The sequence below is a fragment of the Mesoplodon bidens genome, assembly GCF_964165515.1.
Source record: "Mesoplodon bidens genome assembly, chromosome: 12".
NCBI lineage: Eukaryota > Metazoa > Chordata > Mammalia > Artiodactyla > Ziphiidae > Mesoplodon > Mesoplodon bidens.
In genome coordinates, this window is record NC_138168.1 from 10,624,743 (window position 1) to 10,913,100 (window position 288,358).

A 288,358-nucleotide genomic window follows, 5' to 3' on the forward strand; every position below is an offset into this window, starting at 1 on the left:
TTTCTCCATATCTTCCCCAACATCCTCTTGTCTTTTTGATAATAGCTATTCTAACATGGGTGAGGTGATATCTCCCTGTGGTCTTGATTTGCTTTTCCATGATGATTAGTGATGTTGAGCACCTTTTCATGTACCTGCCAGTCATTTGTATGTCTTCTTTAGAAAAATGTCTATTCAGGTTCTCTGCCCATTTTTTAATCAGATGATTTGTTTTTGTTTATTTTATTTTATTTTTTTGTTATTGAGTTGTAAGAGTACCTCATGTATTTTGGATATTAACCCACTACATTATGTATAGTTTCCAAATATTTTCTTTTGTTCTGTAGGCTGGCCCTTCATTTTATTGATTGGTTCCTTTCCTGGGCAGAAGCTTTTTAGTTTGATGTAGCCCCACTTATTTATTTTTGCTTTTCTCCCTTTGTGCTTTTGATCTCACATCCAAAAAAATCATTACTAAGACCCTTGTCAAGAGTATTTTTCCTTGGGTTTTCTTCTAGGAGTTTTATGGTTTCAAGACTTTCATTTAAGTCTTTAATCTATTTCAAGTTAATTTTTGAAGTTAATAAGATAGGAGTCCAATTTCATTCTTTTGCTTGTGAATATACAGTTTTCCCAAAACTGTTTATTGAAAAGACTATTTTTCCTCACTTACCATTCTTGGATCAAAGGGCACGTTTTTAAAAGGACACAGAAGCAAGCCTAAATTTCACGGAAGCCATTGACTAAACTGGAGATAATTTGAGCATGAAAATAAACATTTAGAGTAATAGATTATAACTCATTGAGCAAAATAGGAACTAGGAATTCAACTAATATGATTAAATAAATTGAAAGTTTTCTAAAGAACAGGATAATTACATAGATACATGCTACCTTCTTACAAAATATTTATTTATAGAAAGAGAAAAGGAGTCATATTACAGTGGAGCAGCCTAACAGATACCACATCATTCCAGTGATAAAAGTAAATATTATCAGTAATAGGAAAAATTTTAAAAATGTGTACCGGGCTTCCCTGGTGGCGCAGTGGTTGAGAGTCCACCTGCCGATTCAGGGGACACGGGTTCGTGCCCCGGTCTGGGAAGATCCCACATGCCGCGGAGCGGCTGGGCCCGTGAACCATGGCCACTGAGCCTGCGCGTCCGGAGCTTGTGCTCTGCAATGGGAGAGGCCACAACAGTGAGAGGCCCTCATACCGCAAAAAACAAAACAAACAAACAAACAAAAATGTGTACCACCTTATAAGAGGCAGTTAAAAGAACACAGCATAACTTCTGTCATATTCCTGCCAAATGCACAGAAGCTGAATCTAATCAGAAAGAAACATTAGCTAAATTCAAGTTGAGGGACATTCTACAAAGTAACAACAAAATTCAAACATAACAAAGTCATAAGAGACAAAGAACACCTAGGAAATTCTTTCAAATTGAAAGATAATATGAGACACAACTAAATATACAATGTATTGGTAAACTGTCTTTTTTCTATAAAGAACATTGGGATAATTGGGAAACTTGAGTGAAGTCTAAGGATTAGATGGTAATAAGCTATCAAAGTTAATGTCCAGACTTAGATGACTGCATTGTGGTTGTGTTGGAGAATATCCCTACTTGTATGAAATATACACTAAAACAGGGGTCCCCAACCCCCAGTCCATGGACCAGTACCAGTCCACGGCCTGTTAGGAACCAGGCCACAGAGCAGGAGGTGAGCGGCAGGCGAGCGAGTGAAGCTTCACCTGCCGCTCCCCATCACTCCCCGTCGCTCTCATTACCTCTTGAACCATGCTCCCTATCGCTCGTGTTACCACCTGGACCTTGCCCCACACCCGCCCCATCCATGGAAAAATTGTCTTCCATGAAACTGGTCCCTGGTGCCAAAAAGTTTGGGGATGGCTGCACTAAAGCATTTGGGGTGTGACATAATATCATATCAGCAACCAATTCTCAAATGATTCAGGACAAAAAAATGTTTTGTATTATACTTACAAATTTCTGTATGTTTGAGATTGTTTCAAATTTCTTTAAAAATCATTGAAAATTCTCTAAATTTTCTGTCTTTGGCTAATTTAAATGATTTTACTTGTCAACTAAAAGATTAGCAAATATAACAACTAAAATGTAAAAGGTGAAATACATTTTAATCATTTAGAATTAAAGACCCTGGATAAGCGTACTCCATTTTGATTATTCTTAATATTGTTATAATGTTACCAGTAAAGTAAATAAAAGTAAAATTAAAAGATCAAATGCATCTATGTCACTCACTTATGTTAGAAATTTCCTCTCTAAGAAATTGAACATTATGCTAGACAAACTATGGATTAGACTAGTGTGGCATTCCTATATTATTTTGCCTGGGATAGCATAGTGTGTTTAGATTATTACCTATTTTTTTCTTTATTTTACCAATTGAAGAAAAAATTAGGTCTTTCTTTCCCACAAGCAACATTAAATATACACAGTGTAAAATGTACTCAGGAGAAAATGAGAAAACTTATTTCCTAATCATGGAATCAAGAGAGTTCATCTTCTGGAATGAAGAATGGGCTGCATGTAAACATTAGGAAAATACAAAGATGAACACATTACAACAGTCTATGTTTTTAGGAAGGACAATCAATATCTTTTGTAGAGACAAGAAGTGAATTATTTGATAACACTTCTATTGTTTTAAGAATTCTTGACCTAAAGCTAATATAAAGTCTGATAATTGAACCCTTCAGCTGGCTAAATATTGTTTAAGCAAGGAACTCAGAAATGTAAGAGTTCTCCAATGACTAGGTTGTCTGGAAATGTAAAAGTTAAGCAAATGAACGCAAGAATATGAATTTCTTAAAGGCAAATGACACAAGGCAACATGAGGTGAGGGGGACTCCCGCATAACACTGAAGATATCACTATCTTTAGTAGGACAGTGAACAGCTGAAGTAAACAGTCACCTAGAGAACATTAGAAAGATAGCTTACTCACTTGTATTGGAGTTGTAATTTCTGGGCTTTCTTTTTAAAACACACATCATTTGGAGGTTTTTCTCATAAGTTTTGGCCTCCAAGTCCTGCCTGTAAAGAAAACAGGATTAAATACAGACAACTTCCCTAGAATCCTTAGAGCTCAGGCACATTGGTGCTTTGTTAGAAGAGTTAGGAAGGATGGTTGGGAAAATGGCACCCCTACTTTTGTTTTACCTGGGATGAGCTGAGTGAACTCTACATGTGGGACAGTTCATTTTACTCAGCTCCAAGGCAAAACCAGAACCCTGATGTTGACCTGGTGTCCAACGAGTACAGGATGGTGTCCACAAGAGATTGAGCCAAAGAGTGTGGATGGATCAATGTAAATCCATCACCACTACTGGAAAAACAACTCCAAGAACATGCTCTGGCGCCTGGGGATAAATAGTGTCAAATATGGGAAAGGAAACTAGGAGGAAAACAGAAAAATCTACTCCACAGTTTTTTGTTTTTTGGGGTTTTTTTGTTTGTTTGTTTTGCTCAGGGTCGGTTCTAAATAAGCAAAGGAAAAACTGAAAAGTAGAAACTGAAAATCTGAGGTGTGTTTTTAGAATTATTATTTCCTTTAGGGAATAGTCAAAATACATGATTAAGAAACTACATGAAGAAAGAAAAATTTTTCAATATTTTACATTTTTCATTGAAATATATTATAGTTCAAGTTATATATATTGTCTATTATCTCAACAGTAACTCAACAATACTATAATACTATATTAGCAAAGAAAATGGAATAAATAATGTACTTACATTAGATAATTTATTGCTGAGGTAGTCTTTTAGTCAAAATATCTAGATAAAAAAGAGAAGACCTTGGTATTAAATTAGTTTTTTTTTTTAATGTCCATGTAATTGCCTCATCTTATAGACTCACTTTTACTGGTCTATAACTACACATTATAGAAATGCATATGTTATATTACTCCTAACTCCATCCATTCTTTGATGTTTTCAGACTATGAAAAATTACCTCTATTTCTGAATGAGACAATACCAGACATTTTTTAGTGTTCTATTGCCAGCCATGTGTTTTCACTATTCTTGAAATGATAATATGCAGTTTTGTTATGAAGGATGTCTTTCAACTTTATGTACTTCAGGACAACTGTTTTTTCATAAATTTAGGTTATAAATAGTACTGGAAATGTATTTGTTTCTTATATGTCAGGCAAATTAACAAAATGAAATACCATATTATATTTATACTGTCAAAAAGTGAAAATAGCAACTACAATAATAAATCATGTAGCAGACATTGTACTTTATAAGTCTCATAATTTTAAAAATATCGTTATGATGTTGCTTATTACAATTTCCACTCATTAGGTGAGAAATTTGGAGATCAAAGAGATTAAACAACATATCAAAGAGCTAGTAGATGGCAGGGCTCAATTTCCTATATTTTGTTAATTCTGGGTAAACACATTTTTCAATTAAAATAAATTCCCCCTAAAACTATGAGATACCATGAGCAACAATCTTCTATCTTATACAATTGTATGTTATTAAGACACCTGAGACCCATAAGCAATAATTTGAACAGCATAGAATATTCCAGTGAAAATAAATTTAAAGATACAGAGGTCTTAACTTGAAATAATTATCATATAATTTTAAAAACTTTCAAGAAATTTTCTATGTTTTCTGATTTAAGTTTATTAGAAAAATGAATTATGTGAAATTTATTTAATCTTTCTGTGATTAAAACAGAGCATTAGAGGATTTCTTACCATGATCTTAAGATGACCAGCTCAGTATACATACTAAAGTGTTGCTGGGGAAAAGGTTTGAGTAGCTTGATATATTTTTATTAAAATGTGAATATTTAATTAAAATTTTTTCTCACTGTTGGAATGCAGTATATAATTTTTCAGGTCATGGTATCCAATCTCACTGGAGACTCTAATTTGTTTTGCTATAATATACAAATTGAAGTATTATTTTATTCTTGAATTTTTTTTTATTGTTCTAACTTTAGATATTTAAACACTTTCAACTAGCTTCCTGGAGAAGGTAAGAATATTGGTCATAGTCCTAATAAGTAAGTACCTATGGTTGTAAAGGAAACACGCTAGAGAGAAGGGGTCTAAATTTACTTGTGTTTTCCTTAGATGTCTATTTTCTTAAATCTGTTAACACAAAGCAAGTTCTATAGGACAAATAAAATGCAGCAGGTAAAAGCATCCCCTTGGAACACCTGTTAGACGTGGTGACTGTATGTGTCGCTGGTAACTTGCTCTAAAGATATAAATGCCTTGATGATGCATATAGTATTTCTCTTCTTCCACTGAACTCTGCCATGCTATTTTGATCTTGTTGAAAGCTGAACATTAAATTTTAAAATTAACATTGCAACAACAATGTTATTAGTTAAGTAAAACAACTGTTTGAAAATAACAGATGAAGGAAATGAATGATTAGGTCTTTTGCAACTGGTTTCTATAGGCAAGGACTTTCTCCTCAACAGTACTTTAGTTTTTGTACTGACCTGTTCATCTCTAAGAACATGGTAAAAACTCCCTCAATGTTCCGTTTTCCATCACAAACCTCCAGAAATCTTCACCAGAAGAATCACACATTGTGGTCATAAATATCCACCAGGCAAGTGGAGGGGTGATTGAAGCATTCCGGCAGGGGGTGAGAGAGTCCCACATACGTTAATAAAAACTTGACATTTCATTTTGCTACCAGAGCAAAACCACAGGTGATGCTTGTTGTTCCCCCAAAAGGCTGTAATAATATAAACTATTTATTTTCACTCTCTCTTTTTTCTCAATTGAAGTATAATTGATTTACAATACTATATTAGTTTCAGGTGTATAACACAGTGATTCAATATTTTTATAGATTATATTCCATATAAAGTTATTATAAAATATTGGTAATATTCCCTGTGCTGTACATTATATCCTTGTGTCTTATTTCTTTTATACCTAGCAGTCTGTATCTCTTAATCCCCTTCCCTAATCCTGCCCCTTCCCCCACCCCTCTCCCCACTGGTAACCACTAGCTTGTTCTCTGTATCTCTGAGTGTGCTTCAGTTTGCTATATTCACTGGTCTGTTTTATTACGCTTAGTGAAATAAGGGAAAGAAAAATACTGTATTTTTCCGTTATATTTTCACTCTCTTAAAAGACCAGTTGTGTTTCAGCAAAGGTATAGGAAATTAGGTCTATGTTTTTATGCTTAACAATAATTGTTTCCAATTTTCTTGATGCTTTTTGGGGGGAAGGTAGGTGTATTATGGGGTCCCCAAATGTTCTTTTTTAACTTTGAATGTGAATCTGTGGAAGAGTCATTTAATCTTAGATTTATTTTTTCTTCTTCCTTTTGTTTTCATAAGAGAGCATGAGAATGAAGGAGAGTTGAAAATTGGATAGCACTTTGGTGAAAGCCTTCCATGAAGGCAGCCAAAATTTATGAGGGGGAATTTGTACACGAATAATTAACTTCCTAAATTCCCAACTGTTGTAGAGTCTGCACATCTGATACTAGTAACAGAAATATTTTGTAACTGAAAAAATCTTTCAAGGGACTAATATTTGTAGAGTTCAAAGTGTAAATATTTTTTAATCTTTGAATGTTATTTACTCTAGAGGTGAAATATTTTTGAATAGCAGAATTTTTTACATATAAAATTCAAATAAAAAATAATGAAACTTACATATAAATTTGAATACGTCTCAAATTTTTCTTAGTGGTAGTTATCAACTCAGATGAACTCTTCTCTCCTTGCTTCTTCATTACCTATTTTTGAACACAAACCTGAGCAATGGTGTGAACTAAATATGTTTAAATACTTCTGAGTGGAAGTGGACAATGGATTGTTTTGAATCTGACTTCTTAAAGAGGGAATAGCAGATATTTTAACATATGATATAGCTTATTCTTTCATGAAATATGCAATAAAGGGAAAAGGAAGCTTTCAGATTGTCTGGACACAAAGATTTTAATCTGGATATGACTCAAGCTGTTTCCTCACTTCTAGTCACTTAGCTAGCCTCCGGAAAGGAATGTTTTTTTTGTTTGTTTGTTTTGGGTTTTTTTTTTTTTTTTTGTATTTTAACAGTAACTAACTTCATGCTGTTAGCCCGGTGTTGCAAGCACTTTATTCTAAGTCTAATCATTTCCCAAAATCACGCGCTTGTCTGCATTGTCATTCATGTTTCTTTGTGCAATTCTACAAAATATAAATTATAACTTTCACCAACTAGTAAATGTTCTGTTCATGTCATGTTTTAACATATTTTTGGTCCTCTTAGAAAACAGGAAATTTGATCATAAAACTATAGAATTAAAGTAATTCATAAGCTTGTTACTGATATTTATTGTTTCTTTCTGCTTATCATGTATTTGGAGTGTTTTCATAGCTATAACAGCACCCCTCTTTGCTAGGAATTCTGTAACATGAAAATTAATATCCTGGTCTACATTTGAACTTAAGGTCAACTGATTGCTACATCATTTCAGTATCACAGAAGACTCTTTTAAAGACAAATTTTATGTTTAAAAAATATATTCAGTGTTAATGAAATATCAAATATTATCTAACAAAATAAAAATAACTCAGCAATGAAATATCAAAATTTTGAAAAAAAGAAAAACTAAATATTTAAGCAGAATGCTTCCATTTCTTTTTCTCAGTAACAAATCAAAATGTCTTCATCTTTTAAAATCATTTATACTCAGTCTCTTACCCAGGGTTTCAAATTTTACCATTTTGAAACACTTAATATTTTAACCATTCAACTATGTGTTCCACTATTTTTTTTATTAGCCTTTCAGACATGTTTTTCCTTTTTCGTGCAAGCACGTAGAGGAACTAGAGGAAATTAGTAATGTCCATTGTATAAAAACTAGGTTCAAATGTCTATGTGGAGGCTGACAGGAAATGCCAAAGAAAGATCTTGATCAACGTCATGTTGTTAGTGTTTTGTCTTCTCATCCAAGGTCTGAAATTATTGAATCTCCCTTTCAAGAGTTGAGGTGAAATATTATAATTCATTTTTTTTATTTCTTACAAACTGAAAATTAGAAACATCGAGAGGGGTAAAAACGTAAGCTAAATTCTTTTTCCCCAAGCGTGCCTACATTTACCAGTTGAAAAGTAAGTGAAAATGTGGCCAATTGAGTGTTTTACAAGCAGAAAGAGGTGTCTTTTCAAAACATAAATCAACTTTGAAACTTTCAGTAGCTTCTAATTACTCTTGAGATAAAGACCAAAATCCTAACTAAATGACCAAAAGCCAACAAGGCTCCTCTCCTTTAACCTCAAGCTCCCTCAGCCCAAGAGCTTTTCCTGGGCAAGTTGATGCATCTGCCTGGACCAGACTTCACTGGCCTCTGCACTCACTGTCATAGTGAACTCAGCCACCACTTCCTCACAACAGCTTTCCTATCCCCCACTGATGAAATCAAACCCCCCATTATAAGCTCTTGCAGCATCCTTTAACTTTCCTTTGGAGAACTTATTACCATAGCAATGTACATAGTTTGTGTCATCCTTTGATTAAGGCTAATCTCCCCAACCAGACTGTAAATTCCTTGGGGGCAGGGACAATGCCTGGCTTTGTTCACTCTTGGGTCTGTAACATCTAACACAGTTTCTGGCACATAGTAAATAAATACTTTTGGATGAATTAATCAGTGATATAGACCTGGATTTGAATCTTAACTCTACCATATTTTAGATGCATGATCTTAATCAAGTTTCTAAAGAAATTTCTAAGCCACATGGTCCCCTTTTATAAAAGTGAGACAATAAAACACAATTTATTCCTTGTTGAGAACCTGAAAGATATATATGTAATGGCATAGTTTGTGTTGGCTTCAACAGCATGTATTTCCATAACTTCTACTTCTCCTTCTCTTAGGAGAGAATAATGAGGAAAAGTTAATCTCTTGGAAAAGTTGTTTATTAAATAAAAGACCAACACTTGGTGATAGCATATGCAAGTATATGCACAGTTTTGCCTTTCAGATCCCAACTATTTAAAAACCTAATCACATACTCAGTGGAAGTTGTTTTATTCTTCAAATCTTTTGACAACTTCATTTCACTAATTTTTGCTTTGGATTGCAATGGTCAAACTATCCTCAAAATTCAGAACAAAGCTATCTAAAAACAGGTATATACTTCTTTCTCTCCATTACCCCAAAGTGCCCAGCTCCTCCAGAACCCGTCTCCACAGTCTTCTGCTCCAGGTCAATAGTGGGAATCCAGGGAAGGCTCATGCTAAGGCTATGCTTCTCATCTCTGTGCAAACCCATATATTTGGGGGATTCTTGGGCTGGTATATTTTGTGTTTAATTTACAAGTATATGATGTCAAATCACTATCTTTTACTATAATGTTTGTTTGTCTTTATTAGAACCAACTGTCTTAGTAGTTTTAAAAAATGTGTGGAACTTATTTAACATCCTTTTTGAAAAAAAGTAAGTCAGAAAACAAACTTTCAAAGGCCACTGGAGAATATACTGGATTAGTTAAATGTACCAGCCAGCCAGTGTGGCAAAAATGTAGGAATTAAGTGAAATTAGAGTATATATATATTATATATATATATATATATAATATATATATATATTATATATATATATATCAGATAATAATCGATAATAGGGTCAAACTAACCTGGTATGGTAAGCTTTATGTTTTAGTTCTCTTTCCAAGTCCACCTGGATCTGAGAGAATGTGAACACTTTCTTTTCTAATCATTGAGTATATTTGCAGCTATCATTATATGTGGGTCAGCATCTCTATGTCTTTCAATAGCTATTCCTCTTCTAGGACTTCATGAAAAGATCAAGCCATTACTATTGTGCTACTCACTCACTTTCTTTTTTTTAATTTTATTGAAATATAGTTGATTTACAATGTTGTGTTAGTTTCAGATGTACAGCAAAGTGATTCAATTTATATATATATGTGTACATTTTTAGATTTTTTTGCCATTATAGGTTGTTACAAGATATTGAATATCTGTGTTATACAGTAAGTCTTTAGTGGTTATCTTTTTTACATATAGTACTGTGAATATTTAATATCAAACTCCTAATTTATTCCTCCACCTCCTCTCCCCTTTGGGAACCATAAGATTGTTCTCTATGTCTGTGAGTCTATTTCTGTTTTGTAAATAAGTTCACTTGTATCATTTTCTTAGATTCCACATATAAGCAACATCATATATTTGTCTTTCTCTGTCTGGCTTACTTAACTTAGTATGTTGAGTTCTAGGTTCATCCATGTTGCTGCAAATGGTATTGTTTTATTCTTTTTCATGACTGAGTAATATTCCACTGTGTATATATACCACATATTCTTTAGCCATTCATCTATCAGTGGACACTTAGATTGCTTCCATGTCTTGGCTATTGTAAATAATGTTGCTATGAATATTGGGGTGCATCTATCTTTTCAAATTAGGATTTTCTTTAGATATATGCCCAGCAGTGTGATCAGTGGATCATATGGTAACTCTGTTTGTAGTTTTTTTCAGGAACCTCCATACTGTTCTCTATAGTGGCTGTACCAATTTACATTCCTCCCAACAGTAAAGGAAGATTCCATTTTCTCCATACCCCCTTCTGCATTTATTATTTGTAGACTCTTTGATGATGACCATTCTGACCAGTGAGTTTTTGTTTACATTTCTCTAATAGTTAGTGATGTTGAGCATTTTTTCATGTGTCTATTGGCCATCTGTATGTCTTCTTTGGGGGAATGTTTATTTAGATCACCTGCTCATTTTTTGATTTTGTTGTTTGTTTGTTTGTTTGGGGGTTTTTTTGATATTGAGCTGTTAAGCTGTTTGTATATTTTTGAAATTAATCCCTTGTCAATTATATGGTTTCATCATATTTTGTGGTAAAAAGCTGAAAGCATTTCTTGTAAGCTCAGGAATAATACAAGGATGTCCACTCTAGCCACTTTTATTCAACATAGTTTTGGTAGTCCTAGCCACAGCAATCAGAGAAGAAAAAGAAATAAAAGGAATCCAAATTGGAAAAGAAGAAGTTAAATTGTCACTGTTTGCAGATGACATGATACTATACATAGAAAATCCTAAAGATGCTAAGAGAAAACTACTAGACCTCATCAATGAATTTGGTGTACAAAATTAATACAGAGAAATCTCTTACATTCTTATAAACTAACAAAAGGCCAGAAAGAGAAATTAAGGTAACAATCTCATTTACCTTTGCATCAAAAATAATAAAAAAAATACCAAGGAATAAACCTACCTAAAGAGGCAAATGACTGTACTCTGAAAACTATTAGACACTGATGAAAGAAATCAAAGTTGACACAAATAAATGGAAAGATATATCATGTCTTTGGATTGGAAGAATCAATATTGTTAAAATGACTGTACTACCCAAGGCCATCTATATATTCAATGCAATCCCTATCAACTTACCTATGTCATTTTTCACAGAACTAGAACAAAAAAATCTTAAAATTTGTATGGAGACAAAAAAGACCCTGAATAGCCAAAGCAATCTTGAGGGGAAAAAAAAAAAGGAGCTGGAAGACTCAGGCTCCCTGAGTTCAGACTATAATTCAAAGCTCTAGTCATTGAAACAGTATGGTACTGGCACAAAAAAATAAATATAGATCAAAGGAACTGAACAGAAAGCACAGAAATAAACCCATGCACTTATGGTCAATTAATCTACAACAAAAAAGGCAAGAATATACAATGGAGACAAGACAGTCTCTTCAACAAGTGGACCTGGAAAACTGGACTGCTGCATGTAAAAGACTGAAATTAGAGCATTCTCTAATACCATATACAAAAATAAACTCAAAATGGATTAAAGACCTAAATGTAAGACTGGACACTATAAAACTTCTAGAGGAAAACATGGGCAGAACACTCTGACATAAATTGCAAGAAGTTTTTTTTTATGTGCCTCCTAGAGTAATGGAAATAAAAACAAAAATAAACTAATGGAATCTAATTAAACTTAAAAGTTTGCACAGCAAAGGAAACCATAGACAAAATGAAAAGACAACCCACAGAATGGGAGACAATATTTGCAAAGGATGCTCATTCACTTTAACCTGTCAGCTTTTTTAATATTGACTCACTTCTGCATTTGCCTGTGGTAAGACAAAGTCCTGCTATTTCTCTAATTCTAAACACTCTTTCAGTGGCTTTGTGTGCTCAGTCCTTTAAAGTGCTCCACTTACTTCTCTCTGAAATATGTTGAGTGTTGGCAGCCCAAGATCATCTCCTTAAAATGTGGAGCTCTCCGCCATCTTATATTGCTCACTCTCCCTTGCAGTCAGACTAGGTTACTTAACTCTAATTCCAAGAAAAGTATCTTTGTTCACTCTGGCCCACTATATCAGTTAGACTTATACTGATTATAAATAATAGAACCAAAAATAGAACATGCAAAAGTTAAAGTAAATAAATAAATAAATAAATATATATATATATATATATATATATATATAGAGAGAGAGAGAGAGAGAGAGAGAGAGAGAGAGAGAGAGAGAGAGAGAGGGAGGGAGAGAGGGAGAGAGAGAGGGTTTCTCATAGAATCCAAGGGCAGAAATGTGAATGGGCCGCAAGAACAATTTGGAACCAGTGATAGATCATTTGTTCTCACTTTTTCTTTCTCTTCTTTACTTCTTTCTAGTCCCTAGTCCACATGGTCAAAAATAAAGGAGCTTTTTATCTCCTTTCCAAAGAGACAGGTCTAGACTGATACTAGGATCTTATACTCTCAATTCAGGATTCCCAGAGAAAGGCCTCTGATTGGACCAGCTGATGTTAAGTGCCTACACCTGAGCCAAGTAGCAGCGAGAAAGTGTTTAGGGTGAAACTGCCAGTGGTTGTCAGAGAAACTCATTGTGGCTGAGGGTATGCAATTAAATGGGGACCTTTATGAGTTAGGCAATTCTTGCCACTTACCATCAAGCTAAATCCTACAAACTGCCCAAGCTCCACCTCCTTTTAAACAACATTCATCAATTTGGTTCACATTGTCAGGCTCCCAAGACTGTTTTTAGGGGAACACAGATGCAAGGACATTCCTGGAGGCTGTGGAGTGCTGACAAATCCATAGAGTGGGCTCTCTTTCCCCAGTATCAACACCTCCCACTCCAAATACTAGGGTGAAATAAATACCAGGAGCAAGTTCAAAAGGAGAAGACAAGTTTAAAAGAGCAACCAAAATTCCTAAAATGATTATGTGACCAAAAAAATTTTCAAAATGGTCAGCATAATTAATTAAATAAATATATATAAAAGATTTTCATATAATTTTTATCTATCAAACTTTAAAAAATATTACACAACTGTGTAATTCCACTGTTCCTGTGGGTGCAGGAATGGGCCAGTTTATTCTTTGCTCACATATTACTTTTTGAGTGACATTTTAACAATATCAATGCCTAGTCTATGAACCAGCGAATCCCAGTTTGTGGTTACTGAGGGCTACCTGGAGATTACTGCCTTTTCTGAACTCCTACAGAAGTTATTGCCAGTGTTCTTTATGAAAACATCACATACCCCCTTATGATCTATCTTTTACTAATGTTTTGCTGGATTACTTAACTTGTAATTCATACTTTTTCTTTCTTGTTCCTGAATATTTACCCCCACACCCCTCAATTTTTAGTGCCCACCATTTAAATATTATTTTATAATTCCCATTTTTATTCCTCTTTGATCCATGATTTCATTAGAAATTTCTAGTGCTTGATGAATACAGAATGTGTGATATCAATTTACTGGAACATGATTCTGTATATGACAAATTTTTGTAAGTGTTCTGTGAGGTTCTAATTTGATGGAAAGTCCAATTAAGAAGATTCACAAAGTAATAAGTTTTTTTCTCTCTTGCAATATGGGACTTATTGGACTTTGCCTGGTCATGCAATCTGTTCCTTTGAGAGGCATAAATATTTGTAAACATTGTCTGTCAAATCAGAAAAGGCCATTGTCACTTTCTTCCTCTCTCATACACTTGCAAGACTAATAAAAGCCTATTACTCAGCCATATTCAAATAAATAATTTGAATCTTCTCTCATTTACATTAATTCTATAACTATATTCTCCTCAAAAGTAAGACTGAACCTGAGTACATTTTTCCTTTGCATTTCACCACAATGTTGATATCCCCAGAAATTTAATAATAAATGAATATTAAAGGATTGTGAATTGTGTTGATTTAGACATTCAATGCTCTGTGTGCTTAATAACTTTTATCAGTTCGATTACTCACCATAGCTTCTTGCATCTCATTCCTTTCTTGTAGATGAAATTTTCTTTTTGTAGGTGTTCCTACTAAAGAGAAAATTTGTAGAGAATTAACTTCCCAAGTTTTTCTATATATAAAAAGTCCCTTGTTTTATCCTCACCTCTGAATGCTGGCTTGGTTGGGTATAGAATTATAGTTTAAATTCCTTTTCTTTTATTTTTTTTTTGAAAGTTAGAATCCATTGTCTTCTGTAGCTGTTGAGAAAACTGATTTTAACCTGTATCTTGTACTTTTTGAGTAATTTATCTTTCTCAGTCCCTCTCTCTATCATAGGTTCTAGTATTTTCTCTATCTTTGATGTCATATTCCACTCAGTGTTTTTTCATTGTTGTTTCTGTTCATTATCTTTCCTTATTTTTCAAACTATGCTATTGGCAGGATATTTGCCTTACTTCATTTCTGGGAAATTTTAGGCTTTATATCTTCAACTGGGAAGTTCCAGCTGTCCTTTCTATTCTCTCCTGCTGGAACAAAAATTGGCAATTTCAGATTTGAATTTCTGTATCACTTGATATATCTTTTATCCTTTCAAAACTTTATTTCTCTGTTCTACTTTTGAAGAATTCCTTGCCTCTATTTTCTAGCTCATTAATTCAATCTTCAGGTGTATTCATTCAGCTTTTCAGACCATCTTTAGTTTTTATGTCAATAATGGTATTTTTATTTCCTAAATCTATGATTAATTTATTTCTGTAACTTCTTTTCCTGTTTAATAAATGCTATATTTTGCCTTTTGTATCTGAGAATATTAAACACATTTTTTTTAGTGTTCTGGTTTCTCTTTTAACTCTTCCCTGAGGTGTATGTAAGTTTCTGTGTGTATAAGTTCTTTGCTGACTTTTTTCTCTCTTTCATGTGGGTTAGGCTTTTAAAAGATTGGCGATATTATTGATCCTAGTCAAAACTGTTTAACTTGAATCTAGTCAAGACTTTAGATCTAATTTCTACTTTACAGAAAATATAGGGGATAGAAGAACAAGCTAAGGCTTTAGATCTAATTTCTACTTTACAGAAAATATAGGGGTTAGAAGAACAAGCTAAATACTATCTCCAAGGAAGCAATCAGCCACCTCCAGGAGGTAGAAATTCTATAGCAGGCAGAATACCTCTCTATCTAGTCTTCTGAGTTTGGCAGATCCTAGTTCCCTTGGGCATCACTAGCAACACTGGATACTACTCTCTACCTTCCTCAAACACTGCTTCTGCCTGAAGATAGACAGCTCCATCGCTGATGCCTTGTTCTTGGGGTATTGGAAAGGAATCCACAGGAGTCAGAACACTGTGGTTCCTACTTAATTCCTCTGATGCTTTCTTCTGGGATACCCCCTGTTTTCTACTACCTCTAACTCTGTACTTGGAGCGCCACAATATCACCCCCTTTTTATCCCAATATTATCCTGCAAGAATTCCTGCATAGGTTCTTGACTTCCATTTTTTAATTGGATCCTGTCTGCTTTTAGTTTCTCAGGGATTACTTACAAACTCTTACTTATCAATAATTTCTATTTGAGCTTTCAAATGTAGCCATGTATGTACTTTTTTGTTTTTTAGATAAAAATGGTTGCAATAGAAGTTTTTCAGAATCCATAGCCCTTTAACACTCACAATTTCTTATACATGTCAATGGTGTCTTACTGCAAGAACCTGGATTCTCTCTACTTGAGATCTATCTCTGGCTGCTGAAGCCTGTTTGACCCATCAGCATGAGGAGCAGATCATAAATATTGGGAAATTAATGCCCCCAGGAGTAACCCATAACAAAAGATAGATGGGAGTTGGTGACTAATGCACCAGCTTTCTTGCCCCTTGGGTAGGACAATTCTGAGGCATGCTTTACACCCACCCCTAGGGATCCCCAGTATGACTGAGCCACAATAGCCAACCACAGTAACATGCTAATTAAACTTACCCTGTATTAGTTTCCTTCCCTTACATGTTACTTACTGATTCCCTTACCAGTGTTTTCTGGAATTATCCTCCAAATAAACTACTTACACTAAATCCTAGTTTCAGAGTGTGCTTCTGGGGGAACACAACCAAAGACAATGGTGAGAGAAAAGGAAATGTGCATCAATTCAGTCTCTCTATCACACAGACTGCTAAGTACTTTTCAGCCAAATTCTGACTTCATTTGTTGAAACAATGCCTGATTTTTAAAGTTTTGTGGTTATCACTCCAAGATTTTATCAGAAAAATATAAAACCTATAGGTATCAAGTAGGAAGGGGGTTATAAGACTACAGGAAGGACTGGAGGAACAAAATTCAAGGAAACTGCTGGTAGAGTGCATGAAATTAAGACATGTAAAATAATGAAATTAGAACACTCCTTAACACCATACACAAAAGTAAACTCAAAATGGATTAAAGATCTGAATGTAAGGCCAGACACTATAAAACTCTTAGAGGAAAACATAGGCAGAAGACTCTTTGACATAAATCGCAGCAAGAAATTTTTTGACCCACCTCCTAGAGTAATGAAAATAAAAACAGAAATAAACAAGTGGGACCTAGTAAAACTTAAAAGCTTTTGCACAACAAAGGAAACCCTAAACAAGACGAAAAGACAACCCTCAGAATGGGAGAAAATATTGGCAAATGAAGCAACTGACAAAGGATTAATCTCCAAAATATAAAAACAGCTCATGGAGCTCAATATCAAAAAAAAAAATAACTCAATCACAGAAACAAATATCAGAAAATGGGCAGAAGATCTAAATAGACATTTCTCCAAAGAAGGCATACAGATGGCCATAAAACACATGAAAAGTTGCTCAAGATCACTAATTTTTAGAGAAATGCAAATCAAAACTATTGATACAATAAGCTATCACCTCACACTGGTCAGAATGGCCATGATCAAAAAATCTACAAACAATAAATGGTGGAGAGCGTGTGGAGAAAATGGAACCCTCCTACATTGTTGGTGGGAATGTGAATTGGTAGAGCCACCATGAAGAACAGTATGAAGGTTCCTTAAAAAACTCAAAATAGAACTACCATATGACCCAGCAATTCTACTCCTGGGCATGTACCCAGAGAAAACCATGGTTAGAAAGACACATACACCCCAATGTTCATTGCAGCCCTATTTATAATAGCCAGGACATGGAATCAACCTAAATGTCCATCAACAGAGGAATGTATAAAGAGGATATGGTACATATATACAATGGAATATTATTCAGGCATAGAAAGGAATGAAATTGGATCATTTGTAGAGACATGGGTGGACATAGAGACTACCATACAGAGATAAGTATGTCAGAAAGAGAAAAACAAATATTGTATATTAATGCATATAAGTGGAATCTGAAAAACTTGGTGTAGATGATCTTATTTACAAAGCAGAAATAGAGACACAGATGTAGAGAATAAATATATAGATACCAAGGGGGAAATGGGGTGGGATGAATTGGGAGATTGGGATTGCATATATACACTATTGGTACTATGTATAAAATAGGTAACAAATGAGAACCTACTGTATAGTACAGGGAACTCTACTCAATCCTCTGTGGTGACCTAAATGAGAAGGAAATCTTAAAAAAGGGATATACATATAGCTGATTCACTTTGCTGTGCAGTATAAATTAACACAATATTATAAAGCAACTACAATCCAATGTAAAAGAAATATTGAAGAAAAATTTCTTTAATCAAAAATAAAAATCATATGATCATCACAACAGACACAGAAGAAGTTTTTGACAAAATTTAACATCGATTTATGATAAAATCTTTCCACAAAGTGAGTATAGAGAGAACATGCCTCAACATAAATAAAGGACATATATGACAAACACACAGCTAACATCATACTCAAAATGGTGAAAACCTAAAAGCATTTTCTCTATAATCAGGAAAAAGACAAAGATGTCCACTCTTGCCAATTTTATTCAACATAGTATTGGGAGTCTTAGCCACAGAAATAAGATAAGAAAAATAAATAAAAGAAGTCCAAACTGGAAAGGAAAAAGTAAAACTGACACTGTTTGCAGATGTCATGATACTATATATAGAAAATATTAAGGACACCACAAAAAATTATAGAACCAGTAAATGAACTCAGTAAAGTTGCAGGATACAAAAGTAATATACAGAAATCTGTTGCATTTCTATACACTAACAATGAACTATCAGAAAGAGAAATTTTTTTTTAATTTTCATTTAAAATTACATTGAAAAGAATAAAATACCTAGGAATAAATCTAACTAAGGAAGTAAAAGATCTGTACTCAGAAAACTATAAGACGTTGAAGATGATACAAACAAATGGAAATATATACCATGTTCATTGACTGGAAGAATTAATATTATTTAAATTATGATATTACCCAAGGCAATCTACAGATTCAAAGCAAACCCTTTCAAAATACTAGTGACATTTTTCTACAAAGCAAATAACCCTAAAATTTATATGGAAACACAAGATACTCTGAATAGTCAAAGCAATCTTGAGAAAGAAGAACAGGCTGGGATTATCACACTCTGTGTTTTCAAACTCTGTTATATAGCTACAGTAATCAAAACAGTATGGTGCTTGTCAAAAACACATAGATCAATGGAACAGAATAGAGAGTCCAGAAATAAATCCACACTTATATAAGCAATTAATCTATGACAAAGGAGGCAAGAATATTCAATGGAGGAAAGAAAGCCTCTTCAATAAATAGTGTTGAGAAAACTGGGCAATTGCATATGAAAGAATAAAACTGAATTAGTTTCTCACACCATAGACAAGAATAAACTGAAAATGAACTAATAATTTAAATATAAGCCCAGAAGCCATAAAACTAGAGGGACATAGACAGTACTCTTTTTTACATTAGTCTTAGCAATATTTTTTTGATATGTGTCCTCAGGCAAGGGAAACAAAAACAAATATAAACAAGTGAGACTACATCAAACTAAAAAGCTTTGCACACAAAGAAAACTGTCAACAAAACAAAAAGACTGCCTCCTGAATGGGAGAAAATATTTGCAAATGATACATCTGCTAAGGGGTTAATATCTAAAATATACAAAGAACTCATACAACTCAATATCAAGAAAACAAACAACCCAATTAAAAAATGGGCAGAGGTCCTGAATAGACATTTTTCCAAAGAAGACAGGCACATGAAAAAGATGCTCAATATTATTAATCATCAAGGAAATTCAAATCAAAACCACAATGAAATTATCACCTCACTCCTGTCAGAATGGCTATTATCAAAAAGGCAACAAATAACAAGTGTTGGTGACGATGTGGAGAAAGGGGAATCCTTGTGCACTGTTGGTAGGAATGCAAATTGGTGCAGTCAGTATAGGAAATAGCATGATGATTCCTCAAAAAATTAAAAATCTCACTGCCATATGATCCAGCAATTCCACTTCTGGGTATTTATCCAAAGAAGTGAAAACACTAATTCAAAAGATATGTGCATCTCTATATTCCTGAACCATTATTTACAATATCCAAGATATGAAAGTAATCTAGGTGCCCATCAATAGATGAATGGATAAAGAAGTGGTATATATATAATGGAATAGTCCTTAGCCATAATAAAGAATGAAATCTTGCCACTGAGATGACCTGGATGGTCATAAAGGGTATTACACAGATGATATGTGAAACAGACAAAGACAGATACTGTTTAACTTCACTTATATGTGGAATCTAAAAACAAAACAAATGAACAAACACAACAAAACAGATACAGACTCAAAGAAACAGAGAACAAACTGGTGGCTGCCCGAGTGGTGGAGGGCAAAGCGTTGGGTAAAATAAGTGAACGGGATAAAGAAGTATGAACTTCCTTTTATAAAAGAAATAAGTCACAGGGATGTAATACAGAAGGGACATAGTCTATAATATTGTAATAACTTTTTATGCTGACAGTTTACTAGACTTATCATAGTGATAATTTTGTAATTATTTAAATATCAAATCATTATGTTGTACACCTGAAACTAATAGAATATTGTACATCAACTGCACTTAATAAAGGAAAATGAAAAAAAAACTCTTGCTTCTTTTTTTTAAAGAAATGAAATTAGTTGTGATTTTAAATATTATATCAGTAAAAGAAAACTATTGTGCTTGAAAAAAATTGGGGGGGACTATATAACCTCTTGACCTTAAACATTTTATTATTCATGTAACTAAAATAATTTTATTTGACAATGAAATCAGGAGAATTTAGGTGTTAGTTACAGCAGGTCCACTAAATGTCTGTATGATCTTGTAAAACTCACAATCCCTCTGGACAACATATTCTAAACTTTTCTTTTTTTGTATTTATTTATTCATTTCACTTATACTTTCTGATATTTGATAGTGCAAGAAACAATGCTGAAAACAGTCAAGGCAGAATCACTGCACTCACCCCATGCATGAAACCAGGCTGTGCACCCGACACAGAAGGGTTCAAGAGCAAATGCAGAGGCTAATCATTTGCTTTATTCACCTCTAAATCCACAGGTTCACTTTCAAACTCATTCTAATTTGTATATCTTGTGAATAGAATGTCATTCCATTTTAGAATGTTGAATTAATTTTAGGTGCATTCATACACACATATTTCAACTTTATTGAGGAGAGTTTTTACTTGACACAGAACAGATCTCATTTTCATTATTAGCAATTTCCCCTAAGTTCTTTTCATTTTATTGGGGAATAATTAAGTGCATAATATATTGTACTGTTGTGGATTAGGACAGTATTTGGCATTCTTCAGCTCCTTTCAACATTTGTTTCAAAGTCCCTTATTTTCCCATGTGTGTCGTGCATGTGTACATGTATAAGTTCTTTCTCTTTTCTAAAATTAGTTAAAGGCATAAAAAGTACAAGATAAAGATCATGATATAGACATATAAATCTGTGTTATGGAATATTTATTGTTTAAGCTGAAATTTTAAAAAAGAGAATTTTTATATTTTTTATGTGTTTAGAATATCATTGGGAGTGTGAATTAGCATTTCAAAAGCATTTTAATAAAATTTAATGGAAACTAGGTATGAAAATGTACTATACTTTGACTTTTAGAAACACAATTGTAGGTATATGCTGCTCCCAAATCCTAATGAATACAAATTGTTAGGAAAAAAATCATAAAAGTAAAAATTGTAGCACATTAAAGGCACTTTCTATTTGCTTTATACCTATTCACTTATTCTAAAAATATGTGTTAAGAACATATTGCCCTAAGATAGTGTAGGTAATACAAAGATTACACACAAGGCGTCTATTCCCCAAAAGTTTACAATATAGTTGGGGAGATATAGCATTTGAATATAGAAATTTGCACATACCAGTGAGGAAATCCTAATTGAAAATGGTATCTAGGACCTCTTTCCAACTTTAAGATATAAAATAGCAAGAGTTCACTCATTAATCTATATAAATAAATGTATATGGAAATATTCATTGAGTATAGTAGATGACTATGCAACCAAAACTGTTTATAGCCATAAACAGAGCAGACAAAATTTTTATTGTCAAGGCACTTACACTCAAAGGGAATACTCAGGCAATAAATAATAAAAATGAATATATAGTCAGTTGGTGTTTAGTGTTATAAGGAGGAAAACAAAGATAGAAGATAAGAAGTGATTGTGCTGGTCTCGGGCACAGATGGGGGCAAATTTCAATTTTAAGCAGAGTGGTCATGGAAAGGCCTCATTGAGAAGGTGACATCTGGGCACATACTTGAGAGATAAAAGAATGAGCCCTGCAGATAGCTGGTACCAGTCTGCGGCCACGGGGGTTGGGGACCTCTGGTCTAAAGGATACCCAGATAGCTAGTAAAACATTATATCTGGGTGTGTCTTTAAGGTGCCTCTGGAAGAGATTAGAATTTGAATCAGTAGACAGAGTAAAGAAGATTGCCCTCACCAATGGGTGTGGGCGTGAGTCAACCTGTTTAGGGCCTGAATAGAACAAAATGGTGGAGGAAGGGCAAATTCACTCTCTCTGCTTGAGCTGAGATAGCCATCTTCTCCTGCATTGGTGTTCCCTGTCCTTGGGCTTTTAGATTCATATCAGGACTTATACCAATCAGTCTGATTCTCAGACCTTCCACCAAGTCTGATTCTTAGACCTTCCAAATTGAACTGAATTACACCACTAGCCTTCCTTGCAGACAACAGATCTTGGGAATTCTTGGTCTCTGTAACCATGTAAGCCAATTCCTACAATAAATCTCCTCTTATCTAAATCTCTATATATTTTATTAGTTATGTTTCTCTGGAGAACTCTGACTAATACACTAATCTATGGTGATAGAAAAGAGACAGAGTTTCTCTTTGGGAGGTGAGAGGCAAGGAGTTCAATCAATGTGGGCATGGGGAAGATTTCTTGGTGATAGGAATGTTCTACATCTTGTATTAGGTGATAGTTACATGGGGTACTCAATTTTCAGAACTCATCAAATTGAACACTTAAGGTCTATATATTTTATCTTCAGTAAATTATATCTTAATATAAAACATTAAAAACATTGACATTCTTTCCACTGAAGGAACGCAAGGCAAATAGGTGGAGTTATAAGGAAAGCAACTTTAGGGCAATATAAGGAAACTCTTTCTAAACTTCAGGGTTTTCAATCATGTAATAATCTATTTTATCAAAAAGTAAATTAATTGTACTTGGAAACATTCATACAAAGGCAGAATGTCCTACTGTTATAAGTTGTCTAGCACAAACACCCAATATAAATGTTCTCTCTAAAGAATTTTAATCCTTTTCATCAATCAGTGGCTATGATAACCTAAGTTAACAGGTTTTATTGAATTTAGTCCATTTTTCATTTTTCATTTCTATCTTCTACTTCTAACAGTGTTTGAGGATGTTGAAGTAGCAGGAATAGCAAACAGATTAAAGTTTATGATCCAGTTCTGTAAGATTAATAGTGCTTAGACTACTGTGTTGAGATGGACTCTGAAGCCAAATCCACAGCTTAGTAGGAGGGAGTATTGTCATTGTTTAATGATATCTGACATGGGTATAAGAGGGGAGGGAGTGACATAAGTACCAGGCATTTGCCATCACAGAGTTATAAGAAATGTGTGGATTTGTAAATTAGATAAAAATGATGACTGAGGGCTTCCCTGGTGGCGCAGTGGTGGAGAGTCCACCTGCCGATGCAGGGGACACGGGTTTGTGCCCCGGTCCAGGAAGATCCCACATGCTGCGGAGCAGCTGGGCCCGTGAGCCATGGCTGCTGAGCCTGTGCATCCAGAGCCTGTGCTCCGCAACGGGAGAAGCCACAACAGTGAGAGACCCGTGTACTGCAAAAAAAAAAAAAAAATGATAACTGAGAGATTCACAGATATAAATTAGTAGAGAAACAGCAAGGAAGAGAAAAAAAAAGTATGAGAGAAAGATTAGTATCTTAACACACAAACTTTTCTTTTTGGCTAATGTTTTATTTTCATAGTTGCCATATTTGAACAATCTAGGATCTTTAAACACTATAATTAAATTGATTTTGGTGTGATAGCTAAACATAACCAGATTTAAATGGCCTGGATTTTCAATTAATAAACATTAAAATATTGTAGTGGTACTCGTCTACAGTCAGATGTACAAAGATGTCAGATAAAGATTTACATAAGAGTAAATCTAGTAGCAACCAAGTTGGACTTACAGGATTGGAGATATACTTAGGAGCCTTGTAAGGCATAACTTGTCCCACCCCTGCCTTATACAGATCTGAAATGACCACACACTTTAAATACGTAATGTGTAACTTCCAGCTGAAAAAAATCTTAGCCCTGCTCCTCCCGGCTCAGTCAGAAGGTCAGTTCTTTGAAAGAAGCTGTCCCCAAATGTGAATGAAGCTCCAACTGGAGCTTCAAACCTGGTAATACACAAGATGTTCTCAGAACAAGGCAATCACCAAATGGGGAGCTTGACTAAATTGGTTGAGGATGTTTTCTGCTCTGATCATGGTTTGGCAGATAGAACAAAGAGAGACCAAGAAAGAATCCCAAAGCCTAGAACACAAGAGGATGAGTGTGGAGTTCTGGGATCTGCCTTCCATTTGTGTAGGTCCCTGGACAATTCCTTTAATCTCATCGTATTTGAATTTACCATAAGTATAGCTAAGATTCTTCATACCTTCTAAGATGTTTGCCAGAAAATATTACAGGCAAAATTATAAAGGTTAAACAGAGAGAAAAAAAGCCCCTATATTGGGACATTCTCTTCTGTAACAACTTAGATTTATTCCTTCCTGTTTTCCCTTCAGTCAGCATGCAGAGTCACACAGAGGCAATTTCATATGGATGAAAGTTTTCATGCAGTAAAGAAGGATGGACAGTCAAAGCTCAGGGGCCAAGACACTGTCATGACAAAGGCCAGGCTAAGGTCAAATCCATCTACTCAATGTTTTATTTCTTACCATTGACTCCTAAGTTGGGGGTTTAGTGAACACCCCAAAGCAGAGAAGAAGCCATGTCAGGAACCAGCCTTAGTTTAAATGAGTGAGTGTTGGAATATTTAGGAATAACCAACATTAAACCTGGACAGAAAAAAAAAAAGTTTCACACATTTAGACCATTTAGAATTAGAGCATAAGGGATTAATACTATAATTAATGAAGGCCTGCCTTTTCTACTAGTCTGAGGGTCCCTTGAGGCTGGATGCCACATCAATCTTGTTCCTCTGGGTTTCCTCTGTTCTAGCACAGTGTGATAAGATACAGCTCCAGCTGGGAGAAACTTCAGGAGGGCAGAATTCAAGAGGCTCAATTTGGGCCAGAGACAAACCAAGGTCATATGAGAGAATCATCACAAAAGAGATATGACCCAGAAACTAGGAAGTGCCAGCAGACACAGGGGTAGCAGAAGGTATCTTTCTGTGCACAGAATGAGCAGCAGATGTATCAGAGAAGATGCTAAGACTGGAGACAGAGGCAAATGCAGATCAGAGCACCTCAGCCCAGAAATCTAAGGGAAAGTGCTTTGATCAGGGTCTTAGAGAGGAGCTGTTTTGCAGCACTAGCCTAGATTCCCAGTCCAAGTCTTCCTGCTTCTAAAGGGGTTTGGCTTATGCTTTCTAGAGGGTAATTTAAACAATTTCAGTTAAACCAAAAGAAGAGGAAGAAGAAGAAGTAGGAGAGGGAGGAGGGGAAGGGGAAGGAGGAGAAGAAGCAGCAGCAGCTAAATGATCTATCACAGCTGGACATGTTGTGGTCAGCCAGGACAAAGCAAAACTAAGCAGTAATCCAATGAGGCGTACCAACACAAAAAGAATCCTTGATCAAAGTACAGCTTGGAGGCTCCAGGCTGTTGGAAGATCCTGACACCACTAATCTTGAATGCAATGTCCTCTCGTGAACTTTTCATTGTTTTGCCTAACAGTTGCAATTCACAGTTTTAGAAGTAGCAATAATGTGTCAAAGTTATGAGCTATTGTTGTTATGTAATGGAAAAATCATTTTTTTTAAACTTGGAAAAAATAGTGTTTTGATTTTTTAAAATGTTTGCTTTAAACATATATATTATATTAATTTTAATATGAAATTAAACATTTTTAATATAAAGTTAAACTATCACTCCCTAAATTTATGAAAACCAACTAATTTCTTTTGGTGGTTCTTGTAGTCCAAAAAGTAAATCTACACATCCTGTACTATATTGAATAAGTAGGGAATGTGTTTGCTGGGTTCCAGTCTAAATCTCTTGACTTTTTCTCCTCTAAATAAATAGCTACTATTAATAATTCAGTCCCCCAAATCAGAGAAAAACATAAAATTAAGCCCCTCTTCAATTACTTTAAATGATGTAACCAGGCCATGACTTGGCTATGACTCATTCCATGACTAAAATCACTTGAGAACTGCTTGTATCTCATCACCATTTGGCCTTATGAGGGATCGTGGGTGTCTTCTACAGGAGACAGTAGATCAATGGCCAAAAGCCAATGGAGACAAAGAGATGTTGTGGTTACCAAGTTGGAGAAGGAATACATGAATTTTACTCCAAAGCCTCTTATCCGAAGTGCTATAAAGAGAAAATTCATGCCTGATCCTCTACCTTCCGCTTGATGGAAAATATTCAGATGCGTTTGTCTGAACTCATCATACAACCTTAGCAAGTTGGTCTTTCCAATAAATATAGGCCAAAAAGAGCATAAATATAAGCCCCTTATGTACAGTAATCCCCACCAACTTCAATATGCACATTCTTAGAAATGTGTGTGAAAAATTGAAGCAAATCCTACATGTAAACAAATATTTACCTTCCACTAAAATATGGGAGTGTTAACAAGGAGGAATAAGTATGTACTTTGCTGAGCAAGCTCATCTCAGGTAATGTCAGATATGTGCTCTTCTCTGAAACCTAAAAGATCAAGGGACAAATATTGTTGTTTCATTACAAGAGAAATGAAAGGGGATGAATTGAGTGTGTTTCTATACAAATTTCTAAACCAAAAATCTCCTTATAAATAGAAAATGAAAGGACTTTATTTTAAATACTATGGAACTAGAACCTGTCCACTCATCATGGACCTTGAAGATGTCAGAGCTCCTGACCACTTCCCAGAATGCAAATTTCCTGATATAAATAGTCCTGCAGATTGCAAAGTTGTAGTCACTGGTGTATATATAGATGTGTGGTAGGCAAAATTCTAAGTTAACTCCTCTTTGATTGTGAGCAGAACCTGTGAAAGGGATGAGGTATCACTCCTGTGATCATATTAACATGATACTGTCAAAGGAGATTATCCAGGTGAGCATGACCTAAAAAGTCTCCTTTTAAAAGCAGAGTTCTCTCTGACTTGTGGCAGAGGGGAAAGTCAGAGATTTGAAGCACCATTGTTGACTTGAAGATAGAGGATGCCACATAGCATGGCCTCAGAGTAGCCTCTAGAAGCTGATAGTCATCCCCCACTGACAGCTAGCAGACAACGGAGCTCAGTCCTACACCCACAGGAAATGAATTCTGCCTGCAACCAATGAACTTGGTAGAGATCCCAAACCTCAAACAAGAGCAGCCCTGAACAACACTTTGATTTCAGCCCAGTGAGACCCTGAGAGATACTAGTTGCACTGTGACCAGACTTCTGACCTACACAACTGTGAGACAATAAACGGGTGTTGTTTTAAGCCACTAAATTTGTCATACCCTGTTCTACAGAAATAGAAGATTCTTACAAAGTGATAGCTGTGCTTGATGGACCAGTTATGACTAATCTGAGAAAAAGTCTTCTTACACAGTGGATGCAAATTATCTAAGAGTCTTCCAACTCTGAGATTCTGTTTTTTAATAACAACCTTCTCTGATAATGTATCATGTTAGCCTCTTGTTTAAAAATAACCCCTTGAATTGAACAGATGTCATACTTCTTTTGTATCTGTGAAATGTTTCTCCATAGAAACGGTTTAAAATAAAATCCAGAAAAGATATTTCAGATTTTTTTTTAGTAAACAGAGTTTCTTTGTATTATTACACCATAGGGGGTTTGTATTAAATTTTAGCAAATTTACAGCATTTTATGGGAAATATTTTTACTTTGGTAATCCAAACCTGTGTGAAAATTGTAAGTAGTTCAAATCACACATTCATTTAATGTCACCTTGAAGTGTTTTACAACATGAGAATTTGATCCAATGTTCATAATTTTAAAGGATATAAATCTGGTAACCATAAAATGGTAAGCCAACAGGGCCAAGTACAGAAGCCACAGGCAGTGAAGCAGGTATGTTTCCATTTGGTCTCTGTATTCTTTATTCTGGAGAAACTCTATTCCTTCCCCAAATGAACCTTGTTTTACTTACATCTGTTCCTTTTTTTTTTTAACTTTCATCTGTTTTAAATAGCTAGTATGTACAGTAAACTACAACATATGGTAACAAAAACCCTGTCATTTAAGAGCACATTTAATACTGATATTACAATATGTTTAATTGAAACAAATGAGTCACAAATGACAAATTAAGCAACACATCTTCTGGGTGAAGAGTCTCTCTCAAATATTTAAAAGAAGCTCTTCATGCAAAACTGTACTAAGCAGGGGAAAAGAATATTCTATCTTTCCCTATGGAATGAGCCTATATGGTACTTTAGAAAAAAAAAACTTGAACAGTAACAGCTTTTAGTCATAGTTTGCCTTGCGGTTTGCATCACAATAAGTTCAGCATTTATTATTATTATTATTATGATTATCATCATCATCATCATTTTTAACTGTACTTTCCTTTTGGACATCACTTGACTTTGGACATCATTTGACCTTTGTTATCTACCACGGTGGTTCCAGGTGCACTTTCAAATACTAGTTTATGGTAATAGAATTGAAGGGATTAAAAGATTCTAAGTAATTCCAAGACAAATCAGAAATAACCACAGTGCAATTACTAGTCCTTATGATGTCTAGAAAAGTATTCAAGGTGTTGTCTATTTACTTGTCACCATTTATTGCCATATTTGCTCAGATCTGTTCACTTCTGACTGGTGAGGCAACACTTAGTACACTCCAGTGTGTGTGCAACCTCTCATTGGCAGTTAATCAATGTTATGCTAGTCCTCTTCCCTCTTGCTCATAGCCAACTTGCCCCTCAGTATCACTTTGCATGAGCCTCTTAATTTACCATTTCATCCCACAGACTTCACAGGATGATTACTCAGTGGGAATAGAGATACATTGTTCCCATTTATCATCATTTGGTGAACACCTGGGAAGGCATCCAGCATGCCACAAGACATTGATTTTAAAATATTGTGCTCAACAGGCTCTTGTGCAACCAATTTATTGAATGGACTGAACACTATAAGTAGGAAACATTTATATTTTTTCACATAGCTGTCTTCAAACCTATTCTGTCATATTTTCCTTCCCTACCCTGTCGTCATATCTCAGGCAGATTCCACAGCTTTCTGATTACTTTCAGACATTAGAACAGTCTCCTTTTCCATCTCCTTATCTCCTTTCCAGTTTAATATAAGTCAACACATCCATTTTCACCCAGTTTTTAAACTTCTCCTCTCCTCCTTCACTGAAACCTGATTTGTGATTTCATGGCAGCTGGAAGCAAGGGCATGGCTTGATCTTTCATTATGTCCCCACATTGCTGTTCCATCATCATCCCTGATGCACTATGCTGCTTCTGGCTTGGCCAAACTGGAGATGGGAAGGGGGGTGAACATTAAAAGGGAAGAATCTATTTTAAATTAGTAGGTGCCCTGTGTTATTGGTTATGTGTTATCGGTTATTAGAAACCCTCTATCGTGGAAGATGCCCAAATGTTGGCTTCCTCACACAAGGGATGTTTTTTGGGGTCTCCCCTTAGAAACCTTCAACATTACACTGTTTGAAAATGTGGGCAATATTCTTTCTGGATAACTTCACATTCCTGATGGCACCCCCTACACCCTCCACTGTGGTTTACTTTCCCCCCCTGCTAGACATTGTCTCTACAGGGCTCTGTGTTTGTTTCCTTCCACAGTGCCCTCTCTGCCTTGAGAAAACACACTCTTGCCCTCCCACTGGTGGAGTTAGTTGCTCTGACTATAGTTTTCTCCTCACTGGATTTTCAGCAGCAAGCCCATTTTCTAGATGAATATCAGACACATGCCTGCTGCTTACTAAAACCAGGGTAAATGGATGAACACCACCAAAGACCTTGCTAATCCACTCCATTCTCATGGCTGGCTCTTTTCTGAAGGTCAGACAGCAACCAGCCAGGGGAAAGGGGTCAGTTTCCCCTCAACCCAAGTTTCCCTTCAGCCTCAAAGAAGGCACCCACCCCAGTTAGCTTGAGTCAGAGAAAAACATCTCCCTCCTGGCTAGAACAACCATCATTTTCAAAGCATCTTCCTCCTTCATCAGATCCATCTGCTCTACTTTTATCATCTCATGTAACATGGGCTAAGGGTCATAAGATCATTTTTAATTTTCCTTTTAGCAAGTCCTATAGAAATGTCAGTACTTGTCTTCAGAACAAGAGACCACTTAAAATCCATTGTTGCCAGCTTTGAAGCCTCTGCTGTAACTGTGCCAACAGGAAGGTCGTTGGACTAGACATCAAACATCCCATATGAGGCTCTAGAATGAAAGAAGAATAACCATATAATTTCTGTGGGTTCACTTCACCTAAAAATTAGTTTAGACTTTATTAAGAATAGACCTATCACAATCAGATACAGAGCAGTCACTCCAGAAGTCAAGAGAAGGCATTTCCCAGGTAACAGGAGAAATAAAGAAACTTCTCAAAATAAAGTTGGATCTTTAGTGGCTCTGTTATATTGGATGATTTCTTCAACACCCTCTTCCTGTCTTTTCCATTTGTGTGGTGGTTTTAAAATATGTCCACAAATTCCTTTATACTCCTCTCTTCAAGAGCTGGAGCTTAATTCACCTCTCTCAACATATAGGCTAAATTTAGTGATTAATGTCTAAAGAAATAGAATATGGCAGAACTGATGCACTACAACTAGGTCGTAAAAGTCAATGGGGGTCCTCCTTGTTCTTCATCTTAGACCAGTCGCTCTGAGGGAAGCCAGCTATCATGTTTTAAGGACACTCAAGGATCCCACGTGGCAAGGAACTAAGGCCTCCTACAAAAAGCCACGTGAGTGAGACATGTTAGAAGTGGATCCTCCAGCAACAGTCAAACCTTCAGATGCTGCAGCCCCAGCTGACAGCTGGGCTTCAGACTCATGACAAATGCTGCACCTCAGCTAAGCTGCTCTCAAATCCCTGACTCACAGAAACTGATTTAATAAGTGTTTGTTGTTTTAAGTCACTAAATTTCAGGGTAATTTGTTATGTAGGAATTGATAACTAATACAATATGGTATTTTAAAACATTCAAGTAAATTTAAAAAAACATATATTCTTTCCTGAGATATACATACCATGTATGCCCAAAAGATACTAATAATCAAAAGCATACCTTAATCATTTCACAATATATGTGTATCAAATTATCACATTTTCACCTTAAGCTTACACAATGTTATATATCAATTATATCTCAATAAAGCTGGAAAAAATAATCCTTGACCCCAAGTCAGATGCTGTGATAAGTTCTTCTGATATTAATCTACTTAGTCACCTGAGTATGATTACTAATACACAGATGGATCAGCTGACAAGTGCCCCTACTCTTAGTAAACTGAATTGTTTTAACAGGAGTTACTTAAAAGGATATACACAAATTAACATAATGTGAACCTTTTTATTAGAAAATCATATCAATGTCAATAGCCACATGAGCCACTTGTAAGTATTATTACTTATAATAGAGAAGACTTATTATTACTTATAAAAGAGAAGACTCCTCTGTTATTGATAAAATTATTCCTCTGTTATTGATATTTGAAATTTAAATATTAAAACTTATTCCTCTTTGTTTGAAATTAGCTCACTGTTAAAATTCAATTCACTTCAGTAGGGATAGTCCTTTATCTTGTTTGAGGAACACTATTCTTTTTACTAGGGATGAAAGGTGTGAGATTAGGGTATGGGCCACCAAAGAGGAAAAAGAAGGAAATGATTCAAAAGCTGAGAGTGCTAAGGAAAATTTCACTGTCTTTCCAGACATTCTGAGGGTGGTCCTATACCCTTTCAAGCTCTGTGAATTAGATGACATTAGTTCCCAGAATGCAGAGACCAAATTGTCTGTCTGTTATGAATACCACAATAATATCCAATCAGTGGAAAACTAAATCACAGCAAAATATCAGGCACCAAATTAAGTCAGACATCTATCCTAATAAGCAGCTGTTAGATTTGGAACTGTCAACAATATCATGCAAAACTTCCTGGACACTTTCATTAGGGTCATCTAGAAACCACATCAACAACAAATAACAAGAAAATACATTTATGCAAGGAATGAAACCAGACTCGTGGAGTGTTGCTGGTGCTGAAATAAAGCTTGCAGTCACTCAGCTGAACTGTGTTGTATGTGATCAAGAGATGATAGCTGAACGCCACAGCTATTTGGGATGGTCAACCAAAGTTAACCATGAACAAGACAACCAGAAGAAACAGGACCACAGTGAAGAGCTGAATCAAAAGGCATCCATTTTCAGAGGACCTTCAAGATGGCGGAGGAGTAAGACAAGGAGATCACCTTCCTCCCCACAAATACATCAAAAATACATCTACATGTGGAACAGCTCCTATAAAACACCTACTGAATGCCGGCAGGAGACCTCAGACTTCCCAAAAGGCAAGAAACTTCCCACGTACCTGGATAGGGCAAAAGAAAAAAGAAAAACAGAGACAAAAGAATAGGGACGGGACCTGCACCTCTGGGAGGGAGCTGTGAAGGAGTAAGTTTCCACACACTAGGGAGCCCCTTTACTGGTAGAGATGGGGAGTGGGTGAGGGGAATCTTTGGAACCATGGAGGAGAGCACAGCAACAGGGATGCAGAGGGCAAAGCAGAGAGATTCCCACACAGAGGATCAGTGCCAACCAGCATTCACAAGCCTTAGAGGTTGTCTGCTCACCTGCCAGGGTGGGTGGGAGATGGGAGCTGAGGCTCAGGCTTCAGAGGTCAGATCCCAAGGAAAGGACTGGGGTTGGCTGAGTGAGCACAGCCTGAAGGGGGCTAGTGCACCACAGCTAAATGGGAGGGAGTCTGGGAGAAAATCTGGAACTGCCTAAGAGGCAAGGAAACATTGTTTCACGGTGCATGAGGAGAGGGGATTCCTTCCCTGTGTGGCCACAGAAGGCAGAGCACTGCCTAAGTGAGCTCCAGAGATGGACGCAAGCCATGGCTATCAGTGTAGACACCAGAGATGAGCGTGAAACTCTAAGGCTGCTGCTGCAGCCACCAAGAAGCCTGTGTCACTATCCACACTTCCTCTTCCAGGAACCTGTGTAGCCCACCACTACCAGGGTTCCATGATCCAGGAAAAACTTCCCCGGAAGAACACACGGCATGCCCCAGGCTGTTGCAATGTCATGCTAGCCTCTGCTGCCACAGGCTTGCCCTGCATTCCATACCGCTCCCTCCCCACAGCCTGAGTAAGCCAGATCCCCTTAATAAACCACACCTTTAACCCCATCATGTCTGGGGGGAAGAACAGAAGCCCTCAGGCAACCTACATGGAGAGGCAGGGCCAAATCCAAAGCTGAACCCCAGGAGTTGTGCAAACAAAGAAGAGAAAGGGAAATTTCTCCATGCAGCCTCAGAAGCAGAGGATTAGATCTCCACAATCAACTTGATGTACCTGCATCTCTGGAATACCTGAATAGATAACAAATCATCCCAAAATTGAGGTGGTAGACTTTGGGAGCAACTGTAGAATTGTGGTTTGCTTTCTGCATCTAATTTGTTTCTGGTTTTATGTTTATCTTAGTTTAGTATTCAGAGCTTATTATCATTGATAGATTTGTTTACTGATTTTGTTGCTCTCTTTTGTTTTATATATATATTTTTTTCCTTTTTCTCTTTTTGTGAGTGTGTACGTATATACTTCTTTGTGTGATTTTGTCTGCATAGGTTTACTTTTACCATTTGTCCTATGGTTCAGTCTGTCTCCTTTTTTTTTACTATAGTTTTTAAAGCTTGTTATCATTGGTGGATTTGTTTATTGGTTTGGTTGCTCTCTTCTTTTTAAATCATTTTTATATTTTTATTTTAATAATTAAAAAAATTTTATTTTAATAACTTTATTTTAGTTTATTATTTTTTTCTTTCCTTCTTTCTTTTCTCCCTTTTCTCCTGAGCTGTGTGGCTGACAGGGTCTTGGTGCTCCAGCAGGGAGACAGGCCTGATATTCAGAGTTGGGAGAGCCAAGTTCAGGACATTGGTTCACCAGAGACATCCTGGCCCCATGTAATATCAATCAGTGAGAGCTCTCACAGAGATCTCTGTCTCCATGCTAAGACCCAGCTCCACTCAATGACCAGCAACCTCCAGTGCTGTACACCCCAAGCCAAACAACTAGCAAGACAAGAATACAATGGCAACCATTAGCAAAGAGGTGCCTAAAATCATATTAAGTTCACAGACACCCCAAAACACACCACCAGAAGCAGTCCTGCCCACCAGAAAGACAAGATCAAGCCTCACCCACCAGAAAACAGGCACCAGTCTCCTCCACCAGGAAGCCATCACAACTCACTGAACCCACCTTACCGACTGGGGGCAGACACCAAAAACAACAGGAGCCTGAAAAAAGGAGACCCCAAACACAGTAAGTTAAGCAAAATGAGAAGACAGAGAAATACGGAGCAGAAGAACTAGCAAGGTAAAACCCCACCAGACCAACAAATGAAGAGAAAATAGGCAGTCTACCTGAAAAAGAATTCAGAGTAATGATAGTAAAGATGATCCAAAATCTTGGAAATAGAATGGAAAAAATACAAGAAACATTTAACAAGGACTTAGAAGAACTAAAAAGCAAAGAAACAATGATGAACAACACAATAAATGAAATTAATAATTGTCTAGAAAGAATCAATAGCAGAATAACTGAGGCAGAAAATGGATAAGTAACATGGAAGGCAAAAGAGTGGAAATAACTATTGCAGAGCAGAATAAAGAAAAAAGAATGAAAAGAATTGAGGACAGTTTCACAGATTTCTGGGATAATATTAAATGCACCAGCATTCGAAATATAGTGGTCCCAGAAAAAGAGACATAAAGAAAGGGACTGAGAAAATATTTGAAGAGATTATAGTTGAAAACTTCCGTAATATGGGAAAAGAAATAGTCAGTCAAGTTCAGGAAGTGAAGAGAGTTCCATACAGGATAAATCCAAGGAGAAACACACCAAGATACATATTAATCAAACCATCAAAATTTAAATACAAAGAAAAATATTAAAAGCAGCAAGGGAAAAGCAATCATTAACATACAAGGGAATTCCCATAAGGTTAACAACTGATCTTTCAGAAGAAACTCTGCAAGCCAGAAGGGTGTGGCAGGACATATTTAAAGTGATGAAAGGGAAAACCCTACACAAAAAATTAATCTACCCAGCAAGGATCTCATTCAGATTCTATGGAGAAATTAAAAACTTTACAGACAAGCAAAAGATGAGAGAGTTCAGCACCACCAAACCGGCTTTACAACAAATCTAAAGGAACTTCTCTACACAGGAAACACAAGACAAGGAAAAGACCTACAAAGCAAAACCCACAAAATTAAGAAAATGGTACAGGAAAATACATATTGATAATTACCTTGAATGTAAATGGATTAAATGCTCCAACCAAAAGCCATAGACTGGCTGAATGGATATAAAAACAAGACCCATATATATGCTGTCTAAAAGAGAACCACTTCAGACCTATGGAAACATACAGATTGAAAGTGAAGGGATGGAAAAAGATACTACATGCAAATGAAAATCAAAAGAAAGCTGGATTAGCAATCCTCATATCACATAAAATAGAATTTAAAATAAACACTATTACAAGAGAAAAAGAAGGACACTAATTAATGATCATGGGATCAATTCAAGAAGAAGATATAACAATTATAAATATTTATGCACCCAACATAGGAGCAACTCAGTACATAAGGCAAATGCTAACAGCCATAAAAGGGGAAATCAACAGTAACACAATCATAGTAGGGGTCTTTAATACCCCACTTTCACCAATGGACAGATCATCCAAAATGAAAATAAATAAGGAAACACAAGCTTTAAATGACACGTTAAACAATATGGACTTAACTGATATTTATAGGACATTCCATCCAAAAACAAGAGAATACACTTTCTTCTCAAGTGCTCATGGAACATTCACCAGGATAGATCATATCTTGGGTCACAAATCAAGCACTGGTGTATTTAAGAAAATTGAAATTATATCAAGTATCTTTTCCAACCACAAAGCTATGAGACTAGATATCACTTACAGGAAAAAAATTGTAAAAAATACAAACACATGGAGGTTAAACAACACACTACTAAATAAACAAGAGATCACCAAAGAAATCAAAGAGGAAAACAAAAAATACCTAGAAAAAAATGACAATGAAAACACAACAACCCAAAGCCTATGGGAAGCAGCAAAAGCAGTTCTAAGAGGGAAGTGTATAGCAATAAAATCCTACCTCAAGAAACAAGAAACATCTCAAATAAAAAACCTAACCTTACAACAAGAACAATTAGAGAAAGAAGAACAAAAAAACCCCAAAGTTCGCCGAAGGAAAGAAATCATAAAGGTCACATCAGACATAAATGAAAAATAAATGAAGGAAACAATAGCAAAGATCAATAAAACTAAAAGCTGGTTCTTTGAAAGTAAACAAACTGATAAACCATTATCCAGACTCATCAATTAAAAAAAGGGAGAAGACTCATATCAACAGAATTATAAATGAAAAAGGAGAAGTAACAACTGACACTACAGAAATACAAAAGATCATGAGAGATTGCTACAAGCAGTTATCTGCCAATAAAATAGACAACCTGGAAGAAATGGACCAATTCTTAGAAAAGCACAACATTATGAAATTGAACCCGGATGAAATAGAAAATATAAATAGACCAATCACAAGCACTGAAATTGAAACTGTGATTAAAAATCTTCCAACAAACAAAAGCCCAAAGCCAAATGGCTTCACAGGTCACTTCTATCAAACATTTAGAGAAGAGTTAACACCTATCCTTCTCAAACTCTTCTAAAATATAGCAGAGAGAGGAACACTCCCAAACTCATTCTATGAGGCCACCATCACCCTGATACCAAAACCAGACAAGATGTCACAAACAAAGAAAACTACAGGCCAATAACACTGATGAACATAGATGAAAAAATCGTCAACAAAATACTAGCAAACAGAATCCAGAAGCACATTATAAGGATCATTCACCATGATCAAGTGGGATTTATCCCAGGAATGCAAGGATTCTTCAATATACACAAATCAATCAATGTGTTAAACCATATTAACAAACTGAAGGAGAAAAAACTTATGATCATCTCAATAGATGCAGAAAAAGTTTTCAACAAAATTCAACACCCATTTATGATAAAAACCTTCCAGAAATAGGTATAGAGGGAACTTACCTCAACATAATAAAGGCCATATATGACAAACCCACAGTCAGCATCATTCTCAATGGTGAAAAACTGGAACCATTTCTACTAAGATCAGGAGCAAGACAAGGTTGCCCACTCTCACCAGTATTATTCAACATAGTTCTGGAAGTTTTAGCCACAGAAATCAGAGAAGAAAAAGAAATAAAAGGAATCCAAACCAGAACAGAAGAAGTAAAACTGTCACTGTTTGCAGATGACATGATTCTATACACAGAGAATCGTAAGATGCTACCAGAAAACTACTAGAGCTAATCAACAAATTTGGTAAAGTATTTAGATACAAAATTAATGCACAGAAATCTCTTGCATTCCTATACACTAACAATGAAAAATCTGAAAGAGAAATTAAGGAAACACTCCCATTTACCATTGCAACAAAAAATTAAATACCTAGGAATAAACCTACCTAAGGAGAAAAAAGACCTGTTTGTAGAAAACTATAAGACACTGATGAAAGAAATTAAAGATGCTAAAAAAGAGATGGAGAGATATACCATTTTTTTGGATTAGAAGAATCAACATTGTGAAAATGACTATACTACCCAAAGCAAACTACAGATTCAATGCACTTCCTATCAAACTAACAATGGCATTTTTCACAGAACTAGAACAATAATTTTCACAATTTGTATGGAAACACAAAAGACTCTGAAGAGCCAAAGCAGTCTTGAGAAAGAAAAACGGAGCTGGAGGAATCAGGCTCCCTGACTTCAGACTATACTACAGTGATACAGTAATCGAGATGGTATGGTACTGACACAAAAACAGAAATACAGATCAATGGAATAGGATAGAAAGCCCAGAGATAAACCCATGCACATATGGTCACCTTATCTTTGATAAAGGAGGCAAGAATATACAATGGAGAAAAGACAGCCTCTTTAATAAGTGGTGCTGGAAAAACTGGACAGCCACATGTCAAAGAATGAAATTAGAACACTCCTAACACCATACACAAAAATAAACTCAAAATGGATTAGAGACCTAAATGTAAGACCAGGCACTATAAAACTCTTAGAGGAAAACATAGACAGAACACTCCATGGCAAAAATCACAGCAATATCCTTTTTGACCCACCTCCTAGAGTAATGGAAATAAAAACAAAAATAAACAAATGGGACCTAATGAAACTTAAAAGCTTTTGCACAGCAAAGGAAACCATAAACAAGATGAAAAGACAACCCTCAGAATGGGAGAGAATATTTCCAAATAAAGCAACTGACAAAGGATTAAGCTCCAAATTATATAAATATCTCATGCAGTTCAATATTTAAAAAAACAAACAACCCAATCAAAAAATGGGCAGAAGACCTAAATAGACATTTCTCCAAAGAAGATATAAAGATTGCCAACAAATACATGAAAGGATGCTCAACATCACTAATCTTAGAGAAATGCAAATCAAAACTACCCTGAGGTACCACCTCTCACCGGTCAGGATGACCATCATTAAAAGTCTACAAACAATAAACACTGTAGAGGGTGTGGAGAAAAGGGAAGCCTCTTGCACTGTTTGTGGGAATGTAAATTGATACAGCCACTATGGAGAACAGCATGGAGGTTCCTTAAAAAACTAACAATAGAACTACCATACGACCCAGCAATCCCACTACTGGGCATATACCCTGATAAAACTATAATTCAAAAAGAGTCATGTACCAAAATGTTCATTGCAGCTTTATTCACAATAGCCTGGAGATGGAAACAGCCTAAGTGTCCATCATTGGATAAATGGATAAAGAAGATGTGGCACATATATACAATGGAATATTACTCAGTCATAAAAAGAAACGAAACTGAGCTATTTGTAATGAGGTGGATAGACCTAGAGTCTGTCATACAGAGTGAAGTAAGTCAGAAAGAGAAAGACAAATACCGTATGCTAACACATATATATGGAATTTAAGAAAAAAAATGTCATGAAGAACCCAGGGGTAAACCAGGAATAAAGACACAGACCTACTTGAGAATGGACTTGGGGATATGGGGAGGTGGAAGGGTAAGCTGTGACAAAGCGAGAGAGAGGCATGGACATATATACAGTACCAAACGTAAGGTAGATAGATAGTGGAAAGCAGCCGCATAGCACAGGGAGATCAGCTCCGTGCTTTGTGACTGCCTGGAGGAGTGGGATAGGGAGTGTGGGAGGGAGGGAGATGCAAGAGGGAAGGGTTGTGGGAACAGATGTATATTTATGACTGATTCACTTTGTTAGAAAGCAGAAACTAAAAAAAAAAAAAAAAAAAAAAAAACAATAGCCAAGACACGGAAGCAACCTAAGTGTCCATCCAGAGATGAATGGATAAAGAAGATGCGGCCCATATATACAATGGAATATTACTCAGCCATTAACAGAAACAAAATTCAATTATTTGTAGTGAGGTGGATGGACCTAGAGTCTGTCATACAGATTGAAGTATGTCAGAAAGAGAAAAACAAATACCGTATGCTAACACCTATATATGGAATCTAAAAAAAAAAAAAAGTTTCTGAAGAACCTAGAGGCAGGACAGGAATAAAGACGCAGTGTAGAGAATGGACTTGAGGACATGGGGAGGGGGAAGTGTAAGCTGGGACAAAGTGAGAGAGTGGCATGGACTTATATACACCACCAAATGTAAAATAGATAGCTAATGGGAAGCAGCCGCATAGCACAGGGAGATCAGCTCAGTCCTTTGTGACCACCTAGAGGGGTGGTATAGGGAGGGTGGGAGGGAGACGCAAGAGGGAGGGGATATGGGGATATATGTATACATATAGCTTGTTCACTTTGTTATACAGCAGAAATTAACACACCATTATAAAGGAATTATACTCAAATAAAGATGTTAAAAAAAATAAATTGAAAGCACAAAAAACCGCATCCATTTTCCATTGCAATCAATAGCAAAAGTAAAGAACAGGGTATGCTAGGGATCAGAAATCACAGATGTCTCAGAGTACAGCTATGGCAGTAAGCAGTAAAGAGACTGGATGCAATCTCCCTCAATTATAGAGAGGTCTACCAAAAACTATAGTAAGCATCTTGTTATATACATACACACACATACATAGGGTTGTGCCTACTCCTATCAATAACCTGCCCAGAATATACACATGGAAGCTACACTCTGGCCTTTGTAACTTATTAATTCCTTTTCTGAATTACATGAATTCCTTTGCACAATACCTCTAATGCCCAAAGTAAGCCACCCAATATACTCTTTAGCCACATCCATATGTCCATCACCCTCAGTCTACCTCCATGTAGCATCAGTATAAATATATGATCAGAATAAGCATAGATATTTAAATTCTTCTTGGACCCCAGGGAAATCAGAATCAGAAAACAGAAAGTCATGGTGAATGACTTATGGCCCAATATGAAAATGCTCAGTAAGATTTGAGTAAATGAGACAAGTCCAAATGTGATGAGCCACTGGGAGGCCTTCAAATCTCTGGGTTTATCTACAATTGTTAGAATATAATGTATTTTTTCCAAGAGGAATCTTATCCTTCTGTCTTTCAAAATCGTCACAGCCAAATTAAAAAGGCTGAATATCTCACAACAACCAAGAAATTGATTTGTTGGACTTCTTCAAGATTGTATATTTCAAACCGTATCTTTATAGATGAGGAAGCTCAGACTCAAATATTTGCCCAAGTAAACACCTGTTAGAAGTGTAGCTGAGACTGGCACCTGGGTTCCTAAGGCTTTTTACCAGTACTCTTTCTTTTTTTAAAAAAATCACATTTTTATTATTAAATATTCCATTCATAAACATATATGTATAACATATAATATTAGAAAAAAATAAGCACCCATGCACCTCCACCACCATGCTTGAAATAGAATATCACCTGTATAGATTGAAGTCTCCTATTCCTGATATGATGGGATCCCTCTCTCTCCATCATTGGTAAACTACTATCCCCAACTTTTTTTTTTTTTTTTTTTTTTTGGCTGTGTTGGGTCTTCGTTTCTGTGCGAGGTCTTTCTCTAGTTGTGGCAAGCGGGGGCCACTCTTCATCACAGTGCGCAGGCCTCTCACTATTGCGGCCTCTCTCGTTGCGGAGCACAGGCTCCAGACGCGCAGGCTCAGTAACTGTCGCTCACAGGCCTAGTTGCTCCGCGGCATGTGGGATCTTCCCAAACCAGGGCTTGAACCCATGTCCCCTGCATTGGCAGGCAGATTCTCAACCACTGCGCCACAAGGGAAACCCTACTATCCCCAATTTTTATCTTTCCTTTGCTTTTAAAAAAATTTACCAAACATAGACACAGACATACCTATGTGGGCTATTGTTTAGTTTTACCCATTTTGTCATGTATGTAAATGGAGTCATTTCATATGCATTCATCAGTCACATTTTTTGCTTAGCATTGCATGATTTTGAGAATCAGACATGTTGATGTGTGTAGTTACAGTTAGTTCATTTTCACTGTTGCAAACCATTCTGTTGTATGTATACACAACAATTTGTTTTTCACCTGTTCAAATGATGGACATTATATTGTGCCTGGTTTTCACTCTTAGGAGCAATGCTAACCTGAAAGGTCTCATATATGACCTCTGGCAGAAACATACAATAGCATCTCCAGGGAACATACTCCAGGAAAGGAATTTCTGGTCCATAGCGTATGTACATTTTCAACTTTATAAGGTATTGCCACACCGGTTTCCAAAGGAGCTATACCAATTTGTCTAACTATCCTTCATTCTTGATAACATTACCAGCTATCCAGGGTGCCCAATGTATTTACAAGGGTCCTTATTAGAGAAAAGAGGGAGGTAGGAGGAGAGTCAGAGTCAAAGAAGATGTGATGATGCATCTCCTTGGCCACAAGCCAAGGAATTATACAGCTGTTAGAAGCTGGAAAAGGCAAGGGAACAATTCTCCCCTAGAGCCTCCAAAAGGAACAGAGCCATGCTGCCCCATTTCAGACTTCTAACCTCCAGAACTATATGATAATAAATTTGTGTTGTTTTAATCCACTAAGTGTGGATTAAATGAATGCAAATGGGTAGAGGTTGTGGGGAATGAGAAGTTGTTCTTTTCACTTCCTAAAAATATCCCAGGGCAACCACCAAAAATGTCTTGTTACAAAGACAGAAAACTCATGGTGTTTGGGGGAAAACACAGGAAGTTTAATATCCATGCTGAGTACTAGGTGAAAAAAAGAAAAACAAAAAAGAGACTGAAAGACACAGTTATAGAGGCTCCTGCATGCTAAATGAGTAGCTTTATTTTATCTTGTAGGTTATGAAAAGCTTTTGATTGATTTCAAGTAACGCATTGACAGGATCTGATTTGCATTTTGTGTAGATGCTCTGATGTCCTAGTGGAGATGTACCTAAGAGAGCATGAGCAGAGCAGGGAGACAGACTGTAGATGGAGGCTGTAAGTATCAGAGCAGAGGTGAGGCAGTGGCAAAGAGAGACGAGGAGGAGGCAGATTTGAGAAATGACTAGTGATAGATCAGCAGGATTTGGAAAGGAACTGCATTTGATGGCTGAGAAAGAGTAAGGGTCTAGGATTATCCTTACCTCCCTGGCTTGGACATTTGGATATTCGGTTGGGTCATAACTGAGATAGGTAATACAGAAGGGAGAGAGTTTCAGTTTCTGAGGAGGGGAATAAATGAGTTCCCTGTGGGACACACTAAGCACCAGGGAGAATGTCAGTTCAGTCTGTTAAAAGACAGAAAGAAAAAAACAGGTTAAGAAGAGGTTTTGAACAGCTTACCTGCATGATTCTCTATATCCTGAAGTTGAGCATCCAGTGACAAATCAGCAACAAGGAAACCTGAGTATTGAAGAGCTATCAAGAAACTATATGTACATAGTTTATAAATAAATGAGTGTTAGGTAAATTTTGGAGTGGATCAGCTATAAATCTTGCTCTCAGTGCAGAAATTTGTTCCAGAAGTTCGAGCTTCTAGTTGGTGGTGCTTGTGGTTTCTGGCTAAATATAATGTTATTGTCAAATTGCTTGTTTGAATTCTTTTTGTTTATTAGAGCCCAAGTGTGGTAAAGAATTGACCGTGTAGCAACAAATATTTGAAGAGATAAAGCTCAATATGAACACAGTCCAAACCAAAAATATATGGCTGGGTGAGAATGCAGAAGCAAAAATGTGCTTTAATCTCAGGGACACAAAGCTGTTATATCCAGCATACACTGATAATTGAGAAATTCATCAGAAAGCAAACTAAAAGCAGTACAAATAAAATTCAAACTTTTATAAATTTTAGAAAATCTAAAATTAGCATTCTAAATAAATCTTTCAAAATACTGGGAAGCCATAATATAGAGCTCTATTTCATATGTAGGAGATTAAACCACGACGTGCAAGCTTATAACTTCCTTTTCATGAGCATTAATCAAAACTGATCTTTAGCCATTATGTCTTTAATGTATAACATTCTCTTCATAAGTAATTGATAAATTGAGGACTTTCCAAAGCCATAAAAATAAAGCAATACAAGACCTCAAAACTGTTCCAATCTATATGTTTATTCTCTAAATAAAACTAGGCTAGATAAACCTGCAGTTACTTTCAAATAATTTTGAAACCTTGCTTCCATCAGTAGTCATTCCAGTATTTCATCACAGGAACATCTCCTTGGGTCTTCTCCAAAATATCTTTTTTCTAAATTATTTAAATTCCACTGTTTCAAATCAGTAGGAGATGACCATCCTGAGATAATTTTTATAATTTAATAGTTAGTAAGCAGATGCTATTCCAAAGAGGGTGATATATCTAAACATCCCCTTGAAAGAGCTAGTTGGATCCTTAAATAAAGGATTCTTATGTTATATAGAGTGTAGCATTATTAGAAAGACCTTAATTTATTTTATTATTATTATTTTTTTTGCTATACGCGGGCCTCTCACTGTTGTGGCCTCTCCCGTTGCGGAGCACAGGCTCCGGATGCACAGGCTCAGCAGCCATGGCTCACGGGCCCAGCCACTCTGCAGCATGTGGGATCCTCCCAGACCGGGGCACGAACCCGTGTCCCCTGCATTGGCAGGCGGACTCTCAACCACTGCACCACCAGGGAGGCCCCTAATTTATTTTTAATGTTTTTACCCTTAAATGTCTTTCAGAAACAGAATGGATTTCTATGGTTATGTAAAAAAAATTACCCCTCCACAAATTAAAAACATAAACTAACCTAGGGCCTCAGCAAGAGGATTTAAAAGGCTGGGCTCTGAAATGACATAAAGATTCATTTACTTATGTGTCTGACAGTGGATGTTGGCGTCAGCTAGGAATTGCGCTGCAGCTGCAGCTGCAGCCTGGAACAGCTGCATGTGGCCTCTGTATGTTGCTGCCTCACAACATGGTAGTGAGGTCCCAAAGGAAACATCCTGAGAAAGAGAAAGCAAGGAAGAAGCCATAGCACATCTTATGCTCTAGTCTCAGAAGTCACACGGCATCATTTCTGCCACCTTCTATTGGTCCAGGCATTTTAAAAATCAACCCATATTCAAAGAAAGGGTGCATCGTCCCAAATTTAGGCTAGAGAGGGACATATCTCATTGTAAGAAGATCACAGAAAGGGCTATCTATCTACATTGGTGTGGCACTTTTTAGAAAGTACAATCTGCCATAGTCTGGATTCCAGTAAGAATGTGTCACACATCAAAGCACATCATTGTTAGGAAAGAACACTAACATCAGTAGACTTAGAGTAAATAATGTGGCAAACATATAAAGAAGACAAACGTCTTTCTTCTTATTTTAAATATTATTTATACAGTATCCACAGCAAAAAAAAAATACACAGTTCTGCAGAATTTTACATAGATAGTGAATGTAAATTTTGAAACACAAATAATTCCAATTTCAGGAGAACGTCCCAATATTCTACTATATACACAAGCAATTAAACAGCTGCTGCTGTACAGCCTTAACAGTAAACAGTGAAGTCACTAAAGGGATGTGGAAAGATAGAAGCTTCTGTTACCAGTTACAAAAGTGAGGGATGCATCTTCAAATGCCAGTGAGGTTTATTACAGTTCCTATGGGAAGGCAGTGTAGAATTTGTTAACATAAAAATTGAACTGCTATATTCAGAAGAACCACCTGGGTTGAAAAGATTCCAGTATTTTCTGTTTTCTGAAATTACCAAAATGTATCATGTCATGGAAAGCTGATATCTCCTATTTTGCTCAAGCTTATTAAGCCTGGGTACAAAAAATAAGCCACAAAAATTAAAAATAAAAAAGGATGAGTAACTGCTCTTACCCCAACTGCATAAAATACATAGCTCCTAGTGGGCAATTAGGTATACAATACAGTTTGCTCCTGTTACCAGGGCAGACTGTAACAGAGGGCTATTGACTTATGTTCTCAGAATACCCCACTGCCAATGCCTCTGAGAGCTCCCCAAGCACTCTCTCCATCTATATGGTTTTTCTGGGAAAAAAAATTTCAAAATTGATTGATATAGAAATGGAATCTGACCTAAGCCAAGACAAGGGAACCATTCTTCAGGATTTGTGGACCTGGTGGCCAGAGCTGTAAGATTAAAGCTGGGAGCTAGGAGTTCATGTTTTCACCACAAAATCTTCTCTCCTGCAAGTAAAGAAAGAAGCCAGAGTAGAAAGAAAAATGGAAATGGAGAGTCCTGGCTTCGTGTTCTGATTGTTCTTGAGAACTGATTACATTACTGCCCTTGCTTCTCTGAGACATCCCATGTATTAGCCAGAAATCACCCACTCAGCTACAAGGAATAGAAAACTCAATCAGTAGTGATTTCAATTTTTTTTTCAGACTGCAGGAAGTCCAGAGCTGACGTAGGGATGACATCAAGTATCCACGTTCTCTGCAGTGTCCCAGCTCCACCGCTCTTGGAGCATTTATCACAATGGTACAAGAAGCTGTGGCACCTCTTAGGTTTGATGAGACTCTGCAAGGTGATGTATCTGAATTTCAGGCAAGATGAAGAGCAGGCACAAGATTTTATTTGAGAAAGAGCTCTCCCAGGGACTCCCACCAGCACACAGGGTTACTCCTAGCTATAAAGGAGATGGAGATTTCTAATTTCCTTGAGAAGTCAAGAGTCATAAATTATCAACATACAAGGAAAATGCTCAAAAATTTTGGTTGGCCACAAATGAAAATTATCTGCTAAACCCTAGTATACTTTGACCCACTTACTTGTCCTTAAACCACTTGAGTTTCTGAAACCTAGAAGCAAATGTACCAATGAAGTTGATCTCTTTCATTTATTTCTATAATACCAACTACACTATATTTTGTTCCTCTCAATTATCTTGATACTTCAATTATCACACACGCAAAAAGTAATGGCTCAAATGAATATCTTAAACACAAGAGCAAGTAATATCTTGAAGTAAATATCTGCTGAATCAATGGGGTTTAAATACAGAACCAAAATAGCACAAGATTTCTTGTAAGTCTAGCTTTCAAGGTCTTTCTTCTCTATGAGATAGTAGCTTTCCCTATAAGAAGCCATGTATCATCTGATGTCTTTCCTACCACAAGTAAATAAATGCATGTAAGATGCTAAGCACAGCGTGTGGCACAAGGTGAGTCCAACGCCCACTTCTCTTCCTTCCAAGCTCCAGGTGCATCCTGCATCACGCTCCCTGAGCCCTGCGGTCCCGCCAACTACAAGGTGCTCATTGTCTCTCCACCAAAGATCGCTTTCCTTATCCATTTCTGTGTGAAACCACAATAAACACAGCCACCTAGGCTTGAAATCTGCTCTTCTCAGTCACTTTTCTCTTCCTCACACCATCTCGGTCAGCCATTTTAAGCCTCCGAAATCAAATGTCTCTTCGTCCTCAGCACGCACCACCTCCTCAGAGGTTCTGCTTCACAGTAACTCTTTGTGTCTGAGGGAAAAAAAAAAAAAGAAAAGAAAGAAAGAAAGAAAGAGAGAAAGAGAGAGAGAGAGAGAAAGAAAGAAAGAAGAAAGAAACAAAGAAACAAAGAAAGAAAGGAAGGAAGGAAGAAGGAAAGAAAGAAAAAGAAAGAAAGAAAGAAAGAAAGAAAAGAAAGAAAGAAAGAAAGAAAGAAAGAAAGAAAGAAAGAAAGAAAGAAAGAAAGAAGGAAAGAAGGAAAGAAAGAAAAGGAAAAAATAAGAAAAGAAAAGCTGCTGGCTTATTAAATAAGACAAAATATTCTCAAACCCTCCCAAGTTATCTGTGGAAGGAGGCTCTTGAGTGGAGAGGGTGCTGGACTTTGTAGCGCAGACGCCCTAGCAGTTCCCTGGAGACCTCTGTCTAATTCCCATCCAGAGAACTCTGCTCGCTTTTAGATGAACCAGCTCGAGGGGACCTACGACCCTTCCTTTAACACTCTATACATTATAGCCTTGGATAGAATGTTCTAAATAACGTTTTGTTAAAGGTTTAGATAACAAGGAAAAATACACAGAAATAAAAGCATATTTTCAGTGACTTAGGCCTAATTTAAAAGCTACAGCTTACTCTTCAGCTGGAAGGCCCTCGTTTGATGGACACTATTTGGGATTGTCCCCAAACAAAGCTATATTCCTTCATATTAGAGAGGGGGGTGGGGGAGAAAGAGAAGGAAGGGAGGGAGAAGAGAAGAGTAGAAGGAGGGAGGGAGGGAAGAAGAGAAGAAAGGAGAAAAAAAGGCCTATAATAGTCATGTATCTATCACCTGTGAAATCCTTAAGAAACACACATCATACTAACTCAGTTTCCAGGAATGGAGATTTTTCAGAACTCCCCAGTGATGCTCAAGCTCCCGCCTCCTGCCACGAGCCTGGCCAGTCAGTCCTGAACATGTCCCTGGTGAGCTGGAGGCAGTGGGGCAATCCGGTGGCTGAGAGCAGAAGTGTCTTTGAAAGTTTCAGCGTTTACCTTAAACATCCGTGTGAATGTTTCTTCCAACTTCATAATTCAGTAGTATTTGTCTTAATGTAAAAATTTCCCTACATCTACACATACAATCAATGCTTCAGGAATGTGCGTACACTTTCCTGTGGCTTTGAGAACCAGAAGAACCTTTACTCCCTTTGAGAAGCACAGGATTGGAAAGAGAAGTGGCTCCGCCACACCCTGCAGGAGGCCCGTTCTAGATCCTGCCTTGGATCAGCCTCTCTCACCACGACTAAGCTGGAAACTTTCTTCCTGCCTTCCGGGCGCCCCTACCCTAAGGAGTCAACATCACTGGGGCCTCTCAAGTCTACTCCTTTTCTTCTTTGTCCACAGATCACCTGTCCTGTTGCTGGATCACAAGCTCCCCATTCTTCTCTGTCCTGATTTCTAGGATCTGTGCCTTCTTTCTTTCTGCCCACCTTTGCCACTTTCTTCACCATTGTTTCATGCACACCTTGTCCTATTACATGACTCTGGCTTTCAACACTAAGCACAGTGGTTCCAAACAGACCACCTGCCCCTAGTAACCCCCTGAGCCCAACCTAACTCTTCCTGCATTGCCTGTGCTGTAGGATTCCCAATGTATGACCCTGTGGGTTTTTACACTCTGGTCACCAGTCACGTCCCTTTTTCCTTCCTCGTGCCTCTGTGCATGACCCCTTCATTAATTTCCATTTGTTGAGCAGCAGAATCAGCTACTTAATCTGTGGGACTCAGTGTAAAATGAAAATGTGAAGCCTCTTGATCAAAAATTATGAATTTCAAGGCATCCATAGCAGAGCATTACATCAAGCATGAGGCCCCTCTAGACTGGGACCCTGTGTGGGACTCCACAGGGCCCAGGTCTGGGAAGTTGGCTCTGGTTGCCACCCTATTCAAAGACTTTTTACTACATATTTTCTCTTACTGAAAGTAATTTCTAGCCAGCTTTTCTGACACCAGCTGTCTAGTTTTCCTATAAGCTGCTTCCATTTTAGTAATCCTATCATGCCATACCCTTGCTCATTCAACAATGATAAACATACTGTAAAACCACTGTGCTCTCCTGCTTTCTTATATGGCACCATTTTCATGCATTTATCCTGTTCTCTTGACACAAATGGCTATGTTTTGCCTCTACCTCTACGTTCAGGCTATTCCCTCAAACTGGAAGGCCTTTAACCCATTCTACCAATACATTCATTCCATAATCGCAGGCCTAGGTAAAAATTGCCCCAACTATTGGTCACTCCTCTTTGCCCCCAGATGAAATGACTTATCCTTCCTCTGAAGGCCCAGAACTTTTATTGTCTGTGTCAGGCAGATGGCAATTATTACTGTATTGCATGTAATTTTTTTTTCTGTACATAGTGATTTGCATCCCCTATCTTAAAATCAACCTCTGTCTTTATCTCCTGAATACCCTGGGCATGTAGTGTGCTCAGTACATACACTATTTGTCTAAGGGTTTTTGAGTCTATTTTGAACATACCATGCAAAGAAGTCCTTTAACCCCAGACATTTAAATGCCTCTCTTCTTCAGTAAAATTCTGAAAGGGCACGTCTGCTCATTCTTTTCTTCAGAATGAGACCAGGATGTTTATCTATAGGATGGAGAAAGGGATGGAGGGAGAGAAAAATAAAAGAGGGAATTGGCGATATTCCCAGTTCCTCCTAAACTGAGAGACGTCCAGACCTCTTGATTTATTGGTAGTGTCTCTCCCAGACTTTAGACATATGAATCTGCCTGTAAACACAGAATGCATTCCAAAGTCAAATGGGTTGGGGATTTGATTGCATATTAATGAATTTATGGCTTATGTTCTCCTCATTAGAGAAGATGACTAAAAGTAAACTGTGTAAAGTGAACATGGGAGTAAGGAAATTAAGGAACTAATAAAAGTCCTTTTTTTTTGTTTGTTTCTTCTTAGAGAATTGGGTGACTTCTGAAATGTACCCTCAGCAACATTGGGAATTTGATTAGCTTATTGAACTAACTATGTATTACTTACTAGTGTGCACTGAGGAGTTAAAGACTAATTAAATATGGTCTATGATTCTGAGTAGTAGCAGAAATGCCTTCTAGAAAAGGCGGGTTCTTGTCTCTGAAATGGGAGCTGGGGCAGGAGTGGCAGCAATGGAAAGAAGTAGATTATATGATGATCAAGTAGAAAATAACAAGAGCCAAGGTCATTCAGAGACCCTCCCAGGTGTTGGGATCTGGCCTTCCCCTGCCCCAGGAGAAACTCGTGATGAGAAATAAGTGACCAACAGCCAAAAGCTGCTAGGTGGGAGTCCGAGCGCGGAGCCAGAACATCTGTTTGGGAGTGTCATCTGTTTGGGAGCAGACACTGAAAGCTAGGAACAAGGACAGGCTGGCCAGAAGGATGCTAAATTTACCGCAACTGGGGAATCCAGGTATTAGTACACAGAACGGCCCCGGGAGTGTTCTCAAATTAGTATAATACTCTCTCAAGACCTTCATTCATTTATTTTCTTTTAGAATGAAAAGCCATGTCATGGCCCTGGAAATTGTTATAAAACTAACTGATCCTCAAAAAGATCTCATGATCATACCAAAGAGTAAAAGGTATAAAATGGCTTCCGTAGCAGAGCAGCCTTAATAGGAGAGTACTGGGCTCTAAAATGTCATTATGCCATCTCTTTTTCATTCTGCCTCTCTTCTTTCCTGAAGAAAAAAGATAGTGGACTGCAGGGAAAACGGGAATCATCTCTGCATTTAGAAAGCAAAGGCAATGCATTGCATGTCCCAAAAAGGTCACTGGCAAAAGTGTCACATTCCCCCAAATTCGGTGAATGTCATCAGCCCCATTAGAATATTATCATGAATCATAAAATATTAGTTGTTTCGCACTTTAGAAAGTGTGGATGGAGAGGAAGAATTAGAGAGGATGATGAAATTCCCAGGAAAAATCAAAGACAACGAGATATCAACCTGGCACCCTGATAAAGCCTTGGTAGGCTAGGATGCACTGTACCAAGATGTGGGAAGCACCCCTGGGAGATACTTGAGAGAAGAGGGTGTCTTGCATACGGCAGTAGAAATGAAGCAGGCACCCTGAAACCAACATTGCATTCCCACTCCTTGAAGAAGAGATCATGAAATCATGCGCACATAACAACCTTCTGATGCTGAGCCCAGACTCCCCAGTGGACTTCTGCTTGGAGGGAGGGACATGAGGGGCTCAGGCTTATAGGAAGGTTTCAGGAGTATATTTTAACATGGCTTTCAGAATTGTTTGTGGTAGGGCAGGCGGTTTGTTTATTTTTTAAATTTTGTTTGATTTTGCTTTTTGAGAACCACATAGTTTCAGCATCATATCTTAGTCTTTGACTCCGAATGGCTGTTGCAGCGTCTGCGTTAAAGTAGAACGGTCCTTAAAAAGAGTGGGAGGTGTTGAATGACATTTATTGGGGTTTAAAAGGCTGGAGGGCACCTCTGCAGTACTCAGCAGGCAGCTGACCACAACTTTGCTACAACTATTGTAGAGATGACAACAGGAAAGTATCTATTCTAAAACAAGGTCAATAATCAATTTAGGGAGTTTCTAACAGGGGAGCCTAGCTGATCAAATTTCCTGAATAGCAGAGTTATACCACTGTCTGTCCTGACTCTGGAAGACAGAGTTCAGGAGAGGAGAGGAAGGGAAATGGCACAGATGATCTGATTAGTGCAGTTGCCCCATTCCACACCTGGTGTGGTCTCAGACCTCACAGCAGACCACCCTCATTTCCAGCAAGTAAGTGGCAAAGCCACAGCTAGAAATAAAATCTGATTCTAGAGCACACTGCTCTTGTACTGCATCATCATAACTGGTTTTGGTCTTGCTAAAATAGAAAACATTTCTAAAAGAATGAATCAGCCTAAGAAAAGAGAAAAATAGATCAAATTCAGGTCACTACAACTGGAATTATTATCATTAATTCTGTCTAGTGAAATCCCAGCCACCATATCCTCAACCTCCAGCACCTGCTGGACAACTGTAATCCTTAAGATTAAAATATATATAAAATTTAGCACTACTTGTGCAACTTCCATTTGCCAAGCAAAAGTGTTACTTGCTTTCTGTATTTGATCGTCACAGTCAGGCCGGTTATAATCCCAGTTTTATAGCTAAGGACACTAAAGTTATATGACTCCCATAACACCGAGTCTGGCTGTTTGAATGTAACACACAATACATCCTCACTGCTTTGTCTGCTCTCACTCTCGGTAAGGCATTTCTGTCCTGAGTGTATGCATTGGTTATACCTCAGGACAAGCATAGGTCACAGGACAAGCAATATGAAAGGTAGGAAACATTTAACACAATATTTGGTTAAAACACATCTATTGTGCCCTAATCAATGTAACCATATACATGTAATACAACCTAGACATATCCAACGATCCATTCTTTTGCATGTCAAACCACCCAGTTGTCAAACTGGTACAATTTGCCCAGGATTAACATTATACAATGACTTTAATGTTTAACCATTACATATCCCAATGTAAAAAAATGAGCTAAATAAATCACATGGATTTAGAAATTCAAACATTTCTGACAGCGTTAATGGATATATAGTATAAACTTCCAAGGTTATCATCCCTGCCATTGCTGGTTTTAACTTCCTATAAGTTTTCCCAAATAAATGTTAATTTCCCTAAACTACAAAATGATTAGCTGACAAATGTTTAAAAGAAATATATTTGGGCACAAGGGAAAAAAAACAGTCTAGTAATTTTCCATCAGATAATTTTTTCCAAAACTTTATTTGCTCTTAGATAATATAGTATGTTTTGGATTTTAAATCTCAGACTTGGAATGCTTGTATCTCAATGAGAAACACATTCTTCTGCAGAAAAAAAAAAAAAGCTTTGTTAGCAGAGTGAACAAAAATTATAACTTTAATGAAAGATTATGCTCTACTTCAGATAGAATCTGTGCCATGTTTAGCCCTACGCATGATGTAGTTTGATGCATACCTCCCCCACCCAAAAAAAACTTACAAATTACAGCAAAAAGCTCTTTGTCACTTTCTTGCCTCAGTGCCAAAATTGTCACTGTTTGTTACTGCTCTAGACTGGATAAAAGGCAGTTGTCAAACCATATGTTGCCTTTGAGGAAAACTGTAGCTGTCAATACTAATACCTTAGAGATGGCTACGCTATCATGTTATCTCAGGCAGAAGTGAGACATAAAACATATGAATATTGATGGAAGTTTGGAAGCATAGAGAATCAATAAACAGAGTGAGTGAGGGCTATGAGGGATCTGGAGAAGCATTAAAGAAAGCTCCACCAATTAACTGCTAATTTTATTTTTGGTTGCATTTGTTCTTTTTTTAAATTTTTTATTAGTTTCTGCTTTATAACAAAGTGAATCAGTCATACATATGCATTTGTTCTTTTATATCTTGTCCTTAATACAACCTACTTTCAGTTATTAACATTTAATTAGATGCTAGAAAAAACCCACTCCTTGGAATAAGAGAAAGTAACAGCTAGTAATAAAGAGAAAGAAAAAACTGGTTTCAATATTAAACTTCAGAAAGGTTTAAAATGCTAAAATATTAAAACAAAATGTAAGATGGTTGGAGATTGGAAAGTTTCAGCAGATACCTTTCAGAAGATACCTTTCACCAGCTGTTGATAAAACTCTGTAGGAGAAATACTGTAGCAGAAATGTTTGGCCTTTTTTGTTCTTGATAAAATTGTATGAAAGAAATTTAAGACTGTTAGAGAAATTTTTAAAAAGAACTCAAATAGATACCTCTCTCAAATTTTTAGTCAGGTTAATAAAATGTGTATTTGAGGACAAACTTTAAAATTGAAAAATGTAAGAAGTAGATAAATGTTGTTCCTGAATTTCACTTCCCACTATTGAAAATGAATGGGTGAAGTTATCCACAGGTGAGTAATTCCAGGCACCAGAACCTATAGCACTCCCCAAAGTCATAAAACACTTTTTCTCATTTTCCTGTAAGTTATATAGAGAATAGTTCTCTTCTGCAGCAAGTTATAAAGAATGCAGATACTCTGCCAAACATGTCACAAAGACGATGAAAAACCAAACTACCGGTTATCGGTATAGGCTCTTTTAGTTCAGCTGACATCATGATGACTTTTGTAATGGTCACTTGGAAGTACTTATCCATCAAAGCACGTGAGCTCTATACCAGTGAAAGAACGCTGAGTGGTGCACCGATTCAAGCTGTACCAGATACTGCTACTTCATCACTGGCTTATTAGATTCTGAAAGCTTTTAGACAAATAAACTATTTGGGGGGTTGCTTTGTTTTGTTTTGTTTTCACTAAAACTAGGAAACCAGGAGTCCTGAACTTGCATTCTTAATACAGCCTAATATCTGTAATGTAAATAGTATAAACACATAATATAAACAGCACAAGTTAAAATACGTTATTGCCTATAATGTCCTCATTTATTAATGAGCTCATTAGGAAAATAAATACTTCACTAGTTTGAGTGTTCACAGCAACTAATCTGTATAACATACCAATGACCTATGTACTATTTTCTGTGATGACATATATTTCCACCCACAGCTTTACAAAAGAAGAATGAGAAAAATTGCATTTTGGAGACTATCAAACTTCTCAAGAACTTTAAAATCATCTAATCCAGTTTTTCACAGTCTAAGACCTAGACACTGGTGGTACACTTAGAGAGCTTTAAATAACTTTGAATAACCGTCTAAGGAAATGACTCCCTTTTCAGTTTTTTCCCTTCCAATTAAGTCAAGGAAAAGAATCTCAATTATTCATCTTTTTTAACAAAGAGAGAACTGGCCTCATGTAGAGCCTTCACTAGGCCATGGTACCCAGTGTTGTTCTGATACACTGTGTTCATTTTTAGATGTGGTTTCTATTCATAGCATTGTTATCCATTTTTCAGTTACAGTACTGATATGGAGTTTCCTACATAGATAAATTTACTTTTGTGAAATAAAAGTGTTTTTATACTGTGGATATGACTATTTATTTTAAAATGCATTGGTGTAAACAGCAGGATGTGTATTTTGAACAAGTTGTTTCTAATCTACACTCCAGGGACAGTTCATTATTTAATCAGGACTCAGTACCTAAAAAGAACTATACTTAAAACGCACAACATGTCCCTAATCAAACCTATACCAAATGCTTTGTTAATTAGTATAAGGTGTGTTAGAAACCATCTTTGTTGGTTTAAATGAATGTTATTCAAGAGAAGCAATAAGTTAGGAGGAGTGCTGCACTCGGTTCCTGAGCTCTACTGATCCTGAATCTTCCTATTGCATGGAGGACCCTGTAGCCTGATCTTATGCCAGGATGGCTTCAATAAGTATACCGCAATCAGAACACTGTCATCAGAACACTGTGATGTCCCTTTTGGAGTAGACTTTCTTGTTAGAGCTAGTTTACTTAGGACAGAAGTGGGACTTCAAATGTTCTTTACATTTTTCTACAGTTTTCAAGTTTTCTACAATAAGCATATAAATTCATTTTAATAAAAGAATTTTTCAACATCTTAAAACACATCAGCAGTTTAAGTAAATTATGGTATATATGCTTTCAGGTTTGCTTTAAAATGTGGTTTTTTCTGCATTTAGGATTTTTCCTTGAAAATTCAGCATTATAAGTCCTTGGATATATTTTTCTCTGAATAAATCTAACACCAAAAAAGACTTCCAGCTCTGTTGCCAATTAAGAACTCATGCCAAGTTGCAGAAGCAGAAAAAAATGGTAGAAGAAAAGGCCCAGTTCCTTTTGGCCTCTCAGACAAGGTAAAGCAGTCAGAAAGATCAAATGAATGGTTTCTTTTTAAGTTTGGCTTCCTGAACAGGTAGATCAATTCACAGTTTTCATTTCTGTCTTACCACTTTGCACAGTCAAACATGGGCTATATAAAGGCGTCATTATTAGGGAAAGTCTTTTTGCAGAATCTCCAAGTACAGTCATTTGGATGGCCAGGCCCTTTTTTCACCAGGCACAGCCTCTTGTGAAGTAGGTGTTGGGTGTCCAATTGCCCTGAAATGTGCCTCAGCATTGACTAGTGACTGATGTCCCAATTATTCTACAGAACACAGCCTACGTACTCTAAGAGATCAGCTCAGGGCCCAGGTAAACTCAAAGAAGAAAAAAACTTCTTAAAATGATGCTTATTTAGCCTGAAGAAACTTTTGGAATGTGAATCATTTACATTTCAACAATAAAAACAACTACAAGGCTTTTTTCCCCCCATTTTTGAAGAGAAGAAAACATTGAGTCGTGACCCCATACAAAGAACTGGACATTTTGGTCCCTAACATGTGATTTATTCTTTTTAAATCAAGATTGTTTACTTTAGTAACAGATCAGAGAGACTTATTTTGTCTTAAATGTTTCCAGAACGTGCTTCTTTCTGAGGAGCCCACTGCAGTAATATAAACTTGTACATATGTTCACACACAATTATAAGCTTAGAAGAGATCATAATTCCATGACTTCATCACAGTGGCTTGCAAGGCTGGAATAGTAATTACAGCTGTGCTCACTGTATTCATTACAGTCTTCACAAAAAAATTCTTTGTATGAAATAATAAGCACCATCAAATTGTTTTTGAAATAAGGTAGTATATAAATAGAATAAACAAATATATTGGAATCTAAGTGATGATTCATTCTACAGTTCAGTATAATATTTTTAACAATTTATAACTTTCTTTAATTTAGCTCTCTTGAAGAAATAATAACATGTGTACAGATAGCTAGGTAAAAGCAACTCATGCGGTCAAGCATAGTCATGAAGAAAATCAGTAAAGCTAATTTTAAAATAAATCTTCAATAAATACGAAGGTAGACAAGAAAACTCCTCAAACTACTTAATTATCGGCATTTGTATTATACGTTAGAAACTCCTCCTAAGATTTTGAATGGATTTACAATGTGTGAAAAGTACTCCAACCTTGAGTACTGTCTCATATGAAAACTGCCAAGGTCAAGAAACAGTATAATTTAACCAACCTGAAGATAAATGAAGCTTGCCTTTCAGGCTTCATATCACCCCAATATCGTGCCTTATGATTTAATAAATCATGATTATCATGATAGTTATAGCTGGTAGAAAAGAAAAAAGTTAACATACTAAATTCTAATGTTTAATAAAATAGAAAATAAATAGCATATCAATTAGGGGGAAAGGAAAAAAGGAGGAATTTTCGTATAATGTTATTCAACATATTCTCTCAAAAGTACATGTGGCACGTAGCTACTTCTCAAAGTTACTTGCCAAGAAACTATTCTGTTGTTTTGTTTTATTTTTGTTTTTGTCATTTGACTTTACTTGGGACTCTGTTTTGAGGAATATGCTTGGAAAATATCAAATTATCTGAAAAATTTATAGGCACCTAAGTACTCTAGTAGTCTGAAACAATATTCATGCAACAAAATCGAAGGCCTATTACATGCTCTTTGACAGTAGGATTAATTTAAAACTACAATACATAGGCCTTTTCCTTAAGGAATTTCCCATAAAGTGGTCATTTTAGGTCTTTCAGCTATAAATTTCCAAAGGGGCACATGTAGCAAAATAAATGAGATCAATCACAATTTTCTGTGTTCCTCAGTTAAAATGTTAACATAATCCCTCTTCTATGATTCTTTGCTGTCTTCAGATAAGCAACTGTTACCACGCCAGACAGAGAAAAACTGTTCTATAGAATTCTCCAAGGACAGTGCTGATCAATTTTAACCTGCTCTGGGTATTGAAATTGTGTATGTAAAGGAGACCTAATGGACATATTTACCTGTAAAGATACCTGGAGGCATTGTTAAACCTAACCTTATGAAGGTAATAGTAAAATTTATCAAGAATGACAATTTGCACATTTTATAATGAGAACCCTATTCAGTTCATGATATGTATTTATATTTAATGGAGAGGGAAGATGATGTGTGTTTCCAAACTAGATATGAGTACTCCATCACCCCAAGGAGAGAAGAATCAGAGCAAAAATAAGACATGAAATTCTCAGATTTTTAATTTTGAAAGTAGTCCAGCTGTCTGACAGTAATATTTGGAAGAAGACGTGACCAGGCACAGGGGTTTTTATCACTGTCTCCTACCCCAAAACTAGCTGAAGAGACTTAGACTGGAAGGTAGAGGAGATGGTCCACTTCTCTTCGGGCAGACCTCCAGGGAAGGACACATTCTGAGGACCCCATTGTCAGGGCATGTGCTGTCTGCTTGTCGGGAACTCCGGGCAGCAGCCTGACTAAAGCTCCTTCTGTTTCCATAGGGCAGTAAGGGATGAGAAGCTGCGGGGCAGCCCAGACCACGTGGGCTCAGAGCCCAGGGAGTCTTTTGCAGTCCCATCTGCAAGTGGCAAAGCAAAACAACAAAAGAACATGGAAGTTAGCTGAGAAATGAAATGACCTGGAGGTCTGCAGAGGCCATGTAGCCAGAATGAGCAGAGCTCAGAGTGAGGCAAACACAGGCATCTCGACAGATCCCAGCATGGGTCGTGTAGTTCTCCCAGAGCGAGCTCGTGATGTGAGCCCCCAGACCTTAGATGATTTCCTGAAGAGAAGTAAAACACTGGACGATGTCTGAGCTCATCTGGAATTGACTAGATTAAGTTTCCTACCATCAAGCAGAATGAGGACTGAGAAGGTAACATTAAACTGATCTGCAAGAAAAAGCGTAACATTTTCCACATTCTTCTCTGAAAATAGTACCCACAACACAATGACCTATATGGTATAATCAGTAAATTCTGATACTAATCTCAAGTTTTTCCTCACTAGAAAACTAGTGATAACTCTGACCCAGAGTGACAAAGACACTGGTCTTATCAGAAACCTCTGTGTCCCTCTTGTCCCCTGCTGTCAACATTGCTATGGCTGCTTCTGGGCTTTCATTCCTAAGAAATCATCTTTTCCTTGTACTTTTTCAAATTATAATTTTTAAGTATTGAATCATTATCAGCTGATTTCTATGAAAGCTTTGGCTTCCTTCCAATTTGCTTGACAAAATACCGGCTGTGAGGATGCAATGTTCCACCCGTATTGTCTAACTCTTTAATCTAATCTAAACTATTTTAAATAATCTGTGTCTGTATTTCTGGGGACTGGGTTTTCTCTGCAACAGCAGAAATTCTGTAAATATGGCACAAGAGGAAGGACACTGTGAAAGGCTTACAGTTGGAAGAGTCAGTTATTGTTTGTCACACAAAAACTCAGTAAGTACTTATGGGAATTAGGGGGATAAGAAGCCAGTAAATGAATCTGAGCTTCTGTAGACCTTCTGTTACATACTCATGTGAACACTATAATTCATACAGAGCACCATTAAAAATGACTCCAGAGGCAGGAGCTGAGAAACATCTAATACGAAAAGACCACACCAACTTCTGGAAAACATTTACCTCTTTATACTGTACTCACTGATTTCCTTGTCTGCTTTCTAAATCAGATCATCAACTCCTTGAAAGCAAGGGCTGTTTTGTTCATTGTTGTCATAACTAAGCCCTATAACAATGCCTAGAGTATAATAGGTATTCAATAAATACTCATAAAAGGAAAAAATAATCTAATGCAAGAAACTGTTCATTACTACATTCACAGATCTCTCCAGCTGTGTGTAAAATATACAACATCAATCAGAACAACAAGTTAATTGTTCTTTCTCATATCCTGCTTTATGTTTAAATGAGATCATTCCAGCAAGAACTGGAACTTCCTCCAATCATTAAGAACAAACCACAACATCCATTTCAAGATACACAGGAAATTATGTCTAAAGCTTTTGCTTGGCTAGTGGAATGTTCCCATTGGAATGGAAATTCTCCCATGTATACACAGGTTGAACAATTTGAATTGAAACTTCTGATTCAATTCAGCCAGTGATGTCACTACCTCTTTACATTTTAAGTGTTTTGTATTTGTTTTTTGTGTATTAACCTTAAGACGGGGCCATTAAAGTTGAAAATACCAGTCCATTCCAGTAGACTGACAAAGTTTCTGCATGTGCTTTCTTATTTCAGTAGTCTTTTCGTTCGTATTATCTAATTTAATCCTCTCAAAATTCCTACAAACTAGATCCCCTCTTACCATTTAATGAGTAAAGTGAGGCTAACAGACTTGCTCAAGGTCACATTTTTTAAATGGAAAATCAAGACCAAAGTCCATCTAGGTCTTCTAATTCTATAGCACTCTCCCCCTCACTCTACACCACCTTACTGTCTTTTTTATGGAAAATATGCCATTTTGGAATGTTTTGCTTAGAAAACTAGTAACTTTTCTTTTGTTTCATAGAGGTATACTTAACAGTCTTAATTATGATTGTGAGTCAGTAACACTAAAGAAGAAGAAAAACCAAGTGTAATTGCTATTTATCTGTTAAAATGTCTGGGGCATAAATATACACCTTCGGGTAATGTTTTTTCCTGAGAAGAGTTTGTGGATGCATTATCTCATTTCCTGTGGCAAAGTTTTCTCGTCCTGGCTCTAAGTGCAGACTGAGACAGAGAGCCAGCGTGTAACTCCGGATGGAATCCTGGCAGGGGGAGTCCTGGCTTCACAACAGCTTGCTGTCACCCAGAAACGCTAAGGGAATATGCAAATGTTCAGTGGATTTGCAAAAGTGGATTACAGTGTGAATACTGGTTTTCTTTTTTTAAAGTATTTCACACTGACTTTTATTCTGTACATAAGCTTGACATCTTACTAAATGCGTGTAAATAATTTGACCATACATTCACAAGGGAAAGGAAGCAGTTATTTTTAGTCATTATTACCATTTAGTCTAATTCCTGGCATATATGTGGTAGGTGCTTCATAAGAGCATGAATTTAGTATAAGTGTATGTGTGAAATATTATTTGTTATTATGAAGAAAACCTCTCACTTCCCTACCTCCTCCACACCTTGCTTCTAAGAGGTAGATTGTGTGATGATCAGTGTGGTGGATATGAGGATGCAAACACAACAAAGACAGACAAACTTATCTGCTTAAGAAAAAATGTAAAGGTATAGAAATATCAGGGAAGAATTCCGGGAAGTGGAAAAAGATAAAGTGAGCTAGAGAAACTGCAAGATGAGTTTTCATGAAGAAAGGAACCAAAGGCAGAAAAAGAAGTTGGAGAGGAGTAGAACAAGAATTTCTAATGGCTCTTTTAAAGCTTACTTTATGGTCTTTGAGACTACACACTCCATTGCCTACAAAATCTTTAGTGAAATCTCTTACTCTCTAACATCATGACAGTCGATTTGTTTCAAGGACATGCAAAGAAATTCTATATACTTCAAGGTGGGAAAAGAGGTTGCTTAGATCTGTGTCTACTAGCTTAGTGTTTATAGTATCTTTTCATCATGTATGCAAATTCATAGACTTTTAGAATGAAAAAGATCCCCAGAGAATCATTATCTAATCCTCTATGCGTACAGAGAGGAAACTGAGACAGATAAATTAATTGACTTTTACTGTATTTCATTAGATCTAAGAGTCATAGTAAGATACACCATTTTTTAAAATACATCACTAAGTAAGAAAACAGAATGTCATTGATTAAATTATAACACAATATTCTTCATAAATTAGAATTTTATTTTATGCTTAATGAAAGAGCTATTTTAAAACATGTCAAAAGACATCATGAAGAAATAGTCAGCCAAATCCAAAATGTGAGAAATTCTATTACAAAAACATACCTGTTTATTTAACAACAGCAAAAATAGCATAAAGAGTGAACTATTATAGATTAAAAGAAAGTTGAAACATATTAACCAAATACAACATGTAGATCTTGTTTGAAACCTAATTCTAACAAACCAACTGTACAGATTAATTTTTCAGGTAAGCAGGAAAAACTGAATATGGACAGGGTATTAACTTTTATTAAAGAATTATTATTACTCCTAGTGAGTGAAATAATACTATGATGGTTATGTGTTTTTTGAATTCCTTATATGTTAGAGATACACAGTGAAGAATTTAAGAATGATGTGATATCTGGCATTTGATTTTGAATACTCTATTGCCCCCCCCCCAAAAAAAATAGGAGCAGGGAAAGAAAAAACAAAAATTGCAGGAAATTGGTAACTTTGGAAGCTAGATAATAGATATACTTGGGTCCATTACATTATTGTCTTTACTGGATATGCTTTAAAGAGTCTATTAAACATGAGTTTTATTATATAATGTATATTAAATATACAACATATATAAATAAAATGTGTTAAATTGTTTTTAAAACATCAAAGTCAAACACTTCTGAATCACTTTTTAGAAATAAACTGTTTTATAATAGTTTAAGATTTACTGAGAAGTTACAGAGGTAGTACAGAGTTTCAATATACCCCATACCCAGTTTCCCCTATTATTAACATTTTGTATTTGCATGATATATTTATTGCCATGAATGAACTAATAGTGATAAATTATTAACTAATTTAACTAATTATTTTAACTAAATTTAACAATTACTCAAATTTCTTTAGTTTTTACCTAATGTCCTCTTTATGTTCCAGAATATCATCCATTACATAACATTACATTTAGTTGTCATTTCTCCTTAGTCTCCTCTTAAATGTGGCAAACCCTCAAATTTTCCTTGTTTTTAATGACATTAACAATTTGGGGAAGTACTGGTCAGGTATTTTGTAGAATGCCCTCTATTAGGATTTGTCTTGTTTCTCTCATGATTAGACTGGGGCCATATGTTCTTTAGAATACCACAATATATCAAGGGTATATATTATCAAGGCGACATCATCATGGTTGATGTTGACCTTGAACACCTAGCTGAAGTCATGTTTGTCACGTTTCTCCACGGTAAAGTTCCGTACTATATGCTTTGGAAGAAAGTTACTATGACCAGCCCATAATTAATTTATGCTCCACCTCCTTGAGGGCAGGGTATCTATGTAAGTTATTTGAAATTCTACTGCAGGGATATTTGTCTTCTCTTCCCCATTTTTTAATTTATCTAATCATTTATTTAATGTCAGTATGTACTGACAGATACTTATTTTATACTTTGGGTTATAATCCAATTCTATTCTTACTTTGTCACTCAAATTGTTCCAGTTTTGACCATTGGGAGCTCTTCAGTTGGCTCCAGTGTTTCTTTAACACATCCTTATCATTGTGGCTTTTTTTTTTTTTCAGTACTTCTTTATTTACTGTCACCATAAGATTCTCCAGACTCATATATTTCCTAGCCCAGGAGAATCATTTTTAACTGAGTCATCAATATCCATGTTTTTCCACTTAATTTGTCCTCTGCATTATCAAGAACATTAGTGAAGAAGCGTATTATATAAAAGTGTTCCAATGTTGTGTTACAGTTTTCTTCCAAGATGCTGACACCCATTCTGAATAGGGCTTTTGGAAAAATATCAAAACATAAACAGAACTTTTTTTAAAAATTATTTATTTATTTATTTATTTATTTTTGGCTGTGTTGGGTCTTCGTTGCTGCACGTGGGCTTCCTCTAGTTGCAGCAAGCGGGGCTACTCTTCATTGTGGTGCATGGGCTTCTCGCTGCGATGGCTTCTCTTGTTGTGGAACTGGGCTCTAGGCATGTGGGCTTCAGTAGTTGTGGCTCACAGACTCTAGGGCACAGGCTCAATAGTTGTGGTGCATGGTCTTAGTTGTTCCGTGGCATGTGGGATCTTCCCAGAACAGGGCTTGAACCTGTGTCCCCTGCATTGGCAGGTGGATTCCTAACCACTGCATCACCAGGGAAGCCCCAGAACTTTTTTATATAGCTGTGAACACGTTTTATCATGCACTTTCAGTTACAAATATTTCACATCTGCCAGGTGGCAGATAGCAATTTTAAGACCCTTTAGTAAAGTTCTCACAGTGACAAAATTCTCTCCTTTTTATTTTATATAGAAACTTACTTATTTAGCTTTCACTTTGAAGACATTTTTTTGCTGGATATGGACTTCTAGGTTGGCAGCTATTTTTTTTCCCTCTACTATCTAGATCCATAGCCTAGATACAAGTGGGTGTCTTGGTCTCATGACTGAACTAAAATTATTGCTAGTGGGGAATTCCCTTTCTCCCCACCTGGCTCCAGGCATTCAGACTTTAAAGAATTTTAAATCTAGTGATTTCTTCCTTCCATAATTTCAATTAAGAAGTCAGCTGGGGCTTCCCTGGTGACGCAGTGGTTGAGAGTACGCCTGCCGATGCAGGGGACAAGGGTTCGTGCCCCGGTCTGGGAAGATCCCACATGCCGTGGAGTGGCTGGGCCCGTGAGCCATGGCTGCTACGCCTGCATGTCCAGAGCCTGTGCTCCACAATGGGAGAGGCCACAACAGTTAGAGGTCCGTGTACCGCAAAAAAAAAAAAAAAAAAAAAAGTCAGCTGTGTATCTTTAAGTCAGTGCTTTTAACATTTTATGTCTTCTCTCCTTTTAATTTTTTCCCCTTTGGTTTTAATCATTTTGCTATAATATATCTAGTTGATATCACGTGACAAATTTGGAAAATTCTCAATCACCATGTCATTGAATATTGATTCTATCCCATTCTCTCCACTATGTCTGCTATTCAGATTATGCCTGTGTTAGATATTTAAATCATACCTCACACTGTTCTCTTTGTTTTTCAGTCTTTCTGACCTTGAATCTGAGTATTTCCTTTGGACCCATCTTCCAGGCCCTGTATTCTCTTCTCTAATTTGCAGGTAATTCATCCATTGAGGTTTTGTTTTCTTTCTTCTTACTATTCCATTTTCATCAGGTATTTTTTGTTTGTTTCCACTTTTCTGACAAATTCTCAAGCATGTTTTGAATTCCTTGAATATATAAATCATAATTATGTTAAAATCTGTCTCTGATAACACATAATTATCTGAATTCCCTCTGGGTCACATTCAACTTGTATTGTTTCTCTTTGGCTTGGGCTATTCTTTGTTTTTTTCATTTGTCTAGTTACTTTTTTATGGAATGTCAGACATTGTATTTGAAATTTTATAGAGATAATTTTAGACTCTGAATTATGTCAAGTATGTCTGACAGAATTTACTTTTATTTTTGGCAAGAAGGTAGACTAGGAAAAGTAGGAATTTTAGAGTATCTTAATAAAATTATGTACCAAGATAATCTGAAATTAAACATAAAATCCTTGAGAGATGATATTTTGATGGATTACTCTTACTCCTAAAGGGTAGCTATTGGAACCCAACCCAAAGTTTGTTTAGGTTTTTTTCCTCATACTGCTTATTCTCCTCAGGTTCTGACTCCCATTTTTGCCCCTTCAGCCTAAGAAATCTGTTGTAAGACTTGTTCATCTTTTTATAATCTCCACCACCACTTTCAGAATCACAAGATTTCTCTGGATAAAAACAGCCTCCAATTCTGGGCTCATATTTCTATGGTTCTCTCCTCTCCCGGATATTGGCCCTGCAATTCCTTACTGCTTTGGTACTTTTTTAATTCCTCGAAAAAAAATTTTTGTCCACCTTATCTAGTTGTTTAAAGTGGGAATGTTGGTCCAAACTATTTATCCTATGATGGCCAAGAGCAGAATATTTTACTCTTCATTTCTAATATCAAGTCATACTATTTGTATTCTCAGTGACTGATATTATAAATAAATGATAATATCAAAATTAATTAAAATCACTTATTATTATCAATTTATAGAATCAGTCTACAGATAAAACATATTGACTAAATATAAAAAGGAAAAATATAAATACTCTAACTTTAATCATAGGAAGTAACTTACTAGAAATTAAGTGATAGGGCTCAAGAAACAAGAAAAATCTCAAATAAAAACCCTAACTACCATCCAAATGAGTTAGAAAAAAAGAACAGGCAAACCCCAAAGTTAGCAGAAGAAAGGCAATAATAAACATCAGAAAAGAAATAGATAAAATGGAGACCAAAAAAACAACAGAAAACATCAATATAACCAATAGCTGGTTTCTTGAAAAGATAAACAAAATTGATAAGCCATTAGCAAGTCTCATTAAGACAAAAAGAAAGAAGATCCAAACAAACAAAATAAGAAATGAAAGAGGATAAATAACAAACAAAATCACAGAGATACAAAAAAATCACAAGAGAATATATGAACAGTTATATGCCAAAAAAATTGAACAATCTAGAAGAAATGGACAAATTTTTAGAAACATATAAACTTCCAAGAATGAATAAGGAAGAAATAGACAGTCTGAACAAACTGTTCATTCATAGTGGAACTGAATTTGTAGTTTAAAAACTGCCAGCAAACAAAAGACCAGGAAATCAGGAAAAAGACAAGGATGCCCACTCTCACCACTATTATTCAACATAGTTTTGGAAGTTTTAGCCACAGCAGTCAGAGAAGAAAATGAAATAAAAGGAATCCAAATTGGAAAAGAAGAAGTAAAACTGTCACTGTTTGCAGATAACAAGACACTATACATAGAGAATCCTAAGATGCCACCAGAAAACTGCTAGAGCTAATCAATGAATTTGGTAAAGTAGCAGGATACAAAATTAATGCACAGAAATCTCTTGCATTCCTATACACTAATGAAAAATCTGAAAGAGAAATTAAGGAAACACTCCCATTTACCACTGCAACAAAAAGAATAAAATACCTAGGAATAAACCTACCTAGGGAGACAAAAGACCTGTATGAAGAAAACTATAAGACACTGATGAAAGAAATTAAAGATGACACAAACGGATGGAGAGATATACTATGTTCTTGGATAGGAGGAACCAATATTGTGAAAATGGCTATACTATCCAAAATGATCTACAGATTCAATGCAATCCCTATCAAATTACCAATGGCATTTCTCACAGAATTAGAACAAAAAATTGTACAATTTGTATGGAAACACAAAAGACCCTGAATAGTCAGAGCAATCTTGAGGGGAAAAAAAAAACAAAAAATGGAGCTAGAGGAATCAGGCTTCCTGAGTTCAGACTATAAAACAAAGCTATAGTCATCAAAACAGTATGGTAGTGGCTCAAAAATAGAAGTATAGATCAATGGAAGTGAATAGAAAGCCCAGAAATAAACCCACACACCTCTGTGCAACTAGTCTACAACAAAGGAGGCAAGAATGTGCAATGGAAGAAAGACAGTCTCTTCAATAAATGTCTCTGGGAAGACTGGACAGCTACATGTAAAAAAATGAAATTAAAACACTCTTTAACACCATACACAAGAATAAACTCAAAATGGATTAAAGATGTAAATGTATGATCAGACTTATAAAACTCTTAGAGGAAAACATAGGCAGAACACTCTCTGACATAAATCACAGCAATATCTTTTTCGATTTGTCTCCCAGAGTAAGAAAGAAAAATGGAAAGAAAAACAAAACAAACAAATGAGACCTAATTAAACTCAAAACATTTTGAACTGCAAAGGAGAACATAAACAAAATGAAAAGACAACCCACAGAATGGGAGAAAATATTTGCAAATGATGAGACTAACAAGGGATTAATCTCTAAAATTTACAAACAGCTCATATAGCTTAATATGATAAAAATAAACAACCCAATCAAACAATGGGCAGAAGACTTAAACAGACATTTCTCCAAAGAAGACATACAGATGGTGAAGAGGTACATGATAAGATATTCAACATCACTAATTAGTGGAGAAATACAAATCAAAATTACAATGAGATTTCATCTCACACCTGTCAGAATAGCCATCATCAAAAAATCTACAAACAATAAATGCTGGAGAGGTTGTGGAGAGAAACGAACTCTCCTACAATGTTGGTGGGAATGTAAATTGGTGCAGCCACTGTGGAGAACAGTTTGGAGGTTCCTTAAAACACTAAAAATAGAGCTATCATATGATCCTGCAATCCCACTCCTGGCATATGTCTGGAAAAAACATGGTCCAAAAGGATACATGCACCCCAATGTTCATTGCAGCACTGTTTACAATACCCAAGACATGGAAATAATCTAAATGTCCATTGACAAATGAATGGATAAAGAAGATGTGATACATAAACACAATGGGATATTACTCAGCCATTAAAAAGAATGAAATAATGCCATTTGGAGCAACATGGATGGACCTAGAGTCTGTCATACTAAGTGAAGTAAGTCAGACAGAGAAAGACAAATATCATATGATATCACTTATATGAAGAATCTGTTAAAAAATTATAAAAATGAACTTATTTATACAACAGAAACAGACTCACAGACTTGGAGAACAAACTTATGGTTACCGGGGGGAAGGGTGGAGGGGAGGGATAGTTAGGGATTTTAGGATTGACATGTACACACTGCTATGTTTAAAATGGGTAACCAGGACTTCCCTGGTGGTCCGGTGGTTGGGACTTTGCCTTCCAATGCAGGGGTGCAGGTTCGATCCCTGGTTGGGGAGCTGGGATCCCACATGCCTTGTGCCCAAAAAAACATAAAAGAGAGGCAATGCTGTAGCAAATTCAATGAAGACTTTAAAAATGGCCCACCTCAAAAAATAAAAAATCTTAAAATGGATAACCGACAAGGACCTACCATGAATTCACACGCACTGTGAACTCTGCTCAATATTATGTAACAACCTAAATGGGAAAAGAATTTGAAAAAGAATAGATACATGTATATGTATAAATGAATCACTTTGCTGTACACCTGAAACTAACACAACATTGTTCATCAACTATACTCCAATATAAAGTAAAAAGTTTAAAAAAACATGAATGGATAAAGAAAAAGTGATTACATATATATATATATATATATATATATATATATATATTAATGGAATGTTACTCAGACATAAAAAAGAATGAAATTCTGACATATTTGCAACATGGGTGGACCTAGAAGGTATTATGCTAAGTGAAATAAGACAGAAAAACCAAATAGTGTATGTCATCATTTATACAGAATCTAAAAAATAAAACAAACAAGTACTATAACAAAACAGAAACTGACTTACAGATATAGAAAACAAACTAGTAGTTACTAGTGGGGAGAGGGAAAGCATGAGGAACACAATAGGGATAAGGGATTAAGAGATACATACTACTATGTATAAAATAAATAAGCTACAACTATATATTGTACAGAACAGGGAAATATCACCATTATTTTATAATAACTGTAAGTTGTGTACAATCTATAAAAATATTGATTCACTATGTTGTACACCAAAAACTAATATAATATTGTAACTCAACTCTACTTCAATTTTTTAAAATGGAGGGTGGGAGGGAAAAGTAAAGTTAAAGATAGCACTAAAAACTTCATCTTATTACATTTTTTGGAGTCAGGAAAGTTGAGTGCATAAATTTGGAGGTTTATGTATATTAGTTAATGTTTAAAAGTAATAATACAACATTTTAAAATAAAGAACTGAAAATAATTGCAAATAAAACAGTGATAAAATGCAGCAAGAGTTATCAGTGTAAACAAGCAAAATGTTGCATCTTTTCTAACAGGAATCTATAAATATTGATTAAAATACATAAATTTAGAAACAAATGTATGAATTTTTATTTGAAGTTATGGAGATAACCACCATAAAGCTAAACAAAAAAACAACTAAAAGAGTTTATATTTCAATAGTGGCAATTAGTGGTGAGTATTTTTTATTTGATACCACTGCTTGATTTTGTTTATTGTTTGATGATAAATTTTTAAATTAACGGATTATTAATTGATTATATTGTACATAAAGCATCAAACAAATACAGTCCATCATAAAATGGCAGAAAAGTTTAAGATAAACATATATTTTAATAAAACATTTTTGACAAAAAATACTCTTCTGTAATAGAGTTAATTCATTCATTGAGAAAACAAATTATATATTACGAAACTAAAAAGTTTAACTATAATGAAGTTGACCCCTACGGTGAGTAAACTAACTCTCTAAAGGAAATCAAATACGTGAAGAAGACAATTAAAATCTGAAATTACTCAATATTAATTAATACAAGTCACAAAGAAAAACTGTTTTTTTCCTAACTATGAACCATGTGGTAATTGTTTTTGAGGTTTACTGTTCACATGCTCCAGGAAAAATATAAATGAATACTTTTTCAAACTACTTGGAAGATTCCCCAGACAAGAAAAGTAGTAAATATGTTTTCAAAAGCAAAAATATTTTTTCTATGACTCTAAACTTTTGATTTCTTGAGCCTCCCTCCCTGGACATATATGTAATTTTCCAGGAGACTTAACTGTGTGAACAGAGCAGGTGGAGAACTCCTTATACTTCTGCAGTACATAGAACGTGGGAGGTAAAGCACATTTTATACAACCTCCATGGAACAGAAGCTAATGTGAGACAGTATGTTTATATATTATGACCATGAGTTCATTTTTTAAATTTATTTTTATTATAACTTAGAGATCATTTTAAATAAATATTCTATCTGAATCTTATCTGAAATAGTTTCCAAATTTGTATTTTTCTTATTTGCTTTAAACACTGACTAACAATGATTAATAAAATCAATGACTGAGAAATACTCTGGCATAGAGTTGTAGAAAGTTAAATAATGTCCATACCTAGCTGTTATTTTCAGCTGAATACTTAGTACAAGCATATGTCATTTATGTGTGTGCTTATACATGTATGTTCTTTATGTATTTTATTATCCATTACCCTCACATGATTTTCTTATAGGAATAATTTTTTAAATGTTGTCAAACCCTTCCAAAAGCATTTGTGTTGTTGATAGGCTGTCAGGCATTATTAATGCTCAGAATAGCTCCAGAGACTTGAAAATATTTTAGCACTGAGGCCTCCTCTGTTGTATCTTTCCACTCTCAGAAGTTATGCCAAAAAGACTATGCCTGGCACAGGCATGGTATACCTGAATGGCTATGGCTGGAGGGTTTCACTATAGGCTCTACTATTCAGAACAAGTCCTATATTTATAAAGATTTTGATTGGTTATAATACTGGGCTGGGGGCAAATGTCCAAACCCAAGAAAGGTAGTCAGTTTTCTGTGATCTATGTCTGTAACTAGCAGCCTCTAACCCTGGCCAACTTGTTGGTCATAAGTGGGGTCTTGGCAAGAGATGTGGCTGAATCGTTGTAAGTTTATTCCCACTGTCAGTAAAATCTCAGACCACATGCCCCACAGATGGTGCACAAGTGCCACTTTGATGTATAAAATGGAACACATTTAAAGTCATTTCTTTTGCTTACAAGGAGGTGGATCTATAGAGAACAGAATTCAGTTTTCATGTCACTCAATCAATTAGTGTCAGCCACTATCCCAGCACAGTAGGTAGCTGAGGAAACAGATTTCATGGATTTCCATAATGTCACTAAAAAATGGCTTTCAGAATTAAGTGAAAATTTTAATATCTCAATCTTTGCCATATCATCCCCTTAATTTTTCTCTCTAGAAGTTTAATGACAATAAAAGACTGTTTATTCTAAAAATATTCTATTTTTTAAAGTGTCTAAATACCAAATCTGGGGAGCTGAAAAATTGATGAACCATTATTACTAGCTTCTCTGGAATTTCCTATCCCTGAAAATACAATAATTTTCTTACTTAAATAATCGGGCCTGTACTTTTATGTATATTTTTCTTATGCTAAACTTAGCAGTTGTTGTGTCCTTTAACATTAGCTTGAATTAGGATAAAAAATCTTAGCACTTTAAATATTTAATATCCAAATTAATGGAAATTACTATCAATTCAATGAGTGACTTTTTAATCCCATAAGCTCAGAAAAAATTCTAATTTTCCAGAACTCTGCCACATTTAAACAAAATGTTTTATTTTCTATATGATTTTCAAAACAAGTTACAATTTCCCCAATATGAATATTAGCATATTATATATAAAACTGTTATGTACAGATCAAAAAATAAGAGAAGAATGTATTTACTGGATATATGATAAATAAAGTTGTTTATAGTTGGAGAACCTCTGTTAAAAGTTTCATTATTAAAATAATGAAAAATATATAAATTAAAACTAATGAAGTTTTTATTGAAATTAGACTAAAGGAGAGTATGAAAGAATAAACTAAACATTTATTTGCATAAACTCAGCTTCTAAGCATACATTAAACATACTTGCTGAACTTTGACAAAAGTCACACAGTAACTGATGTTTTTCCTCTTCTATTATTCAACATTAATTCAAACCATTTTATAGTCATTTTGTGGAAGCAGTTGAAGGAATTTAACAGCAACTCAGCACAGCTATATGATGGAATTTTAGAAGAGATAAAATATTAGCTTTCTGCATGAGAAAGTTATGAATAAGTCTATATAAATTAGTGAGAAAAAACAAGAAAAGAGTTCCAGGACACACAGATAATCTAACACTAGTCTCTGACAAGACTAGTTTTGTTAGCAGTCAGTAGACACATTTTATGCTGGCATTATACTTCTCTAGATATGTGTGGTTACTGCTCACACAACACATGAATGTAAATTTAAAATTCAAGAATTTCTGAGACCATAGTTCTTAGAAATATTACAAATAATAATAAAAGATTGCTTCCCAAGCTAGTCAGGAATAAGAGCCCAAATGAATGAGAATTATTGAGGAGAAACTATTCAATAATAGGTGAAGAAATCTAGACTTTGACAGAACTTTGCCATAGGCCAGCGAATACATACCTGTAAAGTGACATTATAACATCATTTGTGTACTAGATGTGAACACCTAAAACAAAGTTAATTCCTTCTTGGAAACCGAAACTCCTTAAATCCATATGCCAAAATCTTAAGATGGTTAAAATTCTTTTTCTTTTTCCTTCACAGAGACTTTTATTTTCCTCACTTTGTTCTTTTTTTAAAATCATGTTTATTGGCATATAATTGCTTTACAATGGTGTGTTAGTTTTTGCTGTATAACAAAGTGAATAAGCTATACATATACATATATCCCTATATCTCCTCCCTCTTGTGTCTCCCTCCCACCCTCCCTATCCCACTCCTCTAGGTGGTTACAAAGCACTGAGCTGAGCTCCCTGTGCCATGTGGCTTCTTCCCGCTAGCTATCTATTCTACATTTGGTAGTGTATATATGTCCATGCCACTCTATCACTTTGTGCCACCTTACCCTTCCCCCAACCTGTGTCCTCAAGTCCAGAAACTACATATGTGTCTTCATTCCTGTCCTCCTCTAGGTTCTTCAGAGCCATTTTGGTTTTGTTTTGTTTTGATTCCATATATATGTGTTAGCATACGGTATTTGTTTTTCTCTTTCTGACTTACTTCATTCTGTATGACAGACTCTAAGTCCATCCACCTCTTTACAGATAACTCAATTTCATTTCTTTTTATGGCTGAGTAATATTCCATTGTATATATGTGCCACATCTTCATTATCCATTCATCTGTTGATGGACACTTAGGTTGTTTCCGTGACATGTCTATTGTAAATAGTGCTGCAATGAACATTGTGATATATGACTCTTTTTTTTTTTTTTTTTTTTTTTGCAGTACGCAGGCCTCTCATTGTTGTGGCCTCTCCCATTGTGGAGCACAGGCTCCAGACGTGCAGGCTCAGTGGCCATGGCTCATGGGCCCAGCCGCTCCACGGCATGTGGGATCTTTCAGGACCAGGACACGAACCCGTGTCCCCTGCATTGGCAGGCGAACTCTCAACCACTGCACCACCAGGGAAGCCCACATGACTCTTTGAATTATGGATTTCTCAGAGTATATGCCCAAAAGTGGGATTGCTGGGTCATATGGTAGTTCTATTTTTAGTTTTTTAAGGAACCTCTGTACTATTCTCCATAGTGGCTGTATCAATCTACATTCCCACCAACAGTGCAAGAGGGTTCCCTTTTCTCCACACCCTCTACAGCATTTACTGTTTGTAGACATTTTGATGATGGCCATTCTAACTGGTGTGAGGTGATACCTCATTGTAGTTTTGATTTGCATTTCTCTAATGATTAGTGATGTTGAGCATCCTTTCATGTGTTTGTTGGCAATCTGTATATCTTTGGAGAAATGTCTGTTTAGACCTGCCCAATTTTGGATTGGGTTGTTTCTTTTTTTGATATTGAGCTGCATGAGCTGCTTGTACATTTTGGAGATTAATCCTTTGTCAGTTGCTTCATTTGGAAATATTCTCTCCCATTCTGAGGGTTGTCTTTTCATCTTGTTTATGGTTTCCTTTGCTGTGCAAAAGCTTTTAAGTTTCATTAGGTCCCAATTGTTTATTTTAGTTTTTATCTTCATGTCTTTAGGAGGTGGGTCAAAAAGGATCTTGCTGTGATTTATGTCATAGAGTGTTCTGCCTATGTCTTCCTCTAAGAGTTTTATAGTGTCTGTTCTTACATTTAGGTCTTTAATCCATTTGAGTTTATTTTTGTGTATGGTGTTCTGGAGTGTTCTAATTTCATTGTTTTACATGTAGCTGTCCAGTTTTCCCAGCACCATTTATTGAAGAGACTGTCTTTTCTCCATTGTATATTCTTGTCTCCTTTATCAAAGATAAGGTGACAATATGTGCATAGGTTTATCTCTGAGCTTTCTATCCTTTTCCATTGATCTATATTTCTGTTTTTGTGCCAGTACCATAGTGTCTTGACTACTGTAGCTTTGTAGTATAGTCCGAAGTCAGGGAGCCAGATTCCTCCAGCTCCACTTTTCTTTCTCAAGATTGCTTTGGCTATTCTGGGTCTTTTGTGTTTCCATAAATTTGTGAAAATTTTTGTTCTAATTCTGTGAAAAATGCCATTGGTAGTTTGATAGGGATTGCATTGAATCTGCAGATTGCTTTAGGTAATATACTCGTTTTCACAGTGCTGATTCTTCTAATTCAGGAATATGGTATATCTCTCCATCTCTTTGTATCATCTTTAATTTCTTTCATCAGTGTCTTATAGTTTACTGCATACAGGTCTTTGGTCTCCTTAGATAGGTCTATTCCTAGGTACTTTATTCTTTTTGTTGCTATGGTAAATGGGAGTGTTTCCTTAATTTCTCTTTCAGAGTTTTCACCATTAGTGTATAGGAATGCACCAGATTGCTGTGCATTAGTTTTGTATCCTGATACTTTAACAAATTCATTGATTACCTCTAGTAATTTTCTAGTGGCATCTTAGGATTCTCTATGTATAGTACCATGTCATCTGCAAACAGTGACACTTTTACTTCTTTTCCGATTTGGATTCCTTTTATTTCTTTTTCTTCTCTGTTCTCTGTGGCTAAAACTTCCAAAACTATGTTGAATAATAGTGGTGAGAGTGGGCAACCTTGTCTTGTTCCTGATCTTAGTGGAACTGGTTACAGTTTTTCACCATTGAGAATGATGCTGGATGTGGGTTCATCATATATGGCCTTTATTATATTGAGTAAGTTCCCTCTGTGCCTATTTCTGGAAGGTTTTTATCATAAATGCGTGTTGAATTTTGTCAAAAGCTTTTTCTGCACTTATTGAGGTGATCATAAGTTTTGTTTTTTGGGGTCTTTTTTTCACGTGGGCCTCTTACTGTTGTGGCCTCTCCCATTGCGGATCACAGGTTCCAGACGCGCAGGCTCAGTGGCCACGGCTCACGGGCCCAGCCACTCCATGGCATGTGGGATCCTCCCGGACCGGGGCATGAACCCACGTCCCCTGCATCGGCAGGCTGACTCTCAACTACAGAGCCACCAGGGAATCCCGATCATAAGTTTTTTCTCCTTCAGTTTGTTAATATGGTTTAACACATTGATTGATTTGCATATATTGAAGAATCGTTGCATTCCTGGGATAAATCCCACTTGATCATGGTGTATGATCCTTATAATGTGCTGTTGGATTCTGTTTGCTAGTGTTTTGTTGACGATTTTGCATCTATGTTCATCAGTGATATTGGCCTGTAGTTTTCTTTTTTTGTGACATCTTGTCTGGCTTTTGTATCAGGGTGATGGTGGCCTCATAGAGTGAGTTTGGGAGTGTTCCTCCCTCTGCTATATTTTGGAGGAATTTGAGAAGAATCGGTGTTAGCTCTTCTCTAAATGTTTGATAGAAGTTACCTGTGAAGCCATCTGGCCTTGGGGTTTTGTTTGTTGGAAGATTTTTAATCCCAGTTTCAATTTCAGTACTTGCGATTGGTCCATTCATATTTTCTCTTTCTTCCTGGTTCAGTCTCCAAAGGTTGTGTTTTTCTAAGAATTTTTCTGTTGCTTCCAAGTTGTCCATTTTATTGGCATAGAGTTGCTTGTAGTAAGCTCTCATGATCCTTTGTATTTCTGAAGTGTCAGTTGTTACTTCTCCTTTTTCATTTCTAATTCTGTTGATTTGGGTCTTCTCCCATTTTTTCCTGATGAGTCTGGCTAATGATTTATCAATTTTGTCTATCTTCTCAAAGAACCAGCTTTTAGTATTATTGATCTTTGCTATTGTTTCATTCATTTCTTTTTCATTTATTTCTGATCTGATCATTATGATTTCTTCCCTTCTGTGAACTTTGGGGATTTTTGTTCTTCTTTCTGTATTTGCTTTAGGTGTAAGGTTAGGTTGAGATTTTTCTTCTTTCTTGAGGTAGGATTGTATTGCTATAAACTTCCCTCTTAAACTGCTTTGGCTGCATCCCATAGGCATTGGGTCATCGTGTTTTCATTGTCATTTGTTTCTAGGTATTTTTTTATTTTCTGTTTGATTTCTTCAGTGATCTCCTTGTTATTTAGTAGTGTATTGTTTTTCTCCATGTGTTTGTATTTTTTAACAGATTTTTTCCTGTAATTGAGATCTAGTCTCATAACATTGTGGTTGCAAAAGATACTTGATATGATTTCAATTTTCTTAAATTTACCAAGGCTTGATTTGTGACCCAATATATGATCTATCTTGGAGAATGTTCCATGAGCACTTGAGAAGAAAATGTATTCTGTTTTTTTGGATGGAATGTCCTATAAATATCAATTAAGTCTGTCTTCCTTAATGTATCATTTAAAGCTTGTGCTCCTTATTTATTTTCATTTTGGATGATCTGTCCATTGGTGAAATTGTTGTTAAAATCCCCTACTATTATTGTGTTACTGTCAAATTCCCCTTTCATGGTTGTTAGCCTTTGCATTATGTATTGAGGTGCTCCTATGTTGGGTGCATAAATATTTACAATTGTTATATCTGCTTCTTGGATTGATCCCTTGATCATTATGTAGTGTCCTTCTTTGTCTCTTGTAATAGTCTTTATTTTAATGTCTATTTTGTCTGATATGAGGATTGCTTCTCCAGCTTTTTTTTTTTTTTTTTTTGTGGTATGTGGGCCTCTCACTGTTGCAGCCTCTCCCACTGCGGAGCACAGGCTCCAGACACGCAGGCTCAATGGCCACGGTTCACGGGCCCAGCCGCTCTGCAGCATGTGGGATCTTCCCGGACTGGAGCACGAACCCGCGTCCCCTGCACCGGCAGGCGGACTCTCAACCACTGCGCCACCAGGGAAGCCCTCTAGCTTTCTTTTGATTTCTGTTTGCATGGAATATCTTTTTCCATCCCCTCACCTTCAGTCTGTTTGTGTCCCTAGGTCTGAAGTGGGTCTCTTGTAGACAACATATATATGGGTCTTGTTTTTGTATCCATTCAGCCAGTCTATGTCTTTTGATTGGAGCATTTAATCCATTTACATTTAAAGTAGTTAGCAATATGTATGAACCTATTACCATTTTCTTAATTGTTTGGGGTTTGTTTTTGTAGGTCTTTTCCTTCTCCTGTGTCTCCTGCCTAGAGAAGTTCCTTTAGCATTTGTAAAGCTGGTTTTGTGGTGCTGAATTCTCTTAGCTCTTGCTTGTCTGTAAAGGATTTAGTTTCTCCATTGAATCTGAATAAGTTACTTCATGGGTAGAGTAAACTTGGTTGTAAGTTTTTCCCTTTTATCACTTTAAATATGTTCTGCCACTCCCTTCTGGCTTGTAGAGTTTCTGCTGAAAGATCAGCTGTTCACCTTATGAGAATTCCCTTGTATGTTATTTGTTGCTTTTCCCTTGCTCCTTTTAGTATTTGTTCTTTGTATTTAATTTTTGATAGTTTGATTAATATATCTATTGACGTGTTTCTCCTTGGATTTTTCCTGTATGGGACTCTCTGTGCTTCCTGGACTTGATTGACTATTTCCTTTCCCATATTAGGGAAGTTTTCAACTATAATCTCTTCAAATATTTTCTCAGCCCCTTTTTTTTCCTCTTCTTCTTCTGGGATGCCTATAATTCGAACATTGGTGCATTTAATGTTTTCCCACAGGTCTCTGAGTCTGTCCTCTATTCTTTTCATTCTTTTTTCTTTATTCTGCTCTGTGGTAGTTATTTCAACTATTTTATCTTTCAGGTCACTTATCCGTTCTTCTGCCTCAGTTATTCTGCTATTGATTCCTTCTAGAGAATTTTTAATTTCATTTATTGTGTTGTTCATCATTGTTTGTTTGTTCTTTAGTTCTTCTAGTTCTTTGTTAAAAGTTTCTTGTATTTTCTCCTTTTTATTTCCAAATTTTGGATCATCTTTACTATCATTATTCTGAATTCTTTTTCTGGTAGACTGCCTATTTCCTCTTCATTTGTTTGGTCTGGTGGGTTTTTACCTTGCTTCTTCTTCTGCTGCTCATTTCTCTGTCTGCTCATTTTGCTTAACTTACTGTATTTGGGGTCTCCTTTTTGCAGCCTGCAGGTTCGTAGTTCCCATTGTATTTGGTGTCTGCCCCAGTAGGTAAGGTTGTTTCAGTATGTTGTGTAGGCTTCCTGGTGGAGGGGACTTGTGCCTGTGTTCTGGTGGATGAGGTTGGATCTCGTATTTCTGGTGGGCAGGAGCGCGTCCGGTGGCGTGTTTTGGGGTGTCTGTGACCTTATTATGATTTTAGCAACCTGTCTGCTAATGGGTGGGGCTGTGTTCCTGTTTTGCTAGTTCTTTGGCATAGGGTGTCCAGCACTGTAGCTTGCTGGTTGTTTAGTGGAGCTGGGTCTTAGCTTTGAAATGGAGACCTCTGGGAAAGGTTTTGCTGCTTGATATTATGTGGGGCTGGGAGGCCTCTTGTCAACCAATGTCCTGAACTCGACTCTCCCACCTCAGAGGCTCAGGCCTGACACCTGGCTGGATCACCAAGTTCCTGTCAGCCATTCTGCTCAGAACAAAAGGGAGAAAAAGAAAGAAAGAAAGAAAGAAAGAAAGAAAGAAAGAAAGAAAGAAAGAAAGAAAGAAAGAAAGAAAGAAAGAAAATAATAAAGTTAAATTAAATTTTTTTTTAAATAAAAACTAAATTATTAAAAATAAAAAGTTGGGCTTCCCTGGTGGTGCAGTGGTTGAGAGTCTGCCTGCTGATGCAGGGGACATGGGTTCATGCCCCAGTCCGGGAAGATCCCACATGCCACAGAGTGGCTATGTCCGTGAACCATGGCCACTAAGCCTGCGCATCCAGAGCCTGTGCTCCACAATGGGAGATGTCACAACAGTGACAGGGTACATCAGGTTGATTGTGGAGATTTAATCTACTGCTCCTGGGGCTGCTGGGTGAGATTTCCCTTTTTCTTCTTTGTTCACACAGCTCCTGGGTTTCAGCTTTGGATTTGGCCCTGCCTCTGCATGTAGGTAGCCTGAGGGCGTCTGTTATTGGCTCAGACAGGATGGGGTTAAAGAAGCAGCTGATTCTGGGGCTCTGGCTCACTCAGGTTGGGGGAAGAGAGGGGTATGGAATGAGCAGCGAGGCTGCAGTGGCAGAGGCCGGCGTGATGTTGCACCAGCCTGAAGCGCCATGTGTTCTCCCGGGGAAGTTATCCCTAGATCACAGGACCCTGGTAGTGGCGGGCTGCACAGGCTCCCTGGAGGGGAGGTGTGGATAGTGACCTGTGCTTGTACACAGGATTTTTGGTGGCTGTAGCAGCAGCCTTAGAGTCTCATGCCTGTCTCTGGTGTCCGTGCTGATAGCCGCAGCTCACGCTTGTCTCTGGAGCTCATTTAGGCGGTGCTCCTCATGCACCCCAAAGCAATGGTCCCTTGCCTCTTAGTTCCAGACTTTTCCCAGACTCTCTCCTGGCTAGCTGTGGCACACTAGCCCCCTTCAGGCTGTGTTCATGCAGCCAACCCCAGTCCTCTCCCTGGGGTCTGACCTCCGAAGCCCGAGCCTCAGCTCCCAGCCCCCGCCCACTCTGGCAGGTGAGCAGAGAAGTCTCTCAGGCTGGTGAGTGCTGGTCAGCACTGATCCTCTGTGCGGGACTCTCTATGTGTTGCCCTCTGCACCCCTGTGGCTGTGTTCTCCTCCATGGCCCCGAAGCTTCCCCCCTGCCCACCCCCATCTCCACCAGTGAAGGTGCTTCCTAGCGTGTGGAAACTTTTCCTCCTTCACACCTACCTCCCAGAGGTGCAGGTCCGTCCCTATTATTTTATGTCTATTTTTTCTTTTTTCTTTTGCTCTACCAGGTACGTGGGGAGTTTCTTGACTTTTGAGAAGTCTGAGATATTCTGCCAGTGTTCAGTAGGTGTTCTATAGGAGCTGTTCCACATGTAGATGTATTTTTGATGTACTTGTGGGGAGTAAGGTGATCTCCGCATCTTACTCCTCCACCATCTTGAAGGTCCGTGGTTGAAATTTTTTAAATTACAAAACACTGGACTAAAACTAAGAAACCAAGAATGTTGATTCCAAGATTTGATAAATGATAGGAAGTCAAATTTTTGGTGAGTCATTGAAATTAAAAATTGCAAAATTTTTAAGAGATTTAAAGAGATTGGTATTTTTAGAAAAAATGGGATTTGTACAATGGGGAAGTGGTGTATGGTGGGATATTATGCAATCATTAAAACTGTGCTCTCAAAGAACACTGACTGACAAGAAAAGACTCATGATACAAGGCAAAATAATTTAAAAATCAAAATATATAACTATATGGTTTGTGTGATCCCAACTTAAATAATGGTGAAAATGTGTTATTCTTTTTGACTATTCATTATCCTTCCAATATTTGGAGAATTGTCTGCCTTTCAAGTCCTGGTGGGAGGCAAGAATGGCCTCCAAATTCTAGGAGCCAATACTGTTTTTCCCACATTCCTTCACAGTTAAGGCATAGACATGCAAATTGGCTTGTGAAACTGTCACAGACTTTGGCTCAAGAGCTATTGACCCAAGAGATGAGAGACAGAGTATTCTAGTATTCTACCTGGTGCGGTAGGAAGAGTTCCTCTAGGAGAACTAGTTCTGAGTTTGGGCTATTTGTGCTGGCTGCTTAGTTCATCTGACTCTCCTGGACACACAACAATCCTCTAAGCAACCCAACATTCACTTAATGAGTTCCTTTCCTGCTTAATTAAGCCAGAATCAGCTTCTACTGCTTATGAATAAGAACTCTTACAGTAATACCAAAAATTTAAGTTTAAGTTATCTGAAAAGTTTATGAGCTGGTTTTACTTTATTCTTTATACTTCTTTATTACTCATAAATATATGTCATTTTATAATCAGAGAAAAATATTATTTTCTTCATAATATCTTTATTTGGTGTATAATTGAATGGACTATGGTTTATGGAGCAACTGATGTGGTGAGCTGACTGGTACAAGACCACAGGGTTTCTTCCTTCCCAAATCCACGCTCAGCTATGTCACATTAATAGCTCGTGATCAGCCATGGTGGGAATATTTATATGAAAGGAATTGGCATGGCTTTCATTTCCCTAGAGAGCTGATTTTTTTTTTAATCCAGGCCTTTTTTTCCCCAAAGAGCCAGTTGTTAAACATTTGCCAGCACACTGTTGTATATAGCCTTAGCTAAATACATTAAACTCTGCATTCTATCATCAAATTCCTTAAAACTTATTCAATGTTATTCTTTGCCAGAAATTTTTACTGTCATGGCTTAGTGGCTCTCACCATTAGGTAATAGGGAAACCATGAGGCTGTTTCAGCTATATATTATAGTTCCTGATTAAAATGGCTTTCTTTCTCTTTTTTTTAATAAATTTATTTATTTTATTTTTTATTTATTTTTGGCTGTGTTGGGTCTTTGTTGCTGCGTGCAGCTTTCTCTAGTTGTGGCGAGTGGTGGCTGTTCTTCATTATGGTGTGTGGGCTTCTCATTGTGGTAGCTTCTCTTGTTGCAGAGCACCAGCTCTAGGCACACAGACTTCGGTAGTTGTGGCATGTGGGCTCTAGAGCATAGGCTCAGTAGTTGTGGTGCACAGGCTTAATTGCTCCACGGCATGTGGGATCTTCCCAGACCAGGGCTCAAACCCATGTCCCCTGCATTGGAAGGCATATTCTTAACCATTGCACCACCAAGGAAGCCCTAAAATGGCTTTATTTCTTACCACACAAAGTATGGTCCATAAAACAATAGTATCAGGATCACCTGAACACTTGCTAGAAATGCAGTCTCCAAAACAACTGAATCTAAATCATCACCTTAGCAAGATTCTCAAGTGATTCATATTCATGTTAAAGTTTCAGAAATAGTAACATAGACAATTATGGATTTTTTCCAGCTTTATTGTGATATAACTGACATATAACGTTGTGTATGTTTAAGGTGTACAACATGATGACTTGATAAATGTGTGTATTGTGAAACGATTACCACAGTAGGCTTAGTTAACCCATGTTTATTGTTTATTACACCTAATCACTTAGCAACTTTCAAGTATACAAGACAGTATTGCTAACTAAAGTCACCACACTGTACATTAGATCCTCGGAACTTATTCATGTTATAACTGGAAGTTTGTACTCTTTGACCAGTATCTCCCCATTCCCGCATCCTGTAGCCCCTAGCAACCACTATTCTACTCTTTGTTTTTATGAGCTCAACTTTTCTAGATTCCACATATAATTGAGATCATCCAGCATATGTCTTTCTCTGTCTGTGTTATTTCACTTAGCATAATGCCTTCAAGATCCATCTATGTATCACAAATGGCAGGATTTCTTTATTTTTTATGGCTGAATTACATATATCTATATCTATATCTATATCTATCTATCTATCTATCTATCTATCTATCTATCTATATATATATATATATCTTTTATCTATTCATCCACTCTTGGAACTTAGGCTGTTTTCATATCTTGGTTATTGTGAATAATGTTGCAGTAAACATGAGAATACAGATATCTTTTCAAAAGTGATTTCATTCTTTTCAGATATATACCAACAAGTTGCATGACTGGCTTATATCATAGCTTTATTTTTAATTTTTGAGAAATCTACATACTATTTTCTTTAATGGCTCAACAAATTTATATTCCCACAAGTGTTCTCTTTTATCCATATCCTCATCAACACTTGTTATTTCTTTTCATAATAACCATTCCAACAGGTATGAAGTGATATCTCGCTGTGATTTTTATTAACATTTCTCTAATGAGAAATTAGCCAATTGTATGTCTTCTTTAGAAAAATGTTTATACAGGTCCTCTGACCATCTTCAGTAGGATTATTTTTTTGTTATTTGTCTTTTGTATGAGATCTTTGTATATTTCAGATATTAACCATTTATCAGCTATATGATTTGCCAATATTTTCTCCCATTCCATAGGTTGGATTTTCATTATACTGATTGTCTCTTTTGCTGTGCAGAGGTTTTTTAGTTTTATGTACTGCGGTTTGTTTACTTTTGCTTTTGTTGCTTTGTGATTTTGGTGTCATATCCAAAAAATCGTTGCCAAGACTAATGTCAACTTTTCCTCTATGTTTTCTTCTAGAGGTGTTATGGTTTCAGGTCTTATATTTAAGTTTTTAATCCATTTCAAATTAATTTTTGTGAGTGGTATAACTTAGGTGTCCAATTTTATTCTTTTTTGCATATAGATATCTAGCTTACCCATCACCATTTGTCAAAGAGACTTTCACTTTCCACTGAATATTCTTAGATTCCTTGTAAGGTATTAGTTGATGGCATATGCATGGGTTTGCATCTGGGCTTTTGATTCTGTTTTGTTGGTTTATGTATCTGTTTTTATGCCAGTAACATACTGAATAGATTACTACAGTTTTATAATATAACTTGAAATCAGAAGTGTGATGCCTCCCTCTTTCTTCTCAGGATTGCTTTAGCTATTTAGGGGCTTTTGTGCTTCCATATAAATTTTAGAATTGTTTTTCTACAAATGCTTTCTCTTGCTGTCCTGAGGGTGCATTCAGGGAGCCATCCATGGCATAGGTGGGGTGTGTATGAAGTGTGCATAGCACTGGGGGAACCCATGAACCAGTTGGGGGGATCTGAAGGTGAGACATTCCCAGCGGCTCTGGGGTGGCCTTCTTGATGGAATCTGCAAAGCAGTTAGTAGGATCCATATTATTTAATGTCCTCTGAGAGCTCTGGCTGCTATTTTCCCAGCGGCTGCCCTCCCCCTAGTCTCACAGCTCCCCTCAGTGTTCTAGATGGAGCAAGAAAGAAGTGGGTCTCTTTTCTAGAATCCTGCACAGATGGGAAAGCCAGGTGCTCACTCCCACACTCTCACTCTCCCCCATGAGAGAAGTCATGGTCTGAAGATGTCTATTGTGACTGAGCTGTGCCACCTTGGGAGAGGAATGATGCAGGTAAAGTGAAACTGTTCCTCTTACCTTCTTCAAGATGTCCTATCTTGGATTGTTTTTGTTGCCGTTCTAACACTGTACTGAATCTTCTCCATTAGACTCTTCATCTTCCACAAAGACACTCTCATCTGTGGGTGATTGCCTAACCTGCTATTCTTTTGGAGGAAGACAGCAGAAAATTCATGCTCTGCCCTGTTGATAATGTCACTCCAAGAAATTCTTAAAGATGATAACACTATTGATTTAATATGTCAGGAATGTTAGAACTCTGAATTACCTTGTCTACAACTCTTTGGTCTTCCCTTCAATATAAAATGGGAACCACAAAAATTCCAAGCATCTCATTATCACATCCAACCCAGACAGGATATCTTCATGTATCTCTATCTTTTTATCGCAACCTGCAGGTTATTGACTCTCAGCTTCTTTTGGCCAGGATTGAACCACATACTCATACCTGATGTCAAGCCTGATTGGAAATTCAAGTATCTGGTATTATCTCTCTTCATTATGGGAGGTGGTTTCTGCCAGCAAGACAAAAGAAAGACAAGAATGCCTGTTGGATAGATGACTAAAGTATCTACCAAATCAAACAACATTAATTTTTCATTGACTACAACATAGATAGAATGCTACCAATTCCCTTCACATATGAAAGACAGTGTTAATCACTTTACTTCTCTCTATGGAGCCTGGAAGCACCTATCCATAATTAATTTCAACTCAATGACCCAGAATATAAGATGAGTTAGAGAAAGCAAAGCAGAATTGTTATGGTCAACTAAGAAATTGTATAATGCTTCTTTCTAGTCATTTAACCAACATATTTTTATTTAGCATATAAAGTGTATGCCTATTCGAAGTACTGGGGGATATGTCAATCATTTTCCTTATTTAACATGAGAAAAACATGTTAATATTTTTATATCTGTTAGTACAAGTGAGCTAGTATGTTTATAGGATAGAATTTGCCTGGATATTCTTAATTTTCAAGGCCAAAAGATGATGTGACAATTTACTTTTAAATTGCACAACAAATAACCTGAGTCTAAAATAGAAATAATGCCATAAAATTGAGGAGATATGCTCTAAAAATATTTTTTAAATAGTCAACTTAGACTATTTTTCTTATGAGTTTGGGAAAAATATAAGCAGCATGCCAAACTGGGTCCCACTGTAAACTGATCATAGTAGTAGAGTCAAAGTGTTTTTTTATCACATCATTTCCTAAAGGAAAATACACTAGATAGGATTAAAGATAGAATAGAAATGGCAAAAGAAAATATTAGTAAACTTGAAAACATGGCAATATACTAACTAAAATAAAACTCAAACTGAAAAAAAAAAGACTGAAAAATATTGAACCAAACACTAGTGATCTATAAGAAGACTTCAAGTAACCTGCTATAATTGTGTCTGAAGACCTGAAAGAAAATAAAGAGAGAATAGAAAACAATTTTTTGAGAAAATAATAAATAATAAATCCATATATCAAAGACATTCAATAAGGCACAAACACAAGAAATATGAAGAAAGCTAGAATAAAACACATATCCCCTGAAGGTAGACTATGCTGAGTTAAAGCTGTATTCTATAAAACATAAAGCAACACCTAAAACTAAAATACATAACAAAGAGTTACAGCTAAGCCAACAAAGGTGATAATAATCAAATTGCTTAAAATAGTGAAGAAAAAATCTAAAAAGAAGCTATTAAAAAAATACATAGAGAAAAACAAAAATAAGGAGTATGCCATATGTCTTGTCAGAAACAATGGAAACTAGGAAACAGTGGAGAAATATTATTAAAGTTCTATAAAAAAATTAAAAGGTCAACTTGGAATTTTTTATCCAGAAAAAAAGAAAATCTCTCCAGAAAAAAGAAAGAATCAGTAGGGTAGAATGGATACATACTGCTTGATGGGTACAGAATTATTGTTTGGGCTGATTTTTAAAAGCTCTGAAAATAGATGGTGATTGTGTTTGCACAACATTGTAAATGTACTTAATGTACACCTAAAAAAGGATTAAAATGGTAAGTTTTATGTTACATATATTTTACAACAAAAAAATTTAGAAAAAAATCTAAACTAAAAGGAAGATAAAATAAAGATATTTTTCAAAGAAATAAAAGTAGAGGAATAAAAACAAAAGAAGATCTGCTATACAAGAAATGATAAAGGAAATCCATCAAACAGAAAATTAAAACTAGGTACAAAACTCTATCTATGAAATGGAATAAATAGCACCAGAAATTGTAACTAGAGAATAAATATAAAAATGTTTTCTTATTATTTAAATCCATTTAAAAGTTAGTAAATGTTCAAGGCAAAAATATGGTAATGAAATGTGTAATTTATAACACATGTAGAAGTTAAATGTATGAAAACAACAGTATAATATCCAAGGGGAGGGTTTCCCTGGTGGCGCAGTGGTTGAGAGTCCACCTGCCAATGTGGGGGACGCTGGTTCATGCCCCGGTCTGGGAGGATCCCACATGCCACGGAGTGGCTAGGCCCGTGAGCCATGGCCGCTGATCCTGTGCGTCCAGAGCCTGTGCTCCACAGCGGGAGAGGCCACAACAGTGAAAGCCCCGAGTACCGAAAAAAAAAAAAAATCCAAAGGGAAAGGAATAGAAGTACACTATAGAAAATATAGAAAATTTCTTATACTATACGTGAAATGAGGTAATATCCCTTGAAGGTACATTATGCTAAATTAGAGATTCAATAAAACATTGTATTATATAACACATAAAGCAACACCTAAGGCTAAAATACACAACAAAGAGTTACAGCTAAGCCAGCAAAGGCAATAAAAAAAAAATCATAAAAAATATCCAAAGGAAGACTGACAAAGAGGAAAGGGAAACGGAACAGATGAAACAACTAGGAAATAAATAGCATGATAGTACGTTTAAATCCAAATATATCAATAAGCACATTAAATATAAATGGTCCAAACACCCCCCAGTTAAAAGGAAGAAATTGTTATACTGGATTCAAAAAGGAAGATCAACTAAATGCTGTCTAAAAAAAAGGGGGGGGGCTTCCCTGGGGGCGCAGTGGTTAAGAGTCCACCTGCCGATGCAGGGGACATGGGTTTATGCCCCGGTCTAAGAAGATCTCACATGCTGTGGAGCAGCTAGGCCCATGAGCCATGGTTGCTGAGCCTGTGCATCCGGAGCCTGTGCTCCGCAATGGGAGAGGACACAACAGTGAGAGGTCCAAGTACTGCAAAAAAAAAAAAAAAAACAAACAAACAAAAAAAAAAACAACTACATTAAATAAAAAGACACAAATAAGTTACAAGTAAAAATATGGAAAGATATATAATGATATATATAATGAGATATATAATGACAGCAGTAGTCAAAAGAAAGCTGGTGTAGATATATAAATATCAGGAAGAGTATATTTTTTTTTTTTTTTTTTTTTTTTTTTTTGCTGTACGCGGGCCTCTCACTGCTGTGGCCTCTCCCGTTGCGGAGCACAGGCTCCGGACACACAGGCTCCGCGGCCATGGCTCGCGGGCCCAGCCGCTGCGTGGCATGTGGGATCTTCCGGGATAGGGGCACGAACCCGTGTCCCCTGCAACGGCAGGCGGACTCTCAACCACTGCACCACCAGGGAAGCCCAGGAAGAGTATATTTTAATCTGTGTCTCTATTTCTGCCTTTCAAACCAATTCACCGATACCATATTTCTAGATTCCACAAATATGCATTAATATACGATATTTGGGTGATTTTTTTCTGACTTACTTCACTCTGTATGACAGTCTCTAGGTCCATCCACGATTCTACAAATGACCCATTTTCGTTCCTTTTTATGGCAGAGTAATATTCCATTGTATATATGTACCACATCTTCTTTATCCATTCGTCTGTCAATGGGCATTTAGGTTGCTTCCATGACCTGGCTATTGTAAATAACGCTGCAATGAACATTGGGGTGCATGTGTCTTTTGGAATTACGGTTTTCTCTGGGTATATGCACAGTACTGGGATTTGCTGGATCATATGGTAATTCTATTTTTAGTTCTTTAAGGAACCTCCATATTGTTCTCCATAGTGGCTATATCAATTTACATTCCCACCAACAGTGCAAGAGGGTTCCCTTTTCTCCACACCCTCTCCAGCACTTGTTGTTTGTAGATTTTCTCATGATGCCCATTCTAACTGGTGTGAGGTGATACATCATTTTAGTTTTGATTTGCATTTCTCTAAAAATTGCTGAGCACCTTTTCATGTGCCTCTTTGCCACCTGCATGTCTTCTTTGGACAAATGTCTATTTAGGCCTTCTGCCCATTTTTTGATTAGGTGGTTGTTTTTTTTAATATGGAGCTGCATGAGCTGTTTATATATTTTGGAGATTAATCCTTTGTCCATTGACTTGTTTGTAAATATTTTCTCCCATTCTGAAGGTTCTTTTCATCTTGTCTATAGTTTCCTTTGCTGTGCAAAAGCTTTTAAGTTTCATTAGGTCCCATTTGTTTATTTTTGTTTTGATTCCCATTACTCTAGTAGGTGGGTCAAAAAGATCTTGCTGTGATTTATGTCAAAGATTGCTCTTCCTATGTTTTCCTGTAAGAGTTTTATAGTGTCTGTTCTTACATTTAGGTTTTTAATCCATTTTGAGTTTGTTTTGTTGTATGGTGTTAGGGAGTGTTCTGATTTCATTCTTTTACATGTAGCTGTCCAGTTTTCCCAACACCACTTAGTGAAGAGACTGTCTTTTCCCCATTCTATATCCTTGCCTCCTTTGTCACAGATTAGTTGACCATAGGTGCATGGATTTTTCTCTGGGCTTTCTATCCTGTTCTGTTGATTTATATTTCTGTTTTTGTTCCAGTACCATATTGCCTTGATTACTGTAGCTTTGTAGTATAGTCTGAAGTCAGGGAGTCTGATTCCTCCAGCTCCATGTTTTCCCCTCAAGATTGCTTTGGCTATTCAGGGTCTTTTGTGTCTGCATACAAATTTTAAGATTTTTTGTTCTAGTTCTGTTAAAAATACCATTGGTAATTTGATAGGGAGTGCATTGAATCTGTAGATTGCTTTGGGTAGTATAGCCATTTTCACAATATTGATTCTTCCAATCCAAGAACATGGTATATCACTCCATCTGTTTGTGTCATCTTTGATTTCTTTCATCAGTATCATAGTTTTCTGTGTACAGGTCTTTTACCTCCTTAGGTAGGTTTATTCCTAGGTATTTTATTCTTTTTGTTGCAATGGTGAATGGGATGGTTTCCTTAATTTCTCTTTCTGATCTTTCATTGTTAGTGTATAGGAATGCAAGAGATTTCTGTGTATTCATTTTGTAACCTGCTACTTTACCAAATTCTCTGACTAGCTCTAGTAGTTTTCTGATGGCATGTTTAGGAGTATGTATAGTATCATGTCATCTGCAAACAGTGACAGCTTTACTTCTTCTTTCCAATTTGGATTCCTTTTATTTCTTTTTCTTCTCTGATTGCCATTGCTAGGACTTCCAAAACTATGTTGAATAACAGTGGCAAGAGTGGACACCCTTGTCTTGTTCCTGATCTTAGAGGAAATGCTTTCAATTTTTCACCATTGAGAATGATATTTGCTGTGGGTTTGTCATAAATGGCCTTTATTATGTCGAGGTAGGTTCCCTCTATGCCCAATTTCTCAAAAGTTTTTATCATAAATGGATGTTGAATTTTGTCAAAAACTTTTTCTGCATCTATTGAGATGATCATATGGTTTTTATTCTTCAATTTGTTAATATGGTGTATCACATTGATTGATTTGTGTATATTGAAGAATCCTTGCATCCCCGGGGTAAATCCCACTTGATCTTGGTGTATGATCCTTTTGTTGCTGGATTCTGTTTGCTAATGTTTTGTTGAGGATTTTTTTGCATCTATATTCATCAGTGATGTTGGTCTGTAATTTTCTTTCTTTGTAGTATCTTTTCTGGTTTTGGTATCAGTGTGATAGTGGCCTTGTAGAATGAGTTTGGGAGTGTTCCTCCCTCTGTGATTTTTTGGAAGACTTTGAGAAGGATGGGTTAGCTCTTCTCTAAATGTTTGATAGAATTCACCTGTGAAGCCATCTGGTCCTGGACTTTTGTTCATTGGAAGATTTTTAATCACAGTTTCAATTTCATTACTCGTGATTGTTCTGTTCATATTTTCTATTTCTTTCTGATTCAGTCTTGGAACATTATACCTTTCTAAGGATTTGTACATTTCTTCCATGTTGTCCATTTAATTGGCATAGAGTTGCTTGTAGTAGTCTCTTATGATGCTTTGTATTTCTGCTGTGTCCTCTGTAACTTCACTTTTTCATTTCAATTTTATTGAGTCCTCTCCTTCTTTTTCTTTTTCTTTTTTTTTTTTTTTGGTGATATGTGGGCCTCTCACTGTTGTGGCCTCTCCTGTTGTGGAGCACAGGCTCCGGACACACAGGCTCAAAGGCCATGGCTCATGGGCCAAGCTGCTCCACGGCATGTGGGATCTTCCCAGACCGGGACACGAACCCGTGTCCCCTGCATCGGCAGGCAGACCCTCAACCACTGCGCCACCAGGGAAGCCCTCCCTCTTTTTCTTGATGAGTCTGGCTAAAGGTTTATCAATTTTGTTTATCTTCTCAAAGAATCAGCTTTTAGTTTTATTGATTTTTCTATTGTTTTCTTTGTTTCTATTTCATTTAATTCTGCTCTGATCTTTATGATTTCTTTCATTCTACTAACTGGGTTTTGTTCGTTGTTCTTTCTCTAGTTCCTTTAAGTATAAGGTTAGATTGTTTATTTGATATTTTTCTTGTTTCTTGACGTAGGATTGTATTGCTATCAAATTCCCTCTTAGAAATGCTTTTGCTGTTTCGCATAGGTTTTGGATTGGGAAGAGTATATTTTAGATCAAAGAATATTTTCAGGGATGAAGTTTATGAAATAATGATGAAAGGGTCAATTAATCAGGAGGCCATAAGAATTCTAAATATTTATGCCACTAATAAGAGAGCTTCAAAATACATAAAGTAGAAATTGTTAGACCTATAAGGAGAAATACACAAATTCACAACTTTAGTCAGATTTTAATATCCTTTTCTCAATAATTGATAGAAAAATAGGCCATAAATTAGTAAAGATATAGATGTGGATATTATCAAACAACTTTGCCTGATTGACACTTATACAACTCTTTAACCAACAACAGCAGAATCAACATTCTTTTAAAATGTGCATAAAATGAAGCAACTGACAGAGGATTAATCTCCAAAATTTACAAGCAGCTCATGCAGCTCAATATCAAAAAGAGAAACAACCCAATCCAAAATTGGGCAGGCCTAAACAGACATTTCTCCAAAGATATACAGATTGCCAGCAAACACATGAAAGGATGCTCAACATCACTAATCATTAGAGAAATGCAAATCAAAACTACAATGAGGTATCACCTCACACCAGTTAGAATGGCCATCATCAAAAAGTCTACAAACAGTAAATGCTGTAGAGGGTGTGGAGAAAAGGGAACCCTCTTGCACTGTTGGTGGGAATGTTAATTGATATAGTCACCGTGGAGAACAGCATGGAGGTTCCTTAAAAAAGTAAAAATAGAACTACCATATAATCCAGCAATCCCACTACTGGGCATATACCCTGAGAAAACCGTAATTCAAAAAGAGTCATGCACCACAATGTTCACTGCCGCACTATTTACAATAGCCAGGACATGGAAGCAACCTAGGTGTCCATCGACAGAAGAATGGATAAAGGAGATATGGCGCATATATTGAATGCAATATTACTCAGCCATAAAAAGAAATGAAATTGAGTTATTTGTAGTGAGGTGGATGGACGTAGAGTCCGTTACACAGAGTGAAGTAAGTCAGAAAGAAAAAAACAAATACCGTATGCTAACACATGTATATGGAATCTAAAGAAAAAAAATGTTTCTGATGAACCTAGGGGAAGGACATGAATAAAGACGTAGATGTAGAGAATGGACTTGAGGCCATGGGGATGGGGAAGGGTAAGCTGGGACCAAGTGCAAGAGTAGAGTTGACATATATATACTACCAAATGTACAATAGTTAGTGGGAAGCAGCCGCATAGCACAGGGAGATCAGCACAGTGTTTTGTGACCACCTAGAGAGGTGGGATAGGGAGGGTGGGAGGGAGACACAAGAGGGAGGGGATATGGGGATATATGTATACATATAGTTGATTCAGTTTGTTATACAGCAGAAACTAACACAACACTGTAAAGCAATTATACTCCAATAAAGTTGTTTAAAACAGAAAAGAAAATACAACAAACTAGTGAATAAAACAAAACAGAAGCAGACTCATAGATATTGAGAACAAACTAGTGGTTACCAGTGGAGAGAGGGAAGGGGGTAGGGCAACATAGCAGTAAGGGAGAAAAAAAGTTTATTATGGGATTATACGAAATCATGTGTGTGAAACTTGTGAAAATTTTAAAGCACTAGAGAATTTAAAGAATCTTTCATTGAATAAAATTTAAAAAAAAACCCAACTTACTAAAAGGTTTCTAAAAAGACCTACAACTGATATCATACTTGATGGTGAAGCCTGAATGATGTCCCCCTAACATCAGGGACCATACAACGATGCTTGATCTGGTCATTCCTATTCAACATTGCACAGGAGCAATAAAATAAAAGGAAATAAAAGAAATCCAGATGGGGGGGGGACTATTTACAGGTAACATGATCATCTATGTAGAAAATCTTATGAAATATGCATAACTAGTAAATATAATAAGTTAATGTAGTAATTGTTCAGGATAAAGATCAATATACAGAAACCAAATGAATTTCTGCATGTTAGTAACAACTGGAATTTGAAATTTGAAAAATAACATTTAGAATATCAAATTATGAAACACATTTTTTTCTTTTCTTTTTTTTTTTTTTTTTGTGGCACGCGGGCCTCTCACTATTGCGGCCTCTTCCACTGCAGAGCACAGGCTCTGGACTCGCAGGCTCAGCGGCCATGGCTCATGGGCCCAGCCGCTCCGCGGCATGTGGGATCTTCCCAGACCGGGGCACGAACCCATGTCCCCTGCATCGGCAGGCGGACTCTCAACCACTACACCACCAGGGAAGCCCCAGTACTGCCACTTTTGAAAAATAAGTATGGAATACCTTACAAAGTCTTACATATGCTTATCATAGGATATAGCAATCCTACTACTGAATGTTTATCTAAGACAAATGAAAATATATACCCACATGAAGACTTGTAAACAAGTGTTCATTTTAATATTATTCATAATAGTCCCAAACTAGAAATAATCCAAATGCCCATCAACTGGTGAATAAACAGCTTGTGATATATCTATACAGTAGAATACTACTTGGCAATAAATGAAACAATATTGTACACGACAACATGGAGGAATCTCAAAACCATATGCTATATCAAAGAAGTCAAAAGATTTATTATATAATTTAATTTATATGAAACTCTGGAAGAGGAAAAATTGAAGTGGCAGAAAGATCAGCGGTTGCCCATGGCCAAGTGTCAAGGGAGAAGACAACTGCAGATGTACAGGACTTACATCATTATCATCATAATATTAACAAAATTCAGCCAACTGTGCATTTAAAATAGGTAAATTAGGAGGTACAAACTTCCAGTTACAAAATAAATGAGTCATGGGGCTGAAGTGTACAGCATGAGGAATATAGTCAGTAATAATGTAATATCTTTGTATGGTGACAGACAGTAACTAGACTTATCATGGTGATCATTTTGTTATGTACAGAAATATCAAATCACTATGTTGTGCACCAGGAATTAATATAGTGTTATAGGTCAATTATATTTCAACAGACAAACAAACTCATAGAAAAAGAGATCAGATTTGTGGCTATCACGGTGGAGGGAGAGAGTGGGATCAGAGAAAGGTAGTCAAAAAGTACAAACTTCCAGTTTATAGATAACTAAGTATTGGGGAAGTAATGTACAACATGATTAATATAATTAACACTGCTTTTGTTATGTGTTAAAGTTAAGAGTAAATCCTAAGTTCTCATCACAAGAAAAATCTTTTTCTTTTTCTGTTACTTTGTATCTATGTAAGATGATGGATGTTCACTAAAATTATTATGGAAATCATTCCATGATGTATGTAAGTCAAATTATTATGCGGCACACCTTAAATGAATACAGTATGTCAATTATATCTCAATAAAACTGTATGCAAATTATACCTCAATAATGTTGAGTCAGATAGATAGATGATAGACAGGCAGGGGAAACCGGCAACAATGCCCCTCAAAGTGGTCTCCTAACTTACTCTTGCGGTGGCTCCTTCAAATTCAGATTTGAGGACTTCTGGCAGTGCTTCCCTTGTAATTCACGAGGGCACCTAGCTCGCACTTCCAGCTGTTAGGTTGGTGTCCACTCTCCATCACGCAGCCCCAACCTGGCAAAATGCAAAATTTCAAGGGTATCTAATTGAATTCATTTAGGATAAGAGGGTTGACTGCAACAATGATCATTTTATTATTCTAATACCTTTGCTGAAACCATAAAAAATGTAGGACTTTTCATAGATGGGCCCCAAATATGCATCTTGTTTCTTTCTTTGTCTTTTTCTTGTTTTGTTTTTTAAGACTTTGATGAAGTTTGGAACATCTGACTTAGCAGTCCTTTTGCAAAAGCTGACTTTCTTTTTATTCTCTCCATTTTTGTAAGTCTTAAGAATAGTTTACTTCTTTTATATGCATATTGCCTTTTACTATATTTTAAATTATTTGTCTAATATTTTGACAGCTATTCTTGCAATGTATTTGTTTTAACTTATCTGAGAATCTTCTGAGAGAAGTAAAGAAAATTCAAATTTTCTCTAATTTCTAAATGAACTCTTTGAACATAAGATCAACATAATCATATAAGTAAATACTAAATTGCAATTATTAAGAAAAAAATTTAAATATATATATAAGCAGAAAATGAAAAGCAAAATTGTTAGTAGCATATTTCACATAAGAGAATTAATACATGATCCAATAATCAGTAATTATGAGACATACTATCATGATAGAGTTGAAAAGATAAATAAAATGTTGATTTCAATCCTCAGGAAGCGTGCAATCTGAATGATGAGACAAAATATAACCATATAAAACATTTAGTCGGGCTTCCCTGGTGGCGCAGTGGTTGAGAGTCCGCCTGCCGATGCAGGGGACACGGGTTCGTGCCCCTATCCCGGAAGATCCCACATGCCGTGGAGCGGCTGGGCCCGCGAGCCATGGCCGCGGGGCCTGTGTGTCCGGAGCCTGTGCTCCGCAACGGGAGAGGCCACAGCAGTGAGAGGCCCGCGTACAGCAAAAAAAAAAAAAAAAAAAAAAAAACATTTAGTCAACATTTAGTATAATATTTCATTTTACATTATGTGATTTGAATTTGCATTATATGAATGAGGAAAAATGAATGATGAGGAAAAAATGTTTCACCTGTACTTTCCCAGAACTTGTATGAAACAAGTTTTTGTTGTTTGTTTGTTTTTTTCACCTAGACCTATCTGAAACTGACATAGAAAAAGATATATATGTATAAAGCTTTTCTAAAAGAATTATTCTCCTGTGATATACAAAAAACATTATGTCAAAGCTAATATAAGATGAATAATAATAGTTGTTTCTTTTTTAGTAATTTATTTTAAATTTAAGTAAAAGAAAATAAATGATATGTTTTAGAATTTCTCAAAATTATTTAAAAATCCTATGTGCGTGTGTGTGAATATAATGAATATTATATGTTTATTGAAATATATTTGACATATAATGTGTAAATTTAAGTTATCCAAGTTAATTTGTTACATTTACGTATTGTAATAGGATTGTCATTGCAGTGATAATTAACACCTCTCATGTTACATAATTATCCTTTTTTAGTGGCTGGAATAATTAGTTTCTAGTATCTTAGCAATTTTGTTGATTATAATACAATATTGTTGTCTATATTCACCATGCTGTACCTTAGCTCTCTAAGGCCTATTTACTACTTGTTATAAATTTGTACCATTAAACATTTGTCCTATCTTCTCCCTTCTCAATCCCCTCATAATTACCATTTTACTCTCTGTTTTTTTATGAGTTTGGCTTTTTTAGATTCCACATACAAGTGACACCATACAGTACTTGTCTTTCTCTGTCAGACTTGTCTCACTTAGCATAATGTGCTCAAGGTCCATTCATGTCATTGCAAATGGCAGAATGTCCCCGTTTCTCATGACTGAATAACACTCCACTGCGTACATACACCACATCTTCTTTATCCATTCATCCATTCATGGGCACTTAGGTTGTTTCCATATCTTGGCTATTGAAAATATGCTGCAATCAACATAGGAGTGTATATATTCTTTCAAAATCCTGTTTTCATTTTCTTTGGGTGTATAACAAGAAGTGGAATTGCTGGATCATATGGTAGACCTGTTTTTAATTTTCATAGTGGTTTAACCAATTTGTATTTCCACCAAAGTGTACAAAGGTTCCCTTTCTCCACATCCTCACCAGCACTTGTTATCTCTTGTCTTCTTGATGAGAACCATTCTCACAGGTATGAGAAGATAGCTCATTGTAGTTTTCATTTGCATTTTCCTGATGACTGGTGATGCTTATATTTTCTACCTAATATTTGAGGCTTCTAAAAGACATTAAATAATACTGGTTTCCTCTATAAAAAGAACATAAATCAAAACATCTAAGGTCTAATAGTACCTCTCATAAATCACTAGTATTGGTTTGAAGAGACTGTATAAATGATAACTCTTTTGGGATAGGATATAAAGAGAATTTATAAAGGTCTATAATTGCACAAAATTGGAAGCTTGAAGTTCACTTTGGGGAACACTGGATAAGAGAAAATAACTCAAGAAATAGATTGAAAATGAATAACAGGAAGAGAGAAGCTTGCCTAGCACACTGATCATTTTCCATTCATGTTAGTGCCACTAGATTATAAGAACCTTGAAAGCAGATACTGCCTCACTCATTTTGTGTTCTTAGCATTGAGTATGGCACCTGATACCTAATAGGAATAAATAGCAGGGTTAACGAGCATACTTTCTTTTTCTCTCTCTCTCTCTCAGACTCACCCAGGTTGGACAACAGAATCCAGATTAGAACAGGGAAACATGTGGCGGGGCTTAGGCAAATAAAATATATTTTGAGTTATCTTTTGTTATGATATTAGTGTTTGAAAATTGTTTCATAATAAACCAAAAGCAGCTTTCTGTTTGAAGACATAAAGTAAAATATTCAGAAACTAGCAATTTCATGGTTTTATAGAAATGTAATTAATGGTTGGCCCAGTATGAAAAGGAGTCACACTGATGTTTTGCTAAATTCGTGTACTAGTGCGTTAGCCCTGGAAGAGTTCTGTGCTCCCAAGTGACTGAGCTCCAGGCAGTGAAAGGCATGTGCCCCTCCTGGGCTGGCTCAGAAGAGCCTCTCACATGCATGCGTTCTGCTCTTTGGATCACTTTGCAGGGCTCTTTCCGGCTCTTGGACGCCTGGGACTGAGACGACCACAGAGGTTGGAAGCTGTGCATTGAAGATGGCAGAGCCTCTGTCAGTCAGGGTTACTGATCCATCCCATAGAGAATTTCTGGTCCCACTGACCAAAAATACTCCCTCCAACTGCTATGTGAACAAGAAATAGACTTCTATTGTGTTTGAGCCACACACATTTTGAGTCTATTTGAAAGAGCACCTATCATTAGCATGAAGCACCACTCTTTAAATATAACTGGAATATCTGCTTGGATTCAATCAATTAATTTTCATTCAACAGCACTTCTTTTCAGCTCCTTGTCACTATAGTTACAAAGGATAGGGAAATCAGCAAAACACACTTTTTGTCACCAAAAACTTCTGAAACTGATTGGAAAAGGAAATAAGCAAACAGCACAGGTAACTGCGGGATACAACCTTGTATGCCGTACAAGCACAAAGAAGGGACTACACAAGATTGGGGGTCAGGGAGGTGACAGATCAAGGAAAGCTCCTGGAGCAGGTGGTGTCTAAGCTACATTGTGAAGGATGAGTAAGAGTTAGCCAAGTGAAGAGAGAGAGGAAGGGCATTTGAGGCCAAGGCTCCAGTCAGCTTGGCAGCACAGTAGGTTTGGGGAACTGTCAGTCATTCCGAAGGCCCTGGCCCTGGGGTGTGGAGGGGAGACCCTGAAGGGGGAGAAAAGGCAGTTTACAGAGTGGAAGGGGAGACTCACAGCTGTGGCAACATCTATAGTTGTGTCTGAAATGGCAAAACGCAAATAGCTGCAGTCCTCCTGGGAGGCTTTTGGCACCAACTATGAACAGGTTACCTTGAGAAAGGAAGGGTCCAATATCTGACCAAATGTTTGGAGGCATCAAGCACATGTGAGTCCCATACAGTCTCCTGTCAGGGCAAAAATATAGCAAACAATATAAAGGTTCTCTACAAAAGCCAGTTTAGTTTTTGTTTAGCTTTCTTTTTCTTTTATCTTTTTTTGTTTGTTTTCTCCTTAACTTTAGATGACGTATCAGAGCAAATTATTTTTATCTATACCTTCATTTGCTAAAAAAATAAAATAAACAACTTTGCTACCAAATTGTTTCCATTGACAGATATGTAGATGCAAGCAAATCAATGTTAAGAATATTTGGATAGCATGTGCAGTGAATAATGAACACAGCAGCATTTTCAATCAGAGAAATCAGTATGTTTATTCCACCTTAGTTACCTGATGCTCCAGAAGATAACATATGCAGGAGGCAAACACACAAAATAAGTATAAGAAGCAAAAAAGGGTCATGATTTAGAAGAATAAGATCAACCTCCCCCTAATCTCTCATTGTATATGACAGATTGAGAGTCACGCATAGCGTTGGTGATACCACGGCTGTGGAGCATCGAGAATGAGTCTGTAGGAAATGAGCCTGTTGGTTGACTTTTCTCAAGTCAATTGTCCCTAAAAATTCCCAGTGTTGTTGGTATTTTTTAAAGTCTTTTATAAATCTGCTACTCCTGCTGCTATTTGTCTTTGGTATCAGCCTTTGTTCTGTCTGTTCTGCCCCTATGTCAATACCCAGTGAGTTTACCTCAGAAGCAGAATGACAGAGAGCCATCACTAGCAGATCTTCTTGAGAGCAATGCATCACAGAGAGCAGCCTTGTCCAAGAGTTAATTAAGACCACATTTAATAAAGAAAAAAACAGAAATGAAATGAGAGTAAGAAAGAAAAGAAATCTCATCTCCTATTGTAAACTTTAGAAGAGCTTTCAGAATTAGTCTGGATGGAGTTGGTTTCAGAAAAGAATAAAAACAAAGTATAACTGGAGATATCTAGCTTATAACAAAGCAACCTGCCAAGAGAGTCTTCCAAGTTCATTAGATGGAAAGCCATCCTTCATTCTTAGAGATGAAAAACACGGTCTTCTCTAAAGGACAGCTGGAACCCACATGTACTTTGCTAATCACGCATAGCCTTGAAAAGAATCTGAATCCTTTTCCTTAGTTTTGTCATGGCTTCTTGGCCACCACCTGCTGTGTTCCTGAGGCTCACCCCAGGAATTCCGTGGCCCCATTTCTTTCCTTAATAAAATTTTTTCCCAAGCCCAGAGATTAAAGAGCTCCTTTCCTGAGTGTAGGCAGAACAGGTGGTGGGGGTCTCTGCAGCTGCTGCAGGGTGCTGTACTTCATGTCTGAAATGACAAAATGAAAGCAGCTGTAGGCCTTAGAGAGGTCTTTTGGCACAGAGTACAAACAGGTCACCCTGGGAAGTGGAAGCTCTCATTAGGTTAAAAGGTTCTGTGGTCCCCATTTGAGGATCACACACATTCCACACACAGCTCTGCTCTTCAGTATCTTTTAAAAACAGTGGTTATGTTCACAAGGAGAAAAGCAAAAATTCCTATTAGTAACACTGAGGTTCCAAAACTCCACCATTTTGATCATAGGGAAAATTGAATCACTTCATTTTATTTTACCTAGCTGAATGTCTCTATGCGAGGAAGGCATAGTCAATAATTCTAAGTAATATGGAAATCCAAAGATTAGGTTTGACATAACTACATTACCATGTGTCAAACAGATAGCTAGTGGGAACCTGCTGTACAGCACAGGGAGTTCAGCTGGATGCTCTGTGATGACCTAGATGGGGGGGAAGGGGGACGGAGGTCCAAGAGGGAGGGGATATATGTGTACATACAGCTGATTCATTTCATTGTACAGCAGAAACTAACACAACATTGTAAAGCAACTATACCCCAATTAAAATATATATATATATATATATATATATATATATATATATATATATATATATATATATATATATATATATATATATGGGGCTGTTATTACCCTAACAGTGACCTAAACATCACACCATCCATAACCTGAACTGTTATATTAAGTGGAGGTAGGAAATGTACTAAACTACGAAATCGAAAATGTTCCTTGAGCTGCCATTAACTATTAGTGTGACTTTGAGACTGTCATTTAAATTTTTTGTGCTCAAGTCTACAAAATACAGGAGTGACCATTTTTACTCAAAGAAACGTTTTATACATTTATATCAAGAAAAGAAAACAGAACAAAAGCTGAAATTCAAGGCCTTTAAACATAACTAACCTTCACTTTCTCTGAAGCTCTTAACTGAGTATCAGGTTTCATGAATGTAAATATGGTTAAGACCTAGTGATGATATGGAATTCACATACTAGATTCCTACTAATAAAATGCATTTGCAAATAAAGATTATATTTAAAAATGAAAATTAGTGGAATCCCAAGACCCAGTTAAAATGTCAAAGGGTGAGGGAGAGGAATCTGATTTCAAGGTAAGAAAAGCCAAAAGACGGAGAGAGAGGAGGAGAAGAATGAATAGAAAGAGAGAAGGAAAAAGAAAACGTATACTTGAGGTTAAAGTTAAGTTAACTGCTATGCCATTTGAATACCCTAGAACAGTGGTTTTCAAAGTATATAGTCTCTGGACCAGCAACACCTAGGAACATGTTAGAAATGCACATCTTCAGGCTCCACCCCAGAAACCCTGGTTGGGGGACTCTGTGTGTTAATACAACCTCCAGGTGATTCTGATGCACAATGAACTTTAAGGACTACGACTAAGCTTTAAGTTCTATTATCTAATACTAAGACTACTACTCTAGCAAAAACAGGGTGGATTTAACTAATGGATGTTAGGTGACTGAATAAGCTCCTTCTCTGAATGGGATAAAGAAATATTCAGGAATGTAAGGAGGATACAATAAAATGATTATTTATTTTGAATTATGTTATTTAAGTGTATATCCATAAGTAAAAAAAGTGTTTTGAACTTGAGAGAACAAAGGCATGGGGAGACGGGAATTGGAGAGACACGGACCTCCCAAGAGCTTGAATGCCAGGATCACCTGGGGGCGCTTTATTTAAGCTGGACATGTCTCTTTCCCTCTTACCCACTGAAAATTCTTGCCATAGTCAGCCATTGTACTGATTGGGGTATTTTTATGGCCTTCAGATGAATTGAGGTGGAAAAAAGGCTGAAAAACACTGGATCATTGGTGGATATAGGACCAATAATAATACATTAAAATAGCTGCAAGTTATTTGATATTGCTTTGTACCAGCACTGTGACCTTAAATTTTTTTTTGTTTTAATCCTTACAACGACCCATTAAATTAAGCATTATCCCCATTCACAAGTTAGTAAACTATTATGTGGAGAGTTTAAGTAAATTATACAAGGTCCACACTTGGTAGCTAGTATGGTTTGGACTTTAGGAGCCCAGTGTAGAGCCCATGTTCTTTTCTCAGAAACAGTGTTTGGGGTTCGGTAGAGCACTTATGGCTGGAGACATAGAATTAATTGGTCACCACTGATGCGTAGTAAATAGTTGAAACTTTTGCAAAAGACAAAAATTCTTACTAAGTAAAAAAAGATGAGAACTAAGGACAGAAGTCTGGGGAATGACAACACTTACAGGAAAATTTTTGGGTGACCATCTTTCTTGGTTTGCCCAGGACATTGGGGTTTCCTGGGACAGGGGACTCCTGGCAAAATGGGATGATGGGTTACCCTACAAGTGGCAAAATAAGAGACAGCAAAAAAAGAATGGGAAGGAGCAATTGAAGAGCCAAAGTACGTAGCATCGTGTCACAAACACTGAGGCAGCTAGAGCACCCAGGAGGAGTAAATTCTCATGAGTCTCATAGGCTTAGGAGGGCACTGCAAGCCTTCAGAGCGCATTTCAAGCAAGTGGTGGTAGCCAAAGCCAATTTTTAGGCTTGAAAAAGAAATGGTTGATGAAGAGGACCAAGAAGTTGAAAATTACAGAAAGGAAACAAATATATATTCAAACAGAGGAAGACTTAGAGGAAGATTGCAGTCTGTGTGTTAAGGCTTGGGGAGACATATGTGCATTTTTAAACTAGGAAGAAAGCAAGTAAAGAGATGAGTTTACCATGTTGTAGATGAAGATTCATGGCTAGGGTGACACACCATGAGAGATAAACATGGAAGCAACCACACACGCTTTGTAAAAAGATGCAATACATACCAAACAGAATCTGGGATTTTCAAAAATAATTAACAAACACAGGGTGTCTGTTATGGGCCAGGCTCTGTGACAAGTACAGTCCCTTGAAAAATGGGCGTTTGAACAGTGTAGGTCCACTTGCACACAGATTTTTTTCAATAGTAACTACCATAGTACTACATGATGCACTGTTGGTTGAATCCCAGCATACTGTACACTTACTTATTCTGTCACAATAACCCCCTGTTGAAGAGGTCAAACACTTACTCTCAAGAGAATTTTATTGGTGTCAGCACCTAAAAGCAAATATGTGTTTTCTTGAGGACTAAAGATAAATAAATAAACCAAAGAAATTTACTTTACTAGAAATATTATCACGTTTCAATTGGTTTTCTTCACATAAATTAGCAAAATTCTTCCTGATTCTTGCCATATGTACATAAATAATCATAAGTCATATTCTTAGCAAAACTGGTTTGCCCTTCCTATTCACCTTTCAATGTCTAGAAGACTTAATCCTATTTGTAAATGTTAGCATCCCTTTATTTTTAATCTACTTCAGTTTACAGCTAAACAGAATCAGGAAGTGTGACACCCAAAATTTTATCTTTGTTCATCTAGTTTCACCCACTCCAGGGGACGGGGGGCAGGTAACCACCTTGTATTTTTTTAAAAGTCTTTATCCTTACCTAAAATTATTTGTTCAAGTACTAAAGCCTTTGCCACTTAAGTTCAATTTATGCTTTATAACTAAGTAAAAAATGAAATTATTTTATCTGTATAAAACAGTGGTTATAACCTCAGGACAATGCCTTAGAGCTAGAAATTATCTACAAAAGCTCACCAAAAAGAGCTCAAATAGAAAGAATCCATAAAGTAAACAACTCAGTGCAATTTCTGGCACAGAGCATGGATGAAACAAAGGCTAATTTCCCTCAGCTTAGAGTTGTACAGACCAGTTTATGAAGGTTTTTTTATATGGAATCAATTATTTATTTTCTCTCTGTTCCCAAACTCATCAAAAAGTTAACTCATTTTACAGAAAAATAGTTCATACCAATTTTTTCTGGAGGTTTCTCTTTCCATTTATTATTATTATTATTATTATTATTATTATTATTATTATTTATTATTCCATTCTTTTTCCATTTATATTTATTTTTACACCAACATACCTCATTCTGCCAAATCAATAGTTTCAAATATTTGAGATTATCTGATTGGTCAATACTCTCAGTTTTGGATTAAAGGCCATAAAAACCACAGAGAATAAATATAATATTTGTTTAAAATAGTTTGTGTTAATGCTAGCATGGTTATAAAGCTTGGGAATAGTTAATACATAAACTTGTTATAATGGCAGTGGTAGTAATGTCAACATTAAATAATACTTCAAGTTATCATAATCATACTGCTAAATTAATATGTATTATGTTATTAACATTTTCTTATTAATATAATAGTTCAAAAGAGCTGACTGTTCTGTACCCCAAAATTCCACAGTATTTTATCCACTGATTTGTGCCAGAAATGGGAGATTTAAGACCACACATAACTACAAAGGTCAACTGCAAATGTCAAAGGATCAACTAAATGATTAATTCATCAGTAAAGTCAAAGGACAAGTTTGAAATTTATTTTTACACACTAGGCCAACTTTTTGTCTGCTGAAACTAATTTGACTTACTCTATACCCTAAAGGAAAAGACCCAACAATTTATCATTTAAATGATAACTACCATGACACTGTTCCTGTAAAACTCCACTCATTTAATTTAATGTGGTATACACAATATAAAACTATAATTACAGTTAAAACATCATTATTTGTAATTAAAATATTAAATCAGAGAAACTCTTTGATCTGGACATTTAACTTTTACTTTTAGTGGTTTGAAGTATTCAAGTTGCCATTGCAACTGTATAAATACTAAAAGTATTGGAACTGTGTGTCTATAAATAAAAATAGAATTATAATGTCAATGAAACACTATGTGTACTAAATGCCTTAAAAGGTTATAATCCAGATGTATAAAATACTTTAAAACTCTCATTTTCTAATAAACTAGTAGAGTCCAGCATATTTTTTATTCTCTATAATCATTCACACTATCATTCTTTCAACAAGAACCTTTGATTGTCAGCCAATAAAGGGACACATGCCACCATCTGGAGCCTGGATTGACTGGTAACCCAGCAGATAACAACCAAAAAATTGTAACAGTTAGAATAAAAAGTCATCCTATCAGAAAAGCCATCTGTATATATAATTAAGTGAAGTCCTCAGCTAGGAAAAATTATGGTCAGGAATTTTGCTAAACAAATCTAAAATAAGTATCATAATCAGAAGCATGTGTGTTAAATTACACCCTGTCCTCCAAAAAAAGTGTCACAGAACATCAAAGCTGTAAATTTTCATAGGTATTTTTGTTAGGACGCTAAATTATTTTAATATTTTGCTACTCCTGTCTGTTATAAATTTTAGAAAATATTCACTGGGTAATCCTTTTTTCATTAATGAAAGAGCTGCCAAAGTAGGACTAATTCTTAAAATGGTACTAACTATTGAAATATCATAAAATTTATTAGAAAAATGCTTACTTCCCCAAATCAGTAGAAAAGCTTAGAAATTAGACAATGCATCACTACAGTGGTGGTAAGACTGAAGTGACAGAGGATTTACATTTATCTTTCTTTCTTTTATAGAAAGGGGCTAAGTTTTGGAAACACTATATCATGGGTCCTTTCATGGAAGAGAAACGCTTCCAGCATCTGTTGTGTTTTTTGGAGTTTATTGTTGTTGTTTTTTCTCTTTTCAACTTGCATCTCTTTCTATTTAATTACATCTTCTTGGACAAATCAATTACTCCTCTCTCTCTCTGTGCCAACTGTACTCTGTCTCCCCTCTTACCATCATATCCTGTCTCCCTAGTGACCCCACATGACTTTCCTAAATAAGTAGTCGGATAAGAAACTTAGTTTACCAACTGGCTTTGCCACTTACTTTGTTACCTACTCATTTTTCTTCTCCTCAGGCTTCTTGCATGGAAAGTGGAAAAAGTCCTAAAAAGTCCCTTCTAGTCTATCACTGGGGGTAAGACCATTGTTTGTATTTGAGCACAATACAAGATATAAACATTTTTGCACCCAAGCTTGTCAATTTCTTTCAAAGTTTTTAAGAGACATTTTAAAGGACTCAGCGTTGGTCTGGAATCGTCCCCACACCAGACAAGCTGTCCAGAGTTGATGACATAACTCAGCATCTCAGGCAGACAGGGAGAGCTTGGATTCTAATCAGTCCACCACTGTTTTTTCCTGCTGTCCCAGAATGGCGCAATGTTCTAAGCTTGTCCCGTTAATAGGTTTAGAATATGCTCAGTGTGAGAAGGCTCACTGGCCCATCTTCCATCACAGGTTGCCACAGTTCTCTGAGGGAGGACAATCCATTGCTCTGCTGTCTGGCTCACTCAAGTGAGCTGACCTCACTTGGGTTCTTAGTGTCACAAATTTTAGCTCTCGTGTTATTTAAATTTTTTTCATATGTCGCCATTCCCCTGGCTGCCAGCCATACCACACACGAAATATTTGTCTCCTTTCCTTTCCCCTAGTCTTCATCACTGCCAGGATTAGGCAATTTTCCTTCTTTCCTTTTCAAACCTCAATAGCAAAGGGTTGGTTGTACCTTGCCTGACCTCTTAATTGCACCCAACCTCTAAGAACAGCTACACAGATTGTCTTCAGGGCCCTACATCTGCCTGAAAATTCCTCTCTTTTTTGACTCAGTGGACTCTGTTGGACCCTGAAGATCCATCCAGCTCCATCCTACTCCAACTTTCCCCAACCTTCTTTGGGTTGACTTTTGACTTATGAAACTTGACTTTTATCAACCAGATTAACCTGAGTCCTTTGCCCTCTAGCTCTCAATTGGTTGGGCAATGGGGAGTATAACAGCTATAAAAATGCACTTCTCGTATCTCCAACAGCAGGGCCAGCTGGTGCATTCTAAAATCCATCACCGCACTTCCCATGTGCTACTCCCAGGCAGTCATCAAACATAACAGAGAACCTAAGGGAGGTTCATGCCTACAAGATCTAGGACTCCTCTGATGGATAGTTTGACTTGAGGACTTCCCAATGGCTTTTTCAAGGCTTTATTAAAACTATCACAGTCTGACTTGTCCTACCAAATCTTCCTTCCTTCAGGCTTTAGATGGTAGCCTAATGACTCACAGCCTCCTCCGGCACCCTCTATATTTCTCTCACAGGCATTTCCCTGAAAAATCTACTGCACGACCAATTCCATCTTGATGTCTGCTTCTCGAAGGCCCTGAACTGATATAGAGGATGAGAAGAGAAGGCAAGGGCAATTTCCCTGAGTTCTTCCCTGTTGGGCCACAGGTTGGAAGCTCCTATTAGGTTGCACTCCTCTAACAGCTGCAGGCTTTTCTGGGTTCTGGTAACTGCTCAGTCAACTTGTTCTTTCAGACCTGGAGTAGGTAACAGTTTCTTCCTGTTGCCAACCCTGGATGTTTCACCACTCCTTTAATCTTACCCTGTCTTTGTCCCTTTATTAAACTCTCTTCATTCAACCCTCCCTTTTCTTTTTATTTTATTTTATATAAAGATATATTTAAATATCATTAAAAATCAAAAATAATATAAAGAACCCCTGTATACCTTTCACTCAGATTCCCCAATGTTTAACATCATACACATTAGTTCCCTCTCTCTTTGTATAAAACTTTTATTACTTTTTCTCAATTATCTAAGAGTAGGTTAAATGCTTGATGCCCTTTCTACCCTAATAATTCAGTGTGTATTTCCTAAAAACAAAGACCAAGGACATTCTCTTACATATCCATAGAATGATTATGAAAATAAGGGGGAAAATGAACATTAATGCAGTATTATTTTCTAAACTGCAGATCTTATTCAACATTTTTCAAATTTTTTCCAAAAAAAATCCTGGACCAGATTTGAATCCAGAATCACATCTCTTTGCCTAAAGCAAAATCACCCTCTTTGCATACAGCATCTATTCTCTTTCAGGATCATAAAATTTATAGTAATTTTTACCAGGGCAGGCCCAAGGAAACAAAACCTCAAAACTGGATTCTAGGATAGGTTTGCTTACATATTTAGTAGGCATATAGATAACCTTATTTCGTGGCGGGGGAGGGAGAGTAATCCATGGTGTGAAGTAGACTCATGTTCACTCGAATTATCAGTGGTGTTGTGGAAGACAGTGCAGGTGGAGACCAAGACACTGAGAGATCAAGTGACTGCAGTGTTAGTTGCTATGATGATAATGACCATTATAAAAACTGTATCATGTGATAGCTTCTTCTGATAATCCTAGGAGAAAGACAAATTGAAAGCTACAGGGCACAGGTCAAAAATTAGAAAGGCTCTATTGCAGCTATAAAACTGTTCCTTATCTGTATCCACAGCAGATATGGTCAAAGATCAAGTACAAAGCCTGAATGTAAGGGTTTAGGAGTTGCAACACCACATAAATGTGTAACCTTGACATATCTCTTATCCTCCTGTTGGGGAAGGAGTGGGACCCTGAGACATGGGATGAGGACATTGAGCAGACAAGATAAGGCTGAGAATTTTGAGTCTCCATATCTCCCTAGACTTTTCCTCCCAACAGAAGCAGCCCCATCCCTCCTGGCAGAGAGGAATCAAGCTTCCCCTGTTATCACCAGGGCAGCTGACTAACAAGGAAATGTGTGTTCCCCTGGGGACCTATCCACAACACCCCTCATTGTCTCCAGGTCCATAGTGAAAGCTGAATACCAGTATAGCCTAGTCAGGGAGGACTAAGGCCAGGCCCAGATGGAGAGAGCCTGCTCTCCTAAAGAAATACAGGATCCTGACAACATAAATCAGCAGGAATCTGGGGAGCATGTATAAAAATGGATAAATTCGAATGTTACATTAGAATGGAGCAAATAAATAGATATAATACAATCACCAGGATTCCAGATTTACCCATAATGTATATGGGTAACAATAATAGTCTGCTATGTTGATGAATTGAGCTTGGACTCAACTGACATTTACAATCAGTGAGATTGAAATACCGGGACTTAAATCCCTGACATTCTGTAGAGGAAGGAGTCCAGAATTCCACAGAGATGAGAATGCTTGCCTGGACTTATTTATGTACAGCCTGCTCAGTCACTCCCTGATCATAACCCTTGGAGGGCTCAGGGGACAACTTTTCACGAATGCACTAAGAAATGCAGTGGCGAGGGAAAGCTCTGTGATGTCTGTCTCTTTCAGGTCATAGATGACGGGGAGAGATGTTGCAGATGAATGGGGCTCCCTTACTTTAATGGCAATCATAGGATCAGGTGACAGGGGCCAGGTGGGAGGGCCTAACCACCAGAGCCATATCAGTTGTACAGACAAGGCAGTAATCAGTTTTGGCCAACAGGAATCTGTGGCAATGGCTACCTAGGAATAAAATCATTGCTGGTGCACCTTAATATTTATAAATGGAAAAATTCAAGATCTCACTCTCATCACTGTAATGAGAATTCTCAGTCTCTTACCTGGTTGCCAAGCATGTACCAGTTCACAGAGCCTCCTGAATGAGAAGAACAGGTTCTACAGAGAAAGGATCTTACAAATTGGACGTAATGAAAATCATCATTCCAGTCAGTGGCTTTCAACACTGGCTGCAAATGAGACTCACCTACAGAACTTTTGAAAAATAGTAATGCTTTGGCTCTACCTCCAGACATTCTGACACATGTGGTCTATGAGGGTTTGAAGAAAAGAAAAACTAGAAGTGGTTAAAGTTTGAAACAATAGAAATGACACTCAAAAACATCCAAATAAATCAGAAGTAACTAAAACAATACCCATACACTACAACACTCAACTTTTCATATTCTTTACAAGGAGCAATTGAGATAATCAGCTTGTAGAAGTTTGCAGAAAGAAGAGGCAAGAAAGTGTAAATGAAAGTGTGAGAATATTTAATCCAACAGAAAAGAAGTGAAATAGAAATAGAAATAATTGTATGATTGGTACCTAAAATTTTGTATTTAATAATCATGAATAAAATGATAAAGGAATTTTCAAAAAAATAAATTGTTTAAAAATCTCCAGATACAGAAAGATAAAATATGAAATGTACTAGGAATTAATAATAAATTTTACCTGGTAATTGTCATAAATCACGTTTGATATTCTATTAGGAAATTGAAAATAAAATCATAAAAATGCTAAAATTTTAGGAAAATGAAAAATTATTGAAAATATGAACTAGACAAATATGAACTAGACAAAATATGAACTAGACAAACTAGCATAAACTGAAAAAAATCCATATTAAGCTTTGAAAAAAAATTTTACTGACTTTAAAATATACTTTTCTGAACTTTAAAAACATTCATAGTAGCTAAAACACTGTGATCTTCGATTCCGGTAGGTTGAATGTTTTCTACTGCTGTTATAAAACAGCTGATTAAAATTTTTCAGGAATCACTGTAACCTGTTCAAATCACTCCATAATTTACAAAACCTTTTAAAATAGTTTAGAGGAAACAAAATTTTAATAAATTGAATAGATTTAGTAAATTTTGTGAATTGAGTTTTTTCAAATTTATTTTAAGCTAATTGATTTTCAGCTTAAGAGTGTAATAAAGAGATTTTATGATCCATAGAAACCTCAATTTTGCCTCAATTCTCTACTGCTTTGGGCTATGTTTACACAGACTCTAAACATCTAGATGTGTCAATGAAACAACTGTTCAATTCTGAAAAACATGTCAAAATAATTTACTGCTAACATTTTTATAAAATGTAGGAATTCCATAGATCTCATCCATATTTTTACTTTAACACACATAAATTCAGTCAAAAGGTATTTCTAAGTTCCATTGGTAACAACTGCTAGAAAAAAATATGTCCAAAACGATGCGGAAGAAACGGAAGAAGAGGAGAAAGGGAGGGGATGAGGGAAGGAAGGAGAACAAGGAGAGTGCTATATGTGGGCTTTGAAGCACCACTGTCACCATATTTGATGTCCCAACAATTCAGTGAGGTGTTTATGGCAGTTATAACTTTAGTTTTCAGACAGGGAAACTAAAACTGAATGAATTTAACTTACCAAAGACTATATAGAAAGAGAATAACAGAGTCAGAATTAAAAACCAGGCAGAGTCAGACGGGTTTTTGTGTTGTTGTTTGTTTAAGTAGCATTTGGACCTTAACCCTCAATCTTAGAGTATAACTTCCAACCTTACAAATCACATCTTGTGTTTTTTAATCTTCTTACCTTGAATCAGGGTTGGGGATTTAAAAAAATCCATTTTGGGCTTCCTGTAGGATCTTGGAATTACAGAGCTTGAGAACATATTGTTAAACATTGTGTTCTCTACAATTAAATACCATGCTCTATACTAATCCCACTTTTCATAAAACTCCAATGGAACACCCAGTTGCCAAAGATGCATATAAGGAAGTTTTGACTGGAGGAGCCTGGCCATGGCTAAGAGTTCCAGTCCTGGAGTCAGATGCCTGAGCCAGAACCCACTTTGGCTACGTAGCCAGGGCAGGTGACTCAGACTCCCTGAGTCTATTTCCCCACTGCCAAGTGGGTAAATAATAAGAGCACCAACAACACAGGCTGTGTTGGGAATTTAATGAGTTATCCATACAAATCACTTACTCTCTGGCACATAATAAGTACTCAAAAGTTTTAGCTATTAGCTCTGTTTAAAAGGGAAATGTTTTATATTTTTTTCTGGGACAATGAACAATAAATCGAATACCATGTAATTTCAAAAATATACACTGTTAACAGTGTATGCTGTCTAGCATGCAAAGTACATACTGTTCCAAAAACAAGTAGGTAAATCTTCAATAATACCCATATCACACTGTGCTCAAACACATGGAGCATATTACATAAGACTAGTTGGATTATAGGTCTTCTGTTGTGTAAGAGTGCCTGCATGTGTGATTATAGACATTCCTTTTCTCTAATCCCATCTGCATTATAGTCTGGACAGTGTCATCAGTGACATAGCTCAAAATTGAGTCCAGATGGAAGGAAAAACATTTACTAGCCTAATGAAGGAAATGCCATAAGACAAGCGTATTTAGTGTGAGAGAGGGAGATAGGAGGTTCCTTTGAGACTAAACCAAGTTTAGATATTTTGCAATATAAATTTCACCATTCTTTTCATGTCCTACCTTCCCAGTTATTGCAAAATATCTAATTCATAAGCCTAGTAGTGACAGTGTTATTAAAAATGAATAAATAACTCTGGGTTATTATCCTATGTCTTCGTCCATGGGAGATGAAAGACTTCTTAGAATGTTGCCTATAAAAGCTGAGACTGGGGTTTTAATATGAACAGCAATCCATGAGAATTGGACATCAATAAAAAACACAGCTCAGTACTTAAGAAATGTAAAAATATTTAAAGTGCTGTTCTATTGGTGTAATTACTCTTCAACTCTTTCCTAAGCAATGTGATAAACTGACCATTGTTCACATCTACCTCACGAGTACACGAGGAAGTACATTTCTCAGCCCCTCAGTAATTAGGCAGAGCCATGTAACTAGTTCCAGCTGGTAGGCTATGGGCTGAAGTGGTATGCTTCAATTCCTGACAAAAAGACCTAACTGCAGGTGCAAAGCTCTCTTCCTCTCCTCATCTTCTCCATGAGTTTAAGAGGGAATCGCTGAAAGATGGTGTGGTCTCTATCAGCCAAGGTCCATAGAAAGCAGAGTCTCCTACCAACCCATAAGGGACTGCAGCATCACCAACTTATGTTAAACCACTGAGATTTGAGAATCTTTACTGTAGTATAACTGGAACAATCCTGCCTAGAAAAAGCAAGAATCAGTATTTTTCTTCCAGATTCCTGGAATGGCTATTTTGAATCCATCTCATCTTACTATTATTAGTGAGAAATGAAAACATCTACACTCTTCGGTGTACTGTCTTCAATAATATGCCACTATTCTTGGGCTGTATTCTTCAACATGACTTTATTACTCCAAGCAATTTTGCCCGGGAAGAAAAAGTTGCAAATAAATGACCATCAAACTGCTCAACTTTTCAATTGATGCCATCAAATCACTGTTAACTCTCCAAGACTCTCTTTGAAACCCTTGCCTCAAAACCTTCACTTGGCAAGCCCATTGGTCCTAAACCATCATATCATGAACCTTACCCAAAGAGAATCTATATCAACCCAGTTTCAGAGAGACACGTTATCAGTTAAATGTTGCACCCACATGTTAAAATGTATTTACTATTCCTGGTCTAGAAGGCTCAGGGATTAGATGATTCTAGTACTTCTGAAAACAGAGAGGGTGAGGCCAACAGTCTCAGGGATTGGAGGATTCAGGAACATCTCAAGGCAGAGAAGGTGGGGCTAGTTGAAAATCTCAGAGATGGAATCAAAGATCTAGATCATCTTCCCTAGCCCAGGAGACAGGATGACTATTCTCTGGAGAGTGTGCAAAACAGGGACTGTGTATTTGAAAATATCAGGAAGAGCTAAGGGAAACATACCTACTAAAGTCAGGGGGATTTAATGAAAGTTAACGTTCAGAACAGGGAGATGCCTAGCTTCCCCCTTCACCTCCCATCCTTTGGCTCCCAGAATGCGGGAGCTAGGGCTATACTCTCCAGAAAGAGACTGGTGGATTCAAGAGAAAATGCTACCAAGACTGACATTCAATGATCCCAAGATGAAATTGCAACATTCTTGATCTTATGAGTCCTATGAATTTTAGTTCCTCACTCTCAAATGTAAATGGCAAAGATTGCCAGATATTTGAGGAAAGCCTCCAATGTGAAAGGGTATCTTCCACATTCAAAAGAAAATACGAAATTAAAATGGACACTATGCAAAGCAGAAGAAAGCTTCTTATTCAACCTCTGAAACATAAAATTAATTATTTCATTTGTAAGGGGAAAAAAAGAGAAGACAATAAAGAAGGTACCGGATAAAAACAAAAAACTCTTTAAAATCACAATTATGATAGAAGAAAGAAAAACATCTAATACAAGGATTGAAAGATAAAATTAAAATTTTTCCAGAAAGCAGAATTAAAGAACAAGAGATTAAAAACAGGCAAGAAACAATAAATATAAGCAGGTCACTGCAGGAATCTGGCATGACTAATAAGTGTCACAAAAATAGGTAACAGGTAAAACTGAATTATCAAATAAATAATAATAGAAAATTTTCCCAGAGCAGAAAACTGAGTTTCTAGATCAAAATTTCAGTAAGTGCTTGGTACAATGGATGAACAAAGACCCAGACCAAGGCACATCATTGTGAATTTTAAAAACACCATGGATAAGGGTTAGAACCTAACAGCTTCTAGAGAAAAACTTAAAAGGCCATATACAAAGTACTGATGGTAAGAATAGTGTGAGACTTCATCAAAGCATCACTGGAAATTGGAAGACAATAGAAAACAGCCACAAATTTTGATTACGGAAATATCAAAAGTAGAGAGCATAGTATAAGGCATCTCAATGTACATATCACCCAGCTTCAACAATTATTTACTCGTTGCAAATATTGTTTCTTTTTACCCCCGCCTATTTCTCCTTCTCTCTGAAAAGTTTGAATAAAATTTAGGCAACATATATCATCTGTAAATATATCAGTGCATATCTAAAAAGAAAAAAACACTTATTTTAAAACATAATCACAACACTATTATTCTATACCAAATAATTACACAAAATTCTTTAATAACCAATAAGTCAATGTTCACATTTCCATAATTATCTTCTAAATGTTCTTTTTTATTTTTAACAGTTTGTATCTGGATATAAGTAAAATTCATACATTGCCATTGTTAACATGTCTCTGGTCTCTTTTAATCAATAGGTTTCCTCTCCATCTCTCTTTTATCCCTTGTAAAATTTTTGTTGAAGAAACTGAGTCATTTTTCCTTCAAAGTTTCCCATTGTCTGGATTTTGCTGATTGCCTCTCTGTGGTGTCAGTTATTGTGTTCCTCTCTCCCTTGTACTTCCTGTAAATTGGTCATGAGATCATGAGGTTTGAACAGATTTAGGTTCAAGTATTTTTTCAGCTTGACTACTTCATAGGTTGTGTTCTGTATTTCAATCAGGAGCTACATAAAGATGACGTTAGCAGCCACTGATGAGCATTGCCTGCATCCATTCATTCACTGGTGATTGCAAAACACCACTACTTTTGTTCTATTTTTTCTTGTTTTTCTTTGTTCTTAACTTGTTATCTGGAATAGTTATATGAAAAGAAAAATAAATGTCCTCTTACCAGCTGCTTAGTTACCTGGCATGGTTCCTATTGGAAAGGCAAGATAAATTCTTGATTGTCCTCTATTTACCAATTTTCAAAATAATTTACTTTTCTGGTACCTTCCAATAGTGACCAATGAATTTGGGGGGGGGTTATATGAACTAATGACTTTAAGTATATTTGATGTGTTCATGTGTCTCAATCCATTGAGGTTATTATGCTTACTGATGCCCAAATCATTGCATCGTTGGCCATGTAACCCTTTTTAAATTAGCCCCAAGTCCTTGTGACATGATCGATAGTTTTTTCAGCTTCCTTGTTTTCTAGTATAATTTTAAAATTCCAGGCTTATTTTTTATATTTCCTGACCCAGATCTGGAATAAGCCATTTCTCCAAGCTTTCTAATTTATTTCAGAAGAAATGGCATTTAAAGAACATAATAATCTGGGTGCTACGTGGATACAAAGACACTGGGTTGCTCATTGCGTCTAGACTTTTTCAGTTGACAGAGTTGGAAAATATGTAATATGTAATTTTTCAGACAAAATACATCATGATATAATACATCAATAATATGTCATTGATAATTTCAATTAAAATTCAACATATTTGTTTTTTACTTATTCCTGTTAACTCTTACATATTTCCTTCCCTTCTATAATAACAACAATAACAAAATATCTATTCTAAAGGACACTGACATAATTAATATTTGTTTTGTCTCATATGCATACAAAGCTATTCAAGAGTAACAATACTCACACTATCATCATCTTTATGAGAACTGTAATAGTTTAAGATGTTTTTGCAGTTCTTTTGTCTCTACAGAGCTAAGAATGTATAGTCAAATCACTGTGTTGCAAAGTCACTTGTAAAAATTCGTCTCTCTAAGGTTGTGCCACCAAACTGCTCCAGCAGAATCAGAATTTCCTGTAACCTTCTTGTACTTGACTTAAGATGGAATCGTTCTCTCTCAGTTTCAGCTGCTCTCTTCAGAATTGCCTGTGAAGCTTTCCAGTGAGTACCTGATTGTGGTAGTGGTATTCTCCAGGTCTCTGGATTATCAAAATCTTATTGTTTTCCCTCCTCTTCCTCTTGAATTGTTTCTGATACCACATGGAGCTATTAGTGGTTTGTTCCCATTTGCTCATATTTTGCTGTTTTCTGAAATACTTTGTCACCTAGTTTTGTTAGTGTTCAAATTCTAGTTTCTCTGTTTGTTTCATTGGGAAAATTCAGTGACATTTTAAAACAATGCAGTCTCCTCCCATCTTCCAAAAATTCTTGAGGTTAATTTCATTTCCTAATCTTTCTCTTCAAAACTTTGACTAACAATACTTTTCAATTTAGAATATTGTATCCAGTGAAATCTCAATCAAGTCTGAGGCTAGAATAATGACATAGTCACACGTGCCAAATCTCAAAAAAATGTACTTTTTATGTATCCTTCCTCAGGAAACTACTGAAGGATGTGCTTTGACAAAATGAGCAAGAAAACAGAAGGAAGAGCACATAGAATCTAGAAAACAAGAGCTGTCAGATGGGATATTAGCAGAGAAAGTTCAGGAGGAAAGTTCCAGGCTGCTACCAGGCCTAGAGAGTTATCAGGCCAATGTGGAGTAAAGGAATTGAAGTCTCCCAGAGGCAAGTCTCAGAGGTAAAGACACTGCTGACAGATTATCTAATGTGTTTAAGTCTGTGAAATAGAGCATTGGAAGGTTCTATAATTTTATTGGAATATTTGGGACATGTGGCAGAACTTTTAAGTGTCCCACAATTTCCTTTCTCATATTCTTACTCACATACCTTCTTGGAATAAGAAGGATGTTTCCCAGCTTTCTTTGTATCTAGGGGCAGTTATAGGACTAAGCTCTGGCTAACAGAATGTAAGAGGAAGTGATGTTTGAAACTCCTGGAAAGTATCCTCAAGGAAAGAAAATATGCTTGGGGAGAGCAGCCAAGATGACAGAGTAGAAGGACCCAAAGCTCACCTCCTCTCACGATCATACCAAAGTCACAACCACCTGCAAAACAACCATTGTTGAAAACCCTACCAGGAAAGATCTTCTACAACTAAAGACATAAGGGAAGAAACACAACAAGATGGTAGGAGGGGTGCACTTACAATATAATCAAATCCCATATCCTCTGGGGTGGGCAAACCACAAACTGGAGAATAATTATATTACAGAGGCTCTCCTACAGGAGTGAGAGTTCTGAGCTCCACATCAGCCCCCCTGCCCAGGGGTCTGGCACTGGGAAGAGAAGCCTCCAGAACGTTTGGTTTTGAAGACCAGCTGGGCTTGACTGCAGGAACTCCAAGGGATTGGGGGAAATAGAGACTTCACTCTTAAAGGGTGTACAGAAAATCTCACATGCACCTGACCAAGGGAAAAGCAGTAATTCGATAGGAGCCTGGGCCAAACCTATCTGCTGGTCTTAGAGGGTCTCCTGGGGAGGCAGGGGGCAGCTGTGGCTCACCCTGGGGACATAGACACTGGTGATGGCTCTATCAGCAGTATTTGTCTGCATGAACTCTCCCAGAGACTGACATCTGGCTTGGATCATTAGCACCAAGACCTGGCCCCACTCAATAGCCTGTAGGTTCCAGTGCTGGGATGCCTCGGGCCAAACAGCTAACTGGATGTGGACACATCCCCACCCATCAGCAGACAGGCTGCCTACAAACTTTCTGAGCCCTCAGCCACCTTTAGACATGCCCCTAGACACAGCCCTGTCCATAAGAGTGCCCAGGACTTGTCTCCACCCTCCAATGGGCAGGTACTGGCCTCTCCCACCAGGAAACCTGCATAAGCCTCTAGACTAGCCTCACCCACCAGAAGGCACACACCAGAAGCAAGAAAACTACAGTCCTGAAGCCTGCAGACCGAGTCTGCAAATGCAGGCCAGACACTACCCTGGGACCAGCTGGTCCCTGGCCCTCGGATGACAAGCGGGGACTGCACGGCTGGGATGCATAAGATGTATCCTACAGAGGGACACTACTCCAAGGTTGAGAGACATACTAACCTACTACATACATAAAAATACAAATAACAATTTAGACAAAATGACGTGACAGAGAAAATGTTTCAGATGAAGGAAAAAGATAAAATCCCAGAAGAACTAAGTGATGTGGAGATAGGCAATCTACCCGAGAAAGAGTTCAGAGTAATGAGCATAAAGATGATCAAAGAACTTGGGAGAAGAATGTATGCACAAAGCAAAAAATTAGAAGCTTTTAACAAAAAGATAGCAAATATAAAGAACAACCAGAGTTGAAGAATACAATAACTGAAATGAAAAATACACTAGATGGAATCAATAGTAGACTAAATGAGGCAGAAGAATGGATCAGTGAGCTGAAAGAGAGAGTAGGGGAAATCACTACCACAGAGCAGAAGAAAGAATGAAAAGAAATGAAGACAGTTTAAGAGACATCTGGGACAACATCAAGTGCGCTAATATTCACATTATAGGGGTCCCAGGAGAAGAGAGAGAGAAAGGGCCAGAGAAAATATTTGAAGAGATAATAGCTGAAAACTTCCCTAATCTGGGAAAGAAAACAGTCACTCAAGTCCAGGAAGCACAGACAGTCCCATACAGGATTAACCCACCATGGCAAGTTGTAATCAAAATGACAAAAATTAAAGATAAAGAGAGAATATTAAAAACAACAAGGGAAAAGCAACAAATATTTAACATACAGGGGAACTCCCATAAGGCTATCTATCAGCTGACTTTTTGGCAGAAATTCTGCAGACCAGAAGAGTGCACAATTTACTAAAATGATGAAAGAGAAAAACCTACAACCAAGAATACTCCACCCAGTAAGGCTCTCATTCAGATTTGAAGGAGAAATCGAAAGATTTACAGGCAAGCAAAAGCTGAAAGGATTCAACACCCCCAAACAAGTTTTACAACAAATGCTAAAGGAATGAAAAGAAAAGGCTACAACTAGAAACAAGAAAATCACAAAATGGAAAATCTCACTAGTAAAGGCAAACATACAATAAAGGTAAGAAATCGAGAAGCCACTACAGTGAGAAGCCTGTGCACCGCAATGAAGAGTAGCCCCCTCTCACCACACTAGAGAAAGCCCATGTGCAGCAACAAAGACCCAACGCAGCCAAAAATACAATAAATTAATTTTTTTTAAATCCCCTTAAAAAAAGCTAGTAGGGAGGTTAAAAGACAAAAATAGTAACATAATTTGTATCCACAATAAGTTAAGGGATACACAAAACAATTAGATGTAAATATGATATCAAATACAGTAATCATGAAGTGATTATATATATATATATATATATATATATATATATATATATATATATATAGAGAGAGAGAGAGAGAGAGAGAGAGAGAGAGAGAGAGAGAGAGAGAGACTGCTATACAAAAACCTCATGGTAATTATAGACCAAAAATCTATAATAGACAAGTGCACAAAAAAGAAAAAAGAATTCAAACATAACACTAAAGATAGTTATCAAATCACAAGAGACAACAAAATAAGAAAGGGGAAAGGAGGTATGCTCTTATTTTTTTCTTTCTCTCTGCTTCTGAATGTAAGGTGGGCAACTAGATACAACTTGAGTAGCTATCTTGAATCATAAGGTACAAGCCACATGTTGAAAATGGAAGAGCAGTAAGATAAAAGGAGAAGACTTAAACACTGATGACCACAGCACTGCCACAACAGCTCTCAACTGCTCACCTACAGATTCTGTTTTCCAAGGATAAATAAACTTCTACTTATTTAAGCCACTGCTATTTTTTTCTGTCACTCTAACTGAAGCTGATCTTAAATATCTAGGAAGAAATAGATACATAGAAAACTAAGCAAAATATGAAATATAAAAATATGAAGCAATTAATAACTCCAGGGAAAAAAATGTATAAAAAAGCAAATGTCTTTAGAACACACCACTTTACTTAGCAGTAATATGCTGTTATAATGTCATAAGAATGTAAACACTGGATATTGATTTAATCAGTAATTGTGATATAACTACTTGGAAGGCGAAACAAGGCGGTGTTACTAGGAGAGTAGACCCCATTTCTTTAATTAGTCAATATAATACGTAAAATTGATAGATGAATAATAACAATATGAGTATATTATTTTAGAATATGTAGAAAAATACCAGAATAAACTACTTTTAGAGGTAAAAGTGTTCACCAGCGGTTTCCTCTAGCAGAGAAACGAGATGATGGATGGGGTCTGGTAAGAGGCTGCTGTTTTTTCTTATAAACTTTGAAGAATCATTTGTTTTTTAAACTCTGTGCCTTTATCTCTTTGATAAAAATGTAAGTAATTTTTAGTTGCTAGATTGGGTTAGGTGGTCTGCCTGCCTTAGATGCAGCAACAAGCACTTTAATTCATAGTAAGATGTCATTCTGGCTGGTGAAGGTAGAGACAAATATTAACTCATCACTTGATCTCTGCAATGGCACAGTGGACTTCATTGAATATGTGTGTTTGACTATCAGAAAAATTCTTCCTCTTTCATCACTTCCGAAAATATTATCTATACCATCCTTTAAGACTCCACAGAGGAACTGCATAAATTTCTATTGACTCACTCACTGCCTTCCACGCTGCCTGGTTAGCAACAGGAGGGCTGGCGTTTGGTTTTCCAGTCATATCTTGAGCTCAGGGTGTGGCACATGGCAATTACTCAGCAGGTATTTGATCTTTAAATGACACCATTTCAGGGCCTAAAGTCTAGTTAACTTACACCTGTCTTCCAATGATCCATGTACAATTTGTACTTTCTCATTGGAGCATTTCCTATCTTATTGATGCTCTAAAAGAAATCATGGGTAGAAGCCAGGAAAGAGGAGAAGGTATTCCAGAGGGAGGAATCAGTGATATCCAAAACAGAGGAATGGAAACGTGCATAGCATTTGACAAGGGTAAGGGAGGGGGGAAGACAAGAGATTGATGTTAGTCCAGCCCCATATACTTTCAGCAACTCAGAATGGGAACCTAAGATCAGAGACATTCATTAACATGTCCAGGGCACATATTCAACTTGTGGTAAAAAGAAGATTAATTCCCCAGCTTGTGTCCACATCAATGCACTAGTAATTTTTCATCATGTACAGATACAGATTAAAATAAATGTATTTACACTCATATGTAATTCCACAAAAATGAAACCACATAACTGACCTTTAGAGGACTGTGGTGAACTAATGACATAAAATGTACATCATTTTATATTATGTTTGTTCGAAGAGTGGTTTTTAAGAACAATCTCTTTCTGAAGCTTATTCAAGTGTCTAGAACTTTGGACAAAAGTCACCATATATAAACTCAGAAATAAATGGATCGATAAATCAGAGATGTCGCGATGTGCTCCTGATGGAATGCTAGATTAAAGCAGAAACCAGTTATTCAGAAATCATAGACATTGCTTAAGAAATGGGAAGTTTGGACAAGTTCTCATGGGTTCAGTATCCGTTTTCTACCCAAAAGGATGCTAGCAATGCACCCCACCTGGGCCACAAGCATTCATGTTACAGTTAGGGGTCTTGTATCCACCCTCACCAATAACACTGGTAGGAGGGCTGATAAAATGAAACAGCGTGTGCTTTCACAAGCCTTTCTTTAGCAAAAAATGTGACTTAGTGTTTTGTATTCGAAAAATAACTTTCTGGCCCTCAACATTTTTAAAAATATAAATCAGTTCCCATAATACATAGCAAGAAATGTAATGATTCTCAAGCTTGAGAAATGGGGGTTGAAATTATTAAAAAGGGGGGACTTTTTCTGCACTTCAATGTTTATTTAATCTGCTTGAAGTTAAGCTTAGCACATCTATAACATACAGCATGAAACATGTGAACTATTTTGAGCTTAATATTGCACATAATACATTTATAAGTACTGTATATTTTTAGCATTTATTTTTAGATCAAAGGTTAAATGTTTTTTTATTGAATGAAAGATTCTTTAAATTCTATAGTGCTTTACATTTTTTAAAAGTTTCACACACATGATTTCATATAATCCTTTAAAACCCCTTTTTTCCCCACGTCTATGTTGCCCCTCCTCCCTTCCCTCTCTCCACTAGTAGCCACTAGTTTGTTCTCTATATCTGTGAATCTGTTTCTTTTTTATTTTACTTACTAGTTTGCTGTATTTTTTACATTCCACATATAAGTAATATCATACAGTATTTGTCTTTCTGTCTTATCTCACTTAGCATAACGCCCTCCAAGTCCATCCATTTTGCTGCAAGTGGCAAAATTTTATTCTTTTTTATAGCTGAGTATTCCATTGTATGTATATATATATATATATATATATATATATATATATATATATATATATATATATATATACTACATCTTCTTTATCCATTTATCTATTGATGGACACTTAGGTTGCTTCCATACTTCTGCCATTGTAAATAGTGCTGCTATGAACTTTGGGGTGTATGCATCTTTTCAAATTACTGTTTTTGTTTTTTATGGATATACGCCCAGGAGTGGGATTGGATCATATGGCAACTCTATTTTGAGTTTTTTGAGGCATCTCCATACTGTTTTCCACAGTGGCTGCACCAATTTACATTCCCACCAACAGTGTAGCAGGGTTCAAAAAGGGAGATTCTTAAATCTACAATTTATCTAACTCACTAGAAAACTGTGAGAGTTCTTTAATATTGAGATTCTCAATTTATCAGTTTGAAAGGTAATGCTAATTTACCTTTGAAATGGGGTTTTCTGATAGTATTGGCTGTTGATTTGAGTGATATCACTTAAAATGCTTTCAACGAATCTAAATTTGTTCCTCAAGTTTTACATGATGTAACTATTGATTATGTAATCTTGAAAAAAATGAAAGAAAATGCACATGGAAATTTTAAGTAGAGAGGGCTGGAGGAGCTTGGAGATCACAGGGTAAGCCCACTCTTTAGTTCTCTGTTCAGTCTGCTTTTTGAGAAAGTAGAAAGACATTGGCCATGAAGTCAGACCTAGACTAAATCCTCCCACCAACTAGCTTTGTCACTCAGGCTCTTTGTGCTCTCTGAATCTCAGCTCCTCATCTATAAGTATGGGAAGAAAAATATCTACCTTGTAGAGCTGAAGTGATTATTAAAGAAAACGTTATATAAAATGTATAAGCTGAGCATCAGATCAGGTAACCAATGAGCTGTTGGCACCATCTTAATTCCAGCTCTGAATCATATTAAAATAATTCTTTGCATGGTCTTATCTTCAATTTCTCATGCCCCTTTTCCCTGCTCAATCTTCATTTTCTACAATCTTCATCCTGCTATGCTATGCTTTTACTTGAGGTGTTCTTATTTCAATAAAAAACATTTCATTATTTTCACTGGTACATAAAAGAAAAGATAATTAAGTGCAACAGACTATAATAAATCTCTCCTGAGATTATTATCCCTCTTAGATTTAATTACAATACAAATACTGTCTTTCTTTTTATGCAAAGATGGTGCTGCTAGCAGTAGTATCCCTGTGTGGGTATGTAGCTACAAAGACCAATGTGCGACCTGAAATCTTTTTCTCAATTATAGCTTATGGAGATCAGCCTGTTTTTAAACTTCTGTAGAATCCATTTAAGCCATTTACTACTTTACAAGACTAAAAACATGTTCTGAATCACTAGGGTAAGATTCAAAAATGTAAGTCTGTGGGGTTTTTTTTTAAATTATTTGCCTGTTTTAATGCCCATCTCTTATATTATGTTTTTTTACCCAAAACAAAATCAGATTCAGATTCAGAGAAAGGACGCTTCTTTTTTTTAATGTGTTTGGGACCATGAGAAAAGAGATAAGAAGCTCCAGTGGTCCCTCGGTAGACAATTCTCTACTGTCAATAGCTCAGAACTGCTGGGAAAGAAATGAGGAGAGAGAAGCTGTCAACAGAGTGACCTGCACATCCCAAGAGCTACTCTTAGCAGCTGGCCCAGAAAAGCCAGATCCTAGAAAAGTCCATTTGCCGTGAGTTCTAGAGTCAAATGAGAAGCAAGAGAATTTCTCAATATCAAGCAACAAGAAAAATGGAGACATTGCCTTCCATTTTTAGTTGAATATTTGCTACCACTACCAAGATTTGTATGTGCGGGAGCACTACACCCCCTTAGGGAAATAATTAATCAAGTGAGGTCCCTGAGGAGGTATGAGAAGAAGGGGTTCACCCCAGAGGCCCCAGGAAGGAAGCGTTAATCTGAAAGTCTACTTCTAGTGAGACAGGGAGTGTACTAAGGACACATATGAATGCAAGGAAGTATATGGGAGTGGCAGGAGGGGGCGGCACAGAAAGAGGCCACTGGACAGCCTCTACTATGGGAATGCCATATATGTTTGCACATATATAAAACAATACATGTTCAAAAGCAGTTGAGTTGAGTAGTGATTGTCATCATATTTATTCTAGGGCACTGACAATGCATGCTTTGGCCACACTCTCAGAGCTCTCACTCTCTGGCCAGTGAGAGTGGCACATTGCAGCAATGCCCACGACAGTGTGCCTTGTACCACATCACCCTGGGCAAGTGAGTTCTGCAATGGACCATGTTTTCTCCACTTGGACCTCTCTTTCTACCATTTATGTTGTTGATCTGTAATAACTAATGAAAAGCTATGGACATGATAATTTTGAATATTAGAAATCCAATTTCAAGGCATCTCGGTCACCTTTAAGAATCTGGTAGAGGTAAAGATCAAAGGATATCTAGTGACTGGTGGGAATTCTTTGGCATTATAAAGGGCAACATCAAATGGTACTGGGTCATGGACTGAAAACTGAATGAAGGTCTGCAGTAAGAAAGTGACCAGAGGCTCGTCCTGCCACCAGGGCATGTGTGAGGACCAAAGACCATGTGTACCATGCTGAGAAAGTGGCCCCTACACCACATTATAACATCACCTAGAGACCTGGCTCAGCCTGGCTCCATTCCTCACCAACCCTACCCTCCCTGTCACTATTCCGTCCACACACAGCTAAATTAGGAAGCTTACCTCTGTCATCTGGTCCCACACAATGACAGACACCAACTTGTGTTCACTGCCATGCACAAATGTGTCACCTCTATCAAATAGCCAGAGAGCCAGTGCACAGCTACTCAACAGAGACAGGAGCCTCTGAGGCATTAAATGAGGGCTGAAGAGGAGAGGAAGGGAGCACACACATATCTCTGCATCTCTGCCCAACTCAGGTCTCATTCAATTAAAAAGAAGGAGAGGGTAGGAAGGGAGGCTTCAGTTTATCAAATAGATGAACCAAGCCTATAGAAAGCTATGTATGTGAACACTAAATCTGATGTAAAGTTAAATGAAGTTCAAGGGCCTCTGTAATTATTTTATGTAATGAATTTTGTATTATTTTGTGTGCAATTTGTATTAACTATAATTATTTTAAAACTAAATGAGAAAATGTATACACACACCCTGGTTTGCCTTTTTAAAGTCCAGGTTTATGCATGTTACTTGGCATAATTATGAACAGTGTCTCCTTGTTCCTCTCAAACATTCCAAATAATCTTAAAACTTCAGTGGCATAAAACAATACATATACCAGACTTTTCAAGAGTACATCCTTGGTGTCAAAAGGGAAATGCACCTTGAACATCATTGTGCTTCTGTCCAAATATCCCTAATCTCTCCACCTAAAATATTGTAGAGGCTAAGAACCAAGCTGTTGAGGGCAGATTTCATGAGCATACCTTGGAGGGCACATGAATTTATTTAATATATACTCAGTTATTTTGCCTCTCAAGTAACCTGCACTATCTCTTTTCCACTGCAGATATCACACAGAACATCACAAGCTCCTATGGGACTGATCCCAGCCAACCTTGTGACAGAATTCTATCTAGCTTGCTCTGAAGTTCAGAAAAGCTGTTTCAAAATTCTAAAGTCTGAGGACAGAAGTAGCATTGTGCTGCTGCAAAATAATTATTGGTTGATACCAAAAAAACTTCTGAAGTTAGCTTTTGTTCCAAGAGCAATCAGTCTAATGTGATATACTGTGACATGATAGAATAAGTAAGAGAAATGGAATTATGTTTAATTATGTCATATCACATTAAGTCATATGATAAAATTGAAAAGGGTCTTTTTGGGGGAAAACTTTTTAATGATATGAGCTTTGACTTCAGTAGAAAACATTTGTTTCCTCATTTCTGGCAAATCAAAGCAGAAATCTCAGTTGTTACAAATAATTTAACTACTTCCAACAATATTTCAGACAAACAGATTACATCTGAAGCATACATATAAGGCTAAAATTAAAAAATACTCAGTTTTAATTTTTACACTAAATATGCAGACTAACAGATTATCAAAAGACTTACTCTTACTTACATTAACTTTTCCCAATAAAATAAGGACTTAGATGTGGCCGCTCTTTTTTTAGGATACCATTTATTATATTCTGTTGAGCAAAAATTACTAAACCAGAGAATAAAAAAGGACAGTACATATGGTAGATCTACACAATTCAGAGAAAAATAGTAATATTAGAAAACAATATAGAGTTGTCCCTCAGTGTCCGGCGGGCATTGGTTCTAGGACCCCTGTGGGTACCAAAAGCTGCACATGGTCCATTTCCTTACAGTCAGCAACCTCTATTCATAGGTGCACCCCATGGATGTGAAGGGCTGACTGTATAAGAATTGGCCTTATCTAAAATATTGACATCCTTGAATTTTGTGATTTATTTGAGAAGTACCAGAGTTACTGCAATAATCTTATCAGAGCGTATAACAAGTATGATGACCTATTTTCACCATAAAAAGTGAAAGAGTAGTTCTTTGGGGTAGTCCCTGGCCAGGACTGAAATTGATGTTCAGTATCTCCCAGGCCTTGCATGACAGGAGACAATTGTTGGGCATGACCACACAGCAGTCAACATTTCAGAGGTGAAATACACCAACTGACAATAGCCATTATTTTACAATCTGTTAACAATGTAACAGGATAACACTGACTGTGCAGGAAAAAATTATGCAGATGGCCTTCGCACTGTGTCCCTATAGGACAGAGAAAGAAAGAAAGCACTGGTCTCTCTTCCTCTTCTTAGAAAAACACTAATCCCATCACAGAGGACCCATCCTCATTCCTCATCTAAAGCTAATTATCTTCCAAAGGCCCCACCTCCAAATACTATCACATTGGGGATTAGGGCTTCAATATATGAATTTGGGGGGGACATAAATCTTTAATCTATGATATACTGCTCCTTGGTCCCCCAAATTTAAATCTTTCTACACGCAAAATACATTAATTCCATCCCAACCTCCCCAAGTCTTAACTCATTCCAGTGTTTAAAGTCCAAAATCTCATCTAAATCAGATATGCGTGAGACTTGAGGTACAAGTTAACCTGAGGCAAAACTCATCTCCAGCTGTGAACCTGAAGAACCATATAAGTTGTGTGTTTCCAAAATACAATGGTGGAACAGACATAAGACAGACATTCCCATTCCAAAAGGGAGAATCAGAAGGAAGAATGGGGTGACGGGTTCCAAGAAAGTCCAAAACCTAACAAGGCAAGTTCCGTAAGATCTTAAGGCTTGCAAATAATTCTCTTTGGTCTGATGCTCTGCCTTTTGGATTCACTGAGGTAGCAGACCCAACTCCACAGCCCTGCTGGGCAGGGGTCGCACTGCCAAGGCTCTGCCAGATGGGGTCATGTGCCCAAGGCTATTTTGCCTATTTGTTCTATATATCACTGAGAGATTGGTGTTTAAAACAAAACTCTAACCATGTTTGTGAATTTTCCTAGCATCCTCTTTCTTCTCTCAGTTTTTGATTCACATATTTTGAAGCTCTTAAGCACATACACAATTACAAATATTAAGTCTTCTTGTTGAATGGACCCTCTTATTATTATGACTTGTTCCTCTCTATCTCTGATAATACTACTTGACTTGAAGTCACTTTGGCCTAATATGATTCTTATGGTTAATGTTTTAATGGTATATCTTCATCTATCCAAACGGGAAGAGGAAATAAAAGTGAGAAAAGTAAAAATGTTCAGCCTATCTAATATTTATATCTAAAGTATCTCTCAGCATATAATTGAGTCTTGCCTGTTTATCTAGTTTTACAACATCTTTTCATTGGAATGTTAATCCAGTTATATGTAATGCAATTATTGAAACAGTTGCACTTAGACCTAGTACTCTGATTTTTTTTATTTGCACTATTTGTTTTTTATTTCTTGGCTATTTTTCTGCCTTCATTTAACTGATTTGAATATTTTTAGTAGTCCATTTAAAATTTTTTATTGTCTAAGAAGCTATATCTCTTTGCATTATTTTTGGTGAATCTGTAGGGTCAGTTTTATTTTTTAAATTTTTTTGCGGTACGCGGGCCTCTCACTGCTGTGGCTCCTCCCGCCACGGAGCACAGGTTCCGGACGCACAGGCTCAGTGGCCATAGCTCACGGGCCCAGCCGCTCCGCGGCATGTGGGATCCTCCTGGACCGGGGCACGAACCCGCGTCCCCTGCATCGGCAGGCAGACTCTCAACCATTGCGCCACCAAGGAAGCCCGGGTAAGTTTTATTTTAAGCCTGAAAATTTCCTAATTTTGCCTTCACTTTTAAAAAACATTTTCACTGGTCATAACACTGGATTGACAGAACATTTTCTTCTTAGTTTTCAGCACTTAAATATGCTGCTTCATTGTCTGTTGGCCACCATTATTTCTGATAAGGAACAGTTATGTATATATCACTGTCAGCAGTTACATGCATCATTGTTCTCTATATGTAATGAGTCAATTTTTTCAAGTGACTTTCAAGATTTTCTCTGTATCTTTGGATTCCACCAGTTTGACTATGATATTCCTAGGTGTGGCATTATTTGCATTTACCCTTCTTGGGTTTTGCTAAAATTCTTGGATTTTAAGTTTATGTTTTTCACCAGTTTTGGAAAAATTTTAGGCATGATGTCTTCACATACTTTTTGTGTTCTCTCATTATATTTTTTTCATTCTAGTCTTACAGTTACATGCATTTTAGACTATAAGCATACTTTGTTTTATTGTGTTTTGCTTTATAATGCTTCACAGATATTGTATTTTTTATAAGTTGAAGGTTTGTGGCAACCCTGCATCTAGCAAGTCTATTGGCGCAAATTTTCCAACAGCATTTGCTTACTTCAGGTCTCTGCATTACATTTTTGTAATTCTCACAATATTTCAAACTTTTTCATTATTATTATATATGTTATGGTGATCTTTGATGTTACTACTGTAATTATTTTGGGACACCATGAATTGCACCCATATACGATGGCAAATTTAACTGATAATTGTGTGTGTTCTGACTTCCCCACTCACTGGCCATTTCTCCATCTCTCTCCCTCTCCTTCAGCTTCCCTAGTGTCAACAATATTGAAATTAGGCCAATTAATAACCTTACAATGGCCTCTAAGTGTTCAAATGAAAAGAAGAGTTGCATTCTCTTACTTTAAATCAAAAGCTAGAAATGATCAAGCTTAGTAAGGAAGGCATATTGAAAGCCAAGACAGGCTGAAAGCTAGGCTTCTTACAGCAAAGAGTTAGCCAAGTTGTGGATGCAAAGGAAAAGTTCTTAAAGGAAATTAAAAGTGCTACTTCAGTGAACTCATGAATGATAAGAAAGTGAAACAGCCTTCCTGTTGATATGAAGAAAGTTTTAGCAGTCTGGATAGAAGATCAAACCCCCTTAAGACACAAAAACCCCCTTAAGACAAAGTTGAATCCAGAGCAAGGCCCTAACTCTCTTCAAGTCTATGAAGGCTGAGAGAGGTGAGGAAGTTTGAAGCTAGCAGAGGTTGGTTCATGAGGTTTAAGCTATCTCTATAACATAAAAGTGCAAAGTGAAGAAGCTGATGTAGAAGCTGTAGCAGGTTGTCCAGAAGATATAGCTAAGATAATTCATGAAGGTAGCTATATTAGACAACAGATTTTCAATGTAAACACAACAGCCTTCTATTGGAAGAACATGCCATTTGGGACTTTTATAGCTAGAGAGGAGAAGTCAATGCCTGGCTTCAAAGTTTCAAAGGACAGACTGACTCTCTTGTTAGGGGCTAATGCAGCTGGTGAATTTAAGTTGAAGCCAATTTACCATTCTGAAAATTCTAAGGCCCTTAACAATTGTGCTAACTTAACTCTGTTTGTGCTCTATAAATGGAACAATAAAGCCTGGATGACAGCACGTCTGTTTACTACATGGTTTGCTGAATATTTTAAGCCCACTACTGAAAACTACTGCTCAGAAAAAAAAAATTCTCTTCAATGTATTACTGCTCATTGACAATGCACCAGGTCACCTGAGGGATCTGATGGAGATATAAAATGAGATTAATGTTTTCATGCCTGCTAACACAACATCTATTCCTCAGACCATGGATCAAAGAGTAATTTCAACTTTCAATGCTTATCATTTAAGCAATACATTTTGTAAGACCTGAGCTGGGTTTTTTTTCCTCTTAGTTTTTCCCCAGTTCTATTGACTTCTCTTCACATTCACTAATTTCCAATCTTGTATTAAGCCCATTCAGTTCAAATTTTTCATTTCAAATACTGTATATTCAGTTTTATAGTTTCCATTTGGTCTTCTTTTATAATTTCCATTTCTCTGCTGAGATTCTCTATCTGTTCATTCATTATGAAATATTTTTGTTCCAACCCATGAAAATATTTACAACAGGCTTAAAAAAAAAACTTCTCCATTAATTCGAACATCTGAGTCATCTTGTGGTTGGTTTCTCTTTACTATTTTCTATCTCATCTGTGGGTCACGTTTTCCTGTTTCTTTACATTTCAATTCATACTGATCATTATGAATTATGCATTTTAATATCCTGGATTCTGTCAGTTTTTCCTATAGTGTTGATTTTTGTTCTAGTAGTCAGTTAACTTGACTGGATTCAAATTCCAAACTCTGGCTCTTCTGTAAGCAGCTGAAATTTCTACTCAGTTTTTCTTTCTGACAAGTCTGCTGCATTCCACCATGTATGCATAGTTCAGGGACCAATCAAAGTGGGGTTTATCTGCTGGTTTGGGGGCCTCCACCTCAATTAGCTCCCTTTCCAGAAAGCCTTTTCCTCACTTATCTTCTACCTTGGCAATATCAAACTCCATTCTTTGACTCCTCAAGCCATTAAGACTGCAAATTTCTGCTTGAATTCCAGCCATTCCATGGCACTCTCAAAGAGAATGAGCTCAGGCAGAAAAGTCATAAATGTAAAACTCACCCAGAGAAGTTTCCCTTTTCAAGTGTCTATACTCCTGTTTCCTCCTGCTTTTGGTCACTCTCCAGTGCCTTCAACTAGATGTTTTTTACTTCACCAAGAATGTATTATTCTTCTCTGCATAATGGTTTGTCTAATACAAACTACTCTACCATTAACTGAAGTAACACCCCCTATCTAGAGTTTTTTAAGATAAAATAATACCTAACTCCAGCTTATTTGAATAGAAAACATTAAAAAAAAAAAAAAACAGTTCCCAGGGACTTCCCAGGTGGTCCAGTGGTTAAGACTCTACGTTTCCAGTGCAGGGGCCATGCGTTCCATCCCTGGTCAGGGAACTAAGATCCCACATGCCACGGGGCAACTAAGCCTGTGCACTGCCACTACTGAGCCCGCATGCTCTGGAGTCCATACTCCACAACTAGAGAAGCCCACGTGCCACAACGAAGGGCCCATGCAGCCAAAAAAGTAAAAAATAAACAGTTCCCTACTTTCTAGTGAACAAATGTTTAAAATACATGCATTTAACTCCCACAAATTCAAAGACAAAAAAAATAGGTAATTCTTCTATTACATGTTAAAATTACCCTCTTCTCTTTAAAAATACACAGAAATTCTACTGCAATAACTTCTACTCTTACTTCACAGGCTTATTCTAACTTCCTAGTAGAGCCCTTCTTCCTGTTATACCACAATAGCTAGAGAATATAAGAGGTTATCAATCATATCACTCTCTAGTTGCTGAAAAATACAGTTAGCTTCCTTATCATATACCAGTTATTACTTTTTAAGTAGGGGGGGTGGTTACTGACAAGCTAACCCAACTTGATACTCACCCTCCTCCTCCATTCCATCTCCATCACAGAAGTTGAAAAAACTAAATACTCAGCTATAATTCCCTTTGCAGCTAGAAGTGGGCATGTGACAAGTTTTGGCCAATGATAAATAAATGGAATTTTGCTAGATGACATCTAGGAAAGCATCTGTTTTCCTGATGGAAAGAAAAGATGTCATTAGCACAGCTCCTGCCCCTGTCTACCTATCTTTAAAGCAGTCACAAGGCCAATGCCTGGAATTTGCAAGCATGAAAGAATGACCATAAGGATGGTTCTATCATCAGTGCCATTGAACCAAAGCCAGAAGCCTCCCAACTCCAGAAATCCTCAGTAAGAGAAAACTATTCATTTCCTTACATACAGCCAAAATTACTTCTAACTGCTATAGAAATCCATTTCCTTCATAGTACATTTATGCTAATTTATATCCCCAATGCCTGTTACAGTGCCTGGAACACAGAATTTACTGTCTTTGATAAATTAATTAATATATGTCTATAATTTATAGTAATATTAAGATTTAAAACCAATTCAAATTTAAAATATAATCTTGGAAGTCAAATTTTTTTCAAATTTGCATTTCTCCCAATACCTTCTAATGAGCTCATTGTTGATGACAATCACATGTTCACATTACTATATCATCCTTCACAGAACGTTGACTTTGTGGTTGGTTTGGAATATTCTTTAAAAATTCTCCCAAAATGTATAAAACATACCTGCAAATGTTAGATTCGAGGGCAAGCATTCCTGTATGACCTTTCTTATGATTTTAATGTCCTTACTTAAATTTCTAATAATTCTTCATCTCATTTGTGAAGATTTATTTCATCTCTATTAACCTCACCTTAGATACATTTTTTTAAGATTTTCAAAGACGTTTCTTACCATAGAACATTGTAATAATTATAAATTGCCAAAGCAAAACATTGCAATATCTAAAACTCTAAGATTTAGATTCTGTGATTTCGATTCTATTTTTCACTAGTTATGAAAAACTGCATTTAAAAATATTATAATGCTTAGAGAAATCTAAATCATTAAACTTTTGGAAAACATTAACTCCATGGAGAATAATCTGTTTATTTTCATTAGTATGTTTCCATGCAGTTTATATGTTTAAAATAAAACTTTTCTAGTAGCATAATTTCTCATCCTGAATGTAAATAATCTCAAAGTAGAAGGAACTGGTTGTTAACTTGCAGTATTATTCAGTAAATATTTTTGTTAAAACTCTTAGTATTTTAAATCACAGAAAGTAGTTACGGATGAACTATGTTTTGGTTGTTTAAAGAATCAAAGGGAACATAATGGAAAGTTCTCTTATTGCTGTGCTACTCAGAACAAGCTGATCTCATCCTGGTGAGGTTTTGTGGTGTGACTGACACCAAGGCTTCTGTGTAAGGTATGAAGACAATGCATCAACCCTGCCCAGAACACAAACATGTGGTTTATAAATCATGAGAATGACTTCAAAAGAAAACATGGAGACAACTGAGTCCAAGGGCTTCTGAAATGAAGGCACCCATGTATCAGAGAGCAACAAAATAGTTTCAAAAGTAAGTGAACACTTTCCTGGGATAGTGGAGTTCCCTAACTCCTTCCTAGGCTCTGAAAAAGTCAGGGAATTCTAAGGTTGAAGAAGTTCAATAACTTGGTTTTTAATCCTCAGCCCGTAGTAATAGAAAACAGAGATATAGATAGATATAATGTGAATATAGATATATAGATGCCTGTGGTTAAGATATATTAATCAAAGAATAATGTTTAGCCAAAAATCTCTAATTCCAACCTAAGGCTATTCAATTTTATGCAAAGGGCCAGAGTTATTTCTTATTTAATAATTAAATATTCTAATATATGTCCTTCTATCAGATGGACAACTTAGACACTAAGTAGAAAGTATTCCTTACTTCCATAAATGATTTTTTAACTTATTTTTATTCTGTCTTATGAGTTTAATCTCACATGTCGGAAATAACAAGACTGGAGGTGGGCAGAGCTCAGAAGTGTGAGGTGGAGCATGGGTTTCTTTGAACAATAATTAATCTCTATTCCATGTAATTTTCATCATTCTATTCTCCAAATTTCTAGGAAATATTTACCCACCAATTGCAAGCCACAAAACAATGTGAAAGCATAAAATAACAAAGAAACAAAAAAGCTATAAAACCTACCCTGACAATAGGAGACACTAGGAAATAGTCATACAATGTCTAGTCTTAAGAAAGTCTAAGAAATTTAAAGAAGAAAAGGTCTAGCAAAGTGAAAATTATCCCATTTCAAGGAGAATCCAAAGAAAGCATTCATTACATGTAAACACTTTTATATTCTGATTTTTAAAAAAAAAAAAAGATAAGTAAGAGATTCTGGAGACATTTTTGGTAATAATTGTGGATCGAATTTCTGACTCGAAAGAGTGCCATTTTCTATCTCTTAGCCAAACTTATAGATTTGGCCATTTGACAAATGAAGCCCTCAAATTATAAGATTTTCATGAACTGCAGAACTGTGTCTTTAACAAAAATACTACATAAGAAAAAAACAGTTGGACTTAGGCACAACTCTCCTATTTTGAGATTTTGCTAAATTCTGATATACACAATAACTAAATTGGCCAGGAACTGAAGACTTGCTGTCCTTAATTTCACTTTTATGCAAAGGCGAGAATGTCATTCATTCAGGCATCAATCTTAATTAAGACTTCTTGGTGTGGGAGGAAGATGGCCGAGCAGGTGACCAAGTTGGGGGTATTCGCGTGTCTGGGTAACATCTGTCTATTACCTACTGCAGAAGCAGTCTTCAGGAAACTTGTAACTGATCAAAACGTTTCAGATACTTGGAGGATGGACAGTGCAGTGACATCCACGTATGAACTAGGGAACCCTCCTGATTATCGGGGGTGGGCTTGCATGAAGAAGCATGGTACTCCCATGAGTCACATTGCCCGGCAGGTTATCAAAGAAGATTTTGCTGCTGCTTTTGACTGTATACTACGTATGGATGAAAGCAACCAGAGAGATTTGAATAGAAAAAGTAACCAAGTTAAAAACTGCAGAGCGAAAATTGAACTACTTGGGAGCTACGAGCCACAAAAACAACTCATTTTTGAAGATCGCTATGACGGCAGTGATCCTTACTTTGAGACCATCTACCAGCAGTGTGTGCAGTGCTGCAGAGCTGCCCTAGAGAAGGTCGGCTGACCCGGGTCCAGTCCTGCGTGGCCCAAGCTCATCCCCCCAGCCCGGGGGCTCAGTCGAGTGTCACAGTGTCACCCTTCCCTAGCTCAAGGCCACAGGCCTTTCTTCAGTTGACTCACGTTTCTTACCTTAAAAAATAATTGTAGATGGAAATCAGTTGTGTTTGGCAGAAGAATAAATAAAAATTTTTGATTCAGACCGTTTATGAGGTGAAGAAGAATCAGAAGGCAGTGCTTCCACTGTCCATTTTGGGTGATGTGTGATGTTTGCCCATCTGCTCAGGGTCAAGCAGTAGTCTAGGCAGAGTAAGTGTGTAAGTAAGCAAGTTGCTTCCACTTGAGTCACCTGTTCATGGAAGAAGCTGGAGGCCCTGCAGCCACAGAGGCCTTGCCCGCTACCTCCATCTTCAGCAGAGTGTGGGCTCTCCTCCTTGAGGCTGCAGCCCCAAGACAGGTCCCCGTGTGGAGGACTAGATGAGCAACAGCTCTCCTCCACTCACTGTTTATAGTGGGCGACCCGAAATCCTGGGAGGACACAGTCACAGATCCGTCTGAGTGACGGTCGCTTAGAAGCAGGGAGAGTTCAGAGGAACGACTTCCAGTCCTCGGTATCGGGAGGGTCCCCGGTGGGAGACGTTGAGTCTTGAACCCACTTGGGCCTGAGGGATGAGCAAGGCAGCTTTCCCACCAGGTCACCAGGGGTGGCAGAGGCAGAAACACGGCGAGGTCTTGGCAAGAAAACTGAGCAAACTTGTGTCCGGCTTCCTGTGGAATTGCTCCATGAGATTCTTATCCTGAAAACTTGAGAGGTTAAGTGGATTGAGAATTTGATAATGGTATCCCTAAAAAGTAAAGAATTGAGAAAAAATGTTTCACTGCAACTAGAACATAGGAAAGTAAGGCACTTCGAAAGTTATACCCTAGTGCCCTAATCATTCAGTCATTACTTAATAATCTCAAAGTAATTTCTTACTCTTTTCTGTTCCTTTTTGTTCATAAATAAATCTTGATAGTTTGATTTCTTTGCTGTTTATATATATATATATATATATATATATATATATATATATATGTGTGTGTCTGTCTGTGTGTGTGTGTGTGTGTGTGTATATATATATATATATATATATATATATATATGTCTTAACTTAGATACGGATTCTCAGACAAATCCTAGGATTCTTAAGTTGACTTTGTCCTTACAGCTGTATCCAGACTGGGAGTCATATGAACAGAGAAACTCATTGCTGGATTCACTTCTCTTTTAAAAATTAGATCCAATCAGATTTGTTCAAAATATATCTACCTATACAAATCTGGAGCTTCTTGGAAGTCTTAAGGTCACTCTTAGGTTAGTGTTTCCATTACAAAGTCATACAGGAAATACAGATGCAACCTTATTTGAAATATTCACTACCAAATCAGGTTCTATCTTAAGAAATATGTCAAAATATATAGTGCCACTCTCTTTAAAAAAATGCTGATTTAATTGTCCCTTACAAGAATTCATAGTCTTCCCATTTTATTTATTTATGCCTTTTATATTCTGTGACATTCTGCAAGTATTTCAATCTCTTCATAGATTTGTAACTCACAGATTCCCAATGATGAACTTCTTCGGAAGTAAAGAGTCACTTTGAAGATTTCATTATAACAACAACAACAAAAAAGACTTCTCACTTTTCATAAGAGGCCCTTATTCTACTTTTGGACTGGTTGTTTATTATAAACATCTGCCCTTACTGAGTATCCTAGCTATACCAGATAATATCTGGTGAACACATCTTTGAAATTTCAGCTGCCAGTGCTTATTAAAAACTATTTTGGAAAAAAAATTTTATAGTCATTAGAAGCAAACATTACCATTGTAGTTCTCATGTCATATCTTAATCTCTAATACCATTCTCCACTTGGACAAATAGCTGATTCCAAGACTGGGGCAGGGATGGTACAGGTGAGTCTGAGATGTGTTGTGACAGGAAGCAAGAAGCTTTCAAAGGTTAGTGGGTTGTTCATAGGATATGAGAGCTAATACGAAGGGGCCCTCACTGGCTAAAGTTGTGAACTTTCGAACAACACAAAGAATAATGATTCTAGTAAATTAACACACATGGATCCCCTGGAAATCCAGAACATTATGCTCAGAAAAAGATGCCAGAAAATTCAGCTGTCATTCTCTAAGGTGTCTTCTGAGCCACCTTCATAGTTCGAAAATTGGAAATTAAAGTGAAAGAGTTAAGTAGGTATCCTGATTTTCCAGTAGAAACTGTACTTCAAGGTAACTAAATAGACTAATTGGACCCATTCTTCTATGGCCTGGAGAAATGCCAGTAAATAAATATTAAATGATAGAAAAAATATTAATTCATTTAAGGATTACCAATTTTCATTAAAACATTAGATAGGGCTTCCCTGGTGGCGCAGTGGTTGAGAGTCCGCCTGCCGATGCAGGGGACACGGGTTCGTGCCCCTATCCCGGAAGATCCCACATGCCGCGCAGCGGCTGGGCCCGCGAGCCATGGCCGTGGAGCCTGTGTGTCCGGAGCCTGTGCTCCGCAACGGGAGAGGCCACAGCAGTGAGAGGCCCACGTACAGCAAAAAAAAAAAAAAAAAAAAAAACATTAGATAAATTGCTGATGGAGAACTGTACACTTATGTAGTGACAAAGCAACACTCTACTGATTACTTACACAATTCAATGAGAGGACATGTCTGTACAAAGAGGGGATCGGGCTTTCATCACCCTAATCCACAGGTCAGTCTGAGCACTGCTAAGTGTGGGACAACCAGATATAATGTATTTCCTGATTGAATGCACCATGAAGGACACAGCGTTACCCATGGTGTATTCCAGCCAAAATTGTTTAATTGGAATTCATTCCAGTTCATTAGGAAATATAGGAGGTTTTCTATAAGAGAACAGAAACATAAATCCAGAAGATAAAATATTATATAGGACAACTAGCACAGTTTCTTCAGCAAGTCAGTGTTATGATAAAAAACACTGTTCTAGATTAACAAACTTTAAATGACATAAAAACAAGATTCAGTTCATGGATCTGGATTTGGATTCTGGTTTCAACAAACCATTTATATAAAGAACATTTGGGGGGAAGTTGGGAAATGGAATATGGAATATGGACCGGTTTTTAGAAGACATAAAACTTTTTAACATGAAAAATTAAATATTTTAACTAACAGTGTAACTGGAAAAAGCAATTTACAAAACATTATGCATTATATGACTTTTTTGCAAGACACACTACGATCGTTTTTTCTGGGTAGGGGTAAAATGTCTTCTTTCTTATTCTTATGTATCTGTATCATTTGATTTTCTACAATATACATATACTACTGTGTAATAACAAAAGATTATTTTTAATTAGAAATACTTATGGCCCTAAGAATATGTAGTCCCTTCACGTATGCTGTAACTAGTTGGTCTAATTTTTCCCTTGAAACACACCATATCATCTCAGAGCTAAATATATGGGCCAAATTATTTAGTGCCCACTCCCAACTATGGCAACAGAAACGCTTTCACTGAATGCTATGGCTGATTCATGTACTCACCTTACTCCAAAGGATATATTCAAACAGCACAATATGTAACTGCCTCAGTATGATGTCATTAGGGTTTTAGGCTGTTTATGAATACTTCTGGGGGAAAATTCAAGTCTCCATATCAGAAATATCAATGCTTCTCATTACCCATTAGTTGTCTTCTTTATAATGTACGCTGACATTTATAATTATCTTTCACTTTTTCTTTGCCCTCTAGGAAACTTAGAGCCAAATTCTTGGTCATCCTCCATGCACTCTTCAGGATGCTGTGTTATGGGCATCAGTCTTGCTGATGTCTTTATTAATTCCTTACCCAGCTTTTCTCCTTCCCCAGATTTGTTCAATTGTTTGATTTTTTTAACTGCATATATTAATTTGGTTAAGATCTTTTAGAGAAAGACATGGGGTGTTGATTAATTAAGACTGACAGGCAACAAAATCTAAGAACTATTCTAGCCAAATCACTCTGGCTCAATAACCTCAGTCCTATTTCTGATCCAGTCTAGTCATAGGAAAGTTACTTCCCTGGCCTTCATCGTGTCTGCTCCCTGTGGGAATATCTTCCACACTACAATATAAAAATGATTCCCTAAACGTTCATTGAAAGCCAACATTGTGGAAACAGCCCTATGAAGACATTTTCTGCATGACTGGTAAAGCTGCTGTGGAAGACACTGCTTATTATATTCTTCAATAACAAAGTCAGAGAATTCAACATTTTCTTTTCATTGCTCCCTGTAGAGTTTCTGTGAGAGTCTACTTCAGAGAAAGATTTCCATCCACGAGAAACTGCTTTTTCCTTGCCAGGAGTCATAATACATACATCACCAAAATTGGATCTAAAGATAAGTGCTTCAGTCCAGTTTCACAAGTCTCAATCTAAACATTCCCTATTTATCATCAGTTTTCAGCGTTGCCACACAGCCATTTTGGCAGCCCGAGGACATGATCTGGGAACTGAGCTAAATTTGTAAAAGAACTAATATGTGGAAAGTCTTACCTTTGCAATAAATGCAGACTTCAAAATGATCATCATACAATGAAACCATAGTACTAAGAGAGATGGTGAATACAACAAAAAGTGATCTATAAACACTTAGCTGGAACTTAGAAGTTGAATCTTACAGTTGGGTAAATAATGAACAATAAGGCAATGAAGTTTTCTGTCCAATGTGTAAAAAGAATTAATAAAGCTGCTTATGTGAAAATCTCAAAAAAATTAAGAACTCATCAACTGGAAAAAAGACAAAATTTAAATAGAAAGAATAGGCCAGTTAATAAACTGTTAGGGCACATGACTGAATAAACTATTTCTTTGTAATCACTATGTGAGGTTTTAAATTAAGTTAATAATAAAGAACACTGGCTTTGGAAGTAGGAGGATATGAGTTTGGATGCTGGCTGTGTCCTTTACTAGCTTTGTGAACTTAATGAAAGCAAATTAATTAGCATCTTTTAACCCACTTTCTCCATCTGGTATTGTAGTTAATAATACTCCTACTTGGTAGAATTAATGTGATGCTTCTATGACATACTGCATAAAAATTGTTTAGTCCAGTGGCTGGAACGTAGTATGTGCTTAGTAATTAATATTGCACAATGTCTGCAATGATCACTAAAAAACTGCTGGATTTATAAGACTGTGAAAGTCCAAGGTATTTATTTTCTTTGTGAATACAAAATTTCTTTCCTTTGATAATGTATCATAAAGAATTTTGTATCTATATCTGGAGTCATTATGAAAGCAATCAAAGAAGAGTTGTAAAAACATGGGCCAGCAAAACTGAATATTGCAGAAAATAAATAACCACTTAAGAGAAAATGTTATAAAAATACCTGGAAAACATACTAGAAATGGAACAAGTGTCAAATGTAATCATGAAGAAGTGACAGACATTTATAGATTATTTTGATAGCATATGGTTGTTTCATACATGTTTGAAAGATATGTGTGATTCTGTGTGTACTATGTGTTTTAGCTGCCCAGGTAAATAAAAATATTCCTGTAGAATGGAAGTCATGAGACCAGATCTTTTATTTCTAGGATGCATGTCACTTTTCTCCTAACTTCTAGCAAGCAAAAACACCAATGCCTACATACACACACACACACACTCAGTGGATTTTTGTATCATGAAAGTTCAACAAGGTACTTTTGGTTGATGGTAGATTTATCTAATCCAAGAAACACTACAATGGTTTTAATTTTTTCTACCTATAGTTCATTTCCTAATTTCAGATTATGTATTATTCATAAATAATTTTTGCTGAATAGATAAAGATAATGCCATTTAGTGAGAGAGTTAACACAGAGGAATAGGTTTGGTGGTTAATCAAGAATTCTGAAGTTTCTTTGGAACATGTTAATTTGGGGATCCAACTAGTTTTTACCTCTCTTTTGAACATGTTAATCTGGAGGTCCTACTTGCCATCCATGTGTAATTCTTAAATAGGCAGCTGCATATGAATCTAAACTTTAGAAGGTCTAGATGAGAGATATAAATCTGAGAGTTTTAAGCATATAATAATATCTAACATTTATTGAGAATTTAGTCCAAGTCACACACTGTTAATATAATCCTTACAATAATAGCATAACTAAAGCACTATTATCCTAATTATATGGATGAAGAAACTGAGATACAGAAAAGTCAAGTAATCTGCCCGAGGTCACACAGCTAGGAAATAGCAGAGCCAGGATGTGTATGCAGACACGTGGCTCCTCAGCCATGCCCCAGGTTGGATGGAAAAGAATAGAAAACTTTGAGTGAAACCAAGGATCCATGGGGTCGTTTAAGGCAAAATATGAAAATTCTTCAAGAAGGGGAAAATGTTTCAACTGGGCTGAATGCTACTGTGAGGTTGATAAACATGAGGACCAAGCAAGGCCACTGAATTTGGCTCCGTGGAGATACTGACCTCCTCAGAAGTGCTCTTGGTCTCTGCAGAGGTATGGGTTCAGGGACCAGACTGGAAAGGGCTGAAAGTGGTTGGAGATCAGGAAGTGGGGACAGTACTGCAGAATACTACTTTAGAAGTCTTACCATGGATGGGAACAGAAAGAGGGTGTGTGCGAGAGTTGTCTGGTATTTATTTATTTTTCAGTTGGTGGTAATGGGAGAGTGGGTAACAGGAAGGGCAGGATCTTAAGGGAGGATGGGAGGGCTTCCCTGGTGGCGCAGTGGTTGAGAGTCCACCTGCCGATGCGGGGGATGCGGGTTCGTGCCCCGGTCCAGGAGGATCCCACATGCCGCGGAGCGGCTGGGCCCGTGATCCATGGCCACTGAGCCTGTGCGTCTGGAGACTGTGCTCCGCAATGGGAGAGGCCACAACAGTGAGAGGCCCACGTACCGCAAAAAAAAAAAAAAAGAGAGAGAGAGGATGGGAAAAGGGATGCAAAGAACAAGTAGAAGAATTGGCTGTGATCAAAGAAGGGCCACTTCCCTTATGAAAATAGGGAGGAAGAAAGAGGAGTGGGTGCAGATGCATTAAAGAGAAATGATTTGGTGGAAGATGAGAGAGTTTCCAAATTAATCTGTATTGTCTGCATTATAATTAAGTGTGAACTGAGATCATCAGCTGAGAATTAGAGTAAAGAGGTGTGGGACAGGAAAAAAAGAAGAAAATGTAATGTCATCTCCCTAAATGGGAAAGTAAGCTTTATAAAGAACAATATTGATGGCTGGGCAGGGTTGAGAGCCAGTTTCAGGGGTGAAATCATGAATTCAAAGAGAAACAAATAAAACAGTTGTGTGATTTTTTGCAGCAATATTTACTTGTTCTGGTGCAAGCAGGGAAACAAGAAGAAGATGACGATGATAATATTCACTGAGAACTTACTTTGTGCCATTTTTCTAAATGATTTACATATGATGAACTTTAAACAACCCTGGGTGGAAACATTACAAACAAAATATTAAAGAGGGAGGCAAGAGTTGAACGGTTCATGCAACCAAGTGACTTTAATTGTAGACCCGCAGTGAGAAGATGGGGCACGGTATCAGCAGTTGTAATTACTCCAGATGAACTAGGAGAAATGATTTGGAAACAGCCGTGGGACATTGGAAAACAGTGCCCCACTTCCTGGCCCTGAGATACATCGCTCCAAGGGAAATCGGTATCCTCGAGGACAGCCAGGTTTTTAATTTAGTGAGGAGGTAGAAAGAGCATTCAGAGGAGATGTTGAAGATGCTGTGGGATTGCTAAACAGAGATAGAGAGTTCCAGAAGATACATGCACAGGTTTAAGAGAAAGAGAAGGAAAAGAGATTGGATTCAATTTGATGATGGCTAGGGTAGGGTGGGAAGGAAAGGCTGGGTGATAATGTTTGACGAGGATGCTTGGACCTTTGGGTGTAACTGAGCCAAACGTCAGTGTGAGGAATAATGGAGCTGGTTCTGAAAGTATCTCAGAGGACTAGTAGAATTAAGTTTTAGCATCTGATGTGGAATGCTCAGCCCAATGGCCATATCATAAGTCAGAGTCTGATCAAGAAAACAAGAATTATTTCAGGTATTTTGAGCAGGAAGGGATTTAATTCTGGGAATGAGTGATGTCAAAAACTGTTGGAAGGCTAGGGCTGTGCAGGCGTCTCAGGGAGACAACACTGATGGTCTCAGTTGCCTGCAGCAACGGAGGGGGTCACTCTCAGGACACCAGACTTTACATTGAAATAGTGCTTTGGCTTCTCCCTGACTCCCAAGTCGAATATAAATGCCTCCCATCAACAAAATTTAAATAGGAACCTTGCTGACAGGAAGTCTGGAAAATGTACTTTCCAGGATTCAAGTCCCTGAACACAGAAGAGAGAAGTGAAGGGGAAATAGCACCAAGTTACCAACATAAAATCCTTCAAATGACCTGACGCGACTGACATGGCCTCTCCCGCTCTCCTGCCCGACCTCTCCTGGAATTACAGGGCGTAAATGCTGGCCTGGCCATCACCCATCCCCTTATACCGCCCCAGCCCATCTAAGCAACCACAGAGTTCTATCAGTGCTGCCTCTTCTCTTTGTCACCACGTTCTGTTTGCACTGAGCTGTATGTATCTCCCCTCCATGCCTTCACCCTTCCTTTCCCTCTGGTTTCCTCCTCCAAAGCCAGCACCCCCTTCTTGGGCTCATTCCTACTCTTTCTTCAGATATCATCTTGGAGTCACTTACTCCCAAAAGCCTCCCCTCATATCCACCCGAGAGGTTTAGATGCCCCTCTCATGTGTTTTCATAATGTTTCTCCCATGAGAACTCATAGCACATTTTTAACTAGGTTGCTTGTTATCTCTCTCTTCCACAGAGAGAGACTGGGGCTCTGTTAAGACAGAGACTATAGCTTCCTCATTCTTATTGTGACCTCAGTGCCTTTCATAACATAGGTCCTTAGCACATATCTGTGGAAGAAAGGAAGATAGGTTTACGGACTGAATTTTGTTCACCCCAAATTCATATGTTGAAGCACTAACCCCTAATATGACTATATTTAGAGATAGAGCCTTTAAAGAGGAAATAAAGGTTAAAGGTGTCAAAAGGATGGGGCCCTAATCCAATAGAAATGGTGTCCTTATAAGAAGAGGAAGAGACACTAGAGATGTGCTTGCCACATTAGAAAAGGCCATGTGAGGACACAGCAAGAAGGTGGCCATCTGCAAGGCAAGGTGAGCAGTCTCAGGAGAAACCCAACCTGAGAACAGCAGAATCTTGGAGTTCTAGCCATCAGAACCGTAAGAAAATAAATGTCTGTTGTTTAAGCCCTCCTGTCTGTGGTATTTTTTTTTTTAATGGCAGCCCTGGCAGACTAGTACAGATAGGGAAGAAAAAGAAGGGGAAAAAGGAAGGGAAGAGAGAAGGAAGTTGATAGGACTTAGCTTTTATTCCTTGATTAGATTCATTGATGTAATGTAGTCTGTTTTCAAAATCCATGCATCTAGAACACATCATTTACTTCCTTTGTAAGGAATTCCTGATATATTTATTTATACCACTCGTTTATATTCCCATTGATGTGAAACTAAGCTCTAAGAAAATACACTGCCCATAACAAGAAAAATTGGCAACTATTTTCTTTTTTTTAAAGTAATTTCACAGAATAGCGGATCCTTGAAGGGTAAGATTTCCAACTAGGAGAAAAGGTAAAAGTGTTTCCCTATTCTGGGTCTCTCCTACATGACCCAACTCCAAAACAAATGCAAATCAAATTATCAAATACACCAAACCTCCTGTGTTCCAGGCCCAAGTTTAAGTTTCCCAAGAAGAAGTTTTTAATGAGTTATTAAAAATGTGATGAGTCCAACTTATTATTTTTCTAGGTACTCTGCTTTCTAACAGTGGAATCTATATTTTCCCTGTCCAATATGATAGCTACTAACTACATGCAGCTATTTAAATTTAAGCTTAATTAAAATTAAGTGGGCTTCCCTGGTGGCGCAGTGGTTGAGAGTCCACCTGCCGATGCAGGGGACATGGGTTCATGCCCCGTTCCGGGAAGATCCCACATGCCGCGGAGCGGCTGGGCCCATGAGCCGTGGCCACTGAGCCTGCGCGTCCGGAGACTGTGCTCCGCAACGGGAGAGGCCACAACAGTGAGAGGCCCACGTACCGCAAAAAAAAAAAAAAAAAAAATTAAGTGAAATTTAAGATTCACTTCCTCAACATTTCCCTAATGTCTACCATATTGGGCAGCCCAAATGTAGAATATTTCCATCATAACAGAAACTTCTATTAGATGGTTCTGCACTAGATCAATAGTTTAACACAAAGGAATATCTCTGAGGGTAGGAATTTCAGACAGGTAGATTATGAGTATTGGCCTCCTTGCTCCCTTCCTTTCTGATCCTCTTTAACAGTAAGGTAGGTTTTTATTACACATATTAGAAAACTCATTTCAAATTGACATAAACAATATAGGATTTTATTTATTCACATAACTTGAAAATCCACAGCGAGTTCAGGCATGGTTTAATCAGGGTGCTGGCTCCATTTTTCTCTAATTCTTTCACAGTCTTCTATTAACACTTAAACCTTAGCCTAATTTCTCTCCATTTTTACAAATGGTTACAGCAGTTCCAGGCTGTGCATCCGTATCCACACCACTGAGATAAAGAGATTTTCTCTTCATCCTACATTAGAATAGATGCCATTTATTTCACCTATTCCCTCTGCTTGGCCCAATAAATCTTCAGCAACACAGTATCCAAGTAAGTAACACTGATAGTCAAAGGACAGGCTACTGAGCCAATCATCATGGCAACTGTGTCATATGAGGCAGATTTGCTTAGGTCTGTGAGGACTCACTCTGGGAATTGGGATACAGTCAATACCCCAACACACACTCCAAAAAAACTGTGCAGCTGCTATGCAATAGGGGTGGGTAGTCCTCCAAAAGAAAATGCCATTGCAAAGGGAAGGAATGGATGCTGGGCAGGCACCCAACACATGTGCCCCTATGCCATCATATAAAATATTAGGTTTCTAGAGGTTTAAAACTAACTCACCTTTCATTTTGAGAGATACGTTGAGTCCAAAACTGCAAAAGCTCAGAGATTTTAGCCTACTTATAAACTTACAAGTTAGCCTTCCATGGTGACATATACGTGTGTGCGCGCGTGTGTGTGTGTGTGTGTGTGTGTTTGTACTGACAGAAACGTCAGCTCTCTGGGTCAGAGAACAGACCATTTATCACTCACAGCAAGAAGAGCAGCCAGAGCGGCATCTTGCATTTTTTCCCCACAGTGTGACACGGTGGAGACAAGATGTTCCCCCTGCACAGGCAGCAGGCTTTGCACCACAGGAAAGGATCCTTGAAATTAGGAAACACATAGCTTATATCGGGTGGCTGCACCTGCCCTCCTCAGCAGAGAAAAGAGAGAGAAAGAGGATGCTTTACAACCCTGGAAGGTAAGTAAATGTCTCTCTGGGAAAGGTAAGTTTCTTCATCTCTCTGGAGAAATTCACAGCCTCTAGCTTCCAAGACTTTTGCTATTCAAAAAAGCCCCTTGCTCAGAAACCCCAGACCATGCAGAAATGTGAGAATATCCATGCAGAACTGACTTCCATAAAGGACATTAGCAAATTCACCTTCAGTTTGCCATCCTCACTGCTAAGTTTGAGACTGTTTCCTCAGACATTTACTATAACAATGTTGTCAATTTTCTCTTAGTTTGCCATGCTTATGAGGTAAAATTTTATCTCAAAACTTGACTAAAACAAAAATTTGTGGTTTTGCCTTAATTTATATTTCTTATTAATTAAAATCTACACATCTTTTTTTCTTTTTGTTAAACTTCCAGCTTATTCCTTTGCCCATTTTTCTAGTGTGCTTTGTCATTGAGCATGAATTTATAGAATTGTAAATAGTCTTTCCCTGGGGTCCTCTGAAAGCATAGTCTGGGAAAATGGTTAATGTAGGCATGATTTATTTAGGAATATGGTCTCAGAAAACAAGGATGAGGGACAGGAGAGTAAATGTGGAAGAAGAGAGAGCCAATTCAAAGGGCAATTTTCAAGTTGTGGTTGGCAGAAACCCACAGATTTCCTAAGGAGCGTTATAGGATGGATGTGTATCAGAAAGGAAAGAGGAAGGACTTGTCTCTAGGCTCCTGTACCCCACTGGTCAAGTCTTGCCTTGCTGAGTGCAAATGCACTCACACTTCCTGGCACTGGTGTATGCCTGAGTTCTGGATGGTTTCTGTTGGTCCCCAAACCTCAGTGTCAGTGAAGCCTCAGGGCAAGAAAAAAGAGGCATACAACATGGGGCTGGGATGAGCTGATTTCTGGTTATATCTGCTCAGAAGCAGTCCAGAACTAGTCACCACAGCCATGTATAGACTGTGAAATGAGGCTGAAGGGATGTAAAATTGTGCACAAGAAGTATCCAGTAGCACTTGGGTGCACCACTTGTAGCCATTGGGTTCCCCCCAGATCCAGTTTATCACTGAGTCCCCAGAAGGCAGAACTCTTTTCCAGTTTCCCTATCAATGAAATGTCTGTTCTCTGTATTCTTCTCCCCTTGCTCCAGGTATAAATTAGGGTAGGAAAATCCTCCAATATCTTCTCTGGAATTCCACTACTGAAGTTCTATTTCAGCATCACAGACAGATAATGATGTCCAATTAGTATCACTGAATTTCTGGCAAATATTTCAATGGTTCCTCTGAAACATTTCCAGAGGGCATCTTTTTATTCTAAATTTTTCTGTTTTCTATATCTAGACAATAAATTGTACTTATTAGAGTCCATTTGTACAAATAACAAATAATTTTGAGAGATCCTGAATGTACTGTCAGGCAGCCAATAAAGTCCCATAAGTAAGTTTGACAAAAGGCCAAACATGTTGCTTTTACAGTTTGTTTAGAAATTGGTTTCAATTTCAAGATTCAAAGGGATGGAACATACAAATGTAATTGTCATTACTACAAATTATGTATAACCCTTGGAATGAAGCTCTACTTAAAGCCATTTCCTACAATAACTCAGTCAATGATTGAGGTCCAACCAAATACCTCACTACCAGAGTAAAGATCATCTAGTCCCTGAACTAAACTGAGAATCCAGTTAGAGAAGCAGAATGAAGTCAAACCTGGAGTTGTGCAGTCAATCCTTCTTTCATACAGACCTTAGGAAATCTTTAAGCATGAAATGCAAGGATTTGCCTCAGGGTAAGGCAGCTTGTCTTGGCCTGAATTCAAGAGGTAAGGCTCTGTAGAACCCTTACAGCAACATGGTATTTTCTTTATAGAACCAAATTTAACAGGGGTTGGTGAAGATCTGTCAGGACTACACTATTTCCGGGCTTCCCCATTAGATTCCTTCCCATTTTACAACAGTCCAAGAAAATATGGTTGCCTTTGACTGATTTGTCTGGGCTCTCCCTTCTTAACTGGGCATTAGTAATGTAGTTTATGGGTCTAATTGAGCACCCTGAACCTTTGTTGGAAATCAAGTATCTACCCACAGACCAGGCAGAGGTCCTCTGAGGCCCACTTAGAGCCAGCACACATGTCCAGGAACAGACTCAACTAAAACCCCAGGCAGGGTCCCAGAAACAGAGGAGAAAAACTCCAAGTTTTTTCAACTGGTCATAAATATGCAGCCTAATTTTCCTGCAGCTCACTTTTTAGGTTTGCAGGAATTCCTCCCTAATCCTAAACTAGAGGGCTAATTCAGCCTCCACAATCATCTCAGAGGAAGGATGTTCTGGAGGAGACCTGAGCTTCTACCCCTAACTCAACAGCAGTACCATGATATTCAAATTGACCTACCCTGACACACACACAAAGCCTTCCACCTTCCCTTCCATTCCAAACGGCCTTGGAAAATAATAAAATAAAATTAAAATCCAGTGACAGAAAGAAGGAAACACATGGGAGTGGAGTATTCTTTATTGGTCTTGTGATCCATACCCAGGCATTGATTTTTTACCTGCTCACTTATATGGTGCTGGGAAGAGTTGGATGTATACATAGGCAGAACCTAGACATTGCATGTAACCTATTTTTTTAATTAACATTCGTATTTAAACCATTTTACTATGGGAAATCTGTTATATCTTGTAACATTGGGGTCTTGGGAAATCTGTTCTATCTTGTAACATTGGGGTCTTAGGAGGCTTTGTTGTTGTTTTAAAGCTGTCTTAACCGAGCTTTGAGGCCCTGGCCAGGCAGCTCCCCTTATCTTGAGCAGTCAGTTAAGTCCACACCCCCATGCCCTTCTAGCAGGTTCTCACACTCCAGCCCACTATGTACTAGCACTCATCACCTGAGAGCCAGATACCCAAAACTCAGGACAGTTCCTGTGTCCCTAAGGTAGCTGGAATCCACAGGGACCCGTGGGAACCTCGCAAACCCACCCAGCTTACCATACAAGCTCCCTGACGGTTCCAGCTTGCTGGAAACTTCCCCAGCTGTGGTCCCCTGTATGACACTCCCCAGGGATAGCCTTCTCTCCCAAAGTTCTGCCTTTTTTCTATCTGAGTAGCAGTGTTGTTTTCTGCCCCCAAAAGAATCTTCCATTTCTATAGTCACACCGCCAATCAGAAACAAAATACAGGCCTTTTCCCATCACATCCTTGAAGAACTAAAAAAGCCTGATTTTTAAAGGAAAAGCCACAGCCTATTTCCATTTTCTCTGAAATATCAAGTAGGGTGCTGGAACCAAACAATTTGAACCATCACGGTTAAAAAAGCTACCTCATCCACACCTCAACTCCCAGCTTCCCCTTTATAAATAAATATTTTTAAAAGGAATCTCATTAGGTCATCTTCTTAATATTCAGATTAAGAAGATGACATAATAATACATTTTATTCATGTGACTTTTAAGTCATAAATTTTGAATTCTAAAAATAAAAACAGAGAATACACAGCCACAGAGCCTTCTCCGTTACCCCTTCCAGGAGCAAGGTCTTATCGTCTGAATCTCGTGGCAAATGTTCCCAGGATTAGGCAGTGCTGGTATCTGATTCTGCAGGTGTTGATCCTCTCCACTTCTCCCCAAACTTTCCACTTTCCCACACACTGCTCTTGTCTCAACAAAGAACCATGAGGAATAAACACTTTTTAAAAGCAACATTCTACAATAAAATGTATTAGCTCATTTCTGCCTTTGGACACCATCCATGCATCCAACATGCGATGACACTGTGCAAAACCCCCAGGTGGGCTGCCAGCCTGCGTGGCTCCCCATGTGAGGATGAAACCACATCGTCAGGACCCCGGAGACTAAATAAACACAGAGCCAGAACAGAAAAAGGGCAGGAGGGCGCATTCTCCTCAAAATCTGAGTGAAGAGTTCTCCCTTCATTTTCCCTTCTGGGCACCCTACAAGGGAAGCACAGCTGACCCATCCTGTCAGCCTTTCTCTTTCATCAAGTCCCCACAATCCCACTGCAAATTTCTTTATTATAAAGATGTAAGTATCAGGGAGCACAGCTGCTCTGTCAATCCATCATTGTTTATATTTTTTAAACTCTTAAATACTGAGTTTGGAAAAAAAAAAGTATTTCAGCAAGGGTTAATGGCATGAAAATAGTGAAAGGTAAATTTCAAAGTGAAAATTCTAAGGACTAAAGATTTGAACTATTAAGCTTTTCTTCCCCCATTAGAAGGAAACTAGGGGCAATTTTAAATGGTTTCCCTAAAGTGTCTTCTCATCACTCTGCTTTTCTTTTTCTTAAAATTTTTTTAATTTAATTTTTATTTATTTATTTATTTTTGGCTGTGTTGGGTCTTCATTTCTGTGCGAGGGCTTTCTCTAGTTGCAGAGAGTGGGGCCACTCTTCATTGCGGTGTGCGGACCTTTCACTGTCGTGGCCTCTCTTGTTGCGGAGCACAGGCTCCAGACGTGCAGGCTCGGTAGCTGTGGCTCACGGGCCTAGTTGCTCCGCGGCATGTGGGATCTTCCCAGACCAGGGCTCGAACCCGTGTACCCTGCATTGGCAGGCAGATTCTCAACCACTGCACCACCAGGGAAGCCCACTCTGCTTTTCTTAAGGAAAGCAGTCAATTAAGGATTGTAGCCATCCTTGCATAAACAAGAGTAGATATAAAGTGTTAAGCACAACAGTTTTATTATTATTATTATTATTATTATTATTATTATTATTTCCTCACAGAGCTTTTTCTACCCACATAAACTTCTGTAAAGGCTTTCTTAGGCCCAAGTATACTAATCATATCAGACTAGCCTTGGCCTAAAAGTCCTTGAGTTTCAGGTCATTACCTGTAAGCAATTAATAGAGAATTTATTTACCATGGCATCGTTTTCTATAATTCTGTAATGAAAGATAATTGTTCTGGACCAAAAACTGTGTTATGAAGAAAAGCAAGTAAAAATCTTTCTTTCTGTTCTAGTACCTATACATCACGGTTTTCTTTTACAATTCAAAGAAAAAGTTTATGAAAAAACTCTTCTGCACCTCTACCTGCACTTGTCAGCATCTCTAAAAATGGCAATCAATAACGCAGATGGCCCCAAGGATATACAAATAATGAAATGTGTGTTGTACGCCCCTCTGTGTGCAAATACAGCATGCTCTGCTATTAACAGAAAGCCAGCTGTTGACAGGCAGAGCCATTAAAACGTAAGTGATCTTTCATTCCAGCTTTCCTTGAAATTATTCTGCCAAAAATAAATGGAACTGCAGTATCCTCAAAGGTTAAGGACGACGTAAAGGAGAAAACATAAAGAGAAAGAGAAAAATCCTTTGAATTGTTACAGACCTGTCTCTTGTATCTAGCTATTTTCTTTTCTTTTATAAACAGTTTTTATTTTTTCCCAGACAGCATTGTACACAGTGTTTTCTGAGATAAATATGATGTTAACCATATCAGACACACCTTTTGTACACATGCTTTTTCCTCAGAAACCAAGCACATTGAAGTTTTTGAACTTTACCCAGAATATTTTCACAGATAGTGTTTTTCAAAATTGTCACACTTTAGCTACATTGGAGACACTTATCTTACAAAAGAATGAATATTTAGGGATGCTCCTTATCCTGTTATTATAAAGATCAAGAACCTTAACCCCAGGAGGTAAACATCCAGCTATTTTCTTGGAGCACAATTGTACAAGCACCCAGAATTGATTTGTTATAAATTCTAATTTACATTAGACTTATTAAAGGATATCTATTTATAGATTATAATTCAGAATTACAAAACTAGAAAAGTCTCTTCCTTACTAAATTCTAAAAGGCAGTAAAATAGTATATCATGGTTATACTAGAACAGACTGCACCGGGAATGTATCAAACCAAAGACTAATTATTCTAATGAACCCAGGGAACCATATTAGCTTTCAAATTCAGCTCAGGGCAATCTTCCAGTATTTTAAGCACTTTGTATTCTTTGGTTTAGACCACTGATGTGAGATTTTTCTGAAACTTGGCAACATAAATCTAAGGTTGTTTTACTATAAAACTAATAAATGTCAAGAACTCAGAAATAAGCTAAGGACTCCCCAAAGGTCACAGTAACTGAGATGGGATATAATATCTTTCACCTGAATAGTATCACCAAAACTGTAAAGAAATGGAAATCAGTGCCTAAAGAAAAAAAAAAAAAAAAAAAAAAACAGGTTTTCCTCAAAATGTTTTCAAGAGTCTGAGTCTGTAAGAAAAACATGGCAGATTGCTGGAAGGAAAAGGTGTTGCAGAGACTGCTAGCTGTCCACCAGGAAAGAGAATAAAGTTCTTCCTTTCTTCCATGTAAAAGTTGCAGTTGTGAAAGGGCTGCCAGGCTGGGATGGAGCTATCGGCAGTCCCCATTCCCTTCATATGGTTATACGATTAGACCCACAGCTTCACCAGCAGACTAGAGCAAAGATTATCTGTCTGATTCCATATCACTTGCCTAGGTGGAATCCTCTGGCCCCAGACATTTGCTCTTCCCACCTTCTTGCTAGAAGATTTTGAAAGTCACCTGTTGACCATTGCAACACCACCACTCTTCACCTGGCTCCGGAAACCCCTGCACGGAGCAGCGCCGGCTGCCAGCCTGGAGCACTCACCCCAGATAAAGTGAGAAAGAAGGAAACCGTAGTCTCTCAGCCACTGAATTTTGGAATTTCTTTGTACAAGTAGCTTATGTGAGCCTAACTGAACACCGAACAAAGTAAGAAGTGGGAAATAACAAGAAGAGCAACAGGAAAGAACTGGAGATGATTATCTAAAATCTTGACATTACTTAAGCTCACTAACAAATATGAGATATAATCCTCCAATCATTTGAACTCGTCTATTTGACAACAAATAATTATTGACTATTTAGCCTTTGCCAGGAACTCTGGGGAGACAAGTGAAAAAGACTCAGTCCTGCTCTTTGGAAATGTACGATCTTATGGTACTTGACAGAGCATCACATGGAAGGAAGCAAACTCTAGAGACACAACAGGCTTCCTTCTGTTACCCTTCTCTCTGCCTCTCTGCCTCATAAAAACAGAATTGCTAATATATTTGATTTGGAGGGAGGAGAGGGAAAGCACAGATTGCTTAGACATAATGGTGCCAGGGTTTTATTTCCTATCTTGATGATTTTCTAAAAGTATATGCTCTAATATAAATGAGGCTATAACTTGTGCTTTACAGTATAACAAACTTTGTGAATTTTTAAAGGTTGGATTATGATATTTCTACTTTGTAGAGAGATATTCTCTCCTGAGAAGTTGTTGACAGTGTGTTTACATCCTTTGTAAATTGTACATTTTATTTATAAATAACAACTTCCAAGGAGGATGTTCAGACCCACGGTACTATTTCTCTAAGATTCTCTACCACTTTGAAAGTGGAAGTCAAGTCTTATTTACTTCATATTCACCTTGTGCCATGCCTGGCAGCAAGCAGGAATTCGAAGAGGTTATTAGAATTACAAGTAGGTAAGGCACATTAGCTTCATGCTACAAATGAATCAGTGAGACCTGGGAGCCCAAGCCCACAAAGACAGTGGCAGGGCTGAGAAGACAAACCAAAGCCTTGCCTCTTACAATATTTGCTGACTGATAAGTATGGTGCTTCATGAATCAGACTGCTCAGTATTAGCTGTCATTCTTATGGTTAAAAAAAAGGACACTTTTCTTCTCTGATGTTTGCCTAATTATTAGCATTGGCTCTTTCTAGCTCACTAGTTATATTCAAAAAACTCAAATGAATCTAAATTTTTACGCATGAAAATATGATTAATCATAATGAAATTGAGCCTCAAAATAAATCCAGTTGTTGAGCAGTCTAAAGAGTAACATAATATGGTGATTAGTGATTTTTGGCAGGGTACAGAGGAGAAATATGCCCTGGGGGGAGCAAATCATAATTCTGAGAAAATGTTTTCAAACTCTTCAAACTGAGAATGTCTTCATGTCTCCCCTTGATTATAGTGTGGTCCCTTAGGGGGTGCTGAGCAAACTACTCTGCCCAGCCTCACCTCCACATCCTCCCAACCACGGCCTTTGAGATCTGTCGGGGAAGAAAAAAGCTGAGCTCTATGTAGGAGGTGATTGAAAATGAAAGAATTAAAGGCAATCAAGGTCTAAAAATATATTATCAGAGAGATATGCTCTTATTCATCACTTCATTCCTGAAGAGCCTGTGGAATTTACAACAGCTACCAATATTACCAGACACACCCAAGAGCCTTAAAAGACTCAGTCTTGGTCTTCCCTGGTGGCGCAGTGGTTGAGAGTCCGCCTGCTGATGCAGGGGACATGGGTTCGTGCCTCGGTCCGGGAGGATCCCACATGCCGCGGAGCGGCTGGGCCCGTGAGCCATGGCCGCTGAGCCTGTGCGTCCAGAGCCTGTGCTCCACAACAGTGAGAGGCCCGTGTACCACAAAAAAAAAAAAAAGTAAAGGCTGGAGAGAGTAGGAATAAGCAGGCTCCAGACCAACATCATGATGTCAAACATATGGGTCCACTTACAGGGCATCTAAGTGGGGCAAAGGTATCTCAGGGAACCATACCAAGAGTTGACCAAGAACACAACTTACTAAACCACCCTTATATTCCAGAATCCTCATCCAATTAGTACTCCTTAAATCTTATGTGTCTTAGAAGCAAGCTATTGGCATGGTTGTAAAATCTCATCATTGTTTTTCAAAAGCTCAAATTCCAATAGTACACATGAAGAGATCAATTAGAAAACCACTGATGTGTCCAGGCAAGAGTAAATAAGGGGAAACATTGGAAATAGAAAAAAACAAATAGAAGATATATTAGGAAGAGCTGGCCAGACCTGGCAACTGATTGGGTGTGGGAGTTGATAGAGAGCTCAAAGCTAAATGTTAATAGTAAGATGGATAATGTTAATAGTAAGATGACAGTGTTATTGTTAGGAACAAAAAAAAAGAACATTAGTTTCCAAAGTGAAATCTATGTGGAAAAGTATAACAGGCAGATAGAAATAAGGACCAGAGAGAATTTTGGACTTGACTGCCTGAAGTCTTCACCTTGATGTAATGTGGCACCACCCAGGACATATCATCTGCTGTCTGAAACAACCCACGGATTCCCCACAACCATCTGCGGAAATGATTCTGGATATTCACTGCTTGTTTTACGCTTGCTCCCGTTCAGTCCTTTATTGAGAAGACTGAACTCTTGGCTCCATTCTCCATGTGTACTCCTGTTCCTAACCTGAGCACTTAACATTGATTTTTGATGTTCCCATATTAACTCTCAAGTCTCCTTGAAGGAATGAACTTGAAATAACTCCTAGAAGTTCTTGATACTCCAGAGAGCCTCCTCTGCCCACAGCTCCCATCCTGGTCCATTTTTTTTTTAATCTTTTAAATGTCATGTCTGTATTAGTTATAATTCAAAAAACAGATTCCTTTCCATAGATGTCTTAGAGTCCTCAAACTGTGTCCATTCAAACAACCGTGATGAAAGGATTTAGAAAGAGCTTGAGATGGCAATGTTGGAGTCATCCCAGAGTCAGTACTGTAGGCACAAATGAGACCACCAGAGCCAGATTGCAGAGTGATAAAACTATTGGGTAGCTTTAGAAAATATCCACTTTTAGGAGTGAAAAGGAGAACATGCAACAAAAGGAGCACAAAAGGAACCATCAAAAGACAGTAAAATGACCAGTATGTGGCAGATCACAGAGTGCAAGGAAGGAAAGAATTTCAAGGAGTAGAGAAAGACAGAAGTTATAGGAATCACATACAAGAGGTTAAGTTGTAAATATAGTGAAGAGAGTATAAATACACTAAACTTTCAAGAATCCTGAAAGTGAAAGCAATGTGAGAAATAGGATGAAAACTTGTGGTAGAATCAGATTCAAGAGAAGGGTTTTTCTTTTCTGTGATACAGAGACTGAAGCATATTTGCAGGCAAATGATGTGGTCACTGAAACTGAAAGCTTGAAGATAAAATGAGAGAAAAAGAATAATTGATGGAACAAGCTCACAAGGTTGGCAAAGGGGAGGAAATCAGACAGTCATAGCCACATATCAGGAGGCAAGACAGTGTAGCATGACAGAGATTGAAGAAAAAGATATTAAGAAATGGGTAAAGGGGTATTAACAGCTTCAAATGCTAGAAAAAAATGAATAAGGAAACCTGAGAAGGGACCGTTGGTCACCTACCAAGAGATCAAAGTGTGCTTTTGAGAGGAGCATCTTCAACTGATTGTTGGGAACAAAAGCAATATTGCAGGATAGGAAGGGAAAGGTAGGAAGTAGAGGCAATAAATGTAGACCACTCTTTTGAGAACTTTTGTGGAAGAAAAAGGAGGAGAATGGGTAATAATTCAAGAGATGCCAATCAAAAGAGTTATACAAACTCAAAAGGACAATGTATTTGCAGAAGAGAGAAAGATACCTCTACAGAGGGAAAAATAAAGGCACTGAAAAAAGGGAATGATTGCTTAAGGAGGCATGAAGTCACTGGAAAGAAACAGAACCCAGAGAACAGGCTGAAATATTAGTCCTGCAGAAAGGCTAAGCAGTTTGCCTCAGAGAAAGAGCAAAAAGAAGGTTCAGTGAAAGCATACACAAAGATATTTTGAGAAAGGGAGTAACTTCAAACTTAGTCGGAATTCTCCCAAAGTCTTTATGAATGGTTGTCATTAGTGAATCAATTATGTTAAGTGTAACTCAGGCATAGCAATCTTATGTTTCATTTGAGTCTCATTTACATGGTTTTGTTTGAAATCTGCTTCATGTCTGGTGCCTTGTCTCTATGCTCTATTTGCATCGGATTGAGAAAGAATATACTTAAACAACTTAAATTGAGAGGCTGGAGTCATAATGATGAAGTAAAAAAATCACAGGATTTAGGGAATTATTCACGGCAGTAAACAAAGCCATAGGGAACAAAGGCTCTGTCTTCTTTCTAACAAAAATAAAAGAGAGGGGATTGACAAGGTTTCAGACTAAAAAGGAGGATATTTATGTTCACCGGTGTAGCATTGCAAACCTGACCCATATCTTCAGAGATGCAAGTCAAAACCCTCTGTGGGGCTGCCCTGGTGGCGCAGTGGTTGAGAGTCCGCCTGCCGACGCAGGGGACACGGGTTCGTGCCCAGGTCCGGGAAGATCCCACGTGCCGCAGAGCGGCTGGGCCCGTGAGCCATGGCCGCTGAGCCTGCGCGTCTGGAGCCTGTGCTCCGCAACGGGAGAGGCCACAGCAGTGAGAGGCCCGCGTACCGCAAAAAAAAAAAAAAAAAAAAAACCCTCTGTGCAGTGCCAGCCCAGGTAGTGAGAATCCTAAGAGAAGCCTAAGAAGGAGGAAGGTAGCAGGAATGGTAAATAGATTTGTTCCATATCAAACCTGCTCTTTTTTATAATCAGCTTTCCATATTCTGCAGAAAGCTAAAAGTTTTGTTTCTCAGACACTTTTCTGCTACTGTTCTGGGTGTGACTCAGAATCTGCCAATCAGATGCATGTTCATGGGACTTATATTCAGAATTGAAGTAAATGGAGAGAGCGTGGAGAGATGTAGCACTTGAAATATAGTTAACTGGTGCTGAGTAGCAGACACCAGGTGGCTCTGAAATCAGCTGTTCTGGCAGTGGCTTCAGCATTCCCCCATCAAAGATGCTATGTTTCTGGAGTAGAAAGGGAAGAAGCTGTGGAAATTACAGCTGTGGAAATACAGGAAGTTGAGTTGTAAGAAGGAGAAGAGAGTATAGATATACTAAGCTTTCAAGAGTTCTGGGAGTGAAAGCAATATGAGAAACAGGATGAAAACGTGGGGGAATCAGGTTCAGGAGGATTTTCTTCAGAGGCTGAGGACCTTAATACTGGAGACAGACGGAGATGGTAGGCTCCTTGGCACGCCTGTTCTGCCATATTGTTCTGGGGTTCATCTGCAGGTCCAGTGTAAAGCCTGCTCTTCCAGCTAGTCCAGTGATTTTTAAGCACTTATGTCTCTATATTATATTCCTTTATGCCAGTGGTTTCTTATTCCTAAAACTGGAGCCTGAATGATACAATATATTAGAGCTCAGCAAACAACAGTCCTTGAGCCAAACCTGGCCAACCACCTGGTTTTTATGGCCTAGGAGCTATGAATGGTTTTCACCTTTTTAAATGGTTACATTTTAAATAATTATATAAGGTACTCTACCAGATTTGTAGAGAATTGTTGTGATAAAATTACTAGATGCCAAGTTAAATTTGATTTCAGATAAACAAATAATTCTTAAGTATAAGTATGTCCCAGATATTATATGGGACATACTTACACTAAAAATATTTTATTTGGCAACCCTAATATAGGTGCATACATAATATCCTTGATTTTGCCTTTTGGCCTGCAAATTCTAAAAGTTTTTCTGTGAGGCCTCTAAGAAGAAGGGATTTGTGAACTCCTGCAGTAAATGGCCTCTCTGCACACATATCACTGGATGTCCAGGGCTGTTGAACTAATTCTGTCAGGTCAAGCAACATTTAATGAGCATCTACTATGTGCAGCACCCTGGGGAGAATACAGGGACAGACTGCTCTTAGCGCTTACTTGGGAGTAAACTGAAGAATCTTGAGGCCACCAGAACAGCTAAGGGAGGTCCCTTGGTAAAGGATGCTGATGCTGCAGGGAGTTAGTTAGGCCTCAGTGGCAGGACTCGCTAACAAAAGTCAAGCTCCAAAGGAAAGGGAAAGGGGGCATTTCTCTCTGTGAGAAGGCTTACTGGTTCTGGTCCTGAGAGAACTGGAACCGACAGGATAGTCTCTAGAGCAGAAACATCCCTGGCGTGCTATCTTACTGTATTCTGCCTGGAGTTGGAGTGATGGCCCAAGGCTACTCACATCAAGAGGGCCCAGAGATTACTGTGGATCCACCATAAAGGGTGAAACTATAAAAAATTAATAAAGTGAAACCTCAATTAAATAGATTCAGGAGACCAGGAGGGGGCGCTCTCACCACCCGTAAAGATAGCAGAGCCCAACAGGAAGAAGAAAGACGCCTCTTCTTGCCTGAACAGGACTCAGCCAGTGAAAAGCCATGGAGTCTTTGTTTACTCCAGTCCTCCCACTTTCCTTTTCCCCTCTATCAAAGTGTTCTGTTCTCCTTCCCTTGCTGTGCAGGGGACTCGCACACAGCTCACAATGGTTGCAGACCCCAGACTGCAATTCTCAGCCAATCCTGAATAAACCCAACTTTGCTAGAGAAATATCTGGCAGTCTATATGTTTCAGGTCAACATTTTGGTTGTCCATATGGGGTCCAGAGAAGACCTCCCCAAAGGCTCCAGGGCTGGTGAGTGACCAAGGGCAGTACCCACAACTGAGCCCAATGTCACTCACTGCTTTTCTCACTAATCCTAGAGTTTGAAGGCATGTCTTCCTGTTGGATCTGAACTCACACCCTCTTTGCATTTGAAGTTCTCCAGATTTTATCCCAATCTATTTAAAAGTTTTTTTTCTTTCTGGTTAAGACCTTGTTCTGTATGTGGGTGCTTGTTTGAAACTTCAGTCTGATTTTGAGATCGACTGTTTCACTGAAACTGGCTAGCCTTCAACCCATTCCTTCAAGGCCAGGGGCTGTTTATCTGAAACCGCTGGTTTTTCAGCCTTTAACATATTCCTTTGGAAGGGGCTGTCTAAAAGCCTTCAGACTGGCTCCTCTGGGACCAAGCTGTCTCCTTAGGACTGGCTGAGATTAGCTTGCAAGATATTTGAATTGAGCTGTTTGTTCTATAAGCTGTTTGAGCTGTTTGAAAATTGTTCTTTAGAGGCAAACTCTCTTAGAAATGGGATCCCAGTTATCTAAGCATCTCATGGGTCCCCCCTCCACCCCACAGGGACTTCAGCCAATTTTATGTTTAAAAATCGTGGCCCTGCCTTATGCCCATTTCTAACTAAATTGACCAACCTGACCAAAGGCAATTTAGAATATCAATAGCCATTATGGGAAATTGTGATATTTCCAAACTTAATTTTTTTCAAACTGAACTTACTACAATGGCTCAGAAATTTCCAGAACTGAGTAGAATGCTTATTTCGACTGGTGTTTTGAGGCTTCCTAACATTATCAGGAGTCTAAAATGGACTCTCTGAAAAATAAAAATTTAAGAATAATGGAGGCAAACAATTGAAGGAAACACCAAATGACTCCCAAAGCTTCAGGCTCCTCCTCCTTGGCTTCTCTGTCTCAGGCTCCACCTCTGGCGCCACCTTGTCTCTCCCTCAGTTCCTCACGGTCAGACTTCACCTCCTGCACCACTTTCTCCTTCTCTTCTATGCTGCCTGTGCCACCTCTATACCTTCAACCCCCGCATACTAATTATCTTGCCAAACTTCTCCCTTTCTCTGAAACTCTTCCCACTTCCCTTACCTCTGCATTTGTCAGAACCTGTCCCTTTAAAATTAAATCTTCTGATAAAGAGAACAAACTAATGGTTAACAGCGGGGAGAGGGTAGGGGAGAGGGGCAAGATAAGGGTAGGGGATTAAGAGGTACAAACTATTAGTCATAAAATAAGCTACAAGGATATATCATACAACATGGGGAATATAACCAATATTTTATAAGAACTATAAGTGGCATATAACCTTTAAAAATGTTGAATCACTATGTTGTACATCTGTAACTTACACAATATTGTAGAGCAACTATACTTCAATTTTTAAAATAAAATAAATAAAATTTAGCCTTCTGAGAAGCCAGAGGTTAAATCCTTAATTTTTTGTATTCCCTGGACTAAAGCTGAACTAAGAGCCATAGTGAAAGAATCCTCACAGATTTGCTGAGGAATTTAATACAGTCATTCAAACTTATCAACCTGGTTTCTCTTATATCAACTAGTTCACAGCCTTGTCAGTAAAGGACAGGCCCAGCACTGTTTGAAAACCGCTAATTGGGAAAATCCTGAAAGGTCTCTAGAATTACAAGGAGACCAGTCTGCTAACTTATTATATGAACAGCCTCGGGCAATGACTAGGTGACTTCACTGAGCAATTCCTAAGGCTTTTCTTTGCTTATTTTTTTCCTTCTTTTGATGTGATGTGATTTGCATTTTGTTTTTTATGTTGTTTTGTGTTTTTTTTTTGAATTTTCTTTTACTTATTTTTTCATACAGCAGGTTCTTATTAGTCATCCATTTTATACACATCAGCGTATACATGTCAATCCCAATAGCCCAATTCAGCACACCACCATCCCCACCGCAGCACAGTTTTCCCCCCTTGGTGTCCATACGTTTGTTCTCTACATCTGTGTCTCAATTTCTGCCCTGCAAACCAGTTCATCTGTACCATTTTTCTAGGTTCCACATATATGCATTAATATGTGATATTTGTTTTTCTCTTTCTGACTTATTTCCCTCTGTATGACAGTCTCTAGATCCATCCACACCTCTATGAATGACCCAATTTCGTTCCTTTTTATCGCTGAGTAATATTCCATTGTATATATGTACCACATCTTTATCCATTCGTCTGTCAATGGGCATTTAGGTTGCTTCCATGACCTGGCTATTGTAAACAGTGCTGCAATAAACATTGGGGTGCATGTGTCTTTTTGAATTACAGTTTTCTCTGGATATATGCCCAGTAGTGGGACTGCTGGGTCATATGGTAATTCTATTTTTAGTTTGTTAAGGAACTTCCATACTGTTCTCCAAAGTGGCTGTATCAATTTACATTCCCAACAATAGTGCAAGAGGGTTCCCTTTTCTCCAAACCCTCTCCAGCATTTGTTGTTTGTAGATTTTCTGATGATGCCCATTCTAACTGGTGTGAGGTGATACCTCATTGTAGTTTTGATTTGCATTTCTCTAATAGTTAGTGATGTTGAGCAGCTTTTCATGTGCTCCTTGGCCATCTGTATGTCTTCTTTGGAGAAATGTCTATTTAGGTCTTCTGCCCTTTTTTTGATTGGGTTGTTTGTTTTTTTTTTAATATTGAGCTGCATGAGCTGTTTATATAATTTGGAGATTAATCCTTTGTCCGTTGATTCGTTTGCAAATATTTTTTCCCATTCTGAAGGTTGTCTTTTCGTCTTTTTCGGAGTTTCCTTTGCTTTGCAAAAGCTTTTAAGTTTGATTAGGTCCCATTTGTTTATTTTTGTTTTTATTTCCAATTCTCTAGGAGGTGGATCAAAAAGGATCTTGCTGTGATTTATGTCAAAGAGTGTTCTTCCTATGTTTTCCTCTAAGAGTTTTATAGTGTCCAGTTTTACATTTAGGTCTCTAATCCATTCTGAGTTTATTTTTGTGTATGGTGTTCAGGAGTGTTCTAATTTCATTCTTTTACATGTAGCTGTCCAGTTTTCCCAGCACCACTTATTGAAGAGACTGTCTTTTCTCCATTGTATATCCTTGCCTCCTTTGTCATAGATTAGTTGACCATAGGTGCGTGGGTTTATCTCTGAGCTTTCTATCCTGTTCCATTGATCTGTATTTCTGTTTTGGTGCCAGGACCATAGTGTCTTGATTACTTTAGCTTTGTAGTATAGTCTGAAATCAGGGAGTCTGATTCCTCCAGCTCCATTTTTTTCCCTCAAGACTGCTTTGGCTATTCGGGGACTTTTGTGTCTCCATACAAATTTAAAGATTTTTTCGTTCTAGTTCTGTAAAAAATGCCATTGGTAATTTGATAGGGATTGCATTGAATCTGTAGATTGCTTTGGGTAGTATAGTCATTTTCACAATATTGATTCTTCCAATCCAAGAACATGGTATATCTCTCCATCTGTTGGTATCAACTTTAATTTCTTTCAACAGTCTCTTATAGCTTTCTGCATACAGGTCTTTTCTCTCCCTAGGTAGGTTTATTCCTAGGTATTTTATTCTTTTTGTTGCAATGGTAAATGGGAGTGTTTCCTTAATTTCTCTTTCAGATTTTTCATCATTAGTGTATAGGAATGCAAGAGATTTCTGTGCATTAATTTTGTATCCTGCAACTTTACCAAATTCATTGATTAGCTCTAGTAGTTTTCTGGTGGCGTCCTTAGGATTCTCCATGTATAGTATCATGTCATCTGCAAACAGTGACATTTTTACTTCTTCTTTTCTAATTTGTATTTCTTTTTCTTCTCTGACTGCCGTGGCTAGGACTGCCAAAACTAGGTTGAATAATAGTGGTGAGAGCAGACATCCTTGTCTTGTTCCTGATCTTAGAGGAAATGCTTTCAGTTTTTCATTATTGAGAATGACGTTTGCTGTGGGTTTGTCATATATGACCTTTATTATGTTGAGGTAGGCTCCCTCTATGCCCACTTTCTGGAGAGTTTTTATCAAAAATGGGTGTTGAATTTTGTCAGAAGATTTTTCTGCATCTATTGAGATGATCATATGGTTTTTATTCTTCAATTTGTTAATATGGTGTATCACGTTGATTGATTTGCGTATATTGAAGAATCCTTGCATCCCTGGGATAAATCCCACTTGATCGTGGTGTATGATCCTTTTAATGTGTTGTTGGATTCTGTTTGCTAGTATTTTGTTGAGGATTTTTGCATCTGTATTCATCAGCAAAATTGGTCTGTAATTTTCTTTTTTTCTAGTATCTTTATCTGGTTTTGGTATCAGGGTGATGGTGGCAGCGTAGAATGAGTTTGGGCGTGTTCCTTCTTCTGAATTTTTTTTTTTTTTTTTTTTTTTTTTTTTTTTTTTTTTTTGCGGTACACGGCCTTTCACCGTTACAGACTCTCCCATTGCGGAGCACAGGCTCCGGATGCGCAGGCTCAGCGGTCATGGCTCACAGGCCTGGCCGCTCCACGGCACGTGGGATCTTCCCGGACCAGGGCACGAACCCGTGCCCCCTGCATCGGCAGGCAGACTGTCAACCACTGCGCCACCAAGGAAGCCCTGCAATTTTTTGGAAGAGTTTGAGAAGGATGGGTGTTAGCTCTTCTCTGAATGTTTGATAGAATTCACCTGTGAAGCCATCTGGTCCTGGACTTTTGTTTGTTGGAAGATTTTTAATCACAGTTTCAATTTCATTACTTGTGATTGGTCTGTTCATATTTTCCGTTTCTTCCTGGTTCAGTCTTGGAATGTTATACCTTTCTAAGAATTTGTCCATTTCTTCCAGGTTGTCCATTTTATTGGCAAAGAGTTGCTTGTAGTAGTCTCCTAGGATGCTTTGTATTTCTGCGGTGTCTGTTGTAACTTCTCCTTTTTCATTTCTAATTTTACTGATTTGAGTCCTCTCCCTCTTTTTCTTGATGAGTCTGGCTAATGGTTTATCAATTTGTTTATCTTCTCAAAGAATCAGCTTTTAGTTTTATTGATCTTTGTTATTGTTTTCTTTGTTTCTACTTCATTTATTTCTGCTCTGATCTTTATGATTTCTTTCCATCTGTTAACTTTGGGTTTTGTTTATTCTTCTTTCTCTAGTTCCTTTAGGAGTAAGGTTAAATTGTTTATTTGAGATTTTTCTTGTTTCTTGAGGTAGGCGTGTATAGCTATAAACTTTCCTCTTAGAACTGCTTTTCCTGCATCCCATAGGTTTTGGATCATTGTGTTTTCATTATCATTTGTCTCTAGGTATTTGTCAATTTCCTCTTAGATTTCTTCAGTGATCTCTTGGTTATTTAGTAACGTACTGTTTAGCCTCCATGTGTTTGTGTTTTTTACGTCTTTTCCCCTGTAATTGATTTCTAATCTCATAGCATTGTGGTCAGAAAAGATGCTTGATATGATTTCAATTTTCTTAAATTTACTGAGGCTTGATTTCTAACCCAAGATGTGATCTATCCTGGAGAATGTTCCATGCGCACTTGAGAAGAAAGTGTAATCTGCTGTTTTTGGTTGGAATGTCCTATAAATATCAATTAAATCTATCTGGTCTACTGTGTCATTTAAAGCTTGTGTTTCCTTATTAATTTTCTGTTTGGATGATCTGTCCATTGGTGTAAGTGAGGTGTTAAAGTGCCCCACTATTATTGTGTTACTGTTGATTTCCTCTTTTATAGCAGTTAGCAGTTGCCTTATGTATTGAGGTGCTCCTATGTTGGGTGCATATATATTTATAATTGTTATATCTTCTTCTTGGTTTGATCCTTTGATCATTATGTAGTGTCCTTCTTTGTCTCTTGTAACTCCTAGGGCTTTTCTAAAGCCTGTTTATTGGAATAGAATTTGGGCTTGCACACAAAAATATGATGAACCTATCATGATAATTACAATCGACTTCAGTTAGGTTTTAAAGAAAAGGTAGCTTTTAACTCTGTGTTTATTAATGGGCTGAACTGGGACCTTTCCCTTCTAGTAAAAAGGACCGGGATGAAATTGGAAACTGTCCACCCCAGAATTAGTTAATCTGGCAAACTAGCTCTCTTGCACTGTAGATGAGTCACCTCAAAGAAAGGTTGCCAAAATTCTTAATCTGCAAATTCAGTAAATGAAGGCACCTGGACAAAAATCAGAATTCTTCTAGTTTCTGCTATTATTGCAAAGAGACAGGACATTGGAAGCGAGATTATTACAAACTTAAGCACTTCAGGAACCTTCAGCCCACTAACTAGCCTTTCCAACGCCCTCCTAATTCTCAATGCTGGGGCTCCAAGGAACTACAGGGGATCTCCCCAATCCTCCCTCTTAATGGGCTTGGAGGAACATTTCTCCAGATCAGGGATGAATCTCTTCTAGTCCTAAATGACACCAAAGCCACACTCTTGGTGATCAACCCCACTGCTATAAAACAGCCCCTGCCTCTGAGTACTAAAACAGTTTAAATAGTGGGATCTATAATGAAGCTCAAGAGGTTCTTGTCTCTGAACCCATTCTCTTTTGTTTAGGCCCTTTGAGAGATACTGTTTTCTCCTAAGTTCCTCTGCCTCTACTCATTTATTAGGCCAAGATTTCTTAGAGAAGTATCATGCCAGAATTTCTTTCTTCTGAAAAGGGGAAATCATTCTAAAACTTGACAGTAGTCATCAAAATAATCAACTGGGTGAATTAAATGACCATTTGACATGTTTAATTTGTTTCATCTCTAACAGTAGTATAGCAGATTCTGAAAACACTGTTAATTTGTTCCTATTGAATCAGCTACTATCTTGCTTATGGGCAAAATCTCCAACTAATGTTGGCAATATTCATATCACACCTCCCATCAAGATTCAAATAAACCCTTTAAAACCTCTTCCCAGAAGTGATCAATACCAATAAGTAAAGAAGCCTTTCAAGGCATAAAGCTCATAATAGAAGATTACAAGTCTCAAAGCCTCATGGTCCCTGTACTAGCCCCTGTAACATTCCCATTTCACCACTAAGAAAACTTAAGGACTGAGGGTGGAGGTTTGTCCAGGATCTCAGAGCAGTAAACACTGTTATCCTGTGACACTCTGTTGATTCTAACCCTCATACACTACTAACATCCATTCCTACCAGAAGCAAATTCTTTACTGTAACTGATTTATGCAGTGCATCCCTTAGTATTCCAGCTGATGGAGCTAGGCAATACATTTTTGCCTTCACTTTGGAAGAAATCAATTCACCTAGACAGTAATGCCTCAGGGTTTTACTGAGAGTCCTTATTTCTCCCAAATCCTGAAGGTTTATCTGGATGATATAAAGTTCCCTAGAGATATGTTGCAATATGTCCAAGATTTGCTTCTTTTCTCTCTTTCTCAAGCCTCCTCACAGGAAGACAACATCTATCAATACTTGCTAAAGCTTTTAGCCTTAGAAGGACATAAAGTCACCAAGAAAAAAATGCCATTTGCCCAAACCCAGGTTTGATATTTAGGACATCTGATATCAGAACAAGGGCTACACCTACACCCGGATAGGCTTCATGGTGTCCTAAGTTTCCCAAAACCCCAAACTAAGTGCTAACTGTATGGTCTTCTCAGGCTAGTTGGTTATTGCCAAGATTAGATTCCAAATTTCTCTCTTCTGGCCAAATCTCTATATGTTTTACCCAACAATAGTAATCCCAACCCAATCTTATGGGAAGAATTGGACAACGTAGCCTTTGAGGCCTTAAAGGAGAGTTTGATGAACCCACCTGCCCCTGGGCAGCCCAACTATCAGATTCCCCTTTTCCTTTTTGTATATGAAAAGGAAGGGAATGTCCTTTGGGTACTCATCCAAAAACATAGGGACCACCATCAACCCATCAAGTAGTACAGCTGACAACTAGACCCTATGGCACAAGGTTATCTCCCTTGCTTTAGAGCCATGATTCCCATTGTCCTTTTAGTTAAGGCCACTGAGAAAATTGCTTGGGATCCCCTTTAACCACTTTTGTACCTCCTGCAGTAGAAGCTCTCCTGAATTCCCAACACACTCAACATCTCTCAGTCAGCCACCTCACCTCCTCGGAAGTCCTTTGGTTAACTGCTCCTCACATAACTCTTTTACATTGTAATAACCTTAAACCTGCTACTCTTCTCCCCACTTTAATCGGCAAAGTCCCTCACAACTGCTTCATGCTGACAGAACACCTCCTGACCCCTTGTGACAACCTACAAGAAATGCCATTGGGTAACACTGACTTCTCATGGTTCACTTATGTTTCTTATTTAAAAGGTGGCAATATAAAAGGTGATATGCTTTTACATGCTATGCTATTACAACTCTTTCTGATGTCGTTGGGGGAGCATCTTTACCTATGGCTACTTCAGTCCAACAGACTGGATTATATGCTCTCACACAGGCTTATATTTTAGCCAAGGACAAAATGCCAATGTTTATGCTGATAGTAGATATGCTTTTGGAGCAGCTCATGATGGAGTGTTGGACTGTTGTGGAAGTACTGTGGCTTCCTTACTTCAAGTGGAAATAATATTTTCTATGGCCCTTATGTTCAGGAATTATTGAATGTGATACTTTTACCTGTCACTTTAGCTATTATTAAGATTCAGAGACATTCTCAACTTGACTCTCTGGAAATTAGGGAAATCACCTTGATGATATTTCTGTTAGAAATGCTGTCCTTAAAGGGACCAATAACAGCCAAAACTTCTGTCATGATCCAAAGGATTATCCCAAATGATAACTTAGAAAAACTGGCTAGAAAAAACCAACAATTGACCTCAGAAAAGAAAAAATAAGACTGGAAATTCAACAACTGTTGGTTTAATTTTTTTTAAAAAAAGATAAAGCTCTGGTTTGGACCAAATAACAACCCACTCCTACTGGAGCCTCTAAATTCCCATTCTTCACCACTGTACATGCATTAAACCATCAGTCTACTGACAAAATGATAGCCTTCATGAATCAATGTTGGTGAGGAAACACTAACAAGGCGACAAAATGTGCCTTCCTCACTTGTCCCATTTGTCTGAAGTACAACCCAGAGAAGACGGTTCATACTGCTCCCAGACATTTTAAACTGCCTAATGGACCATTTGAGGTCTGGAAAATGGATTTCATACAACTTCCTCTGACTAATGGATATAAATATATTTTTGTTATAATCTGTAGGTTTTCACAGTGAACTGAAGCCTTTCCTTACAGACAGGCTACTGCCTCTTCTGTGGTTAAAGTCCTTTTGAAAAAGATTATCTCTCCTCTGGCACTTCATAGTGATCAAGGAACCCATTTTCCTGGCCAGGTACTTCAGTAAGTCTGCAAAATCTGCACTGCACAGCCAAAGCTGGTTTTACAACATTTTCACTATGCTTACCACCCTCAATCCTCTGGTTCAGTTAAACACACTAATGACATTATTAAGACTCCATTGGCAAAATTCGTAGAGGCCATCCAAATACGTTGGCCAAAAGCATTGCTGTTGGTTCTTCTACATGTCAGATCCCCCCCTTTTGGAGCTCAAACTTTCACTCATTGAGATAGTCAAAGGACACTAACTGCACTTTGCTCTGGCTTCTTTTGACCCACAACTGATAAAGGGAAAGATACTCCAAGATACTCCAATTGCTACGGTGTAATTGTTTCTATTAAAAATAACCAAGCTTTGATAAAGCAATCTTTTCACAGTGCTCCCTTGGAAGATGAAGACCTTAAGCATCACACCTTGCAAGCTGGAGATTTTATCTATTAGGAAAGACACCTCCAAAACTCTCTGCAACCTCCCTAGAAAGGCTTCTATCAGGTACTACTAACCAATCCTTGTGCTGCCAAATTCCAAGGAATAGACTCTTGGATTCACAAGACACACCTAAGAAAAGCACCAAACACTGACTAGAACTGCATATCATCTGGTGACCTGAAAGTAAATATTTTCTAGAACTGAAGCAGACAACATCTGATGAGACAGCTTTCCCAAGATATCCAGACTGGGCCTGTTGGAAGTTTGTCACTAAAGCTCTAAAGATGACTAATGCTTCAGATGATCTCCAATGTCTATGAACTTGATAACATAAGCACTTTAGATAAAAAGTGCCTGAGAGTTCTCCCTCCTGTTCCTTCCTTTTACTCAAATTGATCTTAATAGGTTTCTAATTTGTACACTTGCCCTCTGATATAAGGTACTACCCAGGAAAAGTCTTTCCTGACATTGAGGGACAAAAAGCTTATCAAACTAGAAAACCTGACTCTTGATTAATCAAGCTTCCAGAGAAAGATCTTGGTCAAAAGGGGGAAATGTAGAAATTAATTAACAAAAACCTCAATTGAATAGAGTTAAGAGACCAGAAGGGGGAGCTCTCATACCCTTTGATGATAGCAGAGCCCAAAAGGAAGAAGAAAGACTCCTCTTCTTTCCTGCCAAGGACTCAGCCAATGAAAAGCTATAGACTCTTTCTTACTATAGCCCACCCAACTTCCTTTTTCTCTATAGAAGTATTCTCTTCGCTTACCATGTGGGGACTTGCACAAGGTTCACCATCCTTGCAGACCACAAATTGCAATTCTCTGCTGATTCTGAATAAACCCATCTTTTGTGGAGTAATATCTAGTGTTCTATTTATTTCAGGTCAACAAGACAAGACACAGGAGTTCCCTTACAGCAAAAAATGGGTCACATGGTGTGCCAGTTATTAAGGTATTAAGTTATTGTCTCTCAGCCCCAAACACACCCTTCTTTACTCTGCCTTGTGATACTGCTTTTGGGACTATGCAAGCTACATTTCTGCTTTGCCAGCTCCTTCCCAGTTATGGTCCTCAAACAGGGGCTCTAGAAGGAGACTGGAAGGCTAGAGGAGAAAGAAGGCATTTGCTCTTTCCTGTCTGTTTCCTGAGGATTTCCTGTCTATGGCAGTTCCTGGTAAGCAAAGCTTCTTCACCCTGGCAGCAGCAGCAGTGGCCTCCTGCAAAAACATCTGAATGTTGTTTGCAATTTTTCCAGCACCTTCAAAATCAGTCTCAGAGGTAACAGCACCATCCAGCTGGTATCCCCTCAAAGGTTTTGAGTTTCAGTTCTATGGGGCCTCTTCTCTAAGTTTCTAAGTTTTAATTATTCCAACAATATTAAACTCAAATCTTCTTAAGAGAACTGGCTGTGAAGGGCTTAGTTGACTGACAGCACCAACTGAGGCCTCTACTCTGGTCCCACCACCACAATTGAGCTGAAGTCAAACCCCTAGGCCCCTACCTCTGCCCCTCTTACCCAAACCATGGTCAATTCCTGCTAATGCCTGGGCATGGTGTGGTACTAATACTAGCCCATTCCTATGGGATGTGAGACTCCACTAATGGGCAACTTTGGCTGCGGACTCCTCACAATCCTGGTCGAAACTTTCTCAAAATTGCCCCTCTGTCTGAGAGTTTTCTGCCTCCTTCTTTATTCACAGATATCAGACCTGTCCCAAGGTCTGAAAGCTCTTTCTGTCTACTTCTATTCCCTCCCTGTTTATCCCTTACAGGAATCTTCCCCAGTAAATCTCTTGTACATAGAATCTCACCTTGGTGGCTGCTTCTCCAAAGACCTAACACAGAAGTAGTTGCAGTAGTCCAGGCAAGGGATGATACCATCTTGAAGGAGGAAATTGGCAGAGGAGATGAAGATAAGTGGGCAGATATTGCATGTATTGACATATATTACAATGAAATAATACACGACAACTGTCTGTTGTGTGATTAGATGTGGGGGAAGGTAGAATGCAGAGATTTTAAATTATATCAAATGGCATTGGACTACCATCTCTAGAGTCTTTGGATATAACTGCCGAAGTTTTGTTTTGTATTACAAAGTGAAGTTTCCTTTGGGATTCACTGAGGTAAATGCCTCTTCTCAAGATTTAAATCATGATAGATAATGTTCCAAGGGGAAATTGCATCAAAGATATGCAAGGACTGAATGGCCAGTTACTATATTAATATTTCTCTCCCTCACTCTTTATCATGTGTTCTTTCTTCCTGAATTATTTTGTATATCTTCTATTTAAACAAATTGAAGTCATTTCTCATGCCTCATTTGACTCTCTGCAGCACTCGTCATCAATGATTTCTTACAGTTTCTTTGCCACTTGTCTTGTAGGACACACATTCTCGGTTCTCTTCCCACAACACTGGCTACAACTTCAGTTTCTATTGCTGGTTGCTCCTTCTCTGCTTGACCTTTAACTGGTGGAGTGCCCCTGACTCAATCCTCAGCCTTCTCCTCCGTTTATACTCATTATTCTCACTTCCGAGGTTATTTTAGCCAATCCTGTGGCGTCAAATACCATTAATATGCTCATGAATCCCAAATTTACATATGAAACGCTGACTCCCTGACTTCTTCCCCAGCTCCAGGTTTGCTATCCAACTGACAATTCAACGTCTCCATTTGAATATGAACTTTTGACTTCCCACTGACACTTTCCCCGCTTCCTCTACAATCCCCCTCCTTCCCCCGTCTTCCCCATTTCATGAAAAGCACCTCCCACCCCCCATTACTGCTCCCTTTCCTTCCCTCTAGAGCCCCTAACAATCGCAAATCCTGATATATTTTGTCAGACCTAACCTCCCCATCACTTCCTGTCCCCTTTACTAGCTTTCTTTTTCTTCGTAGAACCTTTAACTATATTAATATTTGTGCATGTACACATGTTTTGTTTACTTTTGAAAAATCAAAACAAAAAAAGAGAATGTGAGCTTATCTCTTTGCTCACAGCAGTTTCTCCAGTGCCTAGAACTAAACCTCACCCACAGTAGGAAACACAAACACTTGTCAGATTAATGAATGGCTAGGGGAAAAATAAACAAAGCAAGGAAACAAGGAAGAGCTCCCTTCTGCTTCAGATGTTACCTCGTTTTATCCCTTTAGGACTTACATTCTAAAAATCATTTCTTGCTTGCAAATGGAAGTACTAACTGATAGAGTTTCAGTTATTAATATATTAATATGAAGCTATTAATATAAAAATAGTAAGTACTTTTTACTAACATTTAAAACCCATTTATTATATTATGCTTCAGAGATATTATCTGCAAAATGAGTAAGGCAATAGATGCATTTCTATTTTCAGGATGCCCAAACACTTACCAAAGGCACTGTTTCCCAGAGAGCAATCAGCTTGTTTCCAATGAAATTAAAATCCACAGCTTGAAGAATAAAAACCATATGATCATCTCAATAGATGCAGAAAAATCTTCTGACAAAATTCAACACCCATTTATGATAAAAACTCTCCAGAAAGTGGGAATAGAGGAAACCTACCTCAACATAATAAAGGCCATATATGACAAACCCACAACAAACATCATTCTCAATGGTGAAAAACTGAAAGCATTTCCTCTAAGATCAGGAACAGGACAAGGATGTCCACTCTCACCACTATTATTCCACATTCTTTTGGAAGCCCTAGCTATGGAAAACAGAGAAGGAAAAGAAATAAGGAATCCAAATTGGAAAAGAAGAAGTAAAACTGTCACTGTTTGCAGATGACATGACACTATACATAGATAATCCTAACAATGCCACCAGAAAACTACTAGAGCTAATCAATGAATTTGGTAAAGTCGCAGGATACAAAATTAATACACAGAAATGTCGTGCATTCCTATACACTAACACTGAAAGATCAGAAAGAAATCGAGGAAACAATCCCATTTACCATCACATCAAAGAGAATAAAATACCTAGGAATAAACCTGCCTAAGGAAGAAAAAGGCCCATACTCAGAAAAGTATAAGATACTGATGAAAGAAATCAAAGATGACACAAACAGATGGAGAGATATACCATATTCTTGAATTGGAAGAATCAATATTGTGAAAATGGCTATACTACTCAAAGCAATCTACAGATTCAATGCAATCCCTGTCAAAATACCAATGGCATTTTTCACAGAATTAGAACAAAAAATTGTACAATGTGTATGGAAACACAAAAGACCCAAATAGCCAAAGCAATCTTGGGAAAGAAAAACAGAGCTGGAGGAATCAGGCTCCCTGACTTTAGACTATACTACAAAGCTACAGTAATCAAAACTGTATGGTACTGGCACAGAAACAGAAATATAGATTAGTGGAACAGGATAGAAAGCCCAGAGATAAACCCACACACTTATAGACACCTAACATATGACACAGGAGGCAAGAACATACAATGGAGAAAAGACAGCCTCTTCAATAAGTGGTGCTGGGAAAACTGGATAGCTACATGTAAAAGAATGAAATTAGAACACTCCCTATCACCATACACAAAAATAAACTCAAAATGGATTAAAGGCCTGAATGTAATGCCTATAAAACTCTTAGAGGAAAACATAGAACACTCTCTGACATAAATCGCAACAATATTTTTTTTTATTTGTCTCCCAGAGTAATGGAAAGAAAAACAAAAATAAACAAATGGGACATAATTAAACTCAAAAGCTTTTGCACTGCAAAGGAGACCATAAATAAAATGAAAAGACATCCCGCAGAATGGGAGAAAATATTTGCAAATGATGAGACTGACAAGGGCTTAGTCTCCAAAATTTACAAACAGCTCATGTAGCTTAATATCATAAAAACAAACAACCCAATCAAAAAATGGGCAGAAGATCTAAATAGACATTTCTCCAAAGAAGACATACAGATGGCCAACAAACACATGAAAAATGCTCAACATCACTAATTATCAGAGAAATGCAAATGAAAACTACAATGAGGTATCACTTCACACCAGTCAGAATGGCCATCAGAAAACAATAAATGCTGGAGAGGGTGTGGAGAAAAGGGAACCCTCTTATACTGTTGATGGGAATGTAAATTGATACAGCCACTATGGAGAACAGTATGAAGGTTCCTTAAAAAACTGAAAATAGAACTACCATATGATCCAGCAATCCCACTCCTGGGCATATACCCAGAGAAAACTATAATTCAAAAAGATACATGCACCCCAATGTTCATTGCAGCACTATTTACAATAGCCAGGACATGGAAGCAACCTAAATGTCCATCGACAGAGGTGTGGATAAAGAAGATGTGGTACATATATACAATGGAATATTACTCAGCCATAAAAGGAACAATATTGTGCCATTTGCAGAGATGTGAATGGACCTAGAGACTGTCATACAGAGTGAAGTAAGTCAGAAAGAGAAAAACAAATATCATATAATATCACATATATGTGGAATCTAGAAAAATGGTGTTGATGAACGTATTTACAAAGCAGAAATAGAGACACAGACATAGAGAACAAATGTATGGATACCAAGGGGGGAAGGGAGGGTAGGATGGACTGGGAGATTGGGATTGACATATATACACTATCATGTATAAAACAGATAACTAATGAGAACAGACTGTATAGCACAGGGAACTCTACTCATTGCTCCGTGGTGACCTAAATGGGAGGCAAATACAAAAGAGAGGGAATATCTGTCTATGTGTGGCTGATTCACTTTGCTGTATGGCAGAAACTAGCACAACATTATAAACAACTCTACTCCAATAAAAATTAATTTTTAAAAATCCAGTTTAAAAAAAATGTTGAACATGTTCTTTTCCATTGCTTTGCTCTTGGCTGTCTCTTAAAAGCAACCATCACCCCATTTTCTTAAAATGGATTATTTGATGATTTCTGATCAATGTCCTACAACTCTGAACTTCGCCAGTTATCATTTGTTGCGTGATGGAGTGTCTCAGTCCTCTTCCCTTAGTTGCACCCCAGAAACCCATATGGTGTACCTTTTAAAACACTTCTTCTTGACAGTTTGGTCCACACTAGTGCACATTTGATTTTTAAAGGCAAAACTACTTTTTTTGGCACCACCAGTGCCCTGAGCAGATGAACCTAGAAGCTATGCCATGAACTGACTGTTCCAGGGATATTTGAAGGTAAAGAATTCTGAAAGCAACATTAGAAGGGTCTGTATGTTTTCCTGGCAGAAGATTTTCCTGAGAGAATTTGGATAAAACGCCAGTCTCTCCACTGCAAGCTTATGGGAGTGTCTGGGGGAAATAGTCAACCTTTATCACTGAGCTGTCAGAAAATCCTTAAAGAAGGATTTAAGGAAGAAACAACCAGACTTCTAATGAAGAAAAGTGCTTTTTAAAAAAAATGTAGTTCCATCTTTGAAATGGAAAGCATTTTACTCAACAGAAATAAATTTACATGTTTAGCTTCTGCAGAAAATGATGGATGCTAGCTGAAATTGAGTGATTAAGAAATTATTAATTAATATGGCCTAGTGTTCTAAATACTTCCTTTAAATTCAACTTATTAAATAAAGAGACAAGAGTGTGTCTTTTGAGGCTTCCCTGGTGGTGCAGTTGTTAAGAATCCACCTGCCAATGCAGGGGACACTGGTTCGAGCCCTGGTCCGGGAAGATCCCACATGCCACAGAGCAACTAAGCCCGTGCACCACAAATACTGAGCCTGCACTCTAGAGCCCACAAGCCACAACTACTGAGCCCACGTGCCACAACTACTGAAGCTCAAGCACCCAGAGCCCATGCTCCGCAACAAGAGAAGCCACCACAATGAGAAGCCCATGCACCACAACGAAGAGTAGCCCCCGCTCGCTGCAACTAGAGAAAGCCCACACAGCAACAAAGACCCAACACAGCCATAAATAAATGAATAAGCAAACGAATTTATTTTTAAAAGTGTGTGTCTTTTATGAGAATAGCTTGTCCTGTTTATCTCATGCTACCTATAAAATATTAACTCACCAAAACTAAATGTATTCAGATATTAAAAACATCAAATAAATTTATAAGTAACTTTTTTCTCAACAGAAGAAACAAAGTTTTCTTTTAAAAAAATAGATATTTTGTGAATTACTTTAATTTCAGTTACATATATGTCATAGAATACAAATACTTGGGCTGAGAATGTTACAGAGTATGAGATCTCTGATTTGATTTCGGATAGCTGAGGTTATTTATTGTAATAATTTACTTTGTTCCTGTAAACCTCCAACAAGACAAATATTATTTTCTGCTCTGCAAATTTTTTATTTTTTTTTGGCGGTACGCGGGCCTCCCACTGTTGTGGCCTCTCCCGTTGCAGAGCACAGGCTTTGGATGCGCAGGCTCAGCGGCCATGGCTCACGGGCCCAGCCGCTCTGCAGCATGTGGGATCTTCCCGGACTGGGGCATGAACCCGTGTCCCCTGCATTGGCAGGCGGACTCTCAACCACTGCACAACCAGGGAAGCCCTCTGCAACTTTTTTTGTCTATATGAATGGGAAAGTGTTACACCCTTAAAGTCAGAGCCTTGAGAATGGGCTGTCCTATATATTTCAGACTATAGGCAACATTCTTTTACAAAAAGTACAGAGCAGCATAAATAAGCACAAGCAACAGAGCACAAAGGTTAAAGTAAAAGGAACATATCTAACATGGAGTCAGATTTGTCCTTCCCTATTATATTACAAAAGACAGAATTTTACTGTTCTTTTACGTGCTTCACCTTTCTTTCCCCATCTTTTTCCCTACTAGCCACAATGCCACCAGTCCTGTCAATGTTTCTTGTGTTTCTTAAAATGAAAACCCTTCATCTAGTGCTGTGATTAACAGTGAATGGCAGTATGTCAAGCTTCCCCATTTGAAGAGAAAATACATTTGCAGTCAGCCATCAAACAGAATAATTCCCTTAGGAAAACCAGCATTGCTTTGTTTTCTTCTTTTCCTTCTTTTTCCTTAAAGCACTTTGTATCTCTATTATTTGGACAGAATATGTAAATTTTTCATTTAAACTTCTTTTTCTGTTTTGTAGTTCATGGCAGTTGCTCCCAAAAAGGTGAAAACTATGTCATTTGTGTCTCTTATCCATCACTTGGCATATTACAAGGACTTCATGAATACTCTGTCATGAAGACCTTTTTAAACTTTACTATTGAAAATCTGATTTGTACACATTTACCAAAGTAATTTAGAAATCCCAAAATCTTAGCAGTTTAATCAAGTATATTCTAGTATCCTCTATGGAAATACTGCCTGGAAATCCACTTTTTTAAATGGCTCCTGCCACAAATGCCTGAAGTCTTTTTTTCCAGTTTCTACAGAAGTTTCCTCTTTCTTCAATCAAGTAAGTCTGACACGTACTCAGTATCCATAACCTTCCTTAGCCTGTGTTCTTTGGAAACACACAGCTATTTCTGACTGGATTCAATCCTAACAAAACTGAAATCTTAATATAAAAAAATCAGAGTAGTTACATAGGGGAGGACTTCATGTAAGACGCTTGTAGTAAGTAGTCATACATTTTTCTCCCCAAAAAATACACATTCCCCCTTTCATAGTAATTTTTGAAATTGTTTTGAAAACTGCAATGAACACTCACAAAAATGTAAGACTATCATGCCTTTTCATTAAAGAATGCTAATATTCATATTATTAATAACAATTCAAAAGTTAGTAGCACAAAGCCACTGATTCAATAAACATGACATGGTCCTAATTGTCTACATTTGGAAACAATGTCTTTCTGAAGGAAAGACTTCGGAAGCATTATGGCAGTAAACACTGCTGAAAATAATTAAAGTTAATATTTGTATTAATAGCACAGAAAGCACAAAGCTAACTTTAAAAGCTGAATTAGAATTAGGTATCAGTTAGATATGGAATCTCGGGAAGAACTTCTGTCACTTCCACACACTGGCACAAAGTAACTGTCCTTCTCTCGTTTTTGTTTTTTTCTTTCCTTTCTCCTTATTCCCTAGAATTATATTCAATTCAGTAGTTTTCAGACTTAGAGATTTGACTGACCAGAAAAATTACCTTTTGTTGAGTGAAAATTGCCATGTTACTTTTGTGCTTCAACATGTGACATTTACCATCTCTTGTTCCAAAATTGTTCCAAGAATGTATCTATTGCACATAGCCTTGCAGGATAAAGATGGCATTCTCTCCTACCAAAGGCAGTCATGCTTGCTGTCCATTACAAAAGATTCAAATTCCCTAAACTCAGGATTCCTTTCCTCTCATGCAACTCACTGAATGTTCTAGTGTCATCAGGCCCTCTGTATATTTCCCTTAGGACTCAAGGAACTAATACACATGTGCTGATACCCATGCTGCATGTTGTGTTATGAAAAATAAAGTCCTCTGTCTCTGAATGAGGAGTCTTTTGTCTTCTGCCAGCATCCATCAAACTATAACACACTAACTTATTAGCTTGCAAGTACAGTAAAATCTCAGAACCTTCAGAGTTCTTGACCATTTTTAAAAATACAGACCAAAATAATTGCCAACTCTCTTTTCCCTAAATTTTAATTTAAAAAACAAAAATTTCTACCATTTATCACCATCCTTATATGAAAGTAGTTAGAAAAGATATAATCTCATAATAAAGAACAGAGTAAGAAAATCTTGGTCAAAGACTGGTAACCTCTCAGGCCAAAGACTTCTAGGAGTTTGGGCAACATCCTCCGTAGTGCTGCATCAATTTCAATTCTGCAGGGAACTAAAGTGTAGCGCTTCTGCAAGTTCAGAAGGTTGTTAAGCAAAACCTGTTACCTTTCCTACAGGGAAACTGCACAGTTCTCACCAGAGCCTTTCACATTTCATGAAGGTAGCTTCTTGTAACAGTGAAGGAGGAAGACATGAGGACTGCCCAGAGATCAGGAAAGAGTCTGGCTTCCCATCCATAAGGCTCGGTAGTCTCTGAGCTGGAAAATGGAGAGAAAACGCTATGAGGATGGGGCCTCCTGCCACCTCCATTGTCTACTGCAGTGGCAGAAGCAGGCAGTCATTCTGGGGAGCTACAATATCAGGTGGCAAAATCCCTCTGACTTCTGTCAAGTCTAACATTTGGTTATAAAGGAACAGCATCTGGAAATACTTTTCTACTGTATGGTGTTCCATATGGACAGTCACTTCAAATATATATTGAAAAGCCAAAGCTTAAATCTATATCAACATTAAGGAGAAAGGAAGAAAAAAGAAAACTTGGCATAATTTTTGTTCCTAAAATAAGCATTCTATACTCTAAATCCTTAGAAGGAAGTTTGGAACCTGTTTCAGTTACTCCATCTCTCCATACAAATTGGACTCAATTATCCTTTGGAACCAGTTAAAGAGCTCTTCAAATCAAATGAGAGTTCTTCAAATTTTGGCCATTAGAGTAAAAAATAAGGCAAAGCTTCCTTGTGGCAGCTCAGATCCTCCTTCACTGTCCTCTGTCTCTGTGCACATCATGTAGAAAATTCAATGTAAGGGATTTGAGTCACTAATAATGAAAAATGGTAGAGAAAACATCTAATTAGGATCATGATTACCAACAATTGACTTGAAAAATCTTCTTTTAAACAGCTGACAAGATTTCAGATTCTTCAAGCTTGATAACAGCCAATACTTCCCATTCCCCTCAGCACACCACATTTTTCCTCTTATTAAAGAATTCTGAGCCCCATATAAGCACTATTTCCACAGCTCTAAGGTTCCATTCCACAGACAGGCAAGTGCTCTTTCAGGGGATAAAGTCTTGCTGCAGAAGTATTCATTTCCAGCAACTTGGCTCAGTAACTCTTTCCACTGTAATTGTTGTTCATGTTCCCGTGCTTAAAAACTCCCTAAGAGTCTGGAAGAAGGACAGAATCTTTGACTCTTCCAATATAAAGGATAAACAAGCTCTACATTGTAAAAATGTTGACTGGTTAACTTGGAGATAACTTCCTCTTTAAAATTCTTAAGATAAAGATTAAAAAGAAAAAGCAGGAAAGCTTCAGTGGGTAAAACTTTCTCTTCAAGGTTCCAAACTTCTCCAACATGGCTCCCTCCAGAACACCCTTGGAACTTCTCCAACCTTCAGCCTTGCTTTTCCCTCCATCCCTGCTGTCATCTCTCGATTCCTAAATTCCAACACTGTTCTCTCACCACAGGACCTTGGTATTCGCTGTCCCCTCTGAATAACACGTCATTGGGAAGGTCATCTTATCCTGGAAGTCTTCCCTAGTGCCTGGGTTCAGGGTACTCTGGAGCCTGTTCTAGTTCTTCTATCTCACCCTATCATAATATGTGTGTGCTGTAATTGCTTGTTTCCCTTCCTTAATTTCCCCCCTGACAAGGCTCAACGAAGTCAGGGATTTTCCAGGAATTAATACAGTGTGTGACACCTGTAATCACTCAATAAATATTTGCTGAAGTAATGAATGAGTGAATTTTTCAAACCTTGCTTTTGCATTTTGAGTCAAACTAAAATAAACCTGCTTACACTTAGCTGAATATAGTTCTCTTTAGGTTTTGAGGAGTTACAAAGTAATCAAGTCATATAATAACCTTGCTGTATTTCAGTGAAGAAATAATAGGTAGCTCAGAAAGTCAATATTAATTAAAATGACAAGTAAGGCAGACTCTGATTTGATACAGCACATGCTTTTCTAAATTCAACAGAGTATAGGTAGAGCAGAAAGGGACATCCCAGCACAAAATATTCTTTCTTTCCTGCAAAAATATTTATAGTGAAGAGAATTCATGTATAAACACAAGACAGTTTTAAATATTTCCATAAAACATCTTCATTAATCATAGACTTTTATTTCCAAAATATTAAAAGAATTTATTCATCTGTACTAAAGCAATATATGTAATATATTCTTCATTTTCTTATTTAAAAAGCAATTTACTCCTCAAAGAAAAGCATGTACTTAACTAGGTTTATGTATATAATTTATTTGAAAGTAAAATTATATTTTAGAAAAAACTTGGTAAGTTTTAACCTAAAATAATAAAGAGTGTAGAAGCCATAAATTATGTTTAAATGATACTTTTATTATTCTAGAGTGCTGACAGAAGTATCTATTACTTTTGATAACAGCAATATTCTTCATCATTTATTGTATATTTTATGTTTATAGAAGAAATCAGAGATCCAATTATTTTAGTTCAAGCTGCCATAACAAATTACCATAGACTGGGTGGCTTATAAGTGATGGACATTTATTTCTCACAGTTCTGGAAACTGGAAGTCCAGAAATAGGTTTCTACATGGTCAGGTCCTGGTGAGAGCTCTTTTCCAAGCTGTAGGTGCTGACTTCTCCGTTGGACAGCAGAGCACAGCAAGCTCTCTCCTGACTCTGATAAGGGCACTAACCAATTCATGGGGGCTCTGCCCTCATGACCTCATCTAATTCTAATTACCTCCCAAAGGCCCACACCTCCCAGTACCATCACATTGTGGGAGTAGGGTTTCAACATATGAATTTTGGAGGGACATAACTATTCAACACATAACAACAATTATTGAGCCAAGAAACATACTTGACACAATGAATAACAATTGAAGGTGGTTGTCGTTAAGACAATTATTTCCATAGCTTTCCCCAAAATGAGTAATTCAGAAGGAAGATTAAATACAAGAAGGCTTCACAGAAGAGTTGGGACTTCATCAGGATCAGGTGAGATTCAGCAAAGTGGGAAGAGAAAGTCATTCTGGGAAGGGAAGTGGAGAGAGCCTTCTCTACTTCAGAAGCAGTGCAGTGTTCAGGGTGGGCTCTGAGGCCAAGGAGCTAGAGCCAGAACAGAGAGAAACCAGAAACATTCACATCAGGAGTTTGGGTTCATCAGAGAGACATTGAGGGTTTTTTTTTTAAAGAGTAAGACATATATGTGTGTGTCTTTAGTGTATTAAGAAGATTAATTTTCCTGTGGTTTACAAATAGATTGGAGATGGGAAAGATCTGGGAAAGAAAGATGTAGTTTTTCCCAGGAACAGTAGAAAAGAAAAAGAGAGTATGTTATTGGCATAGAGGGAACATATCTCAACATAATAAAGGCCATTTATGACAAACCCACAGCCAACATCATGCTCAAAGGTGAAAAGTTGAAAGCCTTTCCTCTAAAATAAGAAACAAGAGAAGGATGCCCACTTTCACCACTTCTATTTAACATAGTGTTAGTAGTCCTAGCCACAACAATCAGACAAGAAAAAGAAATAAAAGGCATCCAAATTAGAAGGGAAGAAGTAAAACTGTCACTATTTGCAGATGACATGATACTATACATAGAAAATCCAAAAGTCTCCACCAAAAATCTATTCAAACTAATAAATGAATTCAGTAAAGTTACAGGATACAAGATTAATGTAAGAAATTTGTTGCTTTTCTATACACTAATAATGAAATATCATAAAGAAAAAGTAAAAAGACAAACCTCATTTAAAATTGTATCAAAAGAATAAAATGCCTAGGAATAAACTTAACCAAGGAGGTGAAAAACTTATACAATGAAATCTTTAAAACATTATGATAGAAACTGAAGATGATACAAAGAAATGGAAAGATTTCCCATACTCTTTGATTAGAAGAAGCAATAATGTTAAAATGGCTGTACTACCCAAAGCACTCTGCAGATTTAACAAAATCCCTATCAAAATACCCATGACACTTTCCACAGAACTATAATAAATAATCCTAAAATGTATAAGGAACCACAGGAGACCCCAAATTGCCAAAGTAATCTTGAGAAAAAAGAACAAAGCTGGGGGTATCATGCTCCCTGACTTCAGACTATACTATAAACCTACGATAATAAAAACAGTATGGTACTGGCACAAAAACAGACATAAAGATCAATGGAAGAGAATAGAGAGCCCAGAAATAAACCCAGGCACTTATGGCCAATTAATATATGACAAAGGAGACAAGAATATACAATGGAGAAAAGACAATCTCTTCAATAAGTGGTGCTGGGAAAACTGGTCAGCTACAGTGTAAAAGAATGAGACTAGAACACTCCCTCACACCACATAAAAAAATTAACTCAAAATGGGTTAAAGGCCTAAGGGTAAGATCTGAAAACATAAAATTTTTGGAAGAGAACATAGGCAGAACACTATTTTTATTTATTTATTTATTTTTGTCTGTGTTGGGTCTTTGTTGCTGTGTTGGGCTTTCTCTAGTTGCAGTGAGTGGGGGCTTCTCTTCGTTATGGTGCGTAGGCTTCTCACTGTGATGGCTTCTCTTGCTGTAGAGCATAGGCTCTAGGTACGCGGGCTTCAGTAGTTGTGGCACACAGTCTCAGTAGTTGTGGCATGTGGGCTCTAGAGCGCAGGCTCAGTAGTTGTGGTGCATGGGCTTAGTTGCTCTGTGGCATGTGGGATCTTCCTGGACCAGGGCTCGAACCCGTGACCCCTGCATTCGCAGGCGGATTCTTAACCACTGTGCCACCAGGGAAGTCCTCCAGTTTCCATTCTTTTTTTTTTTAACATCTTTATTGGAGTATAATTGCTTTACAATGGTGTGTTAGTTTCTGCTTCATAACAAAGTGAATCAGTTATACATATACATATGTTCCCATATCTCTTCCCTCTTGAGTCTCCCTCCCTCCCACCCTCCCTATCCCACCCCTCTAAGTGGTCACAAAGCACTGAGCTGATCTTCCCTGTGTGGCAGAACATTTTTTGACATAAACTGTAGCAATATTTTTTTGAATCTGTCTTTAAGGCAAAAGAAATAAAGACAAAATAAACAAATGGGACCTAATTAAACTTTTGCATGGAAAAGGAAACCACTGACAAAACAAAAAGACAACCTACCTATTAGGAGAAAATATTTTTAAATAACATGACCAATAAAGAGGTTAGCATCCAAAATATATAAAGAGCTCATACAACTCAATATCAAAAAACAAAAAACCCAATCAAAAAATGGGCAGAAGACCTAAATAGACATTTTTCCAAAGAAGACATACAAATGGCCGAAAAATCACATAAAAAGATCCTCAACATCACTAATTATTAAAGAAATGCAAATCAAAACTACAATGAGGTATCATATCACACCAGTCAGAATGGCCATCATCAAAATATCTACAAATAATAAACGCTGGAGAGGGTGTGGAGAAAAGGGAACCCTCTTACACTGTTGGTGGGAATGTAAATTGGTGTAGCCACTATGGGGAACAGTATGGAGGTTCCTTAAAAAACCTAAAACTAGGGCTTCCCTGGTGGCTCAGTGGTTGAGAGTCTGCCTGCCGATGCAGGGGACACGGGTTCGTGCCCCGGTCCAGGAGGATCCCATGTGCCATGAAGCGGCTGGGCCCGTGAGCCATGGCCACTGAACCTGCACGTCCAGAGCCTGTGCTCCACAATGGGAGAGGCCACAACAGTGAGAGGCCAGCGTACCTCAAAAAAAAAAAAAAAAACTAAAACTAGAGCTACCATTATCCAGCAATCCCACTCCTGGGCATATATCCAAAGAAAACCATAATTCGAAAAGATACATGTGCCCCAGTGTTCACTGTAGCACTATTTACAATAGCCAGGACATGGAAGCAACCTAAATATCCATCAACAGAGGAACAGATAAAGATGTGGTACATATATACCATGGAATATTACTCAGCCATAAAAAGAATGAAATAATGCCATTTGCAGCAACATGGATGGACCTAGAGATTGTCATACTGAGTGAAGTAAGTCAGAGAAGGACAAATATCATATGATATCACTTATATGTGGAATCTATAAAAATGGTACAGATGAACTTATTTACAAAACAGAAATAGAGTCACAGATGTAGAAAACAAACTTAACTGGGTTTATTTCTGTTACCAGGGGGGAAATCGTGGGGGGAGGGATAAATTGGGAGATTGGGATTGACATATACACACTAGTGTATATAAAACAGATAACTAATAAGACCTACTGTATAGTACAGGGAACTCTACTAAGTACTCCGTAATGACCTATATGGGAATAGAATCTAAAAACGAGTGGATATATGTATAACAGATTCACTTTGCTGTACACCTGAAACTAATACAACATTGTAAGTCAACTGTGCTCCAATAAAAATTTTTAAAAAGAGAAACTCGTTAATGTAACAGTGAAAAAAGTTTGCCTTTTTATACCTAGAGAGTATGAAAATCCTATTTGTAAGAGCCATGAACTCTAGCAGTGGAGTATTTATCTCTCCCGAAACTTCTCCAAAAGGGAAATTCAGTTGTGATAACTGATATGTGAGAGTTAGGCCTTTATGATAGCAAAGTCGGGCCACGAAGAGGCCTTCAGAAAGAGCACAGGATAGGTAAGCACAGCTGATGGACCTAGGGAGGGTGGCATGAGCCGCCATGCTGGCCCCCTGCCTGTCTGGGCCAGGACTGACCCATGCATTCAGCCTACATGCTTTTCTTGCTTACAGATTAGCACTCAGCCGCCATCCCTATCCTGATATCTGACACTTGGACGCCTTTTACCAAAGCTGCAATATTCTCACCCAAGCTCCCTTGGCCGTTGGACCCTCTAACTTACATTTCTGCTACCCCAGCCATTTTCCATCTCCTAATCCCACACTAGGGTTGACAGTTTTTACTAGCCACCTGCTGCCACTGGGCCCCAGACAGGAAAGAAGCTGTCTATGGAACACATTTCTAGCCAATATTTTAAACACTCTAAGTTAATTCATTCTTTCAACAAGCGATTTACTGAGTCTACTGTGTGCCAGGCACTATAAATGAACAAAGAAACTGTAGGTAGAAGCAGGTGCTAAGATGAAAATGATACAGAGTGATATTACAGGAATGTTAGACTATTTTAGGTTGGGTGGTCAGGGATAGTCTCACAGAGGTGGGAACATTTAAGCTAAGTCCTAAATAATGGGAAAGAGGCAGCCACATAAAGAACTGGGGGAAGGAGAGGGACGTCCACAGCAAAGGCAACCACTGTGGCAAAGGCCTTAAGACAGACATGAGCTTGGTGAAAAGAGCAGTGTGGCCAGAACGCAGGGAGCTGTTTGGAGAGAAGACAAAATGCAACTGGAAAGTTAGGCTGAGGCAAGGAAGGAAGGGTGTTACTGGCTGGAGTTAAGGAGTTAAGGCTTTTACTCTAAGGATAATGGAGAATTTTAAGATGTGAAGTGGCATGATATGGCCTATCTTTTAAAAGATGGTAGGGGGCCTACAGCAGAGTACAGGGGGTCCATGACAAGCCCATCGCAATGGTTCAGGCAAGAAGTAGTGGTAGCTTTGAGTGATAACATGGAGATAGAAAAAGATTTCTATGATCTGGAGGTAGAGGTTGCAGGACTAGATACACGATTAGATGTTGGCTGATTAGATACACAAAGATGACGCCTAAGTATTTAGCAACTAGGTGCATGATCACACCATTTATTGAGGTAGAGAAGTCTGTGAAAGCAGTGGTATACTGGTAAATGTGTACCAACCAACTCTTTAGAGGTAAAAGCCCTTTGGAAGAAAACTTCGTGTTTGATTTCAGGATGTGGATACTCCCCGCATTGCCCAACTCGCTCTACAGACATGACGTCAGGGAGTGAGAGATGGTCCCAAGTCAGCTTTCAGGACCTGGGAGAAGTCTGCTCCAGCACATCATTGTTGGAACACATTTTGAAGAAGGAATAAAATCAAGAATTCTAATGTAGTCTGGACTAAAATTAAAAACCCTGTTAGATACCCAAGAGTCAAGAAATGAACTGCATTTATATATGAGATCTAAGTGGTATTTTTTGCAATCAAGGTACCTAAACTGCATTATCTTAATTCCCTATAGAAATATCTTCCCTGATCCCTTTTCTCTTTCTTCTCTCTCTTTTTCTGCTCTTCTTGTTTTAGTTGTGTCTGTGTACATTTTTCTGTGTGTGTGCATTCGTTTTCTATTGCCACTGAAATAAATTACTACAAAGTTAGTGGCTTAACATAAACTCATTATCTTTTATTTGTGTAGGTCAGGAGTCTGACATAGGTCTCTTGGGGCTAAGATCAAGGTGTTGGCAGGGCTGTGTTTCTTTCTGGAAACTCTACAGGAGAATCCATGCCCTAGCCTTTTTCAGTTTCTAGATACCATCTGTATTCCTTGGCTTATGGTCCTCTCCCTCCATCTTTAAAACCACAACAGCACATTCGGTCCTTCTCATAGGGTATCACTCTGATGCCTCTTCTACTTCCTTCTTCTACTTTTAAGGGCCCTTGTGATTATATTTAGCCAACACAGAAGATCCAGTATAATCTCCTTAAACTAAAGTCATATGATTAGCAACCTTAATTTCACATGCAACCTAATTACCCTAATCTAACATATACACAAATTCCAGGGAATAGGATGTGGACAGCTCTTGGTGGGCATTTGTCTGCCTACCACAATATGCATGTATGTATGTAGGTATGTAGGTGTGTATTCACACACAGGGACTAATATGCATGTGTTTGTGTTTGCACGTCTGTACCTATATAGCTAAATGTTTTAAGGGCAAAGTTGTATCTATACCTTCATATGTTTCTATAATACATAAGCTGACACATTTCATCTACTAGAATTTTGGTGCCAGAAGAATTCTCTTCTACAAGAACAACTTCCTTTTTTCAGTTCAAAGACACTAAAATCCATTATGTCATCCTTATCTTGATTTACAAGAAGCTCAGAGTTAAATTTAAACCTCCGATGTAGTAAGTTACTCATCCCGGAAAATCACTATGTCTATTTATCATCCTGTATTTAACTTCAGATCTATATTTGAATGTTAGTTTATAATTGTACTGTATTATATTTGTTTCATATTGGAAGCCACCTCAAAGGCATTTTTTGGAAATAAAGTAAGTTTAAAATTATAAACAATAAGAGCTCTGAAGGAAATCTCAGGAAAGCAAAATGATAGCATTACACATTCCTTAGCTCTATGTAGACCACAGCATTAAAAAACAAATCATGGAAAGCTAAAACCATACAGTAATAAGACTCCAAATCCCTGAGAAGGGAAAGAACGTTCACACCAGCTTTCCATTTTCCACCAAGCTCTGAGGCACTCCAAGAAAATCAAAATGTGATAATCCCAGTCAGATAGAGTATCCAAAAGAAAAAAGAAAGAAAACTTTCCAGGAAGAAATGGAGCCTGACTGGCTGGAAGCTCTCACTCCATGAAAAGCTTAGAATTGCCCCAGGCCTTGCTACTCCCTGGACATTCATCCTTTCCTAATACTTCACCTCAGAGGCCCACAGGCATGTTTAAAGATGTTAGGTGGGCCATTGATCATGAAATACTTCACATACATTGAAAGCCCCCAGCCCTCCTGGAGCAGGCCTACCTCTGTCTCCCACCCATGGGTCATCCTGCTCTTCTGCATGCCCTGGACGTGTGCCAAGAAAAGGCTCCTAACCAGGGGATCAGGAAAGAGGTCACAGATGCGTGTGCCAGGAGGAGCGGTTCTGACTGCCACACTGCCCACCCCAGGGACCAGTTCGAAAAGGGCTCCTTTCAAGCATAGGAGGCAGAACTGAACTCAAAACCTGGCACCAAAATCTACCAGTATGTGGCATTGGGCAAGTCACTTAGGTCTCAGAACCTTGGCATCCCCGTCACTTAAATAGGGTTAATAAGAGTGTCCTCCTCACAGATTTGCTGTGAAGATGGAATGCCACGGTGTATGCAAACTCCCTAGCATACCGGCTGACATGGTAAGTGGCCCATAAACATCAGCTATAGGTATTGATGAAAATAATAATAAAAGTTAATAATGCCCCATCTAATATGCCAAAAACACATTGCATATTGGGTTGTCCAAGAGGATCTATTTGTGTGCGTTCTCAAAAAACAAAGCCCCAGAAAGAAATTCGGTTCATAGAAAACAACATAGGAAGCATTTAACCTGCAAACAACCTGTAATAATAATACCCATCATTTATTGCAGGGATACTCTGCATCTGTTACTGGACTAAGCAATTTTTATAAATAACTTAATATAATCTTTATAACTACCCTAGACCTACTCATTTGAAACCTGAAATTGCTCATCTTATACATTAGTAAACTGAGGCACAGAAAAGTTAAGTACTTAGCCAAAGCCACACAGCTTGTGAGTTGCATCTTTATGCCAGAACTGTTTGAGGCCAGAGTTGATGCTATCGACCATATGCTTGCTGAATTTATCACATCTCAGAGAGAAACTGAGAATTCTACCAAATGCCAGTCTTTTAAATGATTGTTCACACAGTGGGCACAGGGCCTCTCCCAGAGTAGGCCTCCTCACTGAGGTCCATGCCCCTTACCCTGCTTCTCAAGTTATGGGCCAAGCTGCCTGCTTCTTTTATAGCCTCTGCCAGAGCATCAGCTGAGTGCTCTGGAACCCCGCCCCAAAGGGTCTTTCTCTGTACATTCTGTTCTCTTGATTCCCTGAGGTCAGCCCAACTTCTGGATGGTAGCGGCAGAATCTTTTCAGTTCCTTTCCATGATGGCATCCTTTCCTGTTCTCTGTCTTCTCCCTCCCTTCTAGAAAGCAGCAGTACTTTAACACTGGCTAAGAACTTTAGGTCAAAAGTTAGATAAACTTTGTTTTAAACCCTGGCTCCAATGTGTGACCCTGGGTAAGTTATTGTGTAACACCCAGCTTCTCCACTGGTATAATGGAGATAATAATGGTATTTATCATACTGATTTCTTGAAAATAGTAGACAATTAAGTGAAGAATAAATGTACAGTTTTTAGCACAATACCTGGCACAAAGTTAGCATTCAATATATGTAAGATATCATTATAGCACTCATCACAAGTTTAATGTTTGATATCTCCTTTCCTGACAGACTGTGTCAAATTCGCTATAGCATCTCTAGGCCCTACCACAGTGCCCAGCCTCTAGTTGGGGCTTAATGAGCACTTGTTGACTGAGTGAATGAAAGAATGCTAAGAATGACCCCTCTACCAGGCATATCACAAACTACTCTCACACTCCCTCTCACGCCCCCTAGTGATGACCTAATGAATTCCCCTACTTGGGGATTCCTCACATTTGTCTCAAATGGGATACTTTGAGGGAGAGAGAGAGAGATGTAGAAATAGTTTTAGGAAGCTTTCTACATAAAGTGTTGTATGAAACCTGTGCACTGTGCCCTTTCAAAACACTTAAAGAGCAACACTATTTGTCTTGGCTTCTAGAGTCAGGCTGCTGTTTCTTTGACAGTGATATGACCCAGACCCTGGGCCACATGGGACCCCAATTATATTCTGATTATGTAAGATTCACAAAGCCTTCCTTCCAAAGAGGTTTCCCTTCCAAGGAGATTTCAGTACATGCTTCCCTAGCCGTTTGGTGTGTCGTGGCTGAGTAACCTCTGCAGAGGAAGAAAATAAAGCAGAAAGATAGAAGAGGGTGAAAAGAAGAAGAGCCAGTGTGAGTTGAGCTTGGAAAGTGAACGCTAGGGAGCTTTGACAAAATATTATGAGAGGCTAAAGTCACTGCCAAACGGCAGTGAGATATAGTGAGACTGATGGAGGAAGTATTTTAAGATAGTTTCCTGTGTGATAAATGCAATACACCCTAAAATCCTTTCACTAGTCTTTAGTACACACTTAAATAGCTTTTCAAAGAGTTTTGAGATATCTAAGTGGTGTTTCTTTTGAATATGACAACTTGCTAAGACTGCCCAAAGGGGGTCCTGACATTTTAGCTTTCATACACTTTTGTAAATGAATATCCATTACTGTACACTGGGCTGGGTAGACTGCATAATTTCTCCTTTTTCAATCCCCTTAGCTGTATACATCATTATATGGAGCGCTGTATAATTACTTTCTTTTTCAAAGCTACCCATTATATCCATATTTATTTATTTTAGCTGCATTAAAATGCCTACTTGAAGAAGCCAGCAGATCACCCAGCATAACTCCCCAAGGATCAATTCCCTTTCAAGGACAGATTTCCAACCAAATTGTGGTCCATGCCTCCTTTCCTGTTCTGCTGGGTGAATAGGCCGTTGCCTAACTGCCCCAATGTCCACAGAAGAGTAAGGAGCGTGAAGTCTGTAAGACTGGTTCTCCAGGCCTGAGGTCTGCCCCACTCTCTCAGCTACTATTAGTGTGACCTTTGTAAAATCACAGAAGCTCTCTGGGCCTTTGAGTCTTCACTGTCTCTGTCTTCACATACTCTGTCCTTCAATCAACACGTACCACCTGCTATTCTGCAAATCCACTGTGCACTTCCCCAAATAGTAGGGAATAGTGGCCACAAATATTGCTCTGTTTAAACTAAAGCTATAACTCTAACAACAGAAGCAACGTATATTTTCTAGCTATTAAAAGTAGAAATGCAGGGAGCGGCAAATATGGCAGAGCAGGAAGGCGCTGAATTCACCTACTCCCAGGGGCACACCAAAATTACAGCTACTGGGAGTTGAGGAAGATGGCGGAAGAGTAAGACGCGGAGATCAACTTCCTCCCCACAGATACATCAGAAATACATCTACACGTGGAACAACTCCTACAGAACACCTACTGAACGCTGGCAAAAGACCTCAGACCTCCCAAAAGGCAAGAAAGTCCCCACGTACCTGGGTGGCAGAGGGGGGAAGCTTCAGAGCACGGAGGAGAGCACAGCCACAGGGGTGCGGAGGGCAAAGCGGAGAGATTCCCGCACAGAGGATCGGGGCCGACCGGCACTCACCAGCCCGAGAGGCTTGTCTGCTCGCCCACCGGGGCGGGCGGGGCTGGGAGCTGAGGCTCGGGCTTCGGTCGGAACGCAGGGAGAGGACTGGGGTTGGCGGCGTGAACACAGCCTGAAGGGGTTAGTGTGCCACGGCTGGCCGGGAGTGAGTCCGGGAAAAGTCTGGAGCTGCCGAAGAGGCAAGAGACTTTTTCTTCCCTCTTCATTTCCTGGTGCGCGAGGAGAGGGGATTCAGAGCGCTGCTTAAAGGAGCTCCAGAGACGGTCTCGAGCCGCGGCTAAAAGCGGAGACCCCAGAGACGGGCGTGGGACTCTAGGGCTGCTGCTGCCGCCACCGAGAAGCCTGTGTGCGAGCACAGGTCACTCTCCACACCTCCCCTCCCGGGGAGCCTGTGCAGCCCGCCACTGCCAGGGTCCCGGGATCCATGGACAACTTCCCCGGGAGAACGCACATCGCGGCTCAGGCTGCTACAACGTCACGCCATCCTCTGCCGCCGCAGGCTCGCCCCGCACTCCGTGCCCCTCCCTCCCCGCAGCCTGAGTGAGCCAGGGTCCCCAAAGCAGCTGCTCCTTTAACCCCGTCCTGTCTGAGCGAAGAACAGATGCCCTCCGGCAACCGACATGCAGAGGCGGGGCCAAATCCAAAGCTGAACCCCAGGAGTTGTGCGAACAAAGAAGAGAAAGGGAAATCTCTCCCAGCAGCCTCAGGAGCAGCGGATTAAAGCTCCACAATCACCTTGATGTACCTGCATCTGTGGAATACATGAACAAACAACGAATCATCCCAAATTGAGGAGGTGGACTTTGGGAGCAAGATATATTATATTTTCCCCTTTTCCACTTTTTGTGAGTGTGTATGTGTATGCTTCTGTGTGAGATTTTGTCTGTATAGCTTTGCTTTCACCATTTGTCCCAGGGTTCTGTCTGTCCTTTTTTTTTTTTTTACTTAAAAAAAATTTTTTTTCTTAATAATTTTTTTATTTTTTATTTTAATTATTTTATTTTATCTTTATTTTATTTTATCCTCTTTCTTTCTTTCTATCTTTTCTCCCTTTTATTCTGAGCCATGTGGATGAAAGGCTCTTGGTACTCCAGCCAGGAGTCAGTGCTGTGCCTCTGACGTGGGAGAGCCAATTTCAGGACACTGGTCCACAAGAGACCACCCAGCTCCACATAATATCAAACGGCGAAAATCTTCCAGAGATCTCCATCTCAACACCAGCACCCAGCTTCACTCAATGACCAGCAAGCTACAGTGCTGGACACCCTATGCCAAACAACTAGCAAGACAGGAACACAGCCCCATCCATTAGCAGAGAAGCTGCCTAAAATCATAATAAGGCCACAGACACCCCAAAACACAATACCAGGCGTGGACTTGCCCACCAGAAAGAAAAGATCCAGCCTCATCCACCACAACACAGGCACTAGTCCCCTCCACCAGGAAGCCTACACAACCCACTGAACCAACCTTAGCCACTGGGGAAAGACACCAAAAACAACGGGAACTACGAACCTGCAGCCTGCAAAAAGGAGACCCCAAACACAGTAAAATAAGAAAAATGAGAAGACAAAAAAACACACAGAAGATGAAGGAGCAAGATAAAAACCCACCAGACCTAACAAATGACGAAGAAATAGGCAGTCTACCTGAAAAAGAATTCAGAATAATGATAGTAAAGATGATCCAAAATCTTGGAAATACAATAGAGAAAATGCAAGAAACATTTAACAATGACCTAGAAGAACGAAAGAGGAAACAAGCAGTAATGAACAACACATTAAATGAAATTAAAAATTCTCTAGAAGGAATCAAGAGCAGAATAACTGAGGCAGAAGAACGGATAAGTGACCTGAAAGATAAAATAGTGGAAATAACTACTTCAGAGCAGAATAAAAAATAAAGAATGAAAAGAACTGAGGACAGTCTCAGAGACTTCTGGGACAACATTAAATGCACCAACATTCGAATTATAGGGTCCCAGAAGAAGAAGAGAAAAAGAAAGGGACTGAGAAAATATTTGAAGAGATTATAGTTGAAAACTTCCCTAATATGGGAAAGGAAATAGTTAATCAAGTCCAGGAAGCACAGAGAGTCCCATACAGAATAAATCCAAGGAGAAACACACCAAGACACATATTAATCAAACTATCAAAAATTAAATACAAGAAAAACATATTAAAAGCAGCAAGGGAAAAGCAACAAATAACACACAAGGGGAATCCCCATCAGGTTAACAGCTGATCTTCCAGCAGAAACTCTGCAAGCCAGAAATGACTGGCAGGACATATTTAAAGTGATGAAGGAAAAAAACCTGCAGCCAAGATTACTCTACCCAGCAAGGATCTCATTCAGATTTGATGGAGAAATTAAAACCTTTACAGACAAGCAAAACCTGAGAGAGTTCAACACCACCAAACCAGCTTTACAACAAATGCTAAAGGAACTTCTCTAGGCAAGAAACACAACAGAAGGAGAAGACCTACAATAACAAACACAAAACAATTAAGAAAATGGATATAGGAACACATATCAATAATTACCTTAAATGTAAAGGGATTCAATGCTCACACCAAAAGACACAGACTGGCTGAATGGATACAAAAACAAGACCCATATATATGCTGTCTACAAGAGACCCACTTCAGACTTAGGGACACATACAGACTGAAAGTGAGGGGATGGAGAAAGATATTCCATGCAAATGGAAATCAAAAGAAAGATGGAGTAGCAATTTTCATATCAGACAAAAGAGACTTTAAAATAAAGACTAGTAGAAGAGACAAAGAAGGACACTACATAATGATCAAGGGACTGATCCAAGAAGAAGATATAACAATTGTAAATATTTATGCACCCAACATAGGAGCACCTCAATACATAAGGCAAATACTAACAGCCATAAAAGACAGTAACTCAATCATAGTAGGGGACTTTAACACCCCACTTTCACCAATGGACAGATCATCCAAAATGAAAATAAATAAGGAAACACAGCTCTAAATGATACATTAAACAAGATGGACTTAATTGATATTTATAGGACATTCCATCCAAAAACAACAGAATACACATTTTTCTCAAGTGCTCATAGAACATTCTCCAGGATACATCATATTTTGGGTCACAAATCAATCCTTGGTAAATTTAACAAAATTGAAATCGTATCAAGTATCTTTTCCGACCACAATGCTATGAGACTAGATATCAATTACAGGAAAAGATCTGTAAAAAAATACAAACACATGGAGGCTAAACAATACACTACTTAATAACGAAGTGGAGACTTCCGGGTAAGATGGCGGAAGAGCAAGACGCGGAGATCACCCTCCTCCCCACGGATACACCAGAAATACAGCTACACGTGGAACAACCCCTACAGAACACCTACTGAACACTGGCAGAAGACCCCAGACCTCCCAAAAGGCAAGAAACTCCCCACATACCTGGGTAGGGCGGAGCGGAGAGATTCCCGCACAGAGGATCGGTGCCGGGCGGTGCTCACCAGCCCGAGAAGCTTGTCTGCTCGCCCGCCGTGGCGGGCGGCACTGGAAGCTGAGGCTCGGGCTTCAGTCAGAGCGCAGGGAGAGGACTGGGGCTGGCGGCGGGAACTAAGCCCGAAGGGGGTTAATGTGCCACAGCTAGCCGGGAGGGACTCCAGGGGGGCTCTGGAGCTGCTGAAGAGGCAAGAGACTTTTTCTTCCCTCTTGGTTTCCTGGTGCGCGGGGAGAGGGGGTTGAGGGCGCTGCTTGAAGGAGCTCCACAGACGGGCGCGGGTCGCGGCTGAAGGCGCGGAGCACAGTGACGGGCGTGGGACGCTGGGGCCGCTGCTGCCGCCGCCGGGAAGCCTGTGCGCGAGCGCAGTTCACTGTCCACACTGCCCTTACGGGAGCCTGTGCAGCCCGCCACTGCCGGGGTCCCGGGATCCACGGGTGGCTTCCCTGGGAGGGCGCGCGGCGCGCCTCGGGCTGGTGCAACGTCATGCCGGCCTCTGCCGCTGCGGGCTCGCCCCGCACTTCATGCCTGTCCCTCCCGCCCGGCCTGGGTGGGCCGGAGTCCCCGAAGAGGCTGCTCCTCTAACCCTGTCCTGAGTGAAGAACAGACGCCCTCCGGCGACCTACACGCAGAGGCGGGGCCAAATCCAAAGCTGAAACCCAGGAGCTGTGAGAACAAAGAAGAGAAAGGGAAACGTCTCCCAGCAGCCTCAGAAGCAGCGGATTATAGCTCCACAATCAACTTGATGTACCCTGCATCTGTGGAATACATGAATAGACAACAACTCATCCCAAATTGAGGAGCAAGGAGTCAGTGCTGTGCCTCTGAGGTGGGAGAGCCAACTTCAGGACACTGGTCCACAAGAGACCACCCAGCTCCACATAATATCAAACGGCGAAAATCTTCCAGAGATCTCCATCTCAACACCAGCACCCAGCTTCACTCAACGACCAGCAAGCTACAGTGCTGGACACCCTATGCCAAACAACTAGCAAGACAGGAACACAACGCCACCCATTGGCAGAGAGGCTGCCTAAAATCATAATAAGGCCACAGACACCCCAAAACACAACACCAGGCGTGGACTTGCCCACCAGAAAGACAAGATCCTGCCTCATCCACCACAACACAGGCACTAGTCCCCTCCACCAGGAAGCCTACACAACCCACTGAACCAACCTTAGCCACTGGGGAAAGACACCAAAAACAACGGGAACTACGAACCTGCAGCCTGCAAAAAGGAGACCCCAAACACAGTAAAATAAGAAAAATGAGAAGACAAAAAAACACACAGAAGATGAAGGAGCAAGATAAAAACCCACCAGACCTAACAAATGACGAAGAAATAGGCAGTCTACCTGAAAAAGAATTCAGAATAATGATAGTAAAGATGATCCAAAATCTTGGAAATACAATAGAGAAAATGCAAGAAACATTTAACAATGACCTAGAAGAACGAAAGAGGAAACAAGCAGTAATGAACAACACATTAAATGAAATTAAAAATTCTCTAGAAGGAATCAAGAGCAGAATAACTGAGGCAGAAGAACGGATAAGTGACCTGAAAGATAAAATAGTGGAAATAACTACTTCAGAGCAGAATAAAAAATAAAGAATGAAAAGAACTGAGGACAGTCTCAGAGACTTCTGGGACAACATTAAATGCACCAACATTCGAATTATAGGGTCCCAGAAGAAGAAGAGAAAAAGAAAGGGACTGAGAAAATATTTGAAGAGATTATAGTTGAAAACTTCCCTAATATGGGAAAGGAAATAGTTAATCAAGTCCAGGAAGCACAGAGAGTCCCATACAGAATAAATCCAAGGAGAAACACACCAAGACACATATTAATCAAACTATCAAAAATTAAATACAAGAAAAACATATTAAAAGCAGCAAGGGAAAAGCAACAAATAACACACAAGGGGAATCCCCATCAGGTTAACAGCTGATCTTCCAGCAGAAACTCTGCAAGCCAGAAATGACTGGCAGGACATATTTAAAGTGATGAAGGAAAAAAACCTGCAGCCAAGATTACTCTACCCAGCAAGGATCTCATTCAGATTTGATGGAGAAATTAAAACCTTTACAGACAAGCAAAACCTGAGAGAGTTCAACACCACCAAACCAGCTTTACAACAAATGCTAAAGGAACTTCTCTAGGCAAGAAACACAACAGAAGGAGAAGACCTACAATAACAAACACAAAACAATTAAGAAAATGGATATAGGAACACATATCAATAATTACCTTAAATGTAAAGGGATTCAATGCTCACACCAAAAGACACAGACTGGCTGAATGGATACAAAAACAAGACCCATATATATGCTGTCTACAAGAGACCCACTTCAGACTTAGGGACACATACAGACTGAAAGTGAGGGGATGGAGAAAGATATTCCATGCAAATGGAAATCAAAAGAAAGATGGAGTAGCAATTTTCATATCAGACAAAAGAGACTTTAAAATAAAGACTAGTAGAAGAGACAAAGAAGGACACTACATAATGATCAAGGGACTGATCCAAGAAGAAGATATAACAATTGTAAATATTTATGCACCCAACATAGGAGCACCTCAATACATAAGGCAAATACTAACAGCCATAAAAGACAGTAACTCAATCATAGTAGGGGACTTTAACACCCCACTTTCACCAATGGACAGATCATCCAAAATGAAAATAAATAAGGAAACACAGCTCTAAATGATACATTAAACAAGATGGACTTAATTGATATTTATAGGACATTCCATCCAAAAACAACAGAATACACATTTTTCTCAAGTGCTCATAGAACATTCTCCAGGATACATCATATTTTGGGTCACAAATCAATCCTTGGTAAATTTAACAAAATTGAAATCGTATCAAGTATCTTTTCCGACCACAATGCTATGAGACTAGATATCAATTACAGGAAAAGATCTGTAAAAAAATACAAACACATGGAGGCTAAACAATACACTACTTAATAACGAAGTGGAGACTTCCGGGTAAGATGGCGGAAGAGCAAGACGCGGAGATCACCCTCCTCCCCACGGATACACCAGAAATACAGCTACACGTGGAACAACCCCTACAGAACACCTACTGAACACTGGCAGAAGACCCCAGACCTCCCAAAAGGCAAGAAACTCCCCACATACCTGGGTAGGGCGGAGCGGAGAGATTCCCGCACAGAGGATCGGTGCCGGGCGGTGCTCACCAGCCCGAGAAGCTTGTCTGCTCGCCCGCCGTGGCGGGCGGCACTGGAAGCTGAGGCTCGGGCTTCAGTCAGAGCGCAGGGAGAGGACTGGGGCTGGCGGCGGGAACTAAGCCCGAAGGGGGTTAATGTGCCACAGCTAGCCGGGAGGGACTCCGGGGGGGCTCTGGAGCTGCTGAAGAGGCAAGAGACTTTTTCTTCCCTCTTGGTTTCCTGGTGCGCGGGGAGAGGGGGTTGAGGGCGCTGCTTGAAGGAGCTCCACAGACGGGCGCGGGTCGCGGCTGAAGGCGCGGAGCACAGTGACGGGCGTGGGACGCTGGGGCCGCTGCTGCCGCCGCCGGGAAGCCTGTGCGCGAGCGCAGTTCACTGTCCACACTGCCCTTACGGGAGCCTGTGCAGCCCGCCACTGCCGGGGTCCCGGGATCCACGGGTGGCTTCCCTGGGAGGGCGTGCGGCGCGCCTCGGGCTGGTGCAACGTCATGCCGGCCTCTGCCGCTGCGGGCTCGCCCCGCACTTCATGCCTGTCCCTCCCGCCCGGCCTGGGTGGGCCGGAGTCCCCGAAGAGGCTGCTCCTCTAACCCTGTCCTGTCTGAGTGAAGAACAGACGCCCTCCGGCGACCTACACGCAGAGGCGGGGCCAAATCCAAAGCTGAAACCCAGGAGCTGTGAGAACAAAGAAGAGAAAGGGAAACGTCTCCCAGCAGCCTCAGAAGCAGCGGATTAAAGCCCCACAATCAACTTGATGTACCCTGCATCTGTGGAATACATGAATAGACAACAACTCATCCCAAATTGAGGAGCAAGGAGTCAGTGCTGTGCCTCTGAGGTGGGAGAGCCAACTTCAGGACACTGGTCCACAAGAGACCACCCAGCTCCACATAATATCAAACGGCGAAAATCTTCCAGAGATCTCCATCTCAACACCAGCACCCAGCTTCACTCAACGACCAGCAAGCTACAGTGCTGGACACCCTATGCCAAACAACTAGCAAGACAGGAACACAACGCCACCCATTGGCAGAGAGGCTGCCTAAAATCATAATAAGGCCACAGACACCCCAAAACACAACACCAGGCGTGGACTTGCCCACCAGAAAGACAAGATCCTGCCTCATCCACCACAACACAGGCACTAGTCCCCTCCACCAGGAAGCCTACACAACCCACTAAACCAACCTTAGCCACTGGGGACAGACACCAAAAACAACGGGAACTACGAACCTGCAGCCTGCAAAAAGGAGACCCCAAACACAGTAACATAAGCAAAATGAGAAGACAGAAAAACACACAGCACGAGAAGGAGCAAGATAAAAACCCACCAGACCTAACAAATGAAGAGGTAATAGGCAGTCTACCTGAAAAAGAATTCAGAATAATGATGGTAAAGATGATCCAAGATTCTATTTCCAAGATCCAAAATCTTGGAAATAGAATAGACAAAATGCAAGAAACAGTTAACAAGGACCTAGAAGAACTAAAGATGAATCAAGCATCGATTAAAAACACAATACATGAAATAAAAAATACTCTAGATGGGATCAATAGCAGAATAACTGAGGCAGAAGAACGGATAAGTGAGGTGGAAGATAAAATAGTGGAAATAACTGCTGCAGAGCAAAATAAAGAAAAAAGAATGAAAAGAACAGAGGACAGTCTCAGAGACCTCTGGGACAACATTAAACGCACCAACATTCGAATTATAGGGGTTCCAGAAGAAGAAGAGAAAAAGAAAGGGAATGAGAAAATATTTGAAGAGATTATAGTTGAAAACTTCCCTAATATGGGAAAGGAAATAGTTAATCAAGTCCAGGAGGCACAGAGAGTCCCATACAGAATAAATCCAAGGAGAAATACGCCAAGACACATATTAATCAAACTGTCAAAAATTAAACACAAAGAAATTATATTAAAAGCAGCAAGGCAAAAACAACAAACAACACACAAGGGAATCCCCATCAGGATAACAGCTGATCTCTCAGCAGAAACTCTACAAGCCAGAAGGGAGTGGCAGGACATACTTAAAGTGATGAAGGAGAAAAACCTGCAACCAAGATTACTCTACCCAGTAAGGATCTCATTCAGATTTGATGGAGAAATTAAAACGTTTACAGACAAGCAAAAGCTGAGAGAGTTCAGCACCACCAAACCAGCTTTACAACAAATGCTAAAGGAACTTCTCTAGGCAAGAAACACAACAGAAGGAAAAGACCTACAATAACGAACCCAAAACAATTAAGAAAATGGGAATAGGAACATACATATCGATAATTACCTTCAATGTAAATGGACTAAATGCTCCCACCAAAAGACACAGATTGGCTGAATGGATACAAAAACAAGACCCATATATATGCTGTTTACAAGAGACCCACTTCAGACCTAGAGACACATAGAGACTGAAAGTAAGGGGATGGAAAAAGATATTCCATGCAAATGGAAACCAAAAGAAAGCTGGAGTAGCAATTCTCATATCAGACAAAATAGACTTTAAAATAAAGACTACTAGAAGAGACAAAGAAGGACACTACATAATGATCAAGGGATCGATCCAAGAAGAAGATATAACAATTGTAAATATTTATGCACCCAACATAGGAGCATCTCAATACATAAGGCAAATACTAACAGCCATAAAAGGCGAAATCGACAGTAACACAATCATAGTAGGGGACTTTAACACCACACTTTCACCAATGGACAGATCATCCAAAATGAAAATAAATAAGGAAACACAAGCTTTAAATAATACATTAAACAAGAGGGACTTAATTGATATTTATAGGACATTCCTTCCAAAAACAACAGAATACACATTTTTCTCAAGTGCTCATGGAACATTCTCCAGGATAGATCATATCTTGGGTCACAAATCAAGCCTTGGTAAATTTAAGAAAATTGAAATTGTATCAAGTCTCTTTTCTGACCACAATGCTATGAGACTAGATATCAATTACAGGAAAAGAGCTGTAAAAAATACAAACACATGGAGGCTAAACAATACACTACTTCATAACGAAGTGATCACTGAAGTAATCAAAGAGGAAATTAAAAAATACCTAGAAACAAATGACAATGGAGACACGATGACCCAAAACCTATGGGCTGCAGCAAAAGCAGTTCTAAGAGGGAAGTTTATAGCAATACAATCCCACCTTAAGAAACAGGAAGCATCTCGAATAAACAACATAATCTTGCACCTAAAGCAATTAGAGAAAGAAGAACAAAAACATCCCAAAGTTAGCAGAAGGAAAGAAATCATAAAAATCAGATCAGAAATAAATGAAAAAGAAATGAAGGAAATGATAGCAAAGATCAATAAAACTAAAAGCTGGTTCTTTGAGAAGATAAACAAAATTGATAAACCATTATCAAAACCAGACTCATCAAGAAAAAAAGGGAGAAGACTCAAATCAATAGAATTAGAAATGAAAAAGGAGAAGTAACAACTGACACTGCAGAAATACAAACGATCATGAGAGATTACTACAAGCAACTCTATGCCAATAAAGTGGACAACCTGGAAGAAATGGACAAATTCTTAGAAATGCACAACTTGCTGGAACTGAACCAGGAAGAAATAGAAAATATGAACAGACCAATCACAAGCACTGAAATTGAAACTGTGATAAAAAATCTTCCAACAAACAAAAGCCCAGGACCAGATGGCTTCACAGGCGAATTCTATCAAGCATTTAGAGAAGAGCTAACACCCATCCTTCTCAAACTCTTCCAAAATATAGCAGAGGGAGAAAACTCCCAAACTCATTCTACGAGGCCACCATCACCTTGATACTAAAACCAGACAAGGATGTCACAAAGAAAGAAAACTACAGGCCAATATCACTGATGAACATAGATGAAAAAATCCTCAACAAAATACTAGCAAACAGAATCCAACAGCACATTAAAAGGATCATACACCATGATCAAGTGGGGTTTATACCAGGAATGCAAGGATTCTTCAATATATGCAAATCAATCAACGTGATACACCATATTAACAAATTGAAGGAGAAAAACCATATGATCATCTCAATAGATGCAGAGAAAGCTTTCGACAAAATTCAACACCCATTTATGATAAAAACCCTGCAGAAAGTAGGCATAGAGGGAACTTTCCTCAACATAATAAAGGCCATATATGACAAACCCACAGCCAGCATCGTCCTCAATGGTGAAAAACTGAAACCATCTCCACTAAGATCAGGAACAAGACAAGGTTGCCCACTCTCACCACTCTTATTCAACCTAGTTTTGGAAGTTTTAGCCACAGCAATCAGAGAAGAAAAGGAAATAAAAGGAACCCAAATCGGAAAAGAAGAAGTAAAGCTGTCACTGTTTGCAGATGACATGATACTATACATAGAGAATCCTAAAGATGCTACCAGAAAACTACTAGAGCTAATCAATGAATCTGGTAAACTAGCAGGATACAAAATTAATGTACAGAAATCTCTGGCATTCCTATACACTAATGATGAAAAATCTGAAAGTGAAATCAAGGAAACACTCCCATTTACCACTGCAACAAAAAGAATAAAATATCTAGGAATAAACCTACCTAAGGAGACAAAAGACCTGTATGCAGAAAATTATAAGACACTGACGAAAGAAATTAAAGATGCTACAAATAGATGGAGAGATGTACCATGTTCTTGGATTGGAAGAATCAACACTGTGTAAATGACTCTACTACCCAAAGCAATCTACAGATTCAATGCAATCCCTATCAGACTACCACTGGCATTTTTCACAGAACGGGAACCAAAAATTTCACAATTTGTATGGACACACAAAAGACCCCGAATAGCCAAAGCAATCTTGAGAACGAAAAATGGAGCTGGAGGAATCAGGCTCCCTGACTTCAGACTATACTACAAAGCTACAGTAATCAAGACTGTATGGTACTGGCACAAAAACAGAAAGATAGATCAAAGGAACAGGATAGAACGCCCAGAGATAAACCCACGGACATATGGTCACCTTATCTTTGATAAAGGAGGCAGGAATGTACAGTGGAGAAAGGACAGTCTCTTCAATAAGTGGTGCTGGGAAAACTGGATAGGGACATGTAAAAGTATGAGATTAGATCACTCCCTAACACCATACACAAAAATAAGCTCAAAATGGATTAAAGACCTAAATGTAAGGCCAGACACTATCAAACTCTTAGAGGAAAACATAGGCAGAACACTCTATTACATAAATCACAGCAAGATCCTTTTTGACCCACCTCCTAGAGAAATGGAAATAAAGACAAAAATAAACACATGGGACCTAATGAAACTTCAAAGCTTTTGCACAGCAAAGGAAACCATAAACAAGACCAAAAGACAACCCTCAGGATGGGAGAAAATATTTGCAAATGAAGCAACTTACAAGGGATTAATCTCCAAAATTTATAAGCAGCTCAGGCAGCTCAATAGCAAAAAAACAAACAACCCAATCCAAAAATGGGCAGAAGACCTAAATAGACATTTCTCCACAGAAGATATACAGACTGCCAACAAACACATGAAAGGATGCTCAACATCTTTACTCATTAGAGAAATGCAAATCAAAACTACAATGAGATATCATCTCACACCAGTCAGAATGGCCATCATCAAAAAATCTAGAAACAATAAATGCTGGAGAGGGTGTGGAGAAAAGGGAACACTCTTGCACTGCTGGTGGGAATGTGAATTGGTACAGCCGCTATGGAGAACAGTATGGAGGTTCCTTAAAAAACTACAAAAAGTACTACCATATGACCCAGCAATCCCACTACTGGGCATATACCCTGAGACAACAATAATTCAAAACGACTCATGTACCAAAATGTTCATTGCAGTTCTATTTACAATAGCCAGGAAATGGAAACAACCTAAGTGTCCATCATCAGATGAATGGATAAAGAAGATGTGGCACATATATACAATGGAATATTACTAAGCCATAAAAAGAAACGAAATTGAGCTATTTGTAATGAGGTGGATGGACCTAGAGTCTGACATACAGAGTGAAGTAAGTCAGAAAGAGAAAGACAAATACTGTATGCTAACACATATATATGGAATTTAAGAAAAAAAATGTCATGAAGAACCTAGGGGTAAGACAGGAATAAAGACACAGTCCTACTAGAGAATGGACTTGAGGATATGGGGAGGGGGAAAGGTAAGCTGTGACAAAGTGAGAGAGTGGCATGGACATATATACACTACCAAATCTAATATAGATAGCTAGTGGGAAGCAGCCGCATAGCCCAGGGAGATCAGCTCGGTGGTTTGTGACCACCTAGAGCGGTGGGATAGGGAGGGTTGGAGGGAGGGAGACGCAAGAGGGAAGAGATATGGGAACATATGTATATGTATAACTAATTCACTTTGTTATAAAGCAGAAACTAACACACTATTGTAAAGCAATTATACTCCAATAAAGATGTAAAAAAAAATGATCCAGAGCCCCCCCAAAAATTTTCAAATGAAAAAGCTAGAAGACTTAAAACCACAATTCAAGACTTCCCTGGTGGCGCAGTGGTTAAGAATCCACATGCTAATGCAAGGGACACGGGCTCAAGCCCTGGCCCAGGAAGATCCCACATGCTGCAGAGCAACTAAGCCCATGCACCACAACTACTGAGCCCATGCTATAGAGCCTGCAAGTCGCAACTACTGAGCCCACATGCCGCAACTGCTGAAGCCTGCGTGCCTAGAGCCTGTGCTCCACATAAGAGAAGCCACCACAATGAGAAGCCCGCGCACTGCAACTAAGAGGAGCCCCCGCTCGCCACAAGTAGAGAAACCCTGCACTCAGAAACAAGGACCCAACCCAGCCAAAAATAAGTAATAAATTAATAAATTAATTACTTTAAAAATCACATGCACACCATAATTATTTTTGAAAACAAAAACAAAAACAAAATGGTCTTTTCCCCATTCTCCCATTCTCATCTGTTGATCACATTCCTTTTGGTTGCTCTCCAGTTGGCTTCCAGTGAGAGACTGTTCTCTGGGTCTCCTCACACACATCATCATTTCTCTCTTCTTTCCTACTTCAGCTCCTGGAATGTAGGTCTTTATGATCCAAGCTTCATTGCGTCCTCACTTCTCTTTCTCAACTGTCTTCCCCTTGAGCAATGTATTCAATCCCCTGTCCATCAACACTTCTATGAAGATGATCCTCAAATCTGAAATACAAGTCATGTTCTCTCCCAAGTTTCAGTTCTGTATTTCCAGCTGCCTCCTAGAGGGCTCCACCTGTCCCATCTTTACCTCCTACTCAGTATATTTGCCCCATTTCCACCCAACTAGATACTCCTCTTGACTTCTCTGCTCCTACTAATAGTGTGGTCATCTTTCCATGCATCAAGATTTACAATTTTGGCATCACCTCTCACTCTTTTTTCTCTTATCCTCCATAATACTTAAGTTTTAGTTAAATTCTACCCCTGTGATATCTTTTAGAATAACCTTCTCATCTCAGGCTTCTCTCTCTCTTAATTTAGTCCTTATCATTTATTGTCTATGATATTGGAAAGGTCTCCTATAAGTTTTTCTGCTCTCAGAATCTCCCCCAATCCTAATCCATTTTACAGTATACTCTTCTTAACCACAACTCTCATTAAATGACTTACCTGTTCAGAAACCTCAGTGATTCTCCATTACCTAGACAGCCCCTTTTCCCTGGCATTCTCAGGTCCCTATGATATGGCCCATATCCTGTGTTTCCAACATTGTTTCCCACCTGCTCTTCTTAATGACTCCTTTACTGCAGCCCACTTGAATCACTTGCTTCTTCTGATACACACTGAAATTGCATCATCACTATTTGTTCATGCTTTCTCTCTCCTGGAATCCTTTCCCCTTTCTCTAATGAGATCCTCACTTCCACCACACATGCAAGTAATTTCTCACCTCCTCTGAATTTCCCAAACCATCCATAATATTTTTGCAATATGTTTTATTTTATACTTTCTAATCTAATCATCTTGGTACATGTCCTATCTTCCTTATGAACTGCAAGTGAACAAGACCAGGATCTATGAAGGATGCAATTTTTGTATCCACTATTATATCCAACACAGGGTTTTACATATACTATATCATCAAATTGTCAAAATAGTTATGAAATGCACTTATTGGCTTTGATCCTGTAAACATAAATTTAATTGCCAGCTTAGGATCTTATTCACCTAGATGAAAACATAACACCATTGAAGTATTATGTGGTCTTTGCAAAGTCTACTGAAAACTCCTCAAAAATAAGTAGAGAGATATTGCCACAAAAATGCAGTCAACAAAGCCAGTGGGCACCAGCACAAACTCATTTACAGGATAGCATAAAAATCAAAGGAATACCACAATCATCTTTGCAAAACATCTCTTTCTTCACAGCTCTCAGCTCTAGACGAAGCTTTATTAATGGGTAGCATGGGCAGAAAGAGTTTGACAAATCTCTCCAAAACTTGTTGATTTAAGTTTTCTGTGATGCTGTTAGGATCTAGTATCCTTAATTAAATTGATATGCTATGTGTTAAATCATTTTCGTTTCTGTTTAACCTCCTGTTTAAGGAGGTTTTGTTCCACTATCACGTCAAAATCTAGCTGGATCACAAAGCAGAGTATAAAGAAGATTGTCCTTTCTCGGCCTTTCCAATTGCACTTGTAGAATCAGAGTCTGAAGTCTATTTAAGTACTCCCAAATGAGGAAGTTAAAACGCAGTCTTCCTAAGCATCTCCCCATGCCTGCAGAGCTGAACTCCCAGTTCCCGTGTTCTGATAAATTACCTTACAAATTAGTCCAATCATCTTATCATCATATTTGCAGGTTTTATTCCTTCTTTGGGACTTACAGAGATTAAAAATAAATTTTAGTTTCTTCCAACATAGCTTCCAAATTTACTGCTCCTCTTTCCTTCACATCTGACTCTAAACCAAGCCAAAGGCAGAGTACTCCCTCCCTGGTGATGTCCCCCCTATCATCCATCACGCCTCACTGATGCAATCCAACGCCATAAACTGTCTTCAGGGAGCATGGGTGGCCAATAAATGTGAGCCCATGAGTGAATGGAAGAATTGTGTAAGACTGCGTCTAGTGTAAGGAACGTGCAAGGGCATATTTGCCAGATCTCCTGGATGCTTTATGTGGATGGTTTTAGTCTCCCCTTAAGGAAAAAAGAATTCTAATTCTGTTTTCATCCCTCCTTTCAACAATTTATTTTGAGGGTTTTCTTTTTTTCACATAAGCTTAATTTACATGTCCTTTTTAAAATCATGGTTAAAGGTTCCCCCAAAAGATCTGATCTATACTAGGGAGAGAAATGTGAAATTACCCAGATAACTTGACTGACCTCTCTTCTTCCAATTGTCCTTAGCAGAAAACTAAGTCAGAGTCAAGTAAACTTTTGTTTAATTTGTCATTGAAGCAATTAAATTTCCATTTTAACTTTCCCAATAAAAATTTCGCTTTCCAATTTTATATTTCAATAATGAAAATTAAATGTGACTTATAAAGGTTATTTTATAATATAAGGTTATATTTGCACATTTGGTTTGCATTAATTTTATTATTATGTGGGTTTTCTTATTAAAGGCTGTTATATGCAGCTGGGAGCCCTATCATAGCCATATTTCACCTTTATGAAACAAAGTGGTTAGATACTCTATGCAGGCTTTCAAAATGTGATCCAATCATGTGATCTCTATTCGTTTTGCAGGGTTTTGTCACACTGAACCTCACCCTTGGTAATAAGGAATGGGGGGCTTTTGTTATATTTATTTTTTTTTTTTTTTTTTTTTTTTTTTTTTTGCGGTACGTGGGCCTCTCACTGTTGTGGCCTCTCCCTTTGCGGAGCACAGGCTCCGGACGCGCAGGCTCAGCGGCCGTGGCTCACGGGCCCAGCCGCTCCGCGGTATGTGGGATCTTCTCGGACCGGGGCACGAACCCGTATCCCCTGCATCGGCAGGCGGACTCTCAGCCACTGCGCCACCAGGGAAGCCCTGTTATATTTATTAAAGCAGTCCTTTCTCTATTGGCTCTTGGAAGTTGTGGGCCAATTTGCATCAGGAGCCAATGACTTTCTGGAATAGAAAGGACCACAGTACTTTTCCCTGCCCCCAACTTCTTCTCCATAAAATTCAAGGTAGATTTGGGTGGCCTCAAGAAGCACTGAAGAACAAGACTGGAATGGGGTTAGAACAAGAGTGGAGAGCAAAGGGACAGTGATGGAGGCCAGGGATGAATCAGGTGCCATATCCATGTCTGTGTCTCAAGGTGCGGCAGCTATGAAAATGAGCCTGGTGGACCTCCACCTACAGGGGCATCATCAACTGAGGGCCCAGTGGCCACACTCTGAAAACCATCCCTGCATTTGTGCCAAGGCCACACCTCCCATGGGCGACCTTCTGCCAATGACCTGTTTTGGGGAGATATGGGACTCCTTTTTTGGCTGGCTTTGACTTAAGAACTCCCCAAAGACTTTGCCAAATCTTCCTTACACCACACAGCAGTCTAAGAGACTGACACCCAACATACTCTCCCTCCCTCCCTCACTTGGGATCAGACTAGCATCTTCCATCTCTCTCCTTTCATACAGGCACTTCCCCCCCAATAAAATTCTTGTATGTTTAATTCCATCTTGGCGTCTACTTCTTGAGGGACACAGACTAACATACAAGGTACAAGCCTGAAACTGTCTGGACCTACACTTCTTGGAGCCACTGTGTCCCAAGAACTATTAGATTAAACGTTATTAAATTGCCAATAGCCAACCATTTGTGACCTATAAAAATGACAGTCTTATACAGTCCAACCTAACAGCAGTACAGAATGTTGACAAAGCTGAAACACTGGAGGCTTAGTCTTCCAAGGCATAGTGTTTCCTTGAGCTTGAAATCGGGCTCTGCACTCCCATTCTTGGGAGGGCTGGAGCTGGGGGAGTGAGCCCAATCCCTGAGCTCAGGATAACTTTGCATCTTCCTGTGACCCATGTTTCCCTCAGGAGACAGTGTGGCTACTCCTAATCAGTCTTACCCACTGTCCTGTTTCCTTTGGAGCCCAGCTCTCCATCATTGTTCACCTGTAAGATGATGAGCATCAAAATGTTTCCTGATTCTGCTCCTTGGTGCAGCCCGTGGAAATGCCTTGACTCCGGAATTGTTGGCACTTTGACCCTGAAGGCACAAATCAATTTGTGAGGAACTCTTCTAAATCAGAGGTACCTTAGAAATTGGGCAAGTCTGCATTTCCAGGGTAGGCAGGACACCATTCCAGAACACAGGGAGCCCTCCCCCATCTTGTGTTTCCAGCACAGCCTACTAAGGCAGCTTCTACTCAGGAAGCAGGCCCTCTCAGAGGGTCAGCCTACTGAGTTAGGACTGAATCAGAGACCTTTCTGCTGTTCCTCAGACCACTGAAATATAAATAGGGACCCATAGACATATAAAAGCGGAATAATGGGATCTTGGAGGGATGTCTTCCTCCTATTGGCAATGGTAGAAGACCACTCTGGCCTAATTAGGACATGCAATTTGCCCCTCAAATTCAATACCTCATCTGTACACAGTAAAAGCGTAAATGACAAAAATTTACCTTCAGTGGAAAAACTAGGTTTTTTGTTTGTTTGTTTTGGCTGCGTTGAGTCTTCGTTGCTACGTGGGCTTTCTTTAGTTGCAGCGAGCGAGGGCTACTCTCCCTTGCGGTGCACAGGCTTCTCATTGCAGTGGCTTCTCTTGTTGCGGAGCACAGACGCTAGGCATGCGGGCTTCAGTAGTTGTGACGTGTGGGCTCAGTAGTTGCGGCCCACGGGCTTAGTTGCTCCATGGAATGTGGAATCTTCCTGGACCAGGGCTCAAACCCGTGTCCCCTGCATTGGCAGGTGGATTCTTAACCACTGCGCCACGAGGGAAGCCTGAAAAAACTGTTTTCATGATGATTAAACCTAACCCAAATTGTAATTTAAACTATGAAGACTTCTTCTTAGTGAAGACTTCTTCTTCTTCTTCTTTATTTTTCTCTAAAACTAATTAACAAGATAACTTTTATTCTCAAATACAAGAAGCCTTGCTTTTTCCCCTAATGATTTCCTTTTTCTTATTAAAGAAAAACAATTAACTTTGCACGCAATTAATTTGAAAGCTTTAACATGAAAAATAGTATCCACTTATTGAGTGCTAACAGTATACAAATATAAAGTTAGGAACTGTAGAGTACTTAAGTACTGCCCCTTCCGTTAGCCCAAAGCTATGGGGTGGATAGAGTAAAATCAGGAACGTTCGTATACCATATTTTTTCCATGCAATTTTAAAAGTTGATATTATAATATTTTGTATTTCCCTTTACATAACCATTTCTCTAACTTATCATAAACATTTCATCAACATCATTTTTAACATCATACAACTTTCCATTGTATAGACATTCTAATATGTTTAATTCTTCCTTGTTTTTGGACACTTAGATTGTTTTACACTTTTTGCCTCAAACATATGAGTGTGTGTGTATGGGTGTGTGTTTAGATTTATTCTTAAGAGTAGAGTTACTGGGTTTAAAGATGATTACCTTTTTACTTTGCATCTTCAAATTTATTTTACTTTTCTATCAGCAGTACATGAACATTTCTATTGGAGACCTTGAATAATACTGAAGAAAGATATGGAAGATCATAAGATATTCTTAGCTTAAATATCTTTTCAGATATGAAATGGAAAATGGTTATCTCATTCAAATTTGCATTTCCATACTAATAATTTTAACATTTTTCACCAAGTTTATTAAAGAATCTGTATCTTTAGTCTTTAGTATAATGTCAGAGTTCTTATTTTCAAACCCTCAAAAGGCATCTCTGTAATCTTCCTGAAAAGTCTCTTCAGTTATTTAGATGGACAGATTTTAAATAGGGCTTTTAACCATTCCTTATATTATGCAATTCATTTGCCTCAGCATAAGTGCTGTAGTGGATTTTTCACTAATATATGAACAGGTATATTTATATAGCTCTGTGTGTGTTTGTGTGCACATTTATCATCAATGAACATCAGCAAGCTAATCTTCGACCTCTGAAGTTATTAGAATAACTAACATCACAATTATAAGCTAATGCATGACTAAATTCATTTCCTTTCTCAAATTACTATTATTCTTGTTACTTCTTACATTTTCTAGTTTGCCCTAATAGTTTCTTATGTAATTATGGCCAACTATATGGTAAAAAATCCCCAATATTAAGAGTTAATAGACCATTTGATTCAAGTTGGTTTCTTAATATTTTCTCCATAATGCTACATGTCTTAGCATAGAGAATTTGATACAGCATTTTTTTTAGATTAACTAACCCAATTCATTCTCTCCAGATCATGGATTGGAAGTTGGATGGAAAAGTATAAATTAGTGTGGAAAAATAATTTTGCCAAATTTCATTTCCAGTCATTCTCCATCAAAACTTTATCCTTTTGCTATTTCAATATATTTATGTGACATTTTTTCAAGTTGTTAAAAAATTATTTATTTTAAAGGCTCAATGGGCTTCCTGGTTGCCAAATCATTTTTTTTATTTTGATGATATGAACTAAAATGAATTAATAACACATGGAATCAATGTTCTCTAAAATATATGTTTTTTTTTTAAGTTTGGAGAAAGGGGGTGAGAAGAGGTGCTTGGCAGAATGTTTGGGTTTTAGTAAATCCAGAATTTTTGAAAAATTGTTCCAGATGTTTGATGAACCCACTGGTGCCCTGAAGTTTCACCCAAACCTGCCATAAATAAAGATAATTATAAACAGCAATAACTGAGATTAAGGCAGCATGTAATGGATGCCATAGGAATCAGAATTAACTCTAAACTGAATTCACCACAGTTAATAGTGGATGTGGATGTGTTGTAAATACTATGGAGAAAAGTATAGTTTTACAGTGTGACTTCCTAAAGGAAATAGAAAAATAAAAACAGAAGTAGTTCATACATGAAAATCCGATGGCATCCTGGCCTTTCATCCTGGCATTCAGAAGCTCTCATTATCTTGCCCAATGGTTCTTAAGGCAGAATAATAAATCTCCCATCAAGGATGTTTGGAAACTTGTGGGACATTTTTGGTTGTCACAATGACTGGTAAGAGCTATTGGCATTTATTACCCAGCGGCCAAGGATGATTAATATCCTGCAAGTCCCATAAAACAAAGGACTGTTCACACAACTAACCATGGTGTCCCATCAGTTCCCACAAATCATAGCCATCTTGCCTTCCTGTTTTTCTCAGTCTGTTTCTTCACTTGTAATTCTTTACCTATCTTCTTCAGTCATCCACATTTACGATCTTCTTCCAGAAAGATTCTTATCTACCTCAGGTCTTTCCTCAAAGACCAACCTCCATAGCAAATCTTTATCTTCCCTTTAAGTCTTTTGATAGCCTCATTATTTCATATTTATTTCCCGGATAACATCTACTACAGGGTAATTTGTGTAAACAGAGCAGATTAATTAACGACTGCTGCTTTTGTTTTTGTTTTTTTTTTGCGGAACGCGGGTCTCTCACTGTTGTGGCCTCTCCGTTGCAGAGCACAGGCTCCGGACGCGCAGGCTCAGCGGCCATGGCTCACGGGCCCAGCTGCTCCGCGGCATGTGGGATCTTCCCGGACCGGGGCACGAACCCGCGTCCCCTGCATTGGCAGGCGGACTCTCAACCTTTGCGCCACCAGGGAAGCCCCAGCTGCTCTTTTTTAACCAAGATGTTTGTGGTCATGTAGACTCAGCCATAATTGAACTTCCTTACTTGGCTTTATTGAGAGAATTTTGTCATATGTGTGTACATTCATATGGATATAAATATAGGTATAGACACATGTATTACATGTGTTTGTATAAACACACAAAACACTGTCTTCTCATTTAAGGATGACACTGTTTGGGTCCTCTGACTGAAAGATTGGGTGAGAATTTGACCTATTGGTTCTACCCCTTAGATTATCCCTCACCTCTGATTCTGGTAGTTTTACCTCCTACTATCTGCATTAGAAGAACAAAGAAGTACTGCTTACTATACTAAGGAATCATTAGAGGCTTAAAGTGCAGCCAGGAAGAGTCAACTTGGGAAAATATAATCTTATACTTCTGGGAGGAAGTAATTTCCTCAGACATTTCCTGGAAGATATAAACTATACATCTGGACTGGGGTAATGCCTCAGGATGACTAAGGAGAGTTTCATCTTTCAAGCCAGTAAGAACTGTATTCTGTGCTTCAGAATAGCCCTTCTCTGGCTTCATGTAAAAAGAGTTAGGGGCTCTGATGCAAAATGAATAGCTTCTACTTTAATTTAGGATTGGTATCACTTTGGTAATGTTTAATACAAGCAGGCTTTGTCTTATGAACTTCTGAATGCCCTGTCCCCATCACTGGAGGCTTCCTGCCCCTCTGGTTGCCTGCCAAGTTGTCCCTTGGCCATTGCAGTGCTTGTCACCAAAAAGAACCCACCCAGTCCCTTGCAGCTTCAACCCACCTGTAGCCCTATAACGGGCACAGGATTAAAAGCTCAAAAGAGTCAAGGTTTAATCTTACTATGTAAAGGGGAGGAAGTATACACTCTGTAGACAAAAAGAAGTTCTACCACTAACACTCTACATTCTCTGTGTGAAATAATCAATTATGGAAACTGCCTAGTAATATAACAATATTTTGTTAACCAAAATACCAAAAATAATACTATTGTCTTTTTCTGACTATGAAAGCAACACATTCATTTTTTAAATAAGAAATGCATAAAGATAACAAAATAATTAGAAAATTATCTCTAATTCTACCACATAGAAATCACTAGTTAATACTTTGGTGAACATTTGTCCAGATTTTATATTTGTGTATATACACATACATGTTCTAAGTGGGATTATAAAGCATAAATACTGTCTTTAATATTGCTACTTAATATATTACAGACATGTTTCCATGCCAAACACAAATAAAGAAGATGTAACTATATTACCATTTTTAAAGCTACTTAGAATCCACTGCATGAATGCACATGATTAATAAATTGCCCTATTGTCTGACTTGTAGATTGTTCTCTGTATTTCACTATTACATGCAACACTGTGATTAACATAATTACATACACATTTTGGAAAATTTTCTGATCATTTATTCCCAAGGGTTAAATTCTAGGAGTGGAATTACTGAATCTTCTTAGAGTAGAAAAATAATTTTAATTTACATTGCTAAATTTTCCTCTTCCCCGAAATGCCATACCAATTTACTCTCTAACCCAAAGCACCTTAAATTCTGGGTTTAAAGCAATTAATTTACATTCTTTCAGAATATAACTCACTCCCGATTTTGAAGCTGCCCATGTAAATTGTTGTTAAAAATTGTGATGTTTAAACTGTGTTCTGATTTATTCTCTCAGGGATCAAGGACCCAGAGGAGGAAGCAGCTGGTGTTGGGGACAGGGGGTTCACTTTTCCTTTTTTAAGATTTAAACTAAAAAGAACCTTCAGTTTTTATGGATTTGTACAAGATTGCTTCTGGGCCAGATTTAATAAAAAAGCTCAGGAAACATTGGTTAAAAATATCTTTTCTCACAGTGCCAAGGAGAAAAAGTAGTTATTGTTCTATATCACTCTCTGACAAGTAGCTCTCAAAAGAATAACACTTTACCATGATTTTAGGGTAAAAGAAAAATGGCTCTAAAATTGTCTGTCTGTACATATGATCTGTCAGTCTTTATTAGGCTGCCATTTTTAGAGGTAGTTGGAAATACTTAACTAAAGACAAAATCAAAAATTTAATCCATAATTAAATTGAATAAGAATATTAAGCCAAAAAACAACAACAACAACAACAACAACCCTGTGTTGATACACTAAGCAAATGAGATTGTTTTAGTATTTTATCAGTGCTCCTTAATAGTTTTGATAATATTAACAAGATAAAGGGGAAATGTGACATTCAGTTGTTTCATTGCAAAGACATGAAAAATTGAATCATGGTGAAACATTTTAAAGTATAAGTTTAATAAAAAACAGTACAAGTTTTCACAGAGATCAAGTCAAGAGCAAGACAATGAGAGAAGGATATGCTTGCTTTCTCGGTACAGGAGGAGGGACGAGCAGGCTGAGTGGCAAGGGCCCTGAGACAACAGAGAGATCAGGATAAGCAAGTAGAACTAAGTGCACAGGGACCCAGGCCGCAGGACATGAGGTCATACCTCAAGGTCTAATAGCAAACCAGAGGCTCAGAGTATTTGATGCAACACCAGGAGCTGAAAGAGAAAAACCTCACCACCACTCAATCTTACATTTGCACAAGGGTCCAGTGGGGGACAGTCTCAGGAAGACCGAAGTGGGCATTCTGGGGCTGGGGAGAACCACATTTTTAAAGACCATAACAAACACTGCTTCCTGTTCAAGCTCTATTTAATGTTTAGGGCCATGAGGAATTTGTTTGGAAAAGGGAAGAAAGAAAGTAGCCCCACTGTTGGAAAAGGGGGTAGAAAACAAACAGTTCTGTGGATCTGGACTGTGAAAATAGCCCTAGAAATGTAATTTTATTTAGTTTCAACAATGGAACATTCAACATAGCATAAAACATAATGTGGTCATGTAACTTAACATAACACAACATAGAACCAAACTTCCTATGTTTGCCAAATTGAGGCTCTCATTTAGTAAAACTATTCAAAATTCAACAGAGAAGAAATCATCAGCCCCTGCACAAATCTGGCCCCTCATTCTGGCTATTCCTTACCCTCTCTGGATCTTAATTTTCTCATCTATAAAACTAGGCAGTTGGACGTCTAAGGAGTCTTCCAAATCCATGATTGTCTAATGCAGTAATTCTTAGAATTATTCAAATAAAGTAAAATTAGAAACTTTTTTTCCTCACAGAATGACTTTAAGTCCCATGAAAGGAAACGTGTTTCCCCTACAGCTTCTGGAACTAGAATTTGTCCCAGCTCCTTCCTCCAACTTCAGACTCAGCTACCAGCAGCTGCCAAACCTGCAGAAAATGGCCCCGTTCCAAGGGGCTCTTTTCCTTCTAGCCCAGGGTTAAGAATATTCAAGAGCATCTGGAAAGTCTCTCATTAATGTTGCAGTCACTTCCCAGGGTCTCACACTGCTTCCTCACAGCAGCTAATGATAGCAACGGAATGAGCGTCCAGGGAATTTCCCCTGTCACATCCTGGGCTTCACCTACTCTGATGGTGTGACCGGAAAATGTTTGCTTCAGGGTTTAAGTGGCAGGTGACAGGTGGTGATGCTGTTTACCACATATACATCTTTTAACAGCCAAAGAATATTTTTTCAGTGTTTAAGCCTAATCTAGGAAGAAATGTGCAACACTAGTACTTCCTTTAAGAAATCAGCACGTTTTGGGTCAGCAGTCAAATTGTAAGTGTGCCACCCAGTCTGCAAGCATGTGCTTGGTGACATGTAACACGTAGTCAAGCCAGTCTCTTATAATCTTTGTGTAGACTACTGAAGAGCTCCATTTTGCTGAAAATTAATAGTCATTGACTTCAAAATTATTCAGTCATTGTGTAGTTAAAGAAATCAAAAAGCAAGACATTGGTGTGTTTAAGAAATACATTTGACTGGTTTGGAAAGAAGTTAGATCAACACTGCCCCAAAAGTGATTTAAAGGGACTTTAAATCTACCCAGGAAAATGAAGGCAAGGCCTTGGTTAGATCCAGAATGTGCTTCCTAGTGACTTTCTCATTATTTCTGCAAAGCTGGCTATCAACATATAAAATCATTTCTCAGCAAAGTTAGGAAGTAGGTGACATTTATATTAAAATGCCTTTCTCTACCTCTTTCACTGGGTTCCTTTTGCTTTCTTCTCTAGACTCCACCCATGATGTATCTTATGTCCTCTCATTTGTATAAAACAAAAGGAAGAATTTTATCAACTCATTAACAGAGAGGTGGAAATGACAAATGAGATGCAAGTGTTTCTCTCTCTGCTTCTTGTCTCTCAGTAGAAACAAAACCATAACCAAAGGGATACAGATGGTAGAATGGTAGCCATCAGTCAATCAGAAACAGAGATCCAGGGAGAAGTGGACACTCTCAAGAGTCTACAAATGATAATCCTGTAAGTAATAGCCTACCTCTCTTAAGTATAAAATGCTCTTGTTTATTGTGTCAATAATGTTTTCTTTTCACCACCATACTAGAAATACAGGTGATAGTGACAGAACTAACTTTGATGTCTAAAAGTAATGGGGGAAAATATTTGCAAATGATATGACTGATAAGGGGTTAATGTACAAAATATCTAAACGATTTATACAATTTAACATCAAAAAATAAACCCAATTAAAAGTGGGCAGAAGACCTAATAGACATGTTTCCAAAGAAAACATACAGATGACCAACAGGACGTGAAAAGATGCTCAACAACCTTAATCATCAGAGAAATACAAATTAAAACCACAATGAGATACCACCTCACACTGGTCAGAATGGCCATCATCAAAAAACACAAATAACAAATGTTGGTGAGGATGTGGAGAGAAGGGAACCCTCCTGCACTGTTGGTGGGAGTGTAAATTGGTGCAGCCACTATGGAGAACAGTATGAAGGTTCCTTAAAAAAGTAAAAATAGAGCTACCATATGATCCATCAATCTCACTCCTGGGTATATGTCCAAAAAAATAGAAAAGAAAACACTAATTTGAAAACATACATGCACCCAATGTTCATAGCAGCATTATTTACAATTGCCAAGATGTGGAAGCAGCCTAAGTGTCTAACAGATGGATAAAGAAGATGTGAGATAGATAGATAGATAGATAGATAGATAGATAGATAGATAGATATAATGGAATACTACTCAGGCATAAAAAAGAATGAAAATTTGCCATTTGCAGCAACATGGATGGACTTGGAGGGCATTATGCGAAGTGAAATAAGTCAGACAGAGAAAGACAAATACTGTATGAGGTCACTTATATGTGGAATCTAAAAATTACAACAAAGTCGTGTTAAAAAACTCTCACAAAATATGAGCAAAAACTACAAGTGACCAGAGGCTGGGTGCTCCTTAGAGGGGAGTGTAGAACCCACCTTTCCTGTGCCGGCTCAGAGAGAGCGATCCCCCACGTACCCCGCATCCAGTGAGACGCGTTGCGTACCGACGGAGCGGACATGGGCAGTGATGGTGGCCAGGCTCGGACTGGGGCTGCTGCTTCTGGCACTGCTCTTACCTACTCAGATTTATCCAAATCAATCAACTGCTGTAACACCTTCAAGTAAGTCCTCCCAGCATACCTCAGCTGCCCCCAATCCAGCGAATACACCAAGTGACGATGCTCTGCAGTCAACAGCCAGTCTCTTGGTGACCTCGGTCTCCCTTCCACATCTCTACTGTTAAGAGACTCAGGCCAAGAAACATCTATACTTCCCCATCCTCTAAACCCAAATCAGATGGCATCCAGACATCCAGTGTGACAAGGAAAGAAAAAAAAAAACAGGTCTTCATTGAATGAATCTGCTAGTTCCACACCTTATTTTAGGGACAGAAACTGTTGAGGATCCCAAATTTGATTGGTTTGAAGAGCATGTGAAGGGTTTGACTAGATGATGAATGCCAATATTAAATCTGCTGGAGTTTCCTTTCAAGATGGAGAGACAACATCCAAAATTAGTTAAGAGATGATTTCCTTAAATGTGGCTTAAGAAGTATGGACACATAAAACTCTACTTTGAAAGTGAGTATAGATTTTATCTTACTTAGAGATAAAGAATGAGATGTGGAACAGAGATTCAGTTTTCATTTGGTTCATTAAATTTATAAGGCCATAAAACAATGAGGTAAAACAGAAAGCTTCTGTGATTCTATTTATGGGTACATTAGAAGGAACTTCCAGGTGTTACTGTAAATCCTCAATCTGTTGTTTCAGCAGTACTAATTTAATGCTGATGTACACTAGAGAAAATTTTATTTTAAGCTAGCATTGTTCTCTTGGGAACTGAACTCTTTCCCTTGGGGTTTGGGTTTGACACTGCATTTGAATTTTTATATAGTCATTGATATGTACCAGGGCAATGATGGATTGGAATCTACCCCAAATCCAAGCATAATGAGTACATTTTGCTTATATACTTATCAACTATTCTTATTCAAAAAGAGCACTACATTCATTTAGCTAAACAGATAAAGAGTAGAATTACATTGATCTCAACTAATTTCAAAATGCTTTTTATTTCTGCATATGTAGAATACTTTTTACAGTTTAAAAAATGATCTGTTTTGAAGGTGAGATTGACAAATCTTGAAAGTAAAAAGGCAAATATGTGAAGGAGCTAAACTAGAAATCAAATATATTTGGCAAGGGAAGGACCAGAAGCTTGCTTACATTAAATTCAGAAAAACTTTTATACTCTTTTCTGTAAATACTTCTTTTGAAACTGAATCACCATAGCCACACTTGGAACATTTTCTGTTATCATTCAATATTTTTAGATAGTTAAAATCTGGTCCTAAGCCTAAAGTGGGCTTGATTTTGGAAAGTAACTCTTTTCACAACTGCCTTGATGCACAGAAACCTGTTTAAAAATAGACACTCCCTAAAGTCTTTTCTTCACATGGTCACACACTGATGCTTAGATATTCCAAAATCTAATATGGCCACAGTAGTCTTGATAACTACAGTCATTTTTTTTCCATCTTTAGAAATCTACACTGGAACAACCATATCCAACAGATCTCAAGCTACTGTGTGTGTGAATGAACGTTCTCTTTTGTTTCATACCTGAATGCTGTACACCTATTTTGGATTGTATGTTGTGTTTGCATATTTATGCTTTGATTCATAGTAACTTCTCATGTTATGGAATTGACTTGCATTAAACACAAACTGTAAATAAAAAGAAATGGCTGAAAGAGCAAAAAAAAAAAAAATAGAGTGTAAAATAGGCTCTGGCCACAGGGAAAGCCCTTGGTCAACATATGCTGAGAGTTGTGAGTACTATTTCTATCTGTTGCTTTCATTTATGTGGCTTTCATTTATGGCTGGATCTGTCTTACTGTTGCCCTATGTTCCAGAGAGTGAAGATCAAAAGAATTCATAGGAAGCCACTTCTTAGGATTTCAGAAATGTACAGACCAGAGATGAAATGCTCCTTTGGTCTTGCTTTTTTTTTTTTTTATATGAACGAGGTACCTAGTTTTCTCAACCTAACATTTACCTTCGAGTTGTCAATATTCCTAACATACTGTTTTCCATAATCGTTGCAGAACACTTGAATTATAAATAATCCAAGAGACAGACTCAGCATTGTTTTGCTTTGCCAAGAACTTTCCATTGGTGAGTACTGATGTATATTTCACATAGTAATTAGCTTAATTCTTGTTCTGGTCGAGCAGTTGCCGCAGGACAGAAACTCCTCAGAGACAGCAGGAGGCGACTGGGAATGTGGAAGGGTGTCCTGACATGGCCACAGTGACCTGGCAGGAGAAGGGGAAATGGACATTTTTTCCACCCACTGTGTATAGTGTCCTATCATATACTGTCTGGGACATAGAATCATTTTGGCTTCTAAAGCTGGTGTTTCATCTGGAAACCAACCAACCACTTCTGTTAGGATTCACGTGAGGAGTCATCTGGGATCCTACTTTATTGACCTGGATAAACTAGGTCCATTCTAACGTGTGTTGCTACCACCTATTTCTTTTTTCCATCAAGTATTAGCATTACATTTGGGAATTCGAAAAATGTTAGCTTGTTCTAGGAACAAAGCTTTACGAGTGCTGTATATGAAAAATGCATCTGTATGACTGTTTTCCGAATGGTGCCCTTTGAGTTCCAGGCATTTTCTGAGGGTATGCCTGGCAATAGGTAAATCTGGGCTTCCTGGGGCCTCTTAGGCTGACTGCACAATATTTCATTCTAGTATTTGTCATTCTCCTCCTGGAGTGTTCTGAAACATCAGATCCAAATCCATCCTTTTTTTTTTTTTTTTTTTTTTTTTTTTGCGGTACGCGGTCCTCTCACTGTTGTGGCCTCTCCCGTTGCGGAGCACAGGCTCCGGACACGCAGGCTTAGTGGCCATGGCTCACGGGCCCAGCTGCTCTGCGGCACGTGGGATCTTCCTGGACCGGGGCACGAACCCGTGTCCCCTGCATCGGCAGGCGGACTCTCAACCACTGCACCACCAGGGAAGCCACATCCATTATTTTTTTGTTCGTTTGTTTCTAGATGTCATGAAATGCAGTGTTAGGGCTGATATTTTTTTTTAAAAAGCCGTAAGTAATTCTGGCACAATAGTGATTAGAAAAGAATACAGTCAGCTCCAAATAAATTAGCTGTCAAGTGGGACAAATAACCATGGGTCCCTGGGATGCTTACTGTCCCCCAAACTTTATTTTGGTACCATCTGTTTTGATGACCATGTCTTGTGGGGGGATGTATATTGGATTAAGAGGCAGGACGCTTTGTTTCCAGTCCCGTCTGTGACTGACAGGCTGTGTGAACTTGAGTGAGACAATTCCCTCTCTGTGCTTCAGTTTCCTCATTTGGTTGGGACTCGATTCTTAAAACGCTTAAAAGTCTAAGAATCTTACTAGTGCTGTTGAATGGTTGTTAATAATGAGCTTCATTTCCACGTTGCTCTGTCCTTCTCCACTTGAGCTCCTCACAGGCCTCAACAGAAGACCTTGACGGAGGGAAAAGGCAGATTGCAGGTTAGAGAGGAAGGCGGGACTTGTTAGCATGTTATTGACAAGCAGCGTCAGTTCCTGCCTGCCCTGACACCACCTTGGGTCTTACTGTCAAGAGGCTTATTTTCTAGCATCATCTCTATGGAGTTCTTGAAATGAGGAGAGCCAAACCAGATAGCCACCAAGAGTTCCATCCTTTGGCTTCCCTGGTGGCGCAGTGGTTGAGAGTCCGCCTGCTGATGCAGGGGACACAGGTTCGTGCCCCGGTCCGGGAAGATCCCACATGCCGCGGAGCGGCTGGGCCCATGAGCCATGGCCACTGAGCCTACGCATCTGGAGCCTGTGCTCTGCAACGAGAGAGGCCACAACAGTGAGGGGCCCGCGAAAAAAAAGAGTTCCGTCCTTTACAAAACAGAAGTAGAGCCACAGTCGTAGAAAACCAACTTATGGTTACCAGGGAATGGCGGGGGGTGGGGAGGATAAACTGGGAGATTGGGACTGACATATACACACTACTCTATATAAAATAGATAGCTAATAAGGACCTACTGTACAGCACAGGGAGCTACCCAGTACTCTGTAATGGCCTATATGAGAAAAGGATCTAAAAAAAGAGTGGTATGTGTAATATGTATAAATGATTCACTCTGCTGTACACCTGAAACTAACACAACATTGTAAAGCAACTCTACTCCAATAAAAAGTTTAAAAAAACATAAAAAACAACTCCATCCCTACTATCCTGGGGGTTAGCGTGGCTGTTTAGGTGGGTGAGAGGTGTCTGAATTATACTTCCTCATTCCAGAATCTGCTGGTCCTGTGGAAGGCTCTGGGTTTACTGAGATATAGTTCTAAATTCCTAGACTTCTTTGATGCTAGGAGATGTCCTAGTTTTCTACTCTGGAACTAGAAGACCTCGACCTTCTACCCAGCTACTGTAAGCTTCCTACTTTTCTCTTTACAACAGATACGGGATCCTGGTCCTCACATCCCCAGTCACTGTCTGACATCTAACTTCACAGGGAATGGGCCTCAATGGACCACGATGCTTTCACCCACCAGACTCAAAGTATAGATGCACCTCACATTCTTCTGCTATTGCTTCTCTCCATTACATTGATCCTTGGGATTTAGACATAAGTCTTGATTGAACACAAGATTTACAAGTCCTCTTTGTTTCAGTTTGGACTTCAGATCACCCTTGACTCATAGCTCAGTTGGGCCCCTAGCCCCATCCATCAGCTTAGTTTTTCCTATGGACTGCCATTGAAATCTTACATTTTCTGCCAGGTGAACTGTAAGGAACTGTCCTGTGGCAAACAGGAAAAGGAGCTCTCATGTTACTGATATTTTGGGTTGTGCAGTGGAGTCGTTAAAGGATTTTAGTTGTTTGGCATGTATTTCCTCTGGAAATCTGAGACTATAAGCATTCTAGAAGCAAAACAAAAGAACTGAAGTTGACCACATCAACAGAAATGCTTACACATTTTTTTTGGCTGTAATAGGTAATAAGCGGATAGCAAATTGCCCTGCCAGAGCTAATGGGGAAGTTAATTCATTGCCTGTTTGTAGTGGTCTCAATTCATTTGTCCAAAAATAATTCCAAAGATGAATTGCACCTTAGATTTACTGTCTATAATTTTGTAGCTTGTAAATGCTATGATGGGAAGAAGTCACTAATTTAATCATTTAAATTTTGGAATAGTTGAGTGGAAATAAAGGTATTTGACCTCTGCTTTATGAACTCAAATTTGGGGGAAAGTATTTATGAGTTTGACCAAGAGGAGCTTTTGAGTCCATTAGTGGTCACAGCTGCTCACTATAAAGGTGACAAGGTTGCTGCATTGAAATGTTGCCACTGTTTTAACAGCTTATTTGTCAGGTCACAAGGTATGAGGCAAGATCACAAGATGTTTCTGAGTGTTTGCAAATTCTTGGGGAAAGTAGTATTATTCCAAATTGTATTTAAAAAAGGTTTTTGATATTTGAAGTAAGTATTAAACATCATCACTTGTGATTGGTTAGCTTTTAGGCTTGTTGCCAAGGCCACCCCATTCATCATATAGGCCCCTTTTCGATGTACACATATTTACAAATAGGAATGTTCCGTGCCAAGGAGGTTTGCTAGACTTTAGAATTTAGTACCCAGCAGAATTGATTTCAAGGACTTATAGAAAGTAAAGCTGCAAATGTCATTTGAGATAATTTAAACCAGCTCCTTGTTTTAAAGTTGAGGCAATTAAAACTTAGGAGGTTAAAGAAGTCAATCAAGGTCACACATCTTTGTAGCAGAAGAAATCCAGGACTCCTGATTCCCAGTTTTTTCCTTCTACCATGTACCATGTATTGGAAAGGATTAGAACTAAATGAGAAAAACAAGAGTTAAAACACTGCTTTCTTAGATGTTTTTATGTGGCTTCCTGGTGATGAAGCTGAGAAATGTAACATTTAAAGGGGGTTTTACTCAGCTGCCTTTCAGTTTATTACCATTCCCTGAGATGTTTCTACAGCAACCTGTTTTCTGTGCTCCCAGTTTGACCATCTTTTAATTTTGTGCATAATTAAAATAGGTGTTTCCTTTGGATTTAGGGTTTGGCTTTTGTTTTCTATCAGCTTATTGAACAGACATAAATGAGCTCAAATGAATTATGCAAAATTTCTGTGAAGTGAGGGATACCTATGCCACATGCTAAAAAAATGTGCTTTGCCTTCTTGTCTGGTGGCTATGTGTATTTAATTATGCATAGAATGTGCTGCTGGGAGAAATTTGGACTGGATACAATCCCCTCAGGAAAGGCCTGTTGGTGACAGGGATCCTGGGTGTGAATGCCAGGACCTTCTTTTCTGTCCCATTCCCTAGACCCTACTCAATATTCAATTTTACCCCAGGGTTTACCTCTGATTTTTAAACAGGTATCAGGATGTCTTCTTTGTAGATAAATCTCCCACTCTGTCCTGGCTACCAGCTCAGGCTCCTCTTCTAGGAATGCTTCTTGCACCATCACTCGTCCAAAGGAGCCACTGTGGTCTATCAAAATAACTTGTTAGCAGAAATGCTTAGTGACACTGTTATGGGTGGAATTTCCCCCTTCCTCCCCAATTAATACATTGAAGTCCTAACCCCAAAGCCTCAGAATGTTAGCTTATTTGGAAATATGGCTGTTGCAGATGTAATTAGTCAAGTTAGGATGAGGTCATACTGGAGCAGAGTGGACTCCTAATCCAATATGACAGGTTTCCTTAAAAAGGAGAAATTTGAACACAGACATGCATAGAGGGAGAATGCCATGTGAAGCAGTTATGCTGCCACAAGCCGAGAAACTACCATAAGTTAAGAGAGAAGCTTGGAACAATCTTTCTCTAGAGCCTTCAGAGGAGCATGGTCCTGTTCCTACCTTGATCTGGGACTTCCAGCCTCAGAACTGTGAGACAGTAAATTTATGCTGTCTAAGCTACTCCGTTCGTGGTACTTTGTAATGGCAGCTCTAGCAAACTAATACAACTCTAATGGGAAGTTGGTAAGTCATTGGAAAATGTGTTGAATATGGCTTTTCCTGGATAGCTAGGAAATCACAGTGACTTGGTCCTGCCCCCTGCAATGCACTGTATCCATCAAGGTCAATATTACTGGGTTGTTCAAAATAACAGCAACTTTTGTACAACTTAGGACATGATAAATTTGGTAGGAAGAATGTAGCCATCCAAGGGTAATGCAATTTATCCTTTAATATTGGATAACCTTATGCTCCTCCAACTTAAACTAGCCTCAGAAGCAAATAAAAAATGCTGGCAGTTCAGTGGTTCAAAGCTATCTTCAACTTTAAATAGTATTTGAAATGCAGGAATTCTCATTCTCCAAATTAATAAGAGCAAAAGTTTGATCTTAAACTGGTCCTAGTAAAATAGTTCAATTCACAGCTCTAGCTTTTGATCATAGCAATGAAAAGGGGAATTAACTCTGGTCACTTATGGTTTCTAAGACCTGTCATCTAAGTCTCTCCAAGGATACCTTAAAGCCAATATATATTGAGAAAACTAGAAGTTGAATGTCAGGGAGTGGGAGATGGGGGTGTGGATAGAAAAACCTCCATGAAAGGCATGTTTTTGTCAGCATCTATACCTCAGCTGAAACCTAATTAACACTTATTAAAAAGAGTCACCTCCAGATATTCCCTACTTCCTAAATGGTGGAATATTTCCTTTATAGCTACATATACTGCCCAAAAAAACCCAGAAATTTTAGGTATTTTGGCAATAATTGATAAATTCTATGTCTTTAGTTTACATCATTTAGTGTTGTGTGATACTCCCTGAAGCAGATATTCACTCTCTGTGTTGTCAATTACTGGTTTCTGTACCATTTGAGCCCTACATACATCACAGGATTTTGGCCAATGCCCAGATAACTTTAGTCTGGGAGACTAAATTTGGCTTGGAAGCAGATTCCAGTCCCAGGGACGGGTATGGTCAATATTATTTTTTATTGATTCCTCAACTTTGGTTTTGAGATACATTTTTAAGCAAGTTCCTTTACCTCACAAGTAGGGAAAAAAAGATTAATGTTATTTCTTTTGGGTACTAAAAAGGAAATATACTTGTTTCAAAAACATTTCTATAATTATCAGAGGAAGTAGTGAAGGAAAATAACGTTTTCATGCCCCCTTGCTAAAACCAGCTGGGTGATTTAAAAGTGTATGTCTTTAGCCCAAGACAGGGTATAGATCATCTACTGCTTATTTGGAGATGTTAAGTTTTATTATTTTTCCATACTAACTAAGCTTAACTCTAAGTTTCCTAGCAGTAAAGTCAAATGAAAATATCATGATTATGAGCTTCCATTTTTTAGTAGAAGGAAGCATGCCATCTCATCCAGAGAGAATTATGTAACAGGCTTTGGTTTTTTGGAAAGGTCCTGCCTTCTTGACATATATTAGGTTGGCAGAAATCTTGGCAAAAGTTCTACAGAAGGGTCTATTCTAAGTAAAAGGAGACTCTACAGATACTGTTCTACAAAGTAGGCAGAGAAGTTTACCAAGTATAAAATAAGTCGATGGGAATAAATTTCTTTTGAGAAAAGCAGTGTAGCCCATTTAGAGTCTGTTTCCATCTCATAGAACTGTTGGCTCTTGTGCTTCTATGGAGCATAGGCTCTCAATCAGAATCACTCGAACATTGATAACTGATCATAAACCATCAATAGCAAACCTGAAATCTCTTTAATTGCTCATAATTATATTCCATGAACACAGCCAATATGGATTGCATTTGTTACCTAGAGCTGTGTTATAAATTACTCCAAAACTTCATAGCTTAAAATAACAAACTCATATTATCTTTCAGCTTTGGTGGATCAAAAATCTGGGTGCAACTCAGGGTCTTGCACTCAAGGCGTTGGCTGGGGATGGATCCATTTCCAAGCTCACCCATGTGTTTGTTGGCAGGATTCAATTCCTTGCTGGCTGTTGGCTAGAGACCTCCTTCATTTCCCTTGCATGTGGAGCTCTCCACAGGGCAGCTTACAACCTGACAGCTGGTCTCCATCAGAGTGAGTACTCAAGAGAGAACAAAGAGGATAGAAAATAGTCCTTCTGTAACCTAAGCTTGAAAGTCACATCCTGTCACTTTTGTCACATTTTATTTGCTAAATTGAGTGACTAGGTCCAGCTACATATAAGGGGAAGGGTCTACACAAGGGCGTGAATATCAGGAGTTGGGCATCATTAAGAGTCATGTTAGGGGCTGCCTACCACATGGATAATAAGTTTTGTTGCATTAACTATAGTTGTTTTAATTAAGTAATTTGAACTGTTGTGTTATTACCTTTCTGTTTAAAAGGTAAGTTTATCCCACAGGAGCTATACAGAAAATTCCGTATTTATTGAAAGATTATCCTTTACTGTCTCATAACATAATATTAAGAATGATATTGTATAGTAAACTACTAGTTTCAGCATAGAAATATGAATGATGTCAAAAACTCTGTGAAGGGGGAATTAATAAAGTAATTTCACAAGTGAGAGAGGTGTCATTCAGAAAAATAAATGGACTTTTGCAGTACCATACAGCTGGAAATATGCCTTTCATTATTATTTTAAAGGCATAATTTATGAGGACTTTTTTGTCAAAAGCTTCTGCACAGGTCTAGGAAAAAAAAAGTGCTTACATTGTTTCTTGTAACTATCTTTTGGTCATCATCTTTATGGGCAGCAAACAACATGTATATGAAAAAACTAAAAAATGAGACAGAATTGTGTTATTTGCAATTCCTTCAGTCTTTCCTAATGATACCAGTTCTAGAGTTGAGTTGCAGTAGATTGGGGAATATTTCTGCTGTGAAAGTTTAGGGAATAACCAAGCACATGGATCTGTCAAAGCTTGGATCTACTTGCAGATGACTAAAAAAATTTTATGATCTTTTTTCCCCATTGACATGATTCTTTGATTCACTCAGAAAGGAATCTTCTGTGTTCTTTTCCTACTCAATATAGAAACTTAGAGAATAGAGGCCGGAGTTTGAAGATGGACAGAAAAAAAGGAAGGAAGTAGAAGGGAAGGATGAAAACATTCAGGACACTTGCTGATTTCTAGCTATGAACTCGAGATTTAATTACTCTGGAAAAGCCACTGAATCGATCCTGGTGAGCAGGTTGAGGGTTGAGGCTCTGTCCACCTTTCACACGGATCAGGCTAATGAATGTGTACCACTCTGGTTAGGTCAGCTATAAAAACGGGGCAGAACAGATTGCAGACAAGGGGTTGTTTGACAGACTTAGCTGGTTTTATAGGTATTTTGACCACCATAAATGCTAAGTCAGCTGGGTATGTAGAAACTGTCATGTTTATGCTTCACTTGGTGAAAAACAGTAGCATATGGCACAAAAATCGTGAAAAAAAAAACATCTAAACTTTAGTCTCCCAGAGGTCACATAATCAGAAACATTAAAAAAAAAATTTGGCTAGTGTTCTCTTTTTAAATTATGTTTCTATGGAAAATAACTTTAATCCTCTTGAATGTGGATGACCTCAGTTACCTCCTAATGGACCATTCACCCCCAGACTCTGTTAGGTTCTTCCAACCCTACACCTGCAGTCCTATAAAACTTCCTAAAATACCTATGTCACTATCTTCACAGAGACACTCGATGGCTTCTTATTCCTGCAGATTAAAGGTCATATTCTTAACATTTATTCAAGATTTGCACAATCTACATCAATTTTTCTGTACCTCTGTAACACTGCTTAACTAAACTATAACCCCCCATGTTAATTTTCAAATCCAACTGACTACTTGACCTCTCAACTTAGATATAGACATCTCACATGTTGTACGTCCAAAACAAAGACTTTTGATTTCTATTTCCGTCACCTGTTGCTCCCTCAGGCTTCCACATCTCAGTACATGGCATCACCATCCACCATCAGGCCAAAAGGTTATATGTCATCCTGGATTCTTACACTTCCTTCATGACCTTGTCATAGTCATAGTCAACTCATCACCACATTCTATCCAGGATACCTGTTAATTACATCCAAATTGATCTATTTCCTGTTACATCCGCTGCTTCCATCTAGTCTGAGTTACCATCACTCTTACTAAATGACTGTGATAGACTCCTAAATATTTTCCTGTTTCCATGTTTTCATCTAAATCTCAACTTCCACATAAAGAGGAATATTAAAACATTTATATCAAGTTATATCACTCCCCTTCTTAAAACCTTCCAATTATTCCCCATACTTCATAGATTCAAGTTTGCAGTCATTACCGTGGCTCCAAGGCCCTGCATGGCTTGGCTTCCTTTTTCTGCTACCGTTTCCCTCCACCATTCACTCTGCTCCATCACACTGGTCTTGTTTTTGCTCAGAACATTCCAGCCTGTTCCTTCCTGATGGCCTTGCCCTTCCTGCCCCTTCTGACTGGGGTGTCGGGTCCCCAGAGCTGCACATGGCGTACTCCTTCTGGTCATTTAGATTTCAGCTCAAATGTTACCTTCCCAGAGATGTCTTCCCTGATCATCCAACCTATGCAAGAGTTCTGTGTACTTTCTATTCTACTTTCTTATTTTATATTCTTTACAGAACTTATCATTACTTTTGTTTACTTATTTATTGCCTGCCTCCACCCACTGGACTATAAACTCCCTGAGAAGTGACATCTCCCCCTGACCTCTTCAACCTCTTCACTGTGATGTCCCAGGTCCTAGAACAGGGTTAGACTGTGGTAAGTGTTCCAAGCACATTTTACAAATTGAATGGCATCTATATTTTAACCATATTTGTCTAGGTATAGGCTCCTGAACATGGCATAGTTTATATTCCTTACATTTTTAAAAGCATTTCCTTTGGTTTGAATACCACATGCTTTCCCTCTCTACTTTTGAAAATTGTTCACATCTATCCAACCCCCATTCAAATACCAACTTTCTCAACCACTTCAGCACACAGTTATGCCCCCTCCTCTGCAGTCCTATAGCTATTGTCAAATTCATCAACCTTTTTTTATTGTCCATATGTCACATTGAAATCTAGATTATCTTTTTATGTGTGTATGTCTTGTGTCCTCAGCTGGATTATAAGTCCTCTGAAGATTGGTATCTGAAGACATTTCATGCATTTTTCCCTATTATCTCTTGCTATTAAAATATACCATGCACATATATACACTACCAAATGTAAAATAGATAGCTAGTGGGAAGCAGCCACATAGCACAGGGAGATCAGCTCGGTGCTTTGTGACCACCTAGAGAGGTGGGAGGGAGGGATATGCAAGAGGGAAGAGATATGGGGATATATGTATATGTATATGTATAGCTGATTCACTTTGTTATAAAGCAGAAACTAACACACAATTGTAAAGTAATTATACTCCAATAAAGATGTTTAAAAAAATAAAAATAAATGAAATAAAATATACCATGCATATATAGACATTGAATGAATATTTATTGATTAATTCATTTTCATTCTTATACCTAAGCATAGTTTTATGAATCAATTTATAAATTTTAAAGAATTCTTGCTCTTGATGACTGCTAATATTTTCATTTTAAATGGCTCTATTTTAAGGATGTATCTGAGAAACTAACTTCCAAATAAGTGGTACCAACTGGAAACTTTAACAATGAGTTGCTGGTTTCTGCTATTCCTCCCATTTGTATAGGTAGATGTGAGTTTAGAGGACTGAGGTAGACACAATAAAGCTTAAAGAATACTTGCAGAACAACTAAATGATTCATGAACAGGCAAGAAACTTAAGAGAGATACACTTTGTAAAGAAGAAATCCTTATTAGAACTTAAACTTTATTTCATAGGAAAATCAAGTACCCAGTCTTATACAAAGATCAGTGTCAAAAGAAATGTTATCATCTTTGACCAATCAAAGTTCATTCTCACCATTCCAGAACTTGTCAACTTGTTACATTCTTCTATTCATCCTCTCTCTTTTCTCCTAGTAAATAACATTAAATAAAATCAAGCATCGCAACTATAAACTTCTCAATTTTCTACTTTTCACTTATAATGTTATCTAAGCACTCATTCTTCCTTATCTGATTCCCTTCTCTTCCAAAGGTAGCAGTATCCCTGATTTCAAAGACAATCTACCAATTTATCAAATAACTGTTGATCCCACTTTTCCCCAGCTTGTCCAGGACTTGATCTATAATTACTTTTTCTCCATATTTAACATCTAACTGAACTGCCTCTTCTTTCAACATATAGATATGCTAACCAGATGGATAAGTCTTGGCCCTCATTTTCCATTTGACTACCATGCTATCTTGTCTTCCCTTCATATCAGCTGATAAGAAATTATATTTCATATCAGCTTATAAGAAAGAATATTTCACACACACTTCTCCATCCTCACGTTCAAATTTTATTCTACTAAGACACTGAGCTCTCACCATCTTCACATTTAAATTGTATTGTAATAAACAAACAGATGAAGTGTTTAAAGCAAAATTTCTAATACATTTGATTCTATTTACTTGCAGTAGTTATATTCTATAAAATCACCACAGAATTAGCAAATACTGAGTCATTGCTCCTGGAGGAAATACAGGGTTAGGTTCCTGTGAGCTTCTAGTCATATTTTCATCACCTGCTCTATAGGTAACCTTGTTTTTTTGTGTTTCTGTCTAAAGGCACCTTATTTAATGTGTATTTTTGATTTATTAACAATCTTAATCTCCAAAGTACCATCTCATCACTTTCACCTTACTCTAGTCATTGGAAGCATGTCACCAGATCCAGCTCACACACAAGGAGAGAGGATTAAAGACGTGGATACCGGGGGGGAGGGGGGGGGGGTGGAGATAACTGGAAACCATTTTAGACGCTATCTTTCTCCCAATGCTTTGCCCCTTTTGTGCTGCTATAAAATATTTACTGAGCTACTGTTTTGTACTAAGTACTATAGAATGTACTCTAGGCAAGTATAATCAAATCTTGTTTATTACTAAAATTACCCAAGGAAGTGCTTATAAATAGACTCTTGGAACTCACTTCCAGATAATCTGATGTAGTAAATCAAGATAATGTCTGGGAATGTGTACTTTAAAAGCACCTTCGGTAATTCTGATAACTTATCAGGATGGAATCCAATTCTGTGGTATTCTTTCCATCTGGAACTCACAGTCTAATGCAGAAGATAGATGGGTAAGCCAGTAATTACTGTTGAGTTAGATAAATGCTGTGTTAGAGGCATGCTCAGGATAATTTGATGTATAGAAGAACATTTAAATGGGGGAGTTTTCAGGTAGAAAAGAGGCAGTGGCTGCTTCTCAGAGGTTATATTCATGAGCCAGTCCTTTGCAAATAGGATTAGCAAAGAATTAGAGGAAGAGAAATGGGTTTCAGGTAGGAAGAATAATATGTAGAGATCTGAGCTACCATGACAAGGAGTTATAAATAGTCTGGTATGAACGGGAAATAGTACCATTCTCTGGTAGTAGTCAGTGGCCCGTGTGTGGGCACAGTGAAAGTGGCCAGCTGGGTTACCCAGGGTTGGTGTTTTGTGGTGAGGTTGGAGCAGCAGGTGGAGGGGGTTATGGAGAGGGGTAAAGGAGCAATTGAAAGAATGGGTCTAGCAAGTAAGTCATGAAGTGAAGCAGGAAGGGAGGTGAAGCTGGGGAGAAACATATGGTGAAGACCTCTGTGGGTTCTGGATGCATGTTTGGAGGTCGGGAACAGGAGCACTGGCACATTCAGGGAGTGGGGGCTTCAGGCCCGCAAGTGCTAGAGATGGAATATTCACAGTATAGCTCTGGGAGGATGAGAAACAGGAGACTGGCTGTCATCTGGACTGACAAAGAGAAGGGGAAGAAGTGGACAACGGTTCTATCATACTAGAATCAGCAAAGCTTGGCTAGTTAAGCCCAGGACTGGAAACAGTCAAACAATTTGCTTTTGATAGCACCAACTAGAAGTTAGGTTTCATTTTCAGTGGAAGAAAGATCTTCCAGGAAGTCACATACAAGTGAAAGGCTCCTTTTTATCCTAGAAAGGTGAGTAGATCCAATGGATTCTATAATTAAATAAAACGTAAGTTTTATAATATACATTAATTTGACTACTTAGAATTATGATTGAAAAAGTCATGAGAATGAAAACCTTTGCTTCCTGTTGATTATCAAAAGTTTCCTTATTTCTCCTGAGAGAAAAATATCAAGTTATTAGCAGGTAGAAGCCTGCCATTTGGATATGACTCTACCCCATTGCCATGAACCTCTGAGGAGAGTCTTGTGGAGACCTGGGCAAGCCTCACATCCATGTGGGGACTCTCCTCAGTACTGGAGCGGATTCAGATGCCAGGCTTCACCCAGTGAGACACACATTATGAGTGTTTCTGAAAACACTTCTCCCTGAAATAAGTTGAAACCATCTCTAATGGTTCCCAATTGCAAATGCTTAACTTTGTTTGGGCAGAGCTTGGATTCCCCAGTTAATCATAATTAGAGGCCATATTAATAAAATATATGAAATGGTTCTGTAAAGAATTGATGACAAATCCCACTCCAGGTGGTTGGGAAGGTAAGCAGTAACATTATCATTTACCGTCTTTTGAGAGGTTTTGTTCTTGCACAAAGTTGCTGGTGCTTATGTTTCTATATTATTTAACATCTTCTAAATCAATGAGGATGTGCTGTGGTGGGTATTCAATATACACACCTAAAAGAGAGATGCAGTTCTCAAACCATCACACACAAAAAATGACGCCTGTTATTTCAGTCTTCCCTCATGAATCCAGTTGCCTGTGTGTTTTAAACAGTCCAGAGAACACTTTCTTCATTTTCTGTTCCTGAGACTGTGGTTTCTGGTGCAAAGAGCAAAGCAGAACTGAACAAAATTTGTACTGACTGAGGGTCTTCAAAGGAGTTTTCCAAATGACTCATGAATCAATAACTGATAGACTCAGCCATGCAGGGCATTTGTTTGTTGCCTCTGATGGTATGGATACCTTCTCTTATAAACAAATTCCTTTTGAATAATACCGAACATAAAATAAAACCTCATGGTAATCCCCCTGAAGCTGGTACTCTCTTGGCAGTTAAGCTCTGTTCTCAAGATTTATGGGGACCTGCTTGTTTTAATTAACTAAAAGCACTCACAGGTCTAGCTTTAAATAAAAAACTCAGACCAGAGAGCATATCCTCAGAGTATTTACTTATTTATTACTGTGGTTATGAGGAGATTTCAAACAAATAAATCTAGCATCAGTCTTAGGGAACAAAGGAGTCCTAGTGGTTTAAATAAGTATTTAAAATATTTGGCTTGATAAATCTGCCTTTGCTCTAAGGATAAATACTGAACCCTTTTGATTTATCTTTGAAGATTGAAAATGTATTTCCTCTTAACATGTATCTATCTTCACTGGCCTGGATTCTGATAACAAGAGTGGGATACATAACCCCAACCCCCCTTTTTAGGAAGAAAATCCTTTTATAAAAAAAATTATTTAAAAACTTACATGCCCATTACAGAAAACACAATCAAAAACAGCCTAAAACAACTCTCAAATTCTAATCCACACAACAATGATTATATATTCCATTCAGTTTGGCACCTATTCTTCTTGACTTATACCTGTTATATGTTATGTTGTATCTTATAGCTTTCTATCTTGTCTGACTAAAAGCTATCGCTGTCCATACCCACAGCCTGAAAGCTGAAGGGCATATACCTGCCCTCCAGTATTCACTATGGCCCTGTCTGGGTTTTTTTGGGTTTTTGTCTGTGCTGGATTTTCGTTGCTGCGCGCGGGCTTTCTCTAGTTGTGGCGAGCAGGGGCTACTCTTCATTGCGGTGTGCGGGTTTCTCATTGCGGTGGCTTCTCTTTGTTGCAGAGCGGGCTCTAGGCACACAGGCTTCAGTAGTTGCAGTATGCGGGCTCAGTAGTTGCAGCACTAAGGCCCTAGCGTGCATGGGCTTCAGTAGTTGTGGCTCACGGGCTCCAGAGCACAGGGTCAGTAGTTGTGGCGTAAGGGCTTAGTTGCTCCACGGCGTGTGGGATCTTCCCGGACCAGGGATCGAACCCGTGTCCCCTGCATTGGCAGGTGGATTCTTAACCACTGCGCCACCAGGGAAGCCCCCTGTCTGGGTTTTATAGTTTCCTCCTTATGTGCCCTTTCCTTCTTCCTTCTTTCTCTCCATTTTCTTTTGCTCTTCCTTACTGTGTTATTGTGGACAAGTTACCTAGCCTCTCTCTGTCTCATTAAAAATATTTATAAGTAAGAGTGGCTGTGAGGAAACCATAGGGGAAGTAATGTAAGTCACTTGGCATAGTGACTCGGCAAAGTAAAAGCCAACAAACGGTCGTCTCTTAACTGAATGTCCCTTTGGAGTGGGAGACTAGCATTCTTAGAGCTGAGATACTTGGGGTAATGAGTAGACACTGTGGAGAAGTTACAATGGTCACCAATGGCAATTAGCATGAAATAATCTATTTGGAAGATGGCATAATTGTTTACAAACCTTTTAAAAATTCTAAACAGGTTTGGTGCATATTTATCATGATTTTCCTGCAGTGTGATCTCCTTTCTACCCAACCTGTTTGTTGCTTATATCTCTTTACCTTTTCTCTGTGATTAATAAAAATTGTATGTTTTCTATTCTGGTTAGAATATCTTTTGTCTTAAGTTGTAGAGGTTTTTCTGAATGTGTCTAATAATGGTCATTGGATTAAGGGCTCATCTCACACAGGAGGAAGCTATAAAACCCAAACAGGGGGCTTCCCTGGTGGCGCAGTGGTTAAGAATCTGCCTGCTAATGCAGGGGACACGGGTTCGATCCCTGGTCCGGGAAGATCCCACATGACCTGGAGCAACTAAGCCCGCACACCACAACTACTCACCCTGTGCTCTGGAGCCCGCGAGCCACAACTACTTGGAAACTAAACTGACCCAAGACAACGACAGCAGTTTTTTTTCAATAACCACTGGTTCTCATGCTGCAGGGTCACCCTCTCCAGGGACTCACCATGGGTGTGCAGAGGTCAGTGTGGACCTTTTTTCAGAAGTGGGCATGATGCTGAAAACTCAGCCTTTGTGCACTGGTGCCAAATCGAATCTTGGAGACAGAGTTTTGGGTGAAGTAGAAAATAGCTTTATTGCTTTCACAGGCACAGGGGGACAGAGTGGGCTCCTGCCCCAGAAACTGTGTCCCCACCTGAGAGAATTTGATGAGGCTTTTTATAGTAACAGTTCAAGGGTGGAGTCGCTGATAAGATTAGGGTGTGCGCAGGGCCTGCACTCCTCTAATCTGGTCTCAGGTAATTTTCTGGATGAGCTTGTTTGGTTCCTTTAATCTGGCCTCAGATGGTATTCTCTGGTATAAAGAATGCTGACATCTTCCATTTGTTCGGTTTTAATTATATAAAGATCTTAAAGACATTGCTATGTGTATCCCTTGAGGCCAACCCTGCCCATTAGCAACTGTTTGAATCTGCCCTTTGGAACTCAGGGAAGGTCATGGAGGCTAGAGTCTGTTCCCTACAAGAAATGAAGGACGCACAAAGACTTCTGTTCCCAGGAGCCCTACAGGGTCCTGCTCGGTTTCAGGCAGTTCTGACAGAGCCAAGAACCTTGAGTTCATTTTGATTCAGCTTTCGATGTCAGGGTTAAGAACATTCAAATGACACAAGAACACAGGACCTCCATGGCTCTATAGATCATGGACACTAAGAAGATCTGTTCAATTCACTTTGTTTCAAGAAATTTAAGTAGCTTCATAAGCCAAACTCATGATGTTAACACATTTAATTAATTAAAGACAGTTGAGGGGGGCTTCCCTGGTGGCACAGTGGTTGAGAGTCCGCCTGCCGATGCAGGGGACACGGGTTCGTGCCCCGGTCCGGGAAGATCCCACATGCCGCGGAGCGGCTGGGCCCGTGCACCACGGTCGCTGAGCCTGCGCGTCCAGAGCCTGTGCTCCGCAACAGGAGAGGCCACAACAGTGAGAGGCCCACGTACTGCAAAAAAAAAAGACAGTTGAGGATTCAAAAGCGAAGACAAGGGGGAAAATGACACAAGGCTTTCCCCCCCCCGCCAACCCATACTTCTTAATTTCATCTTAAACTAAGTAAATTGAATAGATTGTGCTAAAAGTAGTTACTGCTGATATGGCTAAGTTACAATTGACATATGATCCTTCTCTCCTAGGAAACATAATGTGTTGCTTAATCCTGGAGTGACCCTGAAAGTCAGCAGCAGAACAGTTGCCTGATTGGCAAAAGTTCCAAATGATGGAGATGGTTTCAGTGAAAAATGTCAACCCCTCCCCTGGGAGTGTCTGTAATGCAGTTGTGTGGGCAGCAGCAGGCTTGGGTTGGGCCAGCAGGGGGTCAGGAGAGAGCCAGACAGATGTCAGGGTCTGAGTTAAGCCAGTGATTTGGGAGTCAGGAAATGAAGACCTGGGAGTCAGTAGTTCAATGTGGCCAAGAACAAGATGGAGGTCAGGAAGCCAGGACATTAGATAGAGTCAGAGAAGAGCAATTAGGTCGGTCTGGGAGTAAAAAATGGAAGAATCAGAGATTCAGAAGTTCAGATCACTTGCAGATCTGGTATAGCATAAGCAAGCAAAACACAATTAAGAGTCGAACCAGCAAATGTATAAGACCATTTATGTTTTTTTGTACTTCTTTGTCTGGCAGGGTTGGGCTTGCAGTATTCTACTGGGTAACCCCAGGGGACTTGATTGATGTGGTCTGTTCCAAATTCCTGCACCCACCAGCTGTGTGTCTAAGTCAAATAATATCTCTAAGCTTTCATTTCTTCACCCGTTAATGAGGATACCATTGTTCACATTCCACAGGTCTTCTGACAGTGTATTCATTTTGTGATAATTCACAATTTGTATACATTTCTAGTTATATGGTATGTATCAATAAAATATTTAATGAAAAATGTTTATGTATACATATACATACTTATGACTGGCAGATAGCAGAAACTATTTGGTGGTTTGAAAAATGAAATATGATATAAGGAGCAGCACTTATAAATGTATTCTTGATAAAGTCACAAGTCACATTTGAACAATTCTTTAAACTTGGTTGTACTTAACCAAGTTCGTTTGGCATATGGTCATTTTATTTTTTTTTTCTAAACACAGGCAAATGCCACTTTCTTTGTGAAGGTAATGGGATTAGAGTTGGACCTACATAACCTCAAACAGTAAAACATTCAAGCAGGTAAATGAATATCTAAGCTGCTACAATGTATCAAACACCAGATAGGCAAACATAATACTTCTCTTTAGAAAATTGTTAAATTTAAATTCTTCTGCTTGGAATTATATAATTACCATTTCCCAAATTATGGGGGATTCTTGGTTGCTAATAGGTGTTAAGGTACAAAAAACTTCTATGTCCAATTTAGTTTGGGAAACAACTAGCCAGAATTTTTTTTTTTTAATCCTGGACTTAGAGTTTTTCACTTCTGATGTGCTTTGGGATTCTTTAGAAGTAAGTGGAAGTTTGCATGTTTTTTGAAACAGAACCATATTCTCATGAAACAGGTTGGGACATACTGATGTAGACATTTTATGACTCACAGTTTAGGTTGAAAGAGTAGTTTTAATTGGTTAATTGATACTGGTATTCCTACAAAGTAAGAAATTAGTAGTCTCCTTAATTCTTAGGCCACTGTTACTACTTTACTTGGAAACTGGGAAATTTACTTGTGACTCAATAGGCCCCAAATTCTTCAAGGACAGGAACTGTCTCATGTATATAATTTGTGTTCCAGCTTCTGCACTTGGTAAATGTAAGCCTAACTATAAGTACTTGAAAGAAGTTTGTGGATTTTTAAATGAAATTGTATGAAAGATTGGCATTTTGATGAAGTTCTAATTATTCTAGTAGACTAAGGAGTATGGAATTTGGGAAGATAATTTATAAGTAGTGATTCAGAATTCTTCCAGCTCTGGATTTTACAAGGCACTGGCAGTGTTCAGTAAGAACGCAGATTTTCAGTTTCAGAGAAGCCTTCCCCACCTTTCATTCACTGGAAATGCTGAAAACATTCACACGTGATGAACCTTGTAAGTTGTCTCCTTGCCCTCTGTCGAATCTTTTCTGCCACCAGAATTCTTTCTAAAACACTAGTCGAAATTAAGTGTCAGCAAATGTTTTCTGTAAAGGGTCAGATAGTAAGTATTTTAGATTTTATGGGTCATACAGTCTTGGTATCTATTGCAACTACTCAACTCTCCCATTGTAGAGCAAAAGCAGCCATAGATAATACATAAGGACTGGGTGTGGCTACGTTCCCATAACATTTTATTTAGAAGAACAGGCAGTGGGCCAGGTTTGGACCTTGGGCAGTTTGCTGATTCCTGGTCGAAATCATGTCACTGTATTACTTAAAATCTCTTGATGTTTTCCCATTGCAACAGAATAAAATTTAACGTATCTAGTCTGGTATACATTATGCTTTACAATCTGGCCCCAGTCTATCATTCTACCATTATTTTTAACTACATGCATGCCAAATAATCCTCTAATACATTGTGCTGATTACATCCTGGGTGGTTTACACTAATAGGGGCTTCTGGTTTTTAGCAACCCTGCTATCCTGTCCCTCCAACTAAACAAACATCTTTGCTACAGCTGACACTGAACTAGGATCAGATCTTTGATTCTACAGGCACTGCCATGAAATTTGAATACTAATGACCAGAGATGCCTATGTTTAACCAGTTGAGTTGGCATCAGAAAACAGACACATTGAGAGGTATCCATTTGTGTGGGTTATGTAAAAGATCCAGACTGATATTTTTTCTTTTTTGATCGAAATGTTCAGCATCTTTACTATGGTGGTGGATACACAAATCTACATATGTGATAAAATTGTACCAAATACACATGCAATTCAAATATATACACATACAAATGAGTACAAGTAAAACTGGAGGAATCTGAATAAGATTGGTGGGTTTTTTTCAATGTTAATAATCTGGTTAATATATATATATATTTTTTTTTTTTTTTTTTTTTTTTTTTTGCGGTAGGCGGGCCTCTCACTGTTGTGGCCTCTCCCCTTGCAGAGCACAGGCTCCGGATGCGCAGGCTCAGCAGCCATGGCTCACGGGCCTAGCCGCTCTGCGGCATGTGGGATCTTCCCAGACCGGGGCACGAACCCGTGTCCCCTGCATCGGCAGGCGGACTCTCAACCACTGCGCCACCAGGGAAGCCCTGGTTATGATATTATACTACACTTTGTGAGCTGCTACCATTAAGGGAAACTGGGTAAAGGGTACATGAGATCTCCCTGTCTTATTTATTACAGCTGTAGATGAGTTTACAATGATCTCAATATGAATTTCAGTTAAAAAAAGATCCACCAGGATTTATATAGGTCTTGGTTCCTTTACATAAACATTTCCCTTTTATCACTATGAATCACTTTCATTTTCAAACTCTAACCTTTCCTGATCATATGTGTTTGAAATTGCTGCTTCAGTTCCACTAGTTCCAGTCTTTTATCATGTCTGTATTTCCAGATCTCTCTTCTTTACCCTCCACATCCATCATTCTTTTTTTTTAGCATATTCTTCTCTTAGTCCTTTTCCTCTGTATCCTGGAAGAGTTTTGACATTGGTTCTCCAGGGTCTACAGCATAGATGTGATTTTGTATAGTGTTAATTCTTTATTGTTGATTCTGATTATTTATTAGTTTATGCTTACATTTCTACTTCATTTAGACATTTTTTATCTAAGTTCTTTTCTGATATTTTTAATATACATTTTCAATTCTGAGTTATTAAACATATTCATTAAATTCTTTAACAAATTCAAAATAGCAGCAACAGTCTCTTAAATATATATTTGATGGAGAAGAAGTGGGATGACATAGCACATGTATATTATTATCTGTTATATTACCAGGAAACATTTTCAGTTCTGAAGATGATCAAAGCCACAATATAATTAAGGGAGATACAATAAAAGAATGAGATAATTGAATAAAAATGGTAATAAACAGGGTTCACAGAATAGAAAAAAATATTCTTTTGGTTTAAGACTTCTTAACTTTTGAGTGTTCATTCATTCCTCCTACGAATATTCATTGGTGGCCTACTATGTTCTAGGCACTATTTGAAATTCTGGGGAAAAAAAAGAAAGAAATTCTGGAATATATGGATGTTAAAGATGTTATGAATAAATACCTTTGACCAGTATTTCAAATGTTAGACCAACAAACATTTGAAACATCTGCCATAGCCTGCACATCTGACTCTATTTTGGGTGTTGTTTTTTTTGTGTGTGGAGAGATAATGTTTGGGATTGGCCATTAAAGTGCTATCTCATGTGGAAAAACACTTAAAGATGATGTTGTTATTTCAAAGAAGTAGTCCTTAGAGTTCCATTTGATTTGATGTTTTTTGTCAGTTGGCTTCTCAACGTTAATGTCTTTAGAATACTAGCCAAATTTAATACAAATTAATTCTGAAATGAAAGATGACACATTTAATCAAGGTAAATACACTGGTGACCATTTGAAAATACATTTTAAAAAGTGACTTTGTCAACCAGATGGTGTCTCCACACAAATATCTGGATCTTGAAGAAATACTCTTTGCAAAGTAGGTTTACTTTGTTGGGGTTATCTCCCAGCAGGAGTGGGTCGTCTTCCTTATTCTTTGACCAAGGATGGTTCAGGACAGTGCACTTGACCACACCCCAAAGTGGAGGTTCCTGTACAGGGTCAATGATGGTGCCTAGTGCAACAGTTCTGGGTATGGTCTGCCTCTGTCCTGAGGTCCAACTGTCCTGGAGCCTCCCGCTGATGCCACCCAGTTGATAGCCTATTTCCCAAGAGTAATCTAGGCTCAGATCTGTAGATCAGCTCTCACTGCATGGGGCATGGGCAAATGCCCTATGGCCTGGACTGTTTTTCTTTCTGGTGTGTTCTCTATCAGCCTTCTGTGTTTTGGAGTGGCAGAACCTCATATTTGGTTGAAGACATGGGAAGAAAAGGGGAAAAAGAGACCATTTGTGTTGTTTTGATTCTGGGTTACATAGGCTCACCTAACAGGCAAAAGGAGTCTCCTGGTGGTCTAGACTGGTTTAGTGTGCAGGGCCACAGACTCAGAGCAATAAAGTGTTTACTTGGTGCCATTCCTGTCGGCGTGTATATTGCCTTTTGTGTATATGTATTTCTCAGGACCCTGCAGGGAGAGAAGACAGTTTAAGACAGGATTTTGAATTAATTTCCCATGCCTGAGCCACATTTTATTTTTGTAAGCATAAATCTGTGTCCCTTGTTGACATAACTTGCATAAGTTTTGAAGGGACATAAACTTTCAAACATATTAAAGAACTAAATTTTCTTTATTTTCATATTATGAAATGATGAACACACAAAAAAACAAACAAAAAAAGGTATATCCAGTTAAAAGTGATTATTTGACACTTAACCCACAGTTTCACTCACCAGAGGTAATTCCTTCCAGAAATTTTTCATGTATAAACGTCAGTGAAGGGACTTCCCTGGTGGTGCAGTGGTTAAGAATCCACCTGCCAATACAGGGGACATGGGTTTGAGCCCTGGTCCAGGAAGATCCCACATGCCACGGATCAACTAACCCCGTGCACCACAACTACTGAGGCTGCACTCTAGAGCCCATGAGCCACAACTACTGAGCCATCGTTCCACAACTACTGAAGCCTGCATGCCTAATGCCCATGCTCTGCAACAAGAGAAGCCACTGGAAAGAGAAGCTCACACACCACAAAGAAGAGTAGCCCCCTCTCTCCACAAGTAGAGAAAGCCTGCGTGCAGCAACAGAGACCCAACGCAGTCAAAAATAAATAAACTTATTTTTTTAAAGTCAATGAATAATTTAAAAACATGTTAGGGCTTCCCTGGTGGCGCAGTGGTTGAGAATCCGCCTGCTGATGCAGGGGACACGGGCTCGTGCCCCGGTCCGGGAAGATCCCACATGCCGCGGAGCGGCTGGGCCCGTGAGCCATGGCCGCTGAGCCCGCGCGGCTGGAGCCTGTGCTCCGCAACGGGAGAGGCCACAACAGTGAGAGGCCCACGTACCGCAAAAATAATTAATTAATTAATTAATTAATTAATTAATTAATTAATTAAAAACATGTTAAAAAATGTAAATAGCATATTTAAAAAACACATATGCATGAAAATAAATAATTTTATAATTTGCTTTTCTAGCTTTAACAATGACTTAAAGATTGTTTTATAGCAGCACGTAGAGATCTACCTCATTCTTTTAATGGCTGCATCATTTTCACTGCCAGGATGTGGAATAATGTATTCAGTGAGAGATTTATTGCTTTAAAGATAATAAATGTCCCATTCAATGGATAGTGTTGGGTTGAAAATGCTTCTCCCAAGGTAAAGATATAATCTAAACTTACCTCCCTCTTTTTTTTCTCCTGGAAAATAAAAATTCAACTCTACATATGTTGTTGGAAGGATGAGTTTTGGAAATGCTAATGTTAATTTAACATCAGTTAGAATAACAACAACAAAAAGAATAACAAAGACCAAAATTGTGACTGGATAATATTCTAGGGTATCAATTTATATCTCAAATATTTCCTCCTTTCACAGGACCCTGATAATGCCTCCTTTCCCAGTCCATTTCTTTTGACATTAGTCACCTACATTTGAAGTAGCGCCAATGACTAGGAAATTTATAGAGAAAGGCCAGTGGCTAAAATGTCAGGTTGGGAGATTCAGAGGCTCTTTGAATTCTCAGAAACGTGGGCTGGATAAGAAGAAAAAGAAGGCAAAGGAATTACTCACAGGAGAGGAAGGAATGTGGAAAAAGCCTGGAAGGGGTAGGAGTGGAGAAGAGGCACCAGGGAGCTTAAGAATGGGGACTCTACTCTGAATGAACATCCTGTTCCCAGAGACCCTCCCTGGTGTCTCAAGATCTCTCTCCCCACTCCTCCCCTAGCTCATCACCCATGGGCAGTCTTGGAAAGAAAAGCTGTTGATGGTGGGAAGCTGGGACACTCCAGGGAGTGGGAAAGGTGGTAGTTACAATATCAGTCATAATACAGACATTTATATCTTTTGAAGGCTCACTATGTGCAGATACTATGTGCGAGTTCTTCCCAGGCATTATCTCAACAACCACAGGGGACATATATATCCTCCAATATATATGACATGTGATATATGTAACATGTAATATGCAATCTATTACCTGTCTATCTAGCTAAGGAAGATGGAATTTTCCTGATTTTACAGATGAAGTTGAATTATGAAGCTGCTTGTCCAAAGCTTCATAGCTAGTTAAGCAGAGTCAGTATCTGAATTCAGGCACTCTCACTCCGGAGCCTGAACCACTGGACCACATTGCTTTCCTTAATTATGAAAGGGTATATACATCCTCTCACTGGAGATGAGTCAAAGGCAGGAGATGTAAGAAAGAATATGATTGGAGAAAAGGGCCCGAGTTGTCTGGACTATAATGTCTAAGGATTTTTTGAGAAAGATAAATAAGGAAGGTATACTAAAGTCACCCAGGTAAAGCAATACAATTCAACTGATGAAACTGGCTTTGTATGGGAGGTGATGGGATGCTGGAGCTCAGCGTGGGGGGCACAGTTAGTCTCAGGGGCCAGGTAGTTGTAAAGAGGGCAATTTGTCTTGAAATGGAAGTTAAATTTGGAATCCTGACATAAAGAGTCACTTTTCTGAAAGACTGGAGTCCGCAACAAAGACCTCAAGAAAAAAGACCCAAATGTCCTTCATTCCTACATTTTGCACTTGTAATTTGCTACTTATCTCCTTCCTAGACTGGGACATCTTTTGGGTAAAGCAACTTGTGTGTATGAATGGACTGTCTGAAACATCACAGAGAACCCTGGGTGATTGTTTGCCACTCAACATCTCTGCTTCCTTCTGCCAATAGCCCCAAATTTCATCTGGGTGCCTATCCCCAAACATCAATCCAGGTCTCAACCAATTACTTTCTTATATTTCTGTGGGTACAATGATTGGTTCAGCTATGCCCATGTGACCTAAGCCAGTCCAATGAAAATATACTACAGTTTTTCTAGAAATAAAGAGTATTGGTGTCATTTTATCCCTTTATTTCTTTTATCAAGCCATGCCTGAGGCAAGTTCTCCTGTGGACTTTCCAGTTAGAGGAGACAAAAATTTATCTTTTTACTTAACTCATTTGTGATTGGGTTTATATCATTTGCAATGAAAAGAATTCTAATCAATAAATAAAGAAGGAAAAGAAATGATAAAGTATCTTTTGGGGACTCCCCTGGCTGTCCAGTTGTTAAGACTCCATGCTTTCACTGCAGGGGGCATGGGTTCCATACCTGGTTGGGGAACTAAGATCCCACATGCCGCATGATGTGGCCAAAAACTAAATAAATAAAGAAAGAATGATAATTCTCCCTTATCCATTGGGCAGGGCAGCAGAAAGGATCAGTGATGAATGCAGGAGACTTCTTTTTGGGAGTACTCTACCAGTATCAAAATTTGCAATAGTAGCATTAAAAAAAATAGTACAAAAATACTTTTAAGAATTCCAAATGGTTAACCCACAAATTTCTTATGAGTGAATAACAAATAGGATACACTACTGTAAATACTTTGCTAAATTCAAGATAAATCCCTGAAAAATAACATGGAGAATTCATGATCTATGAGTAACACTGAGCTATAAATCACCCCATGGAACAACTTTAGCATTCTTATTTTCAGTGCAATATTTATGTTCTGTGAATTATTTAAAGAAATATATAGACATGGAGACAAGAGGGTGGAGTAGAAGGATGTGAGCTCACTGCTTCTTATGAAAACACCAAAATCACAGCTAACTGCTGAAGAACAATTTACAGAGAAATGCTAGAACCTACCAAAAAAGGTAACCTACATCCAAAAGACAAGGAGGAAGCTACAACAAGACGGTAGGAGGGGCGTAATCACAATAAAATCAAATCCTATACACACTGGGTGGGCAACCCACAAAATGGAAAATAATTATACCACAGAAGTTCTCCTGCAGGAGTGAAAGTTCTGAGTCCCACGTCAGGCTCCCCAGCCTGGGTGTCTGACAATGGCAAGAGGAGGCCCCAGAGAATCTGGCTTTGAAGCCCAGTGAGGTTTGATTGCAGGAATTCCACAGGACTGGGGGAAACAGAAACTCCACTCTTGGAGGGCACACACAAGGTCTTGTGTGCACCAGGACCTAGGGAAAAAAGCAGTGACCCCCACAAGAGACTGGGCCAGACCTACCTGCTAGTATTGGAGGGTCTCCTGCAGATGTGGGGGGCAGCTGTGGCTCACTGCAGGGACAAAGGGCGGCAGTTCTGGAGAGTACTCACTGGTGTGAGCCCTCCTGGAGGCTCCCATTTTCTTACCAAGACCTGGCCCCACCCAACAGCCTGTAGGCTCCAGTGCTGGGTCACCTCAGGCCAAACAACCAACAGAAAGGGTAAACAGCCCCACCCATCAGCACACGGGATACTTAAAGTCTTCTGAGCCCACAGCCCTTTGGACATGCCCCTTGTCACGGCCCTGCGTGCCACGGGGGCAAGACCCAGCTCCACCCACCAGTGGGCAGGTACCAGACCCTCCCAACAGGAAGCCTGCACAATCTTCTCAGACAGCCTCATAAACCAGGGAGCAGACAGCAGAAGCAAGAAGAACTACAACCATGTAGCCTGAGGAATGAAAACTGCAATCACAAAAAATTAGACAAAATGAGACAACAGAGGAATAAGCCCCAGATGAAAGAACAAGATAAAACTAAGATAGAATCATATTTTGATACTATGATAGAATCATACTTTGAAATTGGTGAATTCCTAAAATCATTATTTGTCTCCTTGGAAAATTTAACAGTTGCCAGAACATCATGCCTAGAAAAGCATGATGAATAGAATATAATCAAGAAAAATTGAGAATTATAGTCATGTTAATTATTTTGTATATAGGCAAAAAATTTATTAAACTTACGTAAGTAGTTGACTGATAGTCTTCTTGGAGAATGGAATCTTAAACTTCTTAATTTCTCATGATGATTTGGAGTCATTAACTAAGGAATTATTACCTTAAGACAGTCCAGCCTAGATTTGTTATTGGAAGAAGGGAAAAATGAGCATGTTTTAATTGTTATGGGTACAACTTAGTAAAGTGATATACCTTTTATAAATTACGTTAGTAAACATTTTTCCTCACAGTAATATCTCTAAGTACATTTTATTTTCTAAAAAAAAAAAGAAGATATTTAATTTTTAGTAGAAAAATCAGCTCTAAGCAAAGTCTGCCAGAAAGCCCTAAAGATATCTCCTTTTGGATCCTTATATTCCTGATTTTTTTCCTTTTTGGATGAATGTCTTCCTTTTATAGCTAGTTGAGAGCATATATTTTCAGAAAACCAAATCTTCTTTCTTCCATTGTGTCTTTCTAAAAACACTAGTATAGAAGGGAATGACCTTTGCAAAATGTCTCTTTGCCTTGGGGTACAAATTTTATATCTTTTTACATTTTAGAAGGTAGGAACTTTTTTTTTTTTTTTTTTTTTTTTTTTTTTTTTTTTTTTTTGCAGTACGCGGGCCTCTCACTGTTGTGGCCTCCCCTGTTACGGAGCACAGGCTCCAGACGCACAGCCTCAGCGGCCATGGCTCACGGGCCCAGCTGCTCCGCAGCATGTGGGATCTTCCCGGACCGGGGCAAGGACATGTGTCCCCTGAATCAGCAGGCGGACTCTCAACCACTGCTCCACCAGGGAAGCCCAGAAGGTAGGAACTTTTAAGTGTGAATTTTTCTGTGTGGACTGAAATCATTATATGGTGAGAATGTTAAGAATATAATTTTATTTAGAGCAGACATCTGTTCCTCTAGATTTTAGTGAACATATCTATATAGGAGACATCCACTTATCTAGAATCTAAGTATCTGCAAATCTGAAATAAGCAAATTTCTTCCCCCCCGCCTTTACAATGGAATCAGGCTAGTCAGTGGTCAAGCAAGATGAATGGCAGTAGACTGAAGATGGGGACTCCAAGGTCCATTTCATTTAGATAAGATAGCTGGTCTGAGTTTTTGGATATGGGGAAGGAAGATCTGAAAGTGATTAGACCAGCCCATCTAAGGGTCCAAGTTGCACTGGTCTGTGCCACTATTATTCCCACTGTGAGCATGTAGTGTTATCCAGGCATTTTCTGTTAGTGGAAGTGGGAGTGCAGGTAATATGTACCAAGAGGGCCCAAGAGCAGCAAGTGTTGGGAACTCGGTGATGTGGAGATGAGGGTAAGGAAGGGGGATCTAGTTACTGTGAGGACCAGAGTATGGTCATTAGTGTGAGGACTGCAAACCCCTTGAAAGCAAGGAGGCAGGTTTCGGTTGTTTCTGTGGTTTCCCTAACACACTATTCCGTGCATCATAGGTACTCAATACATTGCTGTTAAATGAGAAAAGAAGGTAGACACCTAAGTTTCTCTTGGGGTACATGAGACATAACTAGTTTATTCAGAGACTGGGTGTGAAGGAAGGACTTGGGATATACGGTGAAAAGAAGAAAATTGGCCTCTGGTTGATGGGGGAATTAAAGCATCAAGATACAAGGGGTACCATTCATTCATTCATCTGTCACGTATTTATTGAACATCTGCTCTGTAGCATGTGTTGCACTAGTGTTTACAGAGTAGTGAAAAATACAGATGAGGTTTCCCCAGACTGACCTTAAATTTCTGGCTTGGGACAGATTGACCTAATGCTAAGAGGGAGAGCTACATTCTCTTTTGAACCTACTCCAACTAGAGTTTTGTTCCCACCATTTCAGCCAAGTTGTCCTTTTCAAGGTCACTGGTGATTTCTAATTAGTCAGTGGTTAATTCTAATCTCTCATTTTACCCTCCTGTTAGAAGTGTTGGACAGAGCTGGTGATTCTTTTCTTGACTGACTTTCCTGACCTTTGCAACTTTTAGGGTATGACTACCAATCTCTGCTTGCCTATGTTAAAATTTTTAAAGGCTGGAATACACACAAAAAATCCAAGAAGGTCATATCTATTTTTAATACAACTTGAGTATGTTGCTGATCAGAAATTATTTCATATAGTTCATGTTTGCTTGAAATAGTCTCTGATGGTACCACTGAAATTTGTATTCACTGGATTCACTGATGTGAGTTAGACATGTTAATAGCAATGTTCAGAAGAAGGGGTATGGGGAAAGCCAGGGAGATTTAGAGCTGTTGATGGAATCTCTCAGTCTATGTTTCTTTCTCCACGTTTAGATTAGTTAGTTTTAGTATTAATGATGTTAAAATTTCTTAATACTTTCAAACATCCCTTAACTTACCTTTTGTGATTTATTCTTTTTCTTCTACTTTGCTTTTTTCCTTCAGATGTAATGTTTCCTTACTTGCTAATACATTGGAGATCTGCAATTTGCATGACATCATTTTCTCTAAATATTCATTCCGTAAACCCCTTTGCATGACCAGATTTACTCCTGAGCTCATGTGTGGGTTACAGAACCTAGATTAATGTGTAGTTGAAACATTGGCAATTTTGTGTCCCTTAATGGGTCAAATTTTTTAAAAAACCAACAACCGAAAACACAAGTCTCTTTTTTCCCCATTTGATGTTTCCACTGTTACAAGGTGAGAGTAAATGCCTTTCAGCCTTAGAAAAGGGCACCCATTTCCTGCAGAGTCTGGAGTGTAGGAGTAAAACTGTGAAGTTGCATTAACTTACTTCATCAACAAACATTTTTGTGCACCTTTCTCAAGTGCCGGCTTCTTTCATGAGTTGGGTCCGGGGAACACAGAGCTCTGCATCTGAAGTCCCAAACCCTGTCCTTCCTGCTGGATTTCTTCCCCAAGGACACCACAGGGGAAGTGCTTGGACTAGACTAGTCTGTTTTGACTAGTTTGGACTGTGTAGACCCTGATCACCATGGTAGAGGCTTGAAGAATACCAAGGTCAAACTGTGAATGCAATTCACATGTTAACTCTTTAGAAATATTGGCGTTGTACTTCAGGTTGAAGTACATTATTGATTACATAGTTTTTGGTTTATTTTATTGGAGAAAGGTTTTAAGGTTCAGATATGATAGCGTGTGACATTGGAGCAAATGTGAAGGCAAAGCTAGAAGAAGGATTCCAGGGAAAGATAGGGACACTGGGAGATTGGGAAAGTAAGATCACATTTTTATGTGGGGAGATTCCTCAAAACAAAACAAATCACAATAAAACAAAGTAATGGAAGACATGAGCTGTAGTCTAATTGCTCAGGGCAGACTCAGTCTGACTCACACTCAGCCTTTTGACTTCTAAAACATGTCTGTTGACCAGTGGTCACTCACTTAAGACATAAAGCAGCTGGGTCTGTTGTTGAAAGTTTGGTGACCTGGGAATCTTAAATGATAAACAGCTAAATAAAGCTTACCATAAACTAAACAAAATGTATCTTAATTTAGCCTAGAAATATTTAAGTGAATAGAGCTCTCTGATGAAGCTTGATATGGTCTTGGGTAATTGGTGTCAGTCCAGCAGAGAAAAGTGCTACAAGTTTGGGTCATTCAAGACTATGATTTATTGGTCTTCATAATTAGAAAACTTTATAGAAGATGAATTTTGTGGGGAGACATAGTTGAATGGTTTATGAGACAATGATGTCAGTAATTGCATATATGTGCAAAAATGCTATAAGAGCAAATGGAGAAAAAAACTCAATGTTCAATATATAATTTTCTTCTTTCTAGGTAAATACGGGTATGCAAGTTTTCTAAAATCACTATTCTGTCACTGTGTCTAATGTGTACAACATAAATACTGCTGGGTGTGACAAAGATCCAACAAAGTATTGATTGTAATTCATGATGTTTTCTCTACAATGAAAGAAGATGAAAATTTTTTGAAGTATGTGATGGTTCAGCTGCCCTTATTTGCTTGAAATATTATTATTTCGTTTCTGCCTTCTCTCCCCTTGCATCTAACTAGTTAACAATTTCTGGCAGTTCTTTTACATGCTCTCTCACACACATTCCTTTTCCTCCATCTCCACTGCTGTTGCCTGTTTCAGCCAGCTGCTCCTTAGTATTTCTTCTGGGGATTGTTGCAACTGCATCGCCCTTCATCCAGACCCTCCTCATGTTTCATATCTTAGTTAAAATGTGACATTTTCATTCACTTTATTTTAGTCATTCTGGTAGATGTGAAGTGGTATCTCATTGTGGTTTTAACTTGTGTTTCTTGAGTGAGTAGTGAGTTTGAACACCCTTTTTGTGTTTATTGGACATTTGGATATCTTGTCTGTGAAATGCGTTTGAAATTTCTTGCCAATTTTTCTATTAGGTTGTCTGTCTTATTCTAATTAATTTACAAAAACTTTTTGTATATTATGGTAATAAGCCCTTTGTGAATTGTATGTGTGGTGAGGGTTTTCTTCTGGTCTGTGGCTTGCTTTTTCACTGTCTTCATGGCATCTTTGATAAACAAAATTTACTAATTTTAATATTGTCCAATTAATCAATCTTTCCTTCATAATTATGACATTTTATGTCTTATTTAGGAATTACTGACACAAAAGTCATAAAATAATCTCACATGTTGTATCTTAGAAATTTTATTGTTATTTTTCACATTTAGATGCATAATCCAGCTGGAATTGATTATTGCATAGGGTGGGAGGTAGGAGTTAAGTTTCACTTTTTTCCACGTGGATATCAGATTGTCACTATACCATTCATTAAATAAAGGCTTTATGTACTGCTCTATATTGCCACCTTTATCATAAACCGTGTTTTCATATATGAGGGGGTCTTTTTCATGACTCTCTATTCTATTCCATTTGTCTACTTATCATCAAATTCATGCTGTGCTTGTTGATTTTCTTGGAGAGAAAAAGTACTCTTTTGGATTCATCTCAAAAAAACACAAGGGTAGTAAAATATATTAACATTTTATATAATTACATATGTTGTTTATTGAGGTATAATTTATATACAGTAAAATTCACTCTTAGCTGTATAACTTTTGACAAATGCATACAGGCATATATACACCAGCATAATCAAGATATAGAAGGTTTCCAACACCCCCCAAATTACCTCAGGCCCCTTGTGGCCAGCACTTTCCTCTACTCTCAGCCCTTGGCAAGCTCTGATCTATTTTCTGTTCGTACAGTGTGTTTTCCAGAGCAGATATTTTTAATCTGGATGAAGCCCAATTTATGAACTTTTCTTTACAGATCATGTTTTAGTGTTGTATCTAAGCAATCTTTCCTGATATCACAAACTTTTTCTGCTATTGTTTTACATTTAAGTCTATTATCTGTTCTGAATTTTTTTAAGATGTGAAATGTGAGTCAAAGTTCTGTTTGTTTTTGCATATGGATATTCAATTGTTCAAGTACCACTTGTTGAAAAGACTTTCTTTTCTCCACTGAATTACCTTTGCACCTATGTCAAAACTCAATTGACTATATATGTAGGTCTTTCCTATATCTATTTGCCTTTCCATATCCATTTTAAATTCAGCTTGCAAATTTGTGTAAAAATATCCTTCTAGGATTTGATTAGAATTGTATTGAACGGGGCTTCCCTGATGGCGCAGTGGTTGAGAGTCCACCTGCCAATGCAGGGGACACGGGTTCGTGCCCCAGTCCGGGAAGATCCCACATGCCGCAGAGCGTCTGGGCCCGTGAGCCATGGCCGCTGAGCCTGCGCGTCCGGAGACTGTGCTCTGCAACGGGAGAGGCCACAACAGTGAGAGGCCCGGGTACCAAAAAAAAAAAAAAAGAATTGTATTGAATGTATAGGTCAGTTTAAGGACAATTGACATCTTCACAATACTGAGTCATCCAAACCATGAAAACAGTATGTCTTCATTCTCTTATATTTTTAAAATTTTATCAATGTTTTGTAGTTTTCAACACCTAGATCTTGCAAAATACAATTTTTTTAGGTTTATACCTAAATAATTCATGTTTTTGATGCTATTATATACTTTTTTAAAAGTTTAATTTCCAATTGTTCTTTCCTAGCATATAGAAATACAGTTGAATTTTTGTATACTTGCCTAATATCTTATAAACTTTCTAAACTCACATTACTTTTAGTTTCTGTAGATTTGGGGGGGGATTTTATCTGTAAATAATTGCTTTAGTTTGAATGGTTGTGTCCCCTAAAAATTCATATGCTGTAATCTTAACTCCCAAAGGTGGTGATAATAGGATCTGGGGCTTTTGGGAAGTGATTAAGTTACCAAGTTGGAACCCACATGAGTGAGATAAGTGCTCTTGTAAAAGAGGCTCTAGAGAGATCTTAAGCCCCTTCCACACTGTAAGGATACAATGAGAAGTCTGTACCTGGAAAAGGGCCCTCACCCAACCATGCCAGCACCCCTCATCTTGGAATTCCAGCCCCCAGAACTATGGGAAAAAAATTTGTATTGTTCATAAGCCACCCAGTCTGTGGTATTTTGTTATTACAGTACAAATGGACTAAAATAATAATAATGTGGCCTACGGATAGAGATAGTTTTATTTCTTCTTTACCAATTTATTGGATTTTTATTTCTTTTTCTTGCCTTATTTGCGTTGGCTTGTACCTCTAGTATGATGTTAAATATCATTGGTGAGAACAGATATGCTTGTCTTGTTCCTGATCTTAGGAAGAAAGCATTGTCTTTAACCATTAACTATGATGTTTCAGTAGGTATCTTTGTAGATGTTCCTTATCATGCTAAGGAAGTTTCATTTTGTACTTAGTTTGCTGGGACATTTTTTTTTTAATCAGGACAATATGTTGTATTTTGTTTAAATGCTTCTTTCTGCAACAATTGAGATGACTATATACATTTTTTCTTCTTAATCTGTTGATATGGTGAATTATATTGGCTGATTTGATTTTTTTTTTGAATGTCAAATCAGTCTTGCAATACCTAGATAAATCTCACTTGGTCATGAAGTTTGTTCATTTTTAAAATATTGCTGGACTTGATTTGCTTGTGTTTTGTTGGGAGTCTTTTTAGTTATGTTCATGACAGGTAGCCATCTATCGTTATCTTTTCTTATAATATTTTTTTCTGGTGCTGTTGTCAGGGTAATGCTATCCTCATAAAATGAGTTGAGAAGTGTTCATTCCTCCTCTGTAATCTGGAAGTTTTATTTTTTAAATTGTATTTCTTCCTTAAATGCTTGATAGTACTTGCCAATGGAGTTATCTGGACCAGGAGTTTTCTTTGTTTGCAGATTTTTATGTATGAATTCAAATTCTTTAGTAGGTATAGGACTAATCAGGCTATCGAGTCCTTTTGGAGTGAACTTGGGAAGTTTGTGTCTTTCAAGGAATTTGTCCATTTCATCTAAGTTGTTAAGTCTGTGGGCATAGAGGGTTTTTTTTTTAATTTATTCATTCATTTATTTATTTTTGGCTGTGTTGGGTCTTTGTTGCTGTGCGCAGGGTTTCTCTAGTTGCGGCGAGCAGGGGCTACTCTTCCCTGTGGTGCGCAAGCTTCTCATTGCGGTGGCTTTCCTTGTTGCAGAGCACAGTCTCTAGGTGCATGGGCTTCAGTAGTTGTGGATGCGGGCTCAGTAGTTGTGGCTTGTGGGCTCTAGAGCACAGGCTCAGTAGTTGTGGTGCATGGGCTTAGTTGCTCCGAGGCATGTGGGATCTTCCTGGATCAGGGCTTGAACCTGTGTCCCCTGCCACCAGGGAAGTCCCAGAGTTCTTTTGATAATATTCCTTATTATCTTTTGAATGTTTGTGGGGTCTGTAGTAATGTGTCCTCTTTCATTCATGATGTTTGTTATTTATCTATTCTCTTTTTAACCTGGTCATTCTGGTGAGAAATTTATAAATTTTATTGATCTTTTCAAGAAATCAGTTTTTGGTTTCATTGATTTTTTCCTATAGTTTTTCTGTTCTTAATTTCATTCATCTCTATTATTTTCTTCCTATGATGGCTCTTGGTTAAATTTCTTCTTCAATTTTTTTTTATGCTGGAAGCTTGGATATTGATTTAGCAACTGGATGCTGTTTTAGCAGCATCTCACAAATTTTGATATGTTGTATTTACATTTTCATTCAATACAAAGTATTCTCTAATTTTCCTTGTAACTCCTTTTTTGATTTATTTATTCAGAAATTTGTTGTTTGAATTTCATGTCTTCACGGATCCTCTACATATATTTGTTATTGGTATCTAATTTAATTTCATTATAGGAGTTAATGTAGAGAAACTGGGTTTGGGTTTTGTAGTTGCTATGGTTATCTTCAGCATGCCAAATCACTCGAATGATGTCTTGTTCGTAGAATGAAGATCTGGTACCTGAAGTTTTATCTCAATGTTTGCCTTCAACACTTAACTTTTAGCTGCACCATGGTCCTGCCCCTCCCCAAATGGTAGGCGGATGTAGCTTGTTACTCAGTGTTTCCTAGAGCAGGGCAGGAGGGTCTTCTATTTTTCTAGCCCACACTTGGGCTCAAGTAGACCGCTGTGACTGGACTTCTGGGAGTGGAGTTTTCTTAGTGATCCTCCTCCTCACAACAAGCAGCCAATTTTCTTCCTGTATCTGTGACAGGTGTTGTGCAGATTTTCTTGCCCTAGTCCAGTGGCAGGAGCCCTCTAATAGTGCTGGTGCAGGATCCTGGCTCAGGACTATTTCCTGCCCTCCACCCACTCCCCACCCCACCCCTCCAGGGATAGAGGTATTTTCTTCTAGCCTTTCAGGAAGCAGGGTCTGTCCTGCTGGAGGTGACAGTGTTTACTGCCCCTCCACCAGAAGTTTGAGCCTTTTGAGAGAAGGGTCCACCAGAGGAGCAGGGCTCCATGCCTTCCAACAGCAGTGGCTCATTCTTTCTTCCAGACGGAGTCTTCCTGCCGTGCCGCCAGTATTTTTTGGGACTCTTAGTTGAACATCTGTCAAATAAAGCCTGAAAGTGTGTGGGAACTCCTTGTGTGTGCGGCTCCCTCTGCTCTCAAGGAAGCATACATGAATGCTGGTTGATTTCTTTTTACCCACTTGAATGGAAGCCTCATCTTCCCCCCATGTTCTGCCACAGCTGGGACCATCTTTGCTCCAGCTGTCCTTGGTGAAGCCTCCTGGGATTTCAGGTTGCTTGGTTGTCCTGCAGTGCCAGCTCTCTGATGGGTTCAAGAAAAGTGATTTTATAGTTTTACATGGCTTTCTCTCATTGTTAGGTAACAAGTGACACTCTTTTTACAGGTTTTTACACCCTAGGTAGAAGCAAAACAAAATTATGTTTCAACGCTTAATCAGAATACATGATTACTCTTCCTGAAGTAATATGACAAATTCTTATTTCTCAGAGATCTAAATTAGCACTTTGAACATAAATGTTAATGATGTCACAGTGTTTTCTAGAGTACTGTACAATGATAATCAATGTTCAGAGTGATGGCACTGAAGCATGAACTGACCCAAGTTGCCATTAAAATCATCAGAAAATATTAAATATAGTTTTAGCATTGTATTTATTTGAATAATATTCTTTGAACAGTAGGAGCCTAGGTATGGTATCTATGATTATATTCTATTAATTTTGTCACTAACTGAATTTGAATTTATAAGGTTGTATTTTGTTTTCAGGTAGTTGAAGGCAATAAATACTTAAAATGTTCAGGCAACTGGAGATACTGCCAAGTTTTGTGTAACGTCTGCACAGTCTTTTATGTGCAGTTCATACGCCTTCTCCTCACACTGCATGTTAATTATACTATTGGATACCTTATGGAGAGGAGAAGTCTATGAGTACAAATGAAAGAAATTTTTTAATTCTTTATCTATCTTTTAGGCAAAACTCTCTTCGAATGGAGGTCAAGTTTAACAGGCTAGATTAAAAAAAAACTAAGCTACAATATTACAAATTACCCAGTTTAATGCTATTTTACTCTTATTAAGATTCATGCCTCTTATCCTTGGAGAAATTATAAGAAACCTGGATTACAACCTATGAAGTAGAGACAATGTCTAATTTTACAATCTGCACAGTATCTAGAAAATTTCAGAATGAAACTTAATGCATTGTTGGAACTCATCAAACATAAATAACTATACTTCATTTGGCAAATGGTGATAGTTCAGCATACATGTATGATTAAGGGTAGTGCTGGACATTCTGTACTTTAAAAATTCCCATAGCTATCAAATACTATAGAGGAAAATCCTTGACATTTATTAATCTTGAAAGAGCATATTCAACATCTGTTTTCTTGTGTGTATGCAGAACACGCTTTAAATGATTACATCAGATGTCTTTTTAAAAAACAAGAGATGATTAATCTTTTACTTACTGTGAAATGAGTCCTAGCATGAATTTCAAGTCTGATTGAGGGGAAAAAACCCTTGGCTACCATGGTTCAATTTTGAGTTCTATGGGGTGACGTATGCTTGTAATACTGTCAACTTTGACTCCTTGATATTATAAGCCTAGGGAGAAATTCAGCTACTTTGGAAAATCAGAGAGAAAAGGCAGCAGGGCAGGATGCAGCTTGACTTTTCTCCTTTCTTCTGCCACAGTGAGACTTCTGCTACTGGGACTAAGGTGAGAACAGGACTCATTTGGATGTCCAGCTGGGCGACAAAGCTAGGGGTGAGGATTTGACCTAGGATACAAATAAAGTTAAATGATTCCTGGTTGGCCAGTACTGACAGGGTCCATATAATGTTGATCATGAAGAAGTTAATCCGTAAAACCTTGGTACCACTGCTCCCAGGGAATGTTCCCCGTGGTTATACAGAAAGTGTTGTAGCAGTAGGGTATGAAGAAAATCCAGTTTTAGTTTACTGTTGATACCAACCAGGGTTCTCAGCCTTCCCCAATCAACAGAAAGTGACCAGAGGCCAGACAAGAAATTCAGGCCAGGCTTTATTGAGGCCCCTCCTGCAGCAGCAGGGCGGGAGAACAAACAACAGGTTCCCTTGCTTGATCGCTCCCTGAGCTGGTTCTTTATCTGGGGTGAGGGTAGGGGTGTGTCCAGGGGTCAGGCTGGAGGGGTGACCTAGGTGTTTTGCCCACCCCTGAGGTGGTGGTGTGTGCAGGGGGCATGCGCAGGACCCTGCTTTTTCTCCTGACACCCTGCTTTTGCTCCAGGCTCTTCAGAAGTGGCGGTGGGTTGGGTTTTTTTTTTTGGTCTTTTGTATCTTTTTGTCTGTAAGTTGCCCCAACTGCGCATACATGCAGTTATTTTTAGTCCCATATAGTTGCTTTGAATTTTGTTGCTTGAGGAGAGGTGTGTCCAGGTGCAGCCCTGCAGCAAAGGGTCCCAGGTCCCAGCCTGTCTCACTATCAATAACTGACTGCTCACATCACACGTGGACTTTATAATTCTGTCCATTACTGAAACTCAAAGCCAGTGACCACAGATGCAGAGGTAAAGAGGATGGGGGAGAAAGAGGGAGTGGCAGAGATACACAGAGACTATTCACAAACGTACAAAGAAAAGCAGTGTCTAGCGTGGTGTAGATTACACTCAAGGAAATGATTCCTTGATAAAGACTTGATATTTAAAGTGAAGGTTAAGAATTTGTGATGCACACTAAGGACTGTGCAAAGAGTAATCAAGGCAGTGAAGGGAAAGGCCTGATCAGTGCAAGCCACATGGGATGAGAACAAAGCAAACCTGGAGGGGCAGCTCAATAGGGCACCAAAGAGAAATCTAGTTGGACCAGAACAGAAATCACACCCTTCACACTGGTGCGGAGCTGCTTCTGCTTCCTCAGAATGAGGAGCTTGATGTGGGTATCAGGGTCTCCTGTATACTCTCTCAATCAGGAATCAACTACTCAGTAATACAATGTACACAGGTCACATCGTGTAGAGTGGCTCTGGCTGCCCTCAAGTCCTTTCTTCTTTTGCCATTTTCTTAAAGTCTTGGGCTCTGTGAACATGGCTGACCATTGCAGTAAAAAGTACATATTTAGGCTGATGTTAAATGTCATCTCTCTGAGGATATTGTTTGAAAATCCTCACTTCGTTTGAGTGTTCTGTACTTTACCCTGGATACATAGCCTACTGTCTCCAAGTCTTTTGGTGATGATCAAATGAGATCATCACACTCATTCATTTCAAAGCTAGACTGTTTAGGGTACCTGCCTCAATTATAGAAGAAAGAGAACCATTCAAGTTCACACAGCTACTAAGAGGCTGAGCTGGATGAAAGCCCAGGTTTCTTGACTTCTTATCTCACTGTATTTGCTATAACATTCTATAAATACAATAATAACGTTCAAAAACTCTTTACAAAACCTTGTTAAAAATTTAAAGTAAATTGAGTTGTTATTACTCAGGAATACATATTAACAAACGTGTTTAAGCTATAATTACTCAGGAATACTTGTTAACAAATGTGTTTACACCCCCAAAAGAATTTTTGTAGGAATGAAGACATTATGCCTTGTTCTTTGGCTGGATACTCTACCTTCAGAGAATTGTATTAGTTGGGGGTAGTTTCAGCTGTGTGTGTCATAGGTTACAAAATGACATGGTCTTGAACACAAGAAAATCAAATCCAGAGGCAGCAGGCTGGCCATAGCTGCTATCACAGCTCCACCACGTTTGGAGTTCTGAAACCCAGGCTCATTTCAGTCCTCGGGTTGGGTGTCCCCACTGTGGCTCTCGCCCTCATGGTCCAAGAGGCTGCAAGAGCTCTTGCTATCAATACAGCACAATGACAGATACACATTTATAAAACCATCCGTTCTACCTCAAGGTAACTGATTCATTTTATTTTATTGGCTTCATACTTCTACTCTAATTTACCTATTTCTGGAAATAGGAGGGTAGACGCAAAACTTAAGAGGGCAATAAAACCACTTGCCTGGGAACAGTTGGGGTAACGATCTCTGAACAAATTTTGGATGGGGAGAGTTGTTACTTGGAAACACTTTGATCCTTCTAAGCCTTGTTTGTAAAACTTTGTTAGGCACAATCAGTGCGGCCCTTGGTCTAGGGCCAATTTTGCTCCACTTCTGAGGAGACACTTAATGCTATGTTAGCACGTTTTCCACTCTGCCTGGTGGCAGCACAGACTTCTTCAGACCTGGTGTGAGTCCAGGGGATTGTTCTCTCTGCTGCTTTTGGATGGCAATTTACCCATCTTTGGGCAGTTTCCACACACATACGCATGCCCACATGCACACACGCTGATCAGCACTCATCTGTGCCCTTGAGGACCTCCGTGGGGCTGTCTCCCCTCCCACACTCGGCCCTTCAGCCCTAGTGACCTGGGCCTCGCAGATGTCCCCTCTGTCTTCTCAGCTTTGGGGACCTGCCGGGCTCGGCCTGGGTTCCCCTCCCTGCACTGTGGCCGGGAAGCTCTCTCTGGGCAGCAAGATGTAGCAAACATGGGACACCACTTCACTCTTCTCTCGGGGATTACTGTCCTGTGCAGCCCAAAGCCCGATCTAACTAGTGTTTCCCTCACTGTTTTCCCATGCAGTTTCTCTCTTCCCCGGTTTGCCACACAGTCTGCGGCTCATCCTGGGCTGAGCTGGAGGGGTTGGGGGGGTGGGGGGTAAGCGAGGTAAAGGACTGAGAGGTCTTCTTGGAGGGCACAGCTGTAATCTGATGCTGGGCATCTCCAGCCAGCAGCTCCCTGACAGGGCAAGCGTGCCTCATTTTTCTTCTGCTTACAGCTCTCCCTTAGCTTCTGGCTTCTGGGGCTCCACCCCTCATGGACTCCTCTGGGGGTCACCTTACCTTTCCAGTTGGCTCTTTTGTGCAGTGTCCCTTTCAAGGAGAACCAATTTGCTCCAGTAAATTTCTCACTTGACTTTTCAGGAGTATGTCACATGCTAGTCTCTGTAACTGAAACTCTTGAGGTCACAGGTCAAGTTTTTTGAGGGATTCTCTGATCCTGTTCCTCACTTGGTTTACAGAAAGGGGGAATGAAACCCAGGCTCATTTCAGTCCTCGGATTGGCTGTCCCTAGTGTGGCTTGATGTTCTTCTGGGGTATCTTGCATCTGCCTCTACATAGTACTTGGCAAGCGGCACTGTTGCATCATCCGTCTCTCCCACCAGACTGTGAGCCCCGTGAGCACAGGAATTTGTCTTCCTTAGTTCGTGTCCTTAGGGCTTAGCTGGTAAGCTAAACAGTCATGAAAGCTAACATTTCTTAAGTACTTGCTTTATCTTAAGCATGTTCTGAGCATTCTACCTAATAACTCTATAAAGTAAGTACTATTGGCATATTTTAGTGTTGGGGATACCAGGGACAGAGAAGGTAGGTAGCAGTGCAGCCCAGTTAAGCCTAGATAGTCTGGCCTTAAAGACCACATTTAATTACTTTATTGCCCTCGTAAGGAACATAATTAACAAATGCGAGTACTTAATAAATTCCTAGAGAATTCACTGCAGTTCTTATCTGCTCAACAGAGTAAAGAATCCATTAAGATCTGTTTGTAGGAGGGACCTTCAAGATGGCGGAAGAGTAAGACGCGGAGATCACCTTCCTCCCCACAGATACATCAGAAATACATCTACATGTGGAACAACTCCTACAGAACACCTACTGAATGCTGACAGAAGACCTCAGACCTCCCAAAAGGCAAGAAAGTCCCCACGTACCTGGGTAGGGCAAGAGAAAAAAGAAAAAACAGAGACAAAAGGATAAGGACGGGACATGCACCAGTGGAGGGAGCCGTGAAGGAGAAGAAAAAGGTTTCCACACACTAGGAGTCCCTTCGCGGGCGGAGACTGCGGGTGGCGGAGGGGGAAAGCTTCGGAGTAGCAGAGGAGAGCACAGCAACAGGGGTGCGGAGGGCAAAGCGGAGAGATTCCCGCACAGAGGATCGGTGCCGACCAGCACTCACCAGCCCGAGAGGCTTGTCTGCTAGGCCGCCGGGGCGGGCGGGGCTGGGAGCTGAGGCTTGGGTTTCGGGTTTCAGTCGGAGCGCAGGGAGAGGACTGGGGCTGGCGGCGGGAAGAGAGCCTGAAGGGGTTAGTGCGCCACGGCTGGCCGGGAGGGAGTCCGGGAAAAGTCTGGAGCTGCCAAAGAGGCAAGAGACTTTTTCTTGCCTCTTTGTTTCCTGGTGCGTGAGGAGAGGGGATTAAGAGCGCTGCTTAAAGGAGCTCCAGAGACGCGCGCGAGCGCGGCTGAAAGCGCGGACCCCAGAGACGGGCGTGGGACACTGGGGCTGCTGCTGCCGCCACCAAGAAGCCTGTGTGCAGCACAGGTCACTCTCCACACCTCCCCTCCCCGGGGAGCCTGTGCAGCCCGCCACTGCCGGGGTCCTGGTATCCAGGGACAACTTACCCGGGAGAACGCACGGTGCCTCAGGCTGGTGTAACGTCAAGCCGGCCTCTGCTGCCGCAGGCTTGCCCCGCATCCGTACCCCTCCCTCCCCCCGGCCTGAGTGAACCAGAGCCCCCGAATCAGCAGCTTCTTTAACCCCGTCCTCTATGAGCGAAGAACAGACGCCCTCCGGCGACCTACACGCAGAGGCGGGGCCAAATCCAAAGCTGAGACCCGGGAGCTGTGAGAATAAAGAAGAGAAAGGGAAATCTCTCCCAGCAGCCTCAGGAGCAGCGGATTAAATCTCCGCAACCAACTTGATGTACCCTGCAACTGTGGAATACCTGAAGACACAACGAATCATCCCAAATCATCCCAAATTGAGGAGGTGCACTTTGGGAACAACTGTAAACTTGGGGTTTGCTATCTGCAACTCACTTGTTTCTGATTTTTAGGTTTATCTTAGTAGAGATTTTAGCACTTACTATCATTGGTGGATTTGTTTATTGGTTTGGTTCCTCTCCTTTTTTGTTAAATTATTATTACACATTTTTTAAATAATTTTTTTCTATTTTTTTATTTTAATAATTTCATTTATTTATTTATTTATTTATTTATTTTCTTTCTTATTTTCTCCCTTTTCTTCTGAGCCATGTGGCTCACAGGGTCTTGGTGCTCCGGCCTGGTGTCAGGCCTGAACCTCTGAGGTGGGAAAGCTGAGTTCAGGACACTGGAGCACCAGAGACTTCCCAGCCCTACATAATATCAATCAGCAAGACCCCTCCCAGGGATCTCCATCTCAACACTAAGACCCAGCTCCACCCAACGTCCATCAAGATCCATTGCTTCAAGCCCCATGCCAAACAACTAGCAAGAAAGGAACACAATGCCACCTATTACCAGAGATGCTGCCTAAAATCATAATAAGGTCACAGACACCCCAAAACAGACCACTGGACGTGACGCTGCCCACCAGAAAGACAAGATCCAGCCCCACCCACCAGAACACAGGCACCAGTCCCCTCCACTAGGAAACCTACACAACCCACTGAGCCAAACTTACCCTCTGGGGGCAGACACCAAAAACAATGGGAACTACAAACCTGTAGCCTGCAAAAAGGAGACCCCAAACACAGTAAGTTAAGCAAAATGAGAAGACAGAGAAATATGCAGCAGATGAAGGAGCAAGGTAAAAACCCACCAGAGCAAACAAATGAAGAGGAAATAGACAGTCTACCTGAAAAAGAATTCAGAGTAATGATAGTAAAGATGATCCAAAATCTTGGAAATAGAATGGAGAAAATACAAGAAATGCTTAACAAGGACCTAAAAGAACTAAAGAGCAAACAAACAATGATGAACAGCACAATAAATGAAATTTAAAATTCTCTAGAAGGAATCAATAGCAGAATAACTGAGGCAGAAGAAAGGATAAGTGACCTGGAAGATAAAATAGAGGAAATAACTACTTCAGAGCAGAATAAAGAAAAAAGAATGAAAAGAATTCAGGACAGTCTCAGAGACCTCTGTGACAACATTAAACATGCCAACATTTGAATTATAGGGGTCCCAGAAGAAGAAGAAGAGAAAAAGAAAGGGACTGAAAATATATCTGAAGAAATTATAGTTGAAAACTTCCCTATTATGGGAAAGGAAATAGGCAATCAAGTCCAAAAAGCACAGAGGGACCCATATAGGATAAATCCAAGGAGAAACATGGCAAGACACTTATTAATCAAACAATTAAAATTAAATACTAAGAAAAATATTAAAAGCAGCAAGGTAAAAGCAACAAATAACATACAAGGGAATCCCCATAAGGTTAACAGCTGATCTTTCAGCAGAAACTCTGCAAGCCAGAAGGGTGTGGCAGGACATATTTTAAGTGATGTAGGGGAAAGACCTACAACCAACATTATTCTACTCAGCAAGGATCTCATTAAGATTCGATAGAGAAATTAAAATCTCTGCAGACAAGCAAAAGCTAAGAGAATTCAGCACCACCAAACCAGCTTTACAACAAATGCTAAAGGAGCTTCTCTAGGCAGGAAACACAACAGAAGGAAAAGACCTACAATAACGAACACAAAACAATTAAGAAAATGGTAAAAGGAACATACATATCGATAATTACCTTAAATGTAAATGGATTAAAATCTCCAACCAAAAGCCATAGACTGGTTGAATGCATACAACAACAAGACCCATATATATGCTGTCTACAAGAGACCCACTTCAGACCTAGGGACACAGAATGAAAGTGAGGGGATGGAAAGTGATATTGCATGCAAATGGAAATCAAAAGAAAGCTGAAGACGCAATTCTCATATCAGACAAAATAGACTTTTAGATAAAGACTATCACAAGAGACAAAGAAGGACACTACATAATGATCAAGGGATCAACCCAAGAAAATATAACAATTGTAAATATTTACGCATCCAATATAGGAGCACCTCAATACACAAGGTAAATGCTAACAGCCATAAAAAGGGAAATCGACAGTAACACAATCACAGTAGGGGAATTTAACACCCCATTTTCACAAATGGACAGATCATCCAAAATGAAAATAAATAAGAAAACACAAGCTTTAAATGACACATTCAATAAGATGGACTTAACTGATATTTAAAAGACATTCCATCCAAAAACAACAGAATACACTTTCTTCTCAAGTGCTCATGGAGCATTCTCCAGGATAGATCATATCTTTGGTCACAAATCAAGCCTTGGTCAATTTAAGAAAATTGAAATCATATTAATTATCTTTTCTGACCACAATGCTATGAGACTAGGTAGCAATTACAGAAAAAAACTGTAAAAAATAAAAACATATGGAAGCTAAACAATATGCTACTAAATAACCAAGAGATCACTGAAGAAGTCAAAGAGGAAATCAAAAAATACCTAGAAACAAATGACAACAGAAACACAATGACCCAAGACCTATAGGATGCATCAAAAGCAGTTCTGAGAGGGAAGTTTATAGCAATACAATCCTACCTCAAGAAACAAGAAAAATCTCAAATAAACAACCTAAGCCTACACCTAAAGCAAAAACCCCAAAGTTAGCAGAAGGAAAGAAATCATAAAGATTAGATAAGAAATTAAGAAAACAATAGAAAAGATCAACAAAACTAAAAGCTTGTTCTTTGAGAAGATAAACAAAATTGATAAACCATTAGCCAGACTCATCAAGAAAAAAAAGGGAGAAGACTCAAATCAACAGAATTAGAAATGAAAAAGGAGAAATAACAACTGACACTGTAGAAATACAAAGGATCATGAAAGATTACTACAAGCAACTATATGCCAATAAAATGGACAACCTGGAAGAAATGGACAAATTCTTAGAAAAGCACAACCTTCCAAGACTGAACTAGGAAAAAATAGAAATGATAAACAGACCAATCCCAAGCACTGAAATTGAAACTGTGATTAAAAATCTTCCAACAAACAGAAGCCCATAACTAGATGGCTTCACAGGTGAATTCTATCAAATGTTTAGAGAAGAGTTAACACCTATCTTACTCAAACTCTTCCAAAATACAGCAGAGGGAGGAACACTCCCAAACTCATTCTACAAAACCACCATCACCCTGATTCCAAAACCAGACAAAGATGTCACAAAAAAAGAAACCACAGGCCAATATCACTGATGAATATAGATGCAAAAATCCTCAACAAAATACTAGCAAACAGAATCCAACAGCACATTAAAAGGATCATACACCATGATCAAGTGGGGTCTATCCCAGGAATGCAAGGATTCTTCAACATACACAAAGTAATCAAGGTGATACAGCATATTAACAAATTGAAGGATAAAAAACATATGTTAATCTCAATAGATGCAGAAAAAGCTTTCAAAATAATTCAACACCCATTTATGATAAACACTCTCCAGTAAGTTGGCATAGAGGGAACTTACCTCAACATAATAAAGACCATATGTGAAAAACCAACATACAACATCGTTCTCAATGGTGAAAAACTGAATGCATTTCCTCTAAGATCAGGAACAAGACAAGGTTGCCCACTCTCACCACTATTAATCAACATCGTTTTGGAACTTTTAGCCACAGCAATCAGAGAAGAAAAAGAAATAAAAGAATCCAAAGCAGAATATATGAAGTATAACTTTCACTGTGTGCAGATGACAAGATACTATACATAGAGAACCCTAAAGATGCTACCAGAAAACTACTAGAGCTAACCAATGAATTTGGTAAAGTAGCAGGATACAAAATTAATGCACAGAAATCTCTGGCATTCCTATACACTAATGATGAAAAATATGAAAGAGAAATTAAGGAAACACTCCCATTTACCACTGCAACAAAAAGAATAAAATATCTAGGAATAAACCTACCTAGGGAGACAAAAGACCTGTATGCAGAAAACTTTAAGACACTGATGAGAGAAATTAAAGATGACACAAAGAGATAGAGAGATATACTGTGTTCTTGGATTGGAAGAATAAATATTGTGAAAATGACTATACTACCCAAAGCAATCTACAGATTCAGTGCAATCCCTATCAAATTACCAATGGCATTTTTCACAGAATTAGAACAAAAAATTTCACAATTTGTATGGAAACACAAAAGACCCCGAATAGCTAAAGCAATCTTGAGAAAGAAAAATGGAGCTGGAGGAATCAGGCTCCCTGCTTCAGACTATACTACAAAGCTACAGTAATCAAGACAGTATGGCACTGGCACATAGACAGAAATATAGATCAATGGAACAGGATAGAAAGCCCAGAGATAAACCCACGCACATATGGTCACCTTATCTTTGATAAAGGAGGCAAGAATATACAATGGAGAAAACACAGCCTCTTCAATAAGTGGTACTGGGAGAACTGGACAGCTACATGTAAAAGAATGAAATTAGGACACTCCCTAACACCGTACACAAAAATAAACTCAAAATGGATTAAAGACCTTAATGTAAGGCCAGACACTATAAAACTCTTAGAGGAAAACATAGGAAGAACACTCTGACATAAATCACAGCAAGATCTTTTTTGACCCACCTCCTGGAAATGGAAATAAAAACAAAAATAAACACATGGGACCTAATGAAACTTAAAAGCTTTTGCACAGCAAAGGAAACCATAAACAAGACAAAAAGACAACCTTTAGAATGGGAGAAAGTGTTTGCCAATGAAGCAACTGACAAAGGATTAATCTCCAAAATATACAAGTAGCTCATGCAGCTCAATATCAAAAAAACAAACAACCCAATCCAAAAATGGGCCAAAGAACTAAATAGACATTTCTCCAAAGATGATATACTGATTGCCAGTAAACACATGAAAGGATGCTCAACATCAATAATCATTAGAGAAATACAAACCAAAACTACCATGAGGTATCACCTCACACCGGTCAGAATGGCCATTATGAAAAAGTCTACAAACAATAAATGCTGGAGAAGGTTTGGAGAAAAGGGAACCATCTTGCACTGTTGGTGGGAATGTAAATTGATACGGCCACTATGGAAAACAGTATGGAGGTTCCTTAAAAGACTAAAAACAGAACTACCATATGACCCAGCAATCCCACTACTGGGCAAATACTCGGAGAAAACCATAATTCAAAAAGAGTCATGTACCACAAAGTTCATTGAAGTACTATTTACAATGGACTTAAGGACACGGGGAAGGGGAAGGGTAAGCTGGGGCCATACCAAGTGAGAGAGTGGCATGGACTTATATATGCTACCAAATGTAAAATAGATAGCTAGTGGGAAGCTGCTGTATAGCACAGGGAGATCAGCTCGGTGCTTTGTGACCACATAGCGGGGTGGGATAGGGAGGGTGGGAGGGAGACACAAGAGGAAGGGTATATGGGGATATGTGTATACATATGGCTGATTCACTTTGTTATACAGCAGAAGCTATCGCACCATTGTAGAGCAATTATACCCCAATAAAGATGTTGGAAAAACAAAAACAAAACAGTTTGAGACTGCAAGTCAAAACTGGAGCTTAACCAAATACAGATTAAGATAACTTCAAAAAGCTATCTTAAACTAAGGCCAGTAGCTGATCATTGTGAGTGTGCCACTAGCTGTTCAGGTTTTGGAATATCAGTACTATGTGGCTAAAACGCTTCATATTTGGAAACCAGTCAACTATCATAGGACTGCTGGGGGCAGAGCTTGGGAGGTGGGCGTGTTGTAAAACTTGGGTTAATTCTAAGAAATGTCTTGATGCAGTAATATCAGCCATGATTCTGGGCTGTGCACTTGGGTCCTTTCATCCAGTCCAAACTCATTGCCAGCCAAAGCATTCTTTCTGTTTGTTGTCATTTAATTTTATTCTAGCAGCACTTTCTACTATGATGAGTTTTCTCACTTTTGGCTACTGAAATGGGGAAAAGAAACTGAGCTCTAAATATCTTTTCATAGCTGTGGAATCCAATTTGAAAACACCAGTGGATTAAAAATTTATAGAATTATATTGTATAAGTCTTAAGGCTTATATCAAGTGGGAATGATTGAGATTGAGGTTAAAAATGAACTAATTTAAACATGTATGGGAACACCATGGAAATATTATTTAATGAGCACACAACTTCTATGCCACAAATTATTTTAAAATATTTGACATTTAATAAAGTCCAAGCTCAGTGTAACCAGTATTTTCCCCCTTATTTATTTTTAAACCATATGTAAATTTTAATGTTTTGAACTCATTTGGCCATGTCATCAAAATTCCGTTTTGTAACAATTACATTGCATCCAAGTAGTGTATTTGAAAATAATTTTTTTAAATTATATCTCTTTTTCCCTTGTTAAATGGGACCATATTTTTCTTCTGGCAGATGAATTCCAACACAAAGAGATTTGTTTTATTGATAATTCTATAACTATGGATTCCACATTATTTTATTATACTAAAAAATAAATTTCTTCTTATTATAAAAATAATTTTGCTTACTGTCTGCATTTAGAGAACATTTCACTAGTGGGAATAATAGGTAGGACTTAGTGATTGTGAATATAATCATAAAGATTCACAGAATTATTGTGTAAATTATAAACTGAAAGTCTCAAGCTAAATCCTACTTTTGACACATGAAATAGGATCTAACTAATATTATTAAGAGCATACTATATGTTAGGCAGTGGGCTCAAACTTTACATGTAATTTTAAAGCATTTTATTTTTAGATTCCTCTGAGATGAGCATTCATAAAAGAGACAGCCAAGATTCAGTCTGGTTAGGTAATTGCCAAGGCCATGCACAGAGTAAGTGGTAAAATCAGGATTTGGACTACAGTACTCCACTTCTAAAACTGATTCTTTGTTGCAAAAAATAATTCCCATCTGCTTTAATTATTGTGGCTAAAATAGAAATGTATTATTTATTTTATTAGAGATTAAATCAATTTGAATACAAGTTATACTCCATATATATTATAATTAAAGACGTAGTGTACCCATTAACCTGGGCATATTTGCCAAGATAAATATCACTATTCTTTAGTTAGGTAACTTCTTAAATTTACTTATTAAATATTTATTAAGTGCCTACTCTATGCAAGTAAATTATTATTAAAAATAGTATTGATTCCTGAATAGTCCTGAATTCTGCTCATGGGAAATTCCTGAATTTCCCATGGACAGAATCAAGCCCATGGGAAAGAACCATACAACTGAGGCAAGATGTCCCTAAACACCCAGGCTCCATCTCCCAGGTTGGACTGTAGACTGATGCCAAGAGGAGCTGGGGGCAGCATGGGCATCCCTGAGTGACTCAGTCCAAAGGGCCTACATCACAAGGCTTTGGGAAGGGGGGTGTGGGGCAGGAAGGTTGGGGAAAAAAGCAAGTTAAGGAGGAATAAATTCAAGGTGAAAGAGTCTATCACAAAACTTTTCACAGAGAGTACCAATTAGTTTTAACAAAGAATTAGTCTTAGCAGATAACAACAGCCAAAAAACAACAATTACTGCTACCACTACACTACTGGAGGTATAGCTATAATGTTAAGCTACAGAGAAAATTTTCTCATCTAATTTTATTTTTCTGTAGTAGTGGGTAGAGGTCAAATCATGCTATGGTAAAAAACAGCCCTCAAATCTCAGTAGCTTAAAACAACCAAAGTTTATTTTTTGCTCATGCTACATGTTCAATGCAGGTTGGGGGAGGGAGGGCTTATTTTAGTAACTCAGGAACCCATATGGTGGCAGGTTCATCTTTACATGTGGGAAAAGCTGGAGAGTTACTTCTATTAACATCCATTTTCCAAGTTGATCACGTGGCCTGCTAAATTTCAAAGAGGCAGGAAGCACAACCACAGAAACAGAAGGGCACCAGAAATCCACCAGCAGTATAATGTCTGCTACAGCACCTAACTTGTGTTTGTTTTTCGGTTTTTGTTTTTTTGAGTTGTTGGAGTTTTTTTTAAATAAAATTGTTAAAAATTCAAGTATAGTTGAATTATAATATTATATAAGTTACAGGAGTACTATATAGTTACTCACAATTTTTAAAGGTTATACTCCATTTATAATTATTATAAAATATTGGCTATATTTCCCATGTTTTACAGTATATCCTTGTAGCTTATTTTATACCTAACAGTTTGTACCTCTTAATCCTCTACCACTATCTTGCCCCTCCTCTCTTCCCTCTCTTCACTGGTAACCACCAGTTTGTTCTCAATATCTGTGAGTCTGCTTCTTTTTTTTATATACACTATTTTGTTGTATTTTTTAGATTCCACATATAAGTGATATCATATAGTATTTGTCTTTCTCTGTCTGACTTATTTCACTTAGCATAATGCCCTCCAAGTCCATCCATGTTGCTGCAAATGGCAAATTTTCATTCTTTTTTATGCCTGAGTAGTGTTCCATTGCACGTATGTGTGTGTGTGTGTGTGTGTGTGTGTGTGTATACACCACATCTTCTTTATCCATTCATCTGTTAATGGACACTAAGGTTGCTTTCGTATCTTGGCAATTGTGAATAATGCTGCTATGAACATTGGCGTGCATGTATCTTTTCAAATTACTGTTTTTGTTTTTAATGAATGAACAAATTCATCCAGAATTTGTGATAATTTAGAATTGATTTGGAATGAAAAATAATTAGAATAATCATGTATAGATCAAATTCAGTTAATAAGTAAGTGAATTTCTTCATGTTAAATATGCACTTCTTAGTGTTAAAATTGCAATCTGATATGTGATTTATATTGTACATTAAATGATTCAATATGTACACTTAAAATAGCTTCTGCCAGGATCACAGTATTATTTTAGTAATCTTCTGGTAGTTGTGCTAGCTAGATGTTACATGTGTTAGTTGGTAGTTAGATGGTTTCATTTCCACCAGCCATGCTGATTCCATCTTCCTCTCTATTAATTTTATCTCTTCTCCAGTCTATTACATGGATTTAAAAACCTCTGTTTTTTTCCTCTCTTTGTTCTCATAAATTAACTTACAGGGTCAAGACAAGACCACTTTCGGTAATGTAGCAGAAGAAATAGAGAAGTTTAACCTGGGTATGTCTCTTTTGCAAATGAAAACCAAAACCTTGTGTTTTTCCTGTGGCCTCACCATCTGTAGTAAAGCTGTATGGAAGGAGGCCAGAAACTAAAACAAAGATAGGTGTTGGAAACTATGAGAAGATTTTTTTAACCCTAGAGATTACTCTATTTTGTTTAAACAAAGCCTTTCTTTTCCCAATCATCCTTGGCAAGCATTAAAATTTCCAGTATTTGAGCTGAATTGCTGAGAGCATTTGAATTAAAATGTTAATAGCTGAGAAAAATTATTTTGTTTTCCTATAAAATAATAATAGTTTGCCACATTCTTAAAAGTGTTTCTTGATCTAAAATATTTCACATGTCTTGGGCCAAAGGTTCTTTCTGTCCCCCTGGGAGAAAGCACATCTAATATGATGGTGGGAGTCGATGAGAAAACACTACTAATTTAAAACATTGTTTGTAAGTTTTAATAATTTTTTTGAAAAGGAAAATCAAAGCAAAATACCTCTACAATAGCCACATTATTGTAGAGATTGTAAGTGGTAAAAGCATTGTTTGAAAAGAATATATTCAGGTGTGCTGACAAAGGGGCAAAAGTTTGTATAAATGGTATGGAAATAAGGTAAAACACTTGGATAAAACACATGGAGCAAAATTATGGTATTTGGTATTTTCTGTGTTTGTTTATTAAGTAGTTATTATTTTATTTTCCTCCAACTTCAATGCTCTAAAATCATTAAGAGCTCCCTAAGAGATTCAAGAATAATTACAAAAAACAATGACTCAGAGAAAACTATAAATAACAAAAACTGAATCTACTCCTTAAGACTATGCAGTGTAATTAACTATTTTCCTTGGAGAATAAACTCTAACAAGTGCCTTGGCAGTTCTGTTCACTTGTATTATTTATTTGTCTCTCTGTGGCAACCAGACTTCACACCAGCTCAATAGTGAGGTAGTTGGCAATTGTTTCCTTGAAAAAGTCATTCTGAAAGTTCTTCTACTAAAATAACTTTTTGGACACTACATTCAATTAAAATTTTTGAGAAAAACAAATTCTTGTATGAGTCATATAGATGACTAATGAAATTTAATTATATCTACATTCTTTATATTTTATTATTATTTTGGAGTTTTAAGGAAATTTACTAAACTCAGTAGATTTACCAGTAGCCCTAGATGGTAGGGATGGTGGGTGAACTCAAATTTCTCTTTTTCCTTTTAACATTTTTGTTCCAAGACCTACTACAGTCAAAACTATTTGAACATTAGCAGTGAAACTTGCTGGAAGAGATAAAGTTTTACTAGTTGCTATTTAACGTTCTACCCATTACCAAAGCACTTGATAGTTGAATACAATCAACTCTATATATATTATTCTGGAATGGAGATGATTCTCCTAAAACAGCAGTTCTCAAATTTGAAAGTGTTTCAGACTTACCTGAAGAGCTTGCTAAAAATGGATTTCTGGGTCCTACCTCCAGCATTCTGATTCAGGAGGTCTGGGCGGAGATCTAGAAGTTGCATTTCTAACAATTTCCCAGGTGATGCTGCTGCTGCTGGTCCAGGGACCACACTCAGAGACCTGTTCTAGAATATCCTACCAGTCTCTGCAGGTCATACAAACATATCCAAAGGAATTTAAGTCTAGATATTGGATCATGTGCAATGATTAGTTTCACTCTTGTTTTGTGCAAGTCATGATTATGGTATAACAAGGACTATTACATTTTTTAAGTACAATGGGTAATTCAGTCAGGGTTTCTGTTCTGAATGTTGTATGTATGTATGTACATAGGTATGTATGTTAAGGGACTCACCTGATGAGCTGGTATCCCAGATTTCAGAGGAGAGCAGAACTAAAACCTTGAATTGAGAAAGTTGGAATCATCCAGTGGTGCCTCAAAGTGTCATTTGTTAGTGATCTACAGCTCTGTTGTGGATTTCATCTCATACCAGCAACCACATCTAAGAGGAAGATCCTCAGCAAGGAAAGCTGAATAAGGAAAAAGACTCAGCTTAAAGAAGTTGATACTTGCCCTTAAATTATATAAGCTGTCCAAAATGAATATTTTCCAGATGCTAAGGAAATAAGGCATACTCTTTCAGCTGAGTGTAATAAAAGCAAAGAATACTTTTTCATATTTATGACAGAGAAAAACTGGACCTTGAGGGTCAAGAAGTGCAAGTACAAGGGAATCGAAGTGATAGATGCCACAAGGAAAGGCAAGAACTCAGGGAGAATGTTGCAGAACAATTAAATCTCACACTCAGACATTTCCCATCAGAGAGTTCCTTTACACAATCCTCAGAGAGTTTTTGTATTTTTATATGAGGAATCCATTTATTTATACCATACTGGGAGATCTAGGTTCCCCTGTTCCTGATCAGGCTTTTCCAGGTTCTTCCACTAGGGAAGAGTGCATTTTATTGCCTCAAAGTCATAATATACAAAGGTTGTGGTCAGCAAATATTTGTTTAACAGCTACTTGTTCTACATGCTGGGTATATTAGAGAAGGAGACACACAATCCCCCTGTCCTGAAAGAGCTTACATTTTAGTGGGGTAGACAGACAAGTGAACAAACTATTACAATGGTCTATTAAATGCTATGATGAGGGAATAAAAGGAGGACTAAAATAAACACATGGAATATCAGGTAAGGCTTTATAGAACAAGTTCAATGAAGGCTGACATCTGAGGATAAAAGGGAGAAATAGGAACTGGACAGCCAAAAGGGTAAGGCAGAAATAAGACAGTGCCTAAAACGCCAGCACTGAATGTTATCACAATGAATAAAGGGAAGAAAACGATAGAAAAAATCAATAAAACTACAACCTGCTTCTTTGAGAAGATAAACAAAATTGATAAACATTTAGCCAGAACCATCTAGAAAAAAAGGGAGAGGACACAAATCAATAAACTTAGACATGAAAAAGGAGAAGTAACAGCTGACACCAGAGAAATAACAAAGGATCATATGAGACTACTACAAGCAACTCTATGCCAATAAAATGGACAACCTGGAAGATATGGACAAATTCTTAGAAAGGTACACTTTCCAAGACTGAATCAGGAAGAAATAGAAAATATGAACAGACCAATCACAAGTAATGAAATTGAAACTGTGATTAAAAATCTTCCAACAAATAAAAGTCCAGGACCAAATGGCTTCACATGTGAATTATATCAAATATTTAGAGAAGAGCTAACATCCATCCTTCTCAAACTCTTCCAAAAAATTGCAGAGGAAGAAACACTCCCAAGTTCATTCTACAAGGCCACCATCATCCTGATACCAAAACCAGACAAAGGTAGCACTAAGAAAGAAAATTACAGACCAATATTACTGATGAACTTAAATCATCAATAAAATACGAGCAAACAGAATCCAACAACACATTAAAAGGATCATACACCATGATCAAGTGGGATTCATCCCAGGAAGGCAAAGATTCTTTAACATACACAAATCAATCAACATGATACACCACATCAGCAAATTGAAGAATAAAAACCGTATGATCATCTCAATAGATGCAGGAAAAGCTTTTGACAAAATTTAACACCCATTTATGATAAAAACTATCCAAAAAGTGTGCATAGAGGGAACATACCTCAACATAATAAAGGCCATATATGACAAACCTACAGCTGGCATCATACTCAACAGTGAAAATCTGAAAGCATTTCCTCTAAGATCAGGAAAAAGACAAGGATGTCCACTCTCACTGATTTTATTCAACATAGTTTTGGAAGTCCTAGATACAGCAATCAAAGAAACAGAAATAAAAGGAATATAAGTTGGAAAAGAAGAAGTAAAATAGTCACTGTTTGCAGACAACATGATACTATACATAGAAAATTCTAATGATGCCACCAGAAAACTACTAGAGCTAATCAATGAATTTGGTAAAGTTGAAGAATACAAAATTAATGCATAGAAATCTCTTGCACTCTTATACACTAACAACAAAAGATCAGAAAGAGAGATTAAGGAAACAATCTCATTTACCATTGCAACAAAAGAATAAAATGCCTAGGAATAAACCTACCTAAAGAGGCAAAATACCTGTACTCAGAAAACTATAAAATACTGATGAAAGAAATCAAAGATGACATAAACAGATAGAGAGATATACCATGTTCCTGAATTACAAGAATCAGTATTGTGAAAATGGCTGTACTACCCAAAGCAATCTACAGGTTCAATGCAATCTCTATCAAATTACCAATGGCATTTTTCACAGAATTAAAACAAAAAATTGTACAATTTGTATGGAAACACAAAAGACCCCGAATAGCCAAAGCAATCTTGAGAAAGAAAAACGGAGCTGGAGGAATCAGGCTCCCTGACATCAGACTATACTACAAAGCTATAATAATCAAGACAGTATGGCACTGGAACAAAAACTGAAATATAGATCAATGAAACAGGAGAGAAAGCCCAGAGATAAACCCACACACCTATGGTCACTTAACCTTTGACAAAGGAAGCAAAAATAAGAAATGGAGAAAAGACAGTCTCTTCAATAAGTGATTCTGGGAAAACAGCTACATGTAAAAGAATGGAATTAAAACACTCCTTAGCATCACATACACAAATAAACTCAAAATATATTAAAGACCTAAACATAAGGCCAGACACTATAAAACTCTTAGAGGAAAATATAGGCAGAACACTCTTTGACATAAATTGCAGCAAGATCTTTTTTGACCCACCTCCTAGAGTAATGAAAATAAAAGCAAAAATAAACAAATGGGTCCTAATTAAACTTAAAAGCTTTTGCATAGCAAAGGAAACCTTAAACAAGACGAGAAGACAATCCTCAGAATGGGAGAAAATATCTGCAAATGAAGCAACTGACAAAGGATTAATCTCCAAAATATACAAACAGCTCATACAGCTCATTAACAAAAAAAACCGCAAAAACCCTATCAAAAAATGGGCAAAAGACTTAAATAGACATTTCTCCAAAGAAGATATACAGATGGGCAAGAGGCACATGGAAAGATGCTCAACATCACTAATTATTAAAGAAATGCAATTCAAAACTACAATGAGACATCACCTCACACCAGTCAGAATGGCCATAATCAAAAAGTCTATAAACAATAACTGCTGGAGAGGTTGTGGAGAAGAGAACCCTCTTACCCTCTTGGTGGGAAAGTAGATTGATACAGCCACTATGGAGAACAATATGGAGGTTCCTTAATAAACTAAAAATAGAACTACCATATGACCCAACAATCCCACTCCTGGGTATATACCCATCAGCAGTGTAGGAGGGTTCTTGTTGCTCCACATCCTTGCCAACATTTGGTATGGTTAATCTTTTTTTTTTAATGTAGCCATTGTAATAAAGGTGTGGTGATTTTAATTTGTGGTTTTAAGTTGCATTTCCCTAACAACTAATAATGTTGAACATCCTTTCAGATTCTTCTTTATCATTCATAGACCGTCTTTGGTGATGTGTCTGTTCAAGTATTTTTGTCTTTTATTGGATTGTTTTCTTATTATTGTCTCAATAGTTTTAAAAAAAATATGTATTTGGAACATAAGTCTTTCATAAGATATGTAATATGAAAACATTTCTCCTAGTCTGTGGCTTTTCTTGTTATTTGCTTCACAAAGTCTTTTGGGGTGGGGGAGAGGTAAGAAGGAGGGTTCTTTTTGGGAGCAATGGATATGTTCACTATCTTGATTATTGTGATAGTCTCACAGGAGTATAATATGTCAAACCTTATCAAATTGTATACTTTAAATGTGCAATTTTATCTGTAAATTCTAACTCAATAAAGTCATTAAAAATAAAAAGAAGAAAAAACTCAGTCGCCCACTGTGCTAAGACTTTCTGATAAGCTGACAAGAAAAGTCAGAAAGTCTTATGAGATCATCACCTACATTGGAACTGGTCATCTAAATAAATTGACCCCCAAATATGAGCAGAAAGTGCAAGAACAAGCCAGGCTAAAAAGGAGGTTTTAAGTAGAGTGATCACATATCCCAGTTTGCCAAGGACAGTTCCAATTTTCACCTGTTGTCTGGCATAATTATTAATTAAATGTCCTTTCATTCTCAAAAGTGTCCTGATTTGGAAACAACAAATTATAAAGTCACTCTACTCTCAGGCAATCTAGGAAGTTGTGATCACCGTCCCAGGTAGTTAAGGCAGAAAACCAAACTGAAAATCACCCAGGTAACTATTTCAAAAAGAATTTCAAATTGGTTTCAGAGCATCTAGGAAGATCTGTTAACCAAAATAAAATTTGATTTCCAAAATACAGATAAAATTTTTAAAGCAAGACATAGTTAGACTTTAAATGAAAAATCAAAATATGAACAAAAGGCTCAACATCCATTTCAAGGACCCATAGCATGTACAGTCAGTCATTTAGCAACCACAAACTGTCAGAGACTGAGCTGGCTGCTGGGAATACATATGAATGAGGAGCATGGGCACATAGGATGGCTGTAAAGCAGACAGTCTTTATTTCTGTTTTTTTAAATTGTATTTTATTGGAGTATAGTTGATTTACAATGTTGTGTTAGCTTCAGGTGTACAGCAAAGTGAATGTTATACATATCCATATATCCACTCTTTTTTAGATTATTTTCCCATAGAGATCATTACAAAGTACTTAGTAGAATTCCCTGTGCTATACAGTATGTCATTATTAGTTATCTATTTTATATATAGTAGTGTGTATAAGTCAATCCTAATCTTCCAATTTATCCCTCCCCCCCTTATTTCCTGGTAGCCATAAGTTTGTTTTCTACATCTGTAACTCTATTTGTTTTGTAGATAAGTTCATTTGTACCCTTTTTTTTTAGATTCCACATGTAAGAGATATCATATGCTATTTGTTGTTCTCTGTCTGACTTCACTCAGTCTGACAATCTCTAAGTCCATCCATGTTGCTGCAAATGACATTATTTTGTTCTTTTTTATGGCTGAGTAATATTCCATTATATATATGTATCACATCTTTATCCATTCCTCTGTTGATGGATATTTAGGTTGCTTCCATGTCCTGGCTATTTTAAATGGTGCTGCAATGAACATTGGGGTGCATAGTGGCTGTACCAGTTTACAGATAAATGTAAAGGAATGAAATTGGAACACTCCCTAGCACCATAGACAATCTTTAAAAGACATGCAGAGATTGGGCCAGCTAGATCTAATGGTGAGATTATTTTTTTCCATTTTTAAAATTAGGTTGTCCATTTGTTTCACATTGATTGTAGCTGTTGTTATTGAAGTATACATACAATATTGGTTTCAAGTGTACAACATAGTGGTTCAACATTTATATACATTATGAAATGATCTCCACAATAAGTCTAGTTACCAACTGTCACCATACAGAGTAATTATTCCCTGTGCTGTACATTACATCCCCATGGCTTATTTATTGTATGACTGGAAGGTTGTACTTCATAATCCCCTTCATCTATTAATATTTTGTCCATTCCCCCATCCCCCTTCCCTCTGGCAACCACCAGTTTGTTCTCTGTATCTATTCGTCTGTTTCTGTTTGAGTTTTTAGTTTCTACATATAAGTGAAATCATACGGCATTTGTCTTCCTTTAACTTCTTTCCCTTAGCATAATACCCTCAAGGTCCATCCATGTTATCATAAATGCAAGATTTCATTCTTTTTTATGGCTGAGTAATATTCCATTATATGTATACCGGATCTTCTTTACCCATTCATCTTTTGATGGACACTTAGGTTGCTTCCATATCTTGGCTACCATAAATAATGCTGTGATGAACATAAGAGTGCATATATCTCTTCAAATACATGTTTTTGTTTTCTTCAGAAAAATACCCAGAAGAGGAATTGCTGGATCATATAGTAATTCTATTTTTAATTTTTGAGAAATCCCCATACCATTTTCCATAATGGTTGTACCAATTTACCTAGAGTGCATGAGGATTTCCTTTTTTCTACAACCTCACCAACACTTATTATTTGTTGTCTTTTTGATAACAGCCATTCTGACAGGTGTGAAATAATATCTCATTGTGCTTTTGATTTATTTTCCCCTGATAATTAGTGATATTGAGCATACTTTTTCTTTTTTGACTTATAACAACAAAAATTTATTTATTCTCTCACAGTTCTGGAGGCCAGAAGACTGAAATCAAGACATTGGCAGGGTCATACTCCCTCTGGATGTTCTGGGGGAGCCTCCATTCCTTGCCTCTCCCACCTTCTGGTGGTTGCTGGCTTCCGTGCCTTGTGGTCACATCACTCCAATCTCTTCTTCCATCTTCTATCACTTTAAAGGAACTTTCATTGAATTTAGGGCCCACCTGAATAACCCAGACTGATATCATCTCAAGACACTTAAATCGATTACATCAGTAAATAAGGTAACATTTACAGATTCCAAGGGGTAGGATGCAAACATACCTCTTGGCGGGGGGCAATCATTCAATCCATTACAGAGAGTATTCCATTCAGAGGATCTCTGGAAGAAAACAAAACTTTTTAAATTAAAGTATAATTGACCTACAACACTGTTTTAGATCCAGGTGTACAGCATAGTGATTCAATATGTCTGTACATTACAAAATGATCACCATGATGTCTAGTTACCATCTGTCACCAAACAAAGATGTTAAAGTAATATTGACTGTATTCCCCATGCTATACACTTCATCTGTGTGACATTTATTTTATAACTGGAACTCTGTACCTCTTAATCTCCCTCACCTATTTCACTGATCCCAACATCCCCCTCCCCTCTGGCAACCACGTGTGTGTTTTCTGTATCTATAAATCTGTTTCTGTCTTGTTATATTTGTTCATGTGTTTTGTTTATTAGTTTCCACATATAAGTGAAATCTTATAGTAGTTGTTTTCTCTGTCTGACATTTCATTTAGCATAATACCCTCTAGGCCCATCCATATTGTCACAAGTGGCAAGATTTTATTCTTTTTATGGCTGAATAATATTCCATTTATATTTGTATAAAGAGTGGTATATATATACATACACCACTATTTTTTATCCATTCATCTAACAATGAACATAGGTTACTTCCATATCTTGGCTATTGTAAATAATGTTGCAAAGAATATAGGGGTACACATATAAAAACATAAACTTAGTGTTTTTATTTTCTTTGGAAAAATCCCCAGAAGTAGAATTGCTGCTTCATATGGTAGTTTTGTTTTTAATTATCTGAGAAACTTCCATACAGTTTTCCATAGTGGGTGCACCAATTTACATTTCCACCAAATGTGTACTAGTGATCCCTTTTCTCCACATCCTCACCAACACTTGTTGCTTGTAGATTTTTTGATAATAGCCATCTGACAGCTATGAGGTGATATTTCATTGTGCTTTTGATTTGCATTTCCCGGATGATTAGTGATATTGAGCACTTTTTCATGTGTCTGTTGGCCATTTGTATGTTTTTTTTTTGGAAACATCTCTATTCAGGTTCTCTGCTCATTTTTTAATCAAGTTGGTTTTTTTTGATATTGAGTTGTATGAGTTCTACATATAATTGGGATATTAACCCATTACCTGATATATAATTTCCAAATTTCTTCTCCCATTCAGTAGGCTGTCTTTTCATTAGGTTGATAGTTTCCTTCACTATTCAAAAGCTTTTCAGTTTGATGTACCCCCATTTGTTTATTTTTGGTTTTGTTTCTCTTGCCTGAGGAGATAGATCCAAAGAAAGTATTGCTAAGAACAAAGTCAAAGAGCACACTGCCCATGTTTCATTCTGGGAGTTTTGTGGATTCAGGTCTTACATTTAATTCTTTAATGTATTTTGAGTTTATTTTTGTATATGGTGTGGTAAAGAAGTTAGATTATTTTGCATGTAGCTGTCCAGTTTTCCCAACACCATTTGTTGAAGACATTTTCTTTTCCCCCTTGTATACTCTTGTCTCTTTTGCCATAGATTAATTGACCATATCAGTATGGGTTTATTTCTGGGCTCTCTATTTTGATCCACTGATTTATGTGTCTGTTTCTGTGCCAGTACCATATCGTTTTGATTATTGTCACTTTGTAGCATAGTCTGAAGTCAGGAGGCATGATATTTCCAGCTTTGTTCTTCTTTTTCAAGATCATTTTGGCAATTTAGGGTCTTTTGTGTTTCCCTACAAATATGAGAATTATTTGTTCTAGTTCTTTGAAAAATACCACTGAAATTTTATAGGGATTGCATTGAATCTATAGATTGCCTTGGCTAGTGTGGTGATATTAACAATATTCATTCTTTCAATCCATGAGAATAGTATATCTTTCTATTTCTGTCATCTTCAATTTCTTTCATCAATGTCTTGTAGCTTTCTAAGTACAGGTATTTCACCTCCTTGGTTCAATTTATTCCTAGGTATTTTAAACTTTTTGATGCCATTATAAATGAGATTTTCTTAATTTTTCTTTCTGATAGTTTGTTGTTAGTGTATAGAAATGCAACAGATTTCTATATATTAATTTTGTATCCCACAACTCTACTAATACATTAGTTCTAATAGCTTTTGTGTGGAGACTTTAGGGTTTCCTGTACAGAGTATCATGTCATCTGCAAGCAGTTTTACTTCTTCATTTTCCATTTGGATTCCTTTTATTTCTTTTCCTTGTGTGATTGCTGTGGCTAAGACATCCAATGCTATGTTGAATAAAAGTGGTGAGAGTGATCATCCTTGTCTTGTTCCTGACCTTAGAGGAAATGCTTTCAGCTTTTCATTATTGAGTCTGATGCTAGCTGTGGACTTGTCATATATGGCCTTTGTTATGTTGAGATATGTTCCCTCTATACCCACTTCCTGGAGGGTTTTTATAATAAATTGATGTTGAATTTTGTCACAGGATTTTTCTGCATCTATTGAGATGATTATATGATTTTTATTCTTCAATTTGTTAATGTGGTGCATCACATGGATTTATTTGTGGATACTGAACTATCTTTGCATCACTGGGATAAATCCCACTTGATCATGGTGTATAATCTTTTTCATTTTTTGTTGAATTTGGTTTGGTAATATTTTGCTGAGTATTTTTGCATCTGTGTTCATTAGTCACATTGGCCTGCATTTTTCTTTTTTTGCATTGTCTTTGTCTGGTTTTGGTATCAGGGTATTGCTGGCCTTGTAGAATGAGTTCAGAAGTGTTTCTTTCTCTTTAATTTTTGGAGTAGTCTGAGAGAGATACATGTTAACTCCTCTTCTTTAAATGTATAGTAGAATTTACCTGTGAAGCCATCTGGTCCTAGACTTTTGTTTTCTGGGAGGATTTTTTAATTATTGATTAAATTTCATTACTGGTAATTGGTCTGCTCATATTTTTTATTTCTTTCTGATTCAGTCTTGGGAGTTTGTACATTAGTAGGAACTTATCTATTTCTTCTAGGTTGTTCATTTTATTGGAGTATAATTGTTTGTAGTAATGTCTTATGGTGCTTTTGTATTTCTGTGGTGTCAGTTGTAACTTCTCTTTTTTCATTTCTGATTTTTTTTATTTGGGCCCTCTTTTTTTTATGAGTCTGGCTAAAAGTTTATCAATTTTGTTTATCTTCTAAAAGAACCAGCTTAGTTTCATTGATCTTTTCTACTGATATTTTTAGTCTCTATTTCATTTATTTCTGCTCTGATCTTTATTACTTCTTTCCTTCTACTAACTTTGAGTTTTGTTTGTTCTTCTTCTAGTTCTTTTAGATTTAAGGTTAGGTTGTTTATTTGAGATTTTCCTTGTTTTCTGAAGTATGCCTGTATTGCTATAAAATTCCCTCCTAGAACTGCTTTTGCTGTGTTCTATAAATTTTGGATCATTGTGTTTCTGATTTCATTTGTCTTCAGATAATTTTTGATTCCCTGTTTGATTTCTTCAGTGACCCATCGGTGGTTTAGTAACATATTGTTTAACCTCCACATGTTTGTTTGGTTTTAAGCTTTTTCTTTCTGCAGTTTTTTCTTGTAGTTGATTCTAGTCTCACAGTGTTGTGGTCAGAAAAGATGTTTGATATAATTTCAATCTTCTTAAATTTATTGAGGTTTGTTTTGTGGCCTAGCATGGGATCTATCCTGGAGTATGTTCTATGTGCACTTGAAAAATGTGTATTCTCCTGTTTGAGGTTGGAATGTTCTATTTATATCTAACATGTTATTTAAGGATGGTGTTTCCTTATTGATTTTTTGCCTGGATGATCTGTCCATTGATGTATGTGGGTTGGTAAAGTCCTTAATTTGTTACTGTCAGTTTCTCCCTTTATATCAGTTAATATTTGTTTAGGTGCTCCTATATTGGGTGCATATATATTTACAACTGTTATATCTTCTTCTTGGATTACTCTTTTTTTCATTATGTAATGTCCTTGTTTGTCTCTTGTTACAGTCTTTGTTTTAAAATCTATTTTGTCTGATGTAAGTACTGCTTTCCCAGCTTTCTCTTCATTTCCTTTTGCATGGGCTATCTTTTTTCCATCTCCTCATTTTCAGTTTGTGTGTGTCTTTAGATTAGAAGTGAATCTCTTGTAGCATCATATATATGGGTCTTGTTTTTTCATCCATTCAGCCATCCTATGTCTTTTAATTAAAGTATTTAGTCCATTTACACTTAAAGTAATTATTGATAGGTATGTACTTATTGCCATTTTGCTGTTTTCTGGTTGTTTCTGTAGTTCTTCTCTGTTTCTTTCTTCTTCTCTTGCTCTTTTCCCTTGTGACTGATGACTGTTTTTAATGCTATGTTTGGGTCCTTTCTCTTTTATTTTTTATGTATTTATGAAAAGGTTTTGTTTGTGGTTACCATGAGGTTCATATATACCAACCTATGTATATAGCTGTCTATTTTGATGATCCCTTAAGTTTGAACACATTCTAACAGTCCTACATTTTTATTTCGCCTGCCACATTTTATGTTCTTGATGTCATATTTTATATCTTTTTATTTTGTGTATCCCTTAACTACTTATTGTAGATATAGGTGATTTTACTACTTTTTACTTTTAACCATCCTTCTAGCTTTATAAGTGATTAATCCACTACATTTGTTATATGTTTGCCATTACCAGTGAGATCTTTTCTCTTAGAATTTTCTTATTTCTAGTTGTGGCCTTTTTTTCACTTGGAGAGGTCTCTTTAACTTTTCTTGAAAGGCTGGTTTAGTGATGATGAAGTCCTTCAGCTTTTGACTTGTACATAAAACTCTTTATCTCTTCTTTAAATCTGAATTATAACCTTGCCAGGTAGAGTATTCTTGGTTGTGGGATTTTTTTCCCTTTCATCACTTTGAATGTATCGTGCCACTCCCTTCTGTCTTGCAGTGTTTCTGCTGAAGAGTCTTATGGGACTTCCCTTGTATGTAACTGGTTGTTTTTCTCTTGCTGCTATTAAGATTTTCTCTTTATCTTTAATTTTTGACATTTTAATTATAATAGGTCTTGATGTGGATCTCTTTGGGTTCAATCTGTTTGGGAATCTCTGTGCTTCCTGGACCTGGATGTCTGTTTCCTTCCCCAGGTTAAGGAAGTTTTCAGCTATTATTTCTTCAAATAAATTCTCTGCCTCTTTCTCTCTCTCTCTTTTTTTTATGGGACCCCTATAAAGCAAATGTCAGTATACTTGATGCTGTCCAAGATGTTCCTTAAACTATCCTCATTTTTCTTAATTCTTTTTTCTTTTGTCTGTTCAGCTTGGATGATTTTCACTCCTCTGTCTTCCAGATCACTGTTCTGTTCTTCTATATCATCTAAGCTACTGTTGGTTCCCTCTAGTGTATTTTTCATTTCAATTATTGTATTATTCAGCTCTGATTGGATCTTTCTTTATATGTTTCTAGTTCTTTGTTGAAGTTCTCACTGTGTTCATCCAGAGTTACGTGAGAGTCTTTATGATCATTACTGTGAATTCTTTATTGGGTAGATTGCTTATCTCTATTTCATTTAGTTATTTTTCTGAGGTTTTGTCTTGTTCTTTCATTTGGAACATATTCCTCTGTTTCCTCATTTTGCCTAATTCTCTGTGGGTTTTTTGTTTGTTTGTTTGTATTAAATATGTTCCTTACATCTCCCCATCTTGGAGAAGTGACGTTATGGAGAAATGTCCTATGGGGCCCAGAAGCACACTCCCTTCTGGCCACCAGAGGCAGATGTTTCAGGGGTCTTTCTGTGTGGGCTGCATGCACCTTTCTGTTGCGGAGGTGCTGACTGCTGTCAGCATGTTGGAATGCAGGGCTGACCCCTGGCCTGGCTGATTGCAAGGTCTAGCTTTGTGCTCTTGCTGCAGGTGTGCTGCAGGGGCAGGGCAAGCCCCTGGCACAGCTGGTTTTGAATCCCAGTGGCATGTGACTACTGGGGGCTAACTTGTTGGCAAGCAGAGCCCCAGTGCAGCTGGCTGAGAGTCCCAGTGTCACATGACCACTGGTGAGTGTTATAGGCCCCCAGCCTGACTGACTAGCCCAATGGCATGCAACTGCTACAGGTGTACTGGTAAGTGGGGTAAGCCCTGGCATGGCTGGGTATGAGGCCTGATTGTGTACAAGTGCTGCAAGCATGCTGGTAGATGGGACAAGCCCTCAGCACTAATACACTAGAGGGAGGATTCCAAAATAACACCCACCAGCACCCGTGTGAGCATGGTAGAATGAGATCACAAAAATGGCTGTCTCCAGTGTCTCAGTCACTATGAGAGTCCCACTGCCTCCTGCCCCTCCAGGAGGCTGTCCAAGGTCAACAAGTAGGTCTATGTCAGTGCCTTTCAAACTGCTGGCTCTGCACTGGAACTCAGAGCAAGTGAGTTTTTGCCCTTTAGGAGTGGAGCCTCAGTTTCCTACAGCCATTCGGCTCTCCCAAGTGTAAGCCCTTCCAGTGTTCAAAGTCAGATGTTTTGAGGGCTTCTCTTCCTGGTGCAGGAGCCCCAGGCTGAAGAGCACAATATGGGGATTGGACATCTCACCCTTAGGAGGACCTCAGTGGTTATTATTTCCTCCTGTCACTACCACCTGGGTGTGGGTCTTGACTAGACCATGTCTCTGCCCCTCCTTTCATTGTGACTCCTTTTTTATATCATTAGTTGTGGAAAAT

The 288,358-nt window shown here is 38.1% G+C and overlaps 1 protein-coding gene and 1 long non-coding RNA gene across 2 annotated transcripts; one reads left to right on the forward strand and one right to left on the reverse strand.

The window, feature by feature from the left end:
* Nucleotides 1–38,389: 38,389 nt before the first annotated feature.
* Nucleotides 38,390–204,837, reverse strand: LOC308626096. The gene is made up of 3 exons (XR_014017200.1): nt 204,816–204,837; nt 67,483–67,579; nt 38,390–38,421 (listed from the first exon to the last, which is right to left on the reverse strand). It is a non-coding gene; the product is annotated as an uncharacterized lncRNA (long non-coding RNA).
* On the forward strand, nt 135,163–135,642 carry LOC308626222 (low molecular weight phosphotyrosine protein phosphatase-like; the record flags this gene model as incomplete). Its single annotated transcript, XM_081251078.1, has 1 exon — nt 135,163–135,642. One exon carries the CDS (start codon nt 135,163–135,165, stop codon nt 135,640–135,642), a length of 480 nt encoding a protein of 159 aa, XP_081107204.1.
* Nucleotides 204,838–288,358: the final 83,521 nt, after the last annotated feature.